This window comes from Ammodytes marinus, assembly GCF_949987685.1.
Source record: "Ammodytes marinus genome assembly, chromosome: 23".
Taxonomy (NCBI): domain Eukaryota; kingdom Metazoa; phylum Chordata; class Actinopteri; order Uranoscopiformes; family Ammodytidae; genus Ammodytes; species Ammodytes marinus.
In genome coordinates, this window is record NC_137227.1 from 13552385 (window position 1) to 13838044 (window position 285660).

At 41.0% G+C, this 285660-nt stretch overlaps 25 protein-coding genes and 2 long non-coding RNA genes across 28 annotated transcripts; 11 read left to right on the plus strand and 16 right to left on the minus strand.

Annotated features, from left to right (window-relative positions):
* The first annotated feature begins 553 nt into the window (after positions 1-553).
* On the plus strand, positions 554-6986 carry badb (BCL2 associated agonist of cell death b). The gene is made up of 4 exons (XM_080051744.1): positions 554-707; positions 1851-2000; positions 2908-3128; positions 3723-6986. Exons 1-4 carry the CDS (start codon positions 701-703, stop codon positions 3861-3863), a joined length of 519 nt encoding a protein of 172 aa, XP_079907870.1. The 5' UTR covers positions 554-700; the 3' UTR covers positions 3864-6986.
* Positions 6987-7697: 711 nt separating this feature from the next.
* Positions 7698-11250, minus strand: LOC307268933 (glyoxal reductase-like). The gene is made up of 6 exons (XM_080051743.1): positions 11160-11250; positions 10341-10646; positions 9870-10015; positions 9309-9448; positions 8998-9156; positions 7698-8672 (listed from the first exon to the last, which is right to left on the minus strand). Exons 2-6 carry the CDS (start codon positions 10595-10597, stop codon positions 8493-8495), a joined length of 882 nt encoding a protein of 293 aa, XP_079907869.1. The 5' UTR covers positions 10598-10646; positions 11160-11250; the 3' UTR covers positions 7698-8492.
* Positions 11251-12038: 788 nt separating this feature from the next.
* On the minus strand, positions 12039-15053 carry LOC307269241 (aldo-keto reductase-like). Its single transcript, XM_080052117.1, has 6 exons — positions 14882-15053; positions 13872-14187; positions 13451-13596; positions 13088-13227; positions 12803-12961; positions 12039-12704 (listed from the first exon to the last, which is right to left on the minus strand). The coding sequence occupies exons 1-6, from the start codon at positions 14889-14891 to the stop codon at positions 12525-12527; spliced, it is 951 nt and encodes a 316-aa protein (XP_079908243.1). The 5' UTR covers positions 14892-15053; the 3' UTR covers positions 12039-12524.
* A 325-nt stretch (positions 15054-15378) lies between these two features.
* majin (membrane anchored junction protein) lies at positions 15379-20428 on the plus strand (the record flags this gene model as incomplete). The annotated part of the gene is made up of 8 exons (XM_080052477.1): positions 15379-15437; positions 15623-15730; positions 16567-16612; positions 16703-16778; positions 16948-17058; positions 17291-17319; positions 18819-18900; positions 20358-20428. Exons 1-8 carry the CDS (start codon positions 15406-15408, stop codon positions 20426-20428), a joined length of 555 nt encoding a protein of 184 aa, XP_079908603.1. The 5' UTR covers positions 15379-15405.
* Positions 20429-28886: 8458 nt separating this feature from the next.
* Positions 28887-29845, plus strand: gpha2 (glycoprotein hormone subunit alpha 2; the record flags this gene model as incomplete). The annotated part of the gene is made up of 3 exons (XM_080052218.1): positions 28887-29007; positions 29454-29638; positions 29741-29845. 3 exons carry the CDS (start codon positions 28887-28889, stop codon positions 29843-29845), a joined length of 411 nt encoding a protein of 136 aa, XP_079908344.1.
* A 1857-nt stretch (positions 29846-31702) lies between these two features.
* Positions 31703-33094, minus strand: LOC307268823 (glycoprotein hormone beta-5-like; the record flags this gene model as incomplete). Its single annotated transcript, XM_080051577.1, has 2 exons — positions 31703-31891; positions 32894-33094. 2 exons carry the CDS (start codon positions 33092-33094, stop codon positions 31703-31705), a joined length of 390 nt encoding a protein of 129 aa, XP_079907703.1.
* Positions 33095-41439: 8345 nt separating this feature from the next.
* Positions 41440-79169, minus strand: ppp2r5b (protein phosphatase 2, regulatory subunit B', beta; the record flags this gene model as incomplete). The annotated part of the gene is made up of 13 exons (XM_080052302.1): positions 78779-79169; positions 58842-59038; positions 56738-56839; positions 55710-55802; positions 54965-55095; positions 52059-52118; positions 48633-48741; positions 45029-45082; positions 44048-44098; positions 43733-43852; positions 42821-42948; positions 42454-42555; positions 41440-41671 (listed from the first exon to the last, which is right to left on the minus strand). Exons 1-13 carry the CDS (start codon positions 78969-78971, stop codon positions 41440-41442), a joined length of 1572 nt encoding a protein of 523 aa, XP_079908428.1. The 5' UTR covers positions 78972-79169.
* Positions 79170-91024: 11855 nt separating this feature from the next.
* arl2 (ADP-ribosylation factor-like 2) lies at positions 91025-94056 on the plus strand. Its single transcript, XM_080051621.1, has 5 exons — positions 91025-91182; positions 91500-91610; positions 92126-92288; positions 92503-92583; positions 92705-94056. The coding sequence occupies exons 1-5, from the start codon at positions 91034-91036 to the stop codon at positions 92837-92839; spliced, it is 639 nt and encodes a 212-aa protein (XP_079907747.1). The 5' UTR covers positions 91025-91033; the 3' UTR covers positions 92840-94056.
* Positions 94057-95173: 1117 nt separating this feature from the next.
* Positions 95174-97365, minus strand: LOC307269348. The gene is made up of 3 exons (XR_013845499.1): positions 97056-97365; positions 96824-96889; positions 95174-96703 (listed from the first exon to the last, which is right to left on the minus strand). It is a non-coding gene; the product is annotated as an uncharacterized lncRNA (long non-coding RNA).
* A 542-nt stretch (positions 97366-97907) lies between these two features.
* On the plus strand, positions 97908-103049 carry LOC307269135 (tubulin alpha chain-like). Its single transcript, XM_080051975.1, has 4 exons — positions 97908-98220; positions 100742-100967; positions 101053-101201; positions 102013-103049. The coding sequence occupies exons 1-4, from the start codon at positions 98218-98220 to the stop codon at positions 102991-102993; spliced, it is 1359 nt and encodes a 452-aa protein (XP_079908101.1). The 5' UTR covers positions 97908-98217; the 3' UTR covers positions 102994-103049.
* Positions 103050-111445: 8396 nt separating this feature from the next.
* LOC307269321 (tubulin alpha chain-like) lies at positions 111446-113431 on the plus strand. The gene is made up of 3 exons (XM_080052262.1): positions 111446-111669; positions 111755-111903; positions 112447-113431. The coding sequence occupies exons 1-3, from the start codon at positions 111546-111548 to the stop codon at positions 113422-113424; spliced, it is 1251 nt and encodes a 416-aa protein (XP_079908388.1). The 5' UTR covers positions 111446-111545; the 3' UTR covers positions 113425-113431.
* A 1738-nt stretch (positions 113432-115169) lies between these two features.
* On the minus strand, positions 115170-129879 carry LOC307269503 (uncharacterized protein; the record flags this gene model as incomplete). The annotated part of the gene is made up of 24 exons (XM_080052478.1): positions 115170-116286; positions 116459-116506; positions 116697-116750; positions 117212-117237; positions 117545-117591; positions 118079-118140; positions 118323-118372; positions 119709-119734; positions 120032-120078; positions 120566-120627; positions 120817-120866; positions 122202-122227; positions 122530-122576; positions 123064-123125; positions 123315-123364; positions 124700-124725; positions 125024-125070; positions 126550-126603; positions 127043-127068; positions 127613-127659; positions 128049-128111; positions 128298-128312; positions 128531-128577; positions 129863-129879. 10 exons carry the CDS (start codon positions 129877-129879, stop codon positions 123317-123319), a joined length of 390 nt encoding a protein of 129 aa, XP_079908604.1. The 3' UTR covers positions 115170-116286; positions 116459-116506; positions 116697-116750; positions 117212-117237; positions 117545-117591; positions 118079-118140; positions 118323-118372; positions 119709-119734; positions 120032-120078; positions 120566-120627; positions 120817-120866; positions 122202-122227; positions 122530-122576; positions 123064-123125; positions 123315-123316.
* Positions 129880-134260: 4381 nt separating this feature from the next.
* LOC307268951 lies at positions 134261-137875 on the minus strand. Its single transcript, XR_013845479.1, has 12 exons — positions 137843-137875; positions 137206-137246; positions 136929-136959; positions 136578-136628; positions 136338-136394; positions 136096-136148; positions 135806-135854; positions 135556-135619; positions 135092-135145; positions 134823-134885; positions 134555-134602; positions 134261-134361 (listed from the first exon to the last, which is right to left on the minus strand). It is a non-coding gene; the product is annotated as an uncharacterized lncRNA (long non-coding RNA).
* An 8717-nt stretch (positions 137876-146592) lies between these two features.
* Positions 146593-148197, minus strand: LOC307269504 (general transcription factor II-I repeat domain-containing protein 2-like; the record flags this gene model as incomplete). Its single annotated transcript, XM_080052479.1, has 1 exon — positions 146593-148197. The coding sequence occupies one exon, from the start codon at positions 148195-148197 to the stop codon at positions 146593-146595; it is 1605 nt and encodes a 534-aa protein (XP_079908605.1).
* Positions 148198-152063: 3866 nt separating this feature from the next.
* On the minus strand, positions 152064-157155 carry b3gat3 (beta-1,3-glucuronyltransferase 3 (glucuronosyltransferase I)). The gene is made up of 8 exons (XM_080052283.1): positions 157014-157155; positions 156462-156585; positions 155673-155853; positions 155408-155591; positions 155080-155241; positions 154859-154945; positions 154316-154519; positions 152064-154201 (listed from the first exon to the last, which is right to left on the minus strand). Exons 2-8 carry the CDS (start codon positions 156553-156555, stop codon positions 154103-154105), a joined length of 1011 nt encoding a protein of 336 aa, XP_079908409.1. The 5' UTR covers positions 156556-156585; positions 157014-157155; the 3' UTR covers positions 152064-154102.
* A 600-nt stretch (positions 157156-157755) lies between these two features.
* naa40 (N-alpha-acetyltransferase 40, NatD catalytic subunit) lies at positions 157756-169226 on the minus strand. The gene is made up of 8 exons (XM_080051699.1): positions 168878-169226; positions 165672-165767; positions 162884-162936; positions 162582-162677; positions 161940-162098; positions 161772-161855; positions 161515-161592; positions 157756-161133 (listed from the first exon to the last, which is right to left on the minus strand). Exons 1-8 carry the CDS (start codon positions 168881-168883, stop codon positions 160986-160988), a joined length of 720 nt encoding a protein of 239 aa, XP_079907825.1. The 5' UTR covers positions 168884-169226; the 3' UTR covers positions 157756-160985.
* A 12434-nt stretch (positions 169227-181660) lies between these two features.
* On the plus strand, positions 181661-183170 carry naa38 (N-alpha-acetyltransferase 38, NatC auxiliary subunit). Its single transcript, XM_080052280.1, has 3 exons — positions 181661-181745; positions 182608-182779; positions 183033-183170. The coding sequence occupies exons 1-3, from the start codon at positions 181707-181709 to the stop codon at positions 183155-183157; spliced, it is 336 nt and encodes a 111-aa protein (XP_079908406.1). The 5' UTR covers positions 181661-181706; the 3' UTR covers positions 183158-183170.
* A 1617-nt stretch (positions 183171-184787) lies between these two features.
* dnajc3b (DnaJ (Hsp40) homolog, subfamily C, member 3b) lies at positions 184788-190852 on the minus strand. 2 transcript variants are annotated; one of them, XM_080052279.1, is made up of 13 exons: positions 190476-190852; positions 188887-188997; positions 188633-188757; positions 188462-188536; positions 188203-188346; positions 187473-187654; positions 186865-186984; positions 186500-186605; positions 186163-186283; positions 185731-185863; positions 185439-185587; positions 184996-185144; positions 184788-184897 (listed from the first exon to the last, which is right to left on the minus strand). In XM_080052279.1, exons 1-12 carry the CDS (start codon positions 190558-190560, stop codon positions 185002-185004), a joined length of 1494 nt encoding a protein of 497 aa, XP_079908405.1. In that variant the 5' UTR covers positions 190561-190852; the 3' UTR covers positions 184788-184897; positions 184996-185001. The 2 variants fall into 2 exon arrangements, with proteins under 2 accessions (XP_079908405.1, XP_079908404.1); XM_080052278.1 differs by lacking the exon at positions 184788-184897 and having other exon boundaries at positions 184989-185144.
* Positions 190853-192254: 1402 nt separating this feature from the next.
* Positions 192255-194597, minus strand: LOC307269269 (claudin-15-like; the record flags this gene model as incomplete). Its single annotated transcript, XM_080052185.1, has 5 exons — positions 192255-192354; positions 193145-193252; positions 193346-193427; positions 193712-193876; positions 194381-194597. 5 exons carry the CDS (start codon positions 194595-194597, stop codon positions 192255-192257), a joined length of 672 nt encoding a protein of 223 aa, XP_079908311.1.
* Positions 194598-204725: 10128 nt separating this feature from the next.
* Positions 204726-219203, minus strand: fis1 (fission, mitochondrial 1). Its single transcript, XM_080052186.1, has 5 exons — positions 219139-219203; positions 205866-205998; positions 205273-205349; positions 205032-205137; positions 204726-204928 (listed from the first exon to the last, which is right to left on the minus strand). The coding sequence occupies exons 1-5, from the start codon at positions 219181-219183 to the stop codon at positions 204825-204827; spliced, it is 465 nt and encodes a 154-aa protein (XP_079908312.1). The 5' UTR covers positions 219184-219203; the 3' UTR covers positions 204726-204824.
* Positions 219204-219509: 306 nt separating this feature from the next.
* On the minus strand, positions 219510-221508 carry LOC307269505 (cytidine deaminase; the record flags this gene model as incomplete). Its single annotated transcript, XM_080052480.1, has 4 exons — positions 221427-221508; positions 220330-220441; positions 220188-220245; positions 219510-219623 (listed from the first exon to the last, which is right to left on the minus strand). Exons 1-4 carry the CDS (start codon positions 221497-221499, stop codon positions 219510-219512), a joined length of 357 nt encoding a protein of 118 aa, XP_079908606.1. The 5' UTR covers positions 221500-221508.
* A 3987-nt stretch (positions 221509-225495) lies between these two features.
* tm4sf5 (transmembrane 4 L six family member 5) lies at positions 225496-232029 on the plus strand (the record flags this gene model as incomplete). Its single annotated transcript, XM_080052585.1, has 5 exons — positions 225496-225669; positions 227143-227223; positions 227738-227880; positions 228820-229012; positions 231956-232029. 5 exons carry the CDS (start codon positions 225496-225498, stop codon positions 231971-231973), a joined length of 609 nt encoding a protein of 202 aa, XP_079908711.1. The 3' UTR covers positions 231974-232029.
* A 16359-nt stretch (positions 232030-248388) lies between these two features.
* LOC307268822 (uncharacterized protein C17orf114) lies at positions 248389-257738 on the plus strand. Its single transcript, XM_080051576.1, has 3 exons — positions 248389-248546; positions 256295-256384; positions 256494-257738. Exons 2-3 carry the CDS (start codon positions 256300-256302, stop codon positions 256658-256660), a joined length of 252 nt encoding a protein of 83 aa, XP_079907702.1. The 5' UTR covers positions 248389-248546; positions 256295-256299; the 3' UTR covers positions 256661-257738.
* A 158-nt stretch (positions 257739-257896) lies between these two features.
* Positions 257897-263272, minus strand: mettl3 (methyltransferase like 3). The gene is made up of 11 exons (XM_080051705.1): positions 263099-263272; positions 262082-262272; positions 261434-261871; positions 260783-260958; positions 259626-259827; positions 259340-259527; positions 258946-258984; positions 258718-258826; positions 258414-258479; positions 258211-258323; positions 257897-258115 (listed from the first exon to the last, which is right to left on the minus strand). The coding sequence occupies exons 1-11, from the start codon at positions 263199-263201 to the stop codon at positions 258013-258015; spliced, it is 1728 nt and encodes a 575-aa protein (XP_079907831.1). The 5' UTR covers positions 263202-263272; the 3' UTR covers positions 257897-258012.
* Positions 263273-263549: 277 nt separating this feature from the next.
* ttc5 (tetratricopeptide repeat domain 5) lies at positions 263550-269006 on the plus strand. The gene is made up of 9 exons (XM_080052575.1): positions 263550-263778; positions 264443-264575; positions 264669-264880; positions 265110-265260; positions 266803-266894; positions 266993-267196; positions 267788-268002; positions 268097-268241; positions 268332-269006. Exons 1-9 carry the CDS (start codon positions 263743-263745, stop codon positions 268449-268451), a joined length of 1308 nt encoding a protein of 435 aa, XP_079908701.1. The 5' UTR covers positions 263550-263742; the 3' UTR covers positions 268452-269006.
* A 740-nt stretch (positions 269007-269746) lies between these two features.
* ccnb1ip1 (cyclin B1 interacting protein 1) lies at positions 269747-272250 on the minus strand (the record flags this gene model as incomplete). The annotated part of the gene is made up of 4 exons (XM_080052297.1): positions 269747-269916; positions 270319-270487; positions 271346-271492; positions 271954-272250. The coding sequence occupies 4 exons, from the start codon at positions 272248-272250 to the stop codon at positions 269747-269749; spliced, it is 783 nt and encodes a 260-aa protein (XP_079908423.1).
* Positions 272251-274980: 2730 nt separating this feature from the next.
* Positions 274981-280736, plus strand: LOC307269562 (uncharacterized protein; the record flags this gene model as incomplete). The annotated part of the gene is made up of 3 exons (XM_080052543.1): positions 274981-275056; positions 277015-280337; positions 280506-280736. 3 exons carry the CDS (start codon positions 274981-274983, stop codon positions 280734-280736), a joined length of 3630 nt encoding a protein of 1209 aa, XP_079908669.1.
* Positions 280737-285660: the final 4924 nt, after the last annotated feature.

Consider the following 285660-nt stretch of genomic DNA (forward strand, 5'->3'; position numbering starts at 1 on the left):
CCAACAGCCTATAGCCTACAGTAGGTCTAATTAGTTCCACCTATATAGCTAAAAGGCTTAATAAAGTAATCTCTAACTAAATAAATACGTCTTAAAAGGGCCATTCTGATGCATAATAAGTACGTTTACTTTTGAAAGTACATTGGGTTGACACAACCTTTGTAGACCTTTTATTTGTGCAATATTTTGAAACCATGTCTTTTTGCTTGTGGGGTAATGGAGTATTATCAAAGAGTAGCATAAGTGGGCTACATTTAACTCGACACCATTGAAAATGAGGGTCACCCCTCAATTGGTCTCTCGAGGATAAATAAAAGTTAAATGAAAATGAAAAGAAATTTAATAGTAAATGATCTGTAGGCCTATAGGACCCAACTACAGGTAGCAATGGAAATAGATGCATTGGAATACCAATCGCCTGCCCTAACCTCTGTCCGTATGAAATCCTGCTACGCCTCTACACTGAATAGTGCGGTAAACCGGTGAGAAAAACAAAGCCCCAGCCCAGTCCTAGCTCGCAACAGTGACGTCAGCGCGCAGCGACCATGCATTGACGCGCGGCGATTGGGTGAGCGCAGAGCTAAACTGTGTTGTAGTAGCCTACTGTAAGAAGACAGGACGCCGATAAGAAAAACAACAGCTGCGGCCACATGAGGCCAGCTAAAGACCCACTCGCACTTTCCGGGCTCACACTATAAACATGTCGGGTGAGGAAATCTATTTCAAAATCAAATTTGTATCAGGCTTTGTACGCTAATGTAGCCGCTCTGCAGCTTCCGCCCTCTAGGAAGTTTCTTTTGTCCTCTTCTTCAGTCAACAACAACAAAACAAGAGAGTCGGTGTGTGTGGACCCGGGAAGAAGGTGTTTTGGCTGTTTTAATAACAGTGTAACAACAAGTCGTTACTGATATCAAATATGTGTGTGTGTTGTCAGAACAGGTCGACTATCTCTCGGGTTGTTAACACTGAATACCTTTGGACTACTGGCTAATACAAGGGACAGCAACGCCTGATGGGTGTGTTTGATAGGGCCAGCATCAGCGTTACAATGGATGGTGCCATTTTATGATTCTTGGGATAATTGGCTAATGTGCTGTTTGACAGTAAAACGGTAGCTTATATGCCAAAGCAAAACCTTTTACACATTGCTCTTATTTATGATAGAGATATATGGGAACTAATGTTTTGGCCATTGTATCTGTGTGTTTTATATTTCCCCCAGACACTTTAAATGCAAGGCAACATTAGCAAGCTGTGGTCAACATTGGCATGCCATGACCATGTAGTTATGGACTGTGGTGAGGAAAAGCACAATGATACGTTTGTTGAAGCATTAGGGTTTATTTCAATAATAGCAACTTTAGATCTCCGCGGAGGGTCACTAGTTACAAGGAGTGACAAAGTTTTCTTAAAGTCATAACATATTTAAGGACATTTGCCTCCCAGGGGGGAGAGTAAGTTACAATGCGTACGAGAGAGGTAGACAGGTTTGAATATACATACTTAAGGAAGCTGGGTGGGGGAAGATGACTACATTACATTACAAGAGGAGGAGGAGACAGGTTGGGAGGCAGACAGGTTGAGATATACATTGATATTATAATCATGGGAGGGGCAGGCTGACCAGAGAACAGCAGGAGGCTGTCTGTAAAAGCAGTGTCCATTCAGATGTATATTCAGGCTGGGCTATTTTACCTCCACAGGACATTTCTGGTTTGGGGTTTTAATTCAAGATTCAAAAAGTGTATTTTTCATATGTATATTACATATATTACAGCAGCACTCCTTGGCAATGCAATTCGTACGCCTTGCTTTATCACTATGTCATTTTGTCTTGTATCTCTCTCCAGATGTCACGATGGCTGCAGAGTTCTCTATTTCCGACAGTGAGTCAGAGCCATCAGAGGAGATGGAGGAAGGAGAAAGCAGACAACCGTCAACTGGGGAAGAGCAGGCCTTTCAACGCCACAGCCTCACCCTACCTGAGCTCAGATTGACAGGTAGGACTACATTTAAAGGGATTGTGGGTAATTTAGTGTGGGGGAATTAAGCAAGTGGAGGGTTAAAAACTGGTACTGATTAACACTGTTATAGAAGATACCTCAGTACAGTACGGTTATACTTTAGATTGCTATACTTTCCAAAGTAGGTTTGAGCATCCTTCCAGATAATATCCTCCTCAGGATGGGATTCAAAAGTTAACTTGATGTATAACAACATTTACTTTGTTGATCCAAACTTAGATAAAGGCAAACACAGAAAACGGACTGTGAATGAATTTAGTTTTTTCTAGTTCTGCTCTGGCTTTCAGCAGTTCTATGCTCAAATATATTACTTAGTTATTCAAGATCCCTGAGTACTCCATCTTCAAGTGCAGTGTGTATCAGCGTCTCATATCATTATGCATATATTCAACAGGACAGTGATGTAATAGCTAAAACCCAAAACAACGGCAGCTTGTTGGCTCCTTATGAATGATATTCCCTGATCATAGCCAACTGAATCCAATTGTTGCTGCAATGCAGATTTTATACATGCGTAACGGAGTGATGAAAAACATTTGATGTACTTCACATCACTCTTTCATCAGTCTCTCCATCATATATTTGTCTATTTCCTTCCCTTTTTGCCTGCTATTTCTCTGCTTTTGTCGTTGGCATCATTTTACAGAAATGGGCTTTTCCGTGATTTACTTTGGGATGTCAAAAGAGATCCCATCGTTAGCGAGTTGGACTGTAAGCTAGGAGATCTATCTCAATTTAAAGCAGAAGCGAGGGATGTTATTTGTATTTTGTACTATTCATATTTAAATTCTTAATGAACCCTTCCCTGGTGTTTAACGATGATCTGACCCTGCTCCTGTGAAGCCTGACACTTCCTCTTCTCACCTTTGTTGCTCCATTGTAGGCAGCGGTCGAATCCGGCTGAACTCAGAGTCCCACGCTGCCACCGTCTCCAGAGACCAGGAGCTCCAGGCCAGGGGGGGGGAGGAGGCCGGCACGCCCACCGAAGGAGCTCCGTTCAGGGTACGATCCTTGTCGGCTCCCCCCGCCTTGTGGGCAGCCAAGAAGTACGGCCGGCAGCTCCGAAGAATGAGCGACGAGTTTGACAACCTGCTAGACAAAGGGGTGAGAGTGAGGATGAGGGGTTAGGGGGATGGAACATTATTTTTGGCATGATTTGTTTTTTGGGGGGTGGGGGTAAGGTGGGGAATGATATGGTTGAAATGAGTAAAGGTAGAATCAGTGATTCTGGAGAATGCTTGTTGTCAAAATCACTTTGTCAAAATCAGTGAATATCTCCTGATCATCCGCTACCTGTACTGTGTGTGTGTGTGCCGAAAAAGAAAATCTGGTGTTTACACACTACACAGCCTTGGCTCTGTAAACTAGCTACGACGGTCCCCTTTTGTTTACATACCAGTTAACAGAGTCAGGTAGTGTGTTAACACAAGATCATATTCAGCGTGCACACACAGTACGGATAGGTAGTGTATAGTGAGATGTTCACTGATTTTGTCAACACGTGTTCTCCACAATAGCTGACTCCACCTTTTATAAAGGCGGTAATACTGTCGGGGATCAATGAATGAAGTCCATGATCTAGTAATGCCCGGATCATACTATACAGAGTGACTTAATCCAGTAGGAGAATCATGAAAAACAGCATCCTGGTATAACTAGTGTATTGCTAACTTAACACTATGTCTGTACCTGGTGCAGGAAATGAGGAGGGTGAGGAGCGCTGGGAGCGCTGGCAAACAGATTCCCCACTCTAAGAGCTGGTGGAGCTACCTCTTCAGTCACCAGGAGACAGAGGGAGAGAACAATCACCACGACAACCACACGCACCGCAACGAGTAGGCAACCGGAGGGATGCAGGGGTTTGAGGAATGAAGGAGCGGATGGAGGGGGGAAAAAGGTGGACCGGGCAAGCCAAAAGAACAACAGATGAGGACAATGACACATGCTGAGAAGGGACTGAAGAAAAAGGTTGGGCGTGATCAAAAAAGATCCCAAAACACAAAAGGCATGGCTAAGTGTCCCATCCTAGTCATGTCAAATTTTTGTATACGTCATTGGTAACTGCGTTTGAATAATTAGTTTTTTCGCGTGTTTGTGTTGGTCGTGATGGTAAAGATATTGTTGGGGCATTCTACTGTGAAAGGGTTTGAGTCAAGTATGAGGATATGAAGACTGTTATCTGAACCCCATAGAACGGATAACACCATGGACCAAGAGAGGATGCTTTTTTGGAAACACAAAAAAGTACAAGTATAATAAGAGGAGATTTTTATAGAGGTTAGAAGATGCTTACCAATTTAGCTGTCTCTCCCATCAACACTATGCAATATACTGTAGATGGAGAGATAAATGTACTGGAATCAAAACCCGCGAGGCCCACCTTGAATGCTGTTAGAATGTCCTGTTACGTGTGTTGGTAATGCTAAGGTTTTGTGCTCAAGAAGCACACACTCAAGGGGATCACTGTAATTGTGTGCCAAACTAATCAGCAGGCAACAGAGGGAAAGCGACTGTGGCTCAGTTGGTAGAGCGGGTCGGCTGATGATCAAAGGGTTGGAGGTTCGATCCCCGCCCTGCCACCTGTGTCATGGTTGTTGTGTCCTTGGGCAAGACACTTCACCCACCTTGCCTCGTGTGAATGTCGATAGTTAGCCTGCTATCGGTGTATGAATGTGTGTGTGAATGGTAACGTGGGAAAAGGAAAACAGGTCTCCCTTGTAAAAGAGTTTTCGGTCTCAATGGGATTTACCTGTATAAATAAAGGTTAAAAAATAAAATAAAAAAAAAAGAGTGTAAAAAGGAAGGATTTCTAAAAGTATTCAACTCGGGGCCTTTACTCAGCTTTCTGTTCTGCCAGTACCATTGAAACAACTCGACTATCACCAACTGCTTTATACCTTCAAATCTTTATCAAAAGAAAGTACAATCTCGTACAAGGACAATCTCTGACGATGCAGAAATAATATCTTTTGTAAAACTTCAGGGTTAGATAGATTATATCGGAAGAATATGACATTAAACATACGTATAAAAAAGCACAAACCAATATGAATCTATCTTTTTAAAAGCCTTGAATGAGCAAAAAAAAAAAAAAAGACAAGACTGTGGAATTTTTACGTGTAAATATTTTGTTAATATTTTATTAAATGGCAAGGGTGGAGGTTAGGGGGCTGGAATTTAACTTTACAAGTTTCTGCTTTTAAAAGGTTGCCATGCTATCTAATGAGTTTGGCCATCCTAGCAATAGGCAGTGTACAATCCATGGCTGTTGTGGTAAATGTTATGTGCGTATTTAAAGATGTGGGCAGGGATGAATTGGGAAGAAGAAGAAGAAACTGCTGTAATAGGAGCCGACACACTAGCCTTTGGCCCCATTTACTCAGTACCCAGTGCACATGCAGAATGGATTCAGACAGTGCACACACAGGTGAAAGGGATTTGAACTTGGTTTTTTTTCTAACTATTTGCAAATGTTGCTGGGTTTTGTAAAATGCAGGTTGTTCACTCTCATCTGCATTGGGATGTGAATATAATGGGATCTTAACCCATCGAGCCTCAGGTCTAGGAGTGCTGATCGGGTGCTATCTATGTATTATATTCATGAATATTTGGGGATTATTGTGCACATACTACACACAATGAATGATTATAAACTAAGATCAGCACTTCTACACAGCTTGGCGCATATGATTAGGCTATCTGTGACTTGATTATCAATGTGTGATTATTGGAAATGGTAATGGATTTGTTCTACTTGTGTCTTATTCTCTTCCTCTCGACTTGTAGGGTTGGGTTGTGAAGTGCTCCGTTGTGCAGGCTAAGGGGGCTGCTTTTTCTATCGTCTTTAAACTGAAGCTTTTGCTCCGCCTTTTAAAAAAATATATATATATAGCTTTTCCTAAACTCAGTTAAGGAACCGTTGTAATCAGAATTCTAGACAATCTGAATTTGGTAACATGCATCACCCTGACTGTGTAAGATGAATTGAGTGAAACGTTCCGGTGACCCTTTACATTGAATAAATATCCGTTATAAAGCCCAGACAACACAGTAAAGACAGTTAGACAATGCTGTCACATTTACTCCTCGGAGAAGAAGTAACTCCGCCATTTTATGATATCACATTTCCCGCACATACTAAATCAGGAAGTAATTGCTTTCCAAACACAGTGTTTTACATTTGAACAAGGGACTCGTAGGAGTTGTAGACCTGGACCTGTACTTTGACCCAAGTCCAATCAGCTGGCAGAGAATAAGGACATGGTGTTAAGAGCTTGGGGCCAGATATGAATGCTTTACTCACTGCCTTTTAACATGCTGTAGCCTGTGTTGTGACAATGAACAGCCAGCCTTGTCTGTTTACCCAAATACCGCCTTAAACTTTACAGCTCGCTGTCGCTTCTTACGCTCAAGAAATAAATGAAAAAGCACAATACTGTGGAGGTGTGGAGCTGACTCTAATTTTGATCGTAAAGGCCTTTTTAGAAGAAGTCGTGACACACCCTGAGGAAAAATCTGACTGGACACCTGGAGTTTTGGAACCATACTTGATATTACTTGAATCTGGTGTGTTGAGAAAATTGAATTTTACTATTTCACTTTTTTTTATTTTTTTTTATTCCTTCTAATTTTTTAATGACTTTTGTAAATGTTGTTTCTCTACAGCTGTGAAACTTTTTGTATATACTGCCCTGAATAAATAAACATTTTAAGAGTGGTTTTGGAGTGAATCTTTTTTTGTGAGTTTTTAGACTTTTAATTAAAGCGACTCTTACCTTTGGTGCATTTTTACACTTTTTTTGGATTAGGTTAAAATGGTATTAATAAGGTAATTACACTCTAAAATATAAGACAGACCCACCAGGAGTAAAAACAAACAATGATTTCAATCTCATAATATTATGAAAAATATATATAAAATTCAACCAATCAAATCGTTCGGACCGAACGATTTGATTGGCCGACAGACCTGTCTGTTTGCGGTCTGCTTCTGTATTGCGCATTCTCAACTAGAGGGTTTGTTTTGATTCCACGGCAGACAGTAGCGACCATTATAGAAAAGGCCCCAACGTTCATAAGTTACAGTGTTGTTAGTTCTTACAGTGTGTTAAAATGTGTTTTGTTCAGTGTGGATAGCAGTCAGTTAGGGCCGTGACGTCAGTCGGACAGAGAGCCTGTTTAGTTTCCGTTCTCTTCTCCCTCGGTCAGATGTGTGAGCGTTGCCGCAGTAAGCGATCATTCCACATGGAAACGTGTTTATCTGAGTTTAAATGTGAATCACCCGTGTGTGAGTATGTACATGCAGTCCCGATCGCTGTTATAATATAGTTTGCATATGATTCGCGGGTCGCAACAGCTGTTGTAACGTCTCCTCACGAGCGGAGTTTAAACCTTTGTTCTTTTCCCGCAATCTATATGCGACTGTGCCTGTGAAAGAAGGAAAATAAAGAGCGGATAAAACCCTACTCCTCCTCTCCTAGTCTCATGCTTATAGTCTGACGCCTTTGGCCATAAGTGGTATTCTGGCCGACACCTCTGAAGTGAAACCAGTGATACAAGCATGGAACGAGGGTGTGGGGGCATTGGAGGGAGGTGGGATGGTATGATAGTGCTGTAATTCTCAATTGCAGCATGGGTGTGGGTCCCTTTAATAGACAAATAAAATAGAAAATCTGGAACACAAAAGCCATAACTTTACTTTAAAATAGTAAGACAGTGCGAGACAACAAATAATGTGGGACTAGTAATAAAATGGTGGTGTGGGGGGAAACTTGTAAGACGTCCCCTGCTGATGGGCCAGCCAGCCTGACTATACATCTGAATAAACACACTGTCCATGCAGACAGCCCCCTACGGTTTCTCTGGTCAGCCTGCCCCTCCCATGTTTACAATATCAATGTATGCATATTGAACTGTCTGCCTCTCAGCCCGTCTCTCCTCTAACCCCACTGTAATGTAATTTAGCCGTCTCCCCCCTGTGGAGCAAATGTGTCTTAAATATGTGACTATTTTAAGGAACCGGTGTCAATCTTAGCAAGATACCCTCTTGTATATGGCCACTAGTGACCCCTACGGAGGAACCCTTGCTATTTGAAATAAACTGCTTTTTATCACGACAGTGGCACATTTAGAGAGTCAGCGTTTCATGGGACATGGGTCACAATAAATAGATCCACTTTTTGGCCAGTGTGATCAAAGTGTTTCTTACTGGTTGTATCTTAGTACTGTCACAGATATTAGTACATATACTGTACCTAATTCCTCAGTTAATGATCTCAGTGCATTTGTTTTATGACATCTGCTGGCAACAAAGAAAAACAAATAAGCTAAGCTGTCTGTGTCTAAACTCTAATTTCCAACTTTACCTGCTGGTGGTTTCCCAGCATTGCATTACTGCCAGTCAGAGCCGACTATCAGCAGCATCAAAGAGGCACCATGGCAGACAATGTTTGTTCCACTAGTGCTCTTTTAAACCACTTGAGATGGATCCCAGCAGTACTTGTGCCCACAGTCCATAGCTGACAGTTTGTCCATATCTGTGTCACTCAGTTTGAAGTCAAAAATCTTGGCATTGTCCTTTATTCTGTCTGGATTTGATGACTTGGGGAGAACTGGGACGCCCTGCTGTACAGCCCAGCGCAATAGAACCTGGAGGAACAAAAGACTTCAGTGATTGTGACAACACAACATGGTATTGGCTGTGCGGTTGAGGGCAGCCACAAAAAGATTGATCAAGATGCTTTGTGTGTGGGTGTGTGTGTTACAGTTTTTGCATTTTGTTGTTTTAGTTTAACAAGCTTGTCTAAATATGCACGCAGGTTTTATTGTAGATCATTAAAACGGTCTGTGGGAGAACCACTTTTTGTGTATCACCATCACCACGTGTTTGTAAACGGCTTTCCCTTATGTGTTTTCTTTTTTGTTGATGGAATGCCACTACAACATTATCAAGGTGCTCTTTGTGTGTGTTTACCTGTGCAGTTGTGCATTCACAGTTCTTTGCCACCTCTGTGACCACCGGGTCAGTGAGCAGCTCTCCTTTCCCCAAGGAGGAGTAGGCTTGAAAACACACTCCATACTCCTCACACACACTCCTCAGCTCTGTCTGGCCGAGTTGTGGGTGAAATTCTACCTGTGGGAGGCGGGGGGGGGGGGGGGGGGGAGAGAAAAACACCATCTGCATTGGGCCTTTCAATAGCATAAACCAGTTGTTGTTTTTTACAATTGTAAACTACTATGTATATTTTATGTAGTCTATCTGCCTTTTACTCTAATGTATTATACCTGCAGCAGTGCAGGAGGGATCTTGCAGCTCTGCATCAGTTCTCTCATGTGTGCTGGTGTGTAGTTGGAAACTCCGATGGCCCTCAGCTTCCCCTGGGCATGCAGCTGCTCCAGTGAGGCCCAACTCTGAGCTCTGTTACCTGGAATACAATATTCAATAGGACCTTGTCATCATCACTGTTACTCAAATACAACTACATTGTGGAGGACTGAAGTCAGCTTGAATCTGATCACTTCATTGGTGGAGTATTTTTTTAATAAAACACCAAATGAAAAAACACACACTTAACATTTAGACAAAAAAAACAAGTGAACCCATTGTTACTTGTAAGTATGCACAATTCAACCATATAGTGTGTTCTGATCTGCTGATCAAAGTCATATATAATAAACCAAATATACATTGTGTAAACTTATCACACACATTTGTTTTCCTGCATTGGCATATTCATGCCAATGGTTTCCTTGCCTCTCCGTGCACTGTATGCATTTGTTATCTTTGTCATTCTGTACATTTTAAATTGTGCAAATATTTAAAAAAAAAACTTTACCCGACTTTACCTGGGTTGTGTTGGTCAGCCACTACCAGACCCTGTGTGCCAGGCCAGTGGATCAGATAGAGGTCAATGTAACCCAGGTCCAGCTGAGACAAGCTGTGGAGGGCTCCTTCCATGGCTCTCTCACCCTGATCCTTTGGGCCCAGCTTACTGCAGGGGGGAAAGAGAGAGAGAGATGGGGGATGTTAGGAATTGTACACTTTGCCTTTAATAGTGGAACTTAACTCAGCTTCAGTGCGGCCCCCCATACAGTCTGGGAGAACAAAAAGTCATGAGATGTGCACATGACACCAAAGCCAGTCCATGCATGCACTGTTCTTTTCTACTAAGCTACAACTATCAGATGAAGAAAACATTTGAAAGATAATTACTAAGAGGATATTAAGTTTCACATTATAAAACAAGTATCTGTATCTTCCAGCTGCATTTTTCTTTCACCAAGTGACTGACATGGTGACTGGATTATGCCCATCACCTGGTTATGAATACGTCCTCTCTGGTTAAGCCATGATTAGGCAGGAGCTCCTTCAGGGCTCGGCCCACGTCAGCTTCATTCCGATACACGGCTGCAGAGTCAAAGGCCCGGTAACCAGCGACTAGTGCCGCATCCACAGCCTGAAAGACATCTCCAGGACCCACCAGCTTGTAGGTCCCAAAACCCAGGATGGGCATCTGAACCCCCGTATTCAGGAGGACAGAGGGGGTAGAGGAGGAGGAGGATGAGGAGGACATCTTAACTGAAAGGCAATTTTTTCTTTGTACCTCGCTTGGACTGTTTTGTCTATCCAGCACCGTTACAGTAAAGAGGGAGAGAGAGGGAGAGGAGTGAGAAATAAATGGGCAATTTAGAGTAGTAAATATGAATGCAGTATTATGGGAAGCGGTACAACTGCACTATGTGAAGAGGTACAACTGCACTATGTGAAGAAGGGGTCCTCCACTAAGTTCATTACAGGGTTAGGTCATATGTTAAAAATGTCATAATGCAGCTTTAAGTATGAATAATATTAGCCTTCAATTATGCACTGAAACACTGTGGCAGTGTCTGAAATGTGTAACACCAAAATTAACCTACAATGATGCTGTTTTAGAACATTGAAACGCCACAATGCAGCTTCATAATGTTACAATTTGCAGAAATGCAGTTTGAGCACATGTGGACGTCACAATATATGAGAACAAACACTCCTAAAGTTCAAAAATGATATTAGAACATATAATGTGATTTTTTACAAAGGGTGGAATGCCATTGAATAAGGTTGACAGCGTTAAAATACCAACATCTTCATCTCACCGTTTGGGTCCTTTAAGCTGAGATATTTTGAGTTGCAGTGGATAAATAGGGAACGTCCTGTCACCTATTCACACATGAAGAAAAGTGTAAATTAAAAGAAATGAGAGGAATAAAAAAGGGGGATACTTCACGTTATCTCTGACTGTAATTATTGTACAGTGCTGAATGTTTACAACTAGGCTACTCCTTTCAGCTGCACGTGGTCAGCTGACTCATGTCATGTGACTGTTTGGGCGGTTTTCGATTGGCAACTGCTCTGACGCCGCTGATTGGAAGAAGACCTAGCCAATAAATGAAGGGCAAGCGCGAAAGGTTTGATTGACAGCAAAGACATGTACAGAAAGATTGACAGTCACTGTTTTAACTATTTGCATCCTGCTGCTAGTATCTTGTTTTCCGTAGGTATAGTATAAGAGTTCATTAAAGAGCGCAAGATAGGCCTAAGCATCTCCTCATTTGTGAATGACTAGTCATGGTGTATGCAGTTCTGAATAAATCATTTAAAAGGGAGATATGAAGTGGGTCTCTTGCGTGAGTCTTTAAAAAATCAAAGTAGGCCTATACAGTAAATGTTTTATTTCCATGTTAATTTATGGTGATTAATCAACAACCATAATTAAAAGGCCATAACATGTAACAGTGTAATCAAAGAGGCAACAAAGAATATGAAATTACAGTAACTTAGTAGTAAACCTAGGCCTATATTTACCTTTTTAATCTTGAAAAGGTAAATATAATCTTGATGAATTTCTTTGTAAAATGCTTTGGTTTGTGCTACTGGCAAAATAGAATAAGTATAGACCAGAAGGCCCTTTTGAACATGTGATTGTGGATTTCATTAAACTCATTATATCATTATTGCCTCTTTCAAAGCGGGAGAATGCATATGGTACACATTACGATTGTCTTGCTCTTAGAAGATGGAGAGAGCACACAGTGGTATAACTTTAGTATGCAGCAAGAAGCATCAAACTGACAAGGGGATATGAAGGTGGTTTTGTTATTTAGTAAAAGGACAAATTGAATAGAACCTAAATTAGACAAAATGTCTTTACTACAATCATCAATACATTATTGGCCCAGTGCATTTGTTTTGTTCAGTCTCCTGGCAACACAGAAAAACAAATCAACTGAGCTGTCTGGTGGTGGTTTTCCACCACTACAGTACATTACATTTCATTTAGCTCATTTATACAAAGCGACTTCCAATAAGTGCATTCAACCATAAAGGTACAAACTCACAACAGCAAAAATCATGCAGGTACATTAGCTTCATATTATTACTGATAACTGCCAGTCAGAGCCGACTATCAGCAGCATCAAGGAGGCACCATGGCAGACAATGTTTGTTCCACTTGTGCTCTTTCAAACCACTTGTGCTGAATCCCGACAGAACTTGTGCCCACAGTCCATAGCTGACAGTCTACCCATGTCTGTGTCACTCAACGTAAAATCAAAAATCTTAGCATTGTCCTTTATTCTGTCTGGATTTGAGGACTTGGGGAGAACTGGGACGCCCTGCTGTACAGACCAGCGCAATAGAACCTGGAGGGGAACAAAACAAAGTGTTATTTATTGATGATTGGGTTGATGAGGTTGGTCACAAAAAGACACTCTTCAAGGTGCTCTTTGTGTGTGTTTACCTGTGCAGTTGTGCGTTCACAGTTCTTTGCCACCTCTGTGACAATGGGGTCAGTGACCAGCCCTCCTTTCCCCAAGGAGGAGTAGGCTTGAAAACACACTCCATACTCCTCACACACACTCCTCAGCTCTGTCTGGCAGAACTGTGGGTGAAACTCTACCTGAAGAAAAACAAGAAAACACCATGTGCATTGGCTCTTGTAAAAACTGAGTGCATTAAACACTATAATTTGCAATTATGTATATTATGCCATCTATCTGCCTTTCACTCTAATGCATTATTATACCTGCAGCAGTGCAGGAGGGATCTTGCAGCTCTGCATCAGTTCTCTCATGTGTGCTGGTGTGTAGTTGGAAACTCCAATGGCCCTCAGCTTCCCCTGGGCATGCAGCTGCTCCAGTGAGGCCCAACTCTGAGCTCTGTTACCTGGAATACAATATTCAATAGGACCTTGTCACCGTTACTGAAATACAACTGAATTGTGCAGGAGGAAAGTCAGAATCCTGAATAAGAGGAATATTTATGTATTAAACACTTGATACAGATGGGCAAAGTGAAGAGTTACTTCAAATTATTGCCATTTATCTTTCACATAAAAGGTTAATGCATGCCACACAGTTGTTTCCAGTGATAAGTCTAAACTTTTTACCAGGATTGCGTTTGTCGTCCACTTCCAGACCCTTTGTGCCAGGCCAGTGGATCAGATAGAGGTCAATGTAACCCAGGTCCAGCTGAGACAAGCTGTGGAGGGCTCCTTCCATGGCTCTCTCACCCTGGTCCTCCGGGCTCAGCTTACTGCAGGGAGGAAAGAGAGAGGGGAGGGTTGTTAGGATTTGTACTGTTTGCTCTTGAGAGTCACACTTGACTTAACTTCAGTGCTTCCATAAAGTCTCTAAGAGTCAAGAGTCACGAGATGTGCATGTGACACCAATGGCAGTAAAGGCATTGTACATTTCTACTCAGCTACAACTATCCGATAATCTAAAGAATTTGAAATATTCAATATGTTTATCTTCCATCTGCGTTCCACCAAGTGACTGACATGCCTTGCTCTGGGTTATGCCCATCACCTGGTTATGAATATGTCCTCTCTGGTTAAGCCATGTTTAGGCAGGAGCTCCTTCAGGGCTCGGCCCACGTCAGCCTCATTCCCGTAGACAGCTGCGGTGTCAAAAGCCCGGTAACCAGCGACCAGTGCTGCGTCCACAGCTCGGCAGACATCTTCAGGAAGCAACAACTTGTAGGTCCCCAAACCCAGGATGGGCATCTGAACCCCCGTATTCAGGAGGACAGAGGGGGTAGAGGAGGAGGAGGAGGACATCTTAACTGAAAGGCACTTGTTTTCTTTATTTGTACCCCGTTTGGACTGTTTGGTTCTATCCAGCACTGTGACAATAAAGAGGGAGAGAGAGCTGAAGTCAATCAGTTTCAGACAATGTTTTTATGCAGGTTTTCCCACGACCTGCTTCCACCAGCTTTTATTACAGGGGAAGTTCAAATGTAGCTCATTGGAACCAATTGTGTTATGATGCGGTGTTAAACCAGTGAAACGTCACTAACTGCAAATACAACAAGTGTTGACACGATGAGATGTCACAATGCAGTTAAGTAGGTGTGTGTGTGACAGTGTGAAAACAATTTCAAACATTGTACATAAATACTTTCAGAATGCAGGAACCTCAAAATGCAGCTCTACAATTTGTAGCAGATGACATTGGAAAGCCTGAATGTAGCATAGGTCACAAACAATGCACCTACAAACTTGAACATACCCCAGGCCAGGGCATCTACATAAGTCCAGCAAGGCTTTTCAATATGCAGTCCAAATCATAGCACCAACTGCAGGTAGTGGCATTACACACACACACACACACACACATTAGCAAAGAGTTGAATCATTCACAATGAAACAACAATGATGCTGCAATGTAAGCAGACCGGAACGCGAAATCTATGAATCAGTATTTACTATGTATTAAGTAAGACCTTTAACGTCAATCACATCTAGCCTACATAAGCGAACTGGGTGGGAACACCATCAAAAAAGGCTGCCACTGTTAAAAGAAGACATGAATCTCACCTTGGGGCATTCAGTTGAATAACTTGAGGTTTAAGTGTATTTTAAGGCAGAGAGGCTGTTCCGAATTCCCTCTCTAGGAAAATGTGTCAATGACAGGAACTGTCACGAGCAAAATAAAGTCTATCGCCGCTTTATATTAACTTTTAACCTTTGAGAGATGAATGTTTACAAATTCTCCTCTCTGCCACACGTGGTCTGCTACCATTCATGTCATGTGACACATTGGGTGGCTTTACTATTGGCGGTTACCCGACAGCATAGTGACAGCTGCCCTGACGCCGCTGATTGGAGGAAGACTGAGCCAATCAAATGAGGTCAAGCGAGCAGAAGGCGGGAATTCAACCTGCTGTCCAGCGAATCGCTAGCCGAGCCCAGCGTTTGATAGACACTCACGGTTTTCACCATTGACAAGTTCAACCTGACGGAGGTGAAGAAGATACTTACCAATCTCATACGCGCCATTTCCTTTAGACAATACGGTAAATTTACGAGTGAACGACAGAGGGAGACAGAGAAAACCAAGAATGTGTGACAGCTTTTACATAGGCCAAGTCAAGTAAGTTATAGCTTACTATATGAAATGTTTCCTAGCTAGCTAGCTGAACCCTTTCAACCAATGTCAGTGATGTTGCCATTTTATGTAAATTGGCCCTGTGAACCAGCAGTCCACCAATTAATAAATAATAATTGATAAAAAGTTATCAATTTTTTCCCTTGTTTTTTCAACCCAAACCACTTCAGGCAAGTCATGTCACCGCAGGCCTTCTCCTTCCCTTTCCCTGAAACGCGCTTCTTCAGGGCTGGACGTTTAATATACAAGTTCAAGATACGATGGGGCAGCAGCTACAGGCAAGACAGACAGTGTTCTGTTACACATTCACAGCCTCACTATTACACTTTATTTCCATTCTTCCCTGCATCCAGTGTCCTGCCTTTTGGTAAGAGCAAAAGTATAAAATAAGTAGGCTTTTTTACCCTGTGGCCAAACCTGAGACAATTCCAGTTGAAAAAGCTACTACACCATCAAAAGTTTGAGGAAAAAATGGAAAATTCTTTGAGACCACACTTAAAAACAGAGAATCAACTGTGGAATATAGAGCAACTAAGGATGTGAGAAATGTATTTCTGGCAACTTTTTTCTTTTTTTATTATTTTTTAGATCTGTTCCCCAATTTAAGTTCCTTCTCTTTCTGTTTTTCCTAAAGATTCAATTCATCAAAGCGTCACAAATTGTCTTTTGAACACTACTGCCTCTAATGGCTTTAGTATGCTCTGATGCGTCTCACCTAAGCTCTTCCATACAATTAGGGGCCCCACAGGATTGCGGTTAACATCCTTAAATCAGTGTCCCAACTGATCCTGGAATGCCTTCAGTTCAAGCCATTTTTTCCTTGTGACTGACGAAGACTATTTGTATTGAATTTACACCTAATCTGTGTGAAACTGGCGGCTCTGCAGCTATATATTATTCCTACTGTTTAACATTAACGCTCAACAGTCAAAAGCCTTTCATTCATGTACTGCATCAGCAAAGGGCATTCATTCACTGATGTGTAAACTGCTGTAAACTGTGCTCAGCTTTATGGCATTTAATAAAAGTCCCCAAAATACTGGTGACAACATATTTTAAGATACAAATATGTGGTGAACATGTTGTAATGTGTGTATCATATATCTTTCATCAGTGGGCAGGAGGTTATGGGAGAGAGAGGTTTTAAGCAAGACCAGGAGGTAATTATGGACACATTCAAATCTTGTGTCGTGTTGTTGTCACTGTCATTCACAGTTTTATTCTTTATAAAATAAATTGTGTTCTTTCAGAAAATAGTAAGAACTGTCCTGGGCAACCTGGACAGTCTCCAACCCTTCTCCAGCGCCCACTTCAACGTCTTCCCTTGTATCCTTGTACAGTGAAGTCTTTCAGTTTATTGCCCTCCAAATGTGGATTGGATACTGCAGAATACAGATTTAAGATCACAACACACTCAATTGTCTGCTTGCATTGCACACATCAAAATGCATGTCTCCAAGAAGCTCCACTGTATTTTGTTAACTGTAACTACCAGATAAGAAGCAGTGGGAGGGAGCGTCTAAAATGATGTGCGAACACTGCGAGAAGAATCTTGAAGCCTACCCGTATATTCTCACCCTCTACCTGGAGAAAAACATGAAGAATGGTGAGGATCAACACAAGAATAGCCTCTATAGCTTATCCAGGTGTTGTGATGACAAATTACTTTGTTGTGTGTTTTTCTGTGTAAAACATTTTTCAAGCCTTGTTGTATTATAATACAAGCTTCTTATCTTAAAGCTCCTGTTAGCGAGCAGTGGCTGTGTGGTAAAGAACAGACACATAGAAACAGTACTATTCACACTCTTAGTGTCTCCCATCTGTTCATCTTGTTTCAGGGGAGCAAGCTGAGGAGAAAGAGAACACAGTGAGTTGTCCTTGTGTTACTCACATAAAATAAAGTAAGAATACATACAGGCAAGAGGGTTCAGGTTTGACCATCAACCTGTCCTGTCTGATATGATTCAATGAAAGAAAAAGAGAGGAACTCTACGTTCATTATTAAGGCTGTAGTTTGCCGTGTTGTTCTATAGCTCTGCATTGCATGACACTGTATATAGCCAATATTTTGCCATCACACGTGTGTACTTTATAGAGAGTTGCAAATGGTGGATATAAACACAATGTACACCTTACAATATAACACTGTGCAGTGCAAAGAGTTGAATCATTCTTCACTTTTCTGACAGTGTCAATAAAAACGTGTCTTTACCTACTACTTCCCAAAGGTAGAATGTGTTGCGGGGTTGTTGTATGACATTGTTATATGTGAACAAATGATACAGTACACACACACACACACCCAGACAGTATACAACTGTGTTATTTCTAGGGGGAAAATGCACAGCAATCCGTCTCAATTTGTGAGCCCCTGTCAAAGCGCTGTAAAGGAGGTTCACCACTAGAGGAGGCCATACTACAGGACTCCGAGGCTGAAAGCGACAACGCTTCTACAGATGGGTGAGTGCTCTCTTTACTACTGACAAGCTCATCTATACTGTTGTTTTTATTTAATGTGTGTCTGGCTTTGTAGGAAACATATTTTACCAAAGGCAATACAACATTCTCTCCCCTAGGTTGCGGTGATATTACAACATAAAACCATTAGACAGGTTACAGTTTCACAATACCATTTATAGGGATACATATCTCTCTCTATTTTAATATCTGTGTGTTTACTGCCGTCTTGGGCATGTGTTGCAGACTGGACTGTTTTATGATGAAATTGGGTTTTTGCGTTGTTTTTGCATTTAAAAAGCAGACATCCCTATGTGGTAATCAATCCTAATTTTTGAGCAATTAGGCATAAAGCAAGTGTTGGGCAGATAAATTGTTCTCCATCAGTAATATATAGTGATCTCAGTATCATGATAGTGTTGATGACAAGGCTTTTTTTGGTATGACTTTTGTTATCGAGGAAATAAAGCAGCCATTTTCGGCTTCCCCTTGGATAACAGCGTGCTGTGTAAGGTGTATTGACACAATTAGGCAGGGTTAAATTGATTTGCAAAGCTGTCATTGCTTGTTTTCTTTATAGTTTTTTTTATAAAATCAGTAAGACATGCATTCTGACAACTGCCCTGATCTCTCACACACACACATACACACACCCACACACACGCTCCAGTGGTTCTTGCAGTTATGAAACAGAAAAGAGGCGATCAGGCGCCACCTCAATTACACTGACAGTCAGATCAGTGGGGCGAAATTTATTATTTAAAAATGCACTCACACACACACACACACACACAAGCTCCTGTCTTCCACCTAGTTTGCATTAACCTCAAACAGAATTGTCTCAATTATGTGAACTGGAGGAGCACACACTCAGATGCACAAACTGTGTAAACATCCTGCAAATAGCAGGGCCTGGAGCATCACTACCAGTCCACAGGAAACTCCTCTTCACTGAGCGACTCTCACCAAATTATATTCACCACATTGACCAGTACACATAATCACACACAGGTACAAGTTCACACACACACCGTTGGCAGCATAGCATCGGTCCTTTCCATTCTTAGAAGCTTCTCATACACTGATTCTTCGTGTGTGTGTGTGTGTGTGTGTGTGTGTGTGTGTGTGTGTGTGTGTGTGTGTGTGTGTGTGTGTCTACAATGATGCCCTGGAGAGACAGATGGTGTGTTTTTGTGTTAAACCTGCTGGAAAAATAGGAACAGTCATAGAATGAGTTCCAAAGAACAAGTGTGGACACAGAACGGACAGAAAGTGACAGCTGTCTTATTTGTTCTCGACACGTTTGGTTTCTGTTCTGCTGTTCTTGACTGTGCAAAAGAAAATTATATTCTCCACAAAATGGAGACGCAGTACATTTCTTCAACGATATTTGTGTGTGATCTATTTTATCGATCGAAAAGTGTTTTTTTTTAACGATTTTGTAAAGTTGTTGTTGACTGATTGTAGAGTGAAGTTGGGCGGCTGTGGTGAGGTCGGTAGGGCGGTCGACCCTCAACTACAGGGTCGTTGGTTCGATCCCCCGTCCCCCAGCCACATGTCGAAGTGTCCCTGAGCAAGACACTGAACCCTACATTGCTATCAGTGTGTGTGGGAATGGGAACAGGTCTACCTTGTAAAATAGTCTCTGGTCTCAATGGGATTTACCTGTATAAATAAAGGTTAAAAAAAAGGTTAAAAGAAAAACGGTTGAAGACAGAAATCTCTCTGAGTTGAGTTTGCTCTGATCTTTTGAGGCCTTTTTCTGAAGTGTGTCTCATCATCCAGAAACTGAAGTCACATATTGTTGTATGTTTGCCTGCAACCTTGGTGCTCAGGGCCCTTCTCTTTGGTGGATTCAGTTGAGTGGTGTCAAGGGCCTTCAGCCTGATGACCGGACACTCTATTGCTTTTTATTTCTCACAAAATTGTCATAGCCTGATAGTAAACAAAAGGTGTCTAAACAAAGGGGGCCCACCGTAGCTAGCAACATGCCCGTTTAGAGACCCCAAGGCTGTGTATCGACACTGTATTTCTTTTCTGCGCACGCACAGTACGGACAGGTAGCAGATTGTAAGGAGATATTCACTGATTTTGACAAAAAGTGAATTTGACAACAATGACTCCACCTTAAATGACCAAAACTGAGATTTTCAAGCATCGTCCTCTTTCCTTTTATCTTGCGTTACTCTTATCATTTCCAAAAGAGCAGCCTTGTCCACTGAATGTGTGTTTTCAATATAACTATTAGTATTGTGTCTCTGGCTAGTCCAAGACTCAGAATAAGTAGGACTGTTTATGGTTATCATTGTTCTCTCATGGCCATAATAAACCATGTCAAGAACAAAACTTACAGTAAAGAACGTCACTCATATGTATAAAGGGGATACATGTTTCAACAGCTAATGTTTTGTTAATGTAAAACTAAACTTGGCTCTGTCCATCTTTCAGCAGGCTCTATGAGGACCATCGACATGCAAGGGGAGATGTCAGGGAAGATCAGGCACATGCTGACAAGGTGATTCTTTCCATTTTTTTCATTCACTAATCACATTTTAAACTGGTATCTGACTGTCATAACGGGCCACAGACTTTTAAAATTCATTATTTCCAAGAATTCATCTTCCAATTTCAACCATTGAACACTTTAGTTTCCTCTCTTTCACATATATAAACACACACACAAACACACACACACACACACACACACACACACAAACACGCAGCATCTCTGTCTTTATTGTGGCCCTCGGCAAACATTAGCGCAGACAGGTAGGATAACAAGTGCGATTAAGGTTAATAATAGCATTACATCAGACGGAGAGTGTACTTGTCTCTGTGAACTTGTGTGTACGTGAGAGAGTGTGTGTTTCTGGCTTCAGTGTGATCCCAAAACCTGCCCCCGCCCTGCTCTGTTTCCCAATACCGGCCCGGCCGTCCTCTAATCAGATCCTGTGTTTTTTTCACACTTGTCCACTCTGACTACTTATTTTTCTTACCTCTTGCCCTCAAGCTTTGCTCTTTTTCCCCTCACATTTGTTTCAAGTGGAAAAAATGATTTGAACGAATTATGTCAGCCCATTGAGTTATTTGTTTCCTGAGAAGGAAGTGCCAATACAAGTCCACAAGCTTTAAAAGGGATTAAGGCTGAACAATGGAGATGGTCATTAAGCATTTGCTCTGATTGCACAAACGCTATTCAGGAGAAGTGTAGGTTCAATGTTCAAACACAACTTTTTATAAATGGATATCATTGACATTTCTAACCCATAAAGACATTTTGACACTTAGGCAGATGGAAGAATCTAGTTGACCGTTAGCTAAGCCCCAACACTCATAGTTACCGTTGCTACATTTGAAGTTTTCCATTCTAGCAAGACACGTGCATTTACCTCTCATAATCCACACCAACAACAGGTCCTTGACGTCAGACAGAAGTTGACAAACTCAGGCTTCTCATAGTTAGCAAGTGTCAATTATAAGGACGGAAATGATTACTGTGATTGGCATATTTTATTTGAAAAAAAACACTGACACTATAACTAAATAGTGTCAGGTAAAAAGTCAGCATCAGCTTATGCTCCCGAGATATACATGGCTTTGTATTGATATCCTTAGTGTTTTAGTAAAGTTTATATAGTGTAATACATTTCCATCTGGTTGTTCACCATAAATAAGAAATTATAAGTTACTTTTTGAGTTATTTGGATAAACAAATCAAAGGTCATGTTTATGTTTTGCAGAATTTTTTTTTTTTATGTTATTTTCTTTTACCTGAGAAAAAAAGCTTTAAAAATGAGAATCGCAAAATCCACCCCAAAGCCAACTCAGAGCATGACAGAGTAGTTAACCTTACTCTAAGCATGATGTAGTAGCACTCTGGACCTAGGTTACACTGTTTGCCACACAATTCAACTTTTCTTTTTGTAATGTAGCCTCACAATAGAAGGTAGTCAGCCTATCATATGCTAACCCTTTGCCTTGGAATGAAGTCTACCTCACTACTAGTGGGAGAGGATGAGGAGGAGGAAGACGAGCAGGAGGACGAAGAGGATGATGACGCTGGGACACCGTCTGAGCCAGGAGTTCTGAGTCGCCTGGCGAGGTTGGTATGACAACACAGTACACTTTCAGCATTCAGTAGCCCGGTTCAGAGCAGACACACCAACAGTACACAGTCCCTGCGTTCCAATTCTTGTGGTCAGATGCTTAAAAATACCCGGATGCTCTACTACATCCGATTGCGATTTTTAGTGTTGAAAGCCGCATTGCCATTTGACCTATTCTGACCCACAATCCAGTGTGCACCGGAAGTGACGCACATTGACGGAGCCTCAATATGAAAACAACCATAAGAAAGAGGCAAGATTAAGGCGCAATGGTACGATTTAATAAACAAGTAAAAGTATGTCTCAGTTGTATGCCTTCTGCATGCTAACTAACTTCTCTGTTGTATGTAGAATAGAAGGAATTAGTACGCAATTTGGTACGTTGCCGGTATCTCTCTAGCACGCTACAAGCAAAAGCTGAAGCAGCGAGATTCAGCCCTGTGGAGATGAAGATGCTGATGCCACGGTCTTATTTGTACATCTGATTGACTAATATACCCACGGGAGAAACAGGAGCTAATTGGTTCCGCACATGTGAAAGATTAAAGTTGTCCAAACATCAAAATGGAAACGGGGGAAATCCAGCTGCTGTGAGAACAGAAATTACAATCTCCACGTGAAATGTCTTGTTGTTGAGACAAGCTGCAGCGCCAGATGTCCTCAGGCAAACAAAAGTGTCTCCACGTTGACAGAGCACAATCCTACATATGTTATTCTTTGTTTGGTAATAATGATACACAGTAGCAGTCTTACAGAATAAGCCCATAGTTGCATTAGCCATGTGTGCTTATGTAAATGTCTCTCTCTGTTTGTGTGTTTGCAGCCATATATTCCCCTTCTCTTGGCAGTGAGCCAGAGAGCAATAAGAGCCGGACCACATGGACAGGAGGTTTTCTGCAGTGGGAACAAATAAGTGTTTTGGGTTTCTAAATGTAAGTTATTATATGTGTTTTGGATTTTTGGAAATAAATTGTAAAATAGAAATAAATAAACCAGTTTAATTTAATTCATTCAATCTTGCATCAGTGTGTACAGACTGTCTGCATTCGCACAGAAGCACATTTGGAGACTTTAGTCAGGTTATATGTTGTGTAGACAATCCCAACTCTTTACTAAGTATTTCCACCCGGGTGTGTGTGTGTGTGTGTGTGTGTGTGTGTGTGTGTGTGTGTGTGTGTGTGTGTGTGTGTGTGTGTGTGTGTGTGTGCGTATGTGTGTGTGTGTGTGTGTGTCTGCCTAGTCATCATAAGTGCACACCTTGAGCTTCATTGAATATCACCTTGTGGAAATTCCACTTACCTCCTGTCAATCTACATTACTTTTCTATCCATCTGTGTGTGTGTGTGTGTGTGTGTGTGTGTGTGTGTGTGTGTGTGTGTGTTTTTGTTTGCGGGTGTCCTTTGCATTTGCACATTTAGAGCTAATGTGCAGATAGCAAAGAATATAGCAAACCCAAAGAGAAATCTGGTTATTGATTAAAGGGACTTTGTGTGTGTGTGTGCGTCTGCTTGCACGTGTCCATGCTTTCATGCATGTGTTTATATTTGGGGGTAAATGGGTCAACTGGACTGAAACATCATCTTAGAAACAGGAAAACTTTGCCTAATCCTCTCCTTACATTGTCATAGAGCCCAAAATAACACACACATCATTTATCTTACACTCACATCTACTTACATACTTTGACCACACACACAATATCCTGTCAGACATAATGACCCGAACACGTATAGTTCTTAGAATAACAGACGTGCACACATCATGCACTGCTATATAGACACGTGCATACATCATATGATTTCACTCTCTCTCTCAAACACACACACACACACACCCAGAGATTAGAATAACAGGGCAGAAGTGGAAGCGGACACATTAATGATATTATAGTTATTCAAGACGCCACGGTTTCCACGGCAGCCAAGAGCGACGGGGCCACTGAGCGATACAAACATCAGTCACCCCGCTGAGTCACACTGGAGAAGTGTGTGTGTGTGTGTGTGTGTGTGTGTGGTGTGTGTGCAGGTGTGTGTGAGACTACAAGTCTCCGGTTTAACAAAGTTAATTCACATCTAACTCTCCTGATGAGGTGCTGTGTAGGCCACTTAGATTTACAGTCTCTCTACCTCTCTCTCTCTCTTTCTCTCTGTCTCTTTGTGGTTGGCATGGAATTAGAAGAAACACTCACTGTGGCCGTCTGTGCAGCTTACAGTCAACACACTAATAGTTTTTTGTGTGTGTGTGTAGGTGTAGGTGTGGGGGGGAGGGGGTTAGGTGATGGTGTCACACATTCCGTTTTCCAATGGAATAACTGGACTGGGAATGTTTGGGATAGAGGGGCCATAAGATGATAATTGTGTTTTCCTTAGGAGGTGTGTATGTGCGAGAGAGAGAACATGTGTGAGTGTGCAGCCCTGGAAGCACCTATCCTGAATCGGTAATGAAGCAAGCGCTACATCTTTTCGAAAGTGGTTAAAAGTAGAATGGCTTCGCTATTATGTTTAGTTTACCTAGTGTCAGAAAAAAGAAGTGTGTGTACAAAGAAATGCAGGTGTGAATGCACTTAATAAATGATTGCTTATTTCTCTCAAATGATTGTATATTTATTTCTGTGGTGCGGAAAGTTATACCATCACAAGACCAAAAACCACAATTCAGCCTATTAGTTCAGTTCAGTTACCTGCCTGTTTCTCATCAATCCTTCTCATTCCTGTAAAAAATAAATTGAAACAAGTAGTTGATTTATTTTGGAAACAGGCAGATATCCCCGCCTTGTTTTAAGAAAGTGAGGTTGTAGGACTTTAATATGGACGGAACTTACTAGCTGAGATTTTTGGAGTCAGCGATTCTGGAGAATCAAAAAAAAATGTTTGTCAAAATCCGTGAATACCTCCTGACGATCTGCTAATTCTCCGTACTGTGTGCGCGCTGAAAGAAGTTATTTCGACAACAAGTGTTCTCCAGAATAGCTGACTATTGAGTCCCACTGTTTCTTTTATGAATGACTTATTAAAGTGCTGGTTTGAGGGCTCAGCCTTTGTCATTTCTCTCGATAACGAGTTTCTGCCGTTTGTATTTCTGATAGATGTGGAGCTGCTGCTGTAGCTAAAAAACACAACAATGATACAGGGAGGATTATAACATCTGGGATCCAACCAAAGTACAGTTATCTTAAACTGATCGTGACTTTGAATCACACACTGGTTCACCTCCAGCTACTGATGGTAACAGTGATTCATACAGGGAGTCCCTTGACTTCTTGAATCAACTCTGGCAGATTAACAAGATCCGTCAAAGGCAAGAAATGATTCACAACACAGCCCAAACTCTCGACGTATGGAAAAACTCATTGAAGAAAATAACCCTCAGAGGAGCTGCTGGTGATTCTTGCTTTTCCCAGAAAGCAAGACATGAGTTCATTCACCCTGAAACCAGTTTTTCTCGAGGCTACGCACTGAAAGAGAAAAAAAAGAGACCGAAAACTTAAACTTAAAGGAAATATACACGAGTCATCCGTGGTCTGAAGTGAAATGTACAACAAATAATCTATGAAGAGAGTATGTTAAAAGAATGTCTTTGCCTGCTGGAGTTTGGAAAGGCTGGTTGCTACGCAGAAATGTTCTGTGAAAGACAAAGAAGGCAGAGAAGCAGAGCCAGACGTTTCCCACAAAATACCCATCAAGTGCCACACACACACACAGAGTTGACCCAAACCCACAACATCTTCTGACCCGACCCTGCCCTTCCTCCTCCGGCCACAAATGGGAAACCCAGGCAGACGTGTGTGTGTGTGTGTGTGTGTGTGTGTGTGTGTGTGTGTGTGTGTGTGTGTGTGAGGACTCCCATTCAGTGGACTTATTAGTTCACTTATTAGAGTGCCAACTGGAAGCTAAGGCCTGCAATATAAATTTTTTGTGTGATTTTGCATGCATGCATATGAGTATACTTTGAGTGAATGTGTGTGTGTGTGTGTGTGTGTGTGTGTGTGCGTGTGTGTGTGTGTGTGTGTGTGCGCACGTGTGCGTATGTGTGCATGCACATGCGTGAGGTAAAGCTGTGCGTGTGTTCTTATTATTGTGGCGGTGCCTTGATTGAAAAACGACGGAAAAAGTTTTCCTCTGTGTCACAGCAGCGGTCCCCCAAAAGGTTTAAAACAGAGGGCAAGGAGAGAGAAGGTGGAGGGACAGAGAGATGGTAGAACACTCCACAAGAAAGACGATTTTAGTATTTTCTTCTTGAGAATTCTTTTTGTGTGTAGCCTACAGGTAGAAAGAGTGGAAAAGGAAGAGAATCTGCAGAAAAGGGAAAAAAAAGATTCACACACTTAGATCTCTAATTGTGGGTGTGTCCAGAGCTATAAGTGTCTCCGTTGTTACCTGTGTTACTTATAGCCCTGAATGAGCCTCAGAAGAGACACACTCACACACACACCTGTCGGTCGACACACCTGCCCTGCACTCCAGAAGTTGTGCTCTCTGCTTCTCAGGTAAGACTCAGCTCTGCTTTTTAAACTCCTGGTATGAAATGTTGTGCATCAGTCTATTAGTTGGTGGAATATACCTTAAAATCCTGTGATCGTTCTGTGACATTTAGACATATGAATGATTGCTTTCTCATAGATTTTATGACTATTCAACAAGTTCACGGCTATTTACATTCTTTTAATTTTAACGTATGTTTTTGTATCAGTATTTTAGCTGTTAATGCTGAAAAACATTAACGAATTTGCCATTTACTTGAAATATGTACAAATTGGCCGCGTCTGGTCCTCATTGCTCAGCTGTATTTTACTTTTATGATATAACACACTTTTGTAAAACTAAGCATATAATGATATAGTGGACTGCATAGATTTATATAGACATATATATATTTTTAAATAGAAAATAGGCCACACTGGATACACTGGATGACAAGATATTATATGAGATAAAATGTGTCTTCTTGCATATTTCTAGAATATATTGTCATTAGGGTGTACAAGGGGTAGAGCATACCTTATACTACATGTTATGACCAGGGGTCAGATTGTGTATTTGAGTGCAAAAAAACAAAATACACGGATTGTGATTAAACTTAAAGAAAACTGTATTAATTTACACCCTATTGGCATTATTTAGTATAAGGTGTAAAATCTTAAGTAAAAATAAGAGAATAGAGAATAATTTGGGTCATTACATTAAACAAAAAACTACATATAAGGATTTTCAACTATCCCTTTCCAAATGTCTGTATAGTTCTTATTTTTGTTCAAGGAAAACAATTCAAAAAGTGGCATTCAAGCAAGGGTGTTTGCCTTTGGTGAGCTCACAATATAAATTATTAGCAGCACTGATTGATTTGATTTTCATACAAACGCTTAAAAATTCTGAACTTCTCAGGATTCATGTTCCTCAGTCTGTATTGGTGGTCTTGAACCCCTAATCGTCCCACTCTCACTTCCCAAATCAAGGCGTAGCATATTACAACCCATTTTTCTCAAAGACAAACCGAACCTTTAGGCGTGGAAACCCCACATGAGAGGAAAAAGCCGTGCATTTCCCCCTGCCATCAGCTGACACGGGGGTTAATAGCCTCACACACACACACACACACACACACAGTCCTAGTCCTCTAATTTGGACGCACCGGCAGCGTTAATGCAGTCCCCAGGGCCGTTCCACCATCACCACAGAGGCTATTCCCAGCGCTCCAGTCAGGACTGGAAAGAGCTGCCATTTTAGAGGGCAAGGGTCAGGATCCCCCAAATTCCCAGGAAAACATGACTTTATTGTTTACACACGTGTGTGTGTGTGTGTGTGTGTGTGTGTGTGTGTGTGTGTGTGTGTGTGTGTGTGTGTGTGTGTGTGTAAGGTGGGGGCATCCGTGGATACTCACTCAAGATCATATATGAATGCCTGAACATACAATATACAGTATGTAGCCTATGCATTCACACTTACGCAGGTTATAGTGGAAAACAAAGGCTCCTTTACCTTTCCTCTGTTTGAAAGACTTTTGTCTACATTCTCATGTATAGAATGTGATTATGACATGTGTGCAGCTACCTGTACATCGGTGTGAGCTGACATTGTGTAGGTACGTGTGTCAGCAGGTAGCTGTTCAATGAGGCAGATTAAAAAGATGAAGGCGGTATTGTTTTTATTCACATCAGCTCATCAACTGAGTGACACAGCACAGGCAGGCGTGCAGGATGGGGAAATCACCTTGGTAGGGTGATGGAGGGGGCTCTGGGCAACGCTTTGATTTACACAGGGATATAAGGGAAAGTTCAGCAGCAGAAGATCACCTCAGGTTGAGTAGAAACTCCTGCGTTTGAGAAGAAAATGAAATGAAGGTCTTTGAAGTGGCCCGGCTCACCGATTCCCAACATTTCAGACTTTGACGCTTTATTGCCAAGCAGTGATCTGTGAGGTGTTCCACCAAAAAAGGTGCTGCCCTTTTTTAAGATTGTTTCATTTAGTTTTTTTAAAGTCTAAAGAGGTCAAACTTATATTAATAGCAGTTCACAAGACGAGAGCAAATATATATGAAAAGCTCAAAAATGAAGTAGAAAGGCTGCATCACTTTCTTTCACACCTTGTTAATCATCTTGCGACAAGGGCTCCCAACTAGTTACCCAGATGGTTTAAGCCTACAATAAATCTTTTCGTATTGGAAGAAAAAAAAGTTTTCTCCCATTGAGCAACACATCATTAGCAATGTGTACTTTAATAGAATGTCATGACATTCTTGTACCCTAAACTCATTCATGTAAATATTTTCATTATGAACCTTTTAAAGCCAGCACAATGGCAAATGTTCTCTGGTCTTTAAAGTAACATCTAACATACGTTGGCGTTCTGTTTGAACCCTCCAGGCTGCCATCTAGATGTCGCTGTGCATCACCTCACATTTCTGCCTGCTGGTCTTACCAGTGATGACACTGCTGCTGTTCTTCTCTCCCATTGGTTGGAGTTACGAAGGCCTCACCCCGGGGTGTCACCTACACCGTAAGTAACATACACAGACAAACACATACAGGTTTAAATTGCATTCACAAAAACAGCCTGTTTTAAAGCTATAGTGCATAACTTATGTTGCCCCCCATGAGGAATTCTGAGTAATGACAACAACACTGTCAGGCATCTACTTGAGGTAATTAAGTGATTGTGCATTAATTGTATACCTCTCGCTGTACACCAAGGCTTTAACTTAGCAGTAAATTCAACAACTGAAACCTTTTTTCGGGAGCTTCTTGGGATTTTTCTGAGCTCCTGCGCCAGAGTCGGGGGTGACACCAGTTTGCAAACGCTGCCATACCTCAACATGCATTTATATTAAAAGGTTACGAACTATAGCTTTAAATGTGCATATTTTCATATGTGGTCTTGAGAAAAGAAGCAAAGTATGACAACACCTTTACCTATGTTGTTCTTCTCCCCCTCCTCATCTCCAGCTTTCAACGTGACCATCCGCAGTGACCGTCGCGGCACGTGTAAAGGCACCCACCTGGTCTACGCCTGCGTGGGCTACTGCGAGTCCAGCGCCTTCCCGTCCAGATACTCTGTGCTGGTGGCCTCCAACTTCACCCACAACATCACCTCCGCTTCACGCTGCTGCACCATCAGCAAGGAGGCTAAGGTGAGGGCAGGGGAGGTAGAACAGTGGACTACAGTTTCTAGTTTGAGTCATTGGTGAAGGTTTGTTCACTCTGTCCTGTGTTGGCATTCCCTCTTCTCTCAGGTCAAAGTTCGCCTGGACTGCCCTCGAGGTCGCCACCATGACGAGATGGAGATCCTGACGGCCAAGGCGTGTCGCTGCGACATGTGCCGCAAATCACGCTACTGACACATCAAGACAACAGTCAATGCTGCATATACCAAACGTACCCCCGGAATAAAGAATACAGTTCAGTCAGTTTAGTCAGTACAAGCGGTACAAACTTTCGGTGAAAACAATACAATAGTTTCAGCAGCAATAACTATCCATTTTCTATTTATGTCCACTTGGGTTTGAATGTTTGGAAAGAAATCCACTTTAACTTATTTAACTGAAGCCTTCCACTGCCTATAGTTACCGTCAAAAGCCCCAGGGTCGCCTTCATCTCTGCAAATCTACCTAGACCATGTGGCTCTGAAATGTTTCCAAGTGGAATTCATTCAGGCAGATTAAAACCACCCAGTGGTATCTTTTAATTAAAATGGGAAATGCACACTTTTCTATGTATCTAAATATGTGCTGTTTGTGTGAGCGTGTGTGTGTTTCTTTGCGTGTGCTTGTGTAGAGAGTGATGTCAGGGTTTTTTTTCTTTTATACTTGATCATACACATTTGTGTTTAAGGCTGTATAAACCATTCTTTCACTCATACTTGACTTTGTTAGCAGCTAGGAACTGACTCAGTGACTCAGTAGCAAGTGTTAAGTACACAAAGACTCCAGGACTACAATCAATCATACTCTCTAACCCAGAGAGACCGTTTTCCACATTTTGAAATATGCCAAAATGCACGAGATGTAATGTCAATACATTACATTACAGCTAAGGCAGTTAAGTCATCTCTTCCTCGACTTGACTTTTCAAAGATGTTAATATATTGTCAGCTTTTGGAATCAACATAAAGGTCACACATTTAACTAATTCCATTCTTTGCAATAACCACTAAACATAGACAAGAGACCAAAGAATGTACAAAATGTATTTATATTTATAAATTTGAACAAAAGGACATTTTGTAAATAATATCTATTGATGAAACCAAATAGTTTTTGAAATGTCTATGAAACGAAAATTGAAAGAATGCACTGTATAGTTTGTGATGTAATTGTATTTCAATAAATTTCTTTTCTGCAACTGGAAGTCATGCATGTGGACGTTTTACTTTTCTTCTTACGTTACACACACACAAACTTGTTTCCATCACTTAAGGGGACATTGTATTGACTTACATTAATTCCCTTGTAACTTACATTAACCTACTACTGACTATTGTATGCCTAACACCAACCCTTAACATGTTTCTACCTGATTAAACCTAACCTTAAATCATGTCTTTAGCCCTAGAGTTGATTTATAATATATACGTTGTGGGGACCATTGTTTTATAACCACATAAGGGGGATGTGTCCTCATAATTTAACCGTGGCCCTATGAACCCTACCCACTACCACTGTCTCTCTCTACAATGTGGATGTTTCATGTTACCCTTAGGTAAACAGATTTACAGTATGTATGAATATACACACAGGTGAGTACAATATTAACTTAACCAATGCAATATAGCTATTGTAGTAAAACTAGTTTATTTTTTATTTTATTTTTTAGCTTTAATAGACATAGGGTTCTTGGACCCTTCAGGGCCTCGGGCTGTGATTTAAATACTTTAATCTGAATGTATCTCTTATTTTGAAATGTAATGCTTTCTCTGTTATTTCCCCTATCTTTACAGACATACCTAAGTCCTTTACACAAACACTCTTCAGTCTACAGAGGGATTCATTTTTAAGTATAGTAGATGTCACGCGTCCTTCCTTTGTGTCTTTTACTGTTATCAAATACAGAAGTCTTGCTGACATATTTTGCTGGAAGTGCTTTCAATCCCCCCTCAGAAAGTCTGACACTTACACATATGTCTAGATTTCATTATTTTATTCAGTCTTGTTCATATCAGTAAAAGTGTTGATGATACTGTCATGTGGCTGACAGCTTCAGAAGGTCTCACACTCTGTGTCCTGTGTGGAGCAGACAGCACAGTGGCAGTGCAGGGCCATGGGATAGTGGTAGAGCGGGGAGACGTTGGGCAGGCAGCCCGGCAGGCGGGCCGTCATGTGGCGGGTACGGCTGTACGTACACACACGGTGTTGACGGTGGATGTAAGGGGGATCTGGCACGGGTTTCTGCAGGGTTCACACGCACACACACACACACACACGCGCGCGCGCGCACGCATGCACATGCACACACACACACACACACACACACACACACACACACACACACACACAGGTGGAACACAGGTTACTTTGATTTCCATTGATAGGTAGGCCTATGTCCTTTTACTAGACATTTTTTTGTATGTACACACATTTTACTTTATTTGTTTTTTTTACTTACCTGTAATATGACTATTATAAGGAACATCATGAGAAATTGCCCTGAAGAGCCTTCTTAAATATGTGTCCTGTCTACTTGGTAATAACTGATATCATGAGAGCAGCTTTCTGAATCTTTCTGCAGTGGCTAGACTGGGTAACATTAGAGAGTGACAAAATAACTTCAGAAATACAGTGTAAGTGATATTCCCCTTCGTTGTGTGCCTCTTACAAACGTAGTCACATCAGTATACCACTCAGAGACAGACACGACGTAAGATCTACCATGACTGTACCATGTTCGTCAATATAATTCTTTGAAAGAGGCGCCATTAGTCACAGAACTCTGCATCTATCATTTGCCCAACTGTGAGCATATGTTGACGCCATGTCAATTAAAAGTGTTATTTCGTGACCTTGGAAACTCTGGGTCCACTTGCATAGCTCTTACCTGAGCTGTCAAAACATAATTGTAAAGTATTCTCGGAAGGAAGTCTGTGAATGCAGTTAAAAACTCCCCTTACTTTTTGAGTCAGCTATGTTGCTGCTGATTCATGACTATTTCTCGTCTTATGGCTTTCAGTAGACTTCCTAACCCCTTAAACTAACCCCTGAGAATGGGCCAGTCTAAATATGGTCTGGGTTGAGTCCTGGCCTGGGTCATCAATGATTTATTTGACGTTTCAAAATTCTAGTATTATGGGAGATTTCATGAATAGCCATGGGAAAGAGTTGGACTCCCACATTAACTTTTAGTGTAACTGATGGTACTTCATTGTGTTTGTATATACAGTATAAGGTTATTACCTCCCAGGTGTGACAGCGCCCCCAGCAGGCCTCTGTGGTGATGCGCAGTCCCTTGCAGCCGGGCTTCTGGGCCACGAAGGAGAACTCTCGCACGGCGCAGCCACGGAAACCATGAAGCGTGGTCGTTACAGCAACGCTCACCACGGCTGCCCCAGCAACCAGGAGCAGCAGAAGAGAGAGGGACAGGGGATGGAGATGCATACTGGCAAGGATGGGTAGAGAAAGAGATATACTGAATTAACGTATTACTCTATGAATATGGATTGGCCCTCTGTTATGAGTGACCTATACTGTACATTGGTGGGATACAGTCCAACCTCAAAGAAAGTAGTCATGTTTCTGTAGGGTCTTTTTTCAAAGGACTGTACGTCATTATATGCTTATTAAAAATCAGAGCAGGCTAAAATGTTTATTTTAACACATATATTATTAAGTTGTAATTCATGATCCATGAAAGCTGACAGTAGTATATCCTTCAGAACAGTACATTGACATTTGGCACACCTCACAATTCTCTCTCTCTCTAGTGTCCATTATGGCTACTGCAGCCAATAGTGCCAGTGACCTTTACACTGTAAATTAATAAATACATTTTAATATTACATTAATAATAAAAAATCTACTTTCAGACTTTGAAAATGTTATATTACATTTAAAAAATGTAACTTTACTTGCATAGAAAGCATTTTTTCCTTGTTTCAATCAGAAAACAAGGAGTTGGTTCTTTCACAATTTTGGAGACATCTGCTTCATTACTCTGTACATTTTCAAGCAAACCACGTCAACACTTAAACAACTGTAATCCTCTCAACTCAGCCGGACTGGAGAATGCTTTAGAGAAATATAACACTGACAAGAACATTCTTTCTGCATGAACAGAATGATGTGGTATACTTTTAAATGCATTGAGGCCATAAACAGCACTTGGGTTCACTAGAGCACAATGCATTGCAATGACTCCATATAGGCTGTGGAACTACTCTAACTGTGCTGTAAAATAGCCTGCTGCTAACATAAGTATCTTCACTTTTTGTAAAGTAGTTTTCTAAAGCAGTCTTTAAATGTCTAAAATTAATGACAATAAATGATTAGTTAGATTTCAATCCTTACCTGCTTAATACATGTTTAAATAAATAAATGAAAAACTCCTTACCTTTCCAGCTGAAGATCTTTCAGAGATTTGAGCTGCTGGACTGCGGTGTGTCTGTGCCCCGGACAACAACCAGTGAATGGAACCAATCGGATCTTGTTGTTGTTTTTAGAAGGCCATTAGGGCGGACGGACACTCTGACATCATAGCAATTAGAATGAAATACCATTAGAGGACCCCAAGCCAGAAATAATGGGAGACTCCCTGGAAAATACTGATGCCTATGTCTATGTTTTCTTAACCTCAGCCTGTATCTCCCTGAGTGAGTGCGTACGTGTGCGGTTATTCATTCAACTTGGTCGACTCTCGGTGTCGTGAGGATTGTCTGCACTCAACTTGACACTTGCTGTAACAATGGATAGGTAACATGAATACAATTGGCTAGTTGAGTCATTTAGACACCATGTAATTAGATGTATAAGGTACATCGACTGTGATTTAAGGGATTAAACCAGATATTTATAATACACCACATTTGCCCCTTCAGTCACATGCACATTTTTGTTCCCCACCGCACCATGCAGTGAGTGTTTTTATCCCAATTTACTAACACCTGCCTACACTTTACAGCACACTCTTGGTTCTCATTTATTTTTCCATCATAATGACAATGAAATATGAGGTAACTGCGACTTATCTTAATGTAGATTGTTGTTAATTGTGATGGATGACGCAACTTAAAGGTGCTCCGAGGAACTTTTCAGTATGTGTTCATTCTTGCACCCCTTTCTGATAAAAGCAGTAGTGTTTTTACTACGCCAGCTGCTGTTCCTGGGTGAGCGTACCCATGACAAAGGCATTAGGAAAAGCTATATTAAAAATAGAATTCTTTGCACTGATGGTCTCGTTTGCTGTTACATGTAATTGATGATCATCAGAGGAAAAATTAGACTGTTTCAGAAATATTAAAAAGTTCCTCCTGGCACCTTTAAGTACATTTGAGAGTCTGCTCATTTAATTTTACACCATATGGAAATTAATGGAAATCAATGTTTGTTGCCCAAAATTTCATCAGATCTGTGTAGGTTTGGGGGGAAAAAAAGGTTTTGGATACTTATTTGCAGATTAAAGCAGCACAACATTGACATATTATGACTTTATAAAGTTAGTAGCCTATAGCTGACATACAGTCATATGAAAAAGTTTGGGAACCCCTCTCAGCCGGCATTATAATTGACTCTGCTTTCACAAAAAAAAATATAAAAGTGGTATGTCTTTAATTTACCAGGAACAGCTAAGTACTGGGATGTTTTCCAAACAAAGATTTTTTGAAAAGCAGTATTTGGTTGTATGAAATAAAATAAAATGTGAAAAACTGGCTGTGCAAAAATATGGGTACCCTTGCGGTTTTGTTGATTTTAATGCCTGTAACAGCATGTAAAACTGATGAATTTAAACACAAAGTTGGTTGGATTATGTTGTTAAGCCTTGAACCTCATAGAAATGTCTGTTTAATCATGAGAAAATGTATTTTAGGTGCCTAAATGCAAGTTGCACTTCTCTTTGACTCTCTGCTGAAGTGAGACAGAATGGGATCATCAAAACTGCTCCCAAAAGATCTTAAAAACAAAGATTATTCATTATCATGGTTTAGGGGAAGGCTACAAGAAGCTTTCCCAAAGGTTTCAATTGTCAATTTCTACTGTAAGGAACGTTGTCAGGGAATGGAAGGACACAGGCACAGTTGCAGTTAAACCCAGGTCTAGCAGACCAAGAAAAGTACAAGAGCGGCATATGCGGCGGATTGTGAGAATGGTTGCACACAACCCAAAGATCACCTCCAAAGACCTGCAAGAACATCTGGCTGCAGATTGTGTATCTGTACATGGTTCAACAAATCAGTGCAATTTGCACCAAAACATCTGTATGGCCAGGTGATGAGAAGGAAGCCCTTTCTGCGCCCACGCCACAGATACAGTTGCATGGAGTATGCAAAAGCTCATTTAGACAAGCCAGATTCATATTGGAAGAAAATGCTTTGGACTGATGAGACAAAAATTAAGTTATTTGGTCTTTATAAAAAGCAGATGTTTTGGTGCAAATTGCGCTGAATTGTTGAACGATGTACAGATACACAATCTGCAGCCAGATGTTCTTGCAGGTCTTTGGAGGTGATCTGTGGGTTGTGTGCAACCATTCTCACAATCCTCCACCTATGCCGCTCCTGTTTTTTTCTTGGTCTGCCATGCCTGGGTTTAACTGCCACTGTGCCTGTGTCCTTCCATTTCCTGACAACATTCCCTACAGTCGAAATTGACAATTGAAACCTTTGGGAAAGCTTCTTGTAGCCTTCCCCTAAACCATGACAATGAACAATCTTTGTTTTTCAGATCTTTTGGGAGCTGTTTTGATGATCCCATTCTGTCTCACTTCAGCAGAGAGTCAAAGAGAAGTGCAACTTGCATTTAGGCACATAAAATACATTTTCTCATGATTAAACAGACATTTCTATGAGGTTCAAGGCTTAACAACATAATCCAACCAACTTTGTGTTTAAATTCATCAGTTTTACATGCTGTTACAGGCATTAAAATCAACAAAACCACAAGGGTACCCATATTTTTGCACAGCCAGTTTTTCACATTTTATTTTATTTCATACAACCAAATACTGCTTTTCAAAAAATCTTTGTTTGGAAAACATCCCAGTACTTAGCTGTTCCTGGTAAATTAAAGACATACCACTTTTATATTTTTTTTGTGAAAGCAGAGTCAATTATAATGCCGGCTGAGAGGGGTTCCCAAACTTTTTCATATGACTGTATAAGTTAATGGTGGATTATTGATTATGCAGAGCAGAGCAACATTAGCATCCATTTTAAGCCATATTTCACTACCTAACCTAAATGTAAGACCAAGTGTTACATTATGGAGTATTCACTCTGTTACTAGCTCTTCTTTAGTTTCCGCCAACTCCTGACAGAGCTATATCTGCCTCTAACTTTGGCGCTAGCTAGGTGCTAACCTAACTACACAAGCTACCCCTGTAACATAACACATTGAAAATATTTTTTTTTTATATATTTCATGTAATTGACGTTGTGGCTGTAGATAAAATATCAATATTAGTATTATTGAAAATCAAAAGTCAAACAAGGTGACACAAAGAAACAGCACAGAGTCCCAGAGTGTTTTCTCAAAGTGAAGTTTCATTTTTAGCACATAGTTTTTTTTTTCTCCATTCTACAGCCCCCTGTATGTCACGTACAGTAGTTAGCCTCTCTACATTCAAACCCCCCCACCGCTGTGTTGGTCCCCAAAATATACATCTTCTTCTTCTTCTGCATCATCTTAATCCTCTTCTCTAAGGTTTTTCTTCAACACAACAAACACAGACCATTGGGCAGACAGTGCAAATCTAGAAATTCAGTGAAATTGCTACGTAATGCGGTTGTAGGTTTTCGGTAACATTATATTCTCACTCTGTAATTGTTGCTCTGACTTATTGCCATTCTATCGTGTCTAACTCTATGTCTTTTCTTTCCTCTGTCTTTCTCCTCTTCTGCTTTTTTCTGTAACTCTTTAACCGATCGCTTCCATCAAATGCGTTGACACCACCCCTCTGATTTAAAGCATTTGTTTAAAAGGGAGGGGAGATGCAACAGTTAATGTTAAGGGAGAACTCTAGAACAGTGGGAGTGGGTTCCGTTTTCCCAGAGTCAGCTGACCGACTGACTGACAGTAACAATCAAGAGGGTTTGTGAGGAAGCTAGCCAAAAACCAAAATCATAAAGTTAGCTGAGCTTTATGACAGCGAGGTCAAGTTGAGTCTCTTTCCAGTTGTGATTTTTGAGTGTTTTTATGCCTGAATCAAACCAACGTTTGAAATCCGCCCACATGGGAGCGCTTGCTTTTTCTTGCCTGCCCAGGGTGCCAGCCAGATGGTGTCTGCAAGTGCAGCATTTGAAATGTTTGATGGTGAAAGGCTGCTGTTTCACCTAACACATCTAGTGCATTTTCTATGGCTGCCGTGGGGACATGCCAATTGCAAACTTGTGCACTGTCTACTCCTTTGTCACATGCAACAACAATTCTCTGTTTCTTTAAATAAATATACAGCATTGTGGTTCTTAGAGAAAATCTGGCACATGTCTGTGGTATCCAACCCTGGGGCCTTAAGGAGACCTGAGATTAATCAGAAGGGTCACAAGCTAATCAAAATGACAACATAGCCTATGTATCATTTATATTATTATTTTTCAATTTTCAGATTTTCCTCAAATTTTGCTCCTTTGTGTGTTTGCTGATATGCATTTTTGCCTACAATCAAAACTATATTTGAGATGGGAAAACACTCTTTGGTCTAACTGCTCACAACTCTCATGTCCACTGGAAGGCAAAGGTGTCACAAGCAGACAATGTGTTAAGGGGTCACAACAAGCCAAAAGGTTGGGAACCACTTGGACACGTGTGACAAATTTAATGGATTAGATGTGACCGCAGCCTGGCAGCATCAGGACTCAACCAAACTCAAGCCAAACTTAAGAAAGCATTGAGAAAAACCTGGAAATAAGGTAGAAAATGCACCGCTGTGAGTTTCATTACTCAGCTCGAATTTGCTCATTAAAAGATGTAAGAGCTGGGGGTCAAATGGATTGCAGAACCTTGTTGACTCAGGCATGATTTGAAGTGAGCGTTTTCGGCAAAAACTGCTGGTCTGAGTGGGTTTTGAGAACGTTTGGTTACTAAGCAGCAGACAGGTAGCTCTCGAGCGTCAAAAAAACAATCGATTTGTTTACGATACATTCGGATTCAAACCCTGTCCCTCAGGAAGGAGAGAAGGAGAGAGAGAGAGAAAAAAGAAGCAAAGAGAGAATGCATTCTCTCGTTCTCTTATCACTCTGTCTACACACATCTCCTGCTCACCGATTCACACACCGGATACACCCCGACACACGCACACACACACACACACACGCACACGCACACGCACACGCACTCACACACAACCCGCCCATCATCTTCAAATAAGGTTACATTTCCTGATCAAATAGAAAATAAATAGCATCAGTATCAGTTTCCACAAAATGAACAAGATCATACAAAAAACAAGAAACAAAACAACATAATTAAAAAGCAAAATCATTTCTCATCAAATTAATTTACACAGAAAGTACCTTTAAGACAATGTGAATATCAAGGACGCAACAGGAGTAAAAACAAGAGTGGGGGGTAAACATTTGTTTAACCCCCTAAAAACACACACAGATTATCCTGAAAGAATGAAAATATTGCTAAAATAATTTTTTTCTGTTTTGTTTTTTTAAATCCTCTTCCTTATCCCATCACTCTATCATCATAATGATCCAACAAGAATAAACTGATTTGTGTTGGTTCACACCGAGAAAAGAAAAAAAAGCTTTCGTCATCATGGTTGCCATCTAGCAGCGTCAGGTCTGCTGAGCCTTAAAATAACCGACTCTCCGGGTTCAGCAATCCAACTGGATTACTGGGTTTTTCTTTTGATTCTGAAACACTTGTGGTGCGCTTTATTTCACCTCCAGCAACCTTTGTGCCGGGTGGTGTTTGCTTGTCCTGCTTGGATAATCTTTTGGTTCAAATTTGGGGTTTGTAAGGTTAACTTTGAAAAAGTGAGCTAAACAGATTAGTAAAACTTTTAACCAGAAAATGTATTGTTGTGTCGCGACATTGACATTAAAGGCACCCTGTGGAGTTTTTCACCAGTAGTGGTGCTATAGAGCAACGTCTTTATAAGCGGGTCCCCATTATGTTTGTATATATCGCGCAAGGTTGCACATGTATTCACATGATTTCAATGTATCCCTTTTAAGGAGAGTTGGTTTCGATAATGTGCAAACAAACATGTTGATATGCCAACAAAATGGAAGGGAAGAAGGACCGTGTGAGCAAGTAAACGTGGATGTAAACAATGCAAGAGTTAAAAAAAAGTTGGTTTTCAAATATTTTATAAGAAAGAAGATGCATTAAGAGCATTTGTCAAGCCTCGAGGTTACAGGCTGGTTCTGGTGAGTAACGCTGAATGTAAACATAAGTTTGTTTCTCCACTGGGCACCTTTAAACCAACAAAGATTTAAAAAAAAACATAGGTAATGATCTTCAAACGTGGAATGTTTTACGATTTAGTTTTTACCCCCTTTGAAAATACACAACCGCACCACAAATATCCAAAATTTCAAAGGAAAAGAAAAACAGCCACGGCCAATCCAGTTCATTCCTCCCCTCTTCACGGTCTTTTAAAGGGGAATATCGCTGAATTTCAGCGCTCACGTTATGGCCTCATACAGTTAACATGTGATGTGAGTTCAGAATTCGAGTCGGCCTTCCCCTTCATGGTATCTGCTACACTAGTGTTTCTCCCATAATACACTACAGAAATATCCAGAGACATATGTATATATATAAAAACATTATCATCATCATCATAGCATCATCAGTAGTACTTAGAGTAGAGTAGAGTAGAGTAGAGTAGTAGTAGTAGAGTAACAAGTAAGAAGAAGGAACAGTATTGTACTTTATATCATTTTCATCAGTGGGGTGTTTTTTTTTTTACCTTATGGGGACTTTAGGCTCGTCCTGTGGTGGAACCCAACAGAATGGGAGAGCAGTTAGTGCCAGAACCAGCTGTGTGTGTGTGTGTGTGTGTGTGTGTGTGTGTGTGTGTGTGTGTGTGTGTGTGTGTGTGTGTGTGTGTGTGTGTGTGTGTGTGTGTGTGTGTGTGTGTGTGTGTGTGTGTGTGTGTGTGTGCGTGCGTGCGTGTGTTTCTGAGTGGTGTGTGTTTCTGGTCTGTACGGCAATCATTTTGGGACATTTGTGTGAAATTGCTTCCTCTGTTTATTAACGGACTCTGCCGTCCGTCCACACATGAAATAAGCATCTTTGACCAAAAAAGATAAATACGAGGCCACAGTACAGACTGACTCAGATTTGGCTAAATATCAAGATGCGTTAAGACACAGGTTAAGTTGATTTTGAGTTGCACCGCAAGAGAAATTTCAACTCTTCTGTTTTGAGGCTGACTTGAAGCAGGCCAGCTACCAATTTTGGGGGTACTGACCTGCAGTTTAGATGAACCAGCCGCTAATTCAAATGACAATCTGTATTTTTGTGGACAATATTCATCTCTTGATCCGCAACATAATGTGTGTGCACAGCGAAAAAAAAGTGAACCAGTTTCACACAACTCTTGTCAGAAAAGAAAAGATACAGCCTTTAAACCTCGGATCACAGAGTGTGTGCTGCTTTTTCACAAAAAGCCACACCCTCCATAATGCAAGAGAAAAAAGAGAAAGATACAGTGGTTTTTGTTTTGTACCTTTTCTGTCTGACCGCTCCCAACACTGTCACTATCAACCTCATGTCTTCTCCCTGTCCCCCCTAACCCCCTTGTGTTATCCATTATCTCTGTGGAGCAGCACCTAGGTGGCGCTCTCCCCGGCTCCGGAGGAAGAGGCCCCGCCTGGCTTGGGCTCGGGCTGGTCGGAGTGAGCCGTCTGCGGGGATGAGGGGCTGGGCGGGTCCCCTCTCTCGCCTCGCTCCTGGAGGTTGCGCTGGTTCCTGGCGGCTTCGGTGAGCATCTGCATCCGACGCTCCTGCTGCTCCTCCAGGCCTCGCCACAGCTCGCTACGCTCCCGCTCTCGCTTCATCTCTCTGGAGAGAGGGAGGAGGAAGGGAAGATAAGAATAAAGCCCCATAGTAGTAGAGTGTTTACCGTGCCATTCAATCTCACTGTTGTTGAGGCATCCAAGGTTTATCTGAATACAATGACATTTTCCCATTTCATCAATGGCAGTTCACGCTGTCGCCCCAGGCAAGCAAGATGGCTTTGAAACCAATTAAATCACCTCGTTAACAAGCCTTCAAAATCTTCGATAGGAAATTACAACAGTATCATCACTGTGCGACTCTTTATCTACTGAATGAACAGAGGCCAGGCTTGCTGTTTTCCCAAGCCTGTCTTTATGCTAAAGCTAACCACACGTTGACTCCAACTCCACATTGAATACAAAGACATCAGACTGATATGAATCTTCCCATCTCTCTCTCTTAAAGAAAGCAGATACGTCTATTACCCCCAAATGTTGAAATACTACATTAAAAAAATGTCTCACAATTGTGAAAGTATAAGTATGAAACAGGATAGCGTGTAAGTGGAATCACGATGCGATCCATGTTCAAAAGATGACCTAAGCGATACATACCAACAACGTGAAATATAAAGTGGGGTATAATGGAACAAAAAACGTCTAAAACATGACTTAAGAGCCCTTTATTTCCTCTTCTTGTTGTCACTGTTGTATCCAGTGACGCAAATACACACGCGCACACACACACACACACACACACACACATACACATACACATACACATACACACACACAAACGTGCGCACAGACGCTCACATAGGCACAAGGCGGGTGAGTCATACTCACTTCTGTTTCTCCACTTTGTAGGAGGCAGTGAGGTCATCAAACAACTTGCTGTTCATCTCCATGAAGGTCTTCAGCACGTTGTAGATCAGAGACACAATGGTCCTGGAGGAGCAGAGTGAAGAAGCCAATGAACATCAGTCCTACTCGTCTTTGCATCCAAACAGTGTCACACCATAATCAACCATTTAATGAGCCGTGAGTTATGGGTCGTTATTAATTTGTGCGTGTGTGTAAGCATGTGTGTGTAAGCATTTGTGTGTGTGTGTGTGTGTGTGTGTGTGTGTGTGTGTGTGTGTGTGTGTGTGTGTGTGTGTGTGTGTGTGTGTGTGTGTGTGTGTGTGTGTGTGTGTGTGTGTGTGTCACATACTGGTTCCAGTGCTCCTTGGAGACTCTGTAGAGGGTGGCGAAGACCAGCGGCAGGATGACTTGACAGTTCTCCTCTATCAGACTGAGGATGTATTCGTTGTTCCAGAAGTAAAGAGCCCGCTCTGCTACCTGAAACACACACACACACACACACACACACACACACACACACACACACACATACACACACATACATACATACACACAGGATTAGACTTTTATTCCAATGTTGATTTACTTTCTTTTTTTTACAGTCTCCTTCAGTGGATTGTTTTTGATCTAAAATGATATAATAAATCTCTAGGCAATTAGGTTACTGTTCACAGGCGCAGTACTCTTTTTTATGGAACATGAAAATAAGGGGCTGATTTTGGCAAAAAAAATTCTTTCCTTTGGGACTATTTTACAGTGTTACAATAGATGATTTTAGATAGTAGGCCTACTTTAAAGCCCCTGTAAACCCCAATCCACAATATCCTTCTAACTTTGGTATTTGTGGAGTGAGTTGCATGATAGTAACTATCTGAAAAGAGTTCGGCATATTTATCAATCCAAATGAAATAAATTGTCATTTAAGCTTGATAAACAGTTATAGTTACAGAAATTCAGTGTAGATGAGGGGGGCTTTGCTCTGGTTCTTATTACACAATAAGGGTTTTGAACCAATCACGGCAGTTCTCTGCCCAAACGTTCAACAAAAAGAATGAATGTTGCCATGGAGACCATTTGATACGCCCACACAGCCCTCGTCAGACCATCTCAACAGTAAAAAAGGGTCAGATTTTTGTAAAAGCTTATCGAGACACCAGACTTCAATAACATACAATGATGATTTCTACTATTTTAGACCAGGTTGCGAGAGTTTTTAAAACCTTTCCAGCATGGTTTGAGGTGGGGAGGCGTTTTTTTGTACCTGAAAGTGAGGGCTGGAGATGCAGGCGGCGATCTGTTTGAAGAGCGGCTCCTGCACCCGGATGAACTGAGACGGCTCGATCACGTCCAGGATCTCCTCGATCTCCCCCAGGAACATGACCTGAACACACAGACACACCCAGCAGCAACACAGTGTTACTACAAGCAATACGTTTGACTGGCAGATATAAGACATTACACATCACTTCTCCGGATGTTATTTCAAGGAGGAATCAAAAACATAGATAATTAAAGCAAAAACCCAAAAGATATTCAAGAGGTTACGTCAGTGTCTTTACATCATCGGCTATCTCACCTCTTTCTGCGTGCAGGTTTTTGGCCAGTACTTGAGCAGTCCTCTGATGATCTGTAGAGAGAAATAAACATGAAGCACATTAGTATAAATAAACACTGCAGCCATTTTCTCAGCGGGGGCGGCTGGCTGGCGTCCCATCTGTGCCACCTCCATTAGCTCATCTTCATACTCTGGCTGGTGCATTAAGAAAAATAATGTATGTCCTGAGCTTATTAATGAGCTTTTTTCAATGAAGTCAGTTATAGAAAATACTCTGCACTCATCAGTGCTGAGTTTACATTGGTGAACTACCTACAGGACTAAAATGTATAATAGGGTTTGGTGGTAATGTGGCTGGTAATAATATTATAAATGAATATTATCATTTAGCTCGTTCTGAATTGATTCTTAATTTTCGTAGTTTTGTATGTCATTTCTATCACTTGTGCTATTGCTAACATTGCTGAGCTGTTAGGAACAAACACGTCATTGCAAAGGAGAATCACATATAGTAGGTCAAAGTTCAAGGGATTTGGCTGAGCTGGGATTTTGTCAAATCAGTCATAATCCAATATTTTTTGGCAGCGGAACAAGCCATAAACACAATATTTACACCTCATCTTGTCATGACGATATAGCAAACATGCTAGCTGACAGTCGCTGACACTCTTTCAGCATCCCGCAACATCAGCATTCATTTGGATGTCTCTGTTTGGTTCTTGGATGTGTTCACCAGCTAGTTTGTCTGTCTGTTGTTTCATGACTGATGATGATGAATCAGAAATCATTCATGAAAAAAAACAAACAGATGCCTGATAATGCTGAAAACGTTGATGAGTCCTGAGAGTCCATTACCATTACATCGAACCATTGTTTATACAAAAATACTAATAAATATGGTAGACAGATATGATGGCCAAAAACTAAAAAAACTAAGAATGTGAAGTTGATAAGCGAGTGTCTGGTAGTGGGAAAGGTAAAGTAATGTAAACACATTCTTACATATTCAGTCACCGTAGCATCTTTCTCCATAAATTGCACCACACAGTAGGCCAGCTGTAAGAACAGGGGAGATGTGGTTAGAAAACACACACACACACACACACACACACACACACACACACACACACACGTACACAAAACACACACATACACACACACAAAAACACACACACATATACACAACACACACACATACACGCACACAAAAAAACACACACACACACACACACACACACACACACATATATACACAACACACACACATACACACACACAAAAACACACACACACACACACACACACACACACACACACACACACACATACCAACACCAAAAAACACACACACAGGTAGGTTCTCCCTGAAGCTGTCAAGGAGACAGTGGGGATCTTAGCACTTATCCCTCCGGATTACACACTGCTAAAGATCGGAAAGATAGTTTTCCAAGGAGGGGGGATGTGTGTGCAAAGTTTGTGCGTGTGTGTGTGTGTGTGTGTGTGTGTGTGTGTGTGTGTGTGTGTGTGTGTGTGTGTGTGTGTGTGTGTGTGTGTGTGTCTACATCAGCTTCGTGTCTCCCCTTATATGATCTGGAATCATTCCCCATTATTGAGCGCACATGTGTATATGTGTGAGTGTGTGTGTGTACGTGTGTGTGTGTGTGTGTGTGTGTGTGTGTGTGTGTGCGTGCGTGTGTTTTGCGGTTGCCCCCTCCACCCAGGCCGGTTGCCGTGGCGAGTGGGCACCGTGGCGACGGAGACTGTGTGTGCGTGTGTTTACTTCGGAAGGAGTGATGTCACACACGCGTAAGTCCCTTAAGGGCAATGTGAGATAGAGTTTAGACCTCTTGTCTCTGCCTCTCTGTCCTATTCATACATCCGTTTTCTTGTTCCAATAATAACACAGGTCCATTTTAGGACTTTCAGATAGGTAGGTTTAAGCGTCGTCAAAATAAAAATATTTTGGATATTAATACGTTGGCAGATTTTTTTAAAGGTTGTTCTGTTTTTGTACAGAGTTGAGTTTTTACTGGTACATTTTCTTGTTTGTGTACTCCTCTCGCTCCATCCCTAACTTTCCTGTCCCCACAACATGGTTACAGAAGCAGAGGGGAAAGAGAGAGCGGAGTCTATAAAAAAAGGGGACTCCTTGAAAGCAGGGGGTGTTGAGCATGAATAAAAAGAAAAGTAGGAAAAATACCCGGATTAAACTAAATGTGCTGATCGGTCAAACCATTTAAAGTATTAGCAGGGCTTTAGAGAACTGCTCGGGGTAAATATGATGTTGGATTCGGTTGTCAGGACGGGCTTTGCGCGTGAAGGATGCCGTTGTTAGGCTAAGGATTATGGACATTGTAGGCTTTTTAAGGCTGTATGTACCAATATTGCTTTGTCAACGTGACAGGTCATAGAGAGACAGACAACTTGTCTATTTTGGGTCACAAAATTATTTTAAATGACTTATGTTGGCTTCTTGCCTGTAAATTTGTTATGACTTGCACCTCAGACAGTAGCCCCTATATGCTTTTACGGTTCTTCCAATTCATTTGTCAAATATAAACATGTACAGAAAACACTGAACAATAAAAACAGCTTTAGGCCTCTGGGTGTGCTTTTCCCTTGGCAGTGATTTACTGACATTTAAATGCAGCGTCAACTTCCATGTTGGCAATTAACTCTAAGTGCCATCATAGCCCTGTAGTCAACGTTTTTTGGGGGGGGACTTATTGCGTGGTTAAGTGTGTATTAAACTCGTAAAAGTGGAAGCAAGCAGGCTAGGTGAACAATTTTTCACTGGGAATGCCAAAGCTATTTAGCTCAGAATGCTATTGTTAGCACTGATTCTCACTAGAAGCGAATTTTTGCTAACGTTATACAATTCATTTGGCTGCTCCTGTACACTCACTGTTTTCTCATTCATGGGGGGTATGCTGTCAACATTTCATGGTTCAGTGGGCCAGACTGTCAGAACTCAGTGATGTGTAGTCTTGTAACCTCAGCAGCCGAGTCATGAAGAGAGTGCACAAATCTCAGAGCAACGGTTAACAATGTCAGACCCCAGCTGATTACCTGCCCTTGTGTCTATTTGTAGTGCCCACCCACACAGATAATGCACCAAACAGATAACAAGTAGAGAGACTTCTGACCGTACCCTAACACTAATATAGAGGGGCTTGTCACGGCAAAAACATGCATCGAACAAAAAAGTCATTTTATTCATTCTGACCAAAGAAGCACGTATTGTCAAAACAAGCACAATCGATATGATAGTCTCTGATTTTTCAGTTCAACTTTGAAATTAGCCTAAGTCTTGAAATAAGTCTAATGCTTTTTCTTATTGGAATTTGTAACTATGTATGATGTGTGGCCTCATAATAAAGCTGCTGCATCTGTTATTTCAAAGCAGGGACATGAATATGAATGAGAAAACCCTTCACAAGCTACAGGAAGGATGAGCAACCTTTAAGATGAATAGAAAGGTGCATGTTTTGGCATTTTACACTTTGAGATTTACATCCAGAATTGGGTCATTCCAACACACAGCCACACCTACTGCTGTCCACCATAGCACTGTATCCCCCGTGACCCTGTCAAACCGACTGTGCGTTTGAGTGTGTGAATAATGCATGTGCGCCAACCGCAGGGAGAGAGACTGGGAGGAGAAATGTAGGGCACGGTGATGCTAAGACCGACACACACACACACACACACACACACACACACACACACACACTGACGACACACACCTAAGACCAGTTTGCGATAGAACAAACTGTACCGTCTGCATAATAAAATAAAATACACTCACAACCCCAAAGATACACACACACACACACACACACACACACACAATAGAGAGCTCCCTTCCATGTAATTAAATATTATGGTAACCCAAACAAACACACACTCATAGATGAATGCAGGCTCACACGCCCTCTTCTGCAGTATCATCTGTGACTCAACTCTGCCTCCTAGTGGTATATTTGACACAATGCAGGATTCATCCAGGTGAAATAATCTTTCTCCAGGGTTTTGGCCTCATACATGCATTTATTCAGGCCAAATGTACGTAGACACTGCAAACTGTTGCAAAAACAAGAAAAAATCCCAGTGGGCCAGTGAAGGTTTTGTCGTGAGATTATTTAAGTGATGCTGACAGCTACATTAATGCTAGAGAAAAAGGCAGGCTAAGATTAGAGAAGTTAGTAGAGGAGCTAGACAATAGACTATAGTTTGATTAAATGATGGTTGGGAGAAGGGTCTTTAGAACCCACAGTACAATGGGTATTACGGGTTTCATTTGATAGTATTCGTTTAGTACCAAGAACTTCATTCTGTTCTGTTTTGTTTTATTGCTCAAAAAATATGTCCACAAAGTATCATCAAACAGCATCAGTGTTTGCCTTTAACAGTTGTAAAGTAACGTGGGAAATCAAATAAACATCTCTGTGGATTGTAACTCAGTAAATCAAAAAACAAAGACGAAGTTGGAAGGTTTTTAACACCAAAAGGTATCAAAAGAAGCTGGTGATGATACTAGTAATCACATAATAGTCTAACATACAAATAATTAAGAGTTTGCAGCATTCATGAATACGAAACCTACCTGTGCGTGGAAGATGGAGAGGGACTTTGCCGTGTGTAGCGGGATGAGAACCCGGACCAGGAACTGCTTGTGTTCAGCCTTCAGGGGCAGGGCGAAGCCATTTATGATGCTGCAGAGGAGAGGAGAGGAACGTTAGAGTCACACCCAAATACCACATTTACATTTGCTTTCCTCCTGGCTACAACAACAAGGTGATGTTGTTTTTCATTTCTGACACACTGTCTGCCTTTTTTATATGGAACACTCAAAAAATGAAGAATAATCCTTTAAAATGCTACTAAAATAAGAAAAAAAAGTCTCATCCCAGATTCCCAAAACCTCAAGGTGATATGATCAAATTGCTTTTTTATGACCATGAATATGTCGAATCAATTTACATTTCTTACATTGAGGCAATCAATAGCATCACATATTACCTCTAAAACGCATTAGCAGGCAACAGCATTTGCATGCAAGGTGTAGTCTATTCTTGTACTATGTTCGTTTACAATTGACTGGACATATACAGGTATGCATGGTCTGTTCTGTTTTTTTTTCCGACAATATACACCGACAGAAATAGCGGACTTTGGAGGGAAAACCATGAGCTGTGGGGAACTGAACTTGGAAGGATTCACTCTGCTGTGAGCGATGTGTCAGTTTGCATGGACTATTTATCTGTTTGTCCCTGCATCAGTCAGTCTACCTCTCTCTCTCTCTCTCTCTCTCTCTCCCTCGGTTTTCTAATTGCACCTTTGTTTAGTACAACATTCCTTCAATAACAGCTCCCTCCCGCTGTTCCTCTAATCCTACTTTCTGCCCCCCTCTCACCCTTTTTCTGAATACCACTGTGTTCTTCCTCTCTCTCTCTCTCTCTCTCTCTCTCTCTCTCTCTCTCTCTCTGTACACTGCAACCTCTCTCGCCCATCTCTCTCTCCCTGTCTCAGTGTGTGGGAGGAGCTATAAATACCTCTGTTACCAGCAACATGAATGCAAACCTCTCTCTCTCCTCTCCTGCTCTCCCTCCTCCTTCCTCCACCTCTGACTCACCGCTCCCTCGCTCATCCCTTCCCCTGGTTTATCAAACCCTCAAAAGTCAATAGTCCCCCTTTGACGTCACTCCATCGGGTGAAAAGGTGGATATGGATTGGAAGAATTTAGTGGGAACCTCTTTAAAATGACCAGAGAAACAACAGTATCAAGTTTGCTGAGCCAGTATTCAGACAAACAACTCCAGTATCTCTAAATGTATTTTGAACCCAGCACTCTTTTCAACTTCCTTCCTTGTTCAACATCAATAAAGATTATTTAAAGGCCCTCCTGGCTTATCAATCTCGAATAATTAAACAAAGACAGGGGGAACAAGCTAGCCTTTGATATAAATAAATATTCATTGACAGGAATACTGGTTTGTTTGTTTGCGTTCGGATTTCTCATCCTCCATATTCTATTGATTATTCTCTTTCTCCTTCCATCTCTCCATGTCTTATGTCTATTTACACAACAGAAGAACAGTATATAACACATCTTAAATAGGAGTTATATTTCCTTGCTTTCTTTCCAAAAGGGTTACTACAATATTTATTTTGTGTTATCGTGTAGCCTACTTTAGCATAACAAGTAACAAGTCCACTACACTGCAGAGCCGGCTCTGAGAGGAGCAAAAATACTTTGTGTTCACACTGGGGTCATCCCTATGTTCACACAGACCTTTGGTCCCACTGCCCGATGGTCCCAAAGCCCTATGTTTCCTGAAAATGGGCGATTAGGTTCAGGCATCACAGCTGGGTGGTTAGGGTTAGGGTAAGGGGACAGGGAGAGGTTAGAAAAGGAGTGACACACACACAATCTCACACACAGAAATACTATTCTCTATTATATTGTTGGATTACTTAGAAACATTTGGGACCAATGGGCAGTGGGAACATAGACACGCTCCTGTCATACTGACTAGCCGACAGTTAGCAAACACTTGCTCTTCACTCTATAATGCTTTTGTATAAATAAAAGCTCAGGCAAATCCAGCAGTGTTTTTAATGTTATGTGCGTCAGCAGAAATCTTTTAAGGGCATTTCTGCCTTAATAGTGTAGAATAAAGCACAATAGATTCTAGCCACGAGAACATCCTTGATATACAAAGGCATCAGACAAAGCTTTCAAGTGCACAGACCCAGAAACTAACTTCTCTTACTAAGCTTTACAAGGCCACACTCTACCCACCTACACAGCTAACTGCTGTAGCTTGGTCGTGGTGTGAGCCTGAATTATTACTCAGCATCATAGGTAAAGGTTGAGTCAGCAATTCTGGAGAATGCTTGTGGTCTTTTTCTTCAGCGCACACTACGGACAGGTATCAGATCATACAGAGATATTCACTGATTTTGACATAAAGTGTTTTTGACAAGCCTTCTTCAGAATTACTGACTCACTGTTAGCGCCAACAGGCAGCTGGTTAATTCAGACCAGACCGTTGAGAAGAAAAACCAGCTAAGCTAACAATGCTAACACCGGCTCCAAACTTGATGTTATTTAAAAACATGAGCTCAGCCTAGCTTGTTAGCCTGTTTACATATGTATAAAAGAAAGCTTAAGAGGTGTTGGTAGGCATATTTTTTTCAAAGACCAGCCGTTCCCCTTCTTCAAATGTTTATGCTAAACTAAGCCAGCCACTTCCTGTCTCCAGCTCAGTAGGCCTAATGCACGGACATGAGGTCACCAATAAGAAAGCGAGTGTGTTTCCCAAAATGTTGAACTATTCCTTTATACGTAATTTTGCATCCAGAGGGAGTGAGGGGAACAATGTGGATAACGTCACCGATCTTGTTTGTATTCATCCTCCATTTTCTCTCTCCCATTCTCTCTCTCTTGATTACGGTCATCTCTCCGTTCTCGTTGCTATTGATTTGTGTGCGAGTGCAAGGCAGAGAGCAAGCCTTGTTTGTTTATCAGTTTGGCTTCCTTCCTTCCTTCCTTGCTCTCTCTCTTCATTTCCATCTTCCTCATATTTCTCTTACTGGCATCAGAGACAGAATGTTTACTCATTCCCTACCCCTCCCAATCATCGTCCATACATAACACACATTTCACAGGCTTTACACACAGTTTTTTCAGCATTTACCCGATAAAAAAAAGAGGGATAACGATACATGAAAAATAAATGAATATGTTTTTTTGTGTGGAGCTGTTGCATTAGTGGTAATGCTTTGTTGCCGTTCTTCGTAGTTGTTTAATTCACTGGGTTTAACCAGCTGTCTCATGCATAGCAGCAGCTGGCCGAGTGCATTTTGTTTCTGTGTGTGTGTGTGTGTGTGTGTGTGTGTGTGTGTGTGTGTGTGTGTGTGTGTGTTCACAATCAACTCTAAATGCATTCATCTGGCCATGATACACTACAAAGTATGAGTTCCTGAGCAGCTCCAACAGTGTGTTTTGGTGAATTGGGATACAAACCTGCCGAGGATTTCCAGGAGCTCCGCCACTCCGTTGAAGTGCTCAGTTTCATATATGAACCTGCAGATCAGAAAAAAAACACACACACACACACAGTGACTTGTTATGACACGTAGATAAAGCAAAAGTTCTTGGTTTAAAGCTATAGTGTGTAACTTTTTCTTATAAATGAATGACGGTTAAATTCAAGCCATTGCCAGACGAGTTCACAGAAAGTTGATTAAGCCTATCAGCTCCAAAAAACTCTCTCTGTTTTTCTCTGTATGGACATAGAGCAAAGGGAATAAAATCCATGCGCGATCACTGAAAGCCGACCTCATTTAGGTGTGCCAACAGTGTTGTTGTTATTACCCAGAATTCACCAAAGAGGCAGGAGTTAAGGACTGGAATTGTAGAAATGGTAAAACATCTTCCGTTAACTTCCTGTAAAGTTATCCTTGCATAAAACCTACAGGCCTCCCTGCCTTTCCCTATGGGGTTGATCCAGGCCCGGCCCTGGGCATAGGCAGTATAGGCAAATGCTAGGGGCGCATCCATCCGCAGGGGGCGCCGCTAAAAAAGAAAAAAAAAGAAAAAGGGCTACCAAAACTTTTTTTTTTTTTTTTTTACTAATACTGTTAATACCATAATTTCAAAATATGAGTTAAGCTTAAAATATGACAATTACTGAGGATAGACAAACTATTAAAAAAAATGAAGCGACCCCCCCCCCCCCTCCTCCGATAGACTCTTCCAGATTTCTGGCGATCAGCCAGGTATCTGAACGTAACTTCACCGGTCGGAACCGGAAGAAAAGAGGACAAGCTCTCTCGTGCCAAGGTTAGACTGAAAAGGAAAAGAAGAGGAGGAAAAACGTGACAAAGACAGAGGTAGGCCTACAGTGACGTTAATGTGATGAATGAATAGTGTGCTGCATTGTTTTAGCCGTTGTAGGAGCAGTGTGTTAACTTGCTAGCTTACTTTTGGAAGATGGGTAACGTTACTCCCAGCTTAAATTCATCAGATACATTTAGAAAGATTTTTCAGGTAGCCTACATACGTCATAACTTGCCAAAGTTTGCACTGCTTGTAATGGTTATTAAAAAGCTATTCCTTTTCCACTATAATTAATGGTTGTCAACCTTTGGTTTGTTGTGTTAGTTTACATCAGTGTTAAAAGTGCACAGTATAATAGCTGTTAATATTGCATAGCCTACCTGAGGCAAGTCAAGTTTATTTGTGAGGCACTTTTCAACACAAGGTAAATCAAAGTGCTATACATAAAGCCATGAGATATCATCAGAAGGCTTTATTCTGATTTAATAAAAAGCAGGAGCAAACTTTTCCGTTTGATTGTACCTTACCTATAGCTTTCCATTAGTTACTGCTTCTCTTCACTCTGGTTGGATGCTAAACTGCATTTAATTTTAATTACAATAGTTTAATCTAATCTAATTTCCATTTTAAAGCTTTTCACCATGTATCAATATAAATAATGTAACAACATGTATACTTCTCTTCTCTCTTCAGGTTTTCATTTGAAATACTTTGAGCCACCTGTCCTGCAGACATCTTCTCCACCTTAGCACAGCCCAGTGATGCAGCATGAGGAATAAAGGCTTCACCAATAGACCCAAAGGCAAGAGTAGTCAGGCTGTAGCAAGGTGAGGTGAGCTTGTTGAGATATGAAGATGAGGTCTTAACATCTAAATGTAGACAGCTCTCTGTTGGAATCAAGTTAAATAGCAGTACAAACCAGAGGTCTCTGTCATTTAATTTTGGAATATAGCTTTTGTGTGGAATTATATTCAATGCAAAGTTATGATGTATTTAAACTATACTTGTAATAGATTATAATTTTTAATTTTAACGTCTGCATCTTTCTGTGCATTTTTTAATGTTATGTCACTTGTTTTGTAATATGGTTTTTATTTTCTGGGTTATTTTCTATCTAAAATAAAATGAAATGTCAAAGACAAAGCTATCCAGTTCTGTGTGAGTGTATGAACAGTGGTGGACCTGACTGCAATGCAATGGGGGGCGCCAGCTAAAATCTTGCCTAGGGCGCCAAATTGGTCAGGGCCGGCCCTGGGTTGATCAATAGCATAACGAACTGTGTCTGAAATACAACCCAATGGAAACCTCTGTGAAGAATAACAAGTATGCAGATTATTTCTTATACTGTATATTTTTGGCTGTAAAACAGTGATGATAGCAGTTAACTGGGACAAGTGTGGTGCAGTATTGCAGCTCTCTGCTGCTGTGAAATATATGGCAAACAAATCATCTGCGCTTGGCGAAGGGAAAAGATGAAACATGATTGAACATCAGAGCAGCCTTGTTAGTCGGAGCTGTTTAACCAACCGTTTGAGGGGGATTGTGTCAATGCACAATGACTTAACTCACATGATAGATGCAAGATGGCTGGTCCATTGACTGTTATGAGAGCAAATGTGCACGGTCACGTTTGTGCACGCCCTGGGTCTGCTGGCTTGCATGTGTGACAGAAGCTACTTTAACTGAGCCAGAAAATACAACATGCAGCCTTTTGTGCTTTCTTTTTTTTTGGTTCAAACCTTGTTCAAATTATCAAAAATCAGGACGTTTCTACTTATTTCCCACTATCCTTTCCGTTCGTACAATACTGATAGCTTGGCTTAAAGAATCCAGGAAATGAATGCCCCTCATAAAAAATAAAATACGCATTAGCACCAACACAAAAGTCCTTGTGTGTGTTGTGAAATGATCATGATGTGTTCCAGTGACGCACCCAGCTAAACAAAAATGCATTACACTGGTCGTAAACACAGCTGTTCTCCCTGCTGATGGTCTTCGATGGCTAATGTTTGATTTTTTTTATGTTTAAGTTCCATAAATGGCACCTTTAGAATCCTGTGCATTAAGTCATGGTGGAAGGCAGCGTATACCTGAGGAAGATGTTGTTGATCTGTTTGCGGATGTAGGCTCGGAGGCCCAGTAGTTTTCCATAGACACGGTGCAGGATGGTCTTAAGGTACTCCCTCTCCCTGGGGTCCTCGCTGTCAAACAGCTCCAGGAGCTGTGCGCACACGTGATAATTACACACACACACAAACACAGTATGCTCTTAATATGGTTACTATGTAAGTATGAAGACATTCTACAGACTGGATTTTCTCTCAAACCCCCTCAATCCTACACCCAAAGCTTAATTTTAAACAAATTTTTTAACTACTTTCAACCATAATAAACCTTCAGTAATCCCTAAACATACAATGGCTCCTAAGGGACATAAAGACCTTCAAAATAGTCTCTGGAGTGCCTGCCTCATTTCTTTCTGTTGTGAGAACATTTCACGGCGATGGAATTATATTTTTTACCATCTCCAAAGAGAAAATTAATATTACATGAAGTGTTTTCTCCTCATCAATTTTTAGTAGTAAGTAAAGCTGATTATTGAACGTACAGTTACAGTTGTGGAAGGAGAAGAAATGTGAAGTCTTTAAGTCTTCTTTTTTTCTATTTGCCTCAACCCAGATAACAAAGTGAGAGAGCATTCGGGCAGGGATAAGTTCTTCAAAGCAGTTTCAAAGAGGGGCTTCTTTTATTCATACCTTTCCATAAATCAGATATTTTAGAAACATCTAAGGGCTCTTGATTTGACCAACTGAGGATAAAGAGAGACAAGGTTACCTGCAGGACAAACTTCTGGTCGACGTAGCGTTTTGCCATGGAGGGCTGGAAGTCCGGGCTCTCCAGGAAACGCAGAAAGAACTCGTATCCCAGCTTATGGACGCACAAACAGCAAGTGGTTAGATTTCAAACAGTGTGTCTGCGTTTGTCTCCTATTTAATTAGGTTCACATTTTGGGAATTATTCTCTCTTTTTTTTTTTTTAGACAGAACCTGCCCAGCTATTTTCTCCTGTGTGTAGCTAGCTAAGCTAACAGGTTGCTTGGAGAGAATGGTATTGATCTTCTCCTCGAAACCACAAGGCAATATCATAGCTCCAAATGGCAGCAAGAGGGGACTCCTTTGAAACAGCTGAGCTTTAAGAACCCAGGAATAGTAAGAGGTGACATCAGAAAACTTCACTTGTGCACCGCATGCTCAAGTTTAATGAAAGTAACAATTTATACAAAAAAAGGTCAATAAGTGAGAAAGGGAAAAAGATTTGGACCTCTTGCTTTTGACTAATCTCTTCCTGATGGTGCAGAAGTGACTGTACACCCCCTCCAAATGTCATCTGGTCTATTTAAGGAATGTGAAGTTCTTATTTGTCATAGAGCTCCATTTTGTGATTCAGGCTGATAAAATAGGTACACAAATTTTTGCTTTAAACAGCAGATTTAAGTGATTTGAAGCACCTCAGGTTCAGGTACACTATGCGTCATGTGCAAATAAGCTGAACATTGCATTTACAGCAACGCCAGGTGGGAGTTGTGTGCATTATGGCACTGTCCGCCCTCCCAAATATAGCATACAATATATAGGAGGCTGTTAGGACACTGCATTGTGTTTGACTTTCATAACAAACAAGACAGCTTCCCCACACCTTTTTTTTCGGGCGAAAAAGGACAAAGGTAACACACTTTGCTGAACATTCCATATCTAAGAGAAACTGGAAACTTTTCTTCCCCTTCGTGAACTCATGAAAATGGTCAGATTATGGTCAGAATTATACCACGACAACAACATGACTTTTGTGAATGTGTGACGCACCTGCAGATGCGGCCAGGAGGCTTCGAGTGTCGGCTCATCTTCCTCAGGGTCGAACTCTGGATTCTCGCTTGGCGGGAGAGTCCGGAAGATATTTACAGAGATCTGGAAAAGGAGAAGCAGATTTTGAGATCAGGAAGAACTAAAGGATATACACTACATTCCTGTTAATGTTGCCTGGATGATTGAAAGAAAACAGAGGAAAGTAACAGTTGTGATTTCCCCCAAAAAAATAGGTCTAGGTCCAGGATGATTAGTTGTTGTTTCATAAAGATTTAAATATACAAGAATTTTATAGGATTTAAAGCACACTTAGATGGGTTTCTATTAGCTACATCAAGCAAATAAAATTGCTCAAATAGTAGTGTTAGGTGGGGGTCAGTGAAGAAGCTGTTGCATCAGGGGGAAATAATATCCTGTTTTGTATTTTTACATATATTGTCGGCCATATTTGATGCTGTTCCTAGCGTGTGTTTGAGGACTAATATGCAACCTTACTGCAGGCTGCATCATGATTTATTCAACGGACATTTACTGCATGAAGTAGATCACAACAAGAAAATGTGGTATATCCCAAAGCCCCAGTTCAGCATTATTTGATTTTATTTTCTTAAGCTTTTCCTTCTCTCCATGCCTATTTTTCATTTGTATTAGTACAATTTCTCACTGGAGGGTGATATGGGCTCCTTTTACATGCACATGCAAACCTGACTTGGATTTCAATCTAGAGCTCATCCATAATGCTATAGTAGACAACAGGCATAAGGAACATTCTTCAAGGTTTTGCTTACTGTTACTACAACTATCCTTGTGGTGTGTATTAGCAATGCTATCATTGGCCATGGATGACAATGTTGGTCCAACTGTCAGTTAGTTGGTCCACCACTTATGTGCTACAAATGTTAGCATGCTTACACGCTGGATGGATATGGTGACCGTGGTAAACATTACACCTGCTTTGTGTCCGCATGTTAACGTTGTCATTGTAAGGGTTTTAGCATGCTAATGTTAGCATTAAGCTCAGTGCACTGCCGTCTGAGAACGGCCAGCAGGGCTGAGGAAAAATATAATGCTTAAAAATATTAGGAGCCCTAACTAACACAATTAGCCAAACTTTCTAGGCCTAATCCTGTTCTTTAACCTATGCACTTATTAGCAACTTCAATTATGGAGCTGAAGCTGCTTCCTTGGGAGCCACACATTAAAGCTTTACGTCCACATTCCTTTGATCCCGTCCTCTGTCCTATCAGCATTTTCACATCATGTGGGTATAGCTCTATAACATAATCTATATCCTCTAGTGGCTTTACCTTCTTGCCTCAATCCCCCTTCTTCCTCTCCTCCTTTCTCCATCCCTGTGGACCTTTTGGTGCTGTGTGATTGGTGTCCAAACACTTTCCACCACACTGTCTTTCTTGTCCCTCACTTTTTTTCTATCTCACCATATGTGCAGTCCGTGGCTACTGTTGCAAATTTTTTCTCTCTCCTTTCCTTTCCTCCCCTTTATCTTTGTATCCCTCTCTACCTCTACCCTGTCTTCCTCCATAGCTCCTCAGCTGGGTATCACACTGACCTCCTTCATCCATCCTTTCATCTTCCTTTCTTAGGCTGAAATCCCAATTCTCTTTTTTGGCCCTACCTCTATACCCTTGGCCCTATCACTTGCCATTCGAAAGACAGTTACAACAGCAGCGACCCCCTCTAAAACCTGTCATTTGTTGGCTGTTAAAGTTTTAAACATCTGTTCAGATGAGAACTTAGTGAGAGCAACACGTAAGCATGTTTTATATCACAGAACTGCGTGTTTAAGCGGACCGACCGGTCCTCTACCGGGCTGAGGTGTACTCGATGTGGGCACGGAGCCCCCTCTCCTAGGGCAGAGCTGAGTCTATTTAGTCTGTAGTGTAGAATTTCCAGGTAATGCAAATGATGAGAATGTTGCCTGTGAAATATTGGATAATATGGATATAATATTTGTTAATCCACCATGGTCATTGTTCTTCACTGTCTGAGCCCAAGATTCCACTTTTGGTATTTGGATACTTAGCATTCTATCCCTCTACAAGTCCATTATTATTTCAACCCCTAACCCTCCCTGCCCTCCTACCATCTTGATAGCCTCGGGGTACAGAGGCTCTATGAGGACTCCTCTGCTCGTGGCCACGCTCTCCACCAGCTCATTGAGAGCAGCACGTTTGATCTCTTTCCCCTTCAGGTCGGCAACACAGTCCAGGAAGTCAAACAGCACGCAGCACTGCTGCAGCTTCTTACAGAACAGGTCATGTAACTCTGTAACCGGGGCATCTGGGTGATAGAGAGGTAGGGAGAGAGTAAGAGAAAGAGAGAGAAGCAAAATGTTAGAAATGAAGGTTAAAGGACACAAAAACAAAAGAGAATGCAGGTCAGCCAAATTCATTGGCTTCCCTGAAAGGAGCTTTGTGTTTGTTGTGAGCGTTGGAGTATGCGAGATGTTTTCCACAGGCTACACCTTCTCACAAAGGGTAATGAGGTAAAGAGAGCAGACTACTACTCCACAAACACATTTTGCACACACCCACACACACACCTTCCTCCAGAGGGCTGTGCTGTGTCTCAGTCCTATTACCTGTCAGATTTGTTCTCCAGACCTGTTCGTCACAATGAAACCATCTGCCTGCTGCCGGCCTTCAGATTAAAAACCCTGTACGGGCAAAAACAGCACTCTTCACTGAGGTAGAGAGAGTGGCTGATAACCGTGGATAAGCGAACACATGCGGTGAGTTTTAGATTGATTCTATGGGCCTGAAGGGGTGTTAAACTTAGCAGCTCAGCCTGCTAAGAATTATTGCAAAAAAAAGTTGACAGTACCAAGCTTTGACAGCAGCCGAAAGGGAACGCTTGGTTCTCTTTCAAAGCAACTAGATGATTGATGACTCAATAACTAAAAATAGCAGTGAAGTATTGTTATTGTAGATTCCTATACAAGATTATAAGTGAGATGTATGTGAGGTTCGGTCTGAATAATAATGTGGTGGTCTACACTGAGATAAATTATAAAATACACATCAATCAATCTAGAACAATTCTTCTATTCGCAAAAAGGCTTTTGGGGGATTTCCATCACACCTTTACAGACGCTCCAGAATATAATAGTACATTTATCACATGATAAATTAGACATTTGTCATCTCTGCTTCTCCCCATTAGACACTATTAGTGCCGTATTTTATACTGTTTTATAAAGCCTACCCACTGTTAACTTCTACTGATTGATAAGAGCATCTTCTGTATGCAAGGCTGTACTTCCCAACAGTGCCTTAAGCTAACATCATCACGCCAACATGCTGCACAGCAATGCTAGCATCATTATGTTAAGTGGCTATATTTGTCACCATATAGCCATCTTAGTTTAGCGTGTTGGCATGCATACATTGTTAATTAACACTTCACACAAATTTCCACTGTGGCTCAAGGGATTGTCAGTTTTGTCTTGGACAAAATTATTGACGTGATAGTAGCGCTATAGAAAAAGTTAAGGGATAATCAAAGTCTTTAAAGTCAACCAACAGATCCCTAGAATCATACTACTGCTGCAGCTGAAAAGAAAAATCTCATTATGTATGATTACTTTTACTAAACTCACAAGCTTGTTACTTACTAAGCTGTCAGTGTTGCCTTAATGAAAGTGACCCAATGACCCAAAATTCTGACTGCTGCAAAGCTCAGGGTGCCATGCTACGCAGGGAAAAAAAACTATGATACCACCAACCCAAGGATAATAGTGGGCCTGGCTTGGCCCCTTTATAGGTCTGTACTGGTTGAAAAGTGTTCTTAGTTTTGAACAAAGAATCTCCCTCAGTGCGAAGAAAACAATGCAGCTTTACCGATGGCTGGGAGGCCGTCTAGACTTGACTGAGCAGTTAGAAAGAGGATGATCCCAGGCACACACACACACACACACACACACACACACACACACAGTTACACAGCGGGATCAGATTAGATTTAACCCTTCTTAACCTCGAGGTGGGAAACCTGGGTCAAAAGGAGGGTTAAGAGAGGGGGCAGACTGGAACTCTTCTAGACCCAGACCCCCTCACTTCTTGTGGACACACCAGGACCATCTGCTCCCTTTGGCACAGAGCTTCCCAACAGTGGACAAGGAGTACCCTTTGCTTGATATGCAGAAGCTCCAATACCTCTTAAATGAGTTGAAAATGGCATATTAAGTCACACTCATACACTCAATGGTGGTGTGACGAATATATGCATTCACCAGAGGATTTATTTGAGGTCTAACACATATCAAAACTACCAAGTTGCTGTTTGAAGGCCGAGGTTAGGGACATGGAAACAAAACTTAAATGTGGGATTATCTTCATTTCTGATTCATGTACTATGGATAACACTAAATTTAAATAACTGCATACTGCATTACGATTGACTTTTATTCTGGCAAACTTCTGTGAACTTTTCCTTTTAAGATATGTAGGTGATTGCGTGTATAAAGGGTTATAATACCGGGACTGCTTCTTAGTTTTGGTCGATTCAACGTTCATCACGTGATATGCAAAAACCATCTCTGTCACCTTGCTTTATGCCCCACTACACCTAGGCTTCGTTCAATAGCCATACTTCCCTGCTATTTAGTATGGTAGAAAAAAGATTTGGGATGTCCCAATACATGTGGTCACATACATGTGGAAAAATACCTGTAACTTTTAGTTTTGAAATCAGTATGCCTTTTGTGGCGATTCTGACCCCACAAGCCACTGCACACCGGAAGTGACGTCGCCTTGACTGAGCCTCCGAGTGTAAACAACCAGCAATGCCACGGATATACAAGCAAGAGGCAAGTTCAAGACGCAATGTTATGATGAAATACATTTGTAAAAGTATGTCCCAATTGTATGCCTTCTGCCTGCAGTGCTAACTACATACTTTTTATGATCAGCTCTAGTATGTAGAATAGTAAAAAGAAAGAGTATGCGATTTGGAACGCAGGGCTGGTGTTGACATCTGCTATGGACTTCACATTATTCCTGAGTCGCAGTCATTTCTCAGTGACTGGACAAATGCGCCACGGCTTATTTTACGCACTGTTTTTTTCTGACTGTTTGTGATGGGGGAAAACAAGTGTGAAATGATAAAGAGGGTGACATTTTTCTCTCTTACTTCGCTTCAAGAGCTGTTGTGAGTGTGACTGTGCCAGGCAACCACAAACCCCCCTGGTATAAGTGCTTCTTGGCTGCAGCTTATAGGCCTTTTTATCCTCCTGACCCTTCATCGCTCTCCAACCTCTTCTCTAGAGTGGCATCTTTCCATTCGCATCTTTTCTCTCTCTCCATCCTTCTCTTCTGATTCTTCACAGCCTCCCCACATTTCTCTCTCTCTCTCTCACTCCTTTCCCTCCCTCCATCCTATCCTCCCTCTGTAGACAGACTGTGAAGGTGAAATCTAATCCATTTTTAATGGAGAGTAATTGTATGAAGATGTGCCGCGCGGGGACTGAGAAAAGAGAAGAGAGCGAGGCGAAAAGACGAAGTGAAAGGGAGAGAAATAAAGTGTGTGTGTGTGTGTGTGTGTGTGTGTGTGTGTGTGTGTGTGTGTGTGTGTGTGTGCGTGCGTGCGTGCGTGTGTGTTTGGGTGAGCAAGGGCAACAAGACAAGAGGTGAGAAAAGGAGAGGGAGGACGTAAAGGAATGAAGAGACTGGGCTGGACATGGGATGTGAGAGTGAGTGTGGGAGAGAAAGAAAAAGTGTAGCGAGATGACAGGCACAGACAGAACCACAGTACATACGGCCACCAGTACTACCACACTGTCTATTCTCATGTCACGTAAAGGTAGACATTTTTTTAATATTCAGAAAAATGTATCCCCGAAGTAACAAACAGTGCACAATGAGGGCACTAGCGAGTTAAAAATGAGCGGAGAGAAATTTTCGTTTTCCTGGTGGCTGTGTGCTATAATTAGGTCAAGCAGGTCGCTACAGACCTCATTCATTCAAAGCAGCTTTTAATACCATGTCAGGGTGTGATTAGAATATTAACTAAGACCTTAATCACACAGCGAGGGAGACATTTATGACTGTGCTATTTCCATGTTTCTGATATGTGTGCTGCACTGAATAGGAGACAAGCAGAGCTGTGGTTATAAAGATCCCAAATGCTAAATAAACCAATAGTTAGCCTACATTGTGCTTCTTTGTTTATTTCATCTTTCTTACAGTCAGACTGTGTCGACGCGGCACACCGTTACCTAATAACATTACCGCAGTTATAAAAGCATGTTAAAACAAACTGTCAGTAAGGCTTACACAGCACACACTGTTTTTTTTAAGGAAAAAGCAACTGCACCCTCATTTATTTTTCAAACAGCATGCTATCATTGCTAATAAGAAATACATCAAGCTTTGTATTGCTGTTCTTTTGTGTCTCTTTCTGCTCTTCTTCATGTGACCGTGATAGATAGAGGATCTTTTCAAAGTGCACATGCCCCAGGAATTATTCATTTAGCAGAAATTCATCTCCGGGCTCTGTAGTTCCACTCTGCTCTAAACGTAGCGTTTTAGCATCTTTCAGCTAGTTGTTTTGTTCTTACACACAATATTACACTGTTTTGATTCACCCTCACGGCTCTCTTCGTCCACTTTTCAAGATACAGGCCACTATTTTTAGTTTATTTTTAAATAAAAGAGCCAGCTGGTGAACACAGTGGACAGCACTCAGCAGCTAAAGTCCCAGATATTTCTCCAATGATTACTTACAAATAGAGGAAAAAGTAGATTTGAATTACATTGGGAAATCATCTTTAAAGTGTGTTTGTGTGCATTAAAGCTGGGGTGGGTAACTTTTTCACTTTAATATTTGGCAAAAAATGTCATATTAGCCATTCAGCTATATGTAGGTGAAGTGGTCTGAGAATATCTACTCATCACTTTGCTCTCCCCTGCCTCTGTGTGCCGCCCCCATAAAATAAATCTGCACCAATAACACTTCTTCACACTGTTCAAATTTAAGTTTTTTTATCATAAGCATTAGTCAAACAGTAGTAGTACATTTGTTGGGGACTATTTAAGGTCGCGGATTAACACACATTGGGTGCTCAAGCAAGTATCTGCAGCAGGGTGATGTTTTTCAGATTGAGTCAAAATAAACTACATTACCCATGTTCATTGGAAATGTAGGAACATGTCACCCAGTGTTCCAGTGCAGCTCACTGTTGTGTTCACCGTGAAAAAGATGCATCAGGCTTTGACCAAACAGAAATGATTGTGAGTATGATTGGTTCCATTTTGGCTTTGGTCTTTTCATAGGGTGTGGTGACAGTTAGAAAAATAGGGAGTATGCGTTCAGAGGTACTGTATCCTTTGAATACACATACATGAGGATGATGGAGAGAAAAAAAAGACGAGTTGAACCACAGAAAGAGGGGGGAAAGGACAGTGTGTGATAGGGAAGATTGTGGGCGCGAGAGAAGGTACAGGGGTAGGTGAGTTTGGCAATAACAAAAAAAGGAGCGGTAATGTATAAGACAGAGCAGTGCAAAGCAACCCGCAAAACAGCGATGAAAAAAACACAAACACACAGCTGCACACATCTAAATATAGTGCTGCTGGAGAGAGAGAGAGAGAGAGCGAGAGAGAGAGAGAGAGAGAGAGAGAGAGAGACAGAGGAGGAGGAGAGGGAGAATCTGGGGAGGAGAGGGGAGGGTTAAAAGATGACATCATCCCCTTCATCCTCCCTCCTGATTCTCTCTCTCTCTCTCTCATCTCTCCATCACTAGGTACCTCCCTTCTTTTCCCTCCCTCCATCCCCCCCACCTCCATCTCTACCCATCAATCTCTCCAAGGCTTTTTTCCCTTTCTCCGTTTTCAAATGAGGGAGTACAGCTCTAGCCCCTAAATAACAGTTATTCTGTTTTTTGTGTGTGTGTGTGTGTGTGTGTGTGTGTGTGTGTGTGTGTGTGTGTGTGTGTGTGTGTGTGTGTGTGTGTGTGTGTGTGTGTGTGTGTGTGTGTGTGTGTGTGTGTGTGCGCGCGTGTGTGTACGCATGTGCGTGCATGTGTGACGGAGAGAGATGGAAAGAGGAGGGCAGCTTCTGGTTTTAGCTTCCACCCAAGCCGCCTCTGCACCTCTGTCATTAAGCACACACGTACGTACACACACACACGCATACACACACACACTCTCTCGCTCATCCTCAATGCACACATACAGTGACGCATGAAGGAGGAGAGGACGGGGAGGGGGAAGATGGGAGAAAAGAGACAGGATGAGATAGAGGCATATATAATAGTTATAAATAGGAGAAGGGAGCTACAGCAGCAGCCATCAAAAGTGAGACACCATGCTGCAGGGTGTCTGTCGGGGCAGTAGAAATATCACCTTAAAGGGTTTAAGTGATGAGCATTAAGTCCATCTCTGAATAATCTAATCCCCCTAATAAGACATCCTCGAACATGACAAACGGGTGCGGCACATTATCCATTTCCCTGCTTCTAAACATTGATTGGAAAAGGAAAGATGAGGAGGGATGTTGTCACGTGGGATTGAATACCCCTCCTCCCCACCTTCCCCCCCCACCTCCCCCCCCCCCCCCCACCCGTCATCCATCTTCAGGTGTTTTTTTTTCAAGAACACATCAGGAGAGTAAATAGCTATTTACCTGACAAGGAAGAACAGGACAAATCATCCCGCTGCTTTAAATGAGAGCAGGAAATACTCGGAAAGTGCCACTTGGTGACAGTACGGAGAATAGGTAATGAGCATGTAACATGTAAATAGAGTGTATGTACAGACTAATGCATGTAACATGTAAATAGAGTGTATGTACAGACTAATGCCAGAAACAGGGAGAGTGTAAAATGAACACATTTGCAGACATGTTTGTGTTCTCTCGTCAGAGGACGTTGTGTTTTGACTCTTTTCAGGTAACCTGTCTGTTTGGGAGACAGACTTGTATTTTAAGAATGGTTTGACTGTTTTAATGGTTATAGTATGGAAGAAATCAGATCAAATGACAGTCATGGTGTTTTGTCGTGTTTCATTTTCTCAATGTTGATGGAAGTGCACAGCCAAAGAATAATAGAGACAAACTTATTATCCTTTTTATAGAGCATTCTATCATCTTTCAGCAAAAAAAGTTACAAGGATGGTGTCCTTGGATTCGGTTTTGATGGAGGTTTGTGCTCAATGGCACACTATCCTTTTTATCTCTTGAGCTTACACTATGAAAGTCTGAGCTTAAACAAGTCATTATTAGGTCCATTGGGGCTGTCCTTAAAATTGTGCAAAAATTCAGCTAAATTCTGCAGAATCTTTGATCATTAACAATTTTTATAAACTGAAGTTTTTCTTTCTAAATTCAAACTACCAACGGCTAAGGAGAAACTCGTTAATTTTTAAACACGAAAGTGTATCTGAAGGCCTTTACTTTACAGCAGCATTGTTTTATAAGGGGCAGAGGATTTCAAAACGCGGCACAAAGTCTTAATGCGCTGTATTCAATTCAGACAGAAAAGTCCCTTTCCCTCTCTAACAAAGGCAGGGGGAGAAGGCTAAGTCATGGAAAAAGATTAAGTGGTACACTAAGCCCATCTTTATATAATCCAATGACACTAATAATACACATTCCCAGCACACGGCATAATGAACAGAGACCTGTGTGTGGGTGTTATGGGCTGGGGTTCATGCCTGTATGATCTGTTGGCTGTAATTTGCTTTGTTGCTTACTCAGCCTATACTCAGCTGAATTGCTATCAATAAATAGGTTTCTCAGGCACAGTCCAAATTCTCTCTGTCCGCTGAATGACTGGCAGGGATTTTTAGAGATTAAAAAAAAATTCTCCTCCGACAGCAATATTTGCCCTGAAAAAATGTAAACACGAATTTGTGACAGTAGGCAAACAAATATTGCAGACGGTTATCCCAGCTGGAGATACATGCTTAACATTTGATCAGCAGCTTTGTAATCCTGACTTGTTGAATAATAATCCGTTGGTTTGCTGTGAGTCACATACATCATCAGGCACAGTGCTTTCCACATTGCCACTGCTCCTCTTCACACACCAGGATACGTGACAAATAAAAAATTTAAAATAAATCTCACATTCGATTAAGCCCTTTGACAAAAGCCGGCTGTGAATCATTGCAAACAGTTTACTATCTAATCCCGTCTAAAACAAATCTCCTTTGACAACTTCCTTCAGGATTGACACACGTCTTATTTCCCTCGTTTACTCTGCTAAACACGGCCTCAGAACCAAAAGATCATCTTTAAGGGTGGAGTCAGTGATTCTGGAGAAAGCTTGTTGTCAGAATGACTTTTTTGTCAAAATGAGTGAATATCTCCTCATGCTGTACGTAAAAGAAAATCTGGTGTTAGTACCCAGCCTAGAATCTGTAAACTGTTATGTGAAACAACTGGTGCCAACCGTAGCACGCAGCATTCATCGTTTACAGAGCCTGGGCTGGCTATTCACAGTGGATTAATTTTTCATTGCACACACAGTACGGACAGGACTCATGAGGAGATATTCACTAATTTTGACAAAAATATATACAGTATGTTGACAACAAGCATTGTCCAGGATCCCTGACTCCACCTTTAACAGTGAGAAGCCCCACAATGGTGATTCCATCAAAGAGCTTATTTGCCCTTGCATCAACTCATTCCTTTTACAATCAACTCTCTTCTTGGGTGACACAGCAGTTTTTGTGGGTTATTGCATTGCTTGGCGTTTCATTACATCCTCTCCCCTGCAATATCCTATGCCTTTTTTTCCCTTTTCTTTTATATCTGGCCTTCTCTCCTCCAGCTGTCAACTTAATGTTCAGTCATTTCCTTTTTCCTCATCCACTCCGTTTCTTTCATCACCCCATCACCCTCCACCGTCACTTTTCATCCCCCACTCTCACTCCTAATTGATCTGAGAGCAGCAGAGAGCAAAAGACTACTCCGTGCCTTCTGTAACCCAATACCAGTCCCATCCAGCTGGCCTCTCCCTTACCACCCCCCCCCCCCACACACACACACACACACACACACACACACACACACACACACACACACGGATACGGATTTCAGTGATTGTGTCTAAATTACTCATTGTCAATGTTGTTTTCTTATGGGGAGCCTTGACAGTAGGCTAAAAGGGAAAATGTAATTAAATCCACTCTAAAATTTTAAATAATGTGTCAATTCAATGAAGTACAAGTTCAGAAAAGAAAGTCAGAAGTTTGTTTTGCATTTCCCCTTCACAAGAGTTTTTATTTATTTATTCATAAGCATAACTTGCTGCAATTTGTTTGTTTTTTGGGGGTGAGGGGGGTTTAAGGCTGGTGCAGCAAGTCCTTAGATTGATATTCTTCCCTTGTACTATTATTTTTTATAAGGTGGTCTTAAAGCTCCCATATTATACACTTTTCAGTTCTATTATACACCATATTATATGGTCTTAGTGGTCCCTAATAAGTTTTTCTTCAATTGTTTGCTGAAAAAAACTTTCAGATAATGTATTGTACTATGTTGATGTTCAGCTAATCTCACAATGGCCTATTTTTTAAAAAGAGCTGCAGCTCCCCTCGTAAATATACAATCTTTGAGCTCCCCCCGCCCCCTGTCCGGAAGCGAAGCCAGATACGCCTCGCCCTCTGTCTGTTTGTAAACAATGATGACGTATAGCCTGTTAGCACAGTTAGGTTTAGCCTACCCATGAGAAGAACCAAGTCTAGTGCTAGTAACGCACTTTGAACAGTTTGACATGACCTATCCTTGTCTACATGAAAGACTATGTTCATACAGATGCACTGACAGCCACACGCTAATGGAAACGGCATGTTCACAATAAAAATGCTGCAAAAGATGGTGGCTACTGTGAAGCTAGCTCGGGAGCTAGCTGCTAACAATACCACTAAAATCAGTGAAAAAATGATCTTCAAAGTCAGACTTCTTCAGTATACATTCCAATCCTTTGTCCTATTAAAAACGAGGCATTTCCAGACTAGTGTGGGGAATAGAAATATGTTTTTATGAGCAAAAGCTGAATGCTTGTCCCAAAGCTAATAGCTATACACCAGTCAGGCAAAAATACCAATAAAAACATTTATTTCAGTTTGAAAAAAAGCACAAGTAGCTTCCTATCCGTTGTGTTATTAAAAACGAGGCTGCTGTGGTTAAAGGGATAGTTCAGGATTTTGGACATAGGGCCTGATTCCCAAGTTAGCCTGAGTGTTATTTATCATTGGAGACAGTTTTCAACACATTTCATTCAGTCCTTCTAGTTGCAGAGTTGGCTCGTGCTAGGCTAGCGCACGGGATTGGGGTCAAGCAGAGCTGCTACTAAAACAGTCTTACCCACTCCACAGTACACCTGAGGCTAATCAATTATAACGCTAGACTATCGATGTAAATGTCTGTGTTGATAGAATCATTTTAGAAATAAAAACAACCTCGCATTGCATGAATTATCGCATTTTGAGGGACTACTTTCTCAGCCGAAGCGGAATTTTACTTTGCTATGTAACCGAATCACTACAGCAGAAAGTAAACAGAGCAGCGTGGGACAGAAACTGAAACGAACGACTAGGCAACATGGTGCGTCAGTGTGCATTCAGGAATTGTACAAATAAACCCTACAGATGGACACCACAAGGTTTCCACAAATTTCCAGTGCGAGATCCAGAAAGGACGCAACTGTGGCTTGTTGCTGCTGGCTTGGACATCAATACACCGGCGGAAACTGTTCGCGAACGGTGTATTTGTAGCGATAATTTCAGACCGGACGACTTCGAGAAAACCCGCAATAAGAAATCCCTGAAAACTAATGCTGTGCCATATCCGTCTTTTCAGATGCACCAACAGCCACTGATGAACAGGTAATAACTTTTGGAAGGCTACACTAGCTAATAAAGCTTGCCCCTTTCATAATATAGCCTACTGATAGATTGATGATGACGTGCATTTTGGAGAGTGACAACGTTAGCTAATGGTATAGCTACAGGTACCTGGCGGGGCTAATTGCAAACTCCCGTTGTTCTGTCCCGGTCCTCTACTGCAGCTCCAGCGGGGGCTGTCTGTCTCTATAGACGCTCTTTCTCTTTCTGCCCTTTGCGCATCCATCTCTCTCAGTTCTTCATCAGTGTATTCCGGCTCGTACAGGTACGGTTCGACAACAAATTCCTCATAATCACTTTAAAAGCAGACGCATCGCTCAGTCCTCCAAACGTGGCCATATCTTGTTTATTGAATAGGCTAATAAAATTCCTTCGTGCACTGTAGCGGCAGGTGAAATACCTATTATAGATCCGGTAACCTAGGTATCAGTCCGCCGATGCCGCATAAACACTGCTGCTGAGACACACCAAGTCTCTCAAAATGCAATATGCAAGGTTGTTTTTATTTCTAAAATGATTCTATCAACACAGACATTTACATCTGTAGTCTAGCGTTATAATTGATTAGCCTCGGGTGTACTGTGGAGTGGGTGAGACTGTTTTAGTAGCAGCTCTGCTTGACCCCAATCCCGTGCGCTAGCCTAGCACGAGCCAACTCTGCAACTAGAAGGACTGAATGAAATGTGTTGAAAACTGTCTCCACTGATAAATAACACTCAGGCTAACTTGGGAATCAGGCCCTATGTCCAAAATCCTGAACTATCCCTTGTGGTTAAGATAAATTAGTGGATTATGCAACATTCATCATGTTTTGCCGTACTACAGGCATCTTGTCGCTTAGCAACAAGCAAACAACATGGGGGTGAAGGAATATTTTTCGAGAGGATCTCGGGGCCGTGGACCAATAAGAAATAGGGGGGTGGACTGCACAGTGGAAGCTTCTGGCTTTCCAGTTTTTGACGTCAGAAACGGGGAGAATTCTGGAGTATATTGGGTGGAGAGGTGGAGAGTTTCAGAAAAGGGGAGAGTGAGAAAAGGAGAGAGCTTTCTTTTTTTGATACTTTGGCAGTCTGTAGGCACACCGTAGACCCATAATTATGTTCAAAAACATCGGAATAGTGCATTTGCACAATATGGGAGCTTTAAAGATTTCCTGACGCACATGGCATGTTCTCCTTCTAATCCCTTCATTGTTCGCTGTGAGAATGGCCCATTTTTGGAGTTCATTATGAAACGAGCAGCAGTATATTTGTGTTCCTTCTCAGACAGCAGTGGGAGCATTTCAAATGCATTTGCTATCAGTCCATAGAAACAAAAGGCTTGCAGGAAGCAAGCTTTGAACTACAACATCCAGTGGGCTGATAGCAGAATCAGACAAATGTTTTGATGCAATACTGCAAGACACCCTGGTTTGCATAACGATTGACTACCTGCTGTTTTGCAATAGGGTTCATTATTTCTGAGAGTATAGGCAGATGAACTGATCCCTCACATCACTACTACCTATGTGTCACACTACATTTAATTCTTCCTGTGATCTCACTGTGGTTCTACTCACCATCTTTTTCTGTGTGCATCAAAGCCTGAATCGATTACATTGTCTGTAGTGCTCATTGTATATCTTCAGGGAGTTTTGCTGCTTTTAGAGATGCTTAAATGCTACCGCCTACCAGCAAGATGGGTTTTGATGCAGGTGCAGGAGATTTAAATTGCACTTAGACATGGTGGTGCTAGGTTGCATGCTGAAAGATGTTTGCATGAAAAAATCTGAGTATAAATTACTTGATGCGAGTGCTTTCTTATAAAAAAAAATTCTATTGAGCTGTTTCAAGGATTCAGCACCCAAGTAGTCGAGGTGAGCGTGTTGATTGATAATCAAAACAGCAATTAGGCCTGCTGCTGCATTCACTTGGTGTTGGAGATAATAGTAAACAACCAGGTATCAATGTTTGATGAGAGGGAATCCAACACCACAGTTGACTGTAAGAAACAGTTCTGGTCAAAAAAAGTAATAATTGAAATTCACTTGCATTTCATCTATCTTTGAAATCTCTATCTCTTTCATTTTATCTGCTGTTGTTTATACCAGATTTATTTTTCCTTTTAAATAGGATGACAATATAGCACAGTTTGTAACACAGTTTACAGGAATGGTTTGAGAATGATCATTTTGTGAATTCCAAATACATACATACATCTTTGCTAATGCCCTCCTTTTCAAATGTAGAAAATAAGGCACATTAGGCCAAGATGGGCAGGAAGACTGTTTTCTATTTTTGCATTTCCTCTCTGAGCTCCTGCTGAGGGATAGCTGCTGGCAGCCACACTGTTCCCCTAGATCTCAAGATAGAGCAGACAATGTCCCATGATCGCCCTGCGCACGTACAAACGATTTACACATTCAGAAACACACACCCCCGGCCTTAATAAACACTCAGCGGCTAAAAAAAAACTTCCTTGTGATTTCATCCTGCATAGTAAAACCCACAAACGTCAGATCTATACCTAAACTACATACATTTCCATGCTTCACACTATTCTATTGGTAATTACATTTCTATGCACAATAATATTTCTACCTTTCGTTGAGGCTGTCTTACTCACAGTGACGACGGTTCTATTTGCAGTGATATAATTACATTTCAGTTCCTACTCCTACGGATCGTTGTTGTTAATATTTCAACACAAACAGCGACGATGATGCGTCTACTTTGACGCCGCGGTGGTAGTAATGTCACGTGTTTACCTGCCGTCGTGACATTGACATACAATGACGGTTTGTTTTCTATCCACACCGAAGACATGTTTCATCCCTCAAGTGGTTATACTTTTTTCACAGACCCAATAGCATCGGGCGGAATGTGTGTTTTCGTCTGGATGACTAATCCTTGGTGTTAAGTCGAATCACAATGCAGGCCTAGTGGTCTAGCAAAAGCTGATCACATTCTGATTGCCGAGCATGCTGTGTGCATACATGAAGAACGTGTACTATCATGTGTTTTGCATTCAAAAGATAAGATTGAGCTGCTTTTTTTTTTATTTTTTTTTTTTTTTGAACACCCAGTGTAGGGAGGGAGCAGCAGAGGAAGTCTACAAAATAGTCACAGAGGTATTTGAAACTGAGCATATCTCAAGGTCAACAGTGGGGAATCCATTACTGACATGCCAAGTGGAAGGATCATCTACTATTGATTCTTGTATTCTTGTGTTTAAGAAAAAAATAAATTTGAATCACTTTTGTGAAAAATGTCTCTGGTGTCTAAAGACAAAAGTGTTAAAAATAAGTTTGTTATTCTGCTGACTAGATGCTGGCAATGTGACCTTAGTCTGGTTAGCCTGCCAGCGACAGCACAACACCCGTGACCAAGAGCTCGACTAATGTTGGTGTCCCCAGGGGAGAGCATCTCGGCTGTGGAGGAGGGCTGAGAGCTAGCAGCCTGCTCTCTGGTGAGACAGAGAGAGCTGCAGTGTAACTGAAGACACCAAGGAGGCTAAAGACCAACTCAATAATCACTTCTGATAAATCTGACTCAAGTAACATTGTATAGCATAAAACTATGGCATAATAAATAATAGATCAGTTTGGCAAATTTGTGCCATTATGAAACCCAGGCTGATATCATGGCTGAATAATATACAACACTGCCAATGCAGAGCTTACGCATGTTTCACTAAATGAAACCAGTTCTCAACAGTAGCCTACCTCAGTTGTCTAAAAGCAGTTAGCAGTCTTTTACTGTTGAATGTTGTTATTTTTGGCAAATTTCCACGTTCGCTGTTTAGGTAGTTTAACTAGTTTAATAGATAGGTACGGGTGTGTATGGCTGACCCCATAGATAGAAAGCTTAATATGTATCTAGCTTGCTAGCAAGAGAGCTGTTACACTATAATGGTCCACGTTAGCAGGTTAGGTTGTTTAGATAAAGCTGGGTAAACTAGCTAAATAAGCTAGTTAGCTAGCAAAGGTTACGTAGACAGACAGACAGACAGACAGACAGACAGACAGACAGACAGACAGACAGACAGACAGATAGACAGATAGACAGATAGACAGATAGACAGATAGACAGATAGATAGATAGATAGATAGATAGATAGATAGATAGATAGATAGATAGATAGATAGATAGATAGATAGATAGATAGATAGATAGATAGATAGATAGATAGATAGATAGATAGATAGATAGACTGACTGACCCCTTCATTTCCAAGCCCATTTTACTGGTCCCCTTGCAGCCTATTTTATCATAAAATGTACAGAGAAAGTAATGGGGGGGGGGATTTTGTGTCTGAAATCATTTTTGATACCCGCCTGGTGGCACTATAACTGTGTGCTAGCACTTATTAAATACTTTAATGTGTCTAAGTCCCAGAGAAACACTTGGAGCCCTGGTGTGACTCAGCCTAATCATCACCTCATTTGGGGCCCTGTCTAAGAGAATTCAGCCGTACTTACATCAAAGCTACAGTTTTTTTTACAGGAACATTTAGACAGTGAAATGAGATAACACATTTGAAATGGAGTGAATGCTTTGTAGACAGACTAACTGTTTCTGATCCCAGTAGGATTTAACCTGCAGGGTGCTGTGTTTTTATGAAATGGACCCTGGAGAAAAATAGGCTTCACACTTGAAACATGTATTGAGATAGACATAAACTGACCACTGCAGTACAGTGCCACCACTTCAGAATCCAGCACTGGTCCAAGAACACAGTGTCCTGAAGAGGGGTGAAATGCCTCTGCCTTTGTCAGTGTTCCCCGCAGGCACATGTCCAAACAGTAATACACTGTAAAAGGAATTATAAGGACCTTGTATCCTTCACCCATCATATTTTGATTCATTGGCTGCCTTGGCCATCCCTTTATTAGTCCGTCGAGAGTTCAAGATCAGTCCACAGTTTACGGAAGTGCGAAGTTATCTCACCCTAAGATTAAATTCTCCATGTTTAGAAATCATTTAGTTATTATTTACTTGTCTCTGTGTGTGTGTGTGTGTGTGTGTGTGTGTGTGTGTGTGTGTGTGTGTGTGTGTGTGTGTGTGTGTGTGTGTGTGTGTGTGCTTGCGTGTGTGTGTGTGCGTGCTTGCGTGTGTGTGTGTGCGTGCTTGCGTGTGTGAGAGAGAGTGTGTGTGTGTGTGTGTGTGTGTGTGTGTGTGTGTGTGTGTGTGTGTGTGTGTGTGTGTGTGTGTGTGTGTGTGTGTGTGTGAGTGTGAGAGTGAGGGTGTGGGTGTGTGTGTGTGTGTGTGTGTGTGTGTGTGTGTGTGTGTGTGTGTGTGTGTGTGTGTGTGCTAATGCTCCTGTTATTATGATGTGACACTAAACACCTTTAGAGAGATTCTTGGGGGCTCACTCTCAAGTACAGAACATCCGCTCTGAAGCTAAATGGAAAGTAAACGCTGGTTCAGTGATATACCAGCAAGATACATGTTCGTTCTTTTAAGGTTTCATGGTGAATGGCAATCTGTCTGTATGGCAACAACAAAAAAATTCACGGATCATAAGACTTTGTACAAATAATGTTGAAGGATTGCATTCTTGCTCACAGGTTGAGAGCATTTTAAAACACTTTGGCTCTTGTCTTAGCCCAATCAAGGAAGATCCCAAAATGGTTGCACATCCTTTTATATCCATATCGTCAATGAATCAATATCTGGCAATACTGCCAAACCCCAGATGAATGAAAAATGTTCAGCGTCAACATTTAAAAAATTCAAACTACAAGCCCATCCACTGCCCTAATTTCTAGATCCTTAATGTAATGACCCATCCCCTATATTGACTCTGAAATTTGGTGTTGGACATATTCAAATAGTGCAAAATCAATCCTACAGACCCCTAGAGATACAGAGGAGGATTTGACTAATTAACTGATTTGTTTTTCTTCTTCAAAGCTCCATTAAACCTGCCTTAGGTACTCTTACTAAAAACATGTTTTATGTGATTTGTTTTGTTGTTCAAGTTAGCGTAAATGTTATTTTTAAAGGCTGATATATCCCACACACTACTTTACATAATATTAAAAGATGCAGGCTGTGGCTCCACTGCATTGAGGCTACTATTGATGGGGAAATACGATTAATGTGTATCTATGCCACAGCTAGATTAACTTTCATGACACATACAAGATGCAATATATGCATAATACATAGTGGACACCCAAGATGTCTTGAGAGGAACTGACCAGTGACTTGACCTGTTTCAAGAGCAGAGCCAATCATGAGGGGAAAAAACTGCCAGGCACTGAATTGGTGCCATCAAATGAAGCAGATACACTGTTGGGTAACAATTTATGATGTTGACTGAATTGCATCGGCAATGTCCATCCCTAGAGGCCGTTTCCTGGCAGCGTACAAGTGTTTCAGGGCAGATTTTACCTTTAATGCAGCTTACCAGCTTTTTCTTTTGTCACATCGTCTTCATTGTTATATCTGCCATGTCTTTTCTGTGTCAATTATGTTTCATATTAAGCCCCGAAAGTGTGAGCAAGGAATAAAGCTTTGCTCAGGGCTTAAAGTGAAAGAGATGTGCCACTCTTTTCAGGAGGAGGGCTTCAAATTAACAATGGGAAGGATGTGATTCCCTGGAGGGCAAAAACACCCACAAGTCTGGCTACACTTGGCCTACATATATACACTGCCCGCTACAGAAGGCTGCTGCAGGATCTTACTATCAGTTCCTCCAGGGGATCCCGAAACCAGTGCCGCAGAGGTGCAGCAGCCATGTGATAACTGGGACTTTGTTCTTTGAAGGCCACAGCACATATGCACCGAGAGGTCTGAACCAAAGGTGCTGTAAAGGATGTAATAAAAAACCCTCCATCATCATGCCACGCACACATGCCTGAGCCGATGCTAGTGCAAAATAAGGCGTAAAAACACACAAGAGCCTCACACACTTCATACCATGTCTAAAAGCAGAAAGGTCTTCTCTTCACAGGGGGTTAATAGGAAGAGATTGCAGGCTACATGAAAGGCGGAGTAACCTTATAAAGAGAGGTCGAAGGCATATACGTATACAATAACTTATAATATGCCCTTGTGCTGCATACACATGTTGGAAAGAAAGAGTAGGAAGATACGCAAGGTGAGGTTGAGGCGTAGATAAATAAATAGAGATAGAGCAGTTTCAGAGAAAGCAAATAGCGAAGGTGAAGGAACGTAAAGGGGGAGGTCTTGTTTACTGTTTAAACCATGAGAAAAAGGCGCAAAAGTCCATCGATTTGGACATCTCTGAAGTTTAACTCACTGTCCAAATATGAATATATATTTTAGGGTTTAAAGCAAAATAGGGTATATGCTAAAACTTAGTGTAAAAGTAGCACATGCATAGCATTACCATTATGTCAGTGACACCAGGCTTAACTTAGCTAACATTAGCCACTTAAAAACTACTGGTCATACCAGATCAAGTCAGGCTGTAGCAGCAAAACCTCTTGGTCTTTCAAGTTAAGTAAGGCCAGGGTTTGTTATACAGTATTTCTTATGAATGAAACTTTTCTTTTGCAAGATGTATGATTTCTTCATTTAAAATAACATTGTGTGGCTATAAAGTATGAAACTGAATAGACCAGCTTTCTCTATCTTTAGGTCATTCTTATCAGGGATGAGAAACGTTTCATATTTATTTTCTTTTTTGCCCACTAACCATGCTGATCTTCACTCAAGGGGTGCATCTCCATTATTTTGTTTTGTTGTTTGTGTATTTGTTTTGTTATTCAATTGACTTTTAGTGTAAAATAGGTCAGAAATGGATGAGAATTGCTCAACTCAAGCGCCCGGAGCCAGAGGGGACATCTTAAAATGTCTTGCTTTGTAGGGGGCGCCCTTAGTTCAGTTGGTAGGGCGTCCCCCCCATGGGCCTCGGCCAGCAGCGGACCCGGGTTCGATTCCAGCCCGCAGTCGTTCTCTGCATGTCACTCCCCTCTCTGCCCCATTTCAACTCTGTCTCTACACTATCAATAAAGCATAAAAATGCCCAAAAAAATATCTTAAAAAAAATAATAATAATTCTTGCTTTGTTGAAGAAAACCAGAAAAATCCCCACATTTCAAGAAAAACGAATAAATTGCATTATTACATCGATAAGCATAATTAGTTCTCTGTTGGATGGGGAAAACTATTTTCTAACTATGACACAAATCCCCACCCAGAACCTCTCTGCAGTTCGGCCTCTTATTTAGACAGCCTGACTGTATAAAAAGAAAACCAGTGGGTTCTATTTATTTGCAGTCTTGTTGTGAGAGGATATTGAACAAGCTCACTAGGATCAAAAGGGCTAGGTGTAGTAACATTAGCTCTACCCAAATAGTGCCGCTACGACTGCCTCAATTGGGGATGTCACACTGGTCTAAATGTCAAGTACCTTACGTATCCACAGAAGTGTGTTTTATTGTATTAATTGTAATATTGTATGTATCATAGTTTGAGGTTTATTTTTTTGCAACAACGCCATTATGACGCCAATCTCATTCTTAGCTGTGGTCTATCAAGAGGGAAGGCCTTCTAATGCAGAGATGCCTCTCCCATTTCCCCACCACTGGATCTTTGACGGTTGTGTTTTAATGGGTGTGTAAGTGGTCCATATCCAGCTCAGCGTCTCTGCATGCATGAGATTCAACTTGAACGTTTGTTGGACAAACCCTTTCTCAGCCACATAGCTTGAAGCATGTTTTCTTCAACAACAACAAAAAGACACAGTACTCTATTTTAATAAGCATCTACATCACAACACAAAGCAAACACTAAATGCTTTTGTGATACCTGAACCAAATCAAGTTTTTAACGGGTTGTGTTGCAGTACGGCTTGTTGCCCCGAATTGCTGGGTTTTGAATGAAAAAGTTTTGACTCAATTTGTCTGCTGAATTATCAATATTATGCAATGTTATGTAGCCTATTAAGATCAACCAGATCGTACACAGCAACTCGTATTTCAGCTTCATAGTTCACTCTGAATAGCAGTGAACTATGTGAAATAGTCCCAATATGTTTGTATCACAATGTAGCCTATCGTGATATATCAAATATCATGATGCGTATCTTATCGTTAAGTCCTTGCCAAATGCCATATAGTTTTTGGTGATCTTATTGGACTGTGGTTGGCCTTTCACTATAATGTAGTAACTACTTTTTTGACATTGACCCATATAAAGCTGTGTGTCTCTCTCACCTTTGAGCAGGGGAAGTGGGGTGAGCTCCACCTGGGAGCTCTGGTAGCGGAACTGGGACGAGCTGTGGGACCTCCGCTGCCGGGCCCTGCGCATGGACCTGCGCGGGAAGCCGTCCACCTTCTCCGCCGACGGCACCGAGAAGCTAGTGGTGGGCGAGGACGGGCTGGTCGGGGGCAGCTTGGTCGTCTCCATGGTGACGTTGTATCTGGGGGTCGGTGTGTGCGTTGAGTGTGTGCGTGCCTTTTTGCCTGCGTAAAGAGGTGCTTAAGTGGGGGGAATGGGGGAGAGGATGGATCCTGGATTCTGGATCTCAGATGGGTTTTTATCAATTGATTAGGATGAATAGACGCTCCGGGGTAGTGATGGAGAAGGGAGGAGGAGGAGGAGACGGATGAGAGATAAAGGGATATAGGGGAGGGTGCAGAGGTGGAGGAAAGGTGAGGAGAGCGAAATTCTTCTTCTGGATGCCCAGTCCCGTGCTGTGCGCCTCGATGTCTGTATCAGAGCCGGACTGGAAATGGCAGCAGCAGCAGCATCCTTGAATCTTCCGGAGTTTTTTTTTTTTTTTTTTTTTTCACGCACAGGTGAATAATCGCTTGTGTATCATCCCCGTGGAGGAGTAGGCTATTGCCCTGAACAGCTACCAGATGATGCTCAAGACAGGCGCGTCTCCTCTCACACACACAAACACACACACGCTCACGCGCACACTCACACACCTCTCTGCTGCTGCTGTATTGGCGTCACACAAACACGCGCTAAGTCATGGGCCTCAATTTGGATATGTATTTCTATAATTGATCACACGGCTCCTTTTGCGGGAAGAAATCACTGCAATCACGCGCCAACGACTATGGCTAACGTCCTCCTGTTTATCCAGATCGCAAACAAACAAAACAAACGGAGCCCCCAGGTCAGTTGTAGGCTATGGCTCGTTTCTCCTCCCTGGTCAATTCAATCAGTGATGATCGGTCCTGGCGGTGGATGATGATATCATAAAATCATCAATCTGGGCCCACCTCGGCTGCCGCATCACTCTTGTCCTTCTCGCTCGTTTCTAAAGGCTAACGGATCCTCTTTCGGCCGCACCTGCTTATTTGGGATTTTTCTTTTTATATTAGGCTATTATTCTCCTCAAAGGTGGATAATGTTGTTCTCGTCAAGGATGTATAGCCCTCGACTAGACAAGACTACCCCCTCCACTCAACCTCTTCCCTTCCTGCCGTCCTCCAACCGTATCAGGGCGGGGGGGATACGGGGGGAACAAACGCTGCCGACATGTGCAGGTCCACCGATGCAACAACCGAGCCCCGCCGCTCCTCCAAGGCTCTCCCTCCGCCGGCGAATGGAGAAGAAAAAGGGCGAAAAGAGACGAAAGGAGCCGCTCGTCCCGTTAATAGCAGCCCAGAGTGAAGAGACTGAAGGCCTACTGTTATACAATAGCACCCCGTCTGTCTTTCTGTCTGTCAAACTGACGCGTTACGCTCCTGTCCCCCTTTTTACTCGGATCCCGTTATCCTTATCCGGTCGTCCTACAGCGCTGGCTGACTGGCTGGCTGTCGACCGAGCTGCGTCAAGACGCGCGCAGTGAGTCGGGAACGTAAGAGGAAACGGGGCACCTCGGGTTTCAAAATAAGATAATGAAAATAAAAGTGTGTATGGAAATGTAGTCAAAGCCGGATTAGTCTGGGACAAAAATTAGCTGCTGGGACCAAAATAACCCCCCTTCTTCTGAGATTAGCCTAGATTTTGATATAAGGCATCAGGTAAAAAGACTGAAGAAGAATGTAGGGCTAATTTTTTTATTTTGATTCTTCCAAAAGAAAGTGACAATGAATAGGCTATAATTAAATTGACTACGAGGAACGATAGGCCAATAATTTTTCCTTTGATGATCATAAATGACCTGTTATTATTTATGCCTTTGTTGCACTACAACTTTTGTCCAATCAACAAAAACTGAAACTCCTCTAGTCATTTTAAGCAATGGTGCACTGTGAGTCTGGGACTTTTTTCATGGGTCACTTGCGCACATTGCCCCTTGGTAATATATCATTTGTTGGTCATAGTTAAAATCAATGGGGCTATTGGACAAGGATGTCAAACATGTGTCCATAAGTTTGAATTCATTGACACATAGCCTACTGTGCTAATTCTGCAAATAGGCCTACAACATAAGTGTTGTGAACTTATTTCCATCCAACAGGGAATGTTTATAAAAACAATCGCAAAAATGTATAAAAAGAACAGTGGAGTAAGTAAACAATATAAGCTTAAAGCATCCCAGATAGGTTTATAAACTTGGGTCTGCAGTGTGAGGCATAGCCTGATACTGACATAACGAGATTTCTTCAAATCTGAGGGAAAACACATCTTTTGTAGTGAGGTGCTGGCATGCAGATAGACATCAAAGAAAGGAGGTAGGAAGTGTCAAACATGAAACACTAGCCGTGTTGAAATGCTGAAAAACTGGCATGGGAGTTTGTGATTGTGAAGCTGTGGTCTTTCATTCTAGTAATATCATGGTGCTGCCTCACAAAACTATTTAGCCTAAATGTGAATGTAGAAAGGTAGGGAAAAAGGCTTGGACAGTGCCACACTGTGCCCTGCTTAACTTGTTTCAGGGAAAACCACACGGCAAGCAGGTGCATTAATTAAGGGTTTTATTTTGAAGGCTGTGACCGGAAGCTCGCCTTTCTCACTCTGACTGACTTGCCGCTGCTGCCTAAAGGTGGTGCAAGGAGGGAGAGGATGGGGGGGGGGGGGTCTGAGAATCCTCACTGCGGATGACGCTACAGGATGGACTTATTTATTTATTTGCCTATATTTATGTGCCATGGCTTTTGGCACTTCTATAAACGCGGTTAATTAGAATCTGATGCGTCATTAGTGGCTCGCTCTCCCCTGCTGTTATTGCTGCAACACCTCTGCCAATAAACCTCTGGCTGCGGTGAAACGTTTCGCTCCCATTCTCCGTCAGAGCGGTGTAGGCCTATGCTTTCTTTGACGCTCCTAGGTGTTCCAGTCTGTTCCCTTCCCTGTCCTATGGTTTCCTATTTGAGGGGAGGGCGCGCATGTGCGCGTGTGTTGTTTGTACGAGTAGCGGGGTACTAGTTGTAGTTGGCTTTGAGGATCAAGTCCCATCCGTTGTTCTTCTCATCTTCACTAAGCCACTTAGCCTATTCTCTCTCTCTCTCTCTCTCTCTCTCTCTCTCTCTCTCTCTCTCTCTCTCTCTCTCTCTCTCTCTCTCTCTCTCTCTCTCTCTCTCTCTCTCTCTCTCTCTCTCTCTCTCTCTCTCTCTCTAACACTCGCACTCTCAAAAGCGCAATTACCAGCGCGCTTCCATCTCCCTCTCAAAGTCACATCTCGACTGACAGACAGGGTGTTGCTGTGTTTGTCCCGCCAGCCTTGAACTGTCCTTACCGCTCTTCTCACCGTAAAACACTCTCAAGCCTTATTATACTCCCATATCCAATACAAGGGCGTGCGAAATTGGCTACCACGCGCCTGCGCCCCTTTCTCCCCTCCTGTATTTCTCCCTCACCTCCTCCTCCTCTGTGTTGTGTCGCAGATGAGCTCAGCCGGTTGCCTTCTGGGAAAAACACCGGGGGGAACCGGTAGTCTGTTAAGTGGTTGCTTGGAGCGCTGCTGGCCCTTCCTCTTTATTAGGATCCCCATTAGCTGCCACAAAGTGCTCGCTATAGTGTTCCTGGGATTCACACAAAAACAACAATAGGAAAACGACAATTTAGAAATGACAGATAGGCCGAAAGGCCAAATGAGACAAGAAAAATGCAAAATAAGCTAAATATAAAGATGATAGCAAACAAATAAGTGAAATGACTAGCGTACACATGAAACAATAAATACCAATAACCTAGCCTAATTGAGTAAAAACATGTTAGTAACAGACTTCAACAAAACATAGCAAGCAAGCAATTAGAAAATATATACAATCCATCCAAAATCTCTTCAAGTCTATACCTATTCAATCCGGCCTGCTGGAAATAGGTTCTGCTTTATTTTCCTTGTTAAGCACTTTGTAACAGTGTAAAGGTGCTATACAAATTAATAAATGTAAAAATGCTGATTTTACATAGGCTATCATTTTCAACATGTTCACCTTGATAACATTTCCTGATTAACATAGCCGAGGCTGATGGGAAATGTCATTAGCATTGCAGGTATTTGGTCAGAAAGTAAAAGTGTTTGACGAATGAAGAATGCTGACCTGTTGATGGTGCTAGAAGAAAACGTCAGCAGATCACTAAAGTCCTTAGGAGTCTTCCTCTGTGGAACATGAATACCTGTTCAAAACGTCACAACAATAAAATAGAGAATATTCCTAAAGTCTGCACAGTCTCATGTCCATCATACAGCAACATCTATCTACAGTTTGCTAACATTAGCCACCATAAGCTTGATTAGTATAATGTTATTTGATCTTTAAAAAGTGATGCTGTCTTTCTTTAATTGTAGTCACATACCAAATGAGTTTACTACACATATACACACAGTGTTTTGAATAGAACAAAAGAAAATAGTCTTGATACAATCACTTTATTTTTAATTAAATGTTCTGTTGCAACCAGTATTACAGAATAAATATATTAATATAATTCATGATAAATACAAATGAGTCATTACTCCCACAGTCACACAAAGCCTCACATTTATTTATAAACTTGTATTTGGACTAAAACTCTTGTATCCTATCTATCTACAGGTATGGTGTATATAAAGCAGAACAATCTACATAAATCAATCTTTAGAATAAAAGAAAATCGTCATTTTAATACATTCATGGTGCATCCCAGCTATCCTATATATTAATTTCTATAGTCATTCCAACAGGTGTGAGCAAAACGAAGTAAAAAGACAGACAAATAAAAAAAGGTTCCGGAGCTAACTGGTAATGACCAAAAAGTACAACAAGGACACGGCATGGTGGTTGACTTTGGCACTTTCTAGATGAGGCACAGATGGAAATTTCTTGTAATGACATTTCCTTGAAGTTGCAGGGAAGTGAGTACTCCACCCCATCTCTAAAATTACGACACACAGGTCCGAAGATTGAGTCAGATTTTTCAGAATCTCGTTTTTGGATTCCAAATAGAAAATAATGCTCGATTTTATTCCATTCACATTTCTTCTACGCGGGCTTGTAAACAACCAGCTTGTTTATTGGTAAGTTTTGGGCTGTAAACCGTAAAAGCTATAGGAGTGAAGCAAAAAACCTTAGCTTGGTGTTCCCTTTAAGAAGCAGAGAGCTGAAAATGTGCCTAGACACTTGTTTAGTCCTTGGTTCATTTTCTGATGTCAGTTTTTCCATCCAGATGTCAGATGTTGAAATATGTCTGTTGACACTCCTAAACTTTGCATTGCAATGAAGATTTCAATAGTCATGAGTCTCTTTGCTGGGAGTTGTTGCCACTTGTCATAATATATAATTACTGTACTTAACTTAAAAGTCCATTTTTGCTTCCTTTGCAAAGTGGCATGTAGTGCTGCTGGTTACTAGTAGTAAAATAGGGTTTTTTACTGTAGTATCCAATCGTTGACCTCCAGGAGCTCAGAAAGGGAGAGATCCCTCGAGGGCTCCCCCAACAGAGGCAGCAATGGCGGGGGTTGAGAGAGAGGGCCGTGGAAGCTGATGGAAGTAGCCGGAGATGCTGCGTTCAGGGGATTGGGGACAGTGAGCAGGGAGAGCAGAGACGTACGGGTTGCTGTAACAGGTGGACTATAACCAGGCTTCAAGGCGAAGGCAGGAGGCGGCTCCAGGTTTGCCTTTGGGGACACCGGCAGGGCCTGAAGAGCTGGCGGTAAAAGAGGCGGACTTGAATTGATTGGATTTCCTCTGAAGTGGCCTGGAAGAATCGGTGGGCCGTTGACGGGACTCCCTTGTGCTACTAGACCTATGCTTTCTGCTGCTGATTGGGGGTAAAGAGGCACCGCTTTAGGTAGAAAAGAGGATCTTTTCATTACAAAGGCAGGATCCAGTGGAGAGCAACATCCGTCTGCTGACATTGGAAAACTTTCCTGGATGCTGCCTTGCCCGGGTTGAGGCTGAGCCGCTGGGGTGACAGAGCTAGAGGGTGAAGGGTTTGAAACCAGACCGGTGCAGACAGGCACAGCATTGATGGGCCTCTGTGTTATTAGAGAAGGAGGATCTGGGCTAAACAGCGAGTGGGGAGCTGGGACTGCAGAGAAAGACACAGAAAAAGGAACAGCAGCGGAGCCGGAGGAAGTGATGAGTCCGGCAGACGAGGCAAATGTAGTGGCTGCTAGAGGGCCAGTTGGAGATGAGAGACGCGTGCCATCCACACAGTTTATTGTTTGAAGAGCCAGGCCTGGGGTTAAAGAGGTAGAGAGAGAAGACACTGCAGCTTTGATGGAGCTTAAGGCCAGGGGCGGGCTGGATCCATTCTGACACTGGGCTGTTGAGCCGGGCCTGCAGGAGGAGGCTCTGTGGCGGCAGTACGGCTCGTGTCGTTTCAGAGCTGTGGTGTAGAGGTGGAGGTCTTTCTTCAACGAGGCTATCTCCTTTTGAAGGGCCGTATTGGACTGTTCCAGACACTGGAGCTCCTAAGGAGAAAATGCAGAAGGTTGACATGAGAAGAGAGGCAAGAGGGTCATGACATGACAAATGGTTTGTGTCAAGTTGAGCCAGGTTCATCTTTAGTGCTCTTAAGAGTGGCACTCATCAGCAATAACAGCTGATTAAAGACATACATCACCAACAGGCCCTGACTGCAGCTGTAATAGAAAGCACCACAGCCACAGACTGGATGATGTGTGGCCAAAAGTGGGAACCTCAGAGGAGAACTGAAATATTGCCCTTAAGTGACAGCGCTGCTCGGTTCAGCGTGAAAGGAGAGGCTAGATTCCCTGTCGATCACAGGGTGAGTTTAGAGTCTGCAGAATAGTTTTCTTCTGGTTTATTAAACAGTTCAACTCTTGCCTGTGTGGCACCGTTAACCTTTAGTGCAGTCTTTTAAACACTCGCCCTCCATAACAGCCTGTATTTATCTCCATTGAGCGGCTTGAATGAGGCTCAGAAGACGTGTTTCATGTCAGTAACATTACATTTGACATTTCTACTACAATCTCCCTGCGCTCACAGCTGTCACAGAGTTGTGGTCAACGTTGCAGTTTTATGCAGCTGGGTGTCACCTGCCCTGACCCTTGAAACTGTGAACTGCTGACACTGATTGGGCTTCTGGGAATTCAAAATGGTTTGCGGTTACAATGCGTCTTAAAGAAATAACCCTGAAAGGCATGCAAAGAGCAGAACAGGAGAGTGTGAGAGAGAGAAAGAGAAAGTGAAAGTCTGGATTCCTAACCACACCAAAGACACACAAACACACACCCATTGAGAAATCAGGTAAACACGCACATCCGAATGGTTATAACAGGTAGGATATGATGTAGGGCAATAAATAAAACGGTTATTGGTTTCAATCAGGAACGTCCTCCTTAGATTTTGTGTCATCATAATCAGAGCAAACACACAATTATTGGGTGTGTGTATCAAGGCGTATTCAGGTACTGAAAGCCATAAATCACATGAGACATTAATGAAAAACTGAATTTAGCCTTATGAGAAACAAAACCGCAGCAAGATGAATGACTCTGCTGAGGAATTTAATTACCTTAGTTGTTTAGCTGCGCAAAAACTTGTTCGCAAAGATATTTGAATCCGGTAATCTATAATCAACAAAGATCTAATCCAATTGTGTCAAGGGAATTTTTGCACTCCCTAATTTCTGTCTTTTGGATTTGGGGGGAAAATACACTCATATTGACTTTCTTGATGAGAGTTACATGAAAGGATCGATAGCATTAGCAACCTTGGGTCTGTACACTAAGTATGATGCTAATGGTGATGGTTAGCTTAGCTACGCATAAGGAGTATAAACAGCCTGCAGGCCTTACAAGGTTACAAAATCAACCAACCGTCCCCTTAAAAAAATTTAAAAATGAAAACATTATAGGCTATGATGTTTGTTTAATCTGTGCAAACAAGTGGTTTTTCAAGTTTCTGTCCCGATGAAACAATAAAGTTCAACTGTTATCAAAGTGAGTTTAATGGATTTAGTTAACTTTGGACAGAACTAGCTTAACTGTTTCTCTCTACTTCCAGCCTTAATGCTAGCCTGTTGCTGGTGGTTGCAGTAACGGCCTTTAGCACAACATTTGTATATTTAGTCTTGTTAGAACAAATTGTCCTTAAAGCAACAGGGTTGTTAAAAGAAGTACATCACCTTTTGCTATCTCAGAGCTATGACAGTATTACCGGAGGATTTATTGCTTTGATTTTAAGGGAAATATATCCATGAAATAATTTTTCAATAGTGCACCTTTTGAAGTCTCTGAGTCAGGACACCTATGGCTTCATTGAATCTCACCAGAAATTTGCTTCAGTGATTCGGAAAGTCAATTTTGTGTGTGTGTGTGTGTGTGTGTGTGTGTGTGTGTGTGTGTGTGTGTGTGTGTGTGTGTGTGTGTGTGTGTGTGTGTGTGTGTGTGTGTGTGTGTGTGTGTGTGTGTGTGTGTGTGTGTGTGTGTGTGTGTGTGTGTGTGTGTGCGCGCCAGTGGAATTTGACCCTCTTGGGGAATAGAGGCACTGATGTGGAAGGTGGGAGTGTTTGACTGTTTGAGTGTGTGTGTGTGTGTGTGTGTGTGTGTGTGTGTGTGTGTGTGTGTGTGTGTGTGTGTGTGTGTGTGTGTGTGTGTGTGTGTGTGTGTGTGTGTGTGTGTGTGTGTGTGTGTGTGTGTGTGTGTGTGTGTGTGTGTGTGTGTGTGTGTGTGTGTGTGTGTGTGTGTCGAGGGCAGAGAGGAAAGGGAGGGCCGATGGGGAGTGAAAGCCCTTCTCCTGAAGCAGAGTATTTACAAGAAATGGCTTGAAGCATGCTGTCCTCCTATTACACAAGACGTGTATGTGTGTGTGTGTGTGTGTGTGTGTGTGTGTGTGTGAGAGACAGAAAGTTACAGCGTCAGAGGGCCATGGTGTAAGGAATGCAGGAAGCAAAGAAGATGACAAACTTCATGGAGCTCGTCGGCTCTCTCCGTTTGCTTTTTGCGACTCTTCCTGGCAGCATCTCTGTTCTTCTCTTGTCTCTTGTTCCCCGTCTGCTGTCCTTCTCCTTCTCTGTCCTGTAGAGCAGACACTACACTGTTAAGTCCACTCATTGAGGATAGAACACAGTATACACTACTTCAAAGGCACACATCTCCTGTGGCATCCCCTTACTGCCTCAAAAGTGATGGTGTTCTTTTGTTTTTTATTTTTTATTTGCATAATATTATGGGAACGCTCATGGGTTCATTAGGTCATGAGACAAACGCATCACATGAAACTACATGTGTGTTGTCTCAATTAAATCAGGAACTAGTGTTGTAATGCGCATGGTTAAATCCCATGGAGCAAAGTCAGGTTGACAAGGCCACAGCAAGAAGTTTAGATGTGACCGTGTGGATTTGTCATTTTCCTGACAGCTTTCCTTTCATGCTTACAAGGCTTCTAGTGATTATCTAAGGGCCCCAAAATTGGCAGGAAGCGCTAATTATTTTGTCTCTATTACAGTGAGTGCATTCAAAGCCGGCAAGAGCAAGATGTCATCAAATTGGAAGTGCATCCCTCTCAGCTAAAATACTTAAAGTGTATTCATTGGCAAACAACCTTTTTAAGATTTTAGAGTTTTTTATTCTTTTAAATAAATGAGATGTAGGTAAGTGCATCCCACCGGTCAGTGCTATAGCCAAGTGACAGTCATTATCAGATGGTAACTGGTGCCAACTACTCACAGCACTATACCTTATGAGGTAGAAAGGGGCGCCAGTATTCGAGAGTTTGAAATAATCTTTCTGTCTTTTTAGAGAACTTTGAAGGTTATATATTGATTCAATGTCTAGTTCTAGTATAGCCTATTTTTGTGGATTATTTCATATATTCAATAATGGATGGATGATCATCAGCCTATGAGAGACTGAGAAATAAGACTTTTTAAAACGGATCAATTGTCGGTTTTTTCATTTATTTGATGGGGATATGATGATAACCATGACTTGTATTACACAAGAGTTTGAATACAAAGCTTACAACGTGCTTTGAAAAAAACAGGAAATTCATAGATCAGAGTGGAATTAAATAAACAAATCAAATTAAATATAATATGTAGCCTATTCTCGGTGATTGTTGTAGCCTATGTCTATATTGGATATATTTGTGGTACCAAACAATAGCCTACTTACGTTTATGTGAGCGCAGTTTTCCTTTAGTTATTACAGTAGCCTAACCAAACAAAGTGCTTGCTCTATGAATTTATAAATTGTTTGATTGAACGAGATAAGGGTTAGGCTACTTACCGATCTTGCCGTGTTGCTGCCTCTCTCCTCAGCTGACAGCGAGTCGGGGCTTGTGGGCTCGTAACCGGTGTCCATGAATAACGGGGACATATTTCCCCCACCTACAGCAGACTTGGCTGGCCGAGCGTCCGTCAAACCTTCACCCCGCCCGGATCATCCGTGCAGCGTGTCCGCAGGTGGAACCGCCGGTGCCATTCAAAACCCTGTAAAGTTTACGCACAACCAGCGCGCCTCTGCAGACCGGCCGGCTGGACTTTGAATGACTCGGGATGTAAAAACAAATAGTTAGGCGATAGGTTATGGCTAAGGCAAGGTAATACTATAGTTTCCGTGGCAATAACTAATGTGTGACGGTTGCTTGGTGACCTGTTGAGTCCGTAAATGTGCAGCAGAGTGCGTGTCTGGTGACTTAAGAGCGCAGGAGGTTTGGCAACAGACAGCCCGATGATGCAACATGATGCTGAGGCTGCTTTCAGTTTCTCTTTATTTTAAATTGACCCATTGCAAGGCAAAGCTGCCGGAGACGGTGCTGCCTTCAAGTGCAGTAAGCTGGTTTCATTTCCCAATGCTGTGCCGGAACAAAAATGAAGAACGCAGAATTAACTAAATTAATCGCGAAAAGTAGCCTTTAGTTTTGCAGCTCAGTCATACAGCTTCGTTCTCTGGTTGTCGTGAGCGTGAGTTTCAACTAGGTTAAGCTAGGCTACATCTATAGCTATAAATCCTAACGTAATACTTTCGACAGCGCGTGAACGCATCATGGTGAATTGTGGGTTATGTTTGGGACAGGAATCAGCTCGCAGCTGAATGACCATATTATAGAGCTGTGCCTCCTTCACGTGCAGGGGATTTCCCAAGTGCTGTTGCCAGGAAATTAAGGGCTAATCCTCAAACTTTTACCGGTCCTCCCGCAGGAAATTATGTAACTGGAGAGAGGAGAAAAAAAAGTGCTGTAGGCCCAGGTCTATTCTTTGACTGAGTGGCTTCATCTCTTCTTAACAAAGTAAAAACACCAAGGCTTTACAATGCTGCATTGATTTAAAATAAATTTGACATGAGGATATAGGATAAGCCTATCAGTGTTTATTAGCCTATACATATTGTAGCTCAAAAGATAAAATGAACATGTTTAAAGTTCATCATACGGTAGGTTAAATATCAGCCTGTCCAAACACATGAATTCATGAATATATCGAGCTAATATAAAACTTTCTGAAATTAATTAAAACATAGGCCTAATTGCTGTGATTAATCGCAAACAATTGGAAAGGTTGAAGATATTTTTTGCACCGATTTAAAATTAACCAGCCTAGCCTACATGTAATTTCATTTTATCTCTGAAAAGGAAAAAACACCTTGTTGAAGCAGTATGATAAGCTTTATCCTCCCCACTGGTGAATTCCGGAATTATTGCTGCACACTGTAACTCAAATGTTCTGAAATAAATTACAATTACATTATTAATAATTTAATTTGATTAAATAACTTGTATTGATATTGTTTTGTCAAACTGAACTTTTCACGCTCTCTCGCCTGAATTAACACTTTTATCGCTTTTGTAAAACAGTATTACCTGTAATATTGTATCCTCAAACGTCGGCTATTATTATGTTATCGGAAATGCAACAATGAATGTTCTTGGAAACAAGTGTTGACTAGGCTACTATCTATGGTGTTGACAGGCAGAACATCCCCAGCTCGCTCAAGAGAAATGTGTAAAATACACAACAGACACACGGGGGCGCCAAACCTACACAAACGCGCCTCTACAACACAGCCACACCTCAAAATTCTCACCGACCAATCAGCCAGCTTCGAACGCCTACAACAACCAACCAACGTTGGCTTTCAAATACTTCTTCCTGGTTCGCAGTGCTCCCCATGGATGCACAACGTTTTTCATACAGAACTATACATTTATAGAAATAGTCTTTTTACTATAACCACAGTTGAGCAGGACACGGTCGCGATGGGTTTACTGACGATTTTGAAGAAGATGAAGCAGAAGGAGCGGGAGATGAGACTGCTAATGTTGTATCCTGTGTGTAGCGGTGCACTTGCATAGGTGGACATAGAGCATTCGTGTGCCAGTTATTGTAACTTACCAAAACAAAAGAGCGACGAGCAACATTGTATACTCATTTACGGTTAGATGTTATAGGAAAACGGATGTATGCTTGTTGTGTTTGTTTAGCCCATTTTGTGCTGTATCATGATGCTAAATTGGCTAGCATCCAGTTAACTAAACCTTGGTGAATGTAAGTCAGTTAAGCTCTCGTGGATTAATTTATTATTGAGTCCATTTAACAGTGAGGTGAGCTAGTTTTTCTTCTTTAACCTGGTTCGTGCAGAGGTCTAGACAACGCGGGGAAGACAACCATCCTGAAGAAGTTCAGCGGAGAGGACGTGAGCACCATCTCCCCGACACTGGGCTTCAACATCCAAACAGTGGAGCACAAAGGGTAACGTACGCGCACAAACATTCAGTATGTAATGGCTTGACATGCACGCATGGTTAACTACACTATCTACAGTACAAAGGTTTTTTTTCCACAGGAGTGAGTAATCAAATGAATTATGGCTGAACTCCAGCATCTTGTAAAAACAGCAATGTTATACACAAAATTGAAAGATAATACTCACTATGGTGAGTGAAGTGAAGACAAACGTCTCAACACAATACTTTCATGTAAAATGAAGAAGTATTATTATAATTCTCATGTCCAGCCACAGCTTTTCATCCACCTCACATTTTTTAAGATATTCCTTGAAATAGGAGTCCATCTTATACCATGTTGCAGTCCTAGCCCTGTATGTCTTCCCTGTATAGTCCTCAAGGGCAACAGGAGCTCTTCCTTTCTCTATGTAACTCAGATTTCACCTCTTATCTGTTGGGTAAAAAAAAATATAGGTAACATCCAAATAAAAATAAAAATGTGCATTCTTTTCTAACTTGCTCTCCCTGTTTTTCTACTAGGTTCAAGTTGAATATCTGGGATGTTGGCGGTCAGAAGTCCCTGCGCTCCTACTGGAGGAACTACTTTGAGAGCACAGACGGGCTGGTGTGGGTGGTGGACAGCGCAGACAGACTCCGACTGGACGACTGCAGGCAGGAGCTCAGCTCTCTACTACAGGAAGAGGTATACACAAATGTTTCAGGGAAGCACGTTTAGGTTTAGTGGTTCATTGTAGATCTAATACCTTAATGTTACATGCCATTTGTGCAAACTCTGTAGCTTAAGAGTTAAGGGCCATATTTTTTTTCTTAGTTTGAAGTCAAACTCCATTATGGTTTAGTACTGTATCATTATTTATTCAATCTGTATAGTTGAATATGTCCTCTCCTCCATACAGAGGTTAGCTGGTGCAACGCTGCTGGTGTTCGCAAACAAACAGGACTTACCAGGAGCCCTGTCAAAAGAGGCTATACGAGAGGTGACTATTACACCCACATAAGTCCATAATGCTGGTTTAAGTTGATTGTGTCCTCCTTGTACGGTTGAATTTTCCTTATATATTGTTCATCTAAATTTGTGTTGTCACTGTTTCCTTGCAGGGACTGGCCCTGGATGAAATCAAAAGCCATCACTGGTGTATCATTGGTTGCAGTGCAGTGACGGGAAATAATCTGTTAGCAGGAGTGGACTGGCTATTAGACGATATCGCTGCAAGGATCTTCACCACTGACTGAGCGTGTACCAGATATTTTTTTCATTTAAACTGCAGCCTTTAATGTTTGGTGATCTCTGACATGAATCCAGGCTTTTTATTGGACTTTGTGGTACATCCGATTGTCAGTTGAGGATATGTGTCAATCGCTCAATGTGTTCTCTAATATAAAATGCCTAGTTCCTACTGAATGATTACCATGTCACTGATTAAATCCACATGTTCAGTACATCCACAACTGTTTATTCACCTATAAAAGATGTTTACACCTTCTCAATTTTAAGTGGAGTAGTTTTATTTTATCCAAGTATAATGTCACAGAATAGCACCATATAGCCTATTTCTAGGTTACTTCAAACTAAAGGCTAGACTGCAATGACTACCCAGACCAACTCCCTATCAAGCATACCGTGTTTCACTGCCTGAAAAACCATGTTAGCTGTGACATTAAATTATGTTTGTTTAAATTAAATTGTACACTGCCCAGACAAAAAAAAAAGTCACCACCTGGATTTTACCAAGCAAATAGAAAAGAGCCCTCCATCGATCAAAAACTGCAGTGATTTATGTTTCAGTTGGCAACAGGCTATTGAACACTTCTCACACCTTGAAGAGTTAACATTTACATTTCAAGAGTTAAACCTCAACCTCAGATGTTGATAACTATGACACAGTTCCATGCTACTCAGTATTTTAAGATGAAGTTTCCTCAAAAGTATTCAGTGAGAGAGTTCAATTGAAACAATACAGAGTAATTTAACTCATATCAAAAAAAAAATATCACTTACTTTAACCTGCCCTGGAACTCCAGCCTATGAGTTACCGAATCTGCTGTCTCATGCAGGCCATATGACAGGTACATACTAGGGTCAAAATACAAATCTGCAAATGCGTCTCAATTATTTGTTGTATAACTTTATTGTAAACCTAACCAGAAGCAGTACAATAGAAATACGTTTAAGAATGTAAACAATAACTTCTATAAAGAGAACAAATCCAGTTTTTGACAATTATAATCTCAGTCTTAAGTTTTCAATGGGGGTCAAACACGGTCAATGTTCTAAAAGAATTTTCTGCATATCATATTTTGCCAAGATATTATTGTTTTTAGGGGGTTTTTTCTGTTAAAAAAGTTGCGTTGCAAATTTTTTTTAAAATATCAAGATTCATATGTATAAGGCCTATATCTTTTTTTTTATATATAATTGTGATAATTTCTAATAATTTTAAATGCTTTATTGCAGGAGCAAAAGAGTTATGGTCTTACATGTGGTGTAGAATTTACACCACATGTAAGACCATAACTCTTTTGCTCCTGCGCGGACTGTAGATCATACCTACAATATAAAAAAAAAATAGTGGGTAAAAAAATTATAATAAAGAGAAACAAATATTTAATTCAATTAGACCTTTGTTTTACTTCCACCATTTCCCGACACCAGAGGTCACCATTTTGCATTTGTTAGATTTTTTTTTTTCATTCTAGGATGCAGCAGTGTTGCAAGTGTCAGGGCTGTCTGGTTCTTCTGTTGAGATAGGCAAGAATATTGCAACTTTTCATTGTACATATCTTGTTCTTAGGAGAATGTGAAATGTATATTTCTTGTTTTCGTAGGGAAAAGTATGATATTTTTAATAAGACAGGCAAGGTAACAAGTGACCTTTAATATTAAGGTAGAATCACTAAAAGTGTTGTATTTCAAGTTTTTATCCTGAAATATATACATAATTGTGAATTCCTAAGGCCTCTCTGAAAAGGCATGCCTGGGCTTGTCCTGGGACAGGTCAGGGGTGAGAGAGACAAGGGGGGCAGTGGGTCCTTGAGCTGGACACACACACACACCCTCATCTTCCCCCCACCCTCTCCCCTCCTAATACACACACCCACTCTCTCTGTCTGCAGACTATTTAAGGCCAGGGTTTTGAGCAAGAGAGTAGGGTTTTTGGGGAAGTCTTGACTGTTCCACTTTTTTGTTCTTTTAGCATGGACGAAAGACTTAGAAGAAAAACTCGAAAGAAACACTCTGAATCTTTTTGAGTGCAAAATACTTAGAAAAATTGAGGGGTATTGGTATTAGTTATTTTTTCTTTTCAAGAAGGGGAAGAGGCTCGGAACCAATTCTTCCTTTTCTATTCTGAGAAGTTTGGTAAGGGACCATTTGGGTGATTGATAATAACTAATTGATGAACCAGGTTGTAAAATAGCATGGAGTTGAGGTTGTAAAACTGTTGAACCAACTTTTCCTGATTGTTGTGTCGCAAAATCAAGCTTGTCATAGCATTTGAAGATATTCAAATATATATGACAAGATTGAAAGATTCGGCCAACACCCAGAACTATTGAAGTTGTGTAGACAGTAGAGCTTTAAAAAACCTGAAGATGAGAATACTCCTGATCTCTTGTGGATTGAAAATGGGAGAACTCATAAACTAAATTCAATGTGAACAAAAGACATACAACACATAAGTTAAGTCTTATACTTCTCTACATATAATAATCACATTAATGGGAGTGTAGGTACTTATTTTCCTTCCTTTCATTTTATTTTATCTTTTCTTTCTATATTGTGAACGTATAATCTTTTTATATTGGTTAAATAAAATTTCTTGAAAACGCTATAAATCTTTGGCCTGAATTTTTAGTTTAGTGTTGGGAACAAGGACCTAATTAGGGTTTTTCTTTAAAGAGATTGCGGCGCCTCTGAGGTAAGCAATTCAAACCTACACTACGGCTACACTACTGATAACAAAGAATACACATCCCATAAACACACTCCTTGAATTAGGAGGGAATTGCATTTATCTATTGGCCTAAGCTCATCCAGGTGTATGAACTTAGTGAGGACTTAACGGTAGTCTTTTGAAGCTAGGGGTAAATGTGAGGTATTCATCCACCAGAATAATTAAAAACCTATTATCTAATCTCCTCCTTTCTAAAAACTTATCAAGGATAAAGGTCTGAAATCTGGACTTAACCTAGGATAAAATTAGAAGAGACAATTACAAGGGTCATTAGGGGAGATCTGGAGATAGGCAGGGGTCAAAGGGTAACATGCTTTAAAACCAGAGCCTTTAAGGTAATATATGGTGTGAAGGTTTTTTGTGAAAAGTAAAACCTTTTGGGAATTGTGTAAATCGGCTTTTGGTCTTTTTTTTCCATATAAAAGTGCAGGGGTCGATGAACACATAAACTTTATAGTGGAACAGGTTTAAACAAGGAACAAATGAACTTGGCAGGCTATATATACACACAAACGTCCTGATATTAATTTAGGGGTGTTTAAATCTGGTGAAGGGAATACCGGCATAATCATTACTTCACAGTGTCAAACTCTTATTTTTTTTTTTTCATTAGTGACATCAAGTTCTGTCCCAGGAGTTTGGCTGTGTCATGGCTTGTTTTTCCCATGCAAATACAACATAAATATTTTTGTCATTGGGATTACCTTTGACCCATAGACTCTCTTTTCCACCGACAGTTCAACTGTTACCTGGTTAAAGGGGTAAAGCGATTGCAGGCATGCAGCAGTTGTCTCATAGTCCTCAGAGGCGAATGTATCACGTCTGTGTTCAGCATTGCACTAGCTGCCCTTACTCTTGACTGTTTCTCATGGAGGAGGCTCTGTAGCATGAGGAAGGTGCTGTTCCAGTGTGTAGAAGCTTCATCTGCTCCTGTACTTCTCTCAGCTTCTCTTCTGCTGTTGTGCTTGTTTTAAAGAATGTTACAGCTTTCAGTGCCCTTGTGCGTAGGTCTGATAGGCATGGTGTATGTGGGATCAAGTGATGCCACAAACTCCTTGAATCCACAGTCATCCAAGATGGAAAAAGGCTGAGTCCTTCACCACCATATTCACCAGAGCCTCATCTAGCTCTTGCTTCCGGTCCACTAAGACAAATAAAGACATAAATAAAATTAATAAAAGAAAATAAGGATTAATGGAATACAGTTACATCATATTATTGTGTAGTGTGTCTAGTTAATAATAATGTAATACATAAAGCCTACCTTGACGTGTGTTCCCCTGGTTAATGGTAGCTCCATGCTTGGCAGTGAAGTGCCTAACCACCGGACCTGTAGAGAAAGGTAAATAAAAATACCATTTGAGTGTATAGCCTATAGCTATCTACCTAATATATACTAGAGATATACCATAGCTATATTAGTATTGTACACTACTGACAGTTACTGTTGTATATGTTCCTATCCTATGTAACATATAAACAGCCAGTACACCTACCTTATCAGGAGCAATCAGATCAAAGTGTTCACACCTGTTAGACTTCTCTTCCTGGCTGGCTCCATAATGATCAGATACAAAACTCCAATACAAACGCAATTCAAACGCAATACCTACAACTCCACAGCAAAGGGGTAGGTGCTATTACAACGACACACAAATTGTGCATTATTTCGAGCGGATATAGAGGGTTTATGGCGCTCAGATTCAGCAGCAAGACGAGGCATTAGCCTCGTTCGACATGGAGCCGTTGTGATAGATATATATACATCTATGGTTGTGAGCATAGACATTATAAAGGTCTATGGTTGTGAGTACCAGATATGTTCGGCTGCCAGATAAGTTCGGGTTGCACAATGATGACGCACTTCCTGTAAATTATATTCAAATAAACTTCAAAAAAACAGTTTTCCCTACCTTTTCCTTAAGCGAAAATGTATTTACTGTATTAAAACCAACATTAAGCTTACAAGTTTGGCATTCGCCTTTTATTAAATAAAACAGAGAAAAAAGTTTCACGTACGGGCTGTATTGAATGCTCTCGCGTGATTTTGGGGACAATAATTAAGTATTCCACAATCCCTTGCTATTCCGAACGATAGTTTATATATTTTTTCCGAAAACTACACGTATTTTCTTTCTACATGTATCTTTATTGTGAATGATAATATTATAATAGAATGCAGTTTGCAATAGATTCGTAAGAAAGAAGTGGATCTCGCGTAGTACAGGAAGTGCGTCATCATTATGCAACCCGAATTTATCTGGCAGCCGAGCATATCTGGTACTCACACCGTCTTGCTCAGACCTGCGCAACTATGACGCGCGTCTTGCTGAGCGCACAACAAAAATGCTGCAAAAATGCTGTGCGCTCAGCAAGCCGAGCGTCTTAATTGCGCAGGTCTTAGCAAGACGGCGACATCTCAAACAAGGCTATAGCCAGTGAATCACCTATAAAGAAAGACCGCGGAACCATGCTGCAAACCAGTTGGGTGATTCATTCAGGCAACGAAGCAGTTGCTGCGTCATTTTTCTTTATAGGTCACGTGATTTTAATTCGCACCAAAACAAACTGTGAAGCAGTGGTCCTATGGAATTGTAGTTCAGAGTTTTGAAGTGCGTATCGAAGTTTCAGTGTCGCACTTCCATCTCTACAGGAAACATGGTGAGTAGGACACAAAAGGGATACATGTTAGGCTACTCTTTGGTATAAGTAGGCGCTCGTCAATAATCTTTGTGTTTAATCTGTCAATGCAATGTGCACGTGGACACAGTTGGGGTGTATCAGTAGCCTAAATGTGTGTCATATTCCTAGGCTTATTTTAAGTGCGTGGCAGCAAACACATGGTTCCCTAATGAATCAAAAGGTCGTTATCTCCGTGTTTTTTGTGTTGTGTTGGTCTGCAAAGCTGCACACCTTTTCATAATTTAAGTAGGCTAGTTGTTTTCTTAACATATATGGGTAATTCTTCAACTAGGAAGATTTTCGCGTCCTTGGCAAACAGAAGGAAAACAAAAGCAATTTTTTTTTTAAATGTTGTCTCACTTACACTAAAATGACTTTATAAAAAATAAATGGTAGATCAGGCAATATTTTTATTATATAAAAAGTTGTGCTTTATATGTGGTTTTGGCTATATCTCCTTTGTCCCATGGTCTGGTTTTGGACATTCAATTGAGAATTTCAGCACTATCATACCATCCCGCCTTCCTCCAATGCCCCACCCCCTCATTCCCATCCCCGGTGTTTTATTTTTTTTGTTGAAGAAACTTTATTTACACAAGCAGACTTACAACCTACTGCCTCCGTGCACGCCCTCTGTATAGGTCTATGGTGCACGCACGTGAGTTATATTGTAGCGGAGGAAACTGGTGGCTGTACCGGTCAGTGTTGCCAACTGAGCGATTTTGTCGCTATATTTAGCGACTTTTCAGCCCACCTGGCGACTTTTTTTTCAAAACAGCGACAAATCTAGCTTTAACACTGTAAGAAATAACAACACTGTAACTTATGAACGTTGGGGCCTTTTCTACAATGGTCGCTACTCGCTACTGTCTGCCGTGGAATCAAAACAAACCCTCTAGTTGAGAATGCGCCATACAGAAGCAGACGGCAAACAGACCGGTCTGTCGGCCATTGGTTGAAGTTTTCACAAAATATTATGGGATTGAAATCATTGTTTATTTTTACTCCTGGTGGGTCTGTCTTGCATTTTAGAGTGTCATTACCTTATTAATACCATTTTAACCTAATCCAAAAAAAGTGTAAAAATGCAACAAAGGTAAGGGTAGCTTGTAAAAATAAATATTGATATCATATTCCTTTAAACATTTAATAATAGACCTACGTATTAATAATAATAAAGTATAGCCTATTTAAATTAGTTGTATCCTGTGTTGTTAGAAATTTTAGTATTTTATGTAGGCCTATTTCACTACAAGAACACCTGTCCCTTTGCTCTCACCGTCATTTCCAACACATTGAACAACATTTGAATTAAGGGAGGTTTCTTTAGGGGTGTGTACTTGGTGATCACAGCACACCTAGTCATTTGACAGTAGAGCACATAGCTAGAAGAGAAATTCAGCTCCATGGAGTGAACAGACAACCGTAGAAGTCAAAGGTTGGCCAAATCAAGAATGTGTTTATTGTTTGTCATTTCCAAACAACTCATATTTCCTTTAAATTATTAAATAATAAGAAACTAAACATTGTATGTTGTGTATTGAGTACATTTTAATGCTAACTCTAAAAAGGACATTTCCAAGCTGATATAGGCCTATTGGCAGATATTATGACAATTTAATTTCCACCACAGTCATTTCCACCACTTTTTAACGTGATGTGTTGGAAATGACAATGGCGTTGTTATAAATGCTTTTCATTTGGCTTATATAAATAGAAAATATGCATTATAAGTTAAAGAGTACAAAAAAACATGTTATTAGCTCATACACATTATTCAACATTACTGTTTGTCACATGTAATTTAGCTATTGTTACAATTAAACTATACTGATTTAGAAAAATCATGATTGTGCCATGTAAGAAATTGATTGAAAGACTTGAGTGGAATAGCTAAAGCAGATTTGCATCTTCACAATGGAATGTAAATATTATCTTTAAAACCCTGAAAATAAATTATTTTTGTACATCTGGTCAAATCTGTCTGTGAAACTACATAAGATATTTGGAAAACACAGGTTAAGTTCATAGTTTTGTTTAAAAAAACGCATATTTGCAGTGTGGTGGAAATGACGATTTCCTCCGGTCGTTAGAACAAGATGGCAAAAATGATATATTATTTAAATAATTTCAGCTCAGCCACTATCAGGATATGTTTTTACACAAGATGGAGAACTGAAACATATCAATACATTTCTCAAAATATTAGATTTTCTAAAACTTTCAACACTCAAAATGGACTTGGTTGAAGAATTGCCCATATATGGATAGATAATCGGCTAGTTGCTTCTTATTTAAGATGTTTAATTAATGCAGCATGTGCGAGGTTACCTGGGATTGATGCGTGGTGTCTGATTCTTTTACAAATATTTGTTGGGACCGAGCTCTTGAGCTGTTAACATGTGATGAGAAATCTAATTGGGAATTAATACGAAAACAGGTATCTGCTCAAGTTTGAGGTTAAATATTACTACGTAATTGCCCTTTTGCTTTCTTCCAGCGCGAGTGTATCTCTGTCCATGTCGGACAGGCCGGTGTCCAGATCGGCAATTCCTGCTGGGAGCTTTACTGTCTGGAACATGGGATCCAGCCGGACGGACAGATGCCCAGCGGTGCCAAGACCACCGGAGGAGTAGATGATGCCTTTAACACCTTCTTCCTTGAGACGGGAGCCGGAAAGTATGTCCCCAGGGCTATCTTTGTGGACCTGGAGCCAACTGTCATCGGTAAACTTAAATTATATTGAGACGCTGTGGTAAGTTTGCTTTCATAAAGTCAAATATTAAAGTGCTTTCTGATCTTTCTCTTCAGACGAGGTGCGAACTGGGACCTACCGCCAGCTGTTCCACCCTGACCAGATGATCACCGGTAAGGAGGATGCAGCCAACAACTACGCCCGTGGACACTACACCGTCGGCAAAGAGGTTATTGACCTGGTGCTCGACAGGATCCGCAAACTGGTGAGTAATTTGATATGCGAAGGGATCAAATTAAACTGCAAAATGCATTTACTGCAGAAAATCTGTGTGAATGCTGGTTGCCGAAAAGCTGATGCTAAACTGGATAGCCGAAAGTTGATTGATTTATGTATGTACATATAGAAATCATTCAATTTGTGTGTGTGTGTGTGTGTGTGTGTGTGTGTGTGTGTGTGTGTGTGTGTGTGTGTGTGTGTGTGTGTGTGTGTGTGTGTGTGTGTGTGTGTGTGTGTGTGTGTGTGTGTGTGTGTGTGTGTGTGTGTGTGTGTGTGTGTGTGTGTGTGTGTGTGTGTGTGTGTGTGTGTGTGTGTGTGTGTGTGTGTGTGCGTGTGCATATGAATTCATTTTGTATCTGAACATATTAAAAGTATGAAAGTGTTGAATAATAAGTGTAGAAAAGCTGACGCTAAACTGGATTACTGAAAGAGTATGAAGACATGGAAAAGTTTGAGAAGGTCATATTATGAATGAGATTGAATTGTAGAATAATACAATATATTCAAAAACAAGTCATTCATCATGAATAGCTGGATGTCTTGTGACTTGTTTAAAGTTTAAATGGAGTCTAAAGCATTTCAAAGAGGAGGATGTTTAGAGGATTTGAAGTCCACAAGGTGACCATTTTGATGGTTGACTGGTTTAAATAGCTTGAACTATGAAGGAGTTGCAGTGTGCAAAAAAAAACGTACGGAAACGGAAGAATAAAGAATTTAAGAACAATAGTGTGCAATCACACGATTGACATGACCGTATCTCATGAATGTAAACACTCTCTCTCTCTCTTTGTCCTCAGTCTGACCAGTGCTCTGGCCTTCAGGGCTTCCTGGTTTTCCACAGTTACGGAGGTGGCACCGGTTCTGGTTTCACCTCGCTGCTGATGGAGCGTCTGTCCGTCGACTACGGCAAGAAGTCCAAGCTTGAGTTCTCGGTCTACCCAGCTCCCCAGGTGTCCACTGCTGTGGTGGAGCCTTACAACTCTGTCTTGACAACCCATGACACCCTGGAGCACTGTGACTGTGCCTTCATGGTAGATAACGAGGCCATATACGATATCTGCCGTAGAAACCTCGATGTTGAGCGTCCCAGTTACACCAACCTGAACAGGTTAATCAGTCAGATTGTGTCATCCGTCACAGCCTCCCTTCGTTTCGATGGCGCCCTCAATGTTGATCTGGCAGAGTTCCAGACCAACTTGGTGCCATATCCCCGTATCCACTTCCCTCTGGCTGCCTATGCCCCTGTGATCTCTGCTGAGAAGGCTTATCATGAGCAGTTAACAGTTTCAGAAATCACCAGCTCCTGCTTTGAGCCAGCCAATCAGTTTGTCAAATGTGACCCTCGCCACGGCAAATACATGGCATGTTGCCTCTTGTATCGTGGTGATGTTGTGCCCAAAGATGTCAATGCTGCCATATCCATCATTAAAAGCAAGCGCTCCATCCAGTTTGTGGACTGGTGCCCCACTGGTTTCAAGGTGGGCATCAACTACCAACCGCCCACTGTAGTTCCTGGTGGAGACCAGGCCAAGGTCCAGAGGGCTGTGTGCATGCTGAGCAACACCACTGCTATTGCAGAGGCCTGGGCTCGCCTCGACCACAAGTTTGACCTGATGTACGCTAAACGTGCCTTTGTTCACTGGTACGTGGGTGAGGGTATGGAGGAGGGAGAGTTCTCTGAGGCCAGAGAGGACATGGCCGCCCTGGAGAAGGACTATGAGGAGGTTGGAGCTGATAGTCTGGGAGACGACGAGGATGAGGAAGGGGATGAATATTAAGCACCCATGCATTCCCTTGTATGAATGTGAAAAATAAAGTTTGTTCTTCAACTGGACTTTTCTCTCTGTGTGTTATTCCACAAAGCAGGCGTCCTGTTGGTAAGAACAAGTTGATTCTGAAGCTTTCACTGCTAAAAGCAAACTGCTATAATGGGCAGTATCAATCCAGATAGTACACTTCTTAGTGATACTGTATTGTAGAGGAACAGTTACTCTGCTCAGTCTATTCTTTAAGGACTCGTTCAACTTTAACATAACCCGTCTGTCTCGTTTAGAAGATATTTTGATGCATTGCTTTTGGTCACTTGGTGTTCATGGCAAACTACACTGATGTCAAATTGTTGCAAGTTATTGCCCGTCTAAGATTTCTTGGATTTAATCAGGTGAGAACTCATTCTACACGTCCTTGAAATGGTCAACGCAAAATCATTGACTGCAGTTCTAGATGAGGTTTTAATCTTTACAATAATGCAGCACACTTTGAACTTTCTCCCTGTGTAGATTTCCTCCCACTGGGGTACTGGTCACTTTGTTAATTACATTTCTGAATCTAGAATAATGAATGGCATTTGATCAAGTGTTTATAAGGCTATAAAAAGAATCCTGTTATGTTCATAAGTCATAATAGTTTTGGGAATAAGAGTGACTCGTGGCCCCTTACACACAAACTGTAGAATCTGACCCGAGTGTCGGGATCTGCCCTTTCACACATGCATCACACAGCAGGAAGTTGGAGGTGTGAGATCTTTATATGTCAATGTGTGAGATGCATTCACATTACAGCCATCCCCCACTCCTGACCGGGACCTGACCTGGTACTAGGGTCCACCTGGGTAAAGTCGGGGGTCGAACCCTGACATTTGTGTTCGCACATAGAGCTCATACAGGTAAACTCCGGATGAGTTCAGAGTTACAGTGCATGTGTGAAAGGGGACAATAATGTGCATGTGACAATTGCAATATTGTGAAGAAATACATATAAATAATTTAATGTTCATTTTGCTCCAATACAAGTTGGTGGTAGTCCCTGGAACTCAAAGTTGATGTAAACTAAAGGAACAAACTGAGCAGATTTAAAATTAAAATTAAAACTAATTTTATTTTGTGATAATGTGATAAAATGGACCGATAACTGAAGCAGTTATTAATAAGGTGTACCAGACTTTTTATTTAATTTAAACTGCACCATTTCATGTTTGGTGATCTCCGACAATAATCCAGGCTTCATATTGGACCGATTGTCAGTTGAGGATATGTGTTGCTCGCTCAATGTGTTCTCTAATATAAAATGCCTAGTTCCTACTGAATGATTACCATGTCACTGATGAAATCCACATGTTAAGTACATCCACAACTGTTTACTCCCCTATACAAAATGTTTACACCTTCTCAATTTTTAGTGCAGTAGTTTTATTTTATTCAAGTATAATATCACAGAATAGCACCATATAGCCTATTTCGAGGTTACTTCAAACTAAAGGCCAGACTGCAACCGACTGCCCAGAACAACTCCCTATCAAGCATACCGTGTTTCACTGCCTGAAAAACAGTTAGCTGTGACATTAAATTATGTTTGTTTAAATTAAATTGTACAAAAAAAAAAAGTCACCACTTGGATTTTACCAAGCAAATAGGCAAGAGCCCTCCATCGGTCAAAAACTGCAGTGATTTATGTTTCAGGTAATTTTAGACTTTTCTAACACCTGGAAGAGGTCAAATTTACATTTCACGTTAAACCTCAACCTCAGATGTTGATAACTATGACACAGTTCCATGCTACTCAGTATTTTAAGATGAAGTTTCCTCAAAAGTATTCAGTGAGAGAGTTCAATTGAAACAATACAGAGTGATTTAACTCGTAAATCAACAAAAAAAATATCACTTCTTTATAAAGGAAAACGTGAGCACTTACTTAGGGGTAAAGGATTCAACCTGCCCTGGAACTCTGGCCTATAAAGTGCAAAATCTGCTGTCTCTCCAGGCCATATGGCAAGTACATAGGGTCAAAGGTCAAATGACGTTATCATGCGTTTCAATTCGTTGTATAGCTTTATTGTAAACAATTGTAAAATAGGCAGAAGCAGTAGAATAGAAATACGTTTAAGAATGTAAACAACAATAACTTATAAAAAGAACAAATCCATGTACAACAAATAAATGTAAAATAAAAATGAACACAACCAAACGAAAAAAAGGATCGGGATCTGCTAAGGGACTGTAATAGATTTGAAAAGTGTATTACTTTTTGACAATTTATAATCTCTGATTTTTAAGTTTTCAATGGGGTCAAAAATTGTCAATATTCTAAAATCCTTTTCTGTATATAATATTTTGCCAATAGGGGAAGGTGGGGTGATTTGTGCAACTTTTTACTCAAAGTGATTTTAAAGTGAGGCCTTGACAGTTATGTCTCCAACTCAAATATGTACATATATTTCAGGATGTTGTGCATCCCTGGCAATAAAAACTTTGGATCTGGAATAAACTGTTTAAGAAATATAGCTTTCGGAAAAAAAGTTGTCTTGTCGCACAAATCACCCCACGTAGTGGGGTGATTTGTGCGTCATTGTGTCACAATGACAAAGTCACCATCATCATCTTTCTGGCCATCTGAACTCTCATCAGTGGTGTCGTTAAGTGGAATTGAGATGTCACTCTCTTCTGAGCTACTGTAGACAATCACTTTCTTTTGGTGACCAGCGTATACAGCCATGCCACTGGCACAACTCTCAGAAATGTACTTTGCACTAGTTGCTCCGTGCTTGTGGAACCAACTGCCACCTGACAAATGTGATTTCCCCCTACATTTCTGCCTTTAAATCAAGGCTCAAAACCCATATGTACACCCTGGTGTGTCCTCCCCATTAACCTCTGCACTACTTACTTACCTCTGCACTACTATCTGTGTTTATGTGGATGTATGGGCTTTACGTCTTTTATTTTGGTTATTGTTATTTTACCTTCATTGTTTACCTACTGAATGCACTATGTACTGCACTTTGGACAGTGCAAACTGTCATAAATGTGCTTTTATAAATACATTTTACTTACTTACTTACTTATAACTCACCCAGGCCCTTGCGCACAAATCACCCCATCCCCAGAATTTTGGATAATAGGCATGATGCAGCAATTTAGGGTTGACATTGTGCTAACTATATAGACTCAAAGTGTAGCATACCAAAGCACTAAAACATGTGTCATATGTTTTCAAACGTGTCTATAATTGTTCAGACACAATAATCAAAAAACCTTGATCATGGAAATTTTACTTTGAAAGGCAAAACACAGTTTTTTGAGCTTAAATGTGCTTATATCTTATTCCTTGTGTCTCCCTTCTTTACAGGATGAGTCAAATGGATGGCTCTTCTTAAATATGTGGTCACATTTCCAATTTCTTCCACGGTTTTCTAGAAACAAGGGGTTTTGCAACTTCCAAAATGCACAAATCACCCCACCTTCCCCTATATTAAAAATATAATGTAATATGGCCCTTTAATTTTTTTTTTTTTTTTTTGTAAAATCCATGTGTCCTTCTTCAATAACTTCTCAATCATCTTACACAATGTCTCAATAATTTTTTCATACAAAATTCTTCAGATTAAGCCTCTTGATTTTCCTCTCAAAGTGCACCAGATTCATGCATTTCACTTTAAAAAGTTTAAAAAAATCTCCCAGGGGGCATACCCCCGGACCTCCCTAGGAGGGTCGGGATCTCGACTGGCTACTATTTTCACCCAGCTGGACATTGGAGGCAGAAAACACTGGGTGTCTGAATGGCAGTTAACAATAGTCAATGATTTGGTCAGCCCTAACATTGGAGAGGGGCAAATTCTGCTTAGGGCCCCATGAAGGCTTGGGCCGGCTCTAAGGGGAAATGTGTCTGTTTAATTTGCAAGTAAAGTGTTGCCGTGAAGAAGGATTAGAATTTACGGAGAAACTTTGAAACTAAACATCAGAGCAGCTACATGTCCTGATAAATGTGGCCCGGCCCTTTGTAGATTTTTCTGTATGTGGCCCTCAGTGAAAAAAGTTTGGACACCCCTGGTTTATCATGTAATTTTTTTCTGATGAGAAATTGGGGCTGCTAACAATTTGTAAAATATCAAGATTAATTAGTATAAGGCCTATATATTTCTTTTAATAATTGTGATGATTGTAAATGCTTTATTGCAGGAGCAAAAGAGTTATGGTCTTACATGTGTTGTTGATCATACAGCATTCCTACAATATCTAAACATTTTGTAGTGGGGGAAAAAAATATTTAAATAAATTAGACCTTTGTTTTACTCCACCATTTCCCACCACCAGAGGTCACCGTTTTGCATTTGTTAGAGTCAGGTTTTTATTCCTACTAGATGTGGAGGGATGTTCTTCTGTAGGTGTGTCAGGTCAGGTGATGATGTGTCAAGTAGTGTGTTTCATATTAGCTGTGAGCATTATTCTGTTGGTGGTTTCACTGATGCCTGTGCCTGTACTTGATTTAGGTTTGCCGTTGTTTTGAATCTAGGATGCAGCAGTGTTGCAAGTGTCAGGGCTGTCTCTGTTCTTCGCAGAGTCAAACTTTTTTTCTGCATCAGTGACACCAAGTTCTGTCCCAGAAGTTTGGCTGTGTCGTGGCTTGTTTTTCCCATGCTAATACAACATTAATATTTTTGTCATTGGGATTACCTTTGACCCGTAGACTCTCTTCTCCACCGACAGTTCAACTGTTGCCTGGTTAAAGGGGTAAAGCGATTGCAGGCATACAGCAGTTGTCTCATAGACCTCAGAGGCGAATGTATCACGTCTGTGTTCAGCATTGCACTAGCTGCACTCACTCTTGACTGTTTCTCTTGGAGGAGGCTCTGTAGCATGAGGAAGGTGCTGTTCCAGTGTGTGGAAGCTTCATCTGCTCCTGTACTTCTCTCAGCTTCTCTTCTGCTGTTGTGCTTGTTTTAAAAAAATGTTACAGCTTTCAGGGCCCTTGTGCGTAGGTCTGATAGGCATGGTGTATGTGGGATCAAGTGATGCCACAAACTCCTTGAATCCACAGACATCCAAGATGGAAAAAGGCTGTGAGTCCTTCACCACCATATTCACCAGAGCCTCATCTAGCTCTTGCTTCCGGTCCACTAAAACAAATAAATAAATAAAAAGTAGGATTAACAGAGTACAGTTACATCATATTATTGTGTAGTGTGTCTAGTTAAAAATGTATTATATATAAAGCCTACCTTGAGTTGTGTTCCCATGGCAGTAGCTCCATGCTTGGCAGTAAAGTTTTCCCATGATGATACTTCAGTTCAGTTGAACACACCACCTCCGGAACTGTAGAGAAATCCATTTGTAAATAAAAATGCAATTATAGTGTACACCTATAGCTATAGCTACCTAATATAGACAGATAGAACATCTATATAATATTGTAATGACAGTTACTGTTTTATGTATTGTCCTATGTTAGGCCTACATATTAAACAGCCAGTACACCAACCTTATCAGGAGCGATCAGATCAAAACTCCGATACAAACGCAATACCAAAAACTCCACAGTTAGGGGTATGTCGTATGGTATTACAACAAGTTAACCCACAAATTGTGCATTGTCATTCAAAAGTGTCCACCTGTCACCTGACCTGTCTGTACTGTATTGTATTTCCAACAAGGTAAAACAAATATATTTTAAAATTTTACATAAAATCTATCCAGTCAATTCTATAATATCAAAATATATGGATGTTGATAGCTCCTGCTCCTTTTGTGGACTCGCTGATGAAACATTTGCCCATCTTTTTTTTAATGTGAATTTATGAAGAAATGTTGGTCTGATTTAAGTTCTTTCCTTTTCCATCCACCCATGGTCATTCATGATTTTATTCTTAAAGATGTGATATGTTATTTTGACGATGGTAAAGATAAGTCCCTTATTTATATGGTTAATTTTTTTATTTTACTTGGGATTTTTTTTATTCACAAACAAATTCTTAGAATCTCATCCCTCTTTCCAGGTTTTATTTGTAGTTTAAATCACTTTTTAAGTCCCTTTCCCTGTTAAAAAATAATATTAATAAAAAAGCATTAGATTTATTGATTGTTATCAAAATATATTTCACGAGTCTCCTTGACAACAGGTCAAATGTATACTTCTAATGAATTCATACCTTTTTAGCTAGAATTATTCTTTATATTTTTACAAATGTTTATTAATGTATGTTTTCATCCATCTTTTATTTAATTTGTATATTTATTTATATAATTGTTAGGACAATTAATGTATTTAGTGTGTATGTTTATTGTATGTACAATATTGTGTTGCTCTCTGATATTGTATTGCGTAATTGTTTTGTTTAATGAAATTGCATAATTGTTTAATAAAAATAAAATAAAAAATAAAAATAAATGCCAGTGAATCACCTGATTGGACCGCGTACCTGTCAGGTGAACGAAGAGTGGCTGCTTCGGACGTCACAAGTCACGTGATTTTTTTCGCACCAAAACAAACTGTGAAGCATTGGTTCTATGGAATTGTAGTTCGGAGTTTGAAGCGCGTATCGAAGTTTCAGTGTCGCACTACCATCGCTACAGGAAACATGGTGAGTAGGACACAAAAGGGATACATGTTATGCTACTTATTGGTATAAGTAGGCGCTCATCATATTAGGACATAGTAGGGGTGTATCAGTAGCCTAAATGTGTGTCATATTCCTTGGCCTATATAAAGGGCGTGGCAGCAAACACATGGTTCCCTAATATGAATCAAAGCTCTTATCTCCATGTGTTTGTGATGTTTTGGTCTGCAAAGGTGCACATGTATCAGTTTCAGCATGCCAAGAGCAGACAAGGCTGTCACCCTCCAGATACCTTGTAATAAAACTTTAAAAATAAAATAAAGTTAAAAAAAGTAAAGTAGAACAATATTATGGCAGGTCTGGGTCCCTGTGCCCCTTAAGTAGGCAAAACAATCTTAATATATGGATAGATAATCGGCTATGTGTTTCTTATTTAAGATGTTTAATTACAGTTTTTCTCAGTTGCTTTGGTGCTTTTCTCAGATCAGAATGAAAATTCTCATAACTATTAGTTCAACCTCCGCAACATTTAGTCATTTGAGCACATCATAGTAGCAATTTCTCCTTCCTCTGAACAAATTGCAAATGCTTTTGGACATGTATCAGTTGCTTTCATACAATTCTCTGCTGTTTTATAACATTGTAATTTGCTTATGTCATGTCAGTCAAAATGAACTATACTTATGGATGCTGAATAGTCGTTCCCAATAAAACTAATAGTCTTCATTTCATTGCTTGAGTCATTACATACACAATTGTTGAACTAGTTATCAAATTCTGTCAAGCAAATTTTATACCTTTCTGTATAATTTTTTCCTGGAAATGTCTCCTAAAGTGAACAATTGCTCTCAGGTGGACTTCAGCATTCACTCACGAGGAGGTGTGTGAAGTATTAGTTTACTTGTAACCAATGACAAGCCACTTGTTCACAGTCACTCAGGGATGAATCCCATGAACCCTCACTTGGCAAGCATATACTATGAACCGAGCAGGACATAGTGTGTACCATTTCTACAATTCTGTGACACAGAAATGGAAGGTCGGCATCGTGGAAGAGGATTGAGGATGCGGGGAGGAAGGGGAAGGGGACAAAACAGGGGAAGAGGGAGAAGAGGCCAAATACATAGGCAGATTCCTAATGAAATTAGGGCTACAATTGTGGACCAAAGGGTGTTTTTTTATGTTTGTTCTAAATAAGTGACTGAAGTGTATTTTTCTTTTGCACAATGCTGTAGAATTGCAAAGAGCATATACAGTAAAATTGTGAAACATACGTATTCAGTGTCTTGTACTCACTTACTCCCCTAACTACAGCAATGTGTAACTTTACTGTAGTTTTCAAATGGCTGTACAAGTAGTGTATAGTGCTGTCTTGAGCATTTTCAGGTAGTGTCACCGAGTTCTGACCTTTTTTTGCCTTGGAAAACACTGAGAGAATAAACGGTCATAATGAAAACATGACAAAGCCATTTGACTATCTTGTTCATAAACGATGGTGTCAAGACTTCTCATTTTGATGACACTGGCAGTTTCATTGACATGAATACTTGCTTTTGAGGAATAGACTATCCATTTTGAGCAAGTGACATACTTTTGCAGGTTATCCACTAGGTTTTGCAGTTTGCACTAATTGTTTTGAGAAATGCACTAACTGCTGTGCAAATGTTAATAGTGATGTGAGAAAAGCACCAAAGCGACTGAGAAAAACTGTAATGCAGCATGTGATAGGACCTGGGATTGATGCTGTGGTGTCTGATCCTTTACAATTATTTTTTGGGACCTATCTCTTGAGCTGTTGTCAACATGTGATGAGCAATAACATTAGGAATTGTTACGAACAGGAGCCTGCTAAAGTTTAAGGGTAAATATATTACTAACTGCCCTTTTGCTTTCCTCCAGCGCGAGTGTATCTCCGTCCATGTCGGACAGGCCGGTGTCCAGATCGGCAATTCCTGCTGGGAGCTTTACTGTCTGGAACATGGGATCCAGCCGGACGGACAGATGCCCAGCGGTGCCAAGACCACCGGAGGAGTAGATGATGCCTTTAACACCTTCTTCCTTGAGACGGGAGCCGGAAAGTATGTCCCCAGGGCTATCTTTGTGGACCTGGAGCCAACTGTCATCGGTAAACTTCGATTATATAAAGATGCTGTAGTCAGTTTGCTTTCATAAAGTCAAATATTAAAGTGCTTTCTGATCTTTCTCTTCAGACGAGGTGCGAACTGGGACCTACCGCCAGCTGTTCCACCCTGACCAGATGATCACCGGTAAGGAGGATGCAGCCAACAACTACGCCCGTGGACACTACACCATCGGCAAAGAGGTTATTGACCTGGTGTTGGACAGGATCCGCAAACTGGTGAGTAATTTGATATGCGAAGGGATCAAATTAAACTGCAAAATGCATTTACTGCAGAAAATCTGTGTGAATGCTGGTTGCTAAATTTGAATTAAGTTTGTATCTTAAAATATTAGAAGTATGAAAGTGTTGAATAATAAGTGTGGAAAAGCTGACGCTAAACTGGAATACTGAAAGAGTATGAAGACATGGAAAAGTTTGAGAAGGTCATATTATGAATGAGATTGAATTGTAGAATAATACAATATATTCAAAAACAAGTCATTCATCATGAATAGCTGGATGTCTTGTGACTTGTTTAAAGTTTAAATGGAGTCTAAAGCATTTCAAAGAGGAGGATGTTTAGAGGATTTGAAGTCCACAACGTGACCATTTTGATGGTTGACTGGTTTAAATAGCTTGAACTATGAAGGAGTTGCAGTGTGCAAAAAAAACGTACGGAAACGGAAGAATAAAGAATTTAAGAACAATAGTGTGCAATCACACGATTGACATGACCGTATCTCATGAATGTAAACACTCTCTCTCTCTCTTTGTCCTCAGTCTGACCAGTGCTCTGGCCTTCAGGGCTTCCTGGTTTTCCACAGTTACGGAGGTGGCACCGGTTCTGGTTTCACCTCGCTGCTGATGGAGCGTCTGTCCGTCGACTACGGCAAGAAGTCCAAGCTTGAGTTCTCGGTCTACCCATCTCCCCATTTGTCCACTGCTGTGGTGGAGCCTTACAACTCTGTCTTGACAACCCATGACACCCTGGAGCACTGTGACTGTGAATTCATGGTAGATAATGAGGCCATATACGATATCTGCCGTAGAAAGCTGGATCTTGAGCGTCCCAGTTACACCAACCTGAACAGGTTAATCAGTCAGATTGTGTCATCCGTCACAGCCTCCCTTCGTTTCGATGGTGCCCTCAATGTTGATCTGGCAGAGTTCCAGACCAACTTGGTGCCATATCCCCGTATCCACTTCCCTCTGGCCGCCTATGCCCCTGTGATCTCTGCTGAGAAGGCTTATCATGAGCAGTTAACAGTTTCAGAAATCACCACCGCCTGCTTTGAGCCATCCAATCAGTTTGTCAAATGTGACCCTCGCCACGGCAAATACATGGCATGTTGCCTCTTGTATCGTGGTGATGTTGTGCCCAAAGATGTCAATGCTGCCATATCCATCATTAAAAGCAAGCGCTCCATCCAGTTTGTGGACTGGTGCCCCACTGGTTTCAAGGTGGGCATCAACTACCAGCCGCCCACTGTAGTTCCTGGTGGAGACCAGGCCAAGGTCCAGAGGGCTGTGTGCATGCTGAGCAACACCACTGCTATTGCAGAGGCCTGGGGTCGCCTCGACCACAAGTTTGACCTGATGTACGCTAAACGTGCCTTTGTTCACTGGTACGTGGGTGAGGGTATGGAGGAGGGAGAGTTCTCTGAGGCCAGAGAGGACATGGCCGCCCTGGAGAAGGACTATGAGGAGGTTGGAGGTGATGGTGTGGGAGACGAGGATGAGGCAGTTGAGGAATATTAAGCACCAATGCATACCCTTGTACTAATGTCTAAGATGTCCTTCTATCAATCTGAAAAAAAGTTTGTTTTTTGACTGCACTTTTCTCCCCGCGTGTCATTACACAAGGCAGGCATCCTGTTGGTAAGAACTGCGAGCAGTTATTTTTTTCTGTAGCTTTCACTGCTAAAAGAAAACTGCTATCTTGGGAAGTGTCAATCCAGAATGTACACTTTTTTTTGTGATACTCTATTGTAGAGGAACAGTTACTCTGCTCAGTCTATTCTCTAAGGAATTGTTAAACTTTAACGTAACCCGTCTGTCTCGTTTAGAAGATACATGTTGCTGCATCACTCACTTTAAGTCACTTACGGCCTCTGCACACATCCTACCTCTACTGCGCGTCTACCTCGCGTCTGCGTCTGACTTGTCACTGATCGTGTAATCAACCTAGAGCGGGCACACATCCAACCTCAGACGCACTGCTGATGCGCGTCGGAGGCACGTCTGCAGCGACACTCCCCTTTACCTCAGGAGGCTCGCCTATTTTTTTCTGAGGGCCGCGCGTCTCTCTCGGGTTTCTCTGCTTTAACTGATAGAGAAATACTCTGCTGAGAGTCATATTGACTTCATACCGGCAGCTTTCGCTGTAGTTTCACCATTTCCTGGTGTGTCACTTTCAAAATAAAACTTCAAACAAGCAAAAATGTGACAAAAAAAAAAAAAAAGGCAATGGGGCGCACGGATTACTGTCCAGACTCAATATAAATCATATGCATCATAAATGACACGAAAGAACTTCATTTTTAATGGGAATTACCTATGAAAACTCTATGTAGAAAGATAGGGCTTTTAGAAGCAGCGCTGCAGCAGCTGCTGAGACGTTCCATGTGTGTCCGAGAGACGCAGCAGTAAGGTAAGGCGACGCGCTCCTTTTGAATAGGGTCTCTAGAAATGAATGTGTTAAAGTAATGTGTAAGCTTTTTTTTGTTTCCACATTTTCAAATTTAATTTAACCTTAGGGACACAAAATGGGCGTCACGTCATTGACCCATGTAAACAAAATTAGTGCACTTTGTTTACATACCCGTTTACAGAGTTTAGGCTGTGTACTTGCAGTTTTTTTTCCAGCACACAGTTGGACAGGTAGCAGATTGTGAGGGGACATTCACTTTTTTTTCACTTTTGGCAAAGTCATTTGTCAAACATTCTCCAGAATTACCTAGTATGCCTTTGAAGTACATCCACAACAGTTTATTCATCTGTTGACACCATCTCAATTTTAGTGCTTTAGTTTAATTTAGTCCAAATGTAAAAATAAAGGCCCCATGGATTATTAGGTTACTTCAAAATAAAGGTCAGTCTGCAATCACCTGACTTGACACATTTGCATGTAGTAATATAATAAGTAAGCTTATTAGGCTTGTACACCATTAGTTGGAAAGAGATTAAGGAATTACACTAGGCAATGAGCCATATTTTAGTATATTAAAGTTTTTCCATAAATTAGAAAATGGAATAAGTCAAGTGGAAAAATGACCATAAGTTTTAGTTTTAGTTTCCCTGCACATAACTACCATCTATCAAGTGGTGTGTCACATCCCGGCTCAAGGGAAGGACAAAAGAGGAGACCACACAAGAAAGTTAGTTTAACCAAATTATAATTTATTTAACCAAGTTTAAATAAATCTAATAAATGGTGCGGCGTGAATGTCAGTAGTCAGTAATGGGTGCGGTGTCTGTGTGAGTGAAGAGTGTATGGTGTGTGTAAAGCAGCACTAACTAAACCAAAACAAACCATACGTCAAGAGAGGGAGCCCAAGTGGCTGACTCCTGCCGCTTTTATAGCTCAGGAGAGCAGCCAGCATGGGTGTGGATGATCAGCAATCAGCTCCTGGCAAGGCAAGGCAAGTTTATTTATATAGCACAATTCAGACACAAGGCCACTCAAAGTGCTTTACAGGGGCAAGATTAGAATACATAAAACACATTATAAAACACTTAAAAGCGAATAAAAGAAGCAAATAAAATGAAAATTGCAGGTTAAAATGGAAACAAAAAAGTCTTCAGACTCGATTTAAAAGAACTGAGAGTTGCAGAAGACCTCAAGTTCTCTGGGAGTTTGTTCCAGATTTTTGGTGCATAATAACTAAAAGCTGCTTCTCCTTGTTTAGTCTTAACTCTTGGGACTGCAAGTAAACCTGTCCCAGACGACCTAAGGGCTCTGGACGGTTCATAACGTATCAGCATATCAGTAATGTATTTTGGCCCTAAACCATTTAGTGCTTTATAAACCAACATCAGTATTTTGAAATCAATTCTTTGAGTGACTGGAAGCCAGTGTAAAGACCTCAGAACTGGGGTAATGTGATCTACTTTTTTGGTCCTAGTGAGGACTCGAGCAGCAGCGTTCTGAATTAGCTGAATCTGTCTGATAGATTTTTTTGGAAGGCCTGCAAGGACACTGTTACAGTAGTCAAGTCTACTAAAGATAAATGCATGGACAAGTTTTTCTAAATCTTGCTGAGACATAAGCCCTTTAATTCTTGATATGTTTTTTAGGTGGTAGTAGGCTGATTTATTAATTGATTTTATGTGTTTCTTGAAATTCAAGTCGGAGTCTACAACAACACCAAGATTTCTGGCTTGGGGTGTGGTTTCTAACATAACGGATGTAAGCTGTGCGCTGGCAGCCTGCCAATCAGGAGGTGCCAGGAGCTGTCACAGGTGGGATACTCAAGAAACCTTGCCCTATGCCAGGGACAGACATTGTAGATCAAACAAATAGGATTTACTGGAAAAAGTGCTTTATTTCCCAAATACTGGATACATTAAGTACAGGAACTGTTGATAGCATCCGATGGTCTCTGACGTCCAGTCCAGATTCTGTTAAGAAAAGATATAAGAAATTGGCAGGAAAAAAAGTCTCATTGTTCATCTTATAACATTAGTTTGGATCAGAGGGTAAACCAATCAGTCATGAATTCTCAGACTGGGGCGGTAATAAGAAATTCATCACTTCTACAGAATTTTAAATGCTTAAGTTTCAAGCTCTCACCAATCATCCCCAAGCAGTAGGCAGCCGATCCAACTGACATCTGGAGTTCTGTTGAAAAAAATACGACTTATTAAAATATATAAATACATACATTTTTCAAATAATAAATATATGCTTTTATGGTCTTGATCAGAGGGTAAACCAATCAGTCATGAATTTTCAGACTGGGGCGGTAAAACGAAACTCATCACTTCTGCTGAATGACCAGTAAACATGGCTGCATGGACCAGGAACCTACCTCAACTCGGACAAGATCCTCCCCAGGCTCAGTAGCTTGACTGACAGCTCAGTCCTAAAGGGAGCCGACAAGGAATTGTTCAGTTAGAAGGCATAATGTCACAAAGATGGTGCTTCAAGAGACATTTCCAGTCATGATCATTTGATGAAATTAAAACCCTCTGCAAATACCAGTTAGTTCTTCTAAAGAGTGGCAAATTTAACTAAGTGATTGTGACCATTTAATACGATTAAAAGCCAGGCACAAATCGACAGTGTTGCGCATAGATGGCGGCAATTATTTTGGAATGTTTTTTTTTGCCTCTACAATGTTTCCCCCCCCCATTGCCATTTGCGCAGTAACTCTTACTTTTTAATCACCCACAAAAACAAGTGCATTCTGTTAGAACGCTTGCGTAATTTAGCACTCTTTAATTAGGATATTGGTAGATAAGGCTGAAACAGTTTAGGAATATGAAAATATTGAGAACTTCCAACATCTCCCATTTCAAACCAAGATGTCATTATGGTACTCACCCAGGTGGTCCAGCATGGATTCTGACCTAAAGAGAACAAACATCTAGTCAAGATTCAAAGTGTTTCAGCCATAACAAAGAAATGTTTTTCGGGAATGTGATCAGTTCTGTTTTTTCAGTCATGCCCTGGTACAAAACAATGAAAACCAACAGAACCCCCTTCATGGAGCCGGAGATCACCTTACACCTGTGAAAAGGGTTCTCAGTGTCTATCGGTCCAACAGGAGGTCTGATGGGTGCTAATTTATACCAAGAGGAAAGAAGACGACAGTATCATCCTTCCACACTCTACAATTTTACTGTTAATGTGGTGGTTTAGGTTCAGCCAACATACCGAGGTCACTCCTCTTCCAGCTGGATAGTTTGACAGGCAGCTCAGTCCTAAAGGGTGCAGACATGGAATTGTTCTGTTAGAACGGATGAAGTCATTAAGGACGACAGTGATTCAAGAGACATTTCCAGCCATGATCATTGGATGCAATGAAAACCCTCTCCAAAAATAAGTTTGTTCTACTAAAGATGGGCCTTAAAGCAAATTTAACTTAGGGCTTAAACTCAAATTTGAGTATGACCTCGACTTAGATTTGACAAATTGAGTGTAGGGCTGGGTTTTTTGTTGGTGTTTTAACCTTTAATTAGATAGTATTAAGCACAGAGTTAAAATAGGGAGAGGGGGAAGACATGCAGTATGAGGCCCGGAGTCGAACCCAAGTCTGCTGCAACAAGGACTTTTGGAAAGTATGTTAAGGAAAATATGCAATGGTTTAGTCGCCAACCAACCAAACTTAATGGCTCTAAACACCACTATTGTGGGACAGGCTGTCGATTCAGGAAAATTCAGCAGAGGTGTAAACTGAGGGCCACTCACCTTGGCAAAGGCCTTTTGTTGAGAAAACATGAGAATCTTCTTAAATGTCCAAAGCCAAGAACCTGAAACAGATGGGCTACAGTCAGGTGTGAACAGTATTACATTTTTATTTTATAAACCTTAACCGATATCAGTTATTCGATTTCTCAACAGTAGTTCAGACGAACGAGATTCCAAATATATCTCATCATTTTCAGCAGGTCATGGACTAAGTTGTTGCTGTAGTGACTTATTGAAATCTTACCTTTAACTGGAAGACCTCAAATCATTCTCTTGCAGTTCTTGAGGAATTATCTGTGGGCAAAAGACACTTCACATTTTAGTGAACGACACAACCATGTCTTAACTTTCAAACTTAAAATAAATGCAGTTGCTCAGGCGTTCGTCTCATTTCACATCGGTTCAAAGTGAGCTAAGTATCCTCATCATCGGAACTTCATTATGACAGGTCTTTGTAAGGACTTAAAGACTAAGCACTAGGGATGGCCATTTAGAATGTTCTCTTTAACTGGTTAACCACAAGAATTAACGGTTATTAACCGGTTAACCGTTAAGATTTAATGTAGCCTATTTATAGTGAAATATATGAACCATTATAGCAGGGCTCCCGACCTTTTTGTTCCAAGGACCTGCATATTAATTTAACATACATTTTGACATTCACACGGCACATTGTCTGTTGTAGAAGAGGTCTAGTATGCGAATGTAGGAGCAGAAAGTGAAATAAGTGACTGAAAAGGGACATTTACACACGGGCTTAGTGGATGGATAGCCTACCGAAACCCGGTGCTAAGTAGTGCTGAGCACGGGGAAACATTTTGAAAGACCGTAGTATTGATAAGCTCCGACGTTATCAGTACAGCATAACGGTACTTTACGCTTTTGTTTATGACGGATTTTCGCTATTGATCCTCGCACACAAGCATGGCAGACTGCAGGGGCACTCACTGCCTGTCTGTCACTCTCACACTCACTGAGACGGCGATAGATGCAGGACAGCATCCACCTCAAGAAGGCTAATGCTAGCCCTATGTTAAGCTAGCGGGAGCCCATGCTGTTAATTAAATTATACCTGTACAAACACATGGCAGGGGAGTGTTGTGTCCCTAAGTTGTGACTGGCTATCTTTCTGGGAGCGTACCATGGACCTACAGTATTATAAAGTTGAGAGTAGCCTACAAACTCTTTTCATTCTTTACCGACAGTTGGCATTCTTACATCCGGTTTAGCGATCAAAATAAGAGTCCGGATTACAGAGAAATTAAGGTGATTTAATTTTTTTTTAACCATTTAACCTTTAGTATTAACCGGTTAAAGATCTTCTTAACGGTTAACCAGCCAACCATGGACATCCCTACTAAGCACAATATTATTTAGTAGACTTCCTGGTGACATGGGTTCACTGAACAGCTTTGCAAATAAGTAGACATGTTTTAGGTATGCCTGAACTTTGCATGTTTCCATTTGCGCTCTTACTTCAAATCACCCACAAACCCAACATGCATTCTGTTAGAACGCTCACATAATTTAGGATCTTAGTAGATCAGACTGAAACAGTTTAGGAATATGAAAATATTCTGAAAACTTCAACATGTCCCATTTCAAACCACAATGTCATTATGGTACTCACCCAGGTGGGCCAGCATGGATTCTGACCTAAAGAGAACAAACATCCAGTCAATATTCAAAGTGTATCTGCCACAATAAAGAAGTGTTTTTCCAGGAATGTGATCAGTTTTTTTTTTTTTTCATGCCCTGGTACAAACCAACAGAACCCCCTTCATGGAGCCGGAGATCACCTTACACCTGTGAAAAGGGTTCTCAGTGTCTATCGGTCCAACAGGAGGTCTGATGAGTGCTAATTTATACCAAGAGGAAAGAAGATGGGGGTATCATCCTTCCACACTCTACAACGTTACAGTTAATGTGGTGGTTTAGGTTCAGCCAACATACCGAGGTCACTCCTCTTCCAGCTGGATAGTTTGACAGGCAGCTCAGTCCTACAGGGTGCAGACATGGAATTGTTCTGTTAGAAGGGATGAAGTCATTAAGGACGACAGTGATTCAAGAGACATTTCCAGCCATGATCATTGGATGCAATGAAAACCCTCTCCAAAAATAAGTTTGTTCTACTAAAGATGGGCCTTAAAGCAAATTTAACTTAGGGCTTAAACTCAAATTTGAGTATGACCTTGACTTAGATTTGACAAATTGAGTGTAGGGCTGGGTTTTTTGTTGGTGTTTTAACCTTTAATTAGATAGTATTAAGCACAGAGTTAAAATAGGGAGAGGGGGAAGACATGCAGTATGAGGCCCGGAGTCGAACCCAAGTCTGCTGCAACAAGGACTTTTGGAAAGTATGTTAAGGAAAATATGCAATGGTTTAGTCGCCAACCAACCAAACTTAATGGCTCTAAACACCACTATTGTGGGACAGGCTGTCGATTCAGGAAAATTCAGCAGAGGCGTAAACTGAGGGCCACTCACCTTGGCAAAGGCCTTTTGTTGAGAAAACATGAGAATCTTCTTAAATGTCCAAAGCCAAGAACCTAAAACAGATGGGCTACAGTCAGGTGTGAACAGTATTACATTTTTATTTTATAAACTGTAAACCTTAACCGATATCAGTTATTCGATTTCTCAACAGTAGTTCAGACGAACGAGATTCCAAATATATCTCATCATTTTCAGCAGGTCATGGACTAAGTTGTTGCTGTAGTGACTTATTGAAATCTTACCTTTAACTGGAAGACCTCAAATCATTCTCTTGCAGTTCTTGAGGAATTATCTGTGGGCAAAAGACACTTCACATTTTAGTGAACGACACAACCATGTCTTAACTTTCAAACTTAAAATAAATGCAGTTGCTCAGGCGTTCGTCTCATTTCACATCGGTTCAAAGTGAGCTAAGTATCCTCATCATCGGAACTGCATTATGAAAGGTCTTTGTAAGGACTTAAAGACTAAGCACTAGGGATGGCCATTTAGAATGTTCTCTTTAACTGGTTAACCACAAGAATTAACGGTTATTAACCGGTTAACCGTTAAGATTTAATGTAGCCTATTTATAGTGAAATATATGAACCATTATAGCAGGGCTCCCGACCTTTTTGTTCCAAGGACCTGCATATTAATTTAACATACATTTTGACATTCACACGGCACATTGTCTGTTGTAGAAGAGGTCTAGTATGCGAATGTAGGAGCAGAAAGTGAAATAAGTGACTGAAAAGGGACATTTACACACGGGCTTAGTGGATGGATAGCCTACCGAAACCCGGTGCTAAGTAGTGCTGAGCACGGGGAAACATTTTGAAAGACCGTAGTATTGATAAGCTCCGACGTTATCAGTACAGCATAACGGTACTTTACGCTTTTGTTTATGACGGATTTTCGCTATTGATCCTCGCACACAAGCATGGCAGACTGCAGGGGCACTCACTGCCTGTCTGTCACTCTCACACTCACTGAGACGGCGATAGATGCAGGACAGCATCCACCTCAAGAAGGCTAATGCTAGCCCTATGTTAAGCTAGCGGGAGCCCATGCTGTTAATTAAATTATACCTGTACAAACACATGGCAGGGGAGTGTTGTGTCCCTAAGTTGTGACTGGCTATCTTTCTGGGAGCGTACCATGGACCTACAGTATTATAAAGTTGAGAGTAGCCTACAAACTCTTTTCATTCTTTACCGACAGTTGGCATTCTTACATCCGGTTTAGCGATCAAAATAAGAGTCCGGATTACAGAGAAATTAAGGTGATTTAATTTTTTTTAACCATTTAACCTTTAGTATTAACCGGTTAAAGATCTTCTTAACGGTTAACCAGCTAACCATGGACATCCCTACTAAGCACAATATTATTTAGTAGACTTCCTGGTGACATGGGTTCACTGAACAGCTTTGCAAATAAGTAGACATGTTTTAGGTATGCCTGAACTTTGCATGTTTCCATTTGCGCTCTTACTTCAAATCACCCACAAACCCAACATGCATTCTGTTAGAACGCTCACATAATTTAGGATCTTAGTAGATCAGACTGAAACAGTTTAGGAATATGAAAATATTCTGAAAACTTCAACATGTCCCATTTCAAACCACAATGTCATTATGGTACTCACCCAGGTGGGCCAGCATGGATTCTGACCTAAAGAGAACAAACATCCAGTCAATATTCAAAGTGTATCTGCCACAATAAAGAAGTGTTTTTCCAGGAATGTGATCAGTTTTTTTTTTTTTCCATGCCCTGGTACAAATCAACAGAACCCCCTTCATGGAGCCGGAGATCACCTTACACCTGTGAAAAGGGTTCTCAGTGTCTATCGGTCCAACAGGAGGTCTGATGGGTGATGACTTCATACCAAGAGGAAATAAGGTCCAACATGGAATCATCCTTCCACACTCTACAATGTTACTGTTAATGTGGTGGTTTAGGTTCAGCCAACATACCGAGGTCACTCCTCTTCCGGCTGGATAGTTTGACAGGCAGCTCAGTCCTAAAGGGTGCAGACATGGAATTGTTCTGTTAGAAGGGATGAAGTCATTAAGGACGACAGTGATTCAAGAGACATTTCCAGCCATGATCATTGGATGCAATGAAAACCCTCTCCAAAAATAAGTTTGTTCTACTAAAGATGGGCCTTAAAGCAAATTTAACTTAGGGCTTAAACTCAAATTTGAGTATGACCTTGACTTAGATTTGACAAATTGAGTGTAGGGCTGGGTTTTTTGTTGGCGTTTTAACCTTTAATTAGATAGTATTAAGCACAGAGTTAAAATAGGGAGAGGGGGAAAACATGCAGTATGAGGCCCGGAGTCGAACCCAAGTCTGCTGCAACAAGGACTTTTGGAAAGTATGTTAAGGAAAATATGCAATGGTTTAGTCGCCAACCAACCAAACTTAATGGCTCTAAACACCACTATTGTGGGACAAGCTGTCCATTCAGGAAAATTCAGCAGAAGCATAAACTGAGGGCCACTCACCTTGGCAAAGGTCTTTTGTTGAGAAAACATGAGAATCTTCTTAAATGTCCAAAGCCAAGAACCTGAAACAGATGGGCTACAGTCAGGTGTGAACAGTATTACATTTTTACTTTATAAACTGTAAACCTTAACCGATATCAGTTATTCGATTTCTCAACAGTAGTTCAGACGAACGAGATTCCAAATATATCTCATCATTTTCAGCAGGTCATGGACTAAGTTGTTGCTGTAGTGACTTATTGAAATCTTACCTTTAACTGGAAGACCTCAAATCATTATCTTGCAGTTCTTGAGGAATTATCTGTGAGCAAAAGACACTTCACATTTTAGTGAACGACACAACCATGTCTTAACTTTCAAACTTAAAATAAATGCAGTTGCTCAGGCGTTCGTCTCATTTCACATCGGTTCAAAGTGAGCTAAGTATCCTCATCATCGGAACTGCATTATGACAGGTCTTTGTAAGGACTTAAAGACTAAGCACTAGGGATGGCCATTTAGAATTTTCTCTTTAACTGGTTAACCACAAGAATTAACGGTTATTAACCGGTTAACCGTTAAGATTTAATGTAGCCTATTTATAGTGAAATATATGAACCATTATAGCAGGGCTCCCGACCTTTTTGTTCCAAGGACCTGCATATTAATTTAACATACATTTTGACATTCACACGGCACATTGTCTGTTGTAGAAGAGGTCTAGTATGCGAATGTAGGAGCAGAAAGTGAAATAAGTGACTGAAAAGGGACATTTACACACACACACACGGGCTTAGTGGATGGATAGCCTACCGAAACCCGGTGCTAAGTAGTGCTGAGCACGGGGAAACATTTTGAAAGACCGTAGTATTGATAAGCTCCGACGTTATCAGTACAGCATAACGGTACTTTACGCTTTTGTTTACGACGGATTTTCGCTATTGATCCTCGCACACAAGCATGGCAGACTGCAGGGGCACTCACTGCCTGTCTGTCACTCTCACACTCACTGAGACGGCGATAGATGCAGGACAGCATCCACCTCAAGAAGGCTAATGCTAGCCCTATGTTGAGCTAGCGGGAGCCCATGCTGTTAATTAAATTATACCTGTACAAACACATGGCAGGGGAGTGTTGTGACCCTAAATTGTGACTGGCTATCTTTCTGGGAGCGTACCATGGACCTACAGTATTATAAAGTTGAGAGTAGCCTACAAACTCTTTTCATTCTTTACCGACAGTTGGCATTCTTACATCCGGTTTAGCGATCAAAATAAGAGTCCGGATTACAGAGAAATTAAGGTGATTTAATTTTTTTTAACCATTTAACCTTTAGTATTAACCGGTTAAAGATCTTCTTAACGGTTAACCATGGACATCCCTACTAAGCACAATATTATTTAGTAGACTTCCTGGTGACATGGGTTCACTGAACAGCTTTGCAAATAAGTAGACATGTTTTAGGTATGCCTGAACTTTGCATGTTTCCATTTGCGCTCTTACTTCAAATCACCCACAAACTCAACATGCATTCTGTTAGAACGCTCACATAATTTAGGATCTTAGTAGATCAGACTGAAACAGTTTAGGAATATGAAAATATTCTGAAAACTTCAACATGTCCCATTTCAAACCACAATGTCATTATGGTACTCACCCAGGTGGGCCAGCATGGATTCTGACCTAAAGAGAACAAACATCCAGTCAATATTCAAAGTGTATCTGCCACAATAAAGAAGTGTTTTTCCAGGAATGTGATCAGTTTTTTTTTTTTTTCCATGCCCTGGTACAAACCAACAGAACCCCCTTCATGGAGCCGGAGATCACCTTACACCTGTGAAAAGGGTTCTCAGTGTCTATCGGTCCAACAGGAGGTCTGATGAGTGCTAATTTATACCAAGAGGAAAGAACACGACGGTATCATCCTTCCACACTCTACAATGTTACTGTTAATGTGGTGGTTTAGGTTCAGCCAACATACCGAGGTCACTCCTCTTCCAGCTGGATAGTTTCACAGGCAGCTCAGTCCTACAGGGTGCAGACATGGAATTGTTCTGTTAGAAGGGATGAAGTCATTAAGGACGACAGTGATTCAAGAGACATTTCCAGCCATGATCATTGGATGCAATGAAAACCCTCTCCAAAAATAAGTTTGTTCTACTAAAGATGGGCCTTAAAGCAAATTTAACTTAGGGCTTAAACTCAAATTTGAGTATGACCTTGACTTAGATTTGACAAATTGAGTGTAGGGCTGGGTTTTTTGTTGGCGTTTTAACCTTTAATTAGATAGTATTAAGCACAGAGTTAAAATAGGGAGAGGGGGAAGACATGCAGTATGAGGCCCGGAGTCGAACCCAAGTCTGCTGCAACAAGGACTTTTGGAAAGTATGTTAAGGAAAATATGCAATGGTTTAGTCGCCAACCAACCAAACTTAATGGCTCTAAACACCACTATTGTGGGACAAGCTGTCGATTCAGGAAAATTCAGCAGAGGCGTAAACTGAGGGCCACTCACCTTGGCAAAGGCCTTTTGTTGAGAAATTTTATATTTGGATATAAAAGTTAGTAATATTGTAGTAGTAGTAGTAGTATTGCTCATTTAGGAGGATATTACATCACTAAGGGCCCGTGTCCACCTAACGCCTTTTTCCAGCATTAAACGCTGGCTTTGCGCTCGGGAGTGCGTCTACTGAGCATTTTTTTCGACCGCTTTTTTCAAGCGTTTTTATGAGCTGGGAGAGAGAGTGCTGTGATCGGGGGAGAGAAAATGCTGATCGTCACCCGTCAGTCAGACCTATCAACACTGGTTTAACTCTTAGGCTTGCTGTTTTCTATTTAAATCGTTACATTTTAATATGAGTAGTCTTCTGAAACAGAGCATACTTTCCACCATCCTCTGTTTGGATGAGGAGTTATCACGGCTCCTGCAAACACACACACGGAGCAAGTTGTAGGCTGACGTGTGCGCATGAAACGATCCGTAGGAGATAAAAAAAATACAGCGAATCAAGAGTTCGCCTAATCTGCTCCCACAAACGGGCTCTCCTCCCTCTGTTCTGGTCATTTTAAGTCACTATTTTCGTACAGTTTCGGGTAAACGGAAACGGAAAAAGCAGTTTTTCTTCCGTCTTCTTTGTTGCTAAGGCGACGAGTCCCGACGATCTACTATCTGATTGGCCCTTTGAAAAAAGCGGCGGTGACGTCCCCACCGCCTTTCTGAAGTTTTTTTTTTCTTTTTTCAACTTGCAAATCTCGAAGCGGCCGCACAAAAAGGCAAAAACGCTCGAAAAAAAAACGCTGGGCGCTGCGCCTTTTCTCGAGGCGGCCGCTTCTCATTGGGAATCAATTGAAAAAAGGCGCTTGCGGTGGGAAAAAGGTGGACACGGGCCCTAAGTGTCATAGCGCATCCATTACTTGCTTTTTTTTTTTCAGATTGGGGCGGTAATAAGAAACTCATCACTTCTGCTGAATTACCAGTAAACATGGCTGCATGGACCAGGAACCTACCTCAACTCGGACAAGATCCTCCCCAGGCTCAGTAGTCTGACAGACAGCTCAGTCCTAAAGGGAGCAGACAAGGAATTGTTCAGTTAGAAGGCATAATGTCACAAAGATGGTGCTTCAAGAGACATTGAAAGGCATGCACAAATCGGTACCGTGTTGCGCACAGATGGCTGCAGTTAGTGTGCAATGGATTTTTTTTATGCTTGTGTTAACATGTTTGACTTGACACAAACAATCCAGCAGTGCCATTTGGATGTTTTGGAAGAGCTAAAGGCTGATTTGGAGCCACTAAGTAATATTAAGATACATTTGCTGTAGCTCAAAAATGCATGTATGTGCCTCTTCCAATAACACATTCAGGCGTATACTCTGTTCAAACACTCTGTGGAGGAAACTAGTAAGTAACATGCAAAAACCTCATGTTTAGGACCATGAAAATATTGTGAAACCTTCAAAGATGTCCCATTTCAAACCACAATGTCACTATGGTACTCACCCAGGTCGGCCAGCATTGATTTTGACCTAAAGAGTACAAACATCCAGTCAAGATTCAAATTGTATGGACAGACTGGCCAGAACTGTTTTTCAGGAATGTGATCAGCTTGGTTTTTTATTCATGCCCTGGTACAAAGAATGCAAACCAACAGAACCTCTGTAACACTTTACAATAAGGGTACACAAATTAACTGCTAATTAAATGCTTAATACACATTAAATAACCATCAACAACTAAGCATAAACAGTTAGTAAATATTTAATACCATTAGCAGCTAAGCATAAACAGTTAGTAAACATTTAATAAACATTAATACTATTAACAACCAAGCATAAACAGTAATATTTATTAACTAACTAAGCATTTAATAACACTTAAAGCCCCTTCGGCGACCCGGAGATCACCTTACACCTGTAAACAGGGTTCTCAGTGTCTATCGGGCCGACAGGAGGTCTGATGGGTGCATGGTTCTGGCTTTATACCAGGAGGAAAGAAGAAAGGTATGAAAATCATCCTTCCACACTCTACAACGTTACTGTTAATGTGGTGGTTTAGGTTCAGCCAACATACCGAGGTCACTCCTCTTCCAGCTGGATAGTTTGACAGGCAGCTCAGTCCTAAAGGGTGCAGCAAAGGAATTGGTCCATTAAAATAAATAATGTCACCAAGACGCTCATGATCATTTGATGCTATTAAAACCCTCTCTAAATATACATTTGTTCTTCTAGAGATGGCCCTTAAAAGCAGGTTTAACTTCAGTGATCATACACATCTCACTGGCTCCAAGCAACACATTTGAGTAGCAAATTGCCAAGGTCACACCAGTGGGTCCACCTTTGCAGGTTCTGGCATTGATACAAGGCGTAAGACGTGTGCGGGTTTCATCACCAAGGAACCTATGCAATGGTTAAGGCGTTACCCAGATTTATTGGCTCTAAACACCACTATTCTTGGACAAGCCGAGTCAGGAGACTTCAGCACAGGCATGACCTGAGGGCCCACTCACCTTGGCAAAGGTCTTTTGTTGAGAAAAACAGGACAATCTTCTTTAAGGTCCAAAGCCAAGAAACTGCAACAGATGGGCTACAGTCAATTATGAACACAGTAAAATGTTTTTCTATCAAATAGACCTCGACTGATGTCAGTTATTAGATTTCTCAACAGTAGTTCAGACGAACGAGATTCCAAATATATCTCATCATTTTCAGCAGGTCATGGACTAAGTTGTTGCTGTAGTGACTTATTGAAATCTTACCTTTAACTGGAACACCTCAATCATGGCCTTGCAGTTGAGGAATTATCTGTGGGCAAAAGACAATACACATTTTAGAAAGAACGCAACATCCATGTGTTAACTTTCAAACTTAAAATAAATGCAGTTGCTCAGGCGTTCGTCTCATTTCACATCGGTTCAAAGTGAGCTAAGTATCCTCATCATCGGAACTGCATTATGAAAGGTCATCACTGTCACACACTTGACAAACTTACATGTTGAGTCGTCCACATCAGTTTGCAAATCTTCTAATCCCTCCCATCTACAAGAGAAACATCAGTAGATTAGTCACAGGCTCTGCATTTATATAAAAAAAATAAAAATTAAAAGTGTCTCACTTCAGAATAATAAAGTCCAGTCACAGTCATTCAGTACAGGTCTGTGTAATTATCATCATTAAGAGACACTTAGCATCCATACAAACCAGCAGCGGCCATTTCTTGTATCCCAGTTTACGTTTAGTGGGACAAGCTGTGAGTCAGGAGACTTAAGCACAGGCGTAAAGTGGCCCACTCACCTTGGCAAAGATATTTTGTTGAGAGAAGGCAGAAGCATCTCCTGAAATGTCCAAAGTCAAGAACCTGCAACAGATGGGCTACCGTCAGAAAAACATTTTACCATGTTCATAACTATCATTAAGTAAACCTTGACTGATGTCAGTTATTCGATTTCTCAACAGTAGTTCAGACGAACGAGATTCCAATATATATCTCATCATTTTCAGCAGGTAATGGACTAAGTTGTTGCTGTAGTGACTTAGTAAATCTTACCTTTAACTGGAACACCTCAATCATGGCCTTGCAGTTGTTGAGGAATTATCTGAGGGCAAAACACAACATATTTTAGAAGACATGTCATAACCACTTCTTTACTTCCAAACTGAACTTCCACTGATTGCCATGTAGAATGACAGTGGCTACAAAACAGCTGATGCTGGGAATAAATGCAGTTGCTCAGGCGTTCGTCTCATTTCACATCGGTTCAAAGTGAGCTAAGTATCCTCATCATCGAAACTGCATTATGTAAGGTCATCACTGTCACACACACGTGACAAACTTACATGTTGAGCTGTCCACATGGCATCGGTTTGAAAAACCTCTAGTAAATCTCCCATCTATAAGAGAAACACCAGTAGGTTAGTCACAGGTTTGGCCTTTTATTTAAATATATAAAAAGTTCAACATAAAACAATCAGATTAAAGGCTGGCATCACTGGAATCAGGCATATGCTTGTCAATTGTAATCATCACTTTAAAACCCAGCTGATGAATAAACACTGCAATTAAAGCTCCTTTTACTCACCTGTCTACTCATGAAGCTCTTACAAGCAGCCCAGCAGTGCACTGTGTGGTCCAACCTGAAGGGTGAACATCAGTGGTTAGCCATAAACTAAGCAGTTACCGGTAATGTGAAGTTTAGTGTTTTGCAGAGCTGATCAGATCGTTTATCTAAAATCACAGGAGTCAGGCATATGCTTGTCTATTTAAAAACTCATCAAAGTGGGCCCTTGTGGACTCTTGCCTGCTATTAGCTTAAGCCTAGCTTACCTGCTAAAGTCAGCCATGTCTTGTTCTTCATCTTTTATCGTCCTGAAACATCTGAAGGGGAAGAAAGGTTGTTTACAAGTAATGTCATTTTAGATTAAAATACATATGTGATCGTCGTAGGCACTTCCTAGCTTCCTTCTAGTATGCATTTCGTTTTTAAATGACAGTGTAAAAATATAGAGCGAAACATACTGTGGTAAATAAAAGAGTCCCAACAAGCAAACAGGAAATGTTTAGTGAAGATTTTATTTTGAACTGCTCCCAATGACTACCAGTGTTTGAGCTAAGCTAACCTGGATGAGACACAGTTGCCCACTTAAAAAATGTACGCAAATTTACAGGAACGGTTTCCGTCACGTTTTATTGAGCCGGAGAGCGAGGCAAACAGCTAACATGTTGAATTATTCCTTTAAATGACTTAGGCTTATAGCTTTACAAATGTGATATAGGGTCAGGTCTTAATGTGTGCCATGTGTCCTTAGGACACACATTGTATGTCCCATGTGTAAAACCCAACTTTGGGATCGGTTGGAGGCCATGTGCTACTCAGAATGTGGTAAAGAAGTTTCTTCAAAAGGCAGCTGATTCAGTAAGAGAGTTCATGAATAATCACTGCAACTACATCAGATGATAAAGTTCCATGCTACTTAGTATTTTCATGCTATTTCCATTATTTTATATTTTCTACAAAGCCGAATAGAAAGCATTTTCAAACCGACTGTATTAGGGCCCACGTGGAATAAAGAAAATACCTTTGCAGCAAGCAGCATCTTCACGGTACTTCCTTCACCATCTGAAAACTGAAGCAACGAGAAGAAGTTATTGCTGTAGCATGCTACACAGCTAGCACATCGTGGCAGCGCATGGCCAGCACGTGACTGCTCCATACAACGTCCCATATTGACTGGGCTGGGGCCTGGGGGGCGCTCGTGGTGAAGTGGTTAGAGCGCCGCCCATGGCTCAGTCATTAGAAACGACCCGTCTAAAAATGCCCAAAAACATTTAATACATATACATTTTTAAAAGAGTGTCTCACTTCAGAATAATAAAGTGCAATCACAGTCATTCAGTACAGGTCTGTAATTATCATCATTGCGAGACACTGTTTGCATCAGGTTTGCATCCACACCAAAACCAGCAGCGGCCATTTCTTGTATCCCAGTTTACGTTAGTCGATTTTGGACTTTGAAGATGAAAAAAAAAAATCAACACCTTAGAACGTAAGCAGCTTCACATGCATATTTACTGTATCGTCTAAATGTATTGCTACATCTTATGCAATAACATGTTAAAGTTATAATTATGGCGCAGTGTTAAAAAGGAAAATGCGAGCACTTACCTCGGGGTAAAAGATTAAACCTGGAGCTCCGTCCTATGAAATGCAGAATCTGATAGCTCAATGCAGGCTATATACATCAGGTATAGGGTCAAAGGTCAATTAGCAACTGCGTTTTAAAAAAATGTAATTACTTTATTGTAAACAGATGAGCAGTACAATAGAAATACGTTTAAGAATGTAAACAACTAACTGCTATAACAAGAACAAATCCATGACAGTAATTGTAAAACAAATAAATGTAAAAACTGGAATAAATTTGAAAAGTTTAATAGTTTCTGCCAATTTATAATCTCTGAGTTTTAAGTTTTCAATGGGGGTCAAAATAATGATGACAGTCTCTTATAGGAAATAAAATTAAAAAGAAGTAGTGTGAAAACATACACATGTTCAATAGTCTCTCCCTCACTATCACAAGTGTACCTATTGTTTACAGTTTAAGTATTACAAAAAGTATTCACCTTTTACAAACATTTCTTTAAAGTAATTTTTACTATTAACAACTCCAACTATGTAAGTATATTTTGTGTCTGCATCATAGAAGAGTTTCACAGATTAATGTTGAGGAAAATATTTTTTATACTTTTTTTTAATGGTGGAGGCTAGTTTTTTGCAGAGATTTCCAACATAATACAAAACATAGCAAAATAAAATTAAACACTATGAAGAAGATATTCCACATACTATTTGGATTTTTATAATTTAGTTAAATATTGTAGAAAGTCAAAAGTAAGTAATTAAGTCCCCTTTCAGCTAAGGTGTTAGAAATAACTTATTTCAGTTGTATGTGGTATGTAGGTTTGGTTCTAATGAGAAGAAATTGACAACCCTTCTGCTTTGCTCAATAGAACTCGATCATCTAATATGGGTATATCCCTGGGCAGCCAGCAATTACATATATTTAAATGGTCTAAATGACAGTGGCACGATTGGCATTCTGAACTTCTTGAATGAGTTTCAAAATGCTAACTGCCAAAACCCAACAGAATAATTTTCTTAATGGAGTCACTTGCAATATATTTAAAATAAAAATTTGATAATCAGTGTTGTGGCTCGAGCCATACATATGGACAGACGGGAAAAGGAAGTGGACCTAAAACGATTACAATTAATTGAGCGTGTATCAGAATTATCTTATTTAAACCAATCATGTTCCAGCATGAATCCAGGCACAGTATTGGACTAGATCAGTGGTTCTCAAAGTGCGGCCCGCGGGCCGCCAAAAAAAAAAAAAAAATTTTTTTTTTTTTAATTGAAACGCACGGAGGGGATGCGTCCCCGTAACAGTAAAAACAGTACAGGGGTCGAAACACTTAAATATCCCTCCTAATTGTTTGTATTCATTCCCCACTTATTAAACTTGCGAAGTTCGGCTGGCCTCTGCCTCTCGTTGCAGACGGCTGGTCAGCCTCCCGCAGTGCAGCAGGCAGTGTAGTGGTCCCAATGTAAGTTGTTAGATAGTGAGCTTGTCAAGCCTAATACGATGCACTCTCACATTCAAGGTGAATTAGATTAGGTCAAGTGTCTAAGGATGGATGCTAACATTATCTGGTTTCTAACTCTTTTGCCTAAAGTTTAGCTAACAAACTAACGTTAGCTAGCTGCTGATAGCCATGGAACTATCTGCCTAGTTGACTGCTGATAGCCCACCCTGTTTATTTCCAATGTATAGTGTCATAATAGTTAACACTGCTGCTGCATCATGAGTAGTGAGTCCTACAAAAAAAAACACTCCAAAAGGTGATACGTTTTCAATGTGTAGAAAGTTTTGAACAATAAAGAAGAATAAATATTTGAATGCAATACAGAATGCCTCAGTGCCTTGATTTATATTCCATTAGATGTGTGTCAATGGGAGCGAGTTGTCTTTTCCTTAACATTTCCACCATAAATAAATACAGAAGACACAAATAACTGCATAAAAATTAACCAAAATGCACAAAATGAAGTATTCGAACCTCAAATTTTTCTGGGGGACAACCCCCAGACCCCCGCTTTTAATGTGTGTTCCCCAATGTTGAAATGCGACCTAGCCCTTCATTTATTACTTTAAATGTGTTAATTACACAGTATTGGATGCTGACCAATACATGTAAACTGTAAAGACGCTGGCCATTGAAATTATTTCAGTTTTATATATTTTTTTCCTTCGGCGGCCCTCGGTCCAATGTTGGGTTCCTAAATTGGCCCTCAGCTATCAAAAGTTTGAGAACCCCTGGACTAGATAGATCAGTAGACCAACATATTTTAGTTCTATCAGCTATCAACATGTCAGACATTTGAGCTGTCCATATTCTTAAGTGCAGAAATCACAGCTGGCTTTTGTTTAAAATCATAATTTGACATGAACCCTCGTCTCCAACTTTTAGGTAATCATATCGTCAGCCAAGGAAGTGAAACCGTTTTCTAAATGTAAATGCCCAATGACTGTTTCACTGATGAAATACAGGGTTATAAAGTTATACTATGCAATTCTGAAGAAAGTAGACAAATCACTTGCCAAAATCAGCAAATATCTACCCGTTCAGAGCTTAGGCTGGAAGGGAATGTGAAGCCAACTGGGGCAAATGTCTGTGATATTGGGCTTTACTAATAAAGCCGATCATGTGATTTGGCTGTGTATTCGAGCATCCATTTTCTCCAGTGCACAGTACAGACACTGATTTTAACCTACTTCTCCACAACCCCCTAAAATGCCTTTTAAGAACAGTTAACTCATCTAAAGATGTTGACACCATTAATTCAATCCTAACACAAGGCACCATGGAATTCTAGGTTACTTCAAAATAAGTTAAGTCTGCAATAATTTGACAAATTTGCACATCCCAATTTAATTTGTAAGCCTCAGGCTTTACACCACTAGTAAGCAAGAGACTATATTAGGCAATGTGCCATTATATTTAAGTTCTGCACTTAATGATTGAGAAAATTGAATGAAGTCATTGTGAAAAATAACCATTAATTGCAGCTCTAGATTCATTTCCCTGCTCATCTTTATCAGGTGTCGGGGTGCTAAGGCAACCATCACATATGCCAGGGACAGCCATTGTAGACCAAACAAATAGGATTTACTGGAAAAAGATCTTTATTTCCCAATTACTGGATACATTAAGTACAGGAACTGTTGATAGCATCCGTTCGTCTCCGTTGTCCAGTCCAGATTCTGTTAAGAAAAAAAAAAGTCTTAGAAACTGACAGGAGAAAAAAAAAAAAAAAAAAAAAGTCTCATTGTTCACCTTATAAAGTTTGTTTGGATCAGAGGGTAAACCAATCAGTCATGAATTCTCAGACTGGGGCGGTAATAAGAAACTCATCACTTCTACAGAATTTTAAATGCTTAAGTTTCAAGCTCTCACCAATCATCCCCAAGCAGTAGGCAGCAGATCCAACCGACATCTGGAGTTCTGTTGAACAAAATACAACCCATTTAAAAATATATACATGCATTTCTTTCAAATAATAAATGTGCTTTTATAGTCTTGATCAGAAGGTAAACCAATCAGTCATGAATTCTCAGACTGGGGCGGTAATAAGAAACATCACTTTGACTAAAATACAAATTTAGGAATGTTGACATATTCTGTAAACTTCCACATCAAGCCCCAATGTCATTCAGGTACTCACCAGGATGAGCATGACGGAAGACATGATAACTTTGTGCAGACAAGTCAGACGGTGTAGCCATACCTGTAACAAGTGAAAAGGATTGTTAGTCGATCCAGTTTGACAACCAACCTTTACGTTAACCAGTGGGTACCTAATAATATGAAGTTAGTTGATTTGATCAGAGGGTAAACCAATCAGTCATGAATTTTCAGACTGGGGCGGTAATAAGAAACTCATCACTTCTGCTGAATGACCAGTAAACATGGCTGCATGGACCAGGAACCTACCTCAACTCGGACAAGATCCTCCCCAGGCTCAGTAGCTTGACTGACAGCTCAGTCCTAAAGGGAGCAGACAAGGAGTTGTTCAGTTAGAAGGCATAATGTCACAAAGATGGTGCTTCAAGAGACAGTGCGTCATGATCATTTGACGATTAAATCCCTTGCCAAATACTAGTTAGTTCTACTTCTAAAGAAGTGAGTAGCATATTGACTTGTGAAAAATTAAGTCGGTTTCCATTCAGACTGTTGGTAACCCCAACAGGTCTTCCCCTTCTTGCCAAGGTCACACCAGTGGGTCCACCTTTTCAGGTTCTGGCATTCACAAGGCGTAAGACGTGTGCGGGTGTCATCACCAAGGAAACTATGCAACAGTGGCATTTAGTCTTTTACCAGACTCTAAACACCACTATTGTGGTACAAGCTGCAAGTCAGGCGACTTCAGCACAGATGTGAACTGAGGGCCCACTCACCTTGGCAAAGGTCTTTTGTTGAGAGAAGGCAGAAGCATCTTCTGAAATGTCCCAAGGCAAGAACCTGCAACAGATGGGCTATCGTTAGTTTTGAACACAGTAAAATGTTTTTCTATCAAATAGACCTCAACCGATGTCAGTTATTCGATTTCTCAACAGTAGTTCAGACGAACGAGATTCCAAATATATCTCATCATTTTCAGCAGGTCATGGACTAAGTTGTTGCTGTAGTGACTTATTGAAATCTTACCTTTAACTGGAACACCTCAATCATGGCCTTGCAGTTGTCACCGGATCATCTGAGGGCAAAAAACAACATATTTTAGAAGACATGCAATAGCTTCATCTTTACTTCCAAACTGAACTTCCACTGATTGCCATGTAGAATGACAGTGGCTACAAAACAGCTGAAGCTGAGAATAAATGCAGTTGCTCAGGCGTTCGTCTCATTTCACATCGGTTCAAAGTGAGCTAAGTATCCTCATCATCGGAACTGCATTATGTAAGGTCATCACTGTCACACACACGTGACAAACTTACATGTTGAGCTGTCCACATGGCATCTGCGGCATGAAAAACTTCTCGTCTCCCATCTACAAGAGAAACACCAATAGGTTAGTCACAGGCTCTGCATTTTAAAAAAATATATATAAAAAAGTTCAACATGGGCCAATCAGATTAAAGGCTGACATCACTGGAATCAGGCATATGCTTGTCAATTGTAATCATCACTTTAAACCCAGCTGATGACTAAACAATGCACTGAATCCCCTTTTACTCACCAAAGTGCACTTCTGGGCTGCTCGTAAGAGTTTCACAAGTAGACCGTGTGGTCTGACCTGAATGGTGATAATCAGTGGTTAGCCATAAATTAAACAGTTAATGTGAGCGTCAGTGTTTTTCAGGGCTGATCAGATTGTTTATCTAACATCACAGTAGTCAGGCATATGCTTGTCTATTTTAAAACTCATCCCATTGGGCCCTTCTGTTATTTGACAATTCTTAGCATCAGCCTAGCTTACCTGCTTAAGTCAGCCACGCCTTGTTCTTCATCTTTGATCGTCCTGGAACACCTGAAGGGGATAAAAAGTTGTTTAGACTTAAAAATTTAACTTCATGTTGCTTCACAAATGTGATATGATCAGGTCTAAATGTGCACCATCATGGTGTCAATTAAATGCCCCAAGAAGACACATTGTAAAAAGCCAACTTTGGGATAAGTTGGAGCCCATGTGCTACTCAGAATCTGGTAAAGAAGTTTCTTCAAAGCTGATTCGGTAAGAGAGAGTTCATATATCATCACTGCAGCGATGAGCTCCTTAACAGCAATAGAGCCAACTACATTAAAAGTTATTATAAAAAGCAACAATTACCTCATGTTGAGTCTCACCACACACGTCACACCTGGGAGAGAGAGAACAACATTTCATGAGTTACCTCAACCTCATATGTTGGCAACTAAAATATAACAGCTCCATGCTACTCAGTATTGATTAAGTTTCCTCAAAATAATTCAGTGAGAGAGTTCAATATAAACATCACTGTAGCACGAGGCTGTGTTATCACGCTATTTAAATTATATTAAATATATCTGATATTAAAAAGCATGCTCAAATCGACTAAACAAGCCACGCGGATTATATAAATTACCTTTGCAGCCAGCAGCAGCTTCTCGATCCTTCATTCACCATCTGAAACAGAACCAATGAGTTGGAGTTATTGTTTTAGCATGCGACAGTTATCACATCGTAGCAGAGGCAGGCCAACACGTGACCGGTCAACGCAACGCTTTCACGACGCCACGAGTCGACAAAGACTAATTTTAAGTGTCTCAAATCAGAATAATTAAAGTCCAGTCACAGTCATTCAGTACAGGTCTGTGTAATTATCATCATTATAAAGAGACACCCGTTTGCATCCATGCCAAAAGCGGCAGCGGCCATTTCTTAAATCTGGGTTTAACATTACTATATTTCGTGTTTAAAAGAAAAATATGGCATAGAGGCTTGAGATGGCATGTGGTTGATGGTGCTGACAAGATAAACTAAGTGAAATTACAATGGTTTACTACCGGATGGTAAAGGATAGATGTCAAGTGGTCGGTGCTTCTAGACACCCGCCCAGAGAGATATTAGGCCTACCACAACGTGTAAAAAGCTTCAAAATATAAGCTTCTTGTGCAGATATACTGTATTGTCTATACTAGTATTGGCAAAGGATCATCCTAAGTAAAGACAATTAAATGTTTAAATGTGGCTGAGTGTTGAGAAGGAGTGCGAGCTCTTACCATGGATGAAGATGAGGAGGAAGTGGAAGGAGTAGCCTGTCCGTCTGACTTTTATGCCCCGCCTGAAAGACTCCGCCCACCAGGAAAAACTTTAACCGCGAAACGAAACTCATTTCCGTGAGCTGCATTTAGCTTCGGAAAGATGTAATTTGGCGAACAAAACAGCTTCAAATGTGTATGCTGTATTCTTTGCGATTATTTATTGGGCGAGGCTTTTAATTTCACAGCTAAAGACAATTTTAAAGAACGTGCACCGAGTGTTTTTTTTTGTTACTACACGTCATTTCCGTTAAGACAAGAATATTTTTCACGTCCACGCGGTGGCAGCAAAGTCAAGGCACGTGCACATTGTCAGACTACTAGACATCTTCTCTTGCCCCGATATAGGTCCATGGAACTAAATACTAATTCTATACTTACACTGTACGAAATGAAAAGTTATTATACTATTATCAGGTTATGAACCACGTTTATTTTCCTCCAGTTTACTAATGTTGTCCTGCATTGGCCTAACGTCAGCATTTATTTTTATAAATCACATTTTATTATTTTAAAGAAAATCTATCAAATGAACCATAGACTTAACAAGATAAATGAACACATAGGCCTACATACCAGGAATTTTGTGTGGTTTTTGCACGTGTAGCCTATATCTTTATATAAATTGCAATACGCCCTCCATTTGAATTTGTACACACAAGAGCACATGCTGTGCTTTCATGTGCTTTAGTGACATTTCTTGTGTTTTGTCGGTCTTCATGTGGACACAAGGGACTACTTGCATATTGTCTATTATGTAGAAGTGAAATGGTCTTAAAGGGTCAAAATCTATAGCCAAACAATAACATGTTGGCCCCACAATAAAGTTATTCTTTATCTGTACACTTGTTAGCAACAAAGTAATAGTGTCACAGCAAACAGTTTGTAAGGTATTTCCAAATGATGATGCGATGCTGTGTTTACATCTCATTTGTTCTGATTCATTTATATAAAAATTACCTTGAACATAAAAAGACCACTGGTACAATATATTAAGTCTTTATTCACTCATAAAACTGCTTCAGGTTATGATACATGACTTAAGAAGCTTCGATTCAAAGGATTTTAATACAAATTAACAAATTCTTCTTGACAATCAGATATACAACCATAACAAGTTGTCCCACTTATTCAGGCCACTCCAAGAATTACAGTGTACATTTGAGGTAATATATATGTTTAAATATACATAGAGAATAACAGGAAATTACAACAGGCCTATTGTAAATATTACATTATTAGTTTTAACAAGGGTCAATCTATAAACTGAAAAATCTCTTAGGTTACTCATTACATCTTGTAGTCCCTAGTTGCATGTTGACGTTGAAGTCACAGTTGGTTCTAGTAGTTGGCCTTCATAGTGCCAATGACTGATGTTGTAGGCTAAACCTGCATTTCCTTTACCAAGTAAGCTGCAACAGTGACAATCAAAACCAATACAATGGGTCCTGCTACTGTGTTCATTGCTGATTTATAACCAGACTATAAAAAATGATCTTTCTGTTTGTCTTTCTCTTTCACACACATGCATATAATCTCCTGTCCTGTCCCTTCAGGTTAAATAACCTTCATCAGAACACACAGTGGAAGATGTTAGGAATGCTATATCATGAGGAAGTCAAACACTGACGAGTTGTACTACCTGCGCACACACACAGATGGGGAAACCCGTGTTTAATGGGTTAGCATTGTTAAAAACAGCAATTTACGCTAAAATACAAACAGCTTGTCACCCTCTCATTAACAGGTTACTGGTTAGCTGCCAGACAGCCATAAATGCCACTGATCAACAGAGCAAAATTGCGAATACCTCCCAAACTTAAGTCTACCAAATCAGTCATCGCTATTCGGTCGTAAAGGTCCATTCCTTTGGGTCAACACTTTAGTAGTGTCATTGTACTTAACCAAAGGGAACAAATATGGTTTGTGGTCCTAGTTCCTAATAGTAGACATTATCACACTGCTGACTTTTTTAATTAAAAAAAAATTAGAAACAATGTAGATGGGAGCCTGAAGCAGCTGAACTCAGTCAACTTTTCCATTAAAGCCAGTTCCATTGACTTCAATGTCATATCAGCAGCTTGGCTCCCTCAGCTCATAAAGGAAAACTGACTACTGTAGCTGCAAATGAATAGGCACCCTGATGTAACGAGCCAGTAAACTATATCATGAGTAATTAAGACTCAGTAACTAAAATAAATAAAGATTGATTCTTCACGTTGAAATGAAGTTTACATTGATGGCATGATAAATGTTGTATAAGGCTGGATTGTGAATACAAATTCAGTATTAGGGGAATTTGATTTGAAAAAACGACATATTGGGAAAAAAATGGATGTCCCTCTCCGCTTCTACCGAAACTCAGCCAACACAGAGCTGTGTGCGAGTTTCTGCTTTGACTTTGACGCAGGTGAAGGAGAAGGCGGCGAGGATGATGTCACAGGGTTGATGGTGACGCTGTACAGGTTAGTGACGAAGGCTTCCCACCCGCGACGAAAGGCACGGTCCAACACCTGAAGGGAACAAGAGGAAGAAGATGAACCATCCACATATATGATTATTGGAAAATTAATTCTCTATATGCGTTGAGCTGTTTTTGCATGATCAGCTGACCTGCCTGCGTACTACTGTGTGAAAGGCTCTTCAGCTTACATCAGTTGCCTTCGTAGGGGGTGCACATTTACATAAATTAAATGTCAAATGCCTTTTATTTAAAAGGCTATTACGGTGGTCAACAAAAACCTGACACATTCTATATTTAGTAAACAATCATTTTCTGGAAGTAAAAGGATACAATGTTAGTAAATTTGAGGATAACAATAAGATTAAAATAAACTGTTGAGCCTTATTGTGAAAAGGGTGCTCAGGTGTATATACTGTGCACCATAAAAGTAAAATTCTGTAGACAGTACACCAAGTCAGCTCCTATGATAGAAGATTGTCCTCTATCTGACAGGAGGTCAGGAGGCTGTGTAGGGTGCAGAGCTGATTGGTTAAAAGCAGTGGAATGTTTTTATGGTGTGGGTTTAGTAGGCGGGTCAACACTGCACCGTACTTGGTTCCACTGATCAAAGCACACGATATGGGAGGCACAGGAATGTCACCTCTGTGCACATGCTTCAATGCAAGCGGAAAATCTTTAGGATCATGTGAATCCGGTACAAGCTGGACTTTTTATACACCGCCGCTGCTGGTTTACAGCTAAAAAGCCTGTTAGTAAAAAACCCTGTTCCAGCTTTCCTTTTTTTAATGGTGTTAAATGTGACGTAAAGGAAAAGAAATCCCATGAGAGTAGGTTATCTAATGGGTTTGGTGACATGCACCAATGTCCGCTGTACCTTGACCCTGGTGGCAGTCTATTATTGAGGTGATAGTTTCCATGGTGATTAATAGCCCAGTGTGCAGTATTTGGAGGATGTTGAGGGAGAACTTTACCCGTCTGTTCCACAAACTCAGATAACTCGGCTATGTAACCTCAAAGGGTTTAAAGTTTAACTAGATGGGGTGACGCTAAAGATGGAATTTAAGTTATTGTGAGACAAAGAAACAAGTCACATGAAGTACGGATGCTGAGATTGCAAATGTGTCAGAAGATACCAAGGCCTATGTTTGTTTTTTACCTTTTGCGACGGTAAACAGATACATCTTGTATATATTGAACCATCTTCATCACTCTAACTTGCATGTCAGCATACAGGATTCACCACAAATTTGGCATTTTTCGCAGCTTCTTTGGCTACTATTTTATGAGTCAGACCAATAACACTAGACACTAGTCTATTTTCTCTCACCTTGCCGTAATTCTTCAACGACTTCCTCTTCACCACCTTCATGCCCTCCTCTTGCTCCCTCTTCATCCTCCTCTCCTCCTCTCCCTCCTCCTCCTCTTCCCTCCCCCTCTTGTCTCTGATCAGGACCCTGTCGTCAGCATCCTCCTTAACCAGGAAGTGGGCGAAGTCCTCTTTTCCTCCATCCACCTCCCCGTCCTCTGTCTTGGATTTCTCCATTTCTACTTCTATTGTCACCTCCTCCACCACCAAGACGTGTGGGTCAGCCTCAGGACTTTCCATGCCCAGGCTGGACCTCTGGTCTGGGGCCGCGGCCTCCTCGGCTCTCCCCTCCTTGTGCTTCCTCCTGGAGCTCCTTCTCCACCTGCTGCTGCGGCGGCTGGCCTTCCTCCATAGCAAGGTCTCCCCGTCGCCTTCCATCATCCCCTCATCGTAGTCAAACGCCTCGGCTTCTTCCTTCTTGTCCTCCCCAGGAATGCTCACCACAGTTGGGCTCGGGCTACTGATTACTACCCTCTCTCTGGTGCTGTCCTCTATCCCGATCTCCACACACTCTGCTTCCCTGGCGTCCTCAGGCTCGTCGAGGCGACCGTAGAAGCCACTGGATTTGTCCAGAAACTTGGGGGCCCTGATGGAGCTCCGCATAGAGCTTTTCCTGGAGCTACTGCCGATCGTCATCTTTGGCTCTTGTTTCTGCCTCTTGTCTTTCTTTAATGTGTTCTTCTTTTTGACACCTCCTGAACGATATGGGGAAAGTCAGATTAGAGATTAGTGCTGTTACATAACACTGCCCTCACCCCCACTCTTTGGCTCACTGATGTCACTGTAACTCCTAGATCATTTCATATGAGCAAAAGGTGACGGATGATAAAATAAGGGAAAAAAAGGGGAGAGAAACTGCAAGGGTAGTTCTGTTTATGACTTTACTGTGTGTGTGTGTGTGTGTGTGTGTGTGTGTGTGTGTGTGTGTGTGTGTGTGTGTGTGTGTGTGTGTGTGTGTGTGTGTGTGTGTGTGCGTGTGCTTAACACTGAGGGCTTCAGCCAGTGTTATCAGGGCAGCGATGATAACTGAATGTCAACAATAAAGACACAGTGTCCTTACTGCTTTTGACAAACACAGAGACTCAGACTTTGACACTGATTTAACCAGTTGGACGCGATACCACAGCCAAAATCAATGACCTCATATTGATTATCTCTCACTGTTAAAGACAGCTGATGACTGTAGTCCATAACTATAAAGGGGTGTAAGATAAAATTCAGGAAAGAGGCCATCAGTGGAAAAAAACCTCCCAACACTTGATGGGTCATATAAATTTAAATCCAACCTTACAAAAGTAACATGTCGGCCCAAATAATGCTCTATTGGGGTGCACGTCTAATCTTCCCTGTCAATATCTACAATCTAATTAAAAATAGGTGTAAAATTCTATTTCATAGTACCATTTTTTCTTTCTTTTTTTGCAAACCATGGGTTCCCAAACTTTGCCATGCCAATGACCCCTATGTAGCATTAGCCTCTGGCGGGGAACCCCCTGTTGCACTATTCAAAAACATTTTATTACATGTACATTATAATGGCAAATATCAAATATCAAAAATTATTAATAGTCAGTCTTTCTTCTGTTATAAACATTCCTTGCCATTTCTGTCTTAATATTCAGCAGTTCTATAGGCCTAAACAGCCTTTCTTTTAGGATGTTTCTCTTTTGTTGGGCCTTTTCAATAGCCTTTAGCAGGAGGTAGCTAGCTAGCTAGTTTTCAGGCAAGCATCAACTATTACATTTTTCAGTGTCTCAATTCTGATTGGATAGGGAAGTTTGTTTTCTGTTTTTTTTTTCTTTTATTAAAAGATTGGCATCGAGGGAAACATATGTACATATGCAGTGATTCACATCTCATAGTTCCATGGCCCCTGGTAACCCCATGGGGGCAAGGACCCCCATTGTGAAAATCAGTGCAGTCTCATGAGGGTCTAACATTAAGCTGTAGCCAGCAGTTGATTAGCTTATCTTAGCATAAAGACTGAGGGAAACAGCTAGCCTGTGTCTGTCCAAAGGTTAAACATTGGCCTGCCCACATCTCCAAAGCTTACTAATTAACATGTTGTGTCTTGGTTTGTTATTCTGACAAATCTAAGGAAAAACAATAGGTTGTGATTATTTTTAATGCGTTTATTAGTTTATGTGCCGGACTATTTCCTCACAAGGCGTAGTGACTGACTTCCTCCAGGCTAGCTGTTTCAGCCCACTTTTAGTATTTATGCTAACTGAAGCTAAACCAGCTTAGGGTCTCTTTGTGTTAAAGAAATGGTGGGGTTTTGGTTCATGTCTGGTTGGATTTAACGTTGCCTTTCTGTTGTCATTGCTTTATTTTACTTAATTTATGTAAAGTTTTCTACTTTATATTTATTTAGTCCAATATATTGTAGTGCTTGTCTCATTGTAGGCTATTTGAAAATAAAGTTCTTATAAACATGTTACTGTTAAACCGGTACAGCTAAAACAGAGAGTAATTAAGATAACTATAACAGTAATAGACAAATTCACAGGTTAGAGACACATTATTCAAAAAAGGAACAAGGAATTAGGAAGAAAAAAAAGAGACAATGACCCAATGCTTAGAATGTAAGTAAATGCAAAGAATATCAGACAAGCATTTAACTGAAAGATGAATTTGCCAGTTTATAGTTAGAGGAAGCAACATAGCTGCTGTGACCTCGATTCTTACATAAAGTTACTTGTAGATGAGGTGATAATGATCTTAAAAGAATGCCGGAGCATAGGAACAAGCACAATGCAGAAACCTTTAGATAAGGAAGAGTTGCAGGTCTCACCTGATGTCTTTGCTGTTGTCTCCTTCCCTGTGTGTGTTAGAATGTGTGTGAGTGAGTGTATGACAGAGAATTGGGAGCTCAGGATACTCCCCTAACACACTTCGTCACACACACCCACCCACTCTGCACCTCTGTCGTCAGCAAAGCAAATACGCACATGATACAATAAAAAGGCAGATACACAGGCAGCAAAGTCCTCTGACAGTCAAGAACTTTCCTACATAACACAAACCTCTTCTGTACCTGTAACGGCTGGACAGGGAGGACACAGGCGCAGAGACAGTACCAGTTTAAAAGGGTTTATTTAGAAGGAATCAGGGGTTTTGGGCCGGGCTCTGGAGTGGGCTGGCAGGCATGGGAGCAGGGGTGGATTACTGCACGGGCACACCGGGCACGGGCACAGGCCCAGGCCCAGGGGCCCAAGGGGGCCCTAAGCCAGAGATACTGATAGTAACGTTTCATGTTGCATAGTCAAAGAGCTCAATCATATAAGGATACTCATTAAAATGTAACAAGATAGAAATCATCATGGGCCCCTCAACTAGTAGGGGAGAAATACAAAAGCAAGTTAAAAACGACAGCATTATTAGCTCTGTCTAAGGGGCTTCACAGTATCCCAAAATCCTATGGGAAACACTGACTTCCTTACTATGTTTTTGCCATTAATTATGTGTATCTGTGCGAAAAAGTCAGTGTACCTGACTGGATAGTGAAGAGTGGGGGACCCTTTAAGAGTCTATGCCCAGGGGCCCATTGTCTCATAATCCGTCTATGCATGGGAGTCCAGGGGGAAGTGCCAAGGGGAGAATCCGGGGAGACGAGCAGAGGCAGGCAAGAGCAGGCAGGCAGAGGGGTCCAGGGAGGGAGAGCTGGCTGACGAGGGCTGGAGCTGGTGGCAGGAGTCAGGCTGGGAGACTGTGGCAAAAAAAAACAGAATTTAGCAACAAGCTAAATGCAGGCGGAACTACAACAGGTCTAGGTGGCTGACTGGGTAACAGAGTTTACAATCTGGCAGTGTCTGGAAGGTAGGGCCGGGTGTATGAAGAGCAGTTGATTGTTGATTGATGGCAGCTGTGAATGCTGGTAACTGACTCCAGCACACAATCCAATGTGACAAAATAACTGTTCTATAAAGTCATGCTTTGAGCAAGGGGGTTTTATATTTAGAGATATCTTACACCAACTTCATTTTGCCTATAGGCCTACTAATTTCTTCATACTGTAGCCCAGGGGTCCCCAAACTTTTTCCAGTGAGGGCCACATAACTTTTCCCTTCTCTGATGGGGGGCCGGGGTCAGTTTCTAACAGAAAAAGTGTGACAATCGCAGGGGTCCCTAAATGTAATCATTTATTGTTTTCCAGAAAACATGCTGACACTCCAGCGCACCACACATATCCAAATATTAATAACCCTTTCTGAGATCAAATAACCCTCTCTGGGTTCTTCACAGAATAAAATAACGCAGAAAATATATAGGCTAATAACACTATTTATGAAATCAATAAAAATCAAATAACCCTCTCTGGGTTCTTCACAGAAAGAAAGTTATGCTGTGCCGTGCACAATCATGGGTAAAAGTTCAACTTCACTTGTCAGAGCAGAATCTCAAATGTCTCTCAAAGTTCTTGTGTTCTTTCCTTATAATCCAGTTTTGTAGGTTCCATAGGCTAGCCCAGTAGACACCACTGTAGGCTCTCTCTCATCAACTTCCCTCTGAAAACCACAATGCAAAAGGGGTAGGATTAAATAAGTGTATACTTCTTCCTGCTCCTTTTTAGGCATATCTCAGCAATACAGATACTTTTTTTTTTTTTTGTGAAAACATAATTTGTTTATTGTATTTCCATGCTTTTCATTTTGTTTTGTATGTTTGATATGTCTGAAATAAATTGAATCAAATCAAATCAAGCAGGCTAAGAAACCGAACTAAGTGATACAGCACCTACACAGCACAATACATTTCAATACCAGTATGGTTGTGGAGATGGATTTTATCCCAATAGATTTTATTATGATTATATTTGTTCATACTCAGAATGACTAATTTAAGTCAGCAAAGTGAGCTTACCTATGTACTGTATGTTCATCAGTGTGAAGTGTGGGCCTGCATCTGGCTGGTGAGAAGTTGAATGTCCGGTTCCATTCTAGTCACAGCCAGTCTCAAACACTGATGCAAATGTTCATCTGTCAATCTTGATCTCGTTGGAGTTTTCAGGAGTTTCATGCGTGAAAAGGTTTGCTCGCAGATATACGTGCTGCCAAAAAGTGTGGACATCTTCATTGCGTGTTTTTTTATGTTGGGGTAGGTGTCATTTGGGAGGGCGGCATAGAAGTCAATGAGACTGTTGGGCTTGAATGCGTCTTTCAGAACATCACAGTTCTGTAAGTCGGCCAGCTCAAACTGATAAGAAGGCTGGGCTTCATCGATGTCGGCAACAAAAGGGTTCTGAAAAAGACGGATTTCTTTTGCATGAACATGTAGTTCACGGAATCGTACACCGAACTGCGCCTTCAGCATTTCCAGTGCTTCCACACACTTTTCACCTGGGAACGCGACAGCTGGCTTCTCTGCAGAAAACCTTTGGGTAGCAGGGAGATGGGTGAAGTTGTGCTTTTTCACTTGTTCCAAAACCAGCGCTAGTTTCACCTCAAATGCTTTTATGTGGGAATACATGTCGCAAATGAGTTTCCCCTTCCCTTGTAGCTGCAAGTTAAGGCCGTTCAGCATTTCTGTCACGTCTGTTAAAAATGCGAGGTGCCATTTCCATGCTGGGTCGATCAGCTCTGGGACCGTTTTGCCTTTTGACAGAAGAAATGCGTTAATTTCAGGTAGCAGCTCGTAAAAACGCCTCAAAACTTTGCCGCGGCTCAACCATCGGATCTCTGTGTAGTACAGCACATCTCCGTACGCAGACTCCAGTTCAGACAGGAATTGTTGGAACTGCCTGTGTTTAAGTCCATTTGCTCTGATGAAGTTTATGCACGATACCACAACCTTCATGACAGAATCCCACTTCAACACTTTGCAGCACAGCGCTTGCTGGTGAATTAGGCAGTGCACTTGTAGCGGGGCGGTGAGACCCCGTTCTTCCATCTCCCGGTTCATGCGTCCTATTAAACCCCGAGACGCTCCCACCATACTAGGGGCCCCGTCAGTCGTGATGCTGGCAAGCTTTGCCCAGTCCAGATCCAACTGTTCCATGGTTTGACATACTTTGTTGAAAATATCCTCCCCAGTCGTAGTGCCTTTCATGCTTTGTAGGGCTGCCAGCTCCTCGCACATCTCAAAGTTTGCGGTAACTCCACGAATAAAAATAAGAAGCTCCGCGGTGTCCTGCACGTCCGTGCTCTCATCCAGTGCTAATGAAAAAAAGTCAAAATCTTTAGTCTTCTGCTGCAGCTGGGCATACACATTACCGCCAATTTCTTCAACGCGTCTGGTAATTGTACTTGACGACAGACTCACGGCATTAAAGACATCTTTCTTCTCGGGACAGACCTCCTCCGCGACAACATTCAAACATTTCTTGACAAACTCTCCTTCAGTGAAAGGTTTACCGCAGCTTGCTATCAGCTGAGCAACACGGAAGCTGGCCCGAACTGATGCTTGGTTCAGCTGAGTTTGCCGTACAAATGAAGTCTGCTGAGCGAACAGTCCAGTTTTTAGCTTTGAGATTTTTTCTGCTCGCATTTGGCCTTGCAAGCTAGCACACTTGTCTTTGTGACGGGATTCATAATGTCGGCGCAGGTTGTATTCTTTGAATACCGAAACCGTCTCTTGACAGACGAGACAAACAGCCTTTTCTTTGGATTGAACAAAAAAATAATCGTGTGTCCACTGCGGGTTAAATACCCTGCTTTCCGAATCAATTTTTCTCTTACCCAACCTTTTTGCCATTATTCCGTTCTGGGGGGGAGGGGGGTTGGGGTCACGTTCACGTTCTATGACTGGGGTACGGGTGGCAATAAGGGTAAAAACGTGCTGGGGCAAAGTGAGGTCGTAGTAGCATTTTTTTCCGTCTCTGGTATTGTTCAGGGGGCCGGGTCAAATGTGGAGGCGAGCTATTGGAGAAGGACGCATAGATTTTCCATAATAATATTAATTTAAAATAAAATATTATGCAGGGTCCTCTGGGATGGGCTTGTTGCTCATTTTCTTTTATGGGACATATTTCTCTGTAATATAATGAGTGCATTTAAATTATTTACAAATTAAAAGCGCCATATTACATTATATTTTTAAAATGTGCAACGGGCCAATCAATCAGTGTTTGACACCCCTGCACTGGTGGGTTAACTAAGAAATGCAAAAAAAAAAAAAAAAAAAAAAAAAAAAAAAAATTCAAAGGGCCATATTACATTATCTTTTTAAAATCGGCCGCGGGCCAGTAAAAAGCGGTCGTAGTTTGGGGACCCCTGCTGTAGCCTATTTCCCTAACATCGACAGAGCTCATGTCAACCGCAATTAGCTCACTGCAGATTTCTCCTAAAAATACCATGACGCACTTGTGTTTGCTATTTAGCAAAAGTTAGCCAACTTTTGGAAAGTCAGATTATATTAGTCCGACTTTCAAAAACAAAACCGGTGCCCTTAATTGTCAAACTATTTAATAGATTGAATTAAAGGGCAATTTCTCATTAATATCCCATGAATAGTTCAAACTAAGCAAAGAGACAGTGACTCAAGTTAAAAGTGGCTGCTTCTAGGGATGGCCATGGTTAACCAGTTAACCGTTAAGAAGATCTTTAACTGGTTAATACTAAAGGTTAAACGGTTAAAAAAAAATGTAATCGTCTTAATTTCTCTCAAATCCGGACTATTTTGATATCGCTAAACCGGATGTAAGAATGCGAACTGTCCGCAAATAATGAGAAGAGTAGTGTAGGCTACGCTCAACTTTATAATAGGTCTGTGGTACGCTCCCAGTCACAATTTATGGTCACAGCACTCCCATGCCATGTGTTTGTATAATTCAATTAACAGCGTGGGCTCCCGCTAGCATTAGCCTTCTTTAGGTGGATGCTGTCCTTCATCTATCACCGTCTCAGTGAGTGCCTGCCCCTGCACAGACATAGAGAGGTCTGCCATGATTGTGTGCCAGGATCAATAGCTAAAATCCGTCATAAATAAAAGCGTAAAGTAGCCTACCGTCATGCAGTACTGATAACGTCGGAGCTTATCAATACTAAGGTCTTTCAAAATGTTGCCCCGTGCTCAACACTACTTAGCACCGGGTTTCGGTAGCCTAGGCTACCCATCCCCTAAGCCTGTGTGTGTGTGTCTGTAAATGTCCATTTTCAGTCACTTATTGCACTTTCCGCTCCCTACATTCACATACTAGACCTCTTCTAACAACAGACAAGGTGCCGTGTGAATGTCAAAATGCAGGCATTTAAATTGGCTACTGGTCCCTGAATTGTTTTTAAACAATTATGACGGTCCTTGGAACAAAAAAATTGTGGGAGCCCTGCTATAAGGCTTCAGGTATTTCACTATAGATAGGCCACATTAAATAACCGGTTAATAACCGTTAATTCTAGTGGTTAACCGGTTAAAGAAACATTTCTAAATGGCCATCAGCCTGCTTCCAAATTAAGTTTTGTCTTCATGTCCACTAACGTGTCCAGCATTGTAGCCTACTCTGATAAGAAAGTATACCCGACTTGAAAGTGTTTGTGTAGGTATGTGTAGATACGATAAAAGAGCACGGTCTTTGTTGGGATAGTAAACACTGTGTTTGGGTGGGACTGGGACAGGGAGTGGGAGCCGCTCAGCTGTGTGTGTGTGTGAGAGAGGTTATAATGGGCATGCCTGTTTCTAGCATCAGTTGTCAGCTCTGACGTCGTACAGCACTCACACACCTTCTTGTACATGCACACACATGCATAGGCCTACTGTGTGATGGCACACACACACACACACACACACTAAATGGAGAGTAATAAGTGTTGTTTAAGGGTGAAAGCATGACAGTGTAGGTAGGTGTTGATATTTCAAGGTGTATACCAAAAAACATCTTTCTAGCGTCAGTAGTAAGTAGTATAGTCTACAGGGGTTTACGTGCGTGCAAATCTACTTGTGAATCATTGCGGATGAACCACATCTCATTGTATGACTTCAACTCCTCTTACTCACCACCCAGTGGCCCTTCATCAACAATCCCTCTGAGTGTGGCTGTGTCTTGATTCAGAGACCACGCACTTGGTAGGACGCAGTCTCGCGGTCTATGAAGGCTATAGCCTATGAAGGCCGATTTTAAGGCCGGTTTTAAGGCCAACGAGCCTTGTTAAACGAGACGGTCTCCGCAGGTCTCCGTTTACGAGCATTTCCGGTTTACGTAACAAGCCGTTACCTTGCGTGACGACTCGCCGCTCCTGTGCTGCCTAGCAACCCTGATTGCTGCCAACGGAGACAGCCCTGTCAGCGGAGGAAAAAAGAAAAATAAGTTGTCTACCAGACGAAAAGAAAAAAAAGTACAAGAAAAAAAGAAAGGAAGATAAAAGTTAAGAAGATGGAGCAACACGTTGCTGTTTTGTTATTTTTTATTTTATTTTATGCAATCTCTGAAAAAAACGCAATGAATCTTGGGATATGTTGGGCCACGAAGGATACATCTGATGCAGCCTTCAAAACTGCTTCAAAACCGTGAAACGAAGGCTGCATTTCACGACCGCATATGAGGAGCCTTGCAAGGAGCCTTTCAAATGGGACAGCCTTTGCGCGCCGCTATGACGCAATCGGTCTTCAAATGCAGCCTACGAGGCCGGTTCCAAGACCGCAACCCCTGAATCAAGACACAGCCCGTGTGTTGGGTCGATGAGGCAGACTCACACCTGCCTAACACTCCATATATGGTCAACAAGCAGGGGCGTAAGAGCTGTCAATCAAACAGATGTTTGAAAAAAATTCAAAAACATGGCTGAGGTAAGAGAATCCGCCCACGTGGGTAATCACAGACCGGACGTTGGGAGCAGGTTGCCATGGGCACAGCCAAGCAGGGACAAGATATATATTTTTTTATTTGTTTACACTGTGTTCATAAAGATCATAAAGAGACAGACAAAAGGGATAATGGTCACAGACACGCTGTAAGAAACGTCTGTAAAGTGGGACACCGTTAAGTGATGCCTTACTCACTCGATCAGGGAACAGATGTGCTGTTGGCTGTGTTTCAAATGAGACATCCCTCATCAAGACACTGGTTCCAACAATGTTTCAATGCTGTGGGCAACCAAATATAAACCTTGCCAGCCAAGGAGCAAATTGTTAGGGACACAACAGCCAAGGCAATTACAAACGCTCAAGTAAAACAATGTTCACAGACATTTGCTTAGTGCAGAGAAAGACAATTCATGGTTATCGGTTTTTCCTTTTTTTATTCCTAATTTACAATCAAATTTCGGACCAATACTTTGCATTCCCCCCCCCCTTTTGTCAAAACACACCTGGCTAACAGAGGTTTCTCTCTCGGGTATCTACAAACCTGGACAAGTACAATCAAAAGAGTTAAGCCACAATATAGTCACATTTTGTTGAACAATGCAATGTTGGAGATAAAAGAGTAAATCAATAAAATCCAAAAAAACATGTTTTAACATGGTCTAGGTTTATTTCCAAGGCCAGGGACAGACATGATCACATTATACAATATTACAGTAATAAATACATTGGACACCGGTAGGGAACTTACTTACAGGCATTAATTACACTGAAGCAGGCACTACATTACATTATTATACAACAGTGGCTGAGGAGCACTCGGTTTTTTTGCTCTGTCTTCTTCAGACTCCTTGAAGGCGTCATGGAAGACATTCAACCAAGCACAGCTTGAGCAGCTCAATTCATATTTGAAGCTTTTCCTGGCTTTGCCAAATACACCATGGCAATGCTGCTACTGTGATGTACCAGGGATTTCCTGCCTATTAAAAGAGCAAATTCAAGTATTTTTCTTGTGGTGCAAATGTTACATGAACGTCGTGATTCATATGCGTTTATTGCAGGAGTTATTCATATAAGCTCCAGTAGTGTCGTGTTGGTCCTTTATTAAGAGATTCTAAGTGGTTCCCAGTCTACCCGCCTTATGATTTTAAAAGTCATCACTAAAAATATACACACTACTGCAGCCAATTGTTAAAAACTAGCCTTCTCGCTCTGAGCTTTTACACTAAAGCTACATTCAGTTGTGTGAATGTCATTGTGTATTTCATATGTCTGTGTGCGCTTGAGAGCATTAATAAATACAAGGCAGAATGCACATTTGCTCCTCAATAATATTACATTGACAGAAAATGCCAGCATGTTGATTCAACAGGTGGTATACATATCAGTTTCATGCCTATGATGATTTACATGGCTGAATACAGTCTTACAGACACTAATCGTGTTAAAATAGAAGTCATGCATGGATAAAGTGCTCCGTTGGGACTTGTCCTCAGGAGACAGAGATCAGTCAAGGAGCTGGTTACAGAAGAAACAGAGGCAGGAGGCTGAATCCAGAATAAATAAATAGAATAAAATCGAACTGGAATGAGTTACACAGCAAGATTTCTATAGAACACACATAAACCCTACAAATGATGAAAGTATGGACTGTCTGTGATTAGTAATGCTTCGTGCCTCCAGCTTTAAGTAAAATTGTACAGGTGGATTCACGGGATGGCTTTGCTAAATTTAACACTGGCGCCACCATCAGGCAATTGTCTAAACTACAGGCCTCATTCACTTTGCTGCTGCTGCTCCACTTTAAAATTAACTCACTAAATATCAAATACAACTCATATCCGTACATACAACATATAGTCAGCTCATTTGTAACAACACATACACTCTCTCAATACACACACAAACACAAACACTCTCACACTCACACACACACTACCCGAGACAAAAAAAAACAACTTCATAAGACATATGACATCAGTCATAACCATGTCAATTTAGTCACCTCTAAAGCCCCTATCTCACTGGGCTGCGACTGTTTGCGACAAGTTGGAGACTGCATTCGCAAACGAGTCTCTAAACTGTCTCCAAACGTTCGCGGAGGTCTCAATTTCCTCGCATGAGTCGCAGAGCCGCGCAGTCCTGTTGCATGAATTTTGAACATGTTCAAAAAAAGTGTGCGACAAATCAGTCTCAAAATAGTCTCAGATTCCTCGCAGGTGTGTCGCACGCGTCGCAAACCCTTCTCAATTTAGTCTCCGCGAGTCAGAAAGTGCGAGGAGTGTTTGACAACTTTGCGATGGTTTGGCGACATATGAAACTAAATTGCGACTGCTTTGAGACAAAAATGAGACTGACATTCCGTTCGTGCGACACTCGCCAGACGTTCGTGAGACATAAATGCGACCTCTCGGCAAGGACATTCGCAAACGTGTCGTAAGTAGCAACTCAGTGAGACTGCAAGTGAAAATTGTCGCAAATTGGCATATTTTGTCGCTATTTTGTGTCTCCAACTTGTCGCAAACAGTCGCAGCCCAGTGAGATAAGGGCTTAACAGATATGTTTCTGTTTTACAGTATTTACAACAACACAGAGTTACATAGGCAGCATCTATCAGCAGAGTACGCTTTACAATATGTGAGTGTGAGTGTGTTCCTCAGACCTCCACTGCAGGGTCTGAACCAAGCCCCTGAGCCTGCAGAGCATCCTCCCTCTTCATCTTGGGTTTCTCTGTTCGTGTGTGCCACACCAGCACCTATAAAACACACACAGACACACACAAACAATGAACAGACAATAAATTAAATACAATTATTTTTTTTTAAATTCTGCAAAATGATGGTTAAGGTTCTCTGTATCACGCTCATACTTTGGAGCAGTTGTCCGCTTTGGGCTCCAGTTCGTCCATGGTAACCAATCCCTGAAGGAAGCTACTTTCCAGGAAGCCCATTGGTGCCTCTCCGTCAAAGCAGGCCTCTTGATTGGCCAGGACCAGCTTGAGAGAGACAGCGAAGCCGGCCATGTCCATCGGGAAGGGACGGCTGGGACGCCAGCCAGTGTGGAAACGAACCACCTTCATCCCAAAACACAAATGCAATATTTTGTATAAGTAATATTTAGAAGTGGTTCTGATTAGACATTGAAAGAAACGTTTATGGTTTTATGAAAAGAAAAGTGTTGATACTAACAGATATCAGTTGTAAATATGCTTGAGTTCAGACCACGTTATACAGTTATACATCACGATACACTTATCTGAATCATAGTCTTTATACTTTTTGAAATTTCTAATGATTTCATATAAAAGACACTAAGCTCATTCAGGGCTTACAAAAGAAAAACACAATCTTCGTTAGGGTAACTCATCTTTCAGTACTGTTCCTTTAAGTCCACAAACATAAGGGGCACCCACCTTTCCTCCTTCAACCACGGGCCTCTCATATTTCATCCCTCCAACCAGCCCCACCGGCCACACCGACACCCGCTGGGTACTCCTCATCTGACACAAGACAAAGAGGACATTTTCTTGTTAGTTCCTTGTTGGGAAAAAAAACAGACGCTTGTACAGCTTTGGACTCGACCACCCAGTGAAGAGGATCAGGGAAATAAACACGTTCACGCTCCAACGCCCACCTCTTCAAATAACTGCAGGCTGTACGTGTTGTCATCATCGGCGAAGTAAACCACTCCCTGCTGGCTGTCTGCTCCTGGCTGAGCCCTTCTGTCCTCTCTGAGCCACCGTAGACCCTCGTTCCTCTGCTCCACTCCACGAGGCTTCAGCCAGCTGGGGTCACCCTGAGGTGGAGAGGGAAAACATTTAGAAACTTTAAAAATGCTCTTTTTTTAACACTTGAATGAGGGAAAATACTCAATTTAAATGTATGGAGACTGATCCCCCCCCCACTAGATTCTTAGTCTGGGCCACCCTTAGTTTCTACAGATCCTTGCCGTCTCCATCTACCTCCTGCAGCTTGCGGTCCTTGTTGGTGGGCATGTGCAGGTGTGTGTAGGTCAGGCCGCTCTTCACCAGGAGCTCAGCCACCAGAGGAGTCTTGTGAGGCGAGTCCTCCACCACGATCCAGTGGAGCTGAGGAACATGGAGGAAGGTCTGCGACATGCGAGTCAGCTCCGCCTTCTGCACAAACCTGGACGGAGTGAGACGCTGTGTTTATGTGTGAACGAGAAACAGGACAGCAACGGTTTAGGGAAATGGGCTAATGTTTTACCTTGCGTATGTCGGGGTGATGACAAAGATGGTGGGCAGCGGGGGCTTGGCCGGCTGGTTGTGGGGCTGCTTTGTGGCATCTGACTTCCTTAATGTCTCCTGAAGGCGGTGTAGCTCCCCCCGCAGACGGGATATGGTACGGTCTTTGGGCATGTCGTGCTCTGTGCAGTCGCAGCGCTGACCTGCAACGTGTTAAGGACACAACAGCCAAGATAGTTAGAAGTATAAAAGCAGAGAAGAGAACTTCTTAAACATCAAATTAAAGGAACCGACACAACATAGTTTGAGGTAATTACTGTTATAACAATGAGTAATAAGCAGGAGACAGACATGCTGACGGCCCAACATAGCCGTTTTACTAACATGGAGTAAAAAAAAACGGAAAAGAACATACATATTCTCGCATACAATTTATGTCTCTTCTTTTATCTTAAAGATTTTTAAGCCCGAACAGAGAAATGTTGGTCCCTTATCTGACTCCAATTTCACACTCATTTTCTCTACTTTTACACATTAAATCTCATGAAAATGTATATTTGAAAACCTTACAAGTAAATTGTGTTCATTGTGACGGTAGAGTGGTTTAACATGTGTATATTTGGCAGTGACAAGACAAGGGTATTTTCACCCAAAGTATACAGCATTCAGTGGGTATATATTTCTGTTGACTAACAAAGTGACCTTTTCATGGAAGTAGTTCTCTTTTTTTCAGCCCCGTCAAGAGTGACTTGATAATACAGTATATTGGACAGCTTATTCACTTGGTTGAGACTGTTTGGCGAGCACTTACCAAGCTGCATCAGAGCATAGACGAGGCCCATGAGGGAGACCATGAAGTAGAGCACAAACACAGTCTTCAGCTTCAGCTTCATCCTCGTTGCCATGGCACCCTAGCACGAAAACACCCTGACCGGCTGAAGGGATGACATGGTAAACACTGCTAGTCGCAGGGCTATATTTTCATTATCTTTTACACCTTTATGGGTTTTTTCATTTTAGTCTTAGTTGTGAAGCCTGTAACTAAGGACCTAAGGAACTAAAGGCGTTACGATGAGTTGAAAATTTAGTTTCTCTACATGTATGCCAGCTAGATAATTACTAGCTATAGTAGCTAAGAGGGCTTTCCCGGCAACATTAGCCTTTCAAGTGTTTATATACTATTTATGTTTGAGCCTAAATATAAAACTTTGAAGCTAGGGGTGGCTGTGTGAGTACGCTAGTCCTGAGAGGTCGGCTATCATGAATGTGCATTTAACTTGATGATGAATCAGTGGTAGCTAAGCTATGCTAGCCTGACATTTTTTGTAACATAAAAACAGCTCGACTGTTGTCTCAAACTCACCGGAGGCGGGAAACCGTGATAGAGAGGAGCGGTGGAGTCAAGACACGAGTTTAAACGTTCATGTCATCTTGTCACAGTTGTGGCCAAAGGCACCTCAGTGCACCAGAGCATCCATTCATTCGGTTAAGCTCGCTACACTCAAGCTAGGACATTTTTTTTTATGTCCATGCAATGTACCAACATCTTCCGGTTTCAGCGCAACGCAGAAAAGGAGTCCCTTCGGAACATTTACAGTCACAAATAGTTCCGCATTCCAGCAGGAGCCTAATTATATATGGGTTGCCCAAGTGAAGCCTATGAAAACATAAATAGTTATGACCGTAGCTGTCGGGCAATATTTCTACAATCTTTTCTTTAATTACTAAATGTTTAACTTAACATATAGTTACCGTAGTTTTTACCTTCCACAATTTATAATTCCTATAATTTTGCCATATTTCTAACATCCTTAATTAACCTTACTATTCTTTATTTTTCCGGGCAGACATGCAATTCTATAAATTCCTGTTTAGTACCTTGGATAAAAAGAAATAAGACTATAATTCATAAATGTAGTGTAAGAAAACAGTTATTGAAAGGGAAGCCCATTTCTACGCACAAACGGGCTCCTGTATAATCCTATTCAGTCACTTTGGAAAAAAATAAATTAAAGACCATCATGAATGAGAAAAAAAACAAGAGAGCATCGCTTGAAAAGTCAAACAACTTTCCTTTATTTGTAACATACAAATAAAACACTGACAAGGCATAATGACTGTTTTCCCTTTCATTGTCGTTTTATGGACAGGACTGTTACACTAACTCTCAAACATTGAGTTTATTATTTTAAATTCATGTTTAAAAAAAAGTGTTGTACCTGTAAAAGGCCAAAAAAAATTAAAATTAAGATGGATCCACAACAGCTTATATATACACACACATGGAGAAAAGACCAAGAGAAGGATTTATGATTTTGTGAGGGGTACGTAACTTTTTTTCTAAAATAAAGAGTATTCACTGACTTAAAATAAACTGGTAAAGTTTAGGCTCGTTTTGAACTGAAGGGATTTTTACAGAAGCATTTTGAAATGAGCCTTTTTTTTTTTTTTTTTAAAGAAAGCCCACCCTGCTGGACCGAATGTAGCAACTGAGCACTGATCTAGGGTCAGTTCCAACTTTGTGTCACATATCCACTTTCATACAATTTAAAGAGCTCAGTAGCCATTTCATTGTACTACAACAGATCAACTAACACCATCTCCTGAAAGCGGGGCTGTCACTTTCCTAGTTGTGATAAAAGTAGAACCTTAAGATAGTTCCTCAAATCACTTTCTTTAAATACTATGGCATGACACACAAAAACTGACTCTAGGCCAGAGCTGCGTCCAATCCAATCCAGCGAAAATTACAACGTGGCAGCTGAGTGAGACAGATGAGGTTTAATTACGTTTGAATAACCTGAGAGAAAGAGGCTGTCGGTCAGTTGATATACTACCACTATGTACAACATCTCCTTTAAAATTGTAGCCTACGCAGTACAAAAAATGGTTTAGTGTACTAATCAGAAGGTAGTCTAGAACTAAAACTAGCAATGTGTTTAACTGTTTTTGTCTGTTGATCATGATCAAACAAACATGAGACACTGATATGTCATCTCCAGGTGCATTTTTATTTATTTATTTTTGTCTATACCTAGTCTGGAACAGCCAGAAACTGTCACTCCACTTTTTCCCACAGACACCGCATTTTGTTCTTGTGTAAAACAGATAATTTCAAAGTCTTTCCAAGGACATTTCTTCACATTTCAGTTTCCCCTGTCTCACATTCTTCAACCAGATATTGAGTTGACCTCTTTAAGAAAAACATTTCAAAATGTACCAATCGAAGCCTTTCACTGCCACTCTAGATACAGGAAGCTTTACATTCCGAAGTGTAATAAAGTAACATCTTTTTACTCCTTCGGCCTACAAGAAGAAATCCGTACAAACAGACAACGGTCCTGGAATTTAAGGTTTTGATGATGGTTTCTAGATAGGGCTGATGATGCAGCCAACTCACTCTCTTAACTGTCCAAAAATACACTGAAGGCTTTGTTAACGGATACGGAGTCGACAACACCGAAGTGGTTACAGCAGCCTTTCTAGGTTGGCTAGCAATATGGGATCTACAAATGCCAAGTGTAACTCCTTAAAAAAATCTTACAGTTCTGACCGTGTTCCAAGATGCTTTAAAGAAATATCCAACCTCAGCATTGACTTTAAAAATATATATAAATCTCCTGTTCCTGTACGTCTATAACATGCACCCTTGTTCCTGGGGGATTTGTATGAAATGTCTAAGTGATGCCATCAGACCCACATGAGGGTGTTAGACACATGTTCAAACATTGAAGCTGTATCATGCAAACTAATGCAGTGTGCTGGGAAAAACAGGTGACAAATGTGAGAGAAAGAGGAATAACCATAAAAAAACACTTTCAGCACTCTGCAATAACCTCCATCATCCGTTTCTCCTTTCATTCAGCTAATGAGTTAGGAGCATTCATCTGCTTCCCATTGCCCATACAATGAATTGGTGACTTCCACCAATCCTCATCCATGTTAAATCAATATGATTCGCTCATGCTAACACAATATGTACGAGACAGGATGGAGGATGGTTTGAGTTCTTTTTTTAAATATATCTAAAGGTAGCGTCAACATCAACTTGTTTATCATTAGTACCTCTTAGAAACGGACTTAACAAATAGGCAAGCAGGAGTGACAGGATTGCTCAAAAAGGATGCTAAAGATAAGAGCAATACAATTTAACTGAGCACGGGGATAACCCAGCAAGACACAAGAGAAAGAGGGTGGGGAGAGAGGGTGAAAGAGATTGAATGACATGTACCTCTGATAAGGAAAATATGGCTGCAAGCAAGTTGAACTTCTGAAGGAGCAGGAGGGTCACACTGCGATCATTTTTCTGGGTTGGACGCAGATTTACAGGAGCGAATTATGATGACCATTAAGATTTTCTACCCGTTTCACTGGGGCGGGGAAAGGATAATAACGAAAAAAAGGCAAGCTTCTTAAAGATTAAAACCAGGGGAGATGACGATACATTTAGGTGTGACCTGAACAGAGAAGATGGGCAGCGCTAATGCTGTACTGTCATGTTTTAACAGTAGCATTATGGGCTGGTTGTGGTTCAAAACAGTGATGTTAACAGTACAGCAGGGCTTCTCAGACTGGTTTTCCTGGGACCCAAATGTGAGTGACATTCAGCCTTATTCTTGGACGGTGAAACTAGCTTGTAGCCCCAGTGTGGGGTCCCAAAATAAATCAGGGGCTGTATAACAGAAACGGACTAACTCTAAAAAATATATAATCTGCTTCGCTTACATGGCGGTCTGAGTGAGAGCATGATTCGTCAGTATTTGCTATCAAATCCGATTTAGTCTTTAAGTAATCGTGACAAGAGGTAGTAAGTTTCTATAATACAGCCACAGGCCACTAATTTGATGTTAGGTCCCAAGTTGGCTTAAGAAGTGCTGCAGAACCATTGGATACACTACAGCATAGCACACTGGGAGATGATAAGGATGTCAGCTATGTCTTGGCTTGTTGTTCTCGACTGGGAACTACCTATTGTCATCATTAACTGGGATAGAAGAATGAGAAAACATGGCTTGGACGTTCGACCAAGAAGAAGTAGGAAAGAAAAACAAACAGGAGCTATGTGTGAAAGCTCACACTGCATACCGCTTTCGTAGCAGGAATACACATTTAAAAAAAAATAAAAAATACCCCACATAAATCTCAATCCATAATCGATATCTGTAGCCAGGTTATTCCACCACCGGTATAGCCTTTCTACTGGGCTGCTCAGACTCAGAAACAAACAGAGTAGCAGGCAGCTCAAGCTTTCACACACAGCCTTGAATGAAAATTGCTGGCTTTTTTTTTTTTTTTTAAACCAATCGTAAAAAGGGGTGTGGAGCCTAGGGCGGAATCAGTGGCAGCAGCCCCCGCAGTGGCCGCCCCCGTGGGTGTGTCCCGCCTGGGCCTCGCCGTGTTTGGTCCGCCGGCTCAGGATCTCGTAGGAGCAGTCGTCGCCGCAGCAACCAGACATGCTCGGCGAAGTCTCGTCGATCTCAAACCTGAAAAGGCACACAGAGAGGGGGGGGGGGGGGGGGGAGAAAGAGGTTAGTTTGTCAAAGATGAAGGAGGTCGGATGAGTTTGTTGTCATTTTTAGACTTGTGCTTTCTTCTTTTGCATTTATTGGCCTGAATTTTTTTTTTAAACTCAATACATGGTATAGACTTCACCCTCACCAGATAACATTTTTTACAAAAAGAGTAACTACTTGTGACCCCCCCCCCCCCCGTTATTCCAAGGACCTGATGATACCTAAAATTGCAAGAAAACAGTCACTAAATCTGACTACAATCAATAACAAGTCTTGTGTTTAACATTAAAACTTCCCATTCCTCCATATTTACCACAGGCTGCCCACTGTAAAGTCAGAAGTTACACTCACTGTAAAGCTTCTCTGAAGAACTGGTAAGCCCCATGGTTATGTTTGAAAACTGTCAGCATCACTTTCTTCATCTGTGTACTGGACAGAAAGAGCAAAAGAAACAAATCTTACATTAAAATGACTGACATGTGGCATTCAGGAAACGCATTGAATGTTGGTTACACCCATGTTGGTTTGCTTACAGTCTTGTTCTTTTTGTGGAATTTGTTGACAAAACTTGGTTATTTGTTTACACTGTCACACAGCTAGATGGTTACCTGTTAGCGATGAGCTGTAGTATCTGGATGAGGAACTTGCCGAGTCCTTTCCTCCGCACTCTGCTCTCTAGCTGCACCTCGTAGCTGGAAAGGTCATAAACAGCAAGTTAGACCAGATCAGACCAAGGAGCCCAAAATTAGAGCTACCGCTGGAACTTCCATCCTCACCAATAACAAACCTCCTCCCCGCACTCCACGTCGAATCGGAAGTGAGAGAAGGCCACGGGGGCGGAGTCTCCGTCACGGGCCAGCAGATACCACGCCCTCTCGTCGTTCATCTCATCCCTCTTTTCCCTCTCCTTCCAGCCCCACTCGCTCTGCTCATACCTGCAAAAAAAAAGAAAGAGAAAATGGGTCAACTGGAGCGTTACCTGCTGGGCTAATTTTACCCCTTACGCATTTCTCCCCCGTCATTGGGTCTGCTCGGAAAAGGGACACGTTCTTCTTAAATGGGACAAATTAAGTTTCCAATGAGTGGCTGCCATTTTGCCTAAACGGAACACCATTTAAATTCAGGCAAAGCTAAAGTGCACTCATTTCTCTGCCTCTCCATCTCTCAAATCTGTCTGCTTTTTCCTCTGCGTATGGTCCCATTAATACTCATTAAGAAAACCACTCTGATCCACATCTTACTCTGTCACTCACCATTTCTCCTACACACAAGGAATGTCAGGCCGCGTCCACATTTCCTTCCAGGGCTGTTTACTCTACCAATCGTATGGACGTGAGCCTCTGAATTCATCTCTCTGTTCCTGAACTACACCTTTAAAAATACAAGAACGGGATAGAACAGGGGGGGGGGGGTCTTACAGTGTCTGCATGTTGGCTCTGGTGAGTTCGAAGGCCCACTCCACAGACAGCGGGTTGAGGGTGGTCACTCTCTTACACTCTATCTGCAGGTTTAGCCTGGACGGGAGGACAAGTGGACAGGGTCAGTAACATGTGAACAATGTGTGGGTGTGTGTAGTACGCTGTAGCAAAGTTAAGGGATGGACAAAGACAAGGACGGACATACGTACCATCAGCAGATCTCAATAGAGAATATTAAATAATGTGTGTAGGTCATGAAACAGTGGGAAAAGTCATTTGTAGGCGTACAAAGCGATGCGTACCCATTTCTGTCATATTTTTTGAAGGCAGGAAAGGCGGCCAGTGGGTCATCGAGCTGTAAGGAGAGAAAGGCTAAATTAGCTCAAGGGAGTTTCAAAGACAGAAAATTATCTCATCTTTCCCACTTCTATGCACGACAGTTAATACAATGCCTCCCTACCCCTTATTCAATGCTGGCTATTCTAGTTAAGTTATTTGATGTAGTACACACATATTTAAAAATATACTGGGGGCGTGGCTTTAAATTAGCCATGGTTTTGAATGATTTACGATGTCTTGACAATTCTTAAAATATCATTGTGTATAGCTAAAATACTAAGTTATTTTTTGATTGTTTGATGTCCAGAAATCAGCAACTCTTAAAAAACTGATTTAGGCAAAATTCTCAAAATGTGGTGCCTCATGGCTTGTCAAATGTTAGGGTTGGCCATTTTCATAAATGATGGTAAACGTTTCTTTTACTTGTGGATGTAATAAACCCCCCAAAATAAGAGGGGAAAAGAGACTTCGTCTCTAACCATACCCTCCCTTAGGCTGAAATTGGAGAAACAGGGCCAATACAGACGGGGAAATTACAGGGCTATTAGTTAAAGCCTTATTAGTCACTCATAATAAGCTTTCACAAAGTCAGCTCTTCTTTGGTCCTGAGAGTAAACCATTTTAAATCAAGAATACCAGTCTTTTTACACAGATTATAAAACATGGGACCCCTTGGCATGGACTTCTGAACTCTGCAGCGGTATTGCAGGAAATAAATATCAGTTCAGACTGAGTTGATATCAGAAGATATTTAGGAATAGGAATAAAATACTAAATCAGGTCATCAGCCCTTGGTTTAGTGGCCGTCCAACCATTTGGGCCTCTGGGCCTGTGCCTAACCTGTTCAGTAATCCAGCCATACTTCTCCTCTATTTGAACACTTAGGAGGAGCAACAAGGAATTGGTTAAAATGTGTATTTTTAACAAGTCAAGATTATTTACTGTTGGCGGAGCATAAACAAAAATAAATGTTACTTAGGAGAATGTCTTGCATTCCTTCTCCGTTGGCACATCAACAGTGGGAAGGGGGGGCGGGGGAGAGAGAGAGAACAGCATGCAGAACAGAGTGCCCCATTTTGGGACAAAGTGACACAGAAAAGTAACAGCAAGCCAAGCTAGTTAGGAACTTGTTGAGGACACAGCTACAGCTCAGCTCGAGGTGAGTGTGTGAGCTGTGTTCACCCCCACAGGCTTCAACAAGGACTAATGCTCCAGCCCACTTCCAAGCTACAGGCGCTGTGTGTTCTATTTGATTTAATAGAATTAATAATGCAGCTTAAATCATACATAAAGAAACGTATGCCACTGTTTTTTAATACCAGACTGTTCTTTTGGTGAACTTACTTTAGTTCACCCTAATACCTATTTAAAGTAGCAATGAGAAGTTTTTGCTGATTCTAGGCCACACCTTGAGATAAAGGCTGTAATGTTTTTTAAGACACCAGCGCGTGCCGGCGGTGTGTGCATTCGTTTTGTAAGCAATTAAATAAGTACATGAAGAGAGACAGCGGATGTGTCGCAATAAGGTAATGTATTTATGTGAGACTATGTAAGATTAGTAATGGTAATATGACGATGGGGAAGCCAAATAAACTTTGATTTTGTACTGTTCATATATACAGGAGGTTCCGCTCTGCCTATTGTAAATCATTTTGTCTAAGTTTCCCAGGAGGTTTTAAGATCAGTACGTGATGCAACCTGAATGCACTGGAAAGCCTGAAGAGGCATTTGAAATGGCCACGTGCACATGAAAATTGAGCGCTTGTTTTGCAGTCCCCAAACAGCTGAACTACCTTCGCTTAAAGACAATTCCAATTCCTTAAATATTTGACTCCAGGGGCCTATCCGAAAACTTTTTTTTGCATAGGAAATTTCCTTTCCTATCGAGATGAACCGGAAGTACTCGGCGGATAGGTGATCCGAATTCTCCAAATGCTTAGGAAAGGAGCCTCGATTCATCCTTTAACCCTCCTTTAGCATAGGTTACTCCTGACCAACCTATGCTAAAGGAAAGGAGATAGTGGTATCCCATAATCCTTTACGGCGGCAAGATTTAAAGCAACAGGCCACCGCCGGAGTTTACCGACTCTACACGAATACGAACGAGAGGTAAAACAGAAGAGAGGAGAAGAGAGGAAGATTTAACTCGGCTAAAACAAAATACCCCCCCCCCCCCACACACACACACACACACACACACACAGGCTAAAGATAATAAAGAACTCATAAAAGACCAACATCATAATAGTTATTTTCGTAGCACATAATTTACACCATAAGAAAATAAAATACCAACTTCACATTTAATGAAGTTACTGGGGGCAGTTCATTTCAACATCAACACAAGTGTAGCCTCTTTTTATTCCACATGTGAATTGGGATATATGGGAGTGATTCTCACTCTGTTGGCGACAACCTGATTAAAATCAATATGAAAAGAACGCATGGATCAAACGAGCGCTTGTTGTGGTCAATTTTCGGAGAATAGGCTATAGTGTAGTTTCACGCTAGTGACTCACGTCAGCAATACTCGCCGTCGCGCAATGACGTCGGTTAGGAAAAGTGGAGTCGAATTCATTTGAAACAGTGCTGTCCTTTCCTATGTTCGATAGGAAGCACCTTTCATCTCTCCTTAACCCCGATGACGTTTAGGGGTTAAGGCATAGGAAAGGAGGCTTATAGGTTAGGAGATTGGACTTTTCGGATAGGCCCCAGGTACTTAACTGGTAACTTTATGCAAACAGAAATCACCTTATTGGCTGCCTCCACTTTGGCACAGACGGCGTCCATGGCGGCCCTCTCCTCCTGACGCCGGGCTTTCTTCTCCTTTGCTCTGTTAGACTTCCTCTGAACACAGGAAATAAGGGGGGATGTTTAGATCATATCAGACATGCAGGAGTGAAAAAAGGCACAAAATGGAAGAGAGGTGGATTGAAAAGAATGAAACAAAGACCTGCAATTATTTATTTATCAAAATGTATTGAGGATATTTTGCTTTTTGTGTCACTTAAGGTGCTGTAAGCGGAATGGTTCTTTTAGCTAACTTCCTGTCAGTTACTGCAGTTAGCAGTCCCCTCGCTCATCCCTACGTCACCACATTAATGCACTGTGGTCTTCAAGCAGCAAGTTATCTAGCATCGTCTCAGATCCAAAAGTGTGATAAAACATGATAAAAACCATCAAAACAGACATTGGGAAGGATTTTTACCTGCTCCGCCAGTGAGACCATGGAGTGTATATACACTCAACAAAAATATAAACGCAACACTTTTGTTTTTGCTCCCATTTTTCATGAGATGGACTTTAAGATCTAAAATTCATTCCAGATACACAATTGTACCATTTCTCTCAAACATTGTTCACAAATCTGTCTGAATGTGTGATAGTGAGCACTTCTGCTTTGCTGAGATAATCCATCCCACCTCACAGGTGTGCCACATCAAGATGCTGATCTGACATCATGATTAGTGCACAGGTGTGCCTTAGACTGTCCACAATAAAAGGCCACCCTGAAATGTGCAGTTTTGTCTCACAGCAAAATGCCACAAGCATTGAGGGAGCGTGCAATTGGCATGCTGCCAGCAGGAATGTCAACCAGATCTGTTGCTCGTGCATTGAATGTTCATTTCTCCACCATAAGCCGTCTCCAGCAACTTCGCACAGCCATTGAAGAGGAGTGGACCAACATTCCACAGGCCACAATTGACAATCTGATAAACTCTATGCGAAGAAGATGTGTTGCACTGCATGAGGCAAATTGTGGTCACATTTCAGAGTGGCCTTTTATTGTGGACAGTCTAAGGCACACCTGTGCACTAATCATGATGTCAGATCAGCATCTTGATGTGGCACACCTGTGAGGTGGGATGGATTATCTCAGCAAAGCAGAAGTGCTCACTATCACACATTTAGACAGATTTGTGAACAATGTTTGAGAGAAATGGTACAATTGTGTATCTGGAATGAATTTTAGATCTTTAAGTCCATCTCATGAAAAATGGGAGCAAAAACAAAAGTGTTGCGTTTATATTTTTGTTGAGTGTAGTATATATGACTGAGACGAGTGTTGGTATGTAGCGTGCTCACTTCTGATTGGATAAAAATTTCTGGATACTACAATAAGTTTATTCACCGATTACATGCACTACATCTGACTGAGAGATCGGCTTTACGAAACGCGCACATTATGTAAGGGATCACTGTATGAATAAAGAGCAATTTTACAAATTCAGTAACGCAAAACAAAACGTAGTGGTCACCTATACAGCCAAACTACCATACAAAGAAATTAGCATGACGCCTATATATATATATAAAAAAGCAAGAGCATTCTACATTCCTATCAGTAGCTTTTATCACCAACATTTGTCACCCCGGTGTAAAGCAGCTGGAGTGTTTATGTTGCTGACGTTGCATATGGCCTCTCGCTGTGGGACGGTAGTATTGTAAGAACATTTCTCTACTACTAATACTCTGATTAAGCCTCCTCATGTCCAATGCCAGTTTCAGCAATGGTGCAGCCATAATTCAAACAAATGACTCGACTACTGCATCCATCCATGCCTTGCAATGGAGAGAGACAGAGAGCACACACTTAAGCAGCTGCTTCCAATGCTTCTCACAGACTAGCATAAATAGTGATTATGAGCAGTCTCTCTAGTTATTGACACCAGTAATGTATAGAAACAATTAGCACTCATTCGCTAAGAGTAGAAGTGGATTGATGCTTTAATTTAACCTCAGGGTTTCCGGCAGCACTACCTCCTGGGTGGGGGGGGGGGTACACGCCTTCACAGTACTACTAAAAGGATTAGCCATCAACCACAGAAGATAATCTGCCACCATTTTGATAACATAAATAATTAAGGTCATTTATATTTATCTAAGAATAAACATAGAACAATGTCAAATGTAAGGTTGGTGCTACTCTGCATTATATATATCTATATACACTTCGAAATGAGCCATGTGAAGACATTACACTGGTATCTGGGAGATTGTAATGGGCATTTTTATTAATTATAATAATTGAAATCAACCATCATAGGAAAAAAATTCAAACCCGTCTAGGGAAGCCCCGTGTATTTCTAGCATGTTTAGTCAAGTTTTCAGTGACCGTGCAGACATGGTGCACTGATGCCTCTTTGTCAAACAAGAAGAAGTTTGCCAGAATAATTCATTAGATTCAGATCCAAGCAGGGGGAGGTAACTAGTAATGGGAAGGAATGCATTGAATTGCCGACTTTTGCTGGGAGTAATAACCCTGTACCAAGCACAGAGAGGCTTCGTGGCTGAGCTGGGGCTGTGCAAACACGTGGATTGGTTTATCCGGAGTGAAAGTGGAGGATAAACTCAAGTGTGCCCTGCAGAGACTAGCTGAAGTTAAAGGCAACTAAAGTAAGCTCTGAAGCATGAGTGCAGGCCTGGCTGGCGACGAGAAGTACATTAATCACATCCAACGAGCCTGGGTTTATTACAAAGAAAAAAAAAACACAGTAGCTTGTTGGATAAATGAACACACAAGACACAGGGTATGTGATTAGCAGTAATAGCTAGCACAGCACTCGTCATTAACATGGCATTCCTAAGTGGCTAGCACGGCTAGCGCGCTAACAATGGCACAACACACACCGGGGGAAGTTAACTGTGTACAGCGGAAAGGACAATGCAGTATTAGTGCTGAAAACGCCGCTTCAAAGCTAAGCGTGTGCTTGGGCTAACGCTACAATGCTACCAAAGCTACAGTATGTGGAGACAGTTAAATGGCTAACGCAGCCAAATAACGTCTCGGTGCCAACAAACACCTTTAACTACATCCATCCACCATGGTGTCCCTTCTTCCCCCACCACCAGCTCCCTTCCTTCTTTTCTTTCTCTCCTCTTACCATCATTCCAAACACATCCACCTTTCCTTGTGCAACCTCGCACGGTGCAAAGCAAAAACACACACAACTCACCCCCATTTTCTTCGTCTTTGTGTGTTGTCGGTCACCTCGGAGAAACACACCTCTATTGTCCCCGCGCCCGACTGTTGCTGACTTATTAGTATCGTGACTACAGACAGGGAGAATGGGGCCACATTAATATGACAACGGTACGGTAGATAACGTGCTAACGAGGCTAGCTGGCTGTAGCACCGACCGACGGGCCGTGGCAGAGGCAGCAGTGGGCCGCAAATTTTATTAAAACGTCAATGAAAAATGATTTTTTTCCCTCTGTAAATCGGATTGGCGCCAAGAGTGCGAGAGGCTGAATTTATCACAGGTCCCTTCCTCTGCCCCTTTTCTTTCCTCTCGTCTCCGACGTCCAACCATGCCGCGTTCACGTTCTCTTCACGAGCTCCGACTTCTCAGATCCTATAATTACAGTGCGTCTCATATGGACTTTCAATAATTGCATTGCCCTACTCCAAAACATTTGGGGGAAAGTAGAAAATGCGACTGTAATATGTATTTCTGTTGAGTTTTTTTCATTATTTATTTAGGAAAATGCATATTTTTTTTAAAATAATAAACATTTGTCATACTTTTGTCCGTTCTTAATTGTTCTGATCAGCACCAAAATGTGCTTCAAAAGTGAAAGTACCAATTTTGCAGCAAGAATGTTAAGATCAATATAGATCGTTTTATTATTATATATTATGTTGGACAATTGTCAGTGGTGCATTTGTAACCAATAAACAGAATTTACTCGGGTTACGATAGCAGTTTACTATCATCCAGATTTATTCAAGTACTGGACTGAAATGCATCCTACTTTGTCCTTATGAAACCAGGAAAAACCTTGTAACAGTGTGCTTTAAATCATGTAGACATGTAATTATATTTTGATAAACCCTCAATTAGAATAAGAAAATAAAATACAAAAATAAAATATATTTCCCTTTGTTAATGTAGTTAAACCAAATATCAAAACAGTCTCAAAACAAACCTGTTATTCCGTACTAATAACCTGACGAGATGTTGCTCGTTCTCTTATATAAATTGTCTCTTTCTTAGTTCATGAAAACAAAATGAATACCGAACGGTCTTCTTTCACACAGTCCATAAAACAAACAAAACAAAATTACCGAGCGGTCTTCTTATCCAAAAAAATAGAAATATCCTGAAATGTCCTTGTATTGTCTCCAAAAAATAATAAAGTAAAGTTAAGTGCTGGCCAGCAATAATATTATATAGAGCTCTATATATGTGTGTGTGGTGGTTTAATATTGTTGCCTGCACTCCTCGGGATACTCAAAGGATGTCGACGGCTCCTCACGAGCTCACGAGCCCCTGGAACAGCACTCAGAAACAGCGGCAACGTTTCCTCAATGTCCAGTCACTCGGCGTGGCGATTCCTTGTTAACGTTCTTCTTGTATCACTTCAGCGACAGCTTCCGGCATGTTGTCAAAAGCAACACGAGTAATTTGGCACAGTAAATATTATAATTAAATACTTTTGTTAACAAGTTTAAACTCAGAAAATAAACAGCGGAATAATCACAGCTTGACCACACTGCTTGTGCATTGAAGAAGAGAGACCCGCGAAAACTTCGTCTCCAAGGTAACAATAACACACACCGTAAAACAGCAGTCGTAAAGCTGCCGCAACATAAAGTGGTCGTAACCCTTAAAGAGACACACACCAAAAACAGTGATATTACAGAAAAGCATTAGCTGACTGAAAATATATCTGGGTTACATCCTCCCCCACTTAAAATGTGACGTCCCCGTCACTACCTACGGCTAGAGACTGAACTAACCCTGCAATTTGCTGCTGCAAGGACAATAAGAAACCATAAAACAGTGTCTGCTGTGTAGGGGGACTTAAGGTGTGATGTTTACAATGGGCTTTGCGACCAACTTGGTAGTCACTAAGATAAGCTGGTGGTACCCTTGTTCTCTGAGGCCTAGTCTGGGACGGGCCTGGACTAATTACAGTCTCAGTGTCTGACAACTCATGCTGATCTGACATGAATTCAGGGGCATCAGGATTTAGGGGATTTTGAGACTGAGAGGTACTCTGTTCAGGGGTTTCAGGGCTCGTGTTCTGAGTTTCCAAGTCTTGATCCACTTCCATTGAAGACAAATCATCCTCAATATCTCCCTCATCAGTCACCTCAGGAACTTGAGTCGGGATTGCCTGCACATCAGTACTCACAGGATCTGCTTCTAAGGTTGCAGGTAGGAACCCACAGGGAAGAAGCATGTCTCGATGCAAAACCCGCTCTCTGCCCTCACCATTATCGGGCCTGACAACATACACAGGGATACTCTCATCCGGCTGTTTGGCAACAACGTAAACAGTGGATTCCCATTTGTCAGAGATTTTGTGCTTCTTTCTGAGACTCAGATTCCTCACAAGGACTCGATCCCCTACCTCTAAAGGCAAGGCGGTTACCTTAGCATCCCAGCGCCTTTTGTTCAACAACTGCCGTTTTTCAGCATTTCTTGACGCTAGCTCATATGCGTGTCTGAGTCTTTTCTTTAGGTCTCGCACATATTGTGTGTGCGTTTTGGGGTTGTGACCCTGAGGACTGATGCCGAAACAGAGGTCAATGGGGAGACGCGGCTCTCTGCCAAACATGAGTAGGAAAGGGGCTTCGCCAGTCACATCATTCCGTGTACAATTATATGCGTGTACAAGGGGCTTGACATATTTCCTCCATTCCTCCTTCTTTTTGTCCTCCAGCGTTCCCAAGAGGTCGAGCAGAGTCCTGTTGAATCGTTCTACCGGATTCCCTCTCGGGTGGTAGGGCGTTGTGCGAGACTTGGCGATTCCAGCATGCTTACAAAGTTCTGCTACAACTTCTGACTCAAAACAGGCTCCTTGATCACTATGCAGCCTGCGGGGAAAACCATAGTGACAAATGAAGTTTTCCCATAACACTGTGGCAACAGTCTTGGCTGTCTGGTCTCTAGTTGTATATGCCTGTGCATATTTTGTAAAGTGATCAGTTATGACCAGTATGTTTCTAGTGTCTCTTGAGTCAGGTTCAATTGTCAGAAAATCCATACAGACTAGCTCAAGGGGACCACTGACTTTGATGTTGACTAGTTTGGATGCCTTTTGCACCCTAGATTTTCGTCTGACACATCTTTCACAGCTTTTACACTTTGTCTCAATGTATTTTGCCATCTTCGGCCAGTAGAACCTTGCTCTGGCTAGTTCCAAAGTTCTCTCAATACCCATATGGCCTGTCTCATCATGAATACCTTGGAAGGCTCTTTCTCTGTGACTACTGGGTATGACAAGTTGATGAAACGCTTCACCTCTTTGATTGAGAACTTTGCGGCACAACACTCCGTTCTTCAAGAGTAGCTTTGATTTCTCTCGTAAGAGTTGAGCTACCTCTGGCTCCACAGTCGTCTTATCAAATACCTCAGTGTCAAGCTCATCTTCCAGTATACGAATAACTTGTGCCAAAGCTGCGTCTTCCCTCTGCAACTGATGCCAGTCTTCCATAGACATTTCTGGCAGAGCTGACTGTCCTGGCCCAAGGACTGGATCTTCCAGATCATCAGGGACCGCACTTTCATCACACAAGAGAGTTTCCACTGCAGATATCACAGTGTCCGGATCCTGATTGTCTTGTGAAACTGCATGAACATTGACACCATGGCGCATACAAAGAGTGCTCACTGTCTCCCCATCCAACACTTGGAACTCCTCAGGTGATAGGCTAGCTCGATCTAGCATACCTGAAATTCTCTGGTCCATCTCTCGAGACTCTTCATCGTCTTCGGATGGTTCATGAGGTCTCCTCGAGAGCCCATCAGCATCAATATTCAGCACACCAGATTTGTAATGGATGTCAAAGTTGAACAGTGATAGAGAAGCAAGCCATCTGTGGCTCGCGGCATCTAACTTTGCACTTGTCAGCACGTATGTCAGAGGATTGTTATCCGTTAGCACTTTGAAGTTAGCCCCGTACAAATAGTCATGAAACTTTTCACTGACCGCCCATTTAAGGGCGAGAAATTCTAACTTATGCACGGGGTAGTTTTTCTCACTTTTAGAGAGACCACGACTGGCGTACGCTACCACTCGGGTTTGGCCATCTTGGACCTGATACAGGGCTGCACCTAAACCGGTCATACTGGCGTCAGTGTGGAGCACATATGGGAGCTGCCAATTGGAAAATGCAAGCACCGGGGCAGATGTTAATTTCTCAATGATTAGCTCAAATGCTGCTTGGCAATCAGGGGTCCATAATGCACCAAGTGGATGTGACTGTTTTCGTGGCCAGTGGTTAGGGCCTTTGTGCCTGGGCGCTAGATCTCCTTTCAACAAATCATTTAGAGGCCTAACAACCCTAGCATACTCTCTCACAAATCTTCGGTAATACCCAGTGAAACCTAAAAATGACCGAAGCTCTTTGGCTGTTTGAGGCCGGGGCCATTCTTTTACAGCAGAAACTTTGTCAGGATCGGGTTGGATTCCCTCAGCAGATATCACATGCCCTAGATATTTCACAGAGGTCTGGAAGAATTTGCATTTGGAAGGGGACAGTTTGAGGCCAAAATCAGAGACGCGTTTGAGAACCTTCATTAATCTCTCCTCATGTTCCTCCAAAGAGCTGGAGAATATTATGAGATCGTCGAGGAAAGCAACAACCTCTTGGAGGTTGATACCTTGCATCACCTTCTCCATGGTTCGCTGGAAGGTTGCTGGAGAGTTGGTCAGGCCTTGGGGCATTCTCCGAAATTGCCATGTTCCAAAGGGTGTTGTGAATGCTGTCTTTGGCCGATCAGAGGGTTCAACCTCCAGCTGATAGTACCCACTCTTTAGATCAAGAACAGTGAACCATTTTGAGCCTGACAGCAGGGAGAATGTCTCCTCTATACGAGGTAATGGGTAGGCATCTTTTTTAGTCAAGTTGTTCAGTCTGCGGTAATCCACCACCATTCGCAGATCTCCGTTCTTTTTCCGGACAAGGACAATTGGAGAGGCGTAGGGGCTATGTGATTCCTCTATGATGCCTATGGCCAAAAGGTCTTGGAGATGCCTTTTTAAGTCATTGAAGTCGGCAGGTGAGACACGTCGAGTTCGCTCTTTGAATGGTACATGAGTGTCAAGTTCTATGCGATGAGTGACTCCTGCAATGTTACCAACATCTAGATCATGTCTAGAAAACGCATTTGGCACTTCTTTGTTTATTCTAGCCTGTATGTGCTCCCTTAGTTCTGGTGCTATGGGGCTGTCGCTGAAATCAGGATAGAAGATGTCAGCTGCTGAATTGATCTTTTCATTTTGTGACACCGACAGAGCATGTGTCTGCGGAAGGGCAACATCTGACTTTTTGTTCTGGTCAGAGTGTGAAACGGGCACTGCCCAGTCAATAGGAGAGCACTCAGCAATGACTGTTTTGGGGTATAAGGTGATGTCACGCTGAGAAATATTTTTGACCACAAGCTTAAATTTATTGTGGGATTGAGGCTTTACATCCACTATCTGATCATAGACGATAAGGCCTCCTGGCGTGGGTATTTCCTCCGTACCACCCACAAGAGCTTGGAATTCACCTTCACCGGGTTTATTGTGGCAGATGCCCTTTAAAGTACAAAGCTCGCCGCGCTTCAAGCGTATGGGTACTTTGCTGCTGAGCCTTACACGCAGAACTTTGGCGTCTTTTGTTTGGGCTTCAGTCCGGTTATCACACTCTGCATAGGCCATTAGCCAGCTGGCCTGGATAGGAAGGGTTTCTGGGAACTTAGTTCCGCCTTGCTTAATGCAGTCTTGGATCATTGGACGCAGGGCATTAGTACCTACAAGCAGAGAATGCTTGTCATTGTATGACTGATCTGGGCTTACTAAAGCTAGGATGTGAAAACATTGGTCTGTGCCACATTTATCTTTAGGGAACTGCACATCCACTTCAACATAGCCCAAATATGGAACCTTTTGTCCCGCTGCACCTTCAATGTTTAGGGCATCTTTAATAGAGAATAACTGTCTGTGGGAAAGGTAACGGGAATAAAATGACTGGGATATGATTGTTACTTGCGACCCTGTGTCAATTATGCAATTGCATTGGACTCCATCTAACCATGCTTCACTATCACAAGGCTCTCCAACAAGTCCTGCTGGAATCTGAATAGGCGCTGATGCATTTGGGGGTTCATGCATGCACTGGCTCAAAACAGGGGAACTAGTTTGACACTGAGCTCCTACTTGTCCCACAGCAGGAGCCCTTAACTGTTTAAAGACAGATTTGGCTGGGGGCTTGTCTGCTGGTAGCTTAGTGGACGTTGGGTTTGTCTAGTTTGGTGTCTCTCACAAAGTTTCTTCTGCACGAGCACAGCATTTGTTTGGTTTGTGCATTGCGGCATTATATGTGACTCTTCTCCACAGTTGTAACAAAACCTGCCCGCTTTAATGAGATTATCTGTGGGCACAGCTTGGAGTGGTGGAGCTGTGTTGCTGCCTTTTGCTTTCTGTGAGAACTTTCGTCCTGCTCTATCATATCTGGGGGGATTGGCATTTTGAGTAGTGACACTTTGCTTTAGCTCAGCCTCTAACAGTCTGATTCTCTCCTCAAGCTGCTCCCTAGTGTTAGCATCGCACACCGCTAGGACTTTGTTGCTAGGGGGCTCAGACTCATCAGTAGTTAGGTGTGTCTTAGTATGAACTTTGGTTGTGCTCCCAGCAGTATGTCGCTTTTTCCTCATTTCCTTTAGCTGACTTTCTTTCTCATAATTTCTTATTTTGAACAGCAACTCTGAGAAAGTGGGCGTGCTCTGGGAGGGGTCATTGAGTTGTTCTTTTAGGTGCAATGTGGTTATCATACTGTCTTCCCAGCAGCCTCTTAGGAACTGCTTTAATAGTTGAGAATCACCATTTTGTTTAGCTACACCTTTATTTTCAACTACTTCCTGTAACAGAGTTTGGAGTCGACGCAAGTAGTCGGATGCTTTCTCCCCACTGTCCTGATGGGTCTCTAAGAACTGAATATACAGCTCCTCACCTCCTGTAACGTTACCATACGCCTTGTCTAGTTCATGGAGATAGTCACTTGGTGGGGCTTGGGCTCCAATAGAGAAAGCCACATTTAAAGCAGGGGTATGAAGGCTATCAAGCAGCATACGGCGCTGCTGTGCCTCTGACAGGCTGGAGTCATTTAGTACCTGCTTAGCTCTAAGCCGCCACACTTTGTAATCCACCTCTGTAGAAGGTTTAGGAGAATTTCCAGAGAATGGACGCAGTTCTCTTGCAGGTGGAATGAACACCAGGGAGTCGTGTTTTACAATATGTTCCACGATTACTCTCTGAACATCTGCAGGGAGGGGGTCAACAAGCAGAGTGTCATTAGGGGCCTGTCTTGGACTGGATGCATAGCTATCAGCACTGAAGACAACCGGTCTTGGGTTAGGGGTAGACTGTGCTTTAAATGCCGGGGCTTTAAGAGTAGATGCTGGGGTAGAAGTTACTGGGCCCTTGTCACTATCCCCTTTTCCAGAAATATGATTCACTGCTACTTGATTCAAAGTAATGGGGCTCATGTTGTATGTTAGAGCTAACTCATTTACCTGCTCTCTGAAATTGACTGTCATGTCATCAATAGCACGAGCAAGAGGCACTACATCATCTGTGGGTGGCTCACTGACTGACTTAGGTGGACAGTATTCATCTATCTGCATAACCTCCCAATATGAGTCATCAGCTGGATGCTGGCGGTCTAGAAGCATTGGAGTTAAAGACTCGCTAAACTGACACAGAATGGTATTGGGAAGGCTGTCAATGTGATGCACTCCAACAACATCATCTAGTAATGCAAAAACCCTTTTTACATCTTCCAGTTTAACCTTAGCTGGGACACCCTTAAGCATAACGGTGCGCTCTGGGTCAAAACCATACATGTCACAAAACTCCATTTTGTTTTCTCAATTAACCCAACCTTACAATTTTCAGATGATTATACTTTAAAGAGTTTTTATATTTAAGTTCAAGTAGACGCACTTCAGTCCCTGTTCGGGCGCCAATTTTGTCTGTAACCAATAAACAGAATTTACTCGGGTTACGATAGCAGTTTACTATCATCCAGATTTATTCAAGTACTGGACTGAAATGCATCCTACTTTGTCCTTATGAAACCAGGAAAAACCTTGTAACAGTGTGCTTTAAATCATGTAGACATGTAATTATATTTTGATAAACCCTCAATTAGAATAAGAAAATAAAATACAAAAATAAAATATATTTCCCTTTGTTAATGTAGTTAAACCAAATATCAAAACAGTCTCAAAACAAACCTGTTATTCCGTACTAATAACCTGACGAGATGTTGCTCGTTCTCTTATATAAATTGTCTCTTTCTTAGTTCATGAAAACAAAATGAATACCGAACGGTCTTCTTTCACACAGTCCATAAAACAAACAAAACAAAATTACCGAGCGGTCTTCTTATCCAAAAAAATAGAAATATCCTGAAATGTCCTTGTATTGTCTCCAAAAAATAATAAAGTAAAGTTAAGTGCTGGCCAGCAATAATATTATATAGAGCTCTATATATGTGTGTGTGGTGGTTTAATATTGTTGCCTGCACTCCTCGGGATACTCAAAGGATGTCGACGGCTCCTCACGAGCTCACGAGCCCCTGGAACAGCACTCAGAAACAGCGGCAACGTTTCCTCAATGTCCAGTCACTCGGCGTGGCGATTCCTTGTTAACGTTCTTCTTGTATCACTTCAGCGACAGCTTCCGGCATGTTGTCAAAAGCAACACGAGTAATTTGGCACAGTAAATATTATAATTAAATACTTTTGTTAACAAGTTTAAACTCAGAAAATAAACAGCGGAATAATCACAGCTTGACCACACTGCTTGTGCATTGAAGAAGAGAGACCCGCGAAAACTTCGTCTCCAAGGTAACAATAACACACACCGTAAAACAGCAGTCGTAAAGCTGCCGCAACATAAAGTGGTCGTAACCCTTAAAGAGACACACACCAAAAACAGTGATATTACAGAAAAGCATTAGCTGACTGAAAATATATCTGGGTTACACATTCAAGAGGCATTTTAATTGTTCAGTGGGGATAGCTTTGGGTCGCATTTAATGGCATAGGCTAATAGGTTTTATGTAGGATACAATATTATTCTGCAAAATTAAGTTTTAAGCAGAATTAAATTAAAATCGAAAACATTTACAACTACAGAAATTGTACTCAAGAGATTTCACTTGTGCTTTAAAAATGTATACTATAGTTTAAAATAATGTACTTCTATTTTGTAAAGGAGATAGCACTTCCTTTCGAAGTGAACGATTTGTATTAGGCTACATTGTAGTACAGGCTATGTCGGGTTGAATATCAAGTCTTTTAATGATTATCCAGATCACATAGGAGCAGGTCGAGAACTGGAAATCCCACATGTGACATTGCCCATAGTAGATGTAGTGATTATCAGATCTACAGAGAAAATCCAATTAGGCAGCGGTGGGATTTGAACCCACGCCTCCGAAGAGACTGGGCTACATAAGCTTTTGTGGTGGTTATTGCTGTATGTTAGTGTGATACTATCTCAGTGTATAGTACTTGTTCACAAGAGCTACTGTAGGTTCCCTTAAAGATAATGATGTAAACATTAGCTCATTATGTGTGTCTGACCTGGTATTCAAATGTCATGCATTGTAGTTGCTACAAGGAAATAACGAAATGTTAGCCCACCTGAAGCCTATATGATGACAGCTGTTAATGGTTGTAATAACAATGCATTTGCTACTTGCATCACTGATAGTGTATCTGTTTTATCTTTTTTTTAAAGACTGTGGATGACTGTACTGTACAAGCTATGGACAGCGTGCCAGGCTGTTGATGACTGCTGTGCCACGCATAGACTGAGTTGACAGAATGGCAGAATCTGCACAAGAAAAGGCGTGCCTGCAGTCTAACCACTGGTGTCTGTGAAGCTGAAGCTGTTACCTGCTCCACCCTCTAGCCCTCAGCTTGTGCTGCTGGCTCCAGCTGCCTCTCAGGTGCCTGCGCTGGTTGCTGTTCAGCAGGTCCCTGGGTGACACCCTCTTCTCTGCCCCTTTTACCCCTGCTGCTCCTGCTACCATCCCAAAAAAATGTCCACAATAGAGAGCATCCTCTGTCTCAGCGTGACGGTGTGGTATGGTAGCTGCACGGCGAAGGACAGAAAGGCTCTGGCCCGGGTGGTGAAAACCGCTTGGCAAATAGTGGGGAGTCTTCTCCCAAATCTGGACTCATTATACACCAGCCGCCTCCAGAAGAAGGCCAGGTGTATTCGTCTGACCCCACAGTACGGACTGTTTGTACCTCTGCCATCCAGGAAGAGGTACAGATATCTAAAACAAACAGACTAAAGAACAGCTTCTTCCCCAGAGCTGTGAAAGAGATCACCCCCCCCCCCCCACTACAAACTCATTACCTCCCCCAAACGGTCTGAGAACACCCCACAAACGATGTGGTCTGTGCTATGCACCTTATAGAGACTTTAATATGTCTTGCACTTGTGTGTGTGTGTGTGTGTGTGTGTGTGTGTGTTTGTGAGAGAGAGCGAGCGAGCGAAACGTGACGTGGATAGATGGTGTGCATGTGTGAATGAGTGAAAGTGAGTACATGCATGTGCATAATATTTGCACACAGTATATTTTTATATCTTGTTTTAGGCTGCCGCTGGAGCTGTCGGCAGAAATATTGTTGTGTGCAAAACACACAATGCCATAAAGTATTCTTGAATCTTGAATCAAAACTGACTCTCAAATGACTGCACAATGTGGGCCTCTACGTCAAGATGCTTTACTGACATATGCGACGGATAAAAGTTATTTTTGAAAGTTAAAGACGGTTGCTTTTATCTCCCTTTGTGGTTAAGGTGTGATTACTAATTGAAATATGAAGAGGCATCCTTTTCATTGTTTGTTTTTTTATTATTTTATTTTATATTAATTTATTTTCACTTATTTGTTTATAGGCTATAGGCTACCCGAGTCTCCTTTTCTCCTTTTATTAATGGTGTATCCAGTTACTTGTATTTTGATTAGATTTTGGTTGTAAATCTAACACTTGTTTAACAATTTTCCTTTTGTGACTGAATCTAAATGGACATAATTCACTGAAATGTATTTTCACATAGATTCATGAATGGAATGTTTTGCTCCCTAAAGAGGGCGTATAGTCACAGGGGAGACGGGGCACCAGGTGTAGTTAAAAGGTGGCTGTATGATGTATTGTGTGCTGGAAAATGATTGTGAGGTGTGAATAAACGGCCACAGAGGTGTGCATCCAAATGAAGTGATCGGCTTGACTCCTTCCTTCAACTCCTACACTTTTTTCTGATTTCTTGTTCAGAATAAATAGGCCTACAATTGTAATTCCACTCACATTGAGTCAATGTCTTATTTGTAAGAATTATTAAGTAATTTGACAACTGTTTTGTACGTTCTGAGGTATAATAATTAACAATAACTCACTTCATTTTCCCTAAATATTATTTTTTTTTCCTCTTTTTCTCATTTTTTCTTCTTCCCCTTTTTCTTCTTTCTTCCCTCCCCCCTTGACAGACTAGGGTTAGGGTTAGGGTTGGGTTAGTATACAATATTAATATGGTGTATACAATATTAATATTGTAAATGTCAATGCTGACCGGAGTTAATGTAGTCAGCAATGGCAAGCGCTAACTACAGTCTACTGACTGTTGCTTCAATAAAGAGATTAAATATCAAAACTTTGTGTTGGGATTAATTAAAATGTGAAGCATAGCTAATATGGATGTAAACACATTGGTTACTAGGCCTACTTTGATAACGAATGAAGGAATATCATTAACCAACAGTGTATGTTCCATGGACTTATAAATAAAGGTATGTTCGAAAGACGTAACGAGCATGGATGTATTTCCTTGTCCTTATTGGACAAGCGTTCACGGATTGGCCAAAATCCAATAAGGTAACGGAGAGCTCATACACTGATTGGGCGAAATCCAATAGTTTAGACAGACTATCCTGTTTGAGTACCCCATAATGTGATTGGCTGTTAGTGTAGTAGTGCGTTGTGGGCATAGTGGGTCGTCTTCAGTTGTTAAGGCGGACCATAAGTGATGGCTAGGCCTACTTATGAAGTCCCGGGGCGGTGAAGAAATAGATACACATTCAAGGGAGATATATTTACTACCTTTATCAATAAGGCTAATGGAAATGAAAACCTTACTTACTCAAAATGATTTTACCTGTGGACGACGTAGTAAATATGAAGCTGATAGCCACGCGAATATATGTATCCCAGTCTCTGTGGCGCAATTGGTTAGCGCGTTCGGCTGTTAACCGAAAGGTTGGTGGTTCAAGCCCACCCAGGGACGGTACGTTTTTCCACAGAAATATAGAGCTGTGAAAAGCATAAACATACGAAGGCAAATATTATGAACCAGCAGGCCCCAAAAACACATTCCTTCAACGGTCAATCTTTCAAAAGATGACCTGAATCAGTTTCATATGGGAATTATTAAATAAAAAATATGTAGAAATAGCAGGGCTGATGCTGCAGCAGATAGACAGAGGTAGACCATAGCGGCTGTCTGGCCTAGACGTAAAATTAACCATGCTAAGCAGTAGAATGTCCTTGTATGTCACTCACGGAGGACAAAGGGCGGCTTTTCTTTCACGTTGAATTATTGTTATTGTGGATTCAGATTTTAAAATACATAAAATGTGATGGTGTCCATGGACCTATTACAAGCAAGGTGTCGTTCCCTTTAAGAACCCGGATATGGGGTTTCCGGTTTAGCTGGTCCGTCAGATAAATTGTTCCGTAAATCAACGTAGGAGAAGGAGAAGAGGTGGTTATGGCAACAATGATTGAAGAAAATGGTCCTTCGACTCATGTACGTATTCTTTATTATTGTTTTATTTCATGTATTTTGACATGATTGCTCACGCTGTTAAATAACATTTTTCTCGAAACATATTCCCTTGTTTCAGTTGTTGATTGAAGTAAGCCAGTGGCTAACGATTTAGCATCAGATCTGTCACCTTCTAAATCTTTGTAAAGTGTGTTTGTATGAGATCATATCGTATAGATTTAAATATCGATTAACCTTCAAATCAATCTCTTAAAATATGTCATGTTTGACCAGAAGTAAGCAACTCTTCAAACATCAAATGTTTAGCATTTGTACCAGATGCAAGTGTTAAAATCAAACACAGTTTTTTTTTAACAATTGTAGAATAGAAATATGTGATAAAGAATTGATTATAAAAAAATTGAAATAAGAATTTAGGATGCATGCATCATACCGCAATATATAAAAACAACAATGGAGAATTGTGCCAAGTGTTAGATGCAAAAATAGGTATGGTATTTATTCATTATATTTTGTATGGATAAGAATATTATATGGATGCTGACTGTATTTGAGTGTGTTGCTCAGTTTGGTGATTATTATGAAGAATTCTAAATAAATACACAAATCAATGTCAATAAATAAAAGAACAAATGCATAAACAATGCAGAAATACATTTAAAATTAGAAGTAATATTTTTGATAAAATGTTTAAATACAGTATTAGAGCATTGATGGGTTTAATTCTTTGTCTTTTTTTTAATCGCACAAAAATATTGTAGTAGTAGCCTAATTATAGATAAATTATGGGTTTACAATCAGTTAATTAGTGAACTGACTGACTGTTTCCCCAATGGACTTAAGTGCCACTTTAATCTGTCACCTTTGTGTCCACCACTCGCAGCAGTCTGAAGTGTCCTCGTCGTCCCAGGCCAGGCAGAAGCTCGAGGGCCTCCTGAACAAGAACATGAAGATCCGCATGACGGACGGCCGGACTCTGGTGGGGCTTTTCCTCTGCACCGACCGAGACTGCAACGTCATCCTCGGCTCGGCTCAGGAGTTCCTCAAATCCACAGGTAGGTGACGTGACGACTAATGACAAAAGCTTCAAAAGAACCTGCTGCTGTCACAACTGTAAGGAAGCAAATTATTACAAGGTCCTTTTTCCAGGAGCCATATTGCTAAGAAATGTCACATACGGCTAAAAAAACAGGAATTACATTAGACTTAACCTAAACAACCTGTTTAACATATGTCAATGTGCTTTATATTGGTTTGTTGCACTTTTAAAAATGCATTTTTTTAAATGTATTCCTTATTGTTATTTAGACACGTTCTCCCAGGGTGAACCCAGAGTGCTTGGCCTGGCCATGATCCCCGGTCACCACGTGGTGTCCATCGAGGTGGAGGCAGACAGTCTGGAAGACACACCGGGGTTTGGAGCCAACCATTGATGACGGCCTGTATGGACGATACTCGGCCCAGCGGCATGTACGGCTACATCTGAGCTCAAAGGAGAGCGGACATCTTTGCTGGAGGATTTTTTATTTTTTTTTAAACCTCTACAGATGCAGAAACAGAACTCCTTTGTCCATGTTTTCTGGATTTAGCAATTCCACCGGAGATGTTTGTATCTGCTTCCAGCTGCTGAGTGTGTGAACAGCAGCTACCTGGACTTGTGTATGGGTATGGTGTTTTAGTTATGTGTAGTGACTTTGTAAAGGCTTCTAGCTGCAGGAGGAGCGGTTGTGTAAATGTCAATTAAATACCATGCATAAAGCACTCAGGACAAAATTCCATTGTTGATTCTTTTGAACACTTTTTAATATGCTTGAGCATGTCGGCTGATTGAGTTTGGCAACAGTAAAATCTGAAGCCACTAACAGCAGAAAAACCCGAAAAAGAACATTTACCCAGAAACAAAAGCCTTGTTGGTTTAACATAAATACAAAGAGCCCGTCACATTTGGTTCACACAGTCGAGCAACAGAAAGGATTCAAAGCCGTTACAGTCGCTGTATTCGTGAGCTGTTATTGTCAAAATAATTTAAGTTGTGCTGAAGTTAAATCTATAAAAGAATGTCCTCTTTGTTTAATGGTTAGACCGTGTCTTGTGTTTTCTGCAACTCAAACCGTTTCCGACCAAATATACTGCATTAATTACATACAATATGTCACAGGGGTTTTCTGTTACTGTTCCATGGAAGCTCCCCTTTTTTTATGAATGAGAATCTCAGGCAAACAATGAAGACATACTCGAATTGTAAAGAGTAATTGAAAGGCTTTTAAAAGAGCCTACAGTAACATTTCAGGAGTGAGTGGTTTTTTTTCAAACAAAAAGGTTATAAAAGTGCAAGTTTTCAATGACGGCCTTTCAATGGAGTGGAAATGGAAAATTGATACAGTTAGCAATGTTTTTGTCCAGAATATTGATCTTTCTTTTTTTTTTCCAGTTGATCATGTTCATTTGTGAGTTTGAACCAAGTTGTCATTATAAGTTACATCCAAAAACATTTTAAGCTGGATATATAAGCCTGATGAAGATACAACATTGCCACCCAAATACAGAATTCACACACTATTTCCAATTTTAGAAACCTGTAGTAGAAAAAAAAAAAGATAATTTAAAAAGGAAAAAAAATCCAAAATAATAAAAATCACAGAGCGACATTGATTCAAGATTAATAGGATTTAAAACTTAACACAAGTTTCCTTTACTAGTGCTGAAGTCTCACCTACTTACCGCTAATGTAGAAGCTCAACAAAACGTCAGTGTATAAAAAAAAAAATCTCTGTTCTCTCGTACGGAGAAGATTTGACACGGTCAAGAAGTATAGACTGAGATCACTAAACGCGTCATTTCTATTTTAAGAATACTGCAAGAAGAAACTGACACGCTGACAGTCTTCGATTGTGATGTCCAACTGGCGCTACTTCAGAAAAAAAAGAAAAAAAAAAGTCCATTGAAAAAAGTTTGAAAGAATGGCACAAAGTTAGAAATAAATGGAGTATATAAGAGCAGAGATCCCCAAATGTCCCTCATGGACCGTTTTCAGCCACCACCTTTCCGTTAGAGATCTGAGGAGTTGACACCAGACTTTGTTTTTCTTCAAATTAATTCAAGAGTAGCCACAAAAAGGTCCTTCGTTTTTTTGTAGTACGGAGTCCAGATTTTTCTCAGTGTACGGCTCAAGCCTAAAAAAAGAAAAAATCTATGTTTCAAGTAGCCGTGTCCAAGCAAAAGCAGAAGTTCCGAGGAAGACTCCCCCCCCGTAATGCTGGTGAAGACCCACCTCCCTCTAGTTATGTTGGAACTTGAAGTGGAAGCTGCCACCGCTCTGGAAGGGGTCGAAGTGGTGCGCCCAGCCCTGTGAGCCGCCTCCGCCTTGGTTGTTCTCCGGGTCCAGGGGATCCTCGCCCGCGTCAAACTTCTGCCTCAGTTCTGGAAGAAATGTGAAAACAGATTTAAAGCGGCGGTAGCTTAATATGATGCGTGTATTGGATGATCAATCTTCTCACCTAACTCTCAGGAACAAACCAGATGAGAAAAAAATATTTTCTATTCTATTTATATACTTTTGATATTACTGTATAGTTGGTCAGTTACAGGCTGTGATAAATAGTATAACATTTAGATCATTCTGAACAATGAAAAATAATCCCATTTGTTGACAGTCTAAATGAGTGTCCGCTAAACTCCTTAAATCACAACTTCATAGATATCCTGGCTCCTGACCTGGATCGGTGAGGACTTCTTTAGCCTGTGCAATGTCGATGAACTTCTTCTCCGCTTCCTTCTTCTCAGTCTCGGACTGGAAATTGTCGGGATGCCACTGCTGCGCCAGCTTCCTGTATGCCTTGATTACCTCCTGCTTGTTTGCACTCCTGAGATAAAAAATTTAAATAAAAAAGTTTTAAAGTAAATCATCTGCTCAACAAATAAACCTAAAATGAATGGATAAAGTGTTGGAAGTCAGTCCAGAGGAAGTAAACACTGTTTGTATAAAAAGAAGGTTGGACGGAGTTACCTGCTCACGCCGAGGATCTTGTAGTAGTCCCTCTTTCGAGAGATTTTCAGCATCTTCTGCGCTCGCTCTAGCCCTTCTTTGATATCCTGACTGTCGCCGTTAAACTCCCTCGCCTCTTGGTAGTCCTCCACGGCTAAAATTAAGAAAAAAAAAGACACCGAAAATAATGTTAATAAAAGAAATGCATCTGGGTAAAATACTACATTTCGTTTTAAAATAACATTTAGTTTTTCAGTCCACATTGTCTTCTTTTTATACAACAATAAAATCCAAAATAATATACATTTACACTGAAACTTCTAAGATCTAGTTGGACTCAAGTTTAACCATTTTATTTTGAAGGGTAAATAAACCTAAAAAAGAACTCTTAATCTATCAATTTCATCTTCGGAATTTGTGTTTTGACTACTAGTCCGCTGTGAGTCATGTCACCTTTCTCGTAGTCCTGGTTGAGGATGTAAGCCTCGGCTCGGTCTCGGAGGATGTTGGTGTTGCGCGGGTCTCTCTGGTGAGCCTCCGAACAGACGTCAATCGCCTCCTCAGCAAACTTTAGCTACGATCGCACAGACAGGAGGGAGAATGGGTTTGGCAATGAATTTGGTTGATGTCAGTTGATAAACTTTTTTTTCGTTTATATAATGAAGTTGGAAAAAAAATTCTACAGAGCTGTTACAATGCAGGGGAAACATCTGGGCCCCTAATGGACCATCACTCGGCTAGAAATCTGACTCCAGAACTGTTAATGTAAGTCTGTCTTTCTCTCTCTCACCTTGACATAGCTGAAGCAGATCCGCTCTTTGGCCAGGTTGGTGTAGTACAGTACATTCGGCTCGGTCCTCATCACTGATTCATACTTATCAATGGCATCCTCATATCTAAATGCATTTAAAGAGAAACATTCAGATTGGGCAATTCCTTTAGATGGTGTGGTTGCAAGGTACTTTATCTCGTCTTTCTGTTAACATAATATTAAAAGCAACAGGGTAACACTGCTTATATCTTAGGAATTCCCAAGTAGCTGACATTTTCTTTATCATATTTGAAAGCACACATCTTGTAAACACATGTTGAATGTCCTAAGAGAATGATCCTTCATGAGAGAAAGGTTTAGTGACTATTACAGGACGTACTGACCTCTCCATGTGTATGAGCTCCTCTGCAGAGTCCAGCTGCTTGCTGAGCTTCTTCACCTGCTTGTAGTGGCTGAAACACCCTTTGTCGTCCTGATCAAGCTTCAGGCACTCTCGGACGTGACTGTGTGGAAACAAGAGACAGACGGGTGAGGCCAAGAATGCAGAGGGACAAGTGCAACTTTAGTAGCTCAGCTGCATTTGCATTAAAAAGGTGCAGTGTTTAAAGGGGTATTGGCGTTTTTCAGAAAAAGACTTGATGGTAATGGAATATAATATTCAAAAGTATTTTGTAATAAGTCTCTACTTGATTGAAAATAAGTTCATCACCTCAGAATGAGCAATATATATCTATATAAGAGTAGGGCTTGCCACCATGTTGCACCTCCATGTTTCTGCAGTAGAACAGAATGGACAGCATTTTTTATTTTGTGTCTTGTCCTCGAAGGCCAGCTTCTGTAAATTCTCCGAACGGGAGGGGTAGAGACGGAGCGCTGCAATCTTAACCTTGCTATCTATAACTTTCACCGATAGATGACGCCAAAGACACACCCTCATTACATACACACTGCACCTTTAAATCAAACGTAGCTTGTTTACTCCAAAGCTTACTTGAGTGAGTCGTGGTGCTCTCCCAGGCTGTAGTGCAGCATGCTGAGCTTGAGGAAGGCGGCGCGGTTGTCGTTGCGTAGCCGCGTGGTGGGCGTCAGGTCCTGGATGGCTTTCTGAGGGTCTCCCATTCGGATGTAAGACTCTGCACGAAGCTCCCGCGACTCAGGATCCCAGGGAGAGATCTGGAGAAAAATGGCAAGTTTTCTTAACTGTGATACTGCAGATAAAGTTGTTATAATAATAAGAGTGATTTTATAATCCAATAATAAAGCTAAGAGTGTAAGATGAACCGAAAAGGGCTTTAAAAAGGTTGAGTAAGCGATTCTCACCCAAAACATTTGTCAAAATCAATGAACATCTATGAACCGTCTGCTACTTGTCTGTACTGCGTGCGCACAGCAAAAAGAGTCAGGTGTTCATACACAGCCTAGACTCAGTAAACTGGTAAGTAAACAAAAGAAGTCGGAGCGAGACTGTCAACATCTACAGGCAGCGTTCGTGACGTTAGTAACAACAATGCTACTGGAAAGGTAGTTAGCGACAAGGACAAGGCACTTCTTGGGCGGGCGGAGCCTCTGAAGGAGCAGGACGGGAGGGGTGTATTTGTGTTGGTGGTCAGTTCAAATATCAACACGCTTTCACTGGAATGGCTTACTCAACCTTTAACTGCAAATCTCAGCTTCTGAAACTACACCCTCCACCCTCCTCCCATCCCGGGGCTAACACTCACCTCGATGACTCTCTCCAGCACGCTGATGGTGGTGCTGTAGTCTCCCTGGTGGTATGCAGCCCGCGCCTCCTCCTGCAGATCCTCCAGCTCGTACGATCTCATCTGCTGTTCCTTGGCTTCTGCGTCTTCTGGGGAACGCTGCAGCTAAAATCATAGAAAATTAAAAAAAGAATAATTAAAAGGCATATCCCTCTTTTAATTGTCAAACTTCTATTTCAAGTCAAACTTTGGAAAAAAAGCTTTTCGGGCTCCAACTCACCACGGCTTCAAAGTCTTCCCTGGCCTCCGGTATGTTGCCCTGTTTTAGCAGGATGTTACCTCTCTGCAGCCGGGCCTAGGCACACAGGGACAACAAAAGAGATAACAGAATAAGCAAAAACTACTTCCTTATTATAAGTACTGGTTTGTCTGGTTTGGAAACAAATCTTACAGCCATGAAGTCCGGCTTGAGCTGGATGGCCCTGGTCAGGTCTGGCAGGGCGGATTTGGATTTTCCCATGGCCAGGAACACAGCAGCTCGCTTGTAGTAGGTCAGGTAATTCTTAGAGTCTCCCTCTGCAAAATGTCGAGAGCATGAGATTTTTTTATTTTGTCCCAAGAACAAGAATTTTGAGGAGGACAGAAAATGTCAGCCAGCGGTAAGAATATGAATGTGTGTATGTGTGTGTGTGTGTGTAACCTTACCCACAGCAGAGTGGTAGTGGGACAAGGCTTCAGCCAGCTGACCAGCAGCCAAAAGTTTGCGGCCCATCTCCAGGTGGTGCTCAATCTCGACGTGCGTTGCCCCCAACACGCCTGTAACACAAGAAAGACGGTGACTAGAAATAAATGGCTGCCAGTGGGAGGAGTGAGAAAAATATCCCAGCAGAGCAGACCATAATGTAGCTTAAATGGGTCTGTCTGCATATCTAAACACAACTTTTGGCATTACATTTCTTTTTTTAAATCAAAAGACCAAATCTGATCAGTAACCAAAAAAAACACATTTAATTGCACACAAGTAGCTTTACCCATTCCTGATTTATATTCTCATAAACAACTTATTTGTGACTTGTTTTCTTAAGAAGAAATTTAAATACTTCAGGGAATATCTGAAGCGCAGATATAGAAGAATGCAGATATTATATTAGATTTCAGCCTATTCTAGACAGGCGTTTAAAGCCAAGTCTATTTTGATTCATGTATCCAGCCTACCGCACCACAATCAGCACACTCATCAGTCAGGAACAGAGGAAAATAAACACCTCAAACTAACTCCTAATATTATGAAAGGAAATTTTTGCAGTGCACATTAACATTTTTTGATTTGTATTATGGTTTCCAGGCTGAGCAGCAAGACGTTACACACCGTGACATGGCTGTGTGATATTTTAGCTGTAGTGTCGAGTTTCAGTTTTGATCTAACACATAACATTGCCTGCATACTGCACACCATGGCAGAGGAATTTATCTAAGGCTGAAATGATTGTAACACATTTTGAAAATCAATTCTTCTTATTTGTTGGTGTGAAATAAACAACAACAAAAAAGGCCAGACATGCTGTTTTTCCACTTTTGAAATGTTAAGTGTTGCTGCTTTTTTAATATATTTTTTATTTTATTGTAATTTAATTATCTTTGGTATTTTGGACAGTTGATTGGACATAACACAAAATGTGTAGATTTGATTTAGAAATGTAGGGCATTTCCTTATTTTCTGAATTGAATTGATTGACGTAGAAGAAAATACTATAGTTTGCTTTATGCAAATACATTTTGCGTTTCGTTTGACATTCCTCTCAGTTTCAGTTTCTATTACACAACATACTGCACACCTGGACAGAGTCATTTAAGAATATTAATCCCACACTTTTCAAATCTAAATAGGCCTATCTCAGGAATTAAACAGGTAAACAATTGTTGTTGTTTATATTTACAGAGGAAACAATGGAGGTGTGACAAAGGGAAAGGGCCTGGAAGAACACACACTGTTCCTAGCTGTCAGTACAACTCATACACACCTTGTAAACATGTCAATTTAAGCTGTCACAGCCTCTTTGAAGTTTATAACGGAGTAAAAAAATATGAGCAGTGAGTCTTGTGTCAGCAAGTCTCGCAGGGGCGGGACATAATGTCACCTGGGTAACATTACATTAGGCTACATTTCAGTGGAAGGAAACTTTTAACACCTAGAAACAAACAATGAAACAGAAGCCGGAAATGTCTTTGGCTATTTAAAAAAGGCTATTTTTTTATAATAATAAATATGTCTTTTCACGTGAATCCAGTCTTACCATCCAGCTGGATGTCCAGAAGGACACACAGCAGGGAAAAGGAGCACAGCACCCCGCTCAGTCCCGTCCGCCGACACGGATCCATTACTCAATCAATCACCGGAACCAGCAAAAATACACCAATTTTGTGTCATTGAAACGGCGATATTCTTTGTCAAACCTCCATTTATCTCCCTTCGGCGGCTAAGACGGTGTATTTACGGTCCCGGGGTGACAGCAGTCCGTGTAAAAAAGCAGGCAGCTCAAAGGTTCCCCCTCCAATTTCCTCTCTCTTAAAACAATGTAACAAAATGTTCACACCGCAACAATTTACTTTATGTACTTACAACACCTACAATGTAACTTGACTATGGGAATGACCCGGTATACAGTTTAAACACGGAACTCTCTGACCCCCACTCCTCCTCCTCCTCCTTTTCTATCCTACATTACAGTGGTTGGTCCACGCACTACAACATCCGCGTGCGCCTCTAAACGTGGGCTGCTCTCATTGGCGAGACTATTTTAACCGTCGAAAGGGCTACTCCTATGTCCCTGCATGGGCCAGCTGCATACGCTGTGTGAAAGCGTCTCCACAGGGCATGTCATCACTAATAGTGGATAAGTATTACGGCGTGATTAGTAATGTAAATACAGTAGCCTATAGAACAGGCTGCACGTGGGAAACCGAAAGTTAACTTTATCGATGTGTGTATGTCTTATATAGAAGCTCAACTCTGAAAAAGAAAAACTAAAACGTCAAGGTATCGTGAGTTTTCATTGAATTGTTTAATTATCTAGAAATTGTGTTTATTACACAACATGAATTTAGTAGGTATTATTATTATAGTATCCTATATCTAGTATGTTAACCCGTCTTTATGCCGCCATCTTCCCCAAATTCCCTGAAAAAAATTCCCTGAAAAATAAGACCAAACATGAACTCACTGGACAACATCTCATTACTTTCTTATGTGAATGTGAAATGTTCTCCTATGAACTCCCAGAAACTCTTTAGATATGAAGCAGAACAAAGTGTGATTTATATTCCATAAACATTTAACATGATGTCATCTCTAAAATTTGCCTGATTCCTACATATTTGTAATTCATAATGATTTAATTTGAATAGCGCAATATTTTACTCAAATAATAAAACATTATATGATATACCATTTCACATAATTAACTTAGCTTTTGTAGGTAAAAAAAATACTTAAGAAGTGTGTAATCACATTTTATTGACTACAGAAATACAAATTCAAATCAAAATGTTTCATATAACAAAAGTAAAAAAAAAACGAAATCAAAATGAAAATGAAAATAACTCGTCTTCCACCCTCTTTCACATGTACTATCTATAAAACTGTACAAAACAACACACAGTAATATCTGGATTATTACAGTTTTGACCTTCCCTTTACAGATGTCTTTGAGCATGTATGAAGATCATGATTTGATTCCTTTGGAAAATAAGTGACTGTTTGTAAATGTATTTGTGCAAACATCATCAGGGAAACATAAATAGAATTGTGGCAAGCGTAAAGTTTGTTTGTGCGTGACACATGGAACTATCGTAGCTTTTTTACAACTTTTACAATCATGGCATCATTTATACAGAATACACACTTGATATTGGGATTATATACAGTTTTGCCGCTCTATGTGACTTTTATATGTGAATATTAGATGTATGGCTTTTCCACATAACGTCATTATGGACAAACATTCCCACATGAAGAGTAAAAAGTTTAAGGCATTTGTAAGAGATTTGACTTTTTTTCTGTTTTCACAACCTGTTCAAACGTACGCATTGCGGCCGTAAGTACTCGCAGCGACGCTTCTGTTGGTCGGTGCAGGTCCTGAGTATACAGTTCCCCTGGCTTGGTAGGGCAAAGGGCTGCAAAACAAGATGGTAAAAGAGAATCATCAGTCACTGACGCTTGATCCCTAAATCACTTTATGCCTTCATGCCAACGTTGAAAGCCTTTCATAAGCCCTTATCACAGAAGACATTTTGACTTGTCATAGCAGGAAAAGCAGAGGCGTAACCCCTTTCATCTTTCATTATGACACTTATTGGAGATACTTTGCACCATTAAACTAGAGCCCAAATATAGCTATCCGTATGTCATTAACAGGGGCACTTATAAGTTAGAAGTTCAGGTGATAAGACATCCCATAGGTGAATGTATAAAGTTTGCCACAATGAGGCGCCAGAGTGCCATTTATTTCCTTCTCAATTTGAATGTTTCACTGTTCAACATAGGCAAAATACAAATGTTGATAATAGGAAGGATCCATTTAATTTCCGTTGTATAAGCTGTAATGGTATATGTATGAATTGAATGCATTTAGGGATTCATTTCATGTTGATGTTAAAAGTTGAGTATCTATTTATAATATAAACTATTGTAGCTTGAAACGTTACATTTTTAAATCATTATTTGATTTATATATTGATATACTGTATATTCATTCTTTCATCGTCGGCATTCTTTAGCCTCCTCAGATGAGATATTTTCTTTCATTTCTCTACTTTACATTTAAAAGTGATTTTCATGTTGACATCTATTGTACGGAAGAACAAGAGAGTAATGCAAATGGTTTTAAAGTAATGCAAAATGTGTGTGCAAGCAATTTATACATACATATATATTTTTGGAAGACAGGGACTAATCAAAACTCACTATTTTTCCTGTGTGCCCATTTTACAGGAGCACGTGAGAACAGCTCCTCCGGCGATGGCGAGCACGGCGGAGCACCAGCCGATGTAAAGTCCTTCTCCTAACTCGTACCTGCAAAACACACGGTGTAGTTTCAGTCAACCCATGCTCTCATATGCCTCCTGTTAGAGGCCTTATAGTTACTACACACACCCAGTCATTTACCTTATCCCTGCGTAGAGTTGGTTAAAGAATTCTTGAGTGATGTTAAAGGCGTACCAGGACACTGCGATCATCGTGCACAAACCTTTTGATAGAAAATACACATTGAGAAAGCTGTCAGACAGTTACACGCAAGTCCAAAGTTTTGCAGGAAACCAGGGCAACATTTATGGAGTATTGATTGGGATAGGCAATAAAGCATGATTATCATTTATTAGCATTTCGGAGAAGTTCTTTCTTTATCTGATGTGGTATTGTATTAGGTGCTCAGAAAGTGGTCAGAAAGAACATAACTTTTCTTGACTTTTGACTCTAAATGCTTTACCCTCTTCTACGATACACTTTTTTTCAACTTTTCAAATGTCTTACCTTGAAGTATGAAAAGGACTCCGGCAGTGCCAGCAATCCTCCCTTTCAGAACATAGTTTTCCCCTCCGGCCTTCGAACACTGCACTCCTATCAGGGCGCCCACCAGACCAAAGGTGCCCAACACTATTGCTGAGATCATCAAGGCCCGAGACGCTTGGATGTAACCTGAATGCAGTTTGGAAATACACACAAACATAAGCACTGAATTCAAGGGCCATGAGATTAAGGCCAGTTTTTGCCAGTTTGAAAATAATTGTTTTTGGCCTGTAACCTTGTCTTGTTATGAACATTTAAAAGTTCAACAGAGCAAAAGTTCAGTGTGGTGCAAAGACATATTCAATTTAAAATGGTTCTTTAACAAGCACATCTTATGGAAATTCTTAATGTACTTTGCTTTAAAGTGGCTACGAGGAATTTTCCATTTGTGTTCATTCTAGCGGCCACTTCGGACAAAAGCAGTATAGTGTGTTACGACACCAGCTGTTGTTCCTGGGTGAGCGTACCCAGACAAGGGCATGAAGAAAAACTATATAACAATAGCATTCTTTGCACCGATGGTCTCGTTTGCTATTTCATGTAATTTATTCTCATTTGAGGAAAAATTAGACTGTTTAAGAAAAAAGTTCCTCGTAGCTACTTTAAGTTCAAATGATCTATTATACAACATACCATTCAAAGCGAGCAGCGATGGGAACTCTCTGCAGTTATGTACCCCGGTCGAATCTGTCGCACAGGACATCCAGAGGTTTTCGTAGATGGTTGAGGTGGTGATGACGTTCCCATCCACCGTGGAGGTCCTCCAGTATCGGTTCGGCAGGGCGACCCCCACCAAGACCCAGCCAACGAACCCCAGAATCAAACCCACTACTTCCACAATCGGATCCATGACCCCTCCTCGGCAAAGTACAAACAAAGTATATCCAGAATCTTGTATTTTGTTGAATCAATTAATAAAAAATTGCTGTTGAGTAATCTGAACTTTGATTTGGTTGTGATGGCAATAAAACAAGGCAGTGAGTTTTTAAAGAGTGTGGCACGTTGTCTCCTCTGCCACCGTGAGATGTGTCCAGCTCAACAGATATGTATAATGTGTTATATGACTGGCTCTTTCTCCTCCTCCCTCCCACTCACACTCTATCTCCTTCTTCTTTTTTTTTTTTTTTTTTTTTTTCATTTTACACCCCTGAAACTGAACAGGTGTTTATCAGCTCATTCCCAGGGTCCAATGGTCATATGTTGCTACTAATGACACTGCACTGTGTATGTTTAAACCCACATTTCATTGTTAAGTTCCACACAGCACTTTTTGAAATGTTATTGCTTCGGATTGTAAACGTCAAGGCTGTAAGATGCAAGGTCACAATCGCTGAGCATCACAGCATTTTTCGAATGTTTTGGAAAAGGTACCGGTGCGTGATTGTCCTAGTAGTTTAAAGTCAATGTCAACAGGCCCGGTTCTAGAAAGTTAGATTAGGGTGGGCCTGCAGAAATTTTAGGTGGGCACACTGGGTAGAGAGACCGAAGATGCGAGCGCGCGTAGAGCTCTGCGTCTGCTTTTTTGGCACATTTACTATGAGTGTTGCTGTGTGGGAGATTTGATTCTTGCATGTTTTTTTCCCAAATGTTTATGAATAACATATAATATACATTATATACAACATAATATATATTTTTTTTTAATCGCAGTATTAGCTGTAGGCAGCCTGAGCTGATTGAAGAGAAAGCTTTGGGACTGGGCAACCTGGATGGTGGTAGTCCAGAGCTATATACTATACACCCTATATAGATACTGTATATAGTCTTTCCACTATTGCCTCCGATGTCCAGCTGGGTGAAAGTAGTAGCCAGCCGAGGTCACGACCCTGCTAGGGTGGTCCGGGGGTATGCCCCCCCGGGAGATTTTTTTTTACCTTTTTAAAGTGAAATGCATGAATCTTGTGCACTTTGAGAGGAAAATTAAGAGGCTAAATCTGAGGAATTTTGTGTGAACAAATAATTTGGAGACACTGGGTCGGATGAATTAGAAGCTATTGAAGAAAGACACATGGATTTTCCATAGAAATATAAATTTTAAATAAAATATTAGGCAGGGTCCTCTGGGCTGGGCTTGGTGCTCTTTTTCTTTTACGGGACATATTTTTCTGTAATATAATGAATTCATTTAAATGCAGTGAGAGGAACGAAGCAGAAGAACTCTGTTGTCCAGTTATCTTTTTTTCCACAGACGAGGCTGAAATAGGCTATAGACTATACACAGTGCATGGGCAACAGAGGGCAGCCCCATTTTAAAATATGTTTAAATAAACTCAATACACACTGTGCATGCCATGGACTTGAATTTGACGTGATCAGTTAACCTCAGATTACCTCCCAGATGAACTGATTCAATTATTAAGCTATTAACTATCTACCAAAACATTGTAGGGGAGAGTGGCCTAAGTTGTGCATTTTGGAAGTTGTGCCACCCCTCGTTTCTAGAAAACCGTGGAAGAAATTGGAAATGTGACCACATATTTAAGAAGAGCCATCCATTTGACTCATCCTGTAAAGAAGGGAGACACAAGGAATAAGATATAAGCACATTTAAGCTAAAAAAACTGTGTTTTTCAAAGTAAAATTTCCATGATCAAGGTTTTTTGATTATTGTGTCTGAACAATTATAGACAAGTTTGAAAACATTTGACACATGTTTTAGTGCTTTGGTATGCTACATTTTGAGTCTATACAGGTAGCACGATGTCAGCCCTAAATTGCTGCATCATGCTTATTATCCAAATTTCTGGGATTGGGGTGATTTGTGCCAAAGGGCCTGGGTGAGTTATAAGTAAGTAAGTAAGTAAGTAAAATGTATTTATAAAAGCACATTTATGACAGTTTGCACTGTCCAAAGTGCTGTACATAGTGCATTCAGTAGGTAAACAATGAAGGTAAAATAACAATAACCAAAATAAAAGACGTAAAGCCCATACATCCACATAAACACAGATAGTAGTGCAGAGGTAAGTAAGTAGTGCAGAGGTTAATGGGGAGGAAACACCAGGGTGTACATATGGGTTTTGAGCCTTGATTTAAAGGCAGAAATGTAGGGGGAATCACATTTGTCAGGTGGCAGTTGGTTCCACAAGCACGGAGCAACTAGTGCAAAGTACATTTCTGAGAGTTGTGCCAGTGGCATGGCTGTATACGCTGGTCACCAAAAGAAAGTGATTGTCTACAGTAGCTCAGAAGAGAGTGACATCTCAATTCCACTTAACGACACCACTGATGAGAGTTCAGATGGCCAGAAAGATGATGATGGTGACTTTGTCATTGTGACACAATGACGCACAAATCACCCCACTACGTGGGGTGATTTGTGCGACAAGACAACTTTTTTTCCGAAAGCTATATTTCTTAAACAGTTTATTCCAGAGATGCACAACATCCTGAAATATATGTACATATTTGAGTTGGAGACATAACTGTCAAGGCCTCACTTTAAAATCACTTTGAGTAAAAAGTTGCACAAATCACCCCACCTTCCCCTACATTATTTTTAATTTTTTTGATTGGGTGGGCCCAGCCCACATTTGGGTGGGCACGGCCCACCCTGGCCCCTGGCTGCCGCCGGCCCTGAATGTCAAAGGTCTGAGGTTAGCCAATCCACCCTGTAGTTTCAGTGTTTGTGTGTCTCCATTAATTATCCTCCTGATAGCTGCTGGGTCAGCGTTGCCAAATCCAGGGCAGCCTGACTTCACAACACTGATAATATTAACACTAATCTTAACCTGCATTTGGGACAAAGTCCTTGAGGAGAGATATTTAAAGCAGAAAAATGCCGTTAGGACGACAGATCAAGAAATAAACCAACAATACAATTGATCCAAGCTGTTCAAGTGAGAGTGGAAGTGGGAGTTAGAACATTGTTCATTGACTGTAAATCATCTGCAGTGAGAAATGGTTGTAAAATTTTATCAAAACCGATTTTTATCACCATGAAAGAGGTGGTAGTTATTGGTCAAGACATTTGATAGATTTCTTAAAAGTAACTCAAACGCAGGATGGTGAACTGCAAACAATTCTGCTCACCAGATTTGAGACTTTAAATTGAATTATAATACGTTTTGTGATCTCTGGCCTTTTACATCTAGTGCCAAGAACCTTCGTACAGTTCCCCTGCTTTCTCCTTTGCCTACATTCTTCTGCGGATTCTTTTACTTAACTACATTAACCCAAAAACTGGCATTCACTGAAGCTCATGGGCAGCAAGATGCCTCCCTAATCCACTGAGGACTTGCACAAAGTTCTTCAGAAGATTGCGGTGCTTCAAATTAAGATACACTGATTAGATATGGATCGGGAGTGGGACTGATACCACCTTACCATCGACTTAAAACACTGAACAAGAAAATGAAAACACACGGCTAACTAGCACCAGCAAGAATACAAAAAAAGTAATGTCTGAAGTAATTTCCTCTAATCTATTTCACTTCCTGCGTCAGCCGAGTGTTCCCTCTCTGCTTAAGGACAAGAGACAAAAGGAATCAAAACAACGATAAGAAATAACAGAACACACTGCAAACCTTGAAGAGACTTTAAAACATGAGCGTCATAAGAACCAAGGGACGGAGGGAGAGAGAGAGAAAGAGAGAGAAATTCAATTTTATTCTATTATTATTATTGTTCCTATTGCACCGTGGGTCAGAGACAAACGCCATTTCGATCCTTATGTATGCCTGCATATTTTCAGAATTGACAATAAAGTTTGACTTGACTTGACTTCTTCAACCCAGCCCCAGAAGTCTGATATCAGAAAGAAGGTCTTGTTCTTGCCTCAGTCACCGAAAAAGAAGACTTTGATTTAATTTTAATTAATTTGGTCTTGACTTGTTCTCTGACTTTATACACTCTGGTCTTGGTCATGACTGGTGGTCAGTTTAATTGGTCTTGACTACAACACTATCTGATACCCAACCTACTATCTATCTATCTATCTATCTATCTATCTATCTATCTATCTATCTATCTATCTATCTATCTATCTATCTATCTATCTATCTATCTATCTATCTATCTATCTATCTATCTATCTATCTAAACCACACCCCAAGCCAGAAATCTTGGTGTTGTCGTAGACTCCGACTTGAATTTCAAGAAACACATTAAATCAATTAATAAATCGGCCTACTACCACCTACAAAACATATCAAGAATTAAAGGGCTTATGTCTCAGCAAGATTTAGAAAAACTTATCCATGCATTTATCTTTAGTAGACTTGACTACTGTAACAGTGTCCTTCCTGGCCTTCCAAAAAAATCAGCTTCAGCTAATTCAGAACGCTGCTGCTCGAGTCCTCACTAGGACCAAAAAAAGTGGATCACATTACCCCAGTTCTGAGGTCTTTACACTGGCTTCCAGTCACTCAAAGAATTGATTTCAAAATACTGATGTTGGTTTATAAAGCACTAAATGGTTTAGGGCCAAAATACATTACTGATATGCTGATACATTATGAACCGTCCAGAGCCCTTAGGTCGTCTGGGACAGGTCTACTTACAGTCCCTAGAGTTAGGACTAAACAAGGAGAAGCAGCTTTTAGTTATTATGCACCAAAAATCTGGAACAAACTCCCAGAAAACTTGAGGTCTGCTGCAACTCTCAGTTCTTTTAAATCGAGTCTGAAGACTTTTTTGTTTCCATTTTAACCTGCAATTTTTATTTTATTTGCTTCTTTTATTCGCTTTTAAATGTTTTATAATGTGTTTTATGACAAAGTCCTGGGCAAAGACAGACACCGATTGGTCCAAGAGGAAGTGAGAGCTGGCGTGGAGGAACTGCGTGCTAGCCAGATGGTGGGGATGAAACAGCAAGGCGCATGGACGAGATGGGAACAGGCAGTGGACCGCAAGATCTCCTGGTCTGAGCTTTGGCAAGCTGAGCCTTACCGGATCAAGTTCCTGATTGCGTCCGTCTATGACGTCTTACCCAGCCCATCCAACCTCTTCTGCTGGGGCAAGGTTGACGCACCATCATGTCCTTTGTGCCTCAGGAGAGGAACCCTAGAGCATATCCTCAGCTGTTGCCCAAAAGTTCTGGGAGAAGGACGCTACACTTGGCGCCATGACCAGGTGCTGAAGGCGATAGCAGAAACCATCTTCACCAGCATCACTCAGAACAAGCCTCTCCGACCAGCAAGACAGGCGATTGCTTTCATTCGAGCAGGGGAGAAGCCTAAGCCCCAACCAAGGGGGGCAGCAGGACTCCTTGGAACCCCACCGGACTGGCAGATGAAGGCTGACCTGGGAAAGCAGCTCAGATTCCCAGAGCACATCGTGGAAACCACTCTGAGACCAGACCTAGTTCTGTTCTCAGATTCAACAAAACAGGTGGTACTTCTGGAGCTGACAGTTCCCTGGGAAGAGCGCATGGAAGAGGCCAATGAGAGGAAGCGTGCCAAGTACGCCAACTTAGTGGAGGAGTGCCGCAGTCGGGGGTGGCGTGCCCGGTGTGTGCCAATAGAGGTGGGCTGTAGAAGCTTTGCAGCGCGATCTCTCTGCAAAGCATACAGCATGTTTGGAATCGCAGGTGCACGCCAGAGGAAGGCCATCAAGACCACCACAGAGGCAGCTGAGAAGGCCTCTCATGGCTGATGGATCAAAAGGGGTGATCCATGGGTACATGCTACTTAGACACAAGTTGGGACTTGATCAATCCCGGCTGGGTCGCCTGGGTGAGGGTGTATGATGTTGCGAGACCCGAAACACCCAATGACCCCAGGTTCCATCACTGATGATGTGTCTAAGTGCATCAATAGATGTATATTAAACTATGTATTCTAATCTTGCCCATGTAAAGCACTTTGAGTGGCCTTGTGTCTGAATTGTGCTATATAAATAAACTTGCCTTGCCTATCTATCTATCTATCTATCTATCTATCTATCTATCTATCTATCTATCTATCTATCTATCTATCTGACTATCTGACTTTATGGCCGAGCTGTTTGCAAAGCCTGATTTTACAGCTTTTGGTCACAGCATTTGTTGCTGACGAGTTTGTGTTGTTAGAGGAAACCGTGTCAGTGACTTCCCCTGTGAAAAAGATAAAGGATTATGTGATTTTTGTTTGAAAAATGTTCTGGAAAGCCGCCCATAACTTTTTAACATGCTTTCCAGGAAAAATGTATTAAAGAGAGGGGGGATGAGCATGTGATGAGGACACACAGCACAGAAGACTACACAGAATGGATAATTATGCTTAAACACCACTAAAACATATTTTCTACACAGGCTATAGTTTCTTTGAACAATGTGAGTTTTTCCCCCAAATTAGACCCATCTTGGTTATCTCCTGGTAGATATTTTTGTTTGTCTTTTTCTGTCTAGAATCATAGTTGATAAGAAAAAAAAGTGTATGCACGTGACAAAAAAAAAGTGTTGTCACGTGCGTCTTTGCACCAATCACAGTGCAGGAATATTTAAATCAGGCAATTCTGACAGTTGTTTGGTTGTTGCTAGGCAAGGGCAAATCAAAGCTGATGAAACCACACCCACATAATGAAGCAGAAGCAGATTGATATTGAGTTTTGAACTCTTCATGAATAAATATTATCAAAGTTTTAACTCTAAACTTTAACTTTTATTGATGTTTGTTTGGTTATGAATTCTGACCAAACAAACAATATGTAGAAAAAATTTCAGATTTGAAACAATGTTTTAGGGGCTTTAACAGAAATGCAGGGAAATTGCTTTTACCCACCAGAATATCAAAAACAAGTACAGACAGAGACTAAAGAACACTGCTCACGTGATCATATTTTTTTCTTCTTCCTAGCACTCGTTTTTGGTCTGGTGTGTGTTACTAATCAATAAACCATCTTTTGTGTTCCCGTGGTCAAATATTAACGATAGTCACATGCAGGTTAAAAAAGGGCAAAGAGTGCACAGTCTCTGTGAGGTTATACTACAGCATGCTTGAATGTTTCTATTTAGCTTATTAGTGTGTTACATATAAACATTTTGCTTATTAGCACTAAACGCTTAGTACAACCAAAAATGCTTTGAAAAAAATCTTAATGTACTTTCTCCCCCTGTGTTGGCAATAATAAAAGGTGACAGGTTATAAACTGCTGTTGGATTATACAGTAACTTCCAATTACTGTGCTGTGTCTGTATACATGGGTGTGTATCTCAACCAACAGACCATGTTCCCAGACAAATTCCCCTTCTTCAAGAGGATTACACATTAATATACCTTACTTGTGTGCTTAAACTAAGTGGATACTCAATGAACATTGGCCCTAATTACAGAAAGTCAATGGAGCTGATCCGAATTACACCCACTTCAATGAATCATGATGTTTAAGGTGCAGTATGTAACTTTGGGTATGTCAGAAAAGTGAACATTTGACAATGTACAAGATACATTCTCATAACTGAATAAACAAACTTTTTCTCACAAAAAAATGAAATCCCTGGAAAACTGTCCAAGCTACCTGAAAAGTTATTGTTTCACAGTTATGGTTTACAGCAGTAGGGCCCACAGTTTTGTTTATGAACATATTGTAGTCTAACGTTTGGTTCCAGACAGGCTCCTGAAAATGATTGTTTCGATTTATGACGATATAATTTTTTCAATAAGAATAACATGTAGACATGAAAATGTAAACAAACCCCCTCCACTAAAACTGCATAGTGCACCTTTAAAGTGTGTTTAAGCTGCACTTTGGATGAGTCTAAAGACAAGTCCTGCTTTAATTGGTTGTTAAGTTTATATGGTTCTCCTCCGTTTTGATGAATAATTTATTTGGGTACGTTTACCCACCCTGATGTCTGTTTTCTCTTTTTGTTTGCCCACTTAATCACCTCTTTCACGCCAAAGAAGATATTTGTTTTCACTGATCCGTCCCTGTGGAGTTTCGGTCCCAGGGGGGTTAATGAGTGACAACCCACAAGGCTGATAACGCTACACACGACCGATAGCCTCCTTAAAGCCTCCTGTCGTAAAAAAAACGGCGACTTGAATCTGCCCAAGATCCGGGGATGATTGACTGCGAGTGAACTAGGCCAGGCACGTTTTTTTTTCAAACATGTTCGGCCCCAATCTTAGTGATAAAGACTTAGACACTTCGATAAGGATCATAACTCGGTCTCTCACACAATGTACACCAAAACCTCCTCGTAAATTTAATAAGTCAATAAAATGACATTGATAAGAATGTGATTGCATTGTAGACTTTGCTTCATCAACAAAATAATCTTATGGAAATTAATTTGATTAATGGTTGTAAATTTATATGAATGGAAAATCACGGCTTCCTGGTCTTTTGTAATAAAATAACAAATGCTCACGATGTTCTTTTTTACAAGGATGACACATTTGTTTTATAGTCTTTTTCTTCTCAAACAATGCTAAGATTACAGGCTGTCTTGTACGAAACTTGTTCTGAATATTGATAAGACAAAATGTGTTCCTTTTCCTTCATACTGACCTTGACACACTAAATGATTTCCGAAATAGGCGTTGTTAAGTCATATAAATACCAAGGATTTAAGTTAGATGTGAATTGTTTAACTGGAGCAACTGTCACATAAATAGTTTTTTCATATGTAAGAGTATAGAGACACAACATTTTCAATATCAAATAAAAGAAAATAACATTAAATGTCAATTTGAGCTTGATAGTATTCACAATTCTTTGAAGGAGTTTCCAGAGTAAATTGCACTTCATAAAAAAAATCTCATAATGACTTGTATCTACCGGTCAAGACAAATGGAAAATAAAATCATAAAAATAACCTTCAATAAACTATTCAACTTTGAATAGGTTGAGCAAAAAAAAACATTTCATATTATTAAACCGTACAAATTCATTCGGATTATTCCACAAATCCATGTTGTTCCATTACATTTGGGAGGTAAAATAAAGGATTAATGCTAGTTTCTCTACAGATTAAGATTTTACATACATTCAAATATGGAGATCTTATCAAACATTATGAATTATTATAGACTTAACAAGTAACTGACTAACTTCTGTGAGTATTTTTCCATTTTAATTGATTTGACCTCTCAAATGTAAAGATGTGCTGCTTTTTCCCAGTATTGCTTTTTTAAGATGATTTTTCAAACTATTGGCAAGAAAATAAATGTATGTCACTTTGTAAATGTAAACCTATTAAGAAATTACTTTTTATGAAGCTGTTGGTAAGTCGGTTGTACAGTATGTATTCTCTTCTTTCTCACCTTATTGCTCCCACTGTACTCAACCCTGTGTTGTAAAAAAAAATAGATCTCAAAGTAGTTAAAAACCTGAGCATACGGCACTCCAACACAGAGGCGGTCGTCATTGAAACAGCTCGGCACTGACAACACAAATCTTCCTCTCAGTTCAAAATAATTTTTATTTAACAATATGGAAATCAAAGCCCAATAAACGAAGCATGGTAAATGTTAGGAAATGCATAATACATGACAAAAGGTATTCATTTATAATGGGTGAGTTGCATTTCTTAATTTAAATTTAGATTCAGAACAAATTAAATTAAACTTTTTGTCAATTTACGCAAACATCATGTTCCCTCCAAATCAGCAGCACAGCAGTCTCTACCACGTACGACCCCAGTGAACAAACCACACTGGTGCTTTTGGCATAACATGCCACACTTCCTCCTGCATCATTAACACTTACCTCAACAATGCATTTTTAATGTGAAAAGTAATTAAACAGTTTCAGAACCACAACTGCACTTTATTAAAGATAATTTACAAAATATCAACAAAGGAAGTTTAGGCTGAGGTGCATCCCAACTGAAAATTACATTAAAATTGAGCTGCACCTTGGCTATTCTAACTTATTTACACAAATAATGAGAATGTGCCATGCTATTGTGTGTGAATAAGCAGGTATGTAATGTCATATGTATGAATGGTGAATCTCAACTGTTAAAATATGAAAACAGGTTATTCACTGGCATTATTCAAACCCTGTTATGTGTTGTAGTACATATTCAACTTGAAATCAAACTCCCTTAAGCTTTCGCCACACAGTCTTAATTTTATTTTTTTTAACGCAGGGGGAAAAGGGTCAGTGGGTCAGTCCAGCAAAAATAAACACACGTTGTTGCATGTCCATGTTAGGATTTGGCAGCTCCCTTTGACACGGCCAAGCCGATGAGGCCCGCTAGACCGGCCACGCCAAGACCGATCCCCCCGACGATGGCCATGCCGACCAAGCCATCTAAATGACAACAGGCGGACTTCAGTATTGTAGATTTATACTCAAACAACAGAGGCCAGATAACTGATCCAATGATGCTATCATGTTACAGATATGTTCCTACCTTTCTTCAGAGCTTTGTCGATGAGCTTCTCCAGCTCCTGGGCCTGTTTGTTCCCCGGCTCGTTCTTCAGAAGGGTCCGGATATACTTCAGGGCTTTTTCATATTCCTGGAGGAATAATACGGGAGAGGAGATAGAAAGTTCTCTCATATGTGTGTACTGTTAAAATGCTAACTTTTTTATGTCAACAAAACTACTGTACACATGAAAACTAGTGGAAAAACAAAAAGGAAAGACACTCACTTTGAGTCTGTAGTTGGCCACTGCAAGGTAGAACAGGAAGTCCCGGGAGTCGTCCTTTGATGATTTCTGAACGAGTTCTGAGACAAAAAAAACCCATCTTGCTTCTTATATCAATATATAATAAACAAAACAGGGCTCCTTCAGCTTAGGCAGATAAGATTTAAGACACTTTATTTTTATTTTTTCAAAGCCACTCAGAATGAAATTAAAAGAACAATTTTACAAAAAACAAAACTATAGAGAAAAACATTATCAATTACTTTGAGTTAAGGAATGTTTTTCATAACATGACTTATTTTGTCCAGTGAAAAAGTAAGAACATGTCATATTGTATTAAATGTAATTGAAAATACACAACTAAAAATGCCTAAAACTGTGTCACTTAGATGATGCAATTAATTTGAGTATACAAATTATTACAAACAAAATGTTAAAAAAATTCTACTTCTTGTGTTTGACCATCTTGACAGATGCATTTAAGACATTAAGATACCTTGTTATGTTATTAAAATGTCTTGTTTTTAACATTTATTAATTCAAAGCATTTTCAGGATCTGTAGCAGGCCTGAAGAAGACACATTGTATTTACTTACCCTCCAAGAGCACAATCCCCTTCTTGATATCTGCTGTGTATTTACTCCTGATCAGACACCAAGCATATTCAAACTTTGTTTCTTTGGAGACGGCTCCCTTCACCAACTCGCTGTTATATTTCTTCTCAAATTTCTACCAAAAAACAAAGAGAAAAGTTTAAAATTAAGCAAGAACAGAAGTGAAACTGTGTAGACTTGTGTTTCATTAAGTAATTTATAGTGGACTCAGGGTTCGTACAGCTTTTTAAGAGTAAAATTCAAGCACTTTTCTAGCACTTTCAAGATACAATGTCAACTTTTTCAAGGAAGCCGAAGCTTTAAATATATACAGTATATAAATAAATGCTTATGATTTCATACATTGCCTTATCTGTAAAATGGGAGTGTTCATAATATAATGTGTATGGACAATCACCAAATTGCAGTATGGCCCTAAGGAGACCTTTATCAGTTTAGTTCATATGCCAAAAATGACCATCTATCAGGTTAATAACAACATGACTATACTTGAGCAATATCACATGAGATGGAGCATATTGTCACTCTATATCAGTGCTGCTGCAGTGTCCTCTCTCCCAGCCAATTATTTTTGCTAGTGTCCTGCAAGTTTACATATTGTTTATAATAAATCAGAAATAAAGACAATTGGAAAATGTGATAAAACATCAAAAATCTTATTAAAATAAACTAATTCATGAATTGCAAAGTCGTAGGACAAGTTTTAAGTAAACATTGGGTGTGGACACATTAGAAGTGGAGGTCTGGGGGTCCCCCCCAAAAATCTTTGAGCATTAAACACTTAATTTCCTGCATTCTGGTGAATTTTTATGAAGCAATGTGTGCCTTTTCTGCATTCATTTTAATGAAAAAAAGGAGAACATTCACGGTTCCGCTGACACAAATTTAATTGAATAGCCTACAATGCATGTGTAGTGCTTTCAAATATCTCCTGTAGCCTATTGTTAAAACATTTGGTTAAACTGTAATAAAGGTAATTATTCTATATCATGTCTACTATTGAGGGTTGAGTGGCTGGTGGTATTTTACTAGCAGCATTAGGCTTTATTCAAAGAAGAAAACAAGTAGGGAACAGTTCAACACCAATGCAAACCAACCTACTAAAATAAAAACATCTGGGGACCAACCCAGATATTTTATTTTAGTAGGCTCCCTCCTCTATGCTACCTTAATTTGTGTTATGAAAAGTGCTATAAATGTGCAATACATAGGATACAGTTAATTACACAGAAAAATAAAAGCATTTTTATTGGCGGATGAGCCATTAATAACTTTGCAAACCTAATTTTCAAACAAATGTACCAAAAACAATGTACAAAACGATCCAAAGAACTTCTGAATTTACTGGAGTGAAATTGAAGCGTTAATATGTTTGATGCATGCGCGATTGCGCGCTCACCGGCCGGCGGGGACACAATTCCTATCAGCGGAAACTTGGCACGCTATCAACACACATAGAGAAGGTGCAGGGAGGGGGCTCGCCTCACGCTTCGAATGCACAGTGCACATCAAAGTATAACGTTAATGCGCGTTCAGAAAGAGGAAGTCACGGCACTCATGTCTGTTAAGCCCGTATCTCACTGGGCTGCGACTGTTTGCGACAAGTTGGAGACTGCAGTCGCGAGGGAGTCTCTAAACTGTCTCCAAACGTTCGCACTGCGGTCAAGCCAGCCGACCCATCGAAAGCGACAGTCAAGCCAGCCGACCCAAGTTTTTGCTGTACCTGTTTGTACTAGCCATTACGGTAATAGCGCCACAGAACTAGTTTCAAAATAAAAGCATAGTTTGTGCATTTGTCTGGTACATAACAGAAGACAGTAAATAAAAGCAAATACTATCAAAGGAAATGTACAGACGTTGTGATATGTACTTTCAAAATAAAAGCCCAACTAATTGACAAATGTAAGCTTATGTCCATATTCAAAATAAATGCATTTGTCTGGTAGATAACAGAAGACAGTAAATAAAAGCAAATACTATCAAAGGAAATGTACGGACGTTGTGATATGTACTTTCAAAATAAAAGCCCAACTAATTGACAAATGTAAGCTTATGTCCATATGTTTTTTAATGTATATTTAAAAGGAAACGCCTTGTTATCGCAGACTAATTCCAAATCAGGTTTATAGTACACAACCCCAAAGTGTGACCCAGTAAGTTTCAAGACCTTCTCATGTGTAGTTTCAAAATAAAAGCCCACTAGAAATTGAAAATATGAGACAAATTAGATATGATTTTGGATTCAATTTAAAAAAAAATGCCCTGTTATGCCAGAGTCATTCCACTGCAGGGTCATAGTTCACGACCCCATGAGGCCACACAAGAAGGTTCAGGACATTCTGATGTATACTTTCAGAATAAAAGCCCACTAGATATTGAAAATATGAGACAAATTAGATAGGATTTTGGATTCAATTTAAAAAAAAAATGCCCTGTTATGCCAGAGTCATTCCACTGCAGCGTCATAGTTCACGACCCCATGAGGCCACACAAGAAGTTTCAGGACATTCTGATCTGTAGTTTCAAAATAAAAGCCCACTAGATATTGAAAATATGAGTGACATAAGATATGATTTTGGATTCAATTTAAAAAAAAATGCCCTGTTATGCCAGAGTCATTCCACTGCAGGGTCATAGTTCACGACCCCATGAGGCCACACAAGAAGGTTCAGGACATTCTGATGTGTACTTTCAGAATAAAAGCCCACTAGATATTGAAAATATGAGAGAAATTAGATAGGATTTTGGATTCAATTTAAAAAAAAATGCCCTGTTATGCCAGAGTCATTCCACTGCAGGGTCATAGTTCACAACCCCATGAGGTCACTCAAGAAATCTCAGGACATTCTGATGTGTACTTTCAGAATAAAAGCCCACTAGATATTGAAAATATGAGAGAAATTAGATAGGATTTTGGATTCAATTTAAAAAAAAAATGCCCTGTTATGCCAGAGTCATTCCACTGCAGGGTCATAGTTCACGACCCCATGACGCCACACAAGAAGTTTCAGGACATTCTGATGTGTAGTTTCAAAATAAAAGATATTGAAAATATGAAAGAAATTAGATATGATTTTGGATTCAATTTAAAAAAAAATGCCCTGTTATGCCAGAGTCATTCCACTGCAGGGTCATAGTTCACAACCCCATGAGGTCACTCAAGAAATCTCAGGACATTCTGATGTGTACTTTCAGAATAAAAGCCCACTAGATATTGAAAATATGAGACAAATTAGATATGATTTTGGATTCAATTTAAAAAAAAATGCCCTGTTATGCCAGAGTCATTCCACTGCAGGGTCATAGTTCATGACCCCATGAGGCCACACAAGAAGTTTCAGGACATTCTGATGTGTACTTTCAGAATAAAAGCCCACTAGATATTGAAAATATGAGACAAATTAGATATGATTTTGGATTCAATTTTTAAAAAAATGCCCTGTTATGCCAGAGTCATTCCACTGCAGGGTCATAGTTCACAACCCCATGAGGTCACACAAGACGTTTCAGGACATTCTGATGTGTAGTTTCAAAATAAAAGCCCACTAGATATTGAAAATATGAGTGACATTAGATATGATTTTGGATTCAATTTAAAAAAAATGCCCTGTTATGCCAGAGTCATTCCACTGCAGGGTCATAGTTCATGACCCCATGAGGCCACACAAGAAGGTTCAGGACATTCTGATGTGTACTTTCAGAATAAAAGCCCACTAGATATTGAAAATATGAGAGAAATTAGATAGGATTTTGGATTCAATTTAAAAAAAAATGCCCTGTTATGCCAGAGTCATTCCACTGCAGGGTCATAGTTCACAACCCCATGAGGTCACTCAAGAAATCTCAGGACATTCTGATGTGTACTTTCAGAATAAAAGCCCACTAGATATTGAAAATATGAGAGAAATTAGATAGGATTTTGGATTCAATTTAAAAAAAAAATGCCCTGTTATGCCAGAGTCATTCCACTGCAGGGTCATAGTTCACGACCCCATGACGCCACACAAGAAGTTTCAGGACATTCTGATGTGTAGTTTCAAAATAAAAGATATTGAAAATATGAAAGAAATTAGATATGATTTTGGATTCAATTTAAAAAAAAATGCCCTGTTATGCCAGAGTCATTCCACTGCAGGGTCATAGTTCACAACCCCATGAGGTCACTCAAGAAATCTCAGGACATTCTGATGTGTACTTTCAGAATAAAAGCCCACTAGATATTGAAAATATGAGACAAATTAGATATGATTTTGGATTCAATTTAAAAAAAAATGCCCTGTTATGCCAGAGTCATTCCACTGCAGGGTCATAGTTCATGACCCCATGAGGCCACACAAGAAGTTTCAGGACATTCTGATGTGTACTTTCAGAATAAAAGCCCACTAGATATTGAAAATATGAGACAAATTAGATATGATTTTGGATTCAATTTTTAAAAAAATGCCCTGTTATGCCAGAGTCATTCCACTGCAGGGTAATAGTTCACAACCCCATGAGGTCACACAAGACGTTTCAGGACATTCTGATGTGTAGTTTCAAAATAAAAGCCCACTAGATATTGAAAATATGAGTGACATTAGATATGATTTTGGATTCAATTTAAAAAAAATGCCCTGTTATGCCAGAGTCATTCCACTGCAGGGTCATAGTTCATGACCCCATGAGGCCACACAAGAAGTTTCAGGACATTCTGATGTGTACTTTCAGAATAAAAGCCCACTAGATATTGAAAATATGAGAGAAATTAGATATGATTTTGGATTCAATTTAAAATAAAATTCAGGACTTTTATTTTGAAACTACACATCAGAATGTCCTGAAACTTCTTGTGTGGCGTCATGGGGTCGTGAACTATGACCCTGCAGTGGAATGACTCTGGCATAACAGGGCATTTTTTTTTAAATTGAATCCAAAATCATATCTAATTTCTCTCATATTTTCAATATCTTTTATTTTGAAACTACACATCAGAATGTCCTGAAACTTCTTGTGTGGCGTCATGGGGTCGTGAACTATGACGCTGCAGTGGAATGACTCTGGCATAACAGGGCATTTTTTTTTAAATTGAATCCAAAATCATATGTAATGTCACTCATATTTTCAATATCTAGTGGGCTTTTATTTTGAAACTACACATCAGAATGTCCTGAAACTTCTTGTGTGGCCTCATGGGGTCGTGAACTATGACCCTGCAGTGGAATGACTCTGGCATAACAGGGCATTTTTTTTTAAATTGAATCCAAAATCATATCTAATTTGTCTCATATTTTCAATATCTAGTGGGCTTTTATTCTGAAAGTACACATCAGAATGTCCTGAGATTTCTTGTGTGACCTCATGGGGTTGTGAACTATGACCCTGCAGTGGAATGACTCTGGCATAACAGGGCATTTTTTTTTAAATTGAATCCAAAATCATATCTAATTTCTCTCATATTTTCAATATCTTTTATTTTGAAGCTACACATCAGAATGTCCTGAAACTTCTTGTGTGGCGTCATGGGGTCGTGAACTATGACGCTGCAGTGGAATGACTCTGGCATAACAGGGCATTTTTTTTTAAATTGAATCCAAAATCATATGTAATGTCACTCATATTTTCAATATCTAGTGGGCTTTTATTTTGAAACTACACATCAGAATGTCCTGAAACTTCTTGTGTGGCCTCATGGGGTCGTGAACTATGACCCTGCAGTGGAATGACTCTGGCATAACAGGGCATTTTTTTTTAAATTGAATCCAAAATCATATCTAATTTCTCTCATATTTTCAATATCTAGTGGGCTTTTATTCTGAAAGTACACATCAGAATGTCCTGAGATTTCTTGTGTGACCTCATGGGGTCGTGAACTATGACCCTGCAGTGGAATGACTCTGGCATAACAGGGCATTTTTTTTTAAATTGAATCCAAAATCATATCTAATTTCTCTCATATTTTCAATATCTAGTGGGCTTTTATTCTGAAAGTACACATCAGAATGTCCTGAGATTTCTTGTGTGACCTCATGGGGTCGTGAACTATGACCCTGCAGTGGAATGACTCTGGCATAACAGGGCATTTTTTTTTAAATTGAATCCAAAATCCTATCTAATTTGTCTCATATTTTCAATATCTAGTGGGCTTTTATTCTGAAAGTACACATCAGAATGTCCTGAACCTTCTTGTGTGGCCTCATGGGGTCGTGAACTATGACCCTGCAGTGGAATGACTCTGGCATAACAGGACATTTTTTTTAAAATTGAATCCAAAATCATATCTAATTTGTCTCATATTTTCAATATCTAGTGGGCTTTTATTCTGAAAGTACACATCAGAATGTCCTGAAACTTCTTGTGTGACCTCATGGGGTTGTGAACTATGACCCTGCAGTGGAATGACTCTGGCATAACAGGGCATTTTTTTTTAAATTGAATCCAAAATCATATCTAATTTGTCTCATATTTTCAATATCTAGTGGGCTTTTATTCTGAAAGTACACATCAGAATGTCCTGAGATTTCTTGAGTGACCTCATGGGGTTGTGAACTATGACCCTGCAGTGGAATGACTCTGGCATAACAGGGCATTTTTTTTTTAATTGAATCCAAAATCATATCTAATTTCTCTCATATTTTCAATATCTTTTATTTTGAAACTACACATCAGAATGTCCTGAGATTTCTTGAGTGACCTCATGGGGTCGTGAACTATGACGCTGCAGTGGAATGACTCTGGCATAACAGGGCATTTTTTTTTAAATTGAATCCAAAATCATATCTAATTTGTCTCATATTTTCAATATCTAGTGGGCTTTTATTCTGAAAGTACACATCAGAATGTCCTGAGATTTCTTGTGTGACCTCATGGGGTTGTGAACTATGACCCTGCAGTGGAATGACTCTGGCATAACAGGGCATTTTTTTTTAAATTGAATCCAAAATCCTATCTAATTTGTCTCATATTTTCAATATCTTTTATTTTGAAACTACACATCAGAATGTCCTGAAACTTCTTGTGTGGCGTCATGAGGTCGTGAACTATGACCCTGCAGTGGAATGACTCTGGCATAACAGGGCATTTTTTTTTAAATTGAATCCAAAATCATATCTAATTTCTCTCATATTTTCAATATCTTTTATTTTGAAACTACACATCAGAATGTCCTGAAACTTCTTGTGTGGCGTCATGGGGTCGTGAACTATGACGCTGCAGTGGAATGACTCTGGCATAACAGGGCATTTTTTTTAAAATTGAATCCAAAATCATATGTAATGTCACTCATATTTTCAATATCTAGTGGGCTTTTATTTTGAAACTACACATCAGAATGTCCTGAAACTTCTTGTGTGGCCTCATGGGGTCGTGAACTATGACCCTGCAGTGGAATGACTCTGGCATAACAGGGCATTTTTTTAAAAATTGAATCCAAAATCATATCTAATTTGTCTCATATTTTCAATATCTAGTGGGCTTTTATTCTGAAAGTACACATCAGAATGTCCTGAGATTTCTTGTGTGACCTCATGGGGTCGTGAACTATGACCCTGCAGTGGAATGACTCTGGCATAACAGGGCATTTTTTTTTAAATTGAATCCAAAATCCTATCTAATTTGTCTCATATTTTCAATATCTAGTGGGCTTTTATTCTGAAAGTACACATCAGAATGTCCTGAACCTTCTTGTGTGGCCTCATGGGGTCGTGAACTATGACCCTGCAGTGGAATGACTCTGGCATAACAGGACATTTTTTTTAAAATTGAATCCAAAATCATATCTAATTTGTCTCATATTTTCAATATCTAGTGGGCTTTTATTCTGAAAGTACACATCAGAATGTCCTGAAACTTCTTGTGTGACCTCATGGGGTTGTGAACTATGACCCTGCAGTGGAATGACTCTGGCATAACAGGGCATTTTTTTTTAAATTGAATCCAAAATCATATCTAATTTGTCTCATATTTTCAATATCTAGTGGGCTTTTATTCTGAAAGTACACATCAGAATGTCCTGAGATTTCTTGTGTGACCTCATGGGGTTGTGAACTATGACCCTGCAGTGGAATGACTCTGGCATAACAGGGCATTTTTTTTTAAATTGAATCCAAAATCCTATCTAATTTGTCTCATATTTTCAATATCTTTTATTTTGAAACTACACATCAGAATGTCCTGAAACTTCTTGTGTGGCGTCATGGGGTCGTGAACTATGACCCTGCAGTGGAATGACTCTGGCATAACAGGGCATTTTTTTTTAAATTGAATCCAAAATCATATCTAATTTCTCTCATATTTTCAATATCTTTTATTTTGAAACTACACATCAGAATGTCCTGAAACTTCTTGTGTGGCGTCATGGGGTCGTGAACTATGACGCTGCAGTGGAATGACTCTGGCATAACAGGGCATTTTTTTTTAAATTGAATCCAAAATCATATGTAATATCACTCATATTTTCAATATCTAGTGGGCTTTTATTTTGAAACTACACATCAGAATGTCCTGAAACTTCTTGTGTGGCCTCATGGGGTCGTGAACTATGACCCTGCAGTGGAATGACTCTGGCATAACAGGGCATTTTTTTAAAAATTGAATCCAAAATCATATCTAATTTGTCTCATATTTTCAATATCTAGTGGGCTTTTATTCTGAAAGTACACATCAGAATGTCCTGAGATTTCTTGTGTGACCTCATGGGGTCGTGAACTATGACCCTGCAGTGGAATGACTCTGGCATAACAGGGCATTTTTTTTTAAATTGAATCCAAAATCATATCTAATTTCTCTCATATTTTCAATATCTTTTATTTTGAAACTACACATCAGAATGTCCTGAAACTTCTTGTGTGGCGTCATGGGGTCGTGAACTATGACGCTGCAGTGGAATGACTCTGGCATAACAGGGCATTTTTTTTTAAATTGAATCCAAAATCATATGTAATGTCACTCATATTTTCAATATCTAGTGGGCTTTTATTTTGAAACTACACATCAGAATGTCCTGAAACTTCTGGTGTGGCCTCATGGGGTCGTGAACTATGACCCTGCAGTGGAATGACTCTGGCATAACAGGGCATTTTTTTTTAAATTGAATCCAAAATCATATCTAATTTCTCTCATATTTTCAATATCTAGTGGGCTTTTATTCTGAAAGTACACATCAGAATGTCCTGAGATTTCTTGTGTGACCTCATGGGGTCGTGAACTATGACCCTGCAGTGGAATGACTCTGGCATAACAGGGCATTTTTTTTTAAATTGAATCCAAAATCATATCTAATTTCTCTCATATTTTCAATATCTAGTGGGCTTTTATTCTGAAAGTACACATCAGAATGTCCTGAGATTTCTTGTGTGACCTCATGGGGTCGTGAACTATGACCCTGCAGTGGAATGACTCTGGCATAACAGGGCATTTTTTTTTAAATTGAATCCAAAATCCTATCTAATTTGTCTCATATTTTCAATATCTAGTGGGCTTTTATTCTGAAAGTACACATCAGAATGTCCTGAACCTTCTTGTGTGGCCTCATGGGGTCGTGAACTATGACCCTGCAGTGGAATGACTCTGGCATAACAGGACATTTTTTTAAAAATTGAATCCAAAATCATATCTAATTTGTCTCATATTTTCAATATCTAGTGGGCTTTTATTCTGAAAGTACACATCAGAATGTCCTGAAACTTCTTGTGTGACCTCATGGGGTTGTGAACTATGACCCTGCAGTGGAATGACTCTGGCATAACAGGGCATTTTTTTAAAAATTGAATCCAAAATCATATCTAATTTGTCTCATATTTTCAATATCTTTTATTTTGAAACTACACATCAGAATGTCCTAAAACTTCTTGTGTGGCCTCATGGGGTCGTGAACTATGACCCTGCAGTGGAATGACTCTGGCATAACAGGGCATTTTTTTTTAAATTGAATCCAAAATCCTATCTAATTTCTCTCATATTTTCAATATCTAGTGGGCTTTTATTCTGAAAGTACACTTCAGAATGTCCTGAAACTTCTTTTGTGGCCTCATGGGGTCGTGAACTATGACCCTGCAGTGGAATGACTCTGGCATAACAGGGCATTTTTTTAAAAATTGAATCCAAAATCATATCTAATGTCACTCATATTTTCAATATCTAGTGGGCTTTTATTTTGAAACTACACATCAGAATGTCCTGAAACTTCTTGTGTGGCCTCATGGGGTCGTGAACTATGACGCTGCAGTGGAATGACTCTGGCATAACAGGGCATTTTTTTTTAAATTGAATCCAAAATCCTATCTAATTTGTCTCATATTTTCAATATCTTTTATTTTGAAACTACACATCAGAATGTCCTGAAACTTCTTGTGTGGCGTCATGGGGTCGTGAACTATGACCCTGCAGTGGAATGACTCTGGCATAACAGGGCATTTTTTTTTAAATTGAATCCAAAATCCTATCTAATGTCACTCATATTTTCAATATCTAGTGGGCTTTTATTTTGAAACTACACATCAGAATGTCCTGAACCTTCTTGTGTGACCTCATGGGGTTGTGAACTATGACCCTGCAGTGGAATGACTCTGGCATAACAGGGCATTTTTTTTTAAATTGAATCCAAAATCCTATCTAATTTCTCTCATATTTTCAATATCTAGTGGGCTTTTATTCTGAAAGTACACTTCAGAATGTCCTGAAACTTCTTTTGTGGCCTCATGGGGTCGTGAACTATGACCCTGCAGTGGAATGACTCTGGCATAACAGGGCATTTTTTTAAAAATTGAATCCAAAATCATATCTAATGTCACTCATATTTTCAATATCTAGTGGGCTTTTATTTTGAAACTACACATCAGAATGTCCTGAAACTTCTTGTGTGGCCTCATGGGGTCGTGAACTATGACCCTGCAGTGGAATGACTCTGGCATAACAGGGCATTTTTTTAAAAATTGAATCCAAAATAATATCTAATTTGTCTCATATTTTCAATTTCTAGTGGGCTTTTATTTTGAAACTACACATGAGAAGGTCTTGAAACTTACTGGGTCACACTTTGGGGTTGTGTACTATAAACCTGATTTGGAATTAGTCTGCGATAACAAGGCGTTTCCTTTTAAATATACATTAAAAAACATATGGACATAAGCTTACATTTGTCAATTAGTTGGGCTTTTATTTTGAAAGTACATATCACAACGTCCGTACATTTCCTTTGATAGTATTTGCTTTTATTTACTGTCTTCTGTTATCTACCAGACAAATGCATTTATTTTGAATATGGACATAAGCTTACATTTGTCAATTAGTTGGGCTTTTATTTTGAAAGTACATATCACAACGTCTGTACATTTCCTTTGATAGTATTTGCTTTTATTTACTGTCTTCTGTTATGTACCAGACAAATGCACAAACTATGCTTTTATTTTGAAACTAGTTCTGTGGCGCTATTACCGTAATGGCTAGTACAAACAGGTACAGCAAAAACTTGGGTCGGCTGGCTTGACTGTCGCTTTCGATGGGTCGGCTGGCTTGACCGCAGTACGTTCGCGGAGGTCTCAATTTCCTCGCATGAGTGTAACATCACGTTACAATGAAGTAACCCCCAAGCTTACGTTATCTAGCTAACAACATGAATTTGGAGCAATACATTATTGAAAACTAGCTGGTCAGCTAATTGCTAACGGTGTTGAGCATCAATTTAGCATGCTATTTATTTGTATCAACAAGTCAATTACACATACAAACTCGGGATTTGGTGTAACTTGCAAAGAAGAACATGATTGAACAGTCAACCAGAGTGACATAGTCCGATACGTTTTAACGAAAAAAAATTCTCAACTGATTTACCTTTGGCAGGAACTCTAATAGGCCTTTCACACCGCCGCAAAATCGGCGCTAGTTCTGGGCTTGTTCGGAGTTAGAGCCAGTGTTTTGGTTTCACACCGCCAGAGAGCCTGCTCCGGGCCGTAAAAACCGGGGGAACTCATACCCCAGGATTGAGCAGGGTTTGATAAGAACTGCTTGCGCGAACGGCTGGGGGAGGGATTATCCTGACCAACCAGAGCAACTCAAACCTCATGCCCGCCATATTTAAAAACACCGCTACTACGAGACGTAAACATAACATAATTACCGAACGTAGCGATCAAATTGACCGGCGAGAATACGCTGTATGGGTCCTGTTTGCTTAAGAAAGCAAAGCGAGAGCCAACAAGTGTAAAAATAAGACGTATTCGCCGCTGTTGTTGTGCTTAAAGCTAGCGGTAGCTTTAGCGTTAGCCACAAGAGCAGCGGCGTCGGGTGACGTACACACACGTTTACAGTGACGTCATGACGTTGCTCTCTTGCCGGCTCCATGGCTGTCTCCGGTCGATGTGAAACCAACCGGTTCATAACTGGGATAAGGCTGTAACCAGTTTTGAACTGACCCCAACACCAGCCTGGAACTGACTCTTGGTTCATTTTGGTGTGAAAGGCCTATAAGTGCCGATTCCCCCATTGTGTACAGCTGGAGGTACTTTAAGCAGACCGTACAGTAGCCTATGCCTGTCGGTTATTAGGGCCTCGTCATAACCAAATGGAAACGGATATCTGATATGGAAGTATCGGGAGCAATAGGTCCATGAGCAGCGACTCGTGGTTCTGGATAATTCCTGGAGCGATCGCCAGGTGTGGCGCGTGTCCCAGGAAAGAAAACACGGGGAGCAACTGCACTCGTGCATACAAGACGGCGGCGAAGAAAACATTGCGACAGATTTTTTTTTTAATTTACAGAATAAAAAAATGAAAGAATTTGATGAATTACGATACTGGTCAATAAAGAGAAAATCCAGCATTTTCCAGCACAGTGTTCAGATTTCAAGCACATTTCAAACCTTGAAAACACTCGATTGAAAATCAAGCATTTTCCAGACTTTCAAGCATCTGTACGAACCCTGTGGACTGACATTGTACTTGTGTTGATATAGCATTAATTCAACGAAACTAGCACTTCATCTCGAGCGTTTATGACCTTAAAGTTGACAAGAGCAAATAATAATCCCAAAAATGTTACTTTCCCAAGTCATATTACAGCATTCTAGAGAAATTACAACACCGTGACTGCTATTTAAAATCAATAACATCATTGTTAGCATTAGCATGCTAGGTGACGCGACAGAGTGTCTTTCGACCTTTCTACCCAAATGTCAGCGTTTAACGAGTGAACAAATGTTGAGAGGAGTTCGGCATGTGTCGCTGGTGGGTTGACGCGTGTGTTCAATCATAGGAAAAGAGGTTTAATCATTAGAAAACTTACTAAAAGGTCTTCGGGAGCTACCACATCGCTCACAACAGCCTCCATGTTTCCGGAAACAGATTTCGGACCCGCCCACCACGTGAGGTAGTTGTGGCGGGGACGTCATATTTAGAGCTATCTGGTAAAGTCAGACTGTTCCATAACAAAAACAATGATTTTCAAATATAAAAAATGCATCTAATAAAATGTATTTAAATTATGTGATATACACATTATAGTATGAATAATAATTTAAATAATCACACATGTTCAGTTGGAAATACAAATGTTTTATTGATGACCTAATTGAGGTTTTTCTATGACAAAATTGAAGAGTCTTTGCAGCTTAAAAGTATTGAGAATAGATATCTAAGGAGGCTGTTGAGGCTTCCTCAGTCCTTTGCTAGGTGGGCTGGTGAAAAGGGAAGAGGCAACAGTTCACTGAGGCTTGTTTCTTTGTAAGATCCATCCGGCTTGGTCAAGTATACGATCCAGTCTGATCCAAACTGGAGAGAGAGAGAGAGAGAGAGAGAGAGAGAGAGAGAGAGAGAGAGAGAGAGAGAGAGAGAGAGAGAGAGAGACAGACAGAGACAGAGAGACAGAGAGACAGAGAGACAGAGATGCACAGTAACAGTAGTGAATGAGAATATAGCATGCAAGGAATAGATAGCCGGGACATTAATTACTCCTTTACCTACCGACACGCAAAAAAAAGTGAAATGGCGAGTATTTGAAATACTGGATTAGAGAATAAAACTCCTGGCATGACTCCACCAAGGTGGAAAATAAAAAATCCTGGGAAAATATGCGTACATTTTATCCAACAAACCGAAGAGTTACGTGTCAGTTATGTTTTTCTAAATCAAGATGAAAAAACTATAACATGTTTCTGTGCTGGGTAAGTAGGCATATCTATGTTTCATATGCCTGTGGTAAACAGTGGCATCCAATGCCTACTGAAATATCCAAACAAGGGTCTGACTGGAAAAAGTTAGTGTTCCTGATTTAGGAATACAAAAAAATCTTAAAAACAAAAACAAACAAAAAACAAACAAAGAGACGTCTCTCACCTCCATAAGAACCTGTCGACACGCTCCACACGGCCCAACAAATCGGTCTTTGATATCGCTGCAGAGGGGAGACGGATGACGTATGAGAAAATATGTGTTTTGTATAAAACTCTTAAAGTCATAATACCACAGAGAGTCTCACCATGTCACAGCAATGGCGGTGAATTGCCTGTGTCCCTCCACCACGGCCCTCTGGATGGCTGTGCGCTCGGCACACACTGTCAGACCGTACGAGGCATTCTCCACATTACAGCCTGAAAAAACACAAATGGTTAGACTCTGGACTATTTCACATTGATAAAATAGTATTTGGAGCCTTTAAAAGGCATGTTAAAGTCTTATTATAAATTATTATTATTGAGTTTGACTCACACTCATTGTTTTTATATAATGTACAAAAATGTTATTTCTCTTTCTCCTTTTCTTAGTGAACCATTTTTATAATTTCTCTTTTAAAGTGTTTGAATTATCAAAAATAAAAATACCCCTTATGAATCACACTAGCACATCTCAGTGTTATATTGTTATATAGGCCTATTATATTACTGTATAATTATTACTGATGCATTAATGTGTATGAGCAGCAGTTGAATGTTGTTGCATGTTGAAATCAATTCAATTTGAGATGCTTGATGTATTCTTGAAAGTTTAATGTAATGCATCATTTATGAACAAACATTAAACCTGCAAAGGAGATATGCAATGTAAAAAAAAAGTTAAAAAAAGAGAAATATTAGTAAGCCTAATGTAGTGCATGAAGTGCAAAGCACACATTGTGATACTCAAGTTAAAGGCCTACTTCACCGGTGGGAATATGAAGGTGTATTGAACTCTGAGATCCTATTTAGTATAAATGTGCAATTTTTTAAAAAATTGATTCATCCTAGCCTGAGAAAAGGCAGAAAGAGTGTTTTATGGTCTCACTGTCTAACCCTACATTTTTCTTACTGTGACATCACAGTAAGAAAAATGTAGGGTTAGGATTAACAGGACAGCTGGGCCAAGGGAAGACTAAGGGAAGACTGAGGGAAGAAAAACCTCATCCATTATATCATAATAGTGATTTTATAATGATAGAACGCCGGTTCCGTATGAAGTATTCCTTTAAGTAAAAAATACCTTGAATTTTTACTACTTTGTACGTAATCTCTTTTCACCACTTCACTGTAGGTCTTCAGTCAGTTGTGTTGTTTGTGATGTGCACATGTAAGAAGAAAGAAGTCACCTTTTCGGTTATACCTGTAATTATAGCGCCATCTGTTGTCAATATGGCGGCACCGACAGGGAACCGGCTGTACGGACAGTATGCCATGTCCCGGGCCTGCAGACACTTCGAAACGAGCTCTTTAACTTTATCTGCACGTGGGTCAACCAAACGAGATAATTAAGCAGTTATAATGAGAAACATAAGATATTATTGAAAATGTTTGAAGTGAGAAAAAGGTTTGGAGTTTTGGGTGGACTTGCCTGTCATTGTCAGTGGAAAACTGTTAGCTTCTTCTTTGTTAAATAGTGGTAAGTTATTAGGCTATTTCACCATTTACTGTCGGACCGTCATCAATGTAACCAAAAAATAATAATATGATAGACTGTTCTTTTAACGTCTTCAAAAGTTCATTTTGATTCAGCCTACCAGTGTTTGACGACAGGAGCGAGGGGAAGTGTTCATGACAGCTGCACGCGCAGTGTTACCCTCACATTGTTGGCTGGTTGAAGGCAGCGCCCCCTACCACTGAGGGACTGGACTGCCAAATGGGAATGGCGCCTCGACTTCGTTTGTTTCGAGAAAAAAAAGAATGTTCAACCAAGGTAACGATGAAAAATTCACCACAAAAGCTCAGTTTCTATTTCCCCCTCTTTATTCCCAAAAGCAGAATTAAATAATGAAATTACCACATGATAACTAATAACTTCATTGGTGCACGGGGGAACCACATCACGGGAATAACGTCATTTTTTGAAAAACACATTTTTTATTTAATATCCATCGCTACAAATACTTGAATGGGCTTAGTGTAGCGCTTCACACAGCTGTTACCAAAATATATATAGGCTACACACATCTTTATTCCAGCAGAAGCACATGAATAAACAAACAAACAAAAATGAATACATATAGGTGTTATAGTTAGCCTATAGTCTAATAAAATAATGTAAAAATCAATGGCTATTTGTTGGAAACAAAGTGGAAAAAGAGAAAGTGATTAACACACATGACAAAGAAACCATCAAAATAACCAGGATTATAAGTAAAAGGGTTAGAGTTGATTGATTGAAGAAGACTGACAATTTGTTGCCTTTATTTATCTTATTATGTGATTTATGAATATATGCAGGTTTCAGCGTGTTGGTTGGACGAAACAATTAATTTGATGATTGCAATATACATTTTTATTTATAAAACAAACAAATAATTGAAAATAAGGAAAATAAGTTCCTGAGAAAACAAGTAATGTTTAGTTATAAGCCTATATAAATACACTCACACACAGATGAAAAACCTCAACCTGATGCCTAAGATGCTACATATGACTTTAGTAGATAATTGTCCCTCACTGTGTAGTCCCATTTAGTTTACACAATGCAATATATTTGTTATATAGTTATCTGATAATGCCTCATACTTGATTGTTAAAGTATCTGTATTCCAGTGCAGGACTCATCTCATCACACAACACACAATACATCAAACAATACATCACAAAATACAGCAGTAAGATACAATCATACACATAGGGAAAAAGCGATGCATTCGTGAAAGCAAATGTGTACAGGGTCTTAGTACAGTACAGACCGTCAGCTGCTGTCATAGTTGGGCTGATGCATTGAGAAGTTCCACATGTCACCTGTAGAGAAGGCAAATTCGACAAAAACATTTAGGTGTGATTTATAAATCTTAACATGTCGTTTTTTGGGGCATCTGTGATATTTTGCACCCTTACCTGCCAAGATCCATATAATGTTGAACAGGCACATAAGAACCAGAAGATAAGCTTTGGCACCCTTGGGGAACTCCTTTGGTTGACTCTCCCAGGGAAGGGTCACAAATGATATTATTAGCAGGCGTATTAAAGCCATCACTAACAGGTAAATGGGGATGTTGGGTTGCTGAGGGCAGTCGTGGAAAAACATAGCGCCTGTTGACAGATGGTTGCAAGAGACAGAGACAGAGCTGTTGAAAGACAAAGTGGTTAAAACGTAATGTTGAAGAATGAAAGAGGCATATACTGACCGAAGGTGACTTGTACTAAAGTGATGGCGGCATTTACAAGTCTCACTGCAACTAGAAAGATGAGATTTAAAATTATTTGATTTGGTAATGTGAGATATTAGTTGTATTTTTTAAATCCTATATAAGACACTAATTTAACTAGGCTGACACTTCATAACTTTGTTTTGAACATTAAACTAAATTAAGTTACGTTATCTTAACTCAATGTCATTAGACTGCCTGTCATTTGAATGGCCTTTTCTAATAAACTGTCAGCTGAGTCTTTATGATACTCACCTGATAGCCTTCGGGATGTGCGTTGTGAAAGTTGTCCTTGATCACACCATTTGGCACCTACAGTTATGGTGACTGGGTTGCCATTTAGATGGGGCTAAAGAGCAAACATAAAAACAGTCTTTACACTTGATCAAGTAATATCTTTTGTTATATATGATAAAAAGACCACTTTGAGAACACATCTTTCAGGTTTTTTTAACACAGTTCAGCATTAAAAACTAGAGCCTTGACACTAGCTTGGATAAAAACATCAACATATTTGATTCAGGGTTGAGGAAGTGGCTTGAAATCAAAGAAAGAAAGGGGGAAAGTAAAGAACAAACGCACAACACATTTTCTCAGAGAATAAACCTCATCCGATGCATCTCAAAACATATATACCATAACTCCTGTTAATACAATATTAGAATTTCATTTATTAATATTCTCTCATATTGTTTTCCTACCCATTGCAAAGTCAAAACTAAGGGCTGCAGTGTCTGCTGACACTTTTCTCCACAAGTTTGGAGAAGCTGGTTAGTAAATATCACATCATCAGACTATCTGTTGGAATCAGGTTGGCAATTTTATCACAGCATTAGGTAACTACCAAAGACTTTTATATAACTTGTAGCCGGCTATTGAAGGAATTGCCCATGGCTGCAAACATAGATGATTCTTAAGCAAAATATCTGACATATTCATGGTTTTATTGCTTGAGACAATGGTATTCGTTTTTGTATATATAGGCCTATATGCCTGATACATGATTAAGATTTCTGGATTTTTAGAAAGTTGTTTTTCAATAAGAAAATGCAAATGTGTTAATGTATGGACTTCACTGTTGCCTATCGTTGATTCACTTGATGCAATCACCAAGGGTTCAAGGAATTCTACAGGGCTGAGTGAAATGGGCTGTGAAGTGGAGTCTTTCTATCACCTGTTTTTCTAACTTGACTATAGTAAAAAATATACACGGGAGCGGCCGTGATTTCAATATTTTTGTGATGTATTATATCTTGATAATGGGAATGCAAGATCTACCGTCCATACAGTTTTAGCTTCGCAATTCTGTTGCAGTACAGTTTGCTGTATTTCAAATTCAGCAATTAAGTTTTTTTGATATCTTTTTATGACAACTGGGCGAATAACCACTTTTGCTTTGCATTTTCTTATTGAAAAACAACTTACTAAAAATCCAGAAATCTTCATCTCACACACACACAAACCTGTTAAAGACATCCTCATACTGTACATCTTTTATACTTTTATCTTTGGTTGACAATTAAGCTGTCGGCTACATAGACCAAGCCTTCTCTCTAGTGTTTGCAATAAGCCATAAATAGAGCAAACAGACTAATCGTCATGAGCGGCGGGTATCAAAGGGCGTCCAACTGAAGGGGAGAGCCTTTCAATACACACATGCGCAGACACACACACGCACACGCGTACACACACGCACACGCACACACACACACACACGCACAGATACACACACCTTCTTTCTGTGATCTTTAGTTTTTACCCCTCATTTAAATTTTTATCTGAGAAGGTACACAGGTCTGGAATCAGATTTGCAGGCAGCCTCGCCACTAATACTTGGCCTTTGTTCCCTCTCTCCCTCCTGCTGAAACTGTCACTGGTTCTGTTTGACTTTCGCAGTGTGTGTGTGTGTGTGTGTCGTCACTGGTGAGCTTCTCATACGCCCCCTTTACTAGGTTCAGGTTGACCCTCTCTTCACTGACTTGCTTCTGACTTTGATAGAGGGATAACCACACCTGGAGGGAGAGCAGACAATAGCAAATTACAGAAGAAACGACCATGTGTTGTACAGGGAAGTGTGCCCGTCTGGTGGGCCTGATCCTACTGCCTTCAGCGTTCATCTGTATGATCTCCAACCTGCTGCTGTTCTTCCCCGATGGGCAGCAGTTGGAAAATGATCAGATCTCCCTCCAGGTCTGGCTGATGGGGGGGCTCATCGGAGGAGGCCTCTTTGTGAGTAGAAAGCATTGTGATCTGTTTACGTCTACAGAGTCTGGGTGTGATGTTTTTATTGTGTGTTTTATTGGGTTTTCCAGGCATTAACTCAGCTCTGTGTAAACCCGTAAAATCAAACTGCTTGCTTTTATAGAGTTTTATTGAGTAGTATAATTTTGGGGGGAGGATTATTCCGACGTTTTTAAGCACAGCGCAATTTTGTCAAATAATTGAATTGTACTATTAACATCTTGGTTTCATTTGCAATGATATTTTTCCGATCTTTTTTTTCTTTTTTCACTATTGCCTTAACTTTTACTTCATGTCGACCGAATTAATCGATACGCAGATTCTTCCAAGTGAAGAACTCAATAACATAATTATTGACAAGATCATAAATAACTGTATCTTCACGCCATGGATCTCCAGTAAATGGATATTTTTCCATTTTCATTTTCTAATAGTATCTTAATGCATCTTAAAATTGAATATTAGAAAAACAGAAAAGAAAAGTATGATTTTGCTGTAATAATACTTTGAAGAAACACATAGAACAGTCCATTATCTTAAGTCCAATTTCAAGGTATTTGTACTTTTATTACCTCAAATTGTGATTTTACATACAAAACATAAGATGACCTTATTAAAGAGTGCATTGTTATTGATTTTACAATGGAACCTTCACAAATACCTAAGTGCTATTTACACTTTAATAGAATATATAAACATAATGTATAGTAGTAGTAATAGTAACACAAATTTTCTAGACATTTTCTGCATTTAATTTTACTCCTGATACTCTTGGTACACTGTGGTAGTCTATTTCAACTTTGACTAATGTGAAGGATGTGTAGCCTACTACCTGGATGTAGTCAAAGAGTGAAACTATAAGGATAATTTTGGTTGAACCTCGTTGACCGTTGAGAGATAAAAACATCGACTGATCTCCTGTACTTCCTCACACACACACACACACACACACACACACACACACACACACACACACACACACACACACACACACACACACACACACACACACACAACACACACACACACACAAAAACACACACACATTATCTTGACATTATAAAACGCTGACAAGGATAATTAACTACTCGTAAAACTGTAAGTCATAAATCGATTGGAGCGACCTTTGAGTCTTGTGTTAGGACATTTGATGATGTTAATAACAGTTTCGATCAGCGACCAGGAAGCTTGAAGGATTCGTTTCCTTCTAGGACCAGACACCAAACTCGATTCTGGATTCGCAAATATTTGGTTTAAGAGATAAGAGAACACAAAAACACACACACTCACACACACACAAATGCAAAAGTGTAGATAGGCATGTGTGCACAGTTCAACATGCACCAAACCTCCACATTAAATGCTTTTAAAATTCTTGGCTTGTCCATAAAATAATTCAGTATCAATTACGTTATATATGTCTCGCTTGACAAATGAGAAACCCTCTTTTCAACTTTTCAGATGCTGTGCCCGAGCTGCTCGGCTATCAGGGCTGGGGGCAAGGGTTGCTGTGGAACAGGTTGCTGTGGTAACCGTTGCCGGGTGAGTGAAGTCACTTGCAAGACTTACATGTGTCCATATATAGGGACTGGACTGATAATGTTGGGTGTTTAAAGGCAATGGAGGAGTCGGCAGCATTTCCCAAAAAACTGAAGTACAATTGACAATCATGTGTATTTTATCTGCATGTCGCCATATATGGGCAGTAGCTTATCATCATGTTATCATTGGATTATATTATCTGTACTGTGAATTACTATTTAGAGTCCATCCATTTTGAAGCAAAGAATATCCCCCAATAAAGAAAAAACATTACTCACTTCTCCTTAATTATCAGGAACGTATCTGCTAATAGCGTGAACACCTTTAAACAGCTAAGAAAAACAGTTTAATCTGCCTTTAATTTGTGGATTTTGGTAATTTTGTAACATAGGCCCACATTAGACAACAGGCACATTCTCAAGAACAGGGGAAATCCACTTTCAAGGCATGAATAATGCAAGTAATTCACATATGGCCAGGTATTGATATAATGAGTGTCCCATCTCTTTTGCAGATGCTGAATTCAGTGTTCTCCTCTGCTTTCGGCCTGGTCGGAGCGATCTACTGCACCAGTGTGGCCTCAGCTGGTCTGGCTATTGGACCAAAGTGTCGGGTGGACGATGTGAATTGGAAATACCCCTTTGAAAACCTCGGCACGTGAGTGTTTCTCCCACCGCCACTCACATGTATTCAAATGGGGGGGTTTTCTAGGCCTTTAGGTGTCAAGTATTTTGCAGCCTTACACTGCAGCCCCTCCTCATTCTTTGTGGTACACTGCTGTGTATCTGCACTTCTCTGTTATCTCCTTCAGTTATATTTAATGTAATTATCTTTGTCAAGGGTTTCAGTTCTCAATTCTACAAAAATTAATTGCAATATCCTTTAATTCCAGCAGGTGGCAGACCAGCACTTTCTATTGTTTCTTTTTCTCCAGACAATTTGAGGCATTCAGAATGAACTACCACTCTTCCTTCACTCTTAAAGTTTAATCAAATGTTATGATGTTGAATGTTGAATGATTCTTTGCTTTTTCACTTATGAAACTGTCTGTAGTACATAACTTTGGCTCCAAAACATAGCTTTTGAATAAGGCCCAGCCCAAGTGATAATAATGCCCCAAGGATAAAATAATTGGCACTACTGAAGGATTTTACAAGCTTAGGCAAGCAAAATTTATTTTCCCGATAGAGGCCCATAAGGCGATTAAGACATTTGTTATAAATATCAGCATGGTGTTAATACGTGGGCTATTGCTATAGGATATTAATAGTCAACTTTAGACTTTCCTCCACACCTTATCTCAAATCCCCCATTTTTTCTAAGTGAGTTTGTGCTATATTGAACTCCTACTTTCTGCCTGTGAACAGACCTTAGTAACATTCAATATGTATCGCAATACAATACAATTTTCTGCATCACTGCAACTTGTATATCTTTCAGTACTGGACTTTAAAATGTTGAACTATTCCTTTTGCGAGAAAAGAATAATTGAACAATTTGTCAAACCACTCATTTAATTTTCCACTCTTACTTGTAGCTTTTGTCCGACACAACTTTTGGAAAATGCTAACGCTCCATTGCTCTTCTCCCTTGCAGGGGTAACACCAGCTACCTCGTAAACCAGACTTTGTGGGATGTCTGTAAATTCCCTGAGAACGCCGTGATGTGGCACGTGGTTCTGTTCTCCATACTGCTGGCCATGGGCGTGATACAGCTGGTGCTCTGCGGCATCCAGGTGGTCAACGGCTGCATGGGCTGCATCTGCGGGGACTGTCGCGACAGCAAAGATGTACGTGACAAATCCTAAAACTATTAAAAAGCCAAACTATTAAGTCAAGCTTTGAACAATGAGTTGTGAACAGTATGAAGGGGGAAGCGATACAACACCGAGCTGAAGCAACATTTTCTACACTAACAAGTTTGTATGCTGGAAATGAGCCAGCTATTCCGAGCAGCTTTCTGAATGACTTGGCATCATGGCAGTTTCCTACATTATTGTTTAAAGGCAGTTTTGATTGCATTTCTAGATTTCTATCAAGTCTGCCACCGATGGAAAACAGGAAGGGGAAAGAGTTTTATAGTTGTGGTCCTGTGTTTATAATGTGTGTGTGAGGACATTAGCAGATTGTAGCAAGAATTGCGTTACCAGAAAAATGCCTGTAGCCTTAAATGAAGCGCACAAACATAGCCCCTTTTACACAGCCAGTGAAAGCCGGGAATATGCCGGAATTTCGGCCCTCCGCCCTGCTGTATAAATGCGACCGTTGCGGAACGGGGGAAGAAAGGTGCGAGAGATTGTTCCGGGAATTTTACTACCTCAGGGGGTAGTAAGATTGCCGACACAATCAGTTCCGCCTCTCTGTATAAATGCGGCCAGCTTGTTGTTGCGGAACAGGGGGGCGTTTGACGTTCCATAGCCTACGTTCTAAACATGCGACCATGTTAGCAGTTGAAGGACGTGTGCTTAAAGTTAACCACGGCGGCCTGATGTCCAGTAAAAATCACCAAATAAACGGAACGGCGTATAATCTAGCTGGTCATAAGGTCCGCTGCTCAATACAAACCCCCACGCTTCATTTTGCAAAGTATATGAGTCTATTTCTGCCCGGGGGAAGTTGTACAGTGAATGGGAAAGCTAGGCTAGGCTAAGCTAAGCTAGGCTGCGACCAGATCGCCGCTGCTATTATTATCCTAAGTCTGAGCGTATATCCACACTATATTTCTGTCTACAGTAACGTGACTTCACACACTGTGTGTATGTGTATGTGTATGTCTGAATGGCAGAGGAGAGCACTGCTCTCAAAGAGACTCGCTCACAGCCAACCTGTCACACAGACACCCACCCACACACCCACCCACCCACACACACACACACACACACACACACACACACACACACACACACACACACACACACACACACACACACACACACACACACACACACACACACACACACACACACACACACACACACACACACACACACACACACACACACACACACACACACACACACACGACGCAGTGAGCAGAGTGATGTTGTCAGTTTGGTTAACTGTCCCAGAGATGTTGGACTCAGCGCGTAGCGAGATCAACCGGCACATCACGAGGACAGTAAAATACGGCCCTCTTAGTGCAAGCCCCAGCACTTCTGCTCTCAATTCACAGGCCAGTGTTGTTGTTGTAAAGCAGCAGACCGGCGCGGCGCTAAATGTTTACGTCACACCTGACGCTGCTTACAAGCACCTCTTTCATTCCGGAACGCTGTGTAAAAGGGGCTACTGATGCCGGCGTTGCTTGTTTCTGTGTAAATAACACCTAACCAAGCAGAGCCGGCAAATTGCCGCTCTTTCGTTCCGTCAATATGCCGCAATCTCTGTGTAAAAGGGGCTCATGATAGGGGTATCGATCCTCTCACCCAACTCTATAAAATAAGCTTGAAGGGTAAGCTATTGTTTAGATTGTTTTTAGCAAGCTAATTAGTTGTCAGGTGGTTGTTGGCCTTGATGCTAGCAATAAATTCCAGTTGGGGTTGGTCGTCAAATTTTTTTGGGGGTTGGTTGTCAATGTTATCCAAAGGGTGCAGCCAGGAAGGGAACCAAATAACAAAAGACAATGTCAAGCTGTATCCTCACTGACACCCCAGAGAAGGAGAGAATTGAGCAGGAAAGGCAGCTAGCATGCAAAAGAGAAAAAGGGCAACAAAATCAAAACGACCCAGTGCACCCGTTCAGGGGAGGTAAGGGAGAAGTGTTGTATGTGCAACCAGTGGGCACACAATCTCTGCTTAGTTAGAGTGAGCAGACCCTACATTTGCCATCACTGTACCTCAGATAGTGAATGTGTGTATCCTAGTTGAGTAGGCTATTATTGTTAGACCTATTTGTTTTGTTCTTTATGTTGTTACATACAGAAGGTTGGTCTTAATATGGATTTCCTTTTTGTTAATTCCTCGCTCATTTTGTGTTAAGATGCATAAAGTTATGTAGGCCTATTTTTAAACTTGACAATGAAATTAAACTTTCAAATGTAGTTCTGCTTTCTTGCCTTCTTTTTAAGATTTTGCCCATAAAGATAACATTGTAACAAACAACCCCATAGTGTGTGACAACCGACCCCTTGATGGGGTTGGTTGTCACAATGTGTTAGAGTGTCTTTGATGGTAAATTTCTTCTTTATTACAATAAGTTAGAAAAAGTGAGGGGTTCACATTTCAAGCCAACACCTTAAGCTTCAATTTATTGTAGGAATGACTATTGAAAGATGTTTAGGTGATGAGCAATTCTCACTAGAGTAAAAAGTGTGCCTACTTACCCCGGTCTCCCCTACTTTTGAACAGAAACATCTTCACGGGTTGATGATTAAGCTCCGATTTAGCACATGGTTGAACATATAGAGGAATCCAAAAGACAAGACATGTTTTTGCTGACTTGCATTGTAGACTCAAAGCCAATTGCAAACTAATAAGGAAACCATGGAACACACATACTGTACATACAGTACATCATTGATTGTGAAACACTGCAGGATCCAAAACATGATTTATCATTCCCCTAAATTTGGAACATTTCTCTGGAGATGCCGACACGTCCTCACGTGTTGTTGTACCAACAAGTGTTTACACATTAACGTGATGCTTATACATTCATTTACAGCTCCGTCAGTCATCCGAGAGCTCGCTTCCTGTCCCAACACACAAAACTAACATGTGACTTCTGTCCTGTTGTAGGATGACAGCGGATTGTAAAAGTGAAAAGAAGATAGTCCGGTTTGTATCACGCCTTCACGAGGACCGGGAAGCACGTCTGCATTTCACTTGTTCCCCAAACGTCATGTTCAGTGAAACATGATGTTTTTTTTTCCAATCAATGCTTTTGTTTCTGTCTTAGATGGCTGTTCGAAATGTAAAGCTTTACTCCATTATTGTATGAATTTTATTCTAACCGATGGTTTTTGAGGGTTGTCCGACTTTGTTTTGGTTGAATTCTCCATGATAATTATAATTATTGAACTAATAAGTAATTTCAGCAGTGAAGGCTCTCCATTGCGTACACTGTATGTGGATCATAGCAAAATTCCTGTTTTTTTCATGTCAAGTCGCACAATAAGGGGGGATGAATTCAAATAAATACATTAAACAATATTTACTATTTAGCAATGTCTTTCTTATATTCTGTGTGAGTGTCGACATTAAGATATATGGAAGTGTATTAGGGCCACAGGAGAGGGAATGTCGAATATAGACAAAATACAATGTTTGGCATAAAGGAAAGAGGCGCGTGGAGCAATTGGTAGAGCACATATCATATACTGTATGCTCAGTCCTTGTCACAGCGGTTGCGGGTTCTTATCTGACCCGGGCTGTTTTTTCTCTCTTTCTCGTGGCCCAAGTAATCTTCTGTAAAAATCTGATTTTCCTTTTTTTATGTGAACTTTGCTGCTGCTTTTTGAATTGATGCCTGTCTCCACTTTTGAAGATTGGAATTACTTTAGCAGTGTCATTGTATTTGGGAAAATTAATGTGAGGAAAGATTGGTTGCAGATATAAGTGAATGGTGTTACTATGCAATCAACTATGTTTTTACTAGCATCATATCTAAATTGGCAAAGTCAGTGGACTTTTTGTTTTTGAATTTATTTAGAATATCAAGAATTTAATTTTCATTTACATTGCAGATAAAAATGGAATTTGGATTCCGTCTGATAATGTTTACATCCAATCCTTCCTTATCTCTATGCTCTGAGTCTACAATCTCTGATCTTTCTCCTGCAAAGCTCTTACACTAAACTTGTCAAACTATAACTCTGATTATCCATTTGAAGAACGTCTGCAGAATCACTGTGAGAATCTCTGTCAATTATACTCACCTCATGCTGAGCCCGCGCGACCAGACAACCAGTTCTAACAGGATTAGCGTGTGTTGAGACGAGGTCAGGGGTCAGAACGCCCCCCTGTGGACACCGTGAGCGCTGCAGCTGCAAAAACAGTACACAATCTGGAGCGGCAGTGCCTGTAAACACACTGTAGGTGCAGGTTAAGCTCATAATCTAATGTGCCATGGAGCCTCTTCGTGGTAATTGTTACCTAACTTTCGATTTAAAAGCCTGTTGCAGAGCTGCACCCAGGTAAATATAGACACAGTCTTCTGAGATGGACCAAACAACACAAAGCCTTTGCTCAAAGCTAAATCCAATGTCTCCGTCACTACCGATAAATACATTAAGGTTTGTTTCAGCTTTAAAGGTGCACTATGTAACTTTGGGTGTATCAGAGAAGTGAAAATATGCTCAGGTATATTCTTGTAACTGAATAAACAAACTTTCCTCACTGGAAAATTGGATCCCAGGAACACTGTTTGAAGTTAGAACCGTAAAAGTTACTGTTTCACTGTTGTTGTTGTTGTTGTCTAAAGCAGCAGGGCCCACAGTTTTGTTAAAAAATGGTTCCGGGTGCCTGAATAAAAATTTGTTTTGATTTATGATGATAGAATTATTCCATACTAAGAATTACATGTAGAGTTAGTTTGTTTTGTAAACTAACTGCAGGATCTGTTAATGTAAACAAATACCTAATTCCCCCTGAAACTGCATAGTGCACCTTTAAACCCTTTTCCAGTCACAGCCTGATTCCACTTCCTTTTGAGTATTTTTTTCTCCAAAATGTTCCTGAGTGTGTGCCCAGGTTTTCAGGACAGGGGAGGGAGGGAAATGATGTAGCTGTGGAAATAAAGGCCTGTGCCCAACACCACCCCGTCCGTGACCACACTGGCTAAACTGTGTGGTCCGTTGCATAAGTGAGAAGAACTCGGAATAAAGAATGGGGGGACAAAGAGACAAAAAAAAACTGAGAATGGGGCCCCTCCGTTCTCAGCCACTCATGCAAATCGCCAGCCACTCTAAAGGAATCCAGAGATGCAAATGAAATGTTTTTTTGTAATTGCGTGGCGGACAAACACGATGTAAGCGCACAAAGACACTCAGGCAGTGGAGAGAGGGAACAGCGGCAGGTCAAAAAGACGTTCGACCACTAAATTCTCCTGTTATATTTGCCTTGTGCACTCATTTAGACCCTGCGGTGAGGTCATTATTTAGAAATGTAGGCTACCCGGTTCCCAAAACTGAGCCCCCTCCTCTCTGCATGATGTTTTTCAGGCTTGAACGACAATAAAAAACATGAGGCACAAGAGAAAAAACTGGTGTGACATGAAGCAGAACTGGCCGGTTTGGGCCGGAACTATTGAAAACTAGTGTGAAAAAAAGTAAAAAGACACTGGTACATATCTGTGCAAGACCTTTCTCGTCTGTACTTAAACCACACCCTCATTTGAAAGCAGCAGTCATGTCTTAGCCGGTGGCACAAATCTTGACTCAGACACAAACACCTAAGTGATAACTCAGCAGTGTCCACGATCCAATAATTATATCTCTATCACCCTATGAGTGACCTAAGCCAAGCCACAAAGTAGACAGTCAGCAGGCTTATTCAACAGGTCTGCAGGCAACTTATTAACAACTTTCTGATTTAGTCTATATGATGAACCCAATTTCTCACATTTTACTGGTTATTTATTGTACTCCTACACCTCTCTCTGTACAATTCCGGCTTTATTGAATGTGTTCTCTAAATACACCAACTAGATTTAATTGCTACTCAATACACTGAACTGAGCCAATTGAAAGTTACATTGTATAGTCACACAAACATTTTTTGAGTGAAAGTGATTTCAGTTTCTGTAAAGGTACTGGAACAAATGCTTTAAAGGTCACATATTATGCTAAATGCACTTTTTAAATGTTTTCTAACATATCTATGGGTCCAAGGTGTGCCTAGAGACTGCCAAAATATTAAAAATAATAACAATCTCTCCTTTTCTCACTCTCCCCCTTTCTGAAACCCCCACCCCTCCCCCCCAATATACTTCAGTCAGAATTCTCCCCTTTTCTGACCTCAAAAACTGGAAAGCCAGAAGCTTCCACTGTGCAGCCCACACCCCTATTTCTTATTGGTCCACGGCCCTGACAGACAGAGGGCGAGGCGTATCTGGCTTCGCTTCCGGACAGGGGGAGCTCAAAGATTGTGTATTTACGAGGGGAGCTGCAGCTCTTTTTAAAAAATAGGCCATTGTGAGATTAGCTGAACATCAGCATAGTACAATAAATTATCTGAAAGTTTTTTTCAGCAAACAATTAAAGAAAAACGTATTAGGGACCACTAAGACCATATAATATGGTGTATAATAGAACCGAAAAGTGTAAAATATGGGAGCTTTAAGATGCTGACAGCAACTTTGATATTTTAACACTTAGGCCACACATTATTGCCAACGAGACATAGCGTCACCTTTTCCCTTTTCGGCATTATCGTTTCTTGGCAGCAAACAATGCCAGAACTGTGTTGCAGAACTGAGTGAAGTGCGGCAGCAAATTAAGTGGCGCTGCATTCTGCTCTGAGCAAAACAGTTTAAGTTTTTTGGTATAATCAGTATAGAAAGCATACAATGAAGGTGTTAAAAGTAACTGTTAACATTGTACACATTATGCTTCTATAGCTAGTAGCTACTGCTCTTTACCCTTACAACACTACATTTGCATTGTATGTAGGATACAACCTTGATAAGATCCCCTGTACAAACAATGTAATCACTGACACCAAAAACATGGTTAAAAAAAAGCATGAGATAAGTGACATGCTACACAGAGAGAGGGGCAGGCTGAGGGGAAAAGAGGAAGGTGGACGGAGGCTGGAAACCGGTCGTGGGCGACCCCAGCCAGCCAGTTCCGGTTGCATACAAACGCCAACATCAACAGAAAAGCAACAAAACACTGAGTGTGGGAATGTCTTGAGGTCTGAGGGAGGTGGTCAAGTAACAGGGAGTTGTAAAGATTAACCAATAATACGCTAATGGTTTGATACTGCAATGGTTTTATTCCAAGTTTCGTAATTGGTCACATTTTAATGCCTTTATTTTGAAATATTACTGATCTCTGTTCTTATTTCTTTGAAGCGAGAAATGGGCTAATTGGTTGAAAACTATCTTAGAAAAATCCCAGTTCTTAAGAAATTTGTCATAGAAGCATGAAAGCAGTTTTTAAATCAAATAAGCTTAGATGGTTGTGACTGCACTACACACACACATAGTCTAGCTCCCACAACTCATAAACTCATGCACTTACAAACCTCCCTTCTCTGATGCAATGTGAGCTCACAAACTCCCACATTGAATTAGGTGTCAGGAGAAAATACATCATCCTTAACACATTTATACAAGGGGATTTCAACAAAGTTAAAGGTGTGTGCCATTATTAATAAGATAAGGGACGAAGAAATAAGCACGAAATGTAACAAAATGAGACAGCAATATTCCTCTTTGGTTGCAGTTTACACTCACACACTCAACCTGAAGACTATAAAGGGTCACAAGAAATACCAAATTTACCTGGATCAATAATGTATTCTTAATTCCAATTCTAAAAATCAAAACACAGAAAACCAATGATTGAAACCATATGCAGCCGAAAAACAAATTAAATACCCAACCATAGAGAAGCCTTTTGGATAGCCAGAGTGAAAACTTTGGCTATCCCTCAGGAAAAACTGGGTGTGCCAACAGCTAAGGTGGGAAAAGTGCTGCGGCCAAACCACCATTTTGGTATGCTGCCTCTGGGCACAATCAGTGTGAAGCCATTGGGCGGTCAATTAATTTATTATATTTTATGCAACAAAATTGACAGTGTAGCCTTGAAAGACATAATGAAATACAACGAAAAATAAAATACAACGTTTTACCTAAAGCCACTGTATATACTCCAACTTTTAAGTCTAGCTAAGGGCTAATTACTTACATAGCATCACATAGTTGGTGAGCTAACGGTACCTACTTACGGGTAAACTGACAATTGTGTCTATCTTTTACATTTGAATGTTTTTGTTAACGAAAATATTAAAACATTTAATTGAAAATGATAAATTCCCCCCATTTTTTTTTAAAATCCGGCATGCCAAGGTAGATGTTTAATGCTGTGATTTATTATTGAATAAGCCTTTTGCATATTTTTATCAATGTGCTATATTGTTGCAGTTCATGCAAAACTTGTGATGTGTCGATTGTTAACTGACATTTTCCCTATGTTGTTATGAGTAGCTTGATTTGTAACACTGTGAGAAGAAGTGTCTTCCATTATGATACAATACAAATATTGGCTGTTGAGCACACTTTTTCACCATAACATTGGGGTGTGCCAGCTGCTGTTATCCTTGGAAGCACTTGCAGACTCGAGCCTACACAACCGGTTTAAACTGGATGAAAGCAGTTTATCAAGGCATGATTAGAGAAAGTGATTCCAAATGCTTTTCATTAAAACATCTTTTTGTAAATGACAGCGAGCTCTCCGCTATTTGGGGCTCATATCTTGCTCAAGGACAATTTAACATGAGGGCAAGGGAAGCTGGGAATTGAACCGTTATCAGTGAATGACTGTCTCTAAATATATATTTTTTCAAACTGATGCAAGCAATTGCCTTGCAGAGTTCGAGCAACAGACTGCAGGAATAAATTTGTTTGAGGTAAACTACATTTTTAAATTGTGAAGAGAAAAAAAAAGTTTTCTTTTTATTAAACAAGCCGTGATCATGCCCACACAGGTTGAGTGAATGAGGCAATACGAAGGTGGCAGAGTGCTGAGTGTTGGTTTGCCTTCATACTAGTACAATATGCAACTTTCAGCTCATAAACTATCATTATCTTGTGAAGTACTTTTTTATGTAGCACTATATTTTTTTAAATAATTATTTCAATACAGTTGAGGTTGTATGGCACATTTTGAATACCTCTGTTTTGTGGGATTTTCTTTCTTTTTCCAAATGTCTTTTATCCGAGAAGAACTATTACTTTTGACCCTCTCCTGTTATTTCTGTCACTGTATTGGTCCTAGCCGCAAGTGCACAGCGCTGTTCTATTCCTGTTTCTCGGTCAGTGGAGCAGTGGCACCGAAGGGTTTGAGTTACCAGAGGAGCAAGGCAAGAATTCAGAGGGGGGTGATGTCAGTATTATGACAATGCCACTTTCCAGTCACCACCCACATATGCCAAGTGTCTGATATCACCATGGCACTTGAGGTCAATGGGACTGCGCCAATGGTGCTGGACCCTGATATCTGAGCCTCCTCGTGGGCTCACAGGGAGTTAAATGATCACACACCAGGCCACCGGCAGCCCTGGCAGGGGAACCGGTCACCTTACAAGGAGAGGAACCAGTGTGTGAATGCACAGAGGAACCACTTGAATCTTGACTCTGTCATGTCATGACAATAACCTCAGTTGCACTGAGACTGTTGCACACAAAAAAAAGATGGGCTGTTGCATAATGCACTTTTATAATGCCTAATTTGCAGGTTATGAAATCAATATGAGGGAGGGTTACATTTGTCGAAAGGAGTTTGATGTCATTCTAAAGTATGTGGAAAAGCGACTGTGGCTCAGTTGGTTGAGCGGGTCGGCCAATGATCAGAGGGTTGGAGGTTCGATTCCCGCCCTGCCGCTTGTGTCATGGTCGTTGTGTCCTTGGGCAAGACACTTCACCCACCTTGCCTTGTGTGCATGTGTATGACTGATGTACGTCTGTGGTGATCAGAGGGCCCATGGGCGCAAAATGGCAGCCACGCTTCCGCCACCGGTATGACTGTGTGTGAATGGAACCTGGAACCCTTTAAAGCGCTTTGAGTGCCTTGAAAAGCGCTATATAAATCCAATCCATTATTATTATTATAAGGTCCCAATTGTACGAGTCCAATCAGTGATAAAAAGGGTAAGTCACTTAGTAATTGTTTTCTTGTTTGGTGCAATTAGATATTTTTGTGTGTGTTTAATTCAAAATTATATATCTGCACAGCTGCTATTAGCCAATACTGCTGCTCTACTGTCACTCATGCACACAGGGTCAATGAAATAGAAATGAGAGACAGTGTGTGTCCCTCCAAAGTATGTCCGTCCTTCATCATCTTACATGATGTATGCTCATTGATGATCTCATAATGAGAGGCAAACAGTGTACTTTTGAGTTCAATTCGGTTGAAATCAAGGAGGTTGAAAAATTGTTACAATCCATTTCTAAAGACAACTCTGCTGGTACAGATTGTATTGATGGTAAATTACTCAGAATAGCTGTTGATTATATAGCTCTTCCTGTATGTCACATATTTAATTCCTGTCTATCTAATGGAACCTGCCCTAAAATCTGGAAAGAAGGAAAAATTATTCCCATACCAAAAGATACCAAGTCTACATTCAGTGGTCCTAACTGTAGACCTATAACAATCCTACCTGTTTTGAGTAAACTTTTAGAAAGGATTGTATATAACCAAATCCATGACTATATGTCTAAGAATGATTTGATAAGTAATGCACAACATGCCTACAGAGAGGGTCATTCCACCTGCACAACCTTGGTAAGAATGACTGATGATTGGTTAAGGGGGATTGACAATTCATTGTTATCTGGTGCTGTCATGTTGGACTTCAGCGCTGCATTTGACCTAATTGACCATAAGTTGTTGATTGAAAAACTCACGCATTATGGTTTTGGACCTATGGCAACCTCTTGGTTTGAAAATGATTTATCTTTCAGAACTCAACGGGTTTTCTTGAATGGTACTCTGTCCAACAGCATTAACATTGACTGTGGTGTGCCGCAAGGAAGTTGTTTGGGTCCGCTCTTATTTTCAATTTTTACGAATGATCTCCCGCTTGTTATTCAATAATCCACTATGGTTTTATACACTGACGATTCTACACTGTACTATTCTGCATCTACATGCGGTAAACTTAAGTCCGTTCTGTCACAAGATCTGAAAGCAGTGGTGGCCAATTGGGTTACTGCAAATACACTTGTTTTAAATCTATCAAAAACTGTCAGCATTGTCTTTGGATCACGGCATAATCTAGCCAGTCAGCCTATGCTTGATCTGCAGATTTCTAGTCAGCCAGTCAAGCAGGAGAGCAAGTTAAAGCTTCTAGGACTGTCTATTTGTAACACTCTGTCCTGGACTGATCATGTAAGGCAGATAGCTGCTAAGATGAGTAGAAGCATTGCTACGGTCCGGAAATGTGCCACCTACTTACCAGTTACTTTACGGAGACAGGTTGTTCAAACATTAGTATTATGCCATCTCGATTATTGTTCTGTTATTTGGGCCTCTGCCTCTAAGACTGACTTAAACAAACTACAAACTGTACAAAACAGGGCTGCAAGACTTGCTCTTGATAGATCTTACAGATCAAATGTAAATCGGATGATCTTAAGTGGCCTAAAGTTCTGGATAGGTTATCCATTAGGTCCTTGATATTTTTTAAGAATGTAATTTCCACTCATGTTCCTAGTGTTCTTTTTAACAAGGTTGGCTTCTGCTCTGATGCTCATTTATACGGTACTAGATCTGCAACAGCAGGACAAGTTGTGCTCCCACACTGTAGGAGGAATGCAATGAGGAGGACATCCTTCTATAGATCCATTTCTTTGTGGAATGTACTCCCTTCGCACATTCGTGTTATACCTGTGAAGAGGGAATTCAAGAGGCAAATTAAATCCTATTTTATTTATGTTAAATAGGAACTCGGGACTCTGGCTTGGCTTGGTGCTCAATGTATTATATGTATATATGATGTGGGTGTGTGCGCGCTCTGAGGCCCAGATGCCCATTTATTTATTTGTTTGCAACTGTTATGTATTTGTAGTCTTGTAACTGTACTTTTACTGTATTTGAGTGAATGTGATGATTTGTTGTTTGTGTGTTCAGATTTTAATTGGACCCCAGCAAGACTAGTCTGCCGCTTCTGCATCAACTAATGGGGATCCACAATAAACAATAAACACTTGGAAAATCTGTACATGTGATTATGCACGTAGTGAACTCATGCAAACTGGACATTCACACTTTTTGAAGTCAGTTTCATCACCATCACCGAAAGATATCTTGTTTTACGTACGTCCAAATAGCATATCTAGCTCATGTTCCCCTGGCAATCCCAGTTAGTTTGTATGTTCAAATGGCACACTACACATTAAAATGTACTTAAACGTACTTTTGGATGTTTCTTTTTCAAAGAATCTTGAAACACTCCAGGTACATCACTAAACATGTTTTCAAAGTCTAATAAAGAAAGTGGGAAAATGATGGTTGCCTAACTAATGAGGTCGGTTGAAATAGAAATCCTATTATCTGTGTGGTTTTGAATTATAGAAATAAATGTTCAGTCTGTTGCATTTGGCCTATAAACATCAAACAAGCTCACTATATGAATAACCCAGTTTGGGCTTTTTGTGTAATATTATAATGGACTGGAAAAACTATTGTTGAACTTGTTGGGCAAGCTCGAAACCTGATCGGTTTACAACCTGCCATTCCAGTATGCAATCAGTGTGAAAAATGACTTATCTACTTGTGGCTAAGTCCCATTGTCACCGCACATTATCGGCTAAAGAAATGTGCCTGTCGTGACACGGGCTGTTTCCTGGGGCGTTTCAAAGCAGCAGGAGACTCCTTCTGAGAAACTCCATATGGGTACATTTCCACCAGGACAAACCCCATTTCAACCAGTCGACTGCACTCAATAAGCCTTAAACAAAGGTCACAAACCGCAAAAAAAAAAACATTGGAAAAAAACATCAAGGCCAAGAACAGCCGAGATCTCCTCTATCCATTGCTCCATATAAAGGGAATGTGTCAATATACGAATTCAGAATTGTCAGATTTGAATTTATCTGCAAAGTCAGATTTAAAGGGGACATATTATGCTAAATCTCGGTTTTAAAGGTGTATTTCCAAGGTCTACTATGAGAGGTTTTCATGGTTTATTTTTAAAAAAAAACAATAGTTTTCTACCATTTCCCATTTCTCCATCGCCTTTTCCAGCCTTCTCTGCCCTCTATCTCAAAAGGTAGGTTTTGACAGCTTACCCCCCTTTGCACAAATCCTAGTCTGCTCTGACTGGTCAGGGGCCGGTTTCCCGATAACGTCATCTCTTAGCGCGCTACGAAGACTCCTACGTTATGACTTACCAAAGTTGTTTACCTCTGTAGTCGTGGTTCCCGAACGGTCTCTTAGGAGTCTTCTTAAGAAACAGTCCCTACGTGGCTCGTACATGGCGCTGTCCAGTGCTGAAATCGATGGCTCAGAGTTCGATTTTCCATTTCCTGCTTATTTCATGCGAAGCTGCATGACAAGTCTTTGCGAATAAAAGATTACTAGAAATCCTTCTAAGCCGAAACATTTATTTAACACCTCTTGCTTTATAATCTAAGTATCTGTAAGAACAATAATCACGTTTCGTGGTGGGTCAGTAAGGAAACTGAAAGTAGAATATTGCCAATGGCCTATATCAATAAAAACAGACGGCCCAAACAGCGTCCAAATGAGCTAAAATCCTAAATACAATAAACAGTAACATGGCACACTTATTTTAAGGTAAGCTTTAATTGATTATTCATTAATTTTTTCACACGTTTACATGTTTTGAGGCGGAGAATCCGACGCACACAGCTCCGCAGTGTGTGGAACACAATGCGATGGTTCTAGTGTTAACCTTGGTCGAACGTATTAACATAGCCTATAGGCCTACTGATTTAAAAAAGGTAGCCTAGGCTATAGAAAAATATAGAAACAGCGGAGGAGATTAAGATTGTTTCCAGCAATTATGTTCTTCATGAATGACTTGTGGCAGTTCCATGCGCAACAGGGATGTCACTCGTGTCCGTTTTACGCATGGTGCTTACGGAAGGAAATGTGGGGGTCTGTAGTAGCCAAGCCTATCTCTGGCGATGCCACAGCGATCGCAGGGACTTCACTTGTCATTAAACTTATAAATCTGACTGTATTTCATATCAAAGGGACACAGCGATGACTGTATTAAATATCAAACTGATAAAAACGATCCGACTGTAGGCTGTAGTGTATCACGTATAAAGTAGCCTATTTTCATATTGACGGACATCGCATCCAATCAGTTAATGCTGATTGTCAAGTCAGTTAGATGACTATGTAGGCTACTTATAGTTTGAACACTTTGTGAATCAGAGTGAATGGTATTCTGCTAACATATATAGCTTACTTTAAATGTGATATGTACGCTATATACAGTTATCGTTTTTAACAGTTTGTTATTTAATACAGTCATCGCTGTGTCCGTTTGATATGAAATACAGTCAGATTTATTAGTTAAATGACACAAATGAGAGCTGAAACATCCCTACGGTAGAGCTAAGAAGGCTCTGCGGGCGCTCCAGACCAACCTTACCAACGTAGGACGTACGAAAGAGATTCGTAGCAAAGAACGTTTCGGGAAACAGGCGAAATGTTAAGTAGGAACTCTACGTAGGGGTTACGAATGACGTAGCGTTAAGAAGGCTCTACGAAGGCTTTGGGAAACCGGCCCCAGATCTATATGGGCGTGCATGCACCGCCCTGCTCATTTACTCTATACCAACCTGCAATGCAGATGAAAAATAGCCTTCTGGCTAATTCTGGCATATTGACAGAAATGTTTGATAATATGCACTGTCCCTGTATTAAATAAATAAATTAAAAAAAAAAAAAAAAAAAACCTATATGGGTATGGCACACGCCCAGCTGTCAGTTTTGTTTACTTTTGGCCAATGCAGCATGGAGATCGATGTTACCATGTTTACCTTAATTTCTACAGCAAATATCAGCACACTTATCACTTCTAAACCAAAAGCTTTACAACTGAACCTGGTCAGGCAGGAGTCTGAGCTGAAAACTGTGAAAATTGCATCAAGATTTCTGGTTTCCCTGACATTATCCTCAGGTAAATACAGTTTAAATATGTCACAGTCAGTAACAGAATATGAGCTAAGTATTTATGAATAAACTCTCTAAACTTGTAACATACAACGTTTTATGTATGTCTCTACAGGTTAAACTGGGGAATGATCTACAACCCAGTGGAGTGAAAAAGCTTTGGTTGTGAAACCATGCTGTAAATGTACAGTAACGTGGCAGGAAAGGAATGTATCATGTCAAGATCCACTGGAAAGACATTATCTTTTGTAAAAAAAAAATATATAGAAAAAATTACAGTCAGAGCTGCAAATTATCTGACACCCTTTCAATATCTAGTAGGTAATGTATCATTTGTATTGCGATCACTCATTTATAATAAAGTTTTACTGTTAAAACATGTATTGTGTTGCTTACTGTCACTGTTTGCTTCGTGTAGTAAAGGATTACTTGAAACTCACATTTTCATAGTCAGGATGTTGGACTAGTTTTCAGACCGATCTACATGCATTGACTTATACGTTTTTTAATTCAACCCTTTATCTCTCTGAAGATTTTTTCTTTGAAACAGTATCATTACATTTTAAAATGACCAAAACCATACTTAAAAATATAGCAGTTTATTCATAGCCAGTGAAATGGAAATATAAAGTGTACATAATTCAAACAGAAGCAAAGCCCTGAAGAAGACCACCTGTTCCACCCAGTGAACAGTCCTCTGATGGAACAGATAGTGTGACGGTCCTTGTGGGTCAACGCTCCGTCAGGTCACCCAGATAGCTGTAAAACATGGCACATTCAATGTTACATCATGTGTAGCCTACATACATGATACATCTGTAGTTATGGCAAAGCTACAAACTAATGAAAATATATGTTTTCTTCCATTATTAAATAAGATGGGCCACTAATAAGTTCAGTATAGCCCTTGCTCAAGAAGAAACGAGTTCTTAGTGATACTGTGTGCTTTTTGAAATACAATGGACAGGAAACAAACAGCAGCAGAGGCAACTTACAGTAGGCTATTCCTGTCTATTATATGACACTGGAGATGTAATAGGCCTACTGCTGCATGTACCACGACTGCTTGCATAACTACACACTGTCAACAACAAACAAATACCCTTCAGTTTCCAACACACCATACAGTTTCACCGTCTGTTTTCACACAGGGGCTGTCACGGACAGACTCACAGATCTAACCGTTAGCATAAAAGCTAACGGGCGCTAACGCTAACTACTTAACCCAGAGACATTCTCTCGTTTCAGTCGGCGTTGGTTATTATAGGAGGGATAAATTAAAGCACATTACACACATTGAACTCATAAACGGACAGATTTGTTTTTAAATAGGACTACTTACATTTCCAGAGGAGAGATGGTGTCTCTCTGTCTTCCAGGCACAATCTCCTCCACACTCCAGTATAACAGCAGATCACACTAGATTGCCAACCTTTGCTGGGCATAGCCAAACAAAAAATTAAGTAAATCCATTCAGCCCCGGTCTGCTTCGAGGCTGGGGTGTGATGGTAGCTTGAGGATGAGCTAACACTGCAGCTTGCTTCTCCTCTGTTGTTGCATGAGCGAGTGGAGGCTCAGCTGTGTATGGTTACCAACGGGGCGTCTTGATTTGCCAATCAACTACCGAGTTTCTGGTAAGCTTTCCCGTGGGAGTATTTATGATAATGAAAACCGACCGATTTCGTCATCAGTCGGTGTTTTTTGGAAGAAACCTTCATATCCCCCTTTTTTCGAAAAAAGCATCCCTGAAGAAACTGACACATTTGTTTTTTTGAAGCTTGTGTGTGCTGGTAGGGACGCCAATAACCTAAACAGTGTGCCCAAACACCTGCAATGTTTGGTTTTTCATAATATGTCCCCTTTAAATGTATCTGCTTTGGTTTTCCAGCAAGACGTTGGAGCACGCTCACAAAACGTCAGGACGTCTTATGTCCTCCCTTTAGGTACGATCTCATTTTAACGTACGTAACATGTTGATGTTTTGAGTTGATCTAATTGAGGGCATTTCGTGGTAAACCTTGTGGATCGCGTGAGGGTAAAAACAGTCAACCAATGAACTATTTGTACCAGTGAAAGGACGCAACCGATTCCTTGAAAGCATGAATTAACTCTACCATGATTGTTATGTCAATGTCCTTTGTTGCTCTCAATGGTTCTCTCTGTGATATCTCAAAACACTGAGCAGATTCCCATGGAATATGAGCCAAGAAACAGGTGATCACTAATTAGCGTTAATGCAGATTGAGGTTTTCAACCATTAGATTATGTGTAAAAGAATGAGAAATGATTTTGTGCGCTGTACATTGGCACGGACAACAAATCTATTTAAACGTATTCAACTGCCCTTGTATTGCCTGAGATGAGTTTGTGTGTGACTGTTGCTTGTAAAATCTTCCAGGTTTAATCCATTATAAACTAAAACCCTCTTTCTTACAAAGCTCAAAAACTGTATGGCATGTACATGTTGTATTTTGAGGACAAAACTACATGTCGCCCACAGTGTCCAACAATAAGACACTGTTGGCGAAGGTCCTGCGGAAGCTTTTGTTTGTGGTTAAATAAGAAAAAGTTATGCAATGTATACACCCATCTCATCCGCCAGCCTGACTTTCCTTTCTCCGACATTTAAAGGTGGAGGTTTCCGAGAAATCTTGATGCCAAATCACTTTCTATCAAAATCATTGAATATATCCTCATGATCGGCTACCTTTCCATACCTGTGTGTGCCATGGACCTATTAGAAAAAGGTGTGTGCCTAGGCTCTGTAAACAGGCTATGTTAACAAAGAGGCTCAGACCGTCCAACAATGCTAAGAATTATTGCTACGAAAAATACAGGTAGCCTAATGTGTTTTAGCCGTTCGTAAAACAATGCAGCTCCAGGCACTAAGACCTATTGAGGTGACTTTTGACCTCTCTAAAGACTGAAAAATGGATCACAGTGAGGTCTGTACTCAATGCACAGTGACATAATGTATCTTTTGTTGATTGCCACCTGTTGATCATAGTTGAAGGGGTCAAATCCCCTTGAGGTAACACTTTAAAATAAGGTACACAAAATTGTAGTACCTACTACATAGATATGTGTTACCTACTACATAGGTTTTTTTTTGTGCTACCTAACACATAGGTTTTTTTTGGTGTGTTAACTACTTCATAAGTTTTTTTGGTGTGCTACCTAACACATCGGTTTTTTTTTTGTGCTACCTAACACATAGGTTTTTTTGGTGTGTTACCTAACACATAGGTTTTTTTTGTGCTACCTAACACATAGGGGTTTTTTTTTTGGTGTGTTACCTACTACATAAGTTTTTTTTTGTTGTGCTACCACATATACATATAGATTCATTCTCTAAACTGCAGCCTAAGATAAGTCAGGATGGTGAATCTTATGTTAGGTAGTACACAAAAAAAACCTATGTAGTAGGTAACACAACAAAAAAAACCCTATGTGTTAGGTAGCACAAAAAAAACTGATGTAGTAGGTAACACACCAAAAAAAACCCTATGTGTTAGGTAGCACAAAAAAAACACCTGTGTTAGGTAGCACAGAAAAAAAACGTATGTAGTAGGTAACGCACCAAAAAAAAAACCCTATATGTTAGGTAGCACAAAAAAACCTATGGTAGCACAAAAAAAACTTATGTAGTAGGTAACACACCAAAAAAAAACCCTATGTGTTAGGTAGCACAAAAAAAAACACCTGTGTGTTAGGTAGCACAGAAAAAAAAACTTATGTAGTAGGTAACACACCAAAAAAAAACCCTATATGTTAGGTAGCACAAAAAAACCTATAGTAGCACAAAAAAAAACTTATGTAGTAGGTAACACACCAAAAAAAATCCCTATGTGTTCGGTAGCACAAAAAAAAACCCTATGTAGTAGGTAACACATATCTATGTAGTAGGTACTACAATTTTGTGTACCTTATTGTAAAGTGTTACCCACCTTGATTCACAAATCCCAGTGCAAGTTTGGCCCGATAGGCTACATGACGTCACCCTTCATGTGCTATTAATACACCAGAGGCTATTTTCTGATCACAATTTTCGTGTTATCTGTAGACTGTATCAACAAATACAGTATGTGGATGAGGTGGAGGCAAAACAAAGCAGGAGAACGCGGGATGTAGCGCGTCTCGGTGTGTGTGTGTGTAGCCTATGTGATGGGTGAGAGGCAGTGAATGAGGGGAAAAGAGAGTAGGAGAGTTTAGAAAGAGAGAGGGGAGAAAGGAGAGAGAGAGAGAGAGCGAGAGAGAGAGAAGGCGTGTCCACTCATTCACTCACTCGCTAACTCACTCACCACGCTCCGGGGATTAGCTATTTAAAGTTCCTTGCCATGACTTCCAACGAGGACGCAGCAGCAGCAGGACGCACACAGACAGACGCAAGGCAGCGCTCCTAATAGGCGACAATAAACAAAACTCAGATGAGGAGAAGACATTAGTCGTGTTTCAGAAGAAAAGGAAATAATCACGCACAAGTCTATCTACTTGTCCATTTTCACCAGGTAGGTCACGCAATTTAACCTGCTCCAACCTATAATTTAAAGGCATTTTGATAAAGTTTTTTTTTAATACAATTTGATTGGACATCAGGGTTGAGGCTAAATAAAGGGTCGGATACTGGAAGGATATAGGAGGGTAATTGACATATAAACGTTTCTTGTCGAAACAGTTCAAGTTGCTGTTTTTGGTTTTTGGGTTAGGGGGTGTGTCAAGGGGGGATGGAGGGTTCCTGATAATAAATAAGCCTGTCTGGTCTAGTGGGCTTTCTGAGGTGCAGCAGTTGGTCAAAACAACTATTTTGCACGCCAGACTGGGTGACCTATATCATTCTCTTTAACTGTCGCGGTTGTACATGGGCAGCGCCGATTGGGCAGAAATAAAACGGAAATTTACGAGGGAGCAAAACCTCCAAATCATGTAACAATGCAACAGTTATTTTGATTTCACAGTTATGCTCCACGCTCGAGTAAGCATATAACGAACCCTTCCACTTCTTGTCACTTCAAATATGTCAACAAGCACAGTCTTTTTTAGACACAGGGAGACGGGTATGAGGCAGTGATGCGTGGCGCTCTGTTTGAAGGCGCAGATTAAACTGTCTGTCTGGCGCGGGGTCTCGTTCAACCTTCCATTTGGGCGCGCGCACGAGCATCTGAAAGTTGTAAGCTAAAAGTGTAATCAATAACAACTACCGGTGGAATTGGTCTGAATTTATATATAGGCTAGTATATGTTGTTAAACTATGATAATACATTTACGTGTAAGCTGCATTTTAATTATGTAGGCCTAGCCTACTGGGTAAAGCTATTGTTGAAAATTAATTTACCATTTTTTTTGGGTTGTCAAATATAGGCTATAACACATAATTTACTATAAACATGTTTGTTGTGTAATGCCTACATGGTCTGCCTCCGGAATATAGAAAGTAAACGCATAAAGTAGTATAAAATGCAAGCACTTGTAGTCTAAGAGTGTATTGAAGCGCAGCAATGAATTTGAATGGAAAAGCGATTATACCCTCCTGTTACAGGTGAAACACACACACACACACACAATGCTGCAGTGATCGACTGGGAAAAGGGGTTGCTCGGAGGAAATGTGGATCTGTGTGGGGATTGTTATCATGTTACTGTAAGCGTATGTGCTCTGCTACTTGCTTTTTACATTTTGTTTACACAGCAGATAAGGCCCGGGTTGAGTAGGGGGCGATTTGCAGAGAGAATAGTCTGACTGATGTTGAGAAATATGGAAGAAGGTGTAGGGATCATGCTCGGCAAACATGGTTAAGTAGCTCAACTCCACCACAAAATTGAACACCCCCACACACACTCAAACATTATGAAAACCTCAAGCTGCAAGAAGCACAACTAAAAACCACTAGCTCATGTTTCACTGGAAAGATTGCACAATGTCCAGCTCCATCAGCGAGCAAATTGAACAAGAAAAACCGCATAATTCAGGTGCTGTGGTCGTGTACCTGCCTGTGAGCTGGAGCTTCCAGGAAAAACATTTCAGGCATAAGGACAAAAACATCCCCATCATCCCATCTAATTCTTCTTCGTTCTCCACTTTACCCTCCCTCCCTTACCACTGCTGTGTTGCTTCTGTGTGTGTGTGTGTGTGTGTGTGTGTGTGTGGTTGTTTTTCTCCTCCGGGCACCCGACTGCTGTGTGCTGCCAGACCCCCACAGCCAATCATGATCTGGGCCCAAAATTCCTCACCACTGACCAGGGCCTTAATAGTGTGTGTGTGTGTGTGTGTAGACCGGCCTTGTTTTTATGAGAGAAAAATAGTGTACGCTTGGTGAGTTATTAATACACAAAGAATTTCTAATCTCTGTGCAAGTATATTGAAAGTAGGTGTGTGTGTGTGTGTGTGTGCGTGCGTGTGTGCGTGCGTGTGTGTGTGTGTGTGTGGGGGAGGGGTGGTCGGTCCATGCTGTCCCAGTTCTCTCTCTGTGTTCACAATGACTGCTATAATGTGAGTTCTCATTTCACATGCAGACCCTCTAAATTGACCTAACCATAATGGATTCACTGTGTGTGTAAATGGGGATAGGAATTCACAGCCACACCTGGTTGGAAATGAGAAGGTAGCGGCATTGGACGGCTAAGAAAATGGAGGGAGAAAAAAATAAAGAGCTTAAAAAGGTGGAAAAAACTTTGGAATCAGAGCACAGAAAGTTTTTTTTTCATGGGTACAAGTCTCCACCCTGGCTTGTACTGTATGTACTGTGCAGCAGCAACTCTGGGACTCTGTGCCTATGTGTGAGCTGTCACGTCCCCATGAAAGCGCCTCCCTGAGTCAGGCAACACGAGGGACCAGCGGTAAACAGTGTAAAAAAAAATAGGGGCTGTTAGCCAAACAGTGGCATGCTGCAGTCACAGTCTACTGTTTGTCCTTAGATATCCAAATCTTTCCGTCTGTGATTAATGAACAGTGGGGCTTAGTGCCTTATCACAGCGAGGGATTTTCTAATCAGACAGAAATAGGTGGTTTGCCTATTTGAAGTAGTTTTAATCTGTAGTTTTGGACATCTTTGTAGTTTTTTGTCTTTTTGTTGATGTTTTTTGTGTCACATTGCATCTCCTTGTGGTCGTTGTAGATGTGTCACTTCTCAAAAGTTTTTATCTCAATTGCATCTCTCATGCAAGCCTTACATAAGAGAAAATTTGTTAAAATCGGTTTATAATAGTGTGTTATGCCATATCATTTGGGAAAAGCCTGATTTCACTCTTTAGTTGGGCATTCCTGCAGCTGGTAATGTTTGATTTAAAGTAAGGGATATTCATAAAAGTTAAGAAAAACACTTTATATTAGAAATGGTTGGGATCTATCCATCACCTCCCTCTGCTTCAATCTTACCTGACCTATTTCTTGACCTGATTAGACTAAAATAAATAGCTTCCCCCCCACATTCTAAGTAAATACAGTCCCCTCCATAAGTATCGGAACAGTGAGGCCAATTCCTTTATTTTTGCTGTAGACTGGAAACATTTGGGTTTGACACCAAAATATGAATATGAGACAATAGATCAACATTTAAGCTTTCATTTCCAGGTATTTACTTCTGGATCTGATACACAACTGAGAAGATAGCATTTTTTATAAAGGAACACCACATTTTTAGGTGAGCAAAAGTATTGGAACAGATAGACTTAAAGTAAATTAAAGTGAATAAGACTTAATATTTAGTTGCAAATCCTTCACTTGCAATAACTGCATCAAGCCTGTGACCCATTGACATAACAAAACTTTTGCATTCTTCTTTTGTGATGCTTTTCCAGGCCTTTACCGCAGCCTCGTTCAGTTGCTGTTTGTTTTGGGGGGTTACTCCCTTCGGTCTCCTCTTTAGCAGGTAAAATGCATGCTCTATAGGGTTTAAGTCTGGAGATTGACTTGGCCAGTCTAAAACTTTCAATTTCTTGCCCCTGATGAACTCCTTTGTTGTTTTTGCAGTTTTTTTAGGGTCATTACCTTGCTGCATGATGAAGGATCTTCCTATCAGTTTGGTTGAATCTTTCTTTAAATTGGCAGACAGAATGTTTCTGTAGACTTCTAAGTTAATTTTGCTGCTGCCATCATGTGTTACTGTGTTGTTGTCAAGATGAACCTTTACCAAAGTGATGGAAAGGCTAAAGTTTGGAGAAAGAAAGGATCTGCTCATGACCCCAAGCATACAAGCTGTGAAACACGGTGGTGTCATGGCTTGGGCTTGCATGGCTTCTTCTCGGATGGGCTCATTATTCTTCATTGATGATGTAACACATGATGGCAACAGCTAAATTCTGCCAATTTAAAGAAAGATGCAACCAAATTGATTGGAAGATCCTTCATAATGCAGCAAGATAATGACCCAAAACACACTGCAAAAACAACAAAGGAATTAAACAGGGTCAAGAAATGGAAGGTTTTAGACTGGTCAAGTCAATCTCCAGATTTAAACCCTATAGAGCAAGCATTTTACCTGCTAAAGAGGAGACTGAAGAGAGTAAACAAACAGCAACTGAATAAGGCTGCGGTAAAGGCCTGGAAAAGCATAAAAAGGAGGATTCAAAAGTTTTGTGATGTCAATAGGTCACAGGCTTGATGCAGTTGTTGCAAGCGAAGGCTTTGCAAGTCTTATTCACTTTAATTTATTTTAAGTCTATCTGTTCCAATACTTTTGCTCACCTAAAAATGTGGTGTTCCTTTACAAAAAATGCTATCTTCTCAGTTGTGTAGAACACAACTGGCCATGGTCGGTCCATGCTGTCCCAGTTCTCTCTCTGTGTTCACAATGACTGCTATAATGTGAGTTCTCATTTCACATGCAGACCCTCTAAATTGACCTAACCATAAAAAAGATCTTTAAGCTCCAGAAGCTTTACTTCTGGAGCTTAAAGATCCAGAAGTAAATACCTGGAAATGAAAGCTTAAATGTTGATCTATTGTCTCATATTCATATTTTGGTGTCAAACCCAAATGTTTCCAGTCTACAGCAAAAATAAAGGAATTGGCCTCACTGTTCCGATACTTATGGAGGGGACTGCAGATCTCAGTGGCGGCATGTGGCCCTGGCGTTATCTTTTCATTCAGAGGGGCCACAGAGGAAGGGACATTCCCCGGGACTATTAGGAATTTGACCAACTCAGATCTACAGTACCAGTAACAAAGAAAAAAGATGCTGGGACTATTTTCAAGGAAGAATTAGATCTAAATGACGAATAATCGCTTTAGCTTCATTGGACACATTCTGGTCAAAATGCACACACATCAGATGACCTCTATGTAAACTTTGTTACTGTCTGGAGAAGGTTTAATAATTCCTCGGGCAGCTCAATCTCATTGACGTCCTTTTGCAGGATAAGGCGGTGTGGGCGTGTCGGGGATGATGATGAAAGCGCTGTAAATACTGACTGATTGGCTTGTTGCTGGGACACTGTGCCACGCAGTGACACTGTCGGCTTACATTAGGGCTACCATGTCGCAGAGGTGCAGGATCATAATTCCATTAAACTGTGACCTGGTGAGGGGGCAAGGAGCTGTAAACAGGCCTGGGCATTTAGACCACGCTGCCATGGCGACAGGGCAGCTTAAATGGAAGCTATAGAAGAAGCGTGCATCGTGGCTGTGTTAAGCGTTTACCGCACTTTTTCCGTCAGAGAGAAAGTTTGTCACTGTTGCAGTTAAGTATGGCTTTACCTCAGCTACGTCTGTCTCAAAGGGTAACTGCGAGTTAAAGGTGGAGTCAGCAACTCTAGAGAATGCTTGTAGTCAAAATCAACTGTGTGTGCACTAAATAAACTCCAGTGTTAAAGGTGCTGTAAGCGGAATGGTTCTTTTAGCTAACTTCCTGTCAGTTACTGCAGTTAGCAGTCCCCTCGCTCGTCCCTACGTCACCACATTAATGCACTGCGGTCTTCAAGCAGCAAGTTATCTAGCATCATCTCAGATCCATAAGTGTGATAAAACATGATAAAAACCATCAAAACAGACATTGGGAAGGATTTTTACCTGCTCTGCCATTGTAGGCGCATACACATTCACCCATCTGTTGCTCTGGCGTGCACCGGCAGTGAGACCATGGAGTGTATATACTATATATGAGTGAGACGAGTGTCGTTTTGTAGCGTTCTCTCTTCTGATTGGATAAACATTTCGGGATACTACAATAAGTTTATTTGCAGATTACATGCAAAGCAGCTGAATGAGAGATCGGCTTTATGAAACGCGCACATTATGTAAGTGATCACTGTATGAATAAAGAGCGATTTTACACTTATATTAACATAAATAAACCGCTTACTTCACCTTTAATACACAGCCAAATCGCTGTAGACGGGCATGTTGCTAGCAACTATGGTGGACCCTCTTTGTTTACATTACCTACTCTTTGTTTACATACAGTATCTCACAAAAGTGAGTACACCCCTCACATTTCTTCACAATTTTCTTTATATCTTTCCATGGGACAACACTGAATAAATGCCACTTTGATACAATGTAAAGTAGTCAGTGTACAGCTTGTATAACAGTGTAAATTTACTGTCCCCTCAAAATAACTCGACACACAGCCATTAATGTCTAAACTGCTGGCAACAAAAGTGAGTACACCCCTTAGAAAAAATGTACAAATTGGGCCCAAAGCGTAAATATTTTGTGTGGCCACCATTATTTTCCAGCACTGCCTTAACCCTCTTGGGCATGTAGTTCACTAGAGCTTCACAGGTTGCAACTGGAACCCTCTTCCACCCATTTATGACAGCATCACAGAGCTGGTGGATATTAAAGACCTTGCGCTCATCCACCTTCTGTTTGAGGATGCCCCAAAGATGCTCAATAGGGTTTAGGTCTGGAGACAGGCTTGGCCAGGCCATAACCTTTACCCTCAGCTTTTTTAGCAAGCCACTGGTCGTCTTGGAGGTGTGTTTGGGGTCGTTATCATGTTGCAATACCACCCTGCGGCCCAGTTTACGAAGGTTGAGTGCACGTGGTCAGCGTCGTACACAGAGGTTGGCTTTGGAAAATAGACGTATGAGTGCTGCCAGCATTGCTGAAGGGCTTGAAGGGGTGGGGGGTCAACCTGTCAGTGCTCAGACCATACGCCACACTCTGCATCATACTGGTCTGCATGGCTGTCATACCAGAAGAAAACCTATTCTAAAGATGATGCACAAGAAACCCCACAAAAAGTTTGCTGAAGACAAACAGACTACGGACATGGATTACTGCAACCATGTCCTGTGGTCTGATGAGACCAAAATACATTTATTTGGTTCAGATGGTGTTAAGAGTGTGGAGCGGCAACCAGGTGAGGAGTACAAAGACAAGTGTGTCTTGCCTAGAGTCAAGCATGGTGGTTGGAGTGTCATGGTCTGGGGCTGCATGAGTGCTGCCAGCACTGGGGATCTACAGTTCATTGAATTCTAACATGTACTGTGACATACTGAAGCAGAGCATGATCCCCTCCCTTCATAAACTGGACCGCAGGGCAGTACTGCAACATGATAATGACCCCAAACACCCCTCCGAACGACCACTGGCTTGCTAAAGAAGCTGAGGGTAAAGGTTATGGACTGGCCAAGCATGTCTCCAGTCTTAAACCCTATTGAGCATCTTTGGGGCATCCTCAAACGGGAGATGGAGGAGCGCAAGGACTCTAATATCCACAAGCTCCTTGATGTCGTCATGAATGGGTAGAAGAGGGTTCCAGTTGCAACCTGTGAAGCTCTAGTGAACTACATGCCCAAGAGGGTTAAGGCAGTGCTAGAAAATAATGATGGCAAAACAATATATTGACACTTTGGGCCCAATTTGGAAATTTTTTCTAAGGGGTGTACTCACTTTTGTTGCCAACAGTTTAGACATTAATGGCTGTGTGTCGAGTTATTTTGAGGGGACAGTAAATTTACACTGTTATACAAGCTGTACACTGACTACTTGACATTGTATCAAAGTGTCATTTATTCAGTGTTGTCGCATGGAAAGATATAATGAAATATTTGAAGAAATGTTAGGGGTGTACTCACTTTTGTGAGATACTGTACCTGTTTACAGAGCCTAGGCTGTGTATTGACACCAGATTTTTTTTTATCAGTGCACACACAGAACGGATAGGTTGAAGATTGTATGGAGTTATTCAATGATTTTCAAAAAAAACTTAGTTAGACAGAAGCACTGACTCCAGCTTTAAAAGGGACATTTCTGTAGAATTTGTTGTATCACCTTTCTAATATTAACGTCTCTGTCCACTCTCTTCTCACTGCAGACGGAATGGGAGTGAAGATGCTGCAGTGTTTCCCGTTCTACAGGCGCTGTAAGGAGCGCTGCAAGAGCAGACAGTGCCAGCCACCGGCAGGTAAGAATCAGATACTAAAACTCAATACTAAACATAGGGCAATAAATAGGCATTCCAAGATAAATCTTTTCATTCTATCTATCTCTCTCTCTCTTCTCACTCATTGCAGTTCCCATTGACGATATGAAGCCCCGTTTGTGCTCGACCACGTCCTGGAGTAGTGACAGTGAAGGACCAGGCAGTCTGACTCGAGGTGTATATTTCTCCAACAAGGCCAGAGTGTCCTTTAGGCACCAACTGGACAGCAACATCAACGCAGTAGACGCCACCGACTGAGGACACACCTGGACTCAAGCATCAAAGATTTTTGCTGCCCACTAACACTTGGAGCCGCAAATACAGATGTGTTAAGCCTGAAAGCTGAGCAAGCGAATCTATTGTCCGTCGCCAGTATTTGTGAGCGGCCATGTAACCCTTCGCCTCTCGCCGCCCACTAAGAATTTTCGATGGTTAATCCGACTCAACGAGGGACAGAGGAACACAGACCGAAACAGACTTGGTTTTATATTTCTGTGCATTAAGATGACAGAGGAATGAACTCTGAAAAGGAGTGGATCCACTGTCCAAACAGACATGACGCTGATGAGAGAGAAGACAGCTTAAAGACTAGTTTACACCATTCACAGCCAAAAAGTGCATTACTTTCTCTTTCTTTTTTACTGTTTTTTCTTTTGCTTTTTTAAGGTTCTACTTCGATAACATTTGAAGAAAAAAATTAAGATTTTTCATTTCGATGGGCGTTTTACATAGCAGGATTAGGGAGTTAGCATTCAAAGTACAACGTAGATTGACATTATCTTTCGGAGTCATCAGTATGAGTAACTAAATGATATTTCTTAACCTGATGTTGACATTTCTTAGAACCAAGGACTTAGTTTACTTACTAATCCTGCTCAGAGACGACCCCCCGCCCGCCCCACCTTGTGCATTATGAGTTAAAAACTACAAAACAGACTGTTGCCCTTTAATTAAAAACATGTATCCTAAAACAAACACATTGGATTCTTGTTGACACTAAATGTATAATATTTAAAGACCAGGTGTGAGGATGCTCAGCAGCTTTTTTTTTTTTTTTTCAAGCAAGTACTTCTTTGGAAAGGATGAAGTAAAATGCACCTTTTGAATTTAACCTTTAACCTTAAAAAAAGTGATTTTTTGCAAAGAAAATTGGTATAAGAAGGATTCGGCATTTGCCTGGAATGAACAAGATATGATTGTAAGCCCCGATTCCGAATTACTGTGAAAATATGCTGAACTTTCTCAATGTTTATCCCTTAATGCAAATATAATTATCGATCTTCAAATCTACTGAAGTCAAAGAGAATTAACTTTTCTTTACTAATAAAATATTAAAAATAGAACATTATAAACGCCTTGTGTTTTTGTTTGTTTGTTGTGATTTCGCTGCGTTAAATATGGGGATCACTTACAGTAATGTACGAAAATGATGAAAGCACTGCGACCAAAAGTACCTCTTTTAATCATTGTGTTAACCAAGACACAGACAGTGTATCTTCTTTACAACATTTATTTAAGAAGTGTGTTCAACGGTATAAAAAGAAATACATATATAAACAAAAACAGCCTCCAAACCTGTGACCACTGATCAAAGTCATCACTGCATTGTTTTAGGGTTTGGAGATGACGCCGTCCGGGTAGCGCTTCTTGAACCGAGCCACGACATCAGGGTCCAAGAGATGAATGCCGTCCAGCTGGTTTCCAAGGGTGACCCTAGATGTGGAGGCAAAAAAAATTCAATCAGTTCATGTTTAATTACGCAGAAAACTGTCTTGGCCTTCGCATAAAACAGTGTTGTGGTATGTTACCAGTTAGGCTGGACGTTGTGGGGTCGACCGAAAAGCTCGATTTTCCTAGTACCGGGCGAGAGTCTTTCTATCATGCCGTAGATCTCGTCTGGTTTGTGACTGGTGGAGCGGACCTGGATGTGGGTTAGACAACATATCAGGCTACAGAAACTGCACATTGAGGGATAAATAGAACAAGTATGATAGAAGAAATAATCCTTTACCTCGGCCACAATCACGTCGCAGTCCAAACCTCTGTTGAACCCCTGCGGGGTTCCCTTCACACCCACCTGAAGACAAACAAATCACATGGTGTTTTTAAAATATTTTTACCTGACACACTATACAATATATTCACCAAGAATGAGCCAGGAGCGGCTCAGTATATTGCTTGAAAAAAAAACAACCAAGAATCTCATGAAAGGTAAGATTCCCCAAGCTGGGATTTCAGCTAAAAAGTGTACAACAAGAGACAGCGTAAGTAAAATATAGGCAGTTGAGACAATGCATGAGAACAACTAAACTAACCAGACAGTGTTCCTTCCCGTGGTTCAGCCAATGGCCCGTTCTTCCTGTACGGATGATCCTCTGAAGCTGGTTGGTTTTCACCCAAATGATTTCGTCCACACGATCGTAGCTGAGAGGGGGAAATAAAAAGGGAAAAAATAAATATATATATTTGAAATCAAATCAAATTGTGTAAAAACTAAATGATGACTTGGTTTTTAGTCGGTGTTCAGAAGGCAAAAGACTCACCCCCAAAGACTGAGACACTCTCTGCCCAGCTCCATAGCCCTGTAAGAAGAGAAGTTGAGTGTGTGCAGAACAAGGACCCTGCCTACTCTTAGAAATGTATTAACACGCAGGTTCAATGTGTATTAAAAAACCTGTGGATTAAGTATTGTTAGATACTTGATAAATAGGAGCAGAGTACAGTAATTTCTGGCAGGCTAACATTTAAAAACAAATGATAGAACACAAAAAATAAATACTAGTATACACAGAGCTAATTGTTGTTGCTGAGAAAAATGTAATCAATGTCAAGGCATGTTACTCGGATAAATACCTGGATGCCTTACTACATCCGGTCGGGATTTTTGGTGTGGAAATCAGCATGCTTTTTGGGCAATTGAAATGCAGCCGTAGTTACCTGCCAGTGACCCACAGGAAGAGGAAGCCGTCGTCCTGCAGGAGGGGAATGTGTAGTTTTCTCATCTCGTCGTCGGTCAGCGTTCCGTAGGGAAGCTCCATGTGGATGTCCCACGGAGGGTCGGCCATCACCACAGCAAACTTACCCAGGACGGCCACGTCCAAGAAGCGGATATCGCAGTTGATCCACTGCAGAAAAAATAAATAAAACATTTTATAACCTGCCAAGAAATATCAATATCCGTCTGTCTCTTTCTATCCTAACCTGCCATCACTCTCTCTCTCACCTGTGAGGGGAAAAGTTTGCCCACGTTGCTGTCTGGTTCCGTGAGGTCCGTGGCCCCGGCCTTGGGCCCCATCAGGCCTGTCTCTAGCTCCGGAGGGCTGTCGATCTCATAGTGGACATATTTGCAGGTGTCCATGTGGAAGCACGTGTTGAGGAAGGAGCAGTCGCCGAGGCTCTCGTCCGTGTGCTTGTTGATGATGCGACTGAGTGAGAAAAATGTGTATATCGCAACGTAAATAGGCTGCATAGACATGTCCACTAAATCTACACAAGTAGACAAATACTGATAAACTTACCCTGCACAACTTTCAGTCAGGTTAATTAAATAAGACATTTGTCCTAGAGGAACCCACAACCTCAACCTTTTTGAATTGTGCCACTGTAATGCAAAGTCTAGCCAAATCTTTAAATACAGGATCAGCCCTTGGAAAGACTGAATCCTTTTTTAAACCGTAAAATATTAAAACTATCCAATATTTCACTGGAAAATAGCAATTATTACATAATAAATGCATCATTACATTAAAATAATTACATAACTCATCTCATGAGATGTATATTGAGGCCTACTTGGGAACCACTAGAATAGACCATCATGAGTAGAAAATAAACAAATTAAAAATGTAACAAGATGTTTATTCTTTTCCATTTAAAGATGATGAAAATTATTTTGTAACAACAGCGTCTTACTAAGTTTAACACGTAGAACTTTATTTACATGATTTGCCTCAGGCCAGTCATTGTTTTGCCAGAACATTGACATAATGTGGTGATGTTTAACCTTGATTATAGGGACATCTTGAGGCCAAAGAGAGTAGTTTACTGTCTTTCTGCAGCACTTTGTCTTTATTTGACAGTAGAGAGATGACAGGAAGGGGGATGGAGGTCAGATAGAGAATGACATAATGTCTTTGCCTTTTTACAGTTTATGGAGTTGGCCCCTTAATCCCTAAGCCATCAGGATACACTCAGTGTTTTTATACACTGGACTATAATACAAAGTCATCATCATGCTGTTTAATTCTGAAAAAAATGAAAATCAGACTTGTGCAGTTGAAGATTTCAGTTGTGAGTTGTCTGATAGAACGATTCAAATTCATGTGGGTGGACATTTCAAACACAAAGAAGAGTTTTTAAAGAACAGTGAGGGACACTGACCGGAAGTGTAGCTTGGTGCATGGCTTGGGCGTGTCCCTGGAGCGCACGCAGTCTTCTTTGGTCCCGTGGTCGCAGAACTCTTGGACCTGAGCTCGGCCGCGAGAACGGAACTTTTCCACGATGGACTGCTCCTTAGCTGTGCTGGCGTTGAGCAGCTCCAGGATCTCTCTGCTCACCTGGGCGTGAATTACATGTACAGTGCATCGTGCCAAATCAGTAACCACAATCACTGAAAGATCTTGCTCCATTTTCTTATAGATAGTAAAAGGTGGAGTCAGTGATTCTGGAGAACACTTGTTGTCAAAATCAGTGAATACCTCCTCACCATCCGCCACCTGTTCGTACTGTATGCGCTGAAAAATATCTGACGTTGCTACAAAGCCTAAGCTCTGTAAACAGGCATGTACACAAAGGTTATGTAAACAAAGAGGCCCCAACATAGCAAGCAACACGCCCGTTTATAAAGCCTAGGCTATGTACAGTATTTACGATGGATTGCGAGGAGATAATCACTGATTCTGACAAAAGTGATTCTGACAACAAGCATTCTCCAGAAGTCTTGCTGACTCCACCTTTAACTGGATACGATTATTCTGCCCGCTGTTAGAAGAGACAATATGACGTTATAATCGGTCTCCTCATCCGTCCTACCTTCTTGCTCTGCTGCTCTTTGGTGGACTGTTGGTTCAGGAGGCTCTCGATCTCCATGTCCATGTGGGACGACTGGCTTTTGCTGCTCCTGCCTTTCTTATCAGCGCCGCTGCCCGACGCGGAGGGCCCCGCCATCTGTGTGGAGGCCGCCGGCGTCAGAGAGGAGAAGGTGGCGGGCGGAGGAGAGGCAATGCTCTGTAGAGATGGAGTCCTTTTGTGGTGGGTTTGATCCTCTGCTTTTCTCTTGACTCCGGCTCGTTGGGCTCCGGCCGCAGTCCCCATCATGGCCCATAGTTTGGTGTGGTCCACCGATACCACCACGGAGGCAGAAGCAGCAGAAGAAGAGGACATGTCAGGCTGCCGGACCTCGATGAGCTCCTGAGCAGAGAATTTAAGCAGCAGACTCTGGATGCATCCATGGCTGACAGGTTTTTCAGACTAAGAGAAAGAATTGAAAAGAAAACATATATTTATTTGGAGGTTGTTAATGATACTTGTCAATGAAAAAAGCCAGTGTTAATACACATCCTAGTCTCTGTAAACAGGCATGTTGCTAGCTAAACATACCCTTTGTTTACAAACCAGTTTACAGAGCCTAAGATGATATGAACACCAGATTTCTTTACTGGGCTCGAGACAAACTCTTACACTGAGATCCTTTGTGATGGCAAGGGAGTCTGTTGGCATGGAAAGACTTATATCAGACAGATATCCCAGAAGCCTCTTCTCCAGCTCGGGGTCAGGTGGTTTTTCCCTCTCTTCCTGAGGCGGGAGCGACGCTGACGGAGCCGGGCTGTCACTCCGGGCTGCGGACGCGTCTGTGCTGCTGCTTCCACCATCTGACGAGGACAATACAACAATTAAGGCGAAGGATTAAACAGGAAATTTGCAAACACTGTTTTACAAAAGAAAACGGTTTTCCAGATTATTTAAATGTTAGATGAATTAAAACGTTTTCCATAGCTTGACCTCCATCATTCTTGATTGATAAAATCCCAGGACAGAACGTTAGACACTTTGCATCACTTTCACGAATGACTGGCAAAAAAATCTAAATTATTTTCTCTCCCATTTTACCAGAAATTACACTACATTTTATTTGGAATCATATCAGATGATAAGAACACTGAATTCTGTTAAATACTTATTTATTTTAGGTACATTCTTAATGCCACTCAACATAAAATAAAGACCATTTTTACAATAAACTAGATTAAATTAAAAGAACGTTAATTTATTTAGGTTAGGGAAATTTTGCATAAAACATGACTTGATCCAATGAAAAAGTAATAAGATCTAATTCAAATCTTTAAAAATATGTATTTTAATTTGGTATATCATTGTTTTATTTTAGGTCATTTAAAATACACAACTAAAATCCCACAAAAAAACAATAATAATGTGTGAGACTAAAGGTCTCAATGTGACCATTAAGCATCCTTCCATGCTGATCTGCGTGATGTTATTGCAAAACAATAGACACAATCCTACTTCCCATCGTTTAGCATTTCTAAGACATTTCAAAGAGTGATGGAGGACATTCTAATACCAATTCAGGTCTCATGTTTACATTGACCTATTTAATGCCTTTTAAGATCTGTAGAAACACTGACTTGATACGTAAAGAAGAGTTTTAGTTGCTGCCCTGAAGGGACCCGCACGTACCTGCCGACAGCTGAGCGGGGTCTTTCCGCCGCCGTTGCAGCCTTTCCCGCAGAGAGTCCAGCTGCTTCTTGTGCGCCTGGATGTTGCTCCACGTGTCCGACATGACGGGCTCGACTCAACAGCAAACACAATAGTTACAGTCAACGGTGTTTAGACAAAAGTTCACAACACTGCCCGCCTTGTTAGGAGAGGAGATTGGATGGTACGCCGCGATAAAAGTGTCGGATAATTGAGAGATTGATGGTTCCGCGTGACTTGTTCTTTGAAAACAAAAGTCCCTGGTGGGATTATCATCTGAAACGAAGACATTACCATACTTTAATCAGCATGCGTTCACATTTGTATTTTATGGACAAATAAAGACGCTTAATAATAGTATAATAAATGTGTGACGCGGGTCTTTGTCGGACTCATTTTGAACACCGACCACTCAGACTTCCGGCGTCGCTGAAATAAAAAGCTTGTTCCCTGTGTTGCTCAAATAAATTGCATTCGTGCTATTTAAAACAGAAGAGAAATGACAATGTTATGTCCTAGAGTTAACATCGAACCCTTAGATATTAAACTCGTGTCGTAATTTGGTGAATTTTACTTATATTCCTTCGCTATCGGAGTGTTATCGCTTCCCTACGCTCAGCGCAAAGATGGCGGAGGACAAAAAACAGCTGCAAATTATGAAGGTACTGTACATATTCTCAATTATGATTCACGAATATTTATATCCACCAATTGTCGAAGTCATTGTTGTTTAAGTTGACTTCTTGTGAGGTCCGTGTCTTTGTAAGATCTTGCTTGCTCGACAGTTCGCCTGAAAAAGAGTCGTTACTATAACAACGGGCTGTGACTGTCACGCGAACACACCTTATCTAAGCCTTTATGTTTGTTAGTATGATGTACTGCCTATGTGTGTTCCAGTTGCCTTGTTTAATGTGTTAATCGACTGCCTTTCTATCATTTTGCTACATCAAACCTCTATAAAATGGCATTGAATATGCAGGCGTCTACCCTGCTTCTTGCTGAGTCACCAGATTATTTATTAATGCAGACGTGCATGTGCTGATATATTCTGTAAAGCCAATATACTTTGTTACACCTTAAATATCCTTTATCTGTAGATGATAGATATATAGAACTTCGGACTCAAGAATATATTTGCCAAGGGCTGCTCCTGTAATTTGTTTTGCACATTACCAATAAAGAATCTTTCTAATAGCACGATGCCCCAGTTTTTTTACCATCTCAACGATCATAATCACAAGCAGTCATAGCTTTGAGATTTAAGAAATCCTTTAAGAAATCACAAACTATTTTTTACTTCCACCCCACCCCCCACCCCACTTACAGGAGCTCGTGGATGAACTGTATAACTTCAGAGATTGCTATTTTGAGACTCACAGTGTGGAGGAAGCTGGGAAGAAACAAAGCCAAGTCGCACAGGAGATGGAGAAGACACTGGCAAAGCTGGAGGAGAAAGAAGGTGAGGGTTGAGCATCTTTTGAACAACAACTACACAACGGCCTTTAATTTATCACTTACTTACAACCACTACGTCTGGTCCCTGTGTTTACAGATCACCTTAAACACAAAGCGGAGTTCCTGCTGCAGAAGGGCAGGTGTCTGAACGTAGCCCCAGACTTCAGCACTGTGGCAGAGGAGTGCCTTTCCCGCGCTGTGAAGCTGGAGCCGGGCCTGGTGGAGGGCTGGAACACGTTAGGGGAGCAGTACTGGAAGAAAGGAGATCTGATCGGGGCCAAGAACTGCTTCACTGGAGCCTTGCAACAGGTACAGTGGGGAACAAGAGCAAGTCAAGGAAGTGTTTTCATCTTAATCAAGCACTTATTTAGATTACGCATAAGGCATTGAGGTTTCAGTAATGGAAACTTTTTTTTTTTATTGCCAATTGAGAGATTAAATTCCCCAAAAATATACTAAATGAATGTGTTGGTCTTTTCTGATTGAATCACTACACTGAAAACTCATCTGTCTTTTGCTTTATCTTCCACCTCTATAGAGCAAGAACAAAGTGTCTCTGCGTAACCTGTCTATGGTGCTGAGGCAGGTGCCAGCGGCGAGCAGCGACGCCCATAGCAAACAGGTGATGGAGAGCATGGAACTGGCCCGGCAGGCCACCCAGCTGGATGTCACAGACGGGACGTCCTGGTGTGAGTGCAGCATCTGAGTAGATAGACACTGCTTTTTTTATTTATTTATTTTTTATCTTTTTTTTTTTTGCATTTTTATGCTTTATTGATAGTGTAAAGACAGAGTTGAAACGGGGCAGAGAGGGGAGTGACATGCAAAGAACGACCGCGGGCTGGAATCGAACCCGGGTCCGCTGCTGGCCGAGGCCCATGGGGGGACGCCCTACCAACTGAGATAAGGGCGCCCCGACACTGCTTTTCTATTTGTAATTATGTAGACGTTTGTCTCACAGATGCAGCTAAAGTTGTAACAGTGATTGCCGACATTTAAATGGAATCGACCTTGCGCTTTGACTTGGTCTAAAGCCCCTATCTCACTGGGCTGCGACTGTTTGCGACAAGTTGGAGACTGCATTCGCAAACGAGTCTCTAAACTGTCTCCAAACGTTCGCGGAGGTCTCAATTTCCTCATATGAGTCGCAGAGCCGCGCAGTCTTGTCGCATGAATTTTGAACATGTTCAAAAAAAGTGTGCGACAAATCAGTCTCAAAATAGTCTCAGTCGTCGCAGGTGTGTCGCACGCGTCGCAAACCCTTCTCAATTTAGTCTCCGCGAGTCCGAAAGTGCGAGAAGTGTGAGACGACTTTGCGAGGGTTTGGCGACATATGGAACTAAATTGCGACTGATTTGAGACAAAAAGGAGACTGACATTCCGTTCGTGCGACACTCGCCAGACGTTCGTGAGACATAAATGCGACCTTCCGGCAAAGACATTCGCTAACGTGTCGTGAGGAACCAACTCAGTGAGACTGCAAGTGAAAATTGTCGCAAATTGGCACATTTTGTCGCAATTTTGTGTCTCCAACTGGTCGCAAACAGTCGCAGCCCAGTGAGATAGGGGCTTAACTCCAATTGGGAATAAAAAACAACTAATGATCTTTACAAATATTACAAGTACAATAATAAATGTCTGTGTTGTTAAGCCCAGTTCAGACCAAAGATTCGCCTCGCAACGACTTGCAAGGAGACGGTTTTAGAACGTGGCAGGGGAAAAGTCGCAGCAGTGTGATTGTAGAGCGGCTGATGCCGTTGCAAGGAGTCCCAGAAGATCCAACATGTCAAATCGCAAGGTCCAGTTTTAGAACGTCTCAGCCCGTTTCGTCGCAAGGAGTTGCAAGTCTTTGCGAGGCGAATCCATATCCACAATAATGAGCTTGGCAATACGGCATAACAATGTGTGAATATGTTTTAAATAGTCATATAGTCACTGAAAGCTTCTTTTTAGAGAAACAAAACATTCCAAATCTGAAAAAGAACCAATGTTGACGTTACAATGTGTAACGTCAACCAATGTGTCCAGTTCAGCCAATTGTCAAAAATATTTGGTGAGCTCTCAGCTCAGAAGCTGCTCCAACGGCTTAAGAAAAATTTCAATTGCAGACTCATAAGAGTGCTTGCCTGTTTAGGATTACACACTGAAATAGCAGCCAAACATTCTGTGCTCTCTCTCGTCATTAATATACCTCCACATTTTAAATATTATATCTTATGTTGTTTTTCCAGATATTCTGGGAAACGCCTACGTGTCCCTGTTTTTCACCTGCGGGCAGAATCCACAGTTGTCCCAACAAGCTCTAAGTGCCTATTCACAGTCTGTGAGTATTTATGTTTTATGTGTTTGTTAAACCCTATTCTGTACTAATTTTTCAATCCTACTAATAATTTCACTCCTCTCCTCCTCCCCCATTTCTAGGAGAAAGTGGACAGAGCTGCTTCCTGTTACCCGGAGCTGCATTTCAACCGCTCCACTCTGTTCCAGTACGAGGAGATGTTTGGGTGTGCGCTGGGCGGCTACAGTCGGGCCGCGGCACTCGACCCGGGCTGGGAGGAGCCTCCGGAGAGGGAGAAGCAGCTGCTGGAGTATCTGAGGAAAGTCATAGAACTCATACAAAACAAGGTGCGTGAGTTTTAGCAGTTTTAGATTTGAAGTATTTCAAATTAGCCATAACTCATGCCCCACTTCAAACACATTTTGGGATTCTTTTCATAAACCAATATTTAGTTTTTTACTATTTCTTTGAAAAAAAATTGCTGCAGACAGCTGTAGAAACCCATACATATTTAGATTAAGCTCATAGAAGAATCAACCAGAAAATATTCACATTTAAGAAGCTGGAATCAGTCAATCAAAATAACTTTAAATTAACTTTCTCTTGACTGACTATTCAATAGAATCTTAATCTCTTGCCATCAAAACCTTGTAGGGCATTTTATCATAAGAAAAAACAATGTACATGCCTGAACATGTTTTGATTAGAAGGAAATAAGTCATAAGAAGTCAGTGTATAGTTATTTTGACTTCCTTGTTTTTTTATGTCTATGTTTGAAATCTATGAGCCCTTAACTGACAAAGTAATAAATATTGTGTTATTTAGAATCTACAGTAGATGGGGTAAAAAAATATTTAATTTTCCACCACAAGGTAGCAGCACAGCACAGGCATATCTCTTTGTTTAGCCTTTAACCTTGTGTCTGTCCATCTCTTCAGGGGAAGGTGAAGGCACGTCGGTTACGGACGATGCTCTCCAACCTCAGCACATCGGCGTTGGGTCCCTGCTCCTCCCCTCAGTTCCGCTCCCCGACAGGCCGCGTGGGAAGCCTGGAGCCCCGGACTCTCTCCTCCCTCACACACGGTCACAACGCTGGGCTGGCCGCTCTGGGCAAAGTGGTGTTCAGCCTGGCCTCTGAGGGCCGCATGGCTTTGTGAGTGAAGTTTATCATAATAGTGTGGGGGGAAAAAATCTTTCTTTTGGAGTGGTGTTGTAAAATTTAAAATGTGCACACTTTTCCCCTGCAGTACGTTTGGCATGGTGGACAGCGAGGAGACGTGTATAGTGGTGATGGTGTACAACACCGCGGACAGCTGGGGCGTCCTGATTGGAGACACTGTAGTCATTCCTGAACCTCAAGTCAAGAGAAACAGTATTACACATAAAGATGAGGTCAGTGGTTCATGTTTGTTGTTCAATCATGACGGTACATATTTATATTGTAAATATTGGTCTGACTTTGACGTTTCCTCTGTCCCACAGTCGTTTGACTTCAGGAGTATACGAGTGGACTCTCCTCTGCTGCTCATTGTCAACGGCAAGAAACAAAATGCCCAAAGTCAGATCGCTGCCTCCGTCAGCTACAAGCCTCAGAGCGAATGAGCTGCACAAGAAGCTAAAGGACCAATTTCTTTAATGGAAAGTTTGGATAATTACCGAAGTGTGAAGTTTTCCAAAGTTTGTGTATTTTTTTTGTAAATACAAGTCACCCTGTTACTGTCTTTAGAGACCAATTTTGTTAATATTTATAAATATTTCCTCTTGTTTTTTTGTATTCTGTTGTTGTGAGGTGACAACATTGGAGTCCTTGAATGAATGAATGAACCTGTGATATGATGACTGTGATTCCAGAATTGTGACTTAAGTTTACCCTGAAAAAGAAACGATCCTTTTGTCTTAAACACATTGTTTGCATGATGTCTTCTTAAAAGGTGAAGTAAGTGGTTTATTTAGGTTAATATAAGTGTTAAATCGCTCTTTATTCATTTACATAATGTGCGCGTTTCATAAAGCCAATCTCTCAGTCAACTGCTCTGCATGTAATCGGCAAAATAAACTTTTAGGGGATCCCGAAATTATTATCCAATCACAAGAGAGAACGCTACAAACCGACACCTGTCTCACTCATGGTCTCACTGCCGGTGCACGCCAGAGCATACACACAGTATTCAAGCGGGACCTCACTGGATCTCCTCGAGCTGTCAATCAATCAACAACCAAGTGATCAGTTTTTACCCAGATTATTATGAAATTAAACAAATGTTGTTTTCTGCTTTGTGCCACACCACAGATCTGTTCAAACAATGTGCATGACGGACCAGCGTCTGTTATTAATTCAGTAATATATGTTCATTGTATCAGTGAAGGAAAAACGTATGATTTGATTTTATAAGTCAATATAGATTTTAGTCTCAAAACAATCCATTGTCTTCTCTTAGGTTAGGGTAACACGAACACAATTTACCAAAACCACAGGAACTAATTCAAGTTATTCATACTCTTATGGAAATAGGACACAGTGGAGTCTTCCTGAATACAAAAATATCTTTAAATCTGTCTGATTTTGATAAGAAACAGCTGAAACTTATAGTAAATCTCACAATCTGAATATACACTAACATGGAAGAATGTGAGCCAGTGCTCTGTATAAACAAATATGTTTTGTTGTATTTATATTGTCAAAGTATTTATTAACACAAATATATTCTTAAGTAGAGGCCTAAACTATAATTGAAATAATTATTATTGGCCAAAATTGCAATAAATACTATAACAATGCAATTAAGGCAAACAAAGCCAACTAAACTTTTGCAAAAACAATAGAACGCTTTGTAAATATATAAATATAAATCTCATTAAGTTAATGTGCCAGGGTCACTATGAAACCTGTTTGTAGCTCAGTGCTTCTTGATGAAGGGCCGGCCCCTCTCCTTGATGGGGGTTGCGCTGAACTGGAAGAAGGTATTGGGTCCGTCGGCCTCCAGGCAGGAGAAGAACCTGCTGTCTCCATCTTGGCCCATTGAGAGGAACGGAGGGCTTCTCTGAGGAGTCGCATGCTGGGCCGCTCCTAGGTGACACACACGGTGGGGTGACGGATGTCTCATTGTAATACCAAGTTAAATTCCCTTACATCGACAATCAGCTCATTACTCCCATTGTCTTTCTTGATGAACACTTCTTTCTTGATGACCACTTCTTGACCTACAGCTGTGTCTGCCATAGCTATTTAACATTACTCTGTCTGCGCTTCCTTCCTATTCTCATTAATCAGTGTGGGCACAACATGACAATTGATTCTCAGATAGACAGCTACACATTATTTGTCTTTCTGATCTGTAGCTTACGAAAGTGACATTTTACAAGTTCAAACGAGAAGCTGCTATTCTCCAACATTACCTAAGGTTTGGATCTGCCTGTCACCCTCAGTGTTTTAAAACCCATAAATCTCAGTTTAAACCGCTGTTCTTACCAAAGTCCTGATGTCCAGGATGTGGCATTACCTCCCTGTCCCCTACACCCACCACCATGTTGCGGAGCCTCAGGGAGTCGTACAGCCCCTGGAGCTTCTGGTACTGCCTGTTCCTCTCCATCAGCCTCTCAGAAACCTCGCTGTACTTCCTCTTATATTCCTCCATCACCTTCAGGAGACAACACTTTTTTACATTTCTATATAGTCACCGGAATTTAAATGTTACTTTCTAAATCAAGTCCTTACTAAAATCATAAAAAAGTAAAGAAAGGATCCTGGAAAACAATTTAAAAAATGCAATGACTAAAAATCCGGTTTATTCTTTCAACAGAAAACTGTTTAAAAAATATTTTTTGGCCAAAAATGTGATGTCTCGATCATAGATAAAGATTCAGAACATCTTGTATTTGACATTTGATTCACCTACTTCTGTTTATTCATCAACTATGGTCGAAAAAAGAGATTCACAAATTCAAGTAGAGACAGTCCTAGGCTACGTTCAAACCGGACAAACGGCAAGCCTTAGTGCTCCTTTGCATGTTTTAATTGATGTGCAGTGGAAGCCAGCAAATTTGTGAGCAGATGATAACTAGGACAAGGATGAGGAGAAAGTGTGCCACATTTATAATTAAGACTTTTTGCTAAATCTGTACAGAGCTGTGTGCCAGGAGGAGTAGTGGAATCTTGATGGGAATGGCAACGCAGAAACAGATTTGATCCAGAACTTCAGGATGTTAAGGGCTTTTTTAACTACATGCAGAACTGTGTAGTTTGTTTTTATTTTAAGCTTATGTGAGTTTGTAGCTGAATGGTTGAATGCACTAATTGGAAGTCCTTTGGATAAAAGCATCAGCTAAATGAAACGTTATGTAATAATCGCATGCCTTTATGACTGTACAAAATGAGGTTGCATTGCAAAAATGTAAGACTCCTATCAGATTTTGGGATCAATATTAAAGCGGCCTTGGTGGCTAATTTCAAATGAAACGTTATAAAAATGAAATTGTGTTTGATAATTATGATTTACTTTCTTCAGGGAGGAGATTTCCCCCTTCATGCCGATGAGCTCCAGTTCTCTGCTCTGGTTCTGCTGAGTCACCACCTTCTCCATCTGCTTCAGCTGTGACTCGACGCGCGATAGACTGTACTCTTGATACATATGCTCCTGATGGACCTGTTAACAGACAGTGACAATCTGAGTGTTTCATAGTAGTATCTTCGTTTGACATATAAAGGCGGAGTCAGCGATTACGGAGAATGCTTTTGGTTCAAACATTTTTTTTGTCAAAATCAGTGAATATCTCCTCACGTTCCGCTACTTTCCGTACTATGTGTGTGCTTAATAGGAATCTGGTGTCTATACACTACCTAGGCTCTGTAAACAGGCATGTTGCTAACTAGGGTGGGCCCCCTTTGTTTAAATATCCTTTTTTTACATACCGGTTTACAGAGCCTAAGCTGTGTATTAACACCAGATTTGTTTTCATCGCACACACAGCTAAGGGCGCCCCTCTTGAGGAGATTTTGACAAAAAAGTTATTTGACAACAAGCATTCTCCAGAATCACTGACTCCACCTTTAAGATTACAGATACAGAGCTTTACACATTCATATACGGACACAAATATATTTGACCTGATAGCTCCAGAAGGCCAGAGCACGGGCACTGATGTCCAGTACTATGTCTGGTCTTAGACCTGCCAGCACCATGGCTTTGTACTCCTCAGAGGGCGACAGCTCCGTCCTCACTATGTCCAGCTTGCCGGACAGTGCAGAGGAGCAGGCCGGGCAGATGGCAGGGGAGCGGCTGAACTCACCGGACCCGTGCTGGTCGCAGAAAACATGTGAGCAAGCAGTGACCCAGGCGAAGCCGCTCAGTTTGCTGCGACATTTTGGATAGTTACATAGGAGTGTGTCATCACAGAGAGACATGGCACCTGTGGAAAGCAGTGCGATTTTTACAATTAGTAATGGAGATTAGCAAGACAGGCAAGTCATTAGGACAACTGAAGTTTCTATTAAGCAATTCCCATACATTTTGATTTTGAGAGACCTCAACCAAATAAAGGTAGTGCAAGTAAAGAAAAATACATTTGAGAACAAGAGGCATTTTTAAGTTTTATTTTGCATCTCCTAGCAAAGTCAAACATGTCGGTGGGTTAATCACACACTCCAATAAACATTCAATTTGAGAGGGTTTCAATAATTCAAGTTCCAATGTTGTTAACTTGGGGGCCTTACAATCTTTGGGGGGGGGGGGGGGGGGGGGTATTTGCATTACAGGCAATTTAATTATCCCATAATTTTTAATTGGGTAAAGCATTATACACTGGGTTATCTCTGCCTTTCGGTGAAAAAACAAATAAGACATTTCAATGCTAATTTCTGGATGAATTTCAAACTTTTAAGGCTACCCACTTGTTGTTGTCAAAAACCTTTAAGGTTGTATATTCTGTAGGCTATGTAAAAAATTAAAAATAAACTCTTTGTGAGTTACATTTGAGGTTGGAGCCACCTGAAATAGCATTTGCCCCCCCAACTCTATATAAATAATTTGGTATCTTTCCATTCTGTTTTATTTCCTTTGAAATGATTAAAGAGAAAAACACTAGGTAATGAAAGACTAAATATTCGAAATATCATAATTTGTGTCGTAAACTAACTTATTATGGTTCCCCAACTGCCGTTATGCTAGGCTAAATATTAGCATTGGCGGATAGGGGCATACATGTTGTGTCCACTTCCGTTCACGGCTGCTTTCGATAAAATAAAATGCAACTTTGACTTTAAAAAATATATTTTCTGATAAAACTAATACCTTAACCGTATCGGGACAACACAGTTACTTCGTTATTTTTCCGTAAATGTGGGGGAAGACAAGACATGACCTACCAGTTATTTCTTCTTCCTACAGGTAGCAGCAGGTGACGCGGAATGAATACTGTAATCTGATAGGCTGTTTACAACTCGAAATGAAAATAGTAAAATCTCAAAACATTCATTGCAGATATTGATTGGAATCAGGACTTTTTGGCCTACTTACTTCAGTAGTATTGAGATGATTTAACTTAAAAAAAAAAACCTGGACACCGAATTTCTATTTATTTTCTAGGTGATGCTAATGACACTGGATAAAGCCAGACACTTCATTGACACATTAAGGCAGTTAGCCTATTTCCCCCTTAAAGCAAATTATGCCTTATTTAGGCTACTAACATAACTTTGGAGTGGATAAATGTAGCCTATAATGTGAGACACCTACTTAAATATGCCCCCCCTTCTCCTCCTCCTCTCCCTCTTTTATCCATTTCTCCACGTGATACAGGAGTAAATGCGGGGGGTGAAAGAGGGGCATTGTGTTGTGCTGCAGTGGATCCGGGGGTTCATAGTGAGAGAGGGGAGATGCTCACTCAACTGTGTCCAGCACGCCATTGTCAAAGATTCCCATCTATTCTCTGCCTTTTAAATAGAGCTCCAGTGTAAGATGCTTTTTTTCTCCCCTTTTTCTTTTTTTTGGAGGGGTTTGTAGGGGGGAGTAGGCTATTATGTGCCTCGGTGATAACACACGAAATACATGCATGCATGTGGAATGGCCGTGTGGCCCCACTTGCACACATAAGCCACTCACTGCACTGCTGTCTATAATTGGCCCTATGGAAATCAAAGGGGAGAAATATCGCCTGTTCACTCCACACTGTACACAATGCCACTGGGAAGACTCACGTTTGACTCTTGCTGATGGAAACCACCTGCCATACCATACACTAATTATGGCTGTGATTTCATTATTCATTCAACTTGCTGAGAACTATTTTGCTGTAGGCCTACACCTGGGTGTCCCTTAAACATATGTCACCTGATTGATGAGTCACCTGTTGGGCTTATTTTAGACACGTAACATCTTGATTTGAATGGAATTTAATTCTCATTTAGCAAATAATAATAGGTTAATAATAAATACAATAATAACAATTATAAAAATTCTAACTCCGGTTTACATTCGTTTTTGCGCGGGGGGGGGGGGGGGTTACAATATATTTGACACCTAATTGTCATGTTTAATAGAAAAGTTTATAGCTGCTGCGCGAATGTGTATAGAAAAATAAAAGCTGGGGGAGAAAGAGAGAACCAGGGAGGCTGTGTGTTACAAGCCATTGAAATGCAAATATCATTGAAGAACAAGGAGTGGTTCTGTGTCTGTGTGTGTGTGTGTGTGTGTGTGTGTGTGTGTGTGTGTGTGTGTGTGTGTGTGTGTGTGTGTGTGTGTGTGTGTGTGTGTGTGTGTGTGTGTGTGTGTGTTCCCTGTATGTGCATGCAGCGGGGCAGCAGTGTGGGAGAGGAGGGGCGCAAATTGGACAAGTTTTTTGGGGGAGAAGAGACTTTAGAAAACAGCCACACACGCACTCACGGCAGCTTCATATGACACGGTGCAGACCTGCGGATTTTTTTACTTAGCCTACCACCTTTCACACCATTTGTTTTACTTTTCTATGATATTTTTTATTATTATTTTTTCGTTATTCGAGTTCTTGCAGGGTTTGCGCGACTTCTAGAACTTTAGATGCGTGGATGGTTTCAGGAGCGCTTCCTAGTGCGCAAAAACGTGCCCAGTGCCATTCATTCGGCTGATGCCCCCCTTCTCTGTCTGAGTCGCCGTGAATCATGTCACGCCGGAAGCAGAAGCGACCACAGCATCTCGTTAACGCGGATCCAGGAGGGCCGAGGCTGCTATCTCACGGTAAGGAAACAATATTTACGAGCGTGCATGCTTTTTTTCTTTCTACTTGAAATTCTTGAAAGAGTTCGACCATCCTGCAACCTTAACTGTGCTCGCCATCATTGCGTGGGGAATTCACTCTCAAACTCTTCAAATCTTTAAGAGAACTTTAGATGCAAACATTTGGGTTTAGGGCTTACATTGTTTGCAGTACATTTATTGTGTGGTTTCTCGTTGTTTTGGTCTTTCTCTATACGTTTATTTATGCATGGCCAAATGCCAACAAACGCACCTGATGTGATTTAACAGACAAAAAAAAGTTTTTAAGGTCTAAGTTGTAATAATGGGCCCCACTAAATGGAGGCCATGGGCACTTTGGCCGGGGCCAATAAACTTGTCCCTATGAAGTGAATGGAGCAGGATTAACTAACATACATCTGTGGCCATTTTCATGAGCTGTTCGTCTTCCAGGAAACCAACCAACAGGCTGGCTGACTGCTGGAGGTCTTTGATTAGTATAGAACAGTCTCTTATTTGGGAACAATAAGGTGCATGCATGCGTGGGGGAGGAGGTGGCTGCAGTGTTTTTCTTTTTGTTGGTAAAGATTAATCTTCCAACCTTCTATTCTCTTTTGCTCTTGCCTTTCTCTCTTCTGCACCCCTCTTCCCCCATTTTCCACCTTCTCAATACTTCCCTCCCCTTTTTTCTGTCCCCCCCCCCACCCCAGTCCTATTGACTGTATACCCCTACACACTTGGAGGGGGGTCTCAAATGGATGCGAAAAAAAGAATCACAGGCAATAGAGAAATTGCTTTTGCACTTGTTCCGTGTTGCAAAAGGCTATATCTTGAAGTGCATGCACCCAAAACTCCAGGCAGGTAAACTTTCCCCCAAATGGAAGATTAGCCTCTAAGTAACTTATTTTTTGCGTTTCCTGCAGGTTAAGATATGTTTATAAGCCACAGTGAGGGAATTTCACACAAGGTACAGTCTTTCATTCCATCACTATAACTCTCCAGGAGGGAATAGTTAGTTTGTCTCTCCATTGTTGTTACCCTCCCCCTTCTTTTTCTTTCTACTCTTTCTCACTCTGTGCTCAAGATTTTGAAAGAATTTGACCCCCGAGCGGCAGAGGTCAGATGAGTTGACCAATCAGAGTGTCCAGGACAGTGCCCAGAACCCTTAGCGTGGCCCGACCCTTGACCTCCACTGTGACGTAAGGGGGGAAGGGTGAATAGGGAGATGAAAGACGTAACTGCTGTAGGGAGGGGGGGTGGGCTAAGAGGGGTTATGGGTTGTCTTGGTGATGCCCATTGTCCCCTAAAATGTGTTGCCATAGCAGCAAGGTGGTCTGTAAGCTTTTTTTGTGTGTGCGCAAAGTGTTTGAGGAGTTTAGCTCCGGAGAGCACAGATTGAGACAAGACATCACAAAGACTCATGGACTGCGGAGTTTCTTCCACTTGTTTGTTTATTGTTTCCTTCGAGGCCATTTCTTTGCTGCCATTTCTTTTTGAAGTTGTAACATGATCTGTTGGTATGCGCACACATTAGCGAGCTGCTTTTGTAAACAAAAATAACTGGAAGCAAGTAAAATAAACACTCTTTAACTGAAGCAGAAAGTTTTAAGGGATTTGCATACCTGGATATCTATTGGAGATAGGGTAATGCATCATGAGTCAAGTCATTATTGTCAATTCCTGCAACTTGTGCCAGACGTACAGATGAATCGGGAAAAAACTTTCTCCCCAACCCATGGTGCAATTAGTACAAAGGATTAAAAAAAAGATAAGTAATATACAGTGTACAAAAAAAAACCCTCAACAGTGCAAAACGTAAGGCTGAACCAAACTGCATCGGAAACCAAAGAACTGGAAAATATGCACTATAAGGGCTGGGCATAACAATGTGCAGACTAAGTATAAATAGAAAAAGTGAAGTTTAAAAAAAATGTCTTCTCTGTTTCCCTCTCAATCCTCAGATGACCACCTGGGCATGAAGTCACCATCCACGTCTCTTGGCTCAGAAGTGACGTCGTCAGGATCGGCTTCCTCTTCCCCCACCTCTCTGCAGGACTGCCAGCCGCCTCTGGCCCCTCGCCCGTCCCCCGGCGGGCTCCACGCGCCCTCCCTGCCCAGCGAGAGCTCCCCTCCCCCCCACTGGCCCAGCCACATCGCCCCCTTCACCACCTCCCTCCCCAACACACACTCCTCCCTCTCCCCAGACTTCCCTCACCCCTCGCTGTCGTCCCAGACCCACTCGCCTCCCCCCCTGGGCCAAACCTCTGGATCCCACAGCATGTCCCACCAAGGGAACCCTCACTCCACCATGACCTCCCCGCCGATGGGCAGCTCAGCCACCACCACTACCTCTTCTTCCTCCTCCTCCTCTTCATTGTCGCACTATGTGCCACCTCACCGCGACAGCTCCAGTCCCGGCACAGGTCTGCTCCAGGGACAAATCCAGGTATCTCCAACCCTGGCCGTACTACTGGAAGAGCTGAGGGTTTTACAGCAGAGGCAAATCCACCAGATGCAAATAACGGAGGAGATCTGTAGGCACGTTCTAAGGCTCGGGGGTGCCGTCTTTGGCCAAGATCATAACATGCAAGCCAATGGCGTGGAGAGCAACCAGAAGTCTAGTGGAGCAGCGTCTTCGTCACCGACACACCCCACCACTGCCACGCCGGTAACCACAGCTTCATCGCTTCTGACTGGCCTTCCGTTGTCCCTCTTCCCCCAGCCATCCAGCTCCAAATCAGGCGCTTCACATGTAAATTGCGGCAGAGCTCCATCCTCCTCCACCTCTTCCTCGTTGATATCATCCACTATCAGCTCCTCTGTTGCATCGCTACACCCTCTGTCCTTATCCCTGGGCTTGCCGCCTTGCTACCGCCAAGAGAAATCATCCAACGCCTCTTCGTATGGCCATAGCAACGGCATCGGTTACCCAACGCCCCCTCTTCCAACAACCAATCATTCCCAGGACCTCCAGGCCAGCTCCTCCCTGGGCTCCGCCTCCTCAGCACGCCTTCAACACGTGTGCCGTTTTTGCGGGAAAGTGTTGAGCAGCGACTCGTCCCTCCAGATCCACCTGAGGTCCCATACAGGTGAAAGGCCCTACCAGTGTCCGGTCTGCTTGAGCCGATTCACCACCAGAGGGAACCTCAAAGCCCATTTCCTGCGGCACAGGGAGCAGAACCCAGAGCTGTCCCTCTCCCTGCTGCCCCCGGCGCTGACGGAGCCAACCCAGCAGAGCGCTCCCAGCGCCGCCCAGCGAAGGAGGAAGCGGCGGGCCGACGAAGACGAACTGCCATATAACGGAGTGAAAGGAAGCATTCCTGGGATGATGGAGAACATGGCGTTAGGATTCCTGTCTGGTGCATCCTCCACTCGGCCCTCACCTTCCTCCCTACCTCTCCCCCCGTCGGTGGACATGGCGTTGCTGTCCACGGCCCATTCGCTGCTACAACTGAACAGAGCCTCCGCAGCCGCTGTCAGCGGGTCCAGTACTCTAATGCCTTCTTCGTCTTCCTCTTCCGCCATGAGCAGCCAGTACAAAGGTGCGAAGCAGCAGCGGTTTGACGAAAACACACCTCCTAACTCCGCCCTCCATTCCACCTCCCCGTACTCCCAATTGGCCCACCTCCCTAAGATTCTCTTCCCTGGTGGAACTTCCCCTCACCACCTTGCACTTCTGCGGGCCCCGGGCCACCCATCCACCTCCCACCTCACTTCACCTCACCAGCTACCCTTCCCCTTTCCGCCTTTCCCCAAACCATCAACCTCCTCCTCATCCTCTCCTACCACCTCTTCCCAAACCTCAGACACCTCGAAGTTGCAACGCCTGGTACAGAAGCTTGAAAAGCAGCCACACAGAGATGGCTCTTCTGCCTCTTCTTCCTCACAATCCACTGCTGAAGCCAATGGAGACACACATGGCCACGACCTATCCACAGCCTCAAGTGCCTATCGCAGGGAAATGTTGGCTGCTCTCGGCCTGAGCCCTAGCACCAACGCTGCCGGACTAGTTACCGGCCAGGGAGTCTCTGGAGGTTCTGGCACTACAACTACCATGTCTACCTTTTCTCTCCCAACCGCTCAAGTTGCTAATCAGTGTGGGGTATGTCTGCGTGTCCTCAGCTGCCCCAGAGCTCTGCGTTTGCACCAGGCCACACATCTGGGTGAGCGTCCGTTCCCTTGTAAGCTGTGCGGTCGTTCCTTCTCCACCAAAGGCAGCCTCAGGGCACATCTGGCCACTCACCGTGCGAGACCGGCCAACTCCCGTGCCCTCAACTCCTGCCCGCTGTGCCCACGTAAGTTCACCAACGCCTTGGTCCTTCAACACCATATCCGCTTGCACCTTGGTGGGCAAATACCACCCGACGAAGACATGCCTCCAGAAGATGGTGCAGAGCCACAGAATCTTGTATTCGGTGATGTTGAGAATGACTCTGTAGGTCTCGCATCTAAAGCCCCACAACTACTGCCTCTGGCCTTAACGACAAACTCAAAGTCTGCAATTGACCCTCTCAATTTAGGGCTCATTTCTAAGCAATCCACAGCTGCTGATGCCACTTCTTTAAAGACAGAAGAATCAGAGAGATCAACACCCAGTGTTAGCCCACCCCTGACCCGTAATGCCCCCTCAGTGGGAGCCGAAGACCCCCTGCGCTTGGGAGACAACACCCTAGCTTATGTTAGCCCTGTGAACGGTTCCAAGTTCTCTGAGGAGGAGACCAATGCCGACCAGGGAAGTACCAGCCCTTTCATAGCACCCTTAACTAGTTCCCATCCCTCTGTAGTGAATGGAGAGGCAGAGGAGGATGACACCCCTCTTTCCCTCTGCATATCGAAGCCTGCAGTAGAAAATGATATGCTGCATAAGGGGGTTAATAATGATGACGCCAGCTCCAAGGACACACCCAACACAAGTCTCGATTCTAACCCTAAACCTCCAGCTGCAAATCCCTCACCTTCACTCACCCCACCCACAAGCCCAAAAGCTGTCCCCGAAGCAGTGGAGGCCTGTGGTAGCGTACCACAGGAGGCACAAGAGAGGGAAGCCGCCAAAAGCAAGGGTAAGAGTGAGGCCACCACACCCAGAGATCCTGTGCCAGTGTCCGATCCAGAGCCGGAGAAGGACTCTCCAATGGAAGAGGGTTCTGAAGTGCCAGAGAAACCTTCTGAAGACCCAGAGCCATCTGTCCCAGCACCAGCACTGCAACCCCAGCCTCCTCGCCCAGACAAGCCCTACAGCTGTGCCCAGTGTGGAAAGGCATACGCCAGCCGTAGCGGACTTAAGGTAAGGGTTAAAGATATTGTGAACTTCATGTTCTTGAGGCAAAAGTCAATGATTTTGATGATGTAATAGGAAGGGATTTCAGCGGTTATACATTTGTATGTCAAGAGAAGAATGCATCCTTCTGGGCTTGTGAGTAAATTGCTATTTTGTTGTGTCTGCAATCAACAGGGCCATATGAAAACTCACCCAGGAGCATTGACCAGCACCCCACCCAAGGCTGAAACCAATGACAATGGCACTGCAGAGGATAGCAGTTCACATTCGGCCAATAAGAACCAGGAACAGCAGGAAGAAAAGCAGGGATTGGCTAAATCCCCAGAGAAAAATGACAGCACAGACCCTCTACCAACCAGTGTTATCTCTGGTGTGGCGGCAGAGCCTATGGACACTACTGTGTAGAAGAGTTATCGTTAAGTGGCTATAGTCAGTCTTTAAAGGGTCCCGACAAGGGAATGTATTTTTTTCTCTTTTTTTGAATGAATTTGTTTTCTAGTCATTAATTCTAATTCATGTTTACCTTTTTTATTTGGCTGGTAGTTTGTATTGTAGTGACACAACTAGAGATTTGTGAATGTAGATATTTTAGCCATGTATTTTATTTGTTTGTATATCAAAGACCACAGTGAGGCCTTATCTTACACACTTCAGAGAATTGTCACAATGAGAAGTATTTGTTTGCGCTTTTTGACACCTGTTTCAAATAGCAAGTATGAGCTGAGTTGAACGAGAGGGTGGTCTAGAATTTTGCGAGATGAACTCCATACCAAAACAGGCCAAATTAGTAACGGCCTTTTGTTGTAAATATGAGGTGCGGTAACAGTTCATGCCTTGTTATTGTTACTTTCTTTTATCTTTGTTTTAATGCCATGCTGCTGAAAGAATGTTTCTGACGTGCAGAGTTGCACTGAGTTGCACTGTGTCCTCTGCTGCCGAAACATCAACCTAAACAAACACACGTCAGCAATGATGGTAACCATGGTGATGTTCATGATGATAATGATGGCGATGATTGTGTTAGATTCTCTACTTTTGAGAACATTCCTGTACTTAGAGCTGTGAACGTTTGCTAGCAGTAAGTTGCCTTATTCATATTGATGATTGTAAAAGGTATTTCATGTTGTTGTTGACGCTGTCTGCATGTTTCAAATTGACAACAAGGATGAGCCCGGTCTGTTATTACTCCCCAAACTTTATATCCTCCCCGTCTCTCCACTCTCAAAGCACTTGAGAGTTTTTCTGCTGTGCCAGAAATCGTCTACACTCACTGCATTCCTGCTTAGCCCAGTTTAGTATTTGTATGCTTTGCCTTCACCCTTTGTAAACCCTTTTTTTTGTAGCAATGACAAAATGTGTTCCCATGCCTCCCATGTGATGTATAAAAGATAAATAAAACAATGGTGATGTGAGATGGAGACCTGTTTGTTGCTCGTCTGTGGGTTTTTGAGGGCTGGGGGTCTTTTGTGTTTAGTTTTTTTTCAGTTGAATCCGGCATCCCTGTGAATTCGTTTATCTGTTTAAATATTTGCATGACTCTTAATTTGATGTTCGCCCGCATGTGCACTGTTTTTGGTCAGTTTTGGCTTGTTTTATCCAGTTCTCGGTGTGTCTGGATTAGGGGGCGGGGGTTCTTTGTCTGGGTTGCTGTGCTAGCTGTCTCCTAATTCTGCCTTTTTTTCGCCCTCAATGCCTTTTAATATGTTTCAGCTCCCCAATACTCTTCGTGTGTGTATGTGTGAAAAGGATAATCAGAGCCTGTATGAGTGTGATTGAGGGTGCAGCTGTAGAGGCCACCTCCCTCCCTCCCTCCCTCTAACCCTCCCCTGCCTCTGTGTGTCATACGCTCTTTCATACCCAACCCTCTTTCATTTTCTCTTTCATTTCTCTCCCTCACTCTATCTGCTCACCCCTGTACCACCCCCCCCCCCTCCCCCCCCCGCACACACACACAGACACACACCCCATGTAATGAGCTGACACACAGGAAGCTCTAATCCTCACACAATGCCACCCCTCTTCCCCCATAGAGTGACTGGGAGCGGGACAGGGGGCAACAGGGACCAACCTGGCCCAGCTGTCCCCAAAATGGCCGCCTTTAATCCCCCCCCAGTTTTTGTGCTACAGGGGCTCCCGAAACCATGACGACCAGTAACCAAGGAAAAGAATGCTCAGGGCAGGGAGCGGGACAAAGGGATTGAAAGGAGCCATGTGTGAGAAGTTTGTCCACATGCGTTCATGGGCGACAAGGGATGTGTCTCAATCAAAAAGAATGAAAAGAAATGAAAGAAAGAAGAAAAACAACAGTCACGTCAATAGTTTACAGTTTAGGACAGAAAGCAGTGGGGTGTAGGTGAATTACAGATGTCCATAGGTGATATGGTGTTTTTGTAATGGTGGCAAGGCTTTTAATCACGATGTAACACGTTAATCAGTCCTCAATAAGCTTTAATCAAATTTCTGCAGACATCAGTCATCTTCAGTTGGAAGGACTGACTTCTTTTGAGGTGTCAAAGGTCACGTAATGTGCATATTTACCCTATAATTAAAGAGAATCAACAACCGTTTGGAAGACAAAGGAGTTGTTTATCCAACATTGCCCCTTAATTAAGGTGATTTTGTTCATTACAGCTGCCATTCAACTGGAATGTAACCGCATCCTGTCGCCTATCTGAAGAAAAAAGAGGTGTTAAATACTCTTTCAGCACACACTAATAAGTAGAACTTGATATGATATTGAATGAAGCTATACATGGATGATATAAAATTTTGTCATATTACTTCTAATACAGAACATTAATAAAAACACTTTAAAATTTCTGCTAATAATGCTAAATTAGGGACTTAGGGCAAAGTCTTTTCTCTAAAGTTGTTGGTATTCCTTTACACTTTCTGCAAGTGCAGGTTAAACCTTCAGAGATGTATTCCTAGGAAACAGAGTTGATAATGTTAGTCCTTACAACATTCCTCCAAGGGACTTCTTTTAGACCATCTACTTATTAAGAATAACAGTTTTAAACATTTTAATTGGTGTGTCTTTGCGTGGGATGCCTGCTTTAAATTGAACGAAAGGAGCCATATGTGAGAACTTTGTGTGACCCTTATTGTGATGTTTATGTTTAATTGTTTTCAAGCTTAATCGAAGTGAGAGACTGTTATTGGGTAAACTACAAGTTGAAGACTTTGTGGGGAGGAAACATCTCTCTGGCTGATTTTAGATAAGAAAAATAAGGTCAGAAAGAACTCCCCTACAAAGACCAACTTTGATTCTATGTCCTTCAGTATCTTTTAAATCCACAAGGTGGAGCTATGGCTCATTGGTTCATCCATCAAACACATTCTCAATGTTAAGTTTTGCATTATTTTACATTGGCATGATCTTTACATCATCATTGGGATATTGCTTATCCTGTACAGAAAAAATCAGCTGACCCGTCCTTTTCTATTTGTTTTTATTTCATAAATACTAGCCTATTTAGGTTCCTTAAGAAATGTTTTCCTGTTATGAAGATGGTTTTAGATTTTTTTAAATAAATGCAGCCTGGAGGATCCACTTAGATTTAAACAACACATGTTCCGTCATGTCAACTTACATTTATACATATTTTCAAACCCCACTATGAAACACTGTAGGCTACACTGAAAAAAATTTGGAGTGTGATTTACTTAAAAAAACCTCTGTAACAATTTGCACGCAGAAATTCCAAGTAAATTTAACTGAGGGAGCACATTATATATAATATGATATTCTCAAGTTAAATCTACTTACCAATAATGATTAAGTTTAACCAAGAAATTCTTGTAAAGTTTACTAGCAAATTTCTGCTTTCATGAGTAAATTTTACACAATCTCCTTCAGTAAAATTTACTCTTGGACTAGCACTGCATTTACTTACAAATTTCTGTAAAAAATACTACTTTTTTTCCCAAAGCTTTTAATGGGTTGGACCTAGTTCTTGTTTTAGCATTATTTAAGTAACATTTATTTAAGTAACATTTACTTGAAAAAAACCCTGTAACAGTTTTGCACACAGAAATTATCTGTAAGTTTTACTCAGGAAATGAAGTAAAGTTAAGTAACAGTAAGAAACACAAAACATGAAATTACTTTATAAAAAGCACTTTTATTTTCCAACACTATTGCAATAGGTAATTGCTTACAGTATTCCAACACACTGACTGGCATTAGCAGATACATTTAAAAATAAAAAAAACAGTGTTGCCAGTTAGAATACAACTTCTCTCTCTCTCTCTCTCTCTCTCTCTCTCTCTCTCTCTCTCTCTCTCTCTCGTCCCTATCCTTGAGTGAGTGAGTTTGAAGAAAGAACTGCCTAGAAGTATCACTTTAAAGTGCAATAACTGCAAGTACCATAAAGTGCAATAACTGAAAAAAATATATGACTTAGGCAATTATGCTATGAGACTAACAATATGTCAGTTACCATAACAGAATATACAAACATGTAATCTTACAAACTGGGCTCAAATATTTGGAACAGGACATTTCTTTATCTAACTAGCTCCCAAGTATTTCCTCTGAACCACAACTTCAACAATGCAACTGGTTCGGGAACCGGCACAGAAACAATCATCTCATGATAGAAGTTTGTTATGCAAAGCCCGGACTTTGGAAGACATCTTCAGGATGTCAAGCTCAAGAAAGAGCTTCTGAAACACTTCGAATGTGTATTTCAACTTTGGTGGGTAACTCAAGTTCATTGCATAGATAAAACCCATGAGCAGAAGGCAAGCCTTTGCCACACTTTTACAATCATCAAGAACCTCTTTTCCCTCGATGATGATCAAGACATGGGCAGGGCTGTGGCCTTCCTGTGCAGTACTTCCATGGACGACAACAATCTTCAAGACATGATGAGCATGGTCATCTCCGATGGCTTCTTTGCTGACATCCTGTCAAAAACATGTGAATCAGTGCTTGGAAGTCATTATACTAAAGATATTTTCTTTAAAGTTCCTGAATATGCAAGAGGTGATTTACTGGGTTGGCTTATTTGAGTGGCCATTTACTACTTATACAATAATGCGCTATAATAAGACACTCAGAGCAAGACATTGGTTAAATGCTGGGTATGTATGTACACAAGTACTGATTTTAATTAATTTAATTTTCACATAGATGGACACTTAACTTAAGTTATTATTTATTGAATTTATTTTCAGATCTTTCTCAGTTCAAGTTAACCCTACTTTGTGCCTTTCATCTAGTGGTGTACATTGCGGTCCAGATGTAACAATCGTTTTTTTTTCTCAGAGATGATAAACTGGCATTATTTCAAAAACCCATAAGGTTGTTAAAAACTTTAGATAT

Excerpts from the sequence above, each read along its gene's own strand:
- badb (XM_080051744.1), top strand. Across the intron at positions 2,001-2,907 it reads ACCTGAGCTCAGATTGACAG|GCAGCGGTCGAATCCGGCTG; the intron begins GTAGGACTACAT and ends GCTCCATTGTAG. Across the intron at positions 3,129-3,722 it reads ACAACCTGCTAGACAAAGGG|GAAATGAGGAGGGTGAGGAG; the intron begins GTGAGAGTGAGG and ends TACCTGGTGCAG.
- LOC307268933 (XM_080051743.1), bottom strand. The coding sequence starts at position 10,597 with ATGTCCTCCTCATCCTCCTCCTCCTCTACCCCCTCTGTCCTCCTGAAT. Across the intron at positions 9,157-9,308 it reads TCCCTCCTGCACTGCTGCAG|GTAGAATTTCACCCACAACT; the intron begins GTATAATACATT and ends CGCCTCCCACAG. Across the intron at positions 8,673-8,997 it reads GTGAATGCACAACTGCACAG|GTTCTATTGCGCTGGGCTGT; the intron begins GTAAACACACAC and ends TTGTTCCTCCAG.
- LOC307269241 (XM_080052117.1), bottom strand. Across the intron at positions 13,228-13,450 it reads GGACGACAAACGCAATCCTG|GTAACAGAGCTCAGAGTTGG; the intron begins GTAAAAAGTTTA and ends ATTGTATTCCAG. Across the intron at positions 12,705-12,802 it reads GTGAACGCACAACTGCACAG|GTTCTATTGCGCTGGTCTGT; the intron begins GTAAACACACAC and ends GTTCCCCTCCAG.
- arl2 (XM_080051621.1), top strand. The coding sequence starts at position 91,034 with ATGCACAACGTTTTTCATACAGAACTATACATTTATAGAAATAGTCTT. Across the intron at positions 92,289-92,502 it reads GCTCTCTACTACAGGAAGAG|AGGTTAGCTGGTGCAACGCT; the intron begins GTATACACAAAT and ends TCCTCCATACAG. Across the intron at positions 92,584-92,704 it reads CAAAAGAGGCTATACGAGAG|GGACTGGCCCTGGATGAAAT; the intron begins GTGACTATTACA and ends GTTTCCTTGCAG.
- LOC307269135 (XM_080051975.1), top strand. Across the intron at positions 100,968-101,052 it reads CCTGGAGCCAACTGTCATCG|ACGAGGTGCGAACTGGGACC; the intron begins GTAAACTTAAAT and ends CTTTCTCTTCAG. Across the intron at positions 101,202-102,012 it reads TCGACAGGATCCGCAAACTG|TCTGACCAGTGCTCTGGCCT; the intron begins GTGAGTAATTTG and ends CTTTGTCCTCAG.
- LOC307269321 (XM_080052262.1), top strand. The coding sequence starts at position 111,546 with ATGCCCAGCGGTGCCAAGACCACCGGAGGAGTAGATGATGCCTTTAAC. Across the intron at positions 111,670-111,754 it reads CCTGGAGCCAACTGTCATCG|ACGAGGTGCGAACTGGGACC; the intron begins GTAAACTTCGAT and ends CTTTCTCTTCAG. Across the intron at positions 111,904-112,446 it reads TGGACAGGATCCGCAAACTG|TCTGACCAGTGCTCTGGCCT; the intron begins GTGAGTAATTTG and ends CTTTGTCCTCAG.
- b3gat3 (XM_080052283.1), bottom strand. The coding sequence starts at position 156,555 with ATGGCAACGAGGATGAAGCTGAAGCTGAAGACTGTGTTTGTGCTCTAC. Across the intron at positions 154,946-155,079 it reads GCCTGCAGTTATTTGAAGAG|ATGAGGAGTACCCAGCGGGT; the intron begins GTGGGCGTTGGA and ends GTCTTGTGTCAG. Across the intron at positions 154,202-154,315 it reads AAGCGGACAACTGCTCCAAA|GTGCTGGTGTGGCACACACG; the intron begins GTATGAGCGTGA and ends TGTGTTTTATAG.
- naa40 (XM_080051699.1), bottom strand. Across the intron at positions 162,678-162,883 it reads AAAAAATATGACAGAAATGG|GCTAAACCTGCAGATAGAGT; the intron begins GTACGCATCGCT and ends CCTCCCGTCCAG. Across the intron at positions 162,099-162,581 it reads AGAGCCAACATGCAGACACT|GTATGAGCAGAGCGAGTGGG; the intron begins GTAAGACCCCCC and ends TTTTTTTTGCAG.
- naa38 (XM_080052280.1), top strand. The coding sequence starts at position 181,707 with ATGGCAACAATGATTGAAGAAAATGGTCCTTCGACTCAT. Across the intron at positions 181,746-182,607 it reads AAAATGGTCCTTCGACTCAT|CAGTCTGAAGTGTCCTCGTC; the intron begins GTACGTATTCTT and ends CACCACTCGCAG. Across the intron at positions 182,780-183,032 it reads GGAGTTCCTCAAATCCACAG|ACACGTTCTCCCAGGGTGAA; the intron begins GTAGGTGACGTG and ends ATTGTTATTTAG.
- dnajc3b (XM_080052279.1), bottom strand. The coding sequence starts at position 190,560 with ATGGATCCGTGTCGGCGGACGGGACTGAGCGGGGTGCTGTGCTCCTTT. Across the intron at positions 185,864-186,162 it reads CAACCAGGACTACGAGAAAG|CCGTGGAGGACTACCAAGAG; the intron begins GTGACATGACTC and ends TCTTAATTTTAG. Across the intron at positions 185,588-185,730 it reads AAGATCCTCGGCGTGAGCAG|GAGTGCAAACAAGCAGGAGG; the intron begins GTAACTCCGTCC and ends TTTTTATCTCAG.
- fis1 (XM_080052186.1), bottom strand. The coding sequence starts at position 219,183 with ATGGAGGCTGTTGTGAGCGATGTGGTAGCTCCCGAAGACCTTTTA. Across the intron at positions 205,138-205,272 it reads TGGCCAACTACAGACTCAAA|GAATATGAAAAAGCCCTGAA; the intron begins GTGAGTGTCTTT and ends TTATTCCTCCAG. Across the intron at positions 204,929-205,031 it reads CGACAAAGCTCTGAAGAAAG|ATGGCTTGGTCGGCATGGCC; the intron begins GTAGGAACATAT and ends GTTGTCATTTAG.
- LOC307268822 (XM_080051576.1), top strand. The coding sequence starts at position 256,300 with ATGGGAGTGAAGATGCTGCAGTGTTTCCCGTTCTACAGGCGCTGTAAG. Across the intron at positions 256,385-256,493 it reads ACAGTGCCAGCCACCGGCAG|TTCCCATTGACGATATGAAG; the intron begins GTAAGAATCAGA and ends CACTCATTGCAG.
- mettl3 (XM_080051705.1), bottom strand. The coding sequence starts at position 263,201 with ATGTCGGACACGTGGAGCAACATCCAGGCGCACAAGAAGCAGCTGGAC. Across the intron at positions 262,273-263,098 it reads CCCCGCTCAGCTGTCGGCAG|ATGGTGGAAGCAGCAGCACA; the intron begins GTACGTGCGGGT and ends TGTCCTCGTCAG. Across the intron at positions 259,828-260,782 it reads TGCACCAAGCTACACTTCCG|TCGCATCATCAACAAGCACA; the intron begins GTCAGTGTCCCT and ends TTTCTCACTCAG.
- ttc5 (XM_080052575.1), top strand. The coding sequence starts at position 263,743 with ATGGCGGAGGACAAAAAACAGCTGCAAATTATGAAG. Across the intron at positions 263,779-264,442 it reads AACAGCTGCAAATTATGAAG|GAGCTCGTGGATGAACTGTA; the intron begins GTACTGTACATA and ends CCCCACTTACAG. Across the intron at positions 265,261-266,802 it reads CACAGACGGGACGTCCTGGT|ATATTCTGGGAAACGCCTAC; the intron begins GTGAGTGCAGCA and ends TTGTTTTTCCAG.